The 264,224-nt window shown below is 36.1% G+C and overlaps 57 protein-coding genes and 1 pseudogene across 75 annotated transcripts; 26 read left to right on the forward strand and 32 right to left on the reverse strand.

Annotated features, from left to right (window-relative positions):
- The first annotated feature begins 3,272 nt into the window (after window positions 1-3,272).
- On the forward strand, window positions 3,273-4,280 carry LOC18027734 (late embryogenesis abundant protein M17). Its single transcript, XM_006411329.2, has 2 exons — window positions 3,273-3,429; window positions 3,537-4,280. The coding sequence occupies exons 1-2, from the start codon at window positions 3,339-3,341 to the stop codon at window positions 4,115-4,117; spliced, it is 672 nt and encodes a 223-aa protein (XP_006411392.1). The 5' UTR covers window positions 3,273-3,338; the 3' UTR covers window positions 4,118-4,280.
- A 3,556-nt stretch (window positions 4,281-7,836) lies between these two features.
- Window positions 7,837-8,778, forward strand: LOC18027735 (late embryogenesis abundant protein M17). Its single transcript, XM_006411330.2, has 2 exons — window positions 7,837-8,008; window positions 8,119-8,778. Exons 1-2 carry the CDS (start codon window positions 7,918-7,920, stop codon window positions 8,613-8,615), a joined length of 588 nt encoding a protein of 195 aa, XP_006411393.1. The 5' UTR covers window positions 7,837-7,917; the 3' UTR covers window positions 8,616-8,778.
- An 802-nt stretch (window positions 8,779-9,580) lies between these two features.
- On the reverse strand, window positions 9,581-12,076 carry LOC18027736 (protein STRICTOSIDINE SYNTHASE-LIKE 2). The gene is made up of 3 exons (XM_006411331.2): window positions 11,752-12,076; window positions 10,449-10,715; window positions 9,581-10,215 (listed from the first exon to the last, which is right to left on the reverse strand). The coding sequence occupies exons 1-3, from the start codon at window positions 12,024-12,026 to the stop codon at window positions 9,630-9,632; spliced, it is 1,128 nt and encodes a 375-aa protein (XP_006411394.1). The 5' UTR covers window positions 12,027-12,076; the 3' UTR covers window positions 9,581-9,629.
- A 1,765-nt stretch (window positions 12,077-13,841) lies between these two features.
- Window positions 13,842-16,107, reverse strand: LOC18027737 (protein STRICTOSIDINE SYNTHASE-LIKE 1). The gene is made up of 3 exons (XM_024148086.1): window positions 15,762-16,107; window positions 15,091-15,345; window positions 13,842-14,569 (listed from the first exon to the last, which is right to left on the reverse strand). Exons 1-3 carry the CDS (start codon window positions 16,043-16,045, stop codon window positions 13,999-14,001), a joined length of 1,110 nt encoding a protein of 369 aa, XP_024003854.1. The 5' UTR covers window positions 16,046-16,107; the 3' UTR covers window positions 13,842-13,998.
- Window positions 16,108-22,569: 6,462 nt separating this feature from the next.
- Window positions 22,570-24,299, forward strand: LOC18027738 (two-component response regulator ARR8). 2 transcript variants are annotated; one of them, XM_006411333.2, is made up of 5 exons: window positions 22,570-22,846; window positions 22,940-23,049; window positions 23,158-23,235; window positions 23,486-23,556; window positions 23,746-24,299. In XM_006411333.2, exons 1-5 carry the CDS (start codon window positions 22,744-22,746, stop codon window positions 24,068-24,070), a joined length of 687 nt encoding a protein of 228 aa, XP_006411396.1. In that variant the 5' UTR covers window positions 22,570-22,743; the 3' UTR covers window positions 24,071-24,299. The 2 variants fall into 2 exon arrangements, with proteins under 2 accessions (XP_006411396.1, XP_024003671.1); XM_024147903.1 differs by having other exon boundaries at window positions 22,774-22,846; window positions 23,186-23,235; window positions 23,746-24,296.
- A 500-nt stretch (window positions 24,300-24,799) lies between these two features.
- On the forward strand, window positions 24,800-27,812 carry LOC18027739. The gene is made up of 13 exons (XM_024148460.1): window positions 24,800-25,128; window positions 25,248-25,353; window positions 25,450-25,605; window positions 25,689-25,763; window positions 25,856-25,915; window positions 26,002-26,073; window positions 26,159-26,212; window positions 26,294-26,374; window positions 26,467-26,538; window positions 26,640-26,711; window positions 26,809-26,880; window positions 27,000-27,506; window positions 27,620-27,812. The coding sequence occupies exons 1-13, from the start codon at window positions 25,063-25,065 to the stop codon at window positions 27,688-27,690; spliced, it is 1,464 nt and encodes a 487-aa protein (XP_024004228.1). The 5' UTR covers window positions 24,800-25,062; the 3' UTR covers window positions 27,691-27,812.
- Window positions 27,813-29,247: 1,435 nt separating this feature from the next.
- On the forward strand, window positions 29,248-29,702 carry LOC112081470. The gene has a single exon (XM_024148181.1). It carries the CDS (start codon window positions 29,333-29,335, stop codon window positions 29,477-29,479), a length of 147 nt encoding a protein of 48 aa, XP_024003949.1. The 5' UTR covers window positions 29,248-29,332; the 3' UTR covers window positions 29,480-29,702.
- A 1,217-nt stretch (window positions 29,703-30,919) lies between these two features.
- LOC18027740 (uncharacterized protein At5g39865) lies at window positions 30,920-32,378 on the forward strand. Its single transcript, XM_006411335.2, has one exon. The coding sequence runs from the start codon at window positions 30,981-30,983 to the stop codon at window positions 32,259-32,261; it is 1,281 nt and encodes a 426-aa protein (XP_006411398.1). The 5' UTR covers window positions 30,920-30,980; the 3' UTR covers window positions 32,262-32,378.
- A 918-nt stretch (window positions 32,379-33,296) lies between these two features.
- On the forward strand, window positions 33,297-34,721 carry LOC18027741 (DNA-directed RNA polymerases IV and V subunit 5B). The gene is made up of 4 exons (XM_006411336.1): window positions 33,297-33,377; window positions 34,049-34,225; window positions 34,374-34,487; window positions 34,596-34,721. Exons 1-4 carry the CDS (start codon window positions 33,297-33,299, stop codon window positions 34,719-34,721), a joined length of 498 nt encoding a protein of 165 aa, XP_006411399.1.
- A 97-nt stretch (window positions 34,722-34,818) lies between these two features.
- On the reverse strand, window positions 34,819-35,309 carry LOC18027742. The gene has a single exon (XM_006411337.2). The coding sequence runs from the start codon at window positions 35,167-35,169 to the stop codon at window positions 34,924-34,926; it is 246 nt and encodes an 81-aa protein (XP_006411400.1). The 5' UTR covers window positions 35,170-35,309; the 3' UTR covers window positions 34,819-34,923.
- Window positions 35,310-36,080: 771 nt separating this feature from the next.
- Window positions 36,081-38,329, forward strand: LOC18027743 (AUGMIN subunit 1). Its single transcript, XM_006411338.2, has 6 exons — window positions 36,081-36,555; window positions 36,771-36,903; window positions 36,986-37,120; window positions 37,225-37,348; window positions 37,703-37,840; window positions 38,011-38,329. Exons 1-6 carry the CDS (start codon window positions 36,300-36,302, stop codon window positions 38,119-38,121), a joined length of 897 nt encoding a protein of 298 aa, XP_006411401.1. The 5' UTR covers window positions 36,081-36,299; the 3' UTR covers window positions 38,122-38,329.
- A 485-nt stretch (window positions 38,330-38,814) lies between these two features.
- On the forward strand, window positions 38,815-40,284 carry LOC18027744 (mitochondrial fission 1 protein A). Its single transcript, XM_006411339.2, has 5 exons — window positions 38,815-38,937; window positions 39,399-39,537; window positions 39,694-39,815; window positions 39,906-39,969; window positions 40,054-40,284. Exons 1-5 carry the CDS (start codon window positions 38,845-38,847, stop codon window positions 40,137-40,139), a joined length of 504 nt encoding a protein of 167 aa, XP_006411402.1. The 5' UTR covers window positions 38,815-38,844; the 3' UTR covers window positions 40,140-40,284.
- Window positions 40,285-43,304: 3,020 nt separating this feature from the next.
- Window positions 43,305-45,840, reverse strand: LOC18027745 (regulatory protein NPR5). The gene is made up of 2 exons (XM_006411340.2): window positions 45,176-45,840; window positions 43,305-44,423 (listed from the first exon to the last, which is right to left on the reverse strand). Exons 1-2 carry the CDS (start codon window positions 45,659-45,661, stop codon window positions 43,431-43,433), a joined length of 1,479 nt encoding a protein of 492 aa, XP_006411403.1. The 5' UTR covers window positions 45,662-45,840; the 3' UTR covers window positions 43,305-43,430.
- A 14,783-nt stretch (window positions 45,841-60,623) lies between these two features.
- On the forward strand, window positions 60,624-61,930 carry LOC18027746 (putative methyltransferase DDB_G0268948). The gene is made up of 2 exons (XM_006411341.2): window positions 60,624-60,953; window positions 61,138-61,930. The coding sequence occupies exons 1-2, from the start codon at window positions 60,804-60,806 to the stop codon at window positions 61,795-61,797; spliced, it is 810 nt and encodes a 269-aa protein (XP_006411404.1). The 5' UTR covers window positions 60,624-60,803; the 3' UTR covers window positions 61,798-61,930.
- Window positions 61,931-63,057: 1,127 nt separating this feature from the next.
- LOC112081619 (ubiquitin-conjugating enzyme E2 8-like) lies at window positions 63,058-63,583 on the reverse strand. Its single transcript, XM_024148410.1, has 2 exons — window positions 63,362-63,583; window positions 63,058-63,297 (listed from the first exon to the last, which is right to left on the reverse strand). Exons 1-2 carry the CDS (start codon window positions 63,581-63,583, stop codon window positions 63,058-63,060), a joined length of 462 nt encoding a protein of 153 aa, XP_024004178.1.
- Window positions 63,584-67,089: 3,506 nt separating this feature from the next.
- LOC18027747 (probable calcium-binding protein CML35) lies at window positions 67,090-68,153 on the reverse strand. The gene has a single exon (XM_006411342.2). The coding sequence runs from the start codon at window positions 67,999-68,001 to the stop codon at window positions 67,321-67,323; it is 681 nt and encodes a 226-aa protein (XP_006411405.1). The 5' UTR covers window positions 68,002-68,153; the 3' UTR covers window positions 67,090-67,320.
- A 2,991-nt stretch (window positions 68,154-71,144) lies between these two features.
- Window positions 71,145-72,559, reverse strand: LOC18027749 (cysteine-rich and transmembrane domain-containing protein WIH2). Its single transcript, XM_006411344.2, has 3 exons — window positions 72,263-72,559; window positions 71,951-72,140; window positions 71,145-71,470 (listed from the first exon to the last, which is right to left on the reverse strand). The coding sequence occupies exons 1-3, from the start codon at window positions 72,306-72,308 to the stop codon at window positions 71,425-71,427; spliced, it is 282 nt and encodes a 93-aa protein (XP_006411407.1). The 5' UTR covers window positions 72,309-72,559; the 3' UTR covers window positions 71,145-71,424.
- A 1,871-nt stretch (window positions 72,560-74,430) lies between these two features.
- LOC18026467 (protein EARLY RESPONSIVE TO DEHYDRATION 15) lies at window positions 74,431-75,843 on the forward strand. Of its 2 annotated transcripts, none has more exons than XM_006411345.2 (3): window positions 74,431-74,531; window positions 75,061-75,404; window positions 75,504-75,843. In XM_006411345.2, the coding sequence occupies exons 2-3, from the start codon at window positions 75,071-75,073 to the stop codon at window positions 75,647-75,649; spliced, it is 480 nt and encodes a 159-aa protein (XP_006411408.1). In that variant the 5' UTR covers window positions 74,431-74,531; window positions 75,061-75,070; the 3' UTR covers window positions 75,650-75,843. The 2 variants fall into 2 exon arrangements, with proteins under 2 accessions (XP_006411408.1, XP_006411409.1); XM_006411346.2 differs by having other exon boundaries at window positions 74,432-74,548.
- A 268-nt stretch (window positions 75,844-76,111) lies between these two features.
- LOC18026468 (mediator of DNA damage checkpoint protein 1) lies at window positions 76,112-80,252 on the forward strand. 3 transcript variants are annotated; one of them, XM_024148048.1, is made up of 13 exons: window positions 76,112-76,791; window positions 76,872-76,973; window positions 77,087-77,181; window positions 77,268-77,365; window positions 77,486-77,546; window positions 77,731-77,823; window positions 77,991-78,101; window positions 78,220-78,502; window positions 78,699-79,132; window positions 79,213-79,322; window positions 79,420-79,478; window positions 79,603-79,790; window positions 79,883-80,252. In XM_024148048.1, the coding sequence occupies exons 1-13, from the start codon at window positions 76,743-76,745 to the stop codon at window positions 80,069-80,071; spliced, it is 1,872 nt and encodes a 623-aa protein (XP_024003816.1). In that variant the 5' UTR covers window positions 76,112-76,742; the 3' UTR covers window positions 80,072-80,252. The 3 variants fall into 3 exon arrangements, with proteins under 3 accessions (XP_024003816.1, XP_024003817.1, XP_006411410.1); XM_024148049.1 differs by having other exon boundaries at window positions 78,220-78,469; XM_006411347.2 differs by having other exon boundaries at window positions 77,486-77,537.
- Window positions 80,253-80,976: 724 nt separating this feature from the next.
- Window positions 80,977-83,466, forward strand: LOC18026469 (glycosyltransferase-like At2g41451). The gene is made up of 10 exons (XM_006411348.1): window positions 80,977-81,282; window positions 81,371-81,520; window positions 81,617-81,669; window positions 81,900-82,008; window positions 82,139-82,273; window positions 82,376-82,420; window positions 82,512-82,699; window positions 82,791-82,932; window positions 83,008-83,142; window positions 83,215-83,466. Exons 1-10 carry the CDS (start codon window positions 80,977-80,979, stop codon window positions 83,464-83,466), a joined length of 1,515 nt encoding a protein of 504 aa, XP_006411411.1.
- Window positions 83,467-83,779: 313 nt separating this feature from the next.
- Window positions 83,780-87,034, forward strand: LOC18026470 (DNA-(apurinic or apyrimidinic site) lyase, chloroplastic). Its single transcript, XM_024147881.1, has 12 exons — window positions 83,780-83,921; window positions 84,163-84,328; window positions 84,411-84,505; window positions 84,629-84,708; window positions 84,918-85,154; window positions 85,251-85,576; window positions 85,683-85,793; window positions 85,894-86,037; window positions 86,124-86,171; window positions 86,255-86,335; window positions 86,439-86,598; window positions 86,697-87,034. The coding sequence occupies exons 1-12, from the start codon at window positions 83,854-83,856 to the stop codon at window positions 86,816-86,818; spliced, it is 1,638 nt and encodes a 545-aa protein (XP_024003649.1). The 5' UTR covers window positions 83,780-83,853; the 3' UTR covers window positions 86,819-87,034.
- Window positions 87,035-87,177: 143 nt separating this feature from the next.
- On the reverse strand, window positions 87,178-88,714 carry LOC18026471 (embryo-specific protein ATS3A). The gene is made up of 3 exons (XM_006411350.2): window positions 88,483-88,714; window positions 88,280-88,387; window positions 87,178-87,662 (listed from the first exon to the last, which is right to left on the reverse strand). Exons 1-3 carry the CDS (start codon window positions 88,609-88,611, stop codon window positions 87,354-87,356), a joined length of 546 nt encoding a protein of 181 aa, XP_006411413.1. The 5' UTR covers window positions 88,612-88,714; the 3' UTR covers window positions 87,178-87,353.
- A 309-nt stretch (window positions 88,715-89,023) lies between these two features.
- Window positions 89,024-91,361, reverse strand: LOC18026472 (peroxidase 25). Its single transcript, XM_006411351.2, has 4 exons — window positions 91,093-91,361; window positions 90,834-91,013; window positions 90,592-90,754; window positions 89,024-89,577 (listed from the first exon to the last, which is right to left on the reverse strand). Exons 1-4 carry the CDS (start codon window positions 91,306-91,308, stop codon window positions 89,156-89,158), a joined length of 981 nt encoding a protein of 326 aa, XP_006411414.1. The 5' UTR covers window positions 91,309-91,361; the 3' UTR covers window positions 89,024-89,155.
- A 1,283-nt stretch (window positions 91,362-92,644) lies between these two features.
- LOC18026473 (UDP-N-acetylglucosamine--dolichyl-phosphate N-acetylglucosaminephosphotransferase) lies at window positions 92,645-95,138 on the forward strand. The gene is made up of 11 exons (XM_006411352.2): window positions 92,645-93,102; window positions 93,180-93,267; window positions 93,342-93,433; window positions 93,527-93,645; window positions 93,741-93,856; window positions 93,953-94,080; window positions 94,184-94,270; window positions 94,463-94,523; window positions 94,614-94,654; window positions 94,737-94,857; window positions 94,951-95,138. The coding sequence occupies exons 1-11, from the start codon at window positions 92,729-92,731 to the stop codon at window positions 95,008-95,010; spliced, it is 1,287 nt and encodes a 428-aa protein (XP_006411415.1). The 5' UTR covers window positions 92,645-92,728; the 3' UTR covers window positions 95,011-95,138.
- Window positions 95,139-95,160: 22 nt separating this feature from the next.
- Window positions 95,161-98,248, reverse strand: LOC18026474 (U4/U6 small nuclear ribonucleoprotein PRP4-like protein). Of its 3 annotated transcripts, none has more exons than XM_006411354.2 (7): window positions 98,174-98,248; window positions 97,986-98,094; window positions 97,562-97,724; window positions 96,748-97,471; window positions 95,891-96,347; window positions 95,604-95,801; window positions 95,161-95,508 (listed from the first exon to the last, which is right to left on the reverse strand). In XM_006411354.2, exons 3-7 carry the CDS (start codon window positions 97,665-97,667, stop codon window positions 95,311-95,313), a joined length of 1,683 nt encoding a protein of 560 aa, XP_006411417.1. In that variant the 5' UTR covers window positions 97,668-97,724; window positions 97,986-98,094; window positions 98,174-98,248; the 3' UTR covers window positions 95,161-95,310. The 3 variants fall into 3 exon arrangements, with proteins under 3 accessions (XP_006411417.1, XP_024016790.1, XP_024016789.1); XM_024161022.1 differs by having other exon boundaries at window positions 97,986-98,070; window positions 98,174-98,218; XM_024161021.1 differs by having other exon boundaries at window positions 97,986-98,075; window positions 98,174-98,218.
- Window positions 98,249-105,096: 6,848 nt separating this feature from the next.
- LOC18026475 (cytokinin dehydrogenase 1) lies at window positions 105,097-107,360 on the forward strand. The gene is made up of 5 exons (XM_006411355.2): window positions 105,097-105,913; window positions 106,074-106,201; window positions 106,290-106,550; window positions 106,648-106,910; window positions 106,999-107,360. Exons 1-5 carry the CDS (start codon window positions 105,097-105,099, stop codon window positions 107,333-107,335), a joined length of 1,806 nt encoding a protein of 601 aa, XP_006411418.2. The 3' UTR covers window positions 107,336-107,360.
- A 771-nt stretch (window positions 107,361-108,131) lies between these two features.
- On the forward strand, window positions 108,132-113,328 carry LOC18026476. Its single transcript, XM_006411356.2, has 13 exons — window positions 108,132-108,171; window positions 108,316-108,652; window positions 108,736-110,101; window positions 110,186-110,425; window positions 110,631-110,760; window positions 110,969-111,121; window positions 111,200-111,438; window positions 111,538-111,607; window positions 111,752-111,958; window positions 112,195-112,430; window positions 112,524-112,602; window positions 112,685-112,819; window positions 112,943-113,328. Exons 1-13 carry the CDS (start codon window positions 108,154-108,156, stop codon window positions 113,120-113,122), a joined length of 3,390 nt encoding a protein of 1,129 aa, XP_006411419.2. The 5' UTR covers window positions 108,132-108,153; the 3' UTR covers window positions 113,123-113,328.
- Window positions 113,329-113,710: 382 nt separating this feature from the next.
- Window positions 113,711-116,001, reverse strand: LOC18026477 (S-formylglutathione hydrolase). Its single transcript, XM_006411357.2, has 7 exons — window positions 115,719-116,001; window positions 115,135-115,252; window positions 114,952-114,999; window positions 114,649-114,845; window positions 114,361-114,459; window positions 114,205-114,270; window positions 113,711-114,049 (listed from the first exon to the last, which is right to left on the reverse strand). The coding sequence occupies exons 1-7, from the start codon at window positions 115,863-115,865 to the stop codon at window positions 113,870-113,872; spliced, it is 855 nt and encodes a 284-aa protein (XP_006411420.1). The 5' UTR covers window positions 115,866-116,001; the 3' UTR covers window positions 113,711-113,869.
- A 1,035-nt stretch (window positions 116,002-117,036) lies between these two features.
- On the forward strand, window positions 117,037-119,888 carry LOC18026478 (glycerol-3-phosphate dehydrogenase [NAD(+)] GPDHC1, cytosolic). Of its 2 annotated transcripts, XM_006411358.2 has the most exons (6): window positions 117,037-117,189; window positions 117,457-118,409; window positions 118,526-118,747; window positions 118,828-119,075; window positions 119,171-119,310; window positions 119,538-119,888. In XM_006411358.2, the coding sequence occupies exons 2-6, from the start codon at window positions 117,755-117,757 to the stop codon at window positions 119,659-119,661; spliced, it is 1,389 nt and encodes a 462-aa protein (XP_006411421.1). In that variant the 5' UTR covers window positions 117,037-117,189; window positions 117,457-117,754; the 3' UTR covers window positions 119,662-119,888. The 2 variants fall into 2 exon arrangements, with proteins under 2 accessions (XP_006411421.1, XP_024003975.1); XM_024148207.1 differs by having other exon boundaries at window positions 117,037-118,409.
- Window positions 119,889-120,047: 159 nt separating this feature from the next.
- Window positions 120,048-122,342, reverse strand: LOC18026479. The gene is made up of 6 exons (XM_006411359.2): window positions 122,138-122,342; window positions 121,914-121,982; window positions 121,735-121,800; window positions 121,459-121,634; window positions 121,145-121,345; window positions 120,048-121,009 (listed from the first exon to the last, which is right to left on the reverse strand). Exons 2-6 carry the CDS (start codon window positions 121,948-121,950, stop codon window positions 120,113-120,115), a joined length of 1,377 nt encoding a protein of 458 aa, XP_006411422.1. The 5' UTR covers window positions 121,951-121,982; window positions 122,138-122,342; the 3' UTR covers window positions 120,048-120,112.
- Window positions 122,343-123,579: 1,237 nt separating this feature from the next.
- Window positions 123,580-129,962, reverse strand: LOC18026480 (calcium-transporting ATPase 4, plasma membrane-type). Of its 3 annotated transcripts, none has more exons than XM_006411361.2 (7): window positions 129,631-129,951; window positions 127,066-127,120; window positions 125,022-126,955; window positions 124,782-124,937; window positions 124,528-124,699; window positions 124,148-124,446; window positions 123,580-124,062 (listed from the first exon to the last, which is right to left on the reverse strand). In XM_006411361.2, the coding sequence occupies exons 1-7, from the start codon at window positions 129,799-129,801 to the stop codon at window positions 123,760-123,762; spliced, it is 3,090 nt and encodes a 1,029-aa protein (XP_006411424.1). In that variant the 5' UTR covers window positions 129,802-129,951; the 3' UTR covers window positions 123,580-123,759. The 3 variants fall into 3 exon arrangements, with proteins under 3 accessions (XP_006411424.1, XP_006411423.1, XP_024016710.1); XM_006411360.2 differs by lacking the exon at window positions 129,631-129,951 and adding an exon at window positions 127,269-127,688 and having other exon boundaries at window positions 123,633-124,062; XM_024160942.1 differs by lacking the exon at window positions 127,066-127,120 and having other exon boundaries at window positions 123,633-124,062; window positions 129,631-129,962.
- A 1,171-nt stretch (window positions 129,963-131,133) lies between these two features.
- On the reverse strand, window positions 131,134-132,512 carry LOC18026481 (mitochondrial acidic protein mam33). The gene is made up of 3 exons (XM_006411362.2): window positions 132,334-132,512; window positions 131,791-132,122; window positions 131,134-131,555 (listed from the first exon to the last, which is right to left on the reverse strand). Exons 1-3 carry the CDS (start codon window positions 132,445-132,447, stop codon window positions 131,384-131,386), a joined length of 618 nt encoding a protein of 205 aa, XP_006411425.1. The 5' UTR covers window positions 132,448-132,512; the 3' UTR covers window positions 131,134-131,383.
- A 91-nt stretch (window positions 132,513-132,603) lies between these two features.
- On the reverse strand, window positions 132,604-137,682 carry LOC18026482 (nuclear pore complex protein NUP93A). The gene is made up of 15 exons (XM_006411363.2): window positions 137,515-137,682; window positions 137,301-137,392; window positions 136,981-137,047; window positions 136,547-136,606; window positions 136,355-136,444; window positions 135,796-136,059; window positions 135,458-135,553; window positions 135,243-135,377; window positions 135,003-135,056; window positions 134,817-134,900; window positions 134,598-134,684; window positions 133,620-134,522; window positions 133,346-133,527; window positions 132,970-133,261; window positions 132,604-132,879 (listed from the first exon to the last, which is right to left on the reverse strand). The coding sequence occupies exons 1-15, from the start codon at window positions 137,614-137,616 to the stop codon at window positions 132,802-132,804; spliced, it is 2,586 nt and encodes an 861-aa protein (XP_006411426.1). The 5' UTR covers window positions 137,617-137,682; the 3' UTR covers window positions 132,604-132,801.
- A 449-nt stretch (window positions 137,683-138,131) lies between these two features.
- LOC18026483 (transcription initiation factor IIB-1) lies at window positions 138,132-140,304 on the reverse strand. Its single transcript, XM_006411364.2, has 7 exons — window positions 139,800-140,304; window positions 139,351-139,375; window positions 139,125-139,254; window positions 138,899-139,029; window positions 138,718-138,806; window positions 138,560-138,636; window positions 138,132-138,475 (listed from the first exon to the last, which is right to left on the reverse strand). Exons 1-7 carry the CDS (start codon window positions 140,150-140,152, stop codon window positions 138,342-138,344), a joined length of 939 nt encoding a protein of 312 aa, XP_006411427.1. The 5' UTR covers window positions 140,153-140,304; the 3' UTR covers window positions 138,132-138,341.
- A 3,017-nt stretch (window positions 140,305-143,321) lies between these two features.
- Window positions 143,322-145,501, forward strand: LOC18026484 (EGF domain-specific O-linked N-acetylglucosamine transferase). 2 transcript variants are annotated; one of them, XM_006411365.2, is made up of 3 exons: window positions 143,322-143,751; window positions 143,876-143,953; window positions 144,183-145,501. In XM_006411365.2, the coding sequence occupies exons 1-3, from the start codon at window positions 143,562-143,564 to the stop codon at window positions 145,400-145,402; spliced, it is 1,488 nt and encodes a 495-aa protein (XP_006411428.1). In that variant the 5' UTR covers window positions 143,322-143,561; the 3' UTR covers window positions 145,403-145,501. The 2 variants fall into 2 exon arrangements, with proteins under 2 accessions (XP_006411428.1, XP_024003937.1); XM_024148169.1 differs by having other exon boundaries at window positions 143,330-143,751; window positions 143,876-143,971.
- A 3,588-nt stretch (window positions 145,502-149,089) lies between these two features.
- Window positions 149,090-150,217, forward strand: LOC18026485 (protein MIZU-KUSSEI 1). Its single transcript, XM_006411366.2, has one exon. It carries the CDS (start codon window positions 149,207-149,209, stop codon window positions 150,122-150,124), a length of 918 nt encoding a protein of 305 aa, XP_006411429.1. The 5' UTR covers window positions 149,090-149,206; the 3' UTR covers window positions 150,125-150,217.
- A 5,521-nt stretch (window positions 150,218-155,738) lies between these two features.
- On the forward strand, window positions 155,739-157,741 carry LOC18026486 (short integuments 2, mitochondrial). The gene is made up of 8 exons (XM_006411367.2): window positions 155,739-155,961; window positions 156,052-156,156; window positions 156,249-156,326; window positions 156,451-156,592; window positions 156,769-156,839; window positions 156,971-157,067; window positions 157,178-157,395; window positions 157,478-157,741. The coding sequence occupies exons 1-8, from the start codon at window positions 155,797-155,799 to the stop codon at window positions 157,733-157,735; spliced, it is 1,134 nt and encodes a 377-aa protein (XP_006411430.1). The 5' UTR covers window positions 155,739-155,796; the 3' UTR covers window positions 157,736-157,741.
- Window positions 157,742-157,788: 47 nt separating this feature from the next.
- LOC18026487 (NADPH-dependent thioredoxin reductase 3) lies at window positions 157,789-161,070 on the reverse strand. Its single transcript, XM_006411368.2, has 10 exons — window positions 160,822-161,070; window positions 160,494-160,701; window positions 160,270-160,375; window positions 159,629-159,894; window positions 158,896-159,175; window positions 158,691-158,798; window positions 158,516-158,602; window positions 158,303-158,407; window positions 158,065-158,195; window positions 157,789-157,985 (listed from the first exon to the last, which is right to left on the reverse strand). The coding sequence occupies exons 1-10, from the start codon at window positions 161,033-161,035 to the stop codon at window positions 157,925-157,927; spliced, it is 1,566 nt and encodes a 521-aa protein (XP_006411431.1). The 5' UTR covers window positions 161,036-161,070; the 3' UTR covers window positions 157,789-157,924.
- A 3,659-nt stretch (window positions 161,071-164,729) lies between these two features.
- LOC18026488 (heat stress transcription factor B-3) lies at window positions 164,730-165,772 on the forward strand. The gene is made up of 2 exons (XM_006411369.2): window positions 164,730-165,041; window positions 165,266-165,772. The coding sequence occupies exons 1-2, from the start codon at window positions 164,730-164,732 to the stop codon at window positions 165,707-165,709; spliced, it is 756 nt and encodes a 251-aa protein (XP_006411432.1). The 3' UTR covers window positions 165,710-165,772.
- A 28-nt stretch (window positions 165,773-165,800) lies between these two features.
- Window positions 165,801-178,749, reverse strand: LOC18027800 (ABC transporter A family member 1). Its single transcript, XM_006411370.2, has 40 exons — window positions 178,457-178,749; window positions 178,136-178,215; window positions 177,861-178,029; window positions 177,588-177,670; window positions 177,173-177,389; window positions 176,650-176,858; window positions 176,490-176,550; window positions 176,286-176,372; window positions 175,834-176,066; window positions 175,593-175,707; window positions 175,423-175,512; window positions 174,923-175,110; window positions 174,672-174,784; window positions 174,222-174,328; window positions 173,965-174,027; window positions 173,673-173,759; window positions 173,291-173,389; window positions 173,028-173,212; window positions 172,554-172,608; window positions 172,395-172,466; window positions 171,411-172,112; window positions 170,893-171,071; window positions 170,293-170,503; window positions 169,897-169,980; window positions 169,750-169,791; window positions 169,547-169,643; window positions 169,337-169,464; window positions 169,106-169,210; window positions 168,875-169,021; window positions 168,390-168,650; window positions 168,178-168,313; window positions 167,981-168,060; window positions 167,787-167,894; window positions 167,379-167,529; window positions 167,099-167,235; window positions 166,938-167,012; window positions 166,542-166,845; window positions 166,315-166,448; window positions 166,160-166,221; window positions 165,801-166,071 (listed from the first exon to the last, which is right to left on the reverse strand). The coding sequence occupies exons 1-40, from the start codon at window positions 178,541-178,543 to the stop codon at window positions 165,990-165,992; spliced, it is 5,625 nt and encodes a 1,874-aa protein (XP_006411433.1). The 5' UTR covers window positions 178,544-178,749; the 3' UTR covers window positions 165,801-165,989.
- A 4,512-nt stretch (window positions 178,750-183,261) lies between these two features.
- On the forward strand, window positions 183,262-186,141 carry LOC18027802 (fluoride export protein 1). Of its 5 annotated transcripts, none has more exons than XM_006411374.2 (7): window positions 183,262-183,405; window positions 184,050-184,498; window positions 184,598-184,681; window positions 184,804-184,902; window positions 184,997-185,189; window positions 185,279-185,688; window positions 185,773-186,141. In XM_006411374.2, exons 2-7 carry the CDS (start codon window positions 184,121-184,123, stop codon window positions 185,989-185,991), a joined length of 1,383 nt encoding a protein of 460 aa, XP_006411437.1. In that variant the 5' UTR covers window positions 183,262-183,405; window positions 184,050-184,120; the 3' UTR covers window positions 185,992-186,141. The 5 variants fall into 5 exon arrangements, with proteins under 5 accessions (XP_006411437.1, XP_024016755.1, XP_006411438.1 ...); XM_024160987.1 differs by having other exon boundaries at window positions 183,322-183,405; window positions 183,771-184,498; XM_006411375.2 differs by having other exon boundaries at window positions 183,334-183,528.
- An 11-nt stretch (window positions 186,142-186,152) lies between these two features.
- LOC18027804 (AP2-like ethylene-responsive transcription factor At2g41710) lies at window positions 186,153-188,957 on the reverse strand. Of its 2 annotated transcripts, none has more exons than XM_006411372.2 (8): window positions 188,611-188,957; window positions 188,040-188,122; window positions 187,896-187,904; window positions 187,702-187,790; window positions 187,504-187,577; window positions 187,373-187,423; window positions 186,922-186,983; window positions 186,153-186,846 (listed from the first exon to the last, which is right to left on the reverse strand). In XM_006411372.2, exons 1-8 carry the CDS (start codon window positions 188,841-188,843, stop codon window positions 186,338-186,340), a joined length of 1,110 nt encoding a protein of 369 aa, XP_006411435.1. In that variant the 5' UTR covers window positions 188,844-188,957; the 3' UTR covers window positions 186,153-186,337. The 2 variants fall into 2 exon arrangements, with proteins under 2 accessions (XP_006411435.1, XP_006411436.1); XM_006411373.2 differs by having other exon boundaries at window positions 187,373-187,438.
- A 632-nt stretch (window positions 188,958-189,589) lies between these two features.
- On the reverse strand, window positions 189,590-193,334 carry LOC18027803 (pentatricopeptide repeat-containing protein At2g41720). Its single transcript, XM_006411376.2, has 10 exons — window positions 192,967-193,334; window positions 192,698-192,870; window positions 192,513-192,618; window positions 191,073-192,182; window positions 190,879-190,984; window positions 190,585-190,789; window positions 190,350-190,482; window positions 190,143-190,247; window positions 189,894-190,014; window positions 189,590-189,782 (listed from the first exon to the last, which is right to left on the reverse strand). Exons 1-10 carry the CDS (start codon window positions 193,309-193,311, stop codon window positions 189,751-189,753), a joined length of 2,436 nt encoding a protein of 811 aa, XP_006411439.1. The 5' UTR covers window positions 193,312-193,334; the 3' UTR covers window positions 189,590-189,750.
- Window positions 193,335-195,270: 1,936 nt separating this feature from the next.
- On the reverse strand, window positions 195,271-197,650 carry LOC18027805 (annotated as a pseudogene).
- Window positions 197,651-198,556: 906 nt separating this feature from the next.
- Window positions 198,557-205,233, reverse strand: LOC18027806 (villin-2). 2 transcript variants are annotated; one of them, XM_006411378.2, is made up of 25 exons: window positions 205,120-205,233; window positions 204,946-204,997; window positions 204,237-204,366; window positions 204,032-204,131; window positions 203,847-203,915; window positions 203,533-203,769; window positions 203,270-203,447; window positions 202,982-203,114; window positions 202,730-202,889; window positions 202,486-202,636; window positions 202,291-202,391; window positions 202,038-202,196; window positions 201,786-201,854; window positions 201,634-201,702; window positions 201,401-201,538; window positions 201,128-201,256; window positions 200,858-201,005; window positions 200,724-200,734; window positions 200,495-200,635; window positions 200,280-200,405; window positions 200,038-200,100; window positions 199,806-199,907; window positions 199,438-199,702; window positions 199,143-199,363; window positions 198,557-199,053 (listed from the first exon to the last, which is right to left on the reverse strand). In XM_006411378.2, exons 3-25 carry the CDS (start codon window positions 204,290-204,292, stop codon window positions 198,940-198,942), a joined length of 2,940 nt encoding a protein of 979 aa, XP_006411441.1. In that variant the 5' UTR covers window positions 204,293-204,366; window positions 204,946-204,997; window positions 205,120-205,233; the 3' UTR covers window positions 198,557-198,939. The 2 variants fall into 2 exon arrangements, with proteins under 2 accessions (XP_006411441.1, XP_024016793.1); XM_024161025.1 differs by having other exon boundaries at window positions 205,106-205,220.
- Window positions 205,234-207,591: 2,358 nt separating this feature from the next.
- On the reverse strand, window positions 207,592-208,613 carry LOC18027807 (DTW domain-containing protein 2). The gene has a single exon (XM_006411379.2). The coding sequence runs from the start codon at window positions 208,569-208,571 to the stop codon at window positions 207,804-207,806; it is 768 nt and encodes a 255-aa protein (XP_006411442.1). The 5' UTR covers window positions 208,572-208,613; the 3' UTR covers window positions 207,592-207,803.
- Window positions 208,614-208,705: 92 nt separating this feature from the next.
- Window positions 208,706-210,435, forward strand: LOC18027808 (protein N-terminal glutamine amidohydrolase). 2 transcript variants are annotated; one of them, XM_006411380.2, is made up of 6 exons: window positions 208,706-208,871; window positions 209,131-209,236; window positions 209,426-209,503; window positions 209,601-209,731; window positions 209,932-210,056; window positions 210,132-210,435. In XM_006411380.2, exons 1-6 carry the CDS (start codon window positions 208,828-208,830, stop codon window positions 210,287-210,289), a joined length of 642 nt encoding a protein of 213 aa, XP_006411443.1. In that variant the 5' UTR covers window positions 208,706-208,827; the 3' UTR covers window positions 210,290-210,435. The 2 variants fall into 2 exon arrangements, with proteins under 2 accessions (XP_006411443.1, XP_006411444.1); XM_006411381.2 differs by having other exon boundaries at window positions 208,708-208,895.
- On the reverse strand, window positions 210,412-213,309 carry LOC18027809 (probable glycosyltransferase STELLO1). The gene is made up of 3 exons (XM_006411382.2): window positions 211,358-213,309; window positions 211,152-211,278; window positions 210,412-211,057 (listed from the first exon to the last, which is right to left on the reverse strand). Exons 1-3 carry the CDS (start codon window positions 213,064-213,066, stop codon window positions 210,581-210,583), a joined length of 2,313 nt encoding a protein of 770 aa, XP_006411445.1. The 5' UTR covers window positions 213,067-213,309; the 3' UTR covers window positions 210,412-210,580.
- A 1,050-nt stretch (window positions 213,310-214,359) lies between these two features.
- LOC18027810 lies at window positions 214,360-215,520 on the forward strand. The gene is made up of 4 exons (XM_024148411.1): window positions 214,360-214,491; window positions 214,810-215,141; window positions 215,362-215,428; window positions 215,500-215,520. Exons 1-4 carry the CDS (start codon window positions 214,360-214,362, stop codon window positions 215,518-215,520), a joined length of 552 nt encoding a protein of 183 aa, XP_024004179.1.
- Window positions 215,521-216,322: 802 nt separating this feature from the next.
- LOC18027811 (insulin-degrading enzyme-like 1, peroxisomal) lies at window positions 216,323-223,106 on the reverse strand. Its single transcript, XM_006411384.2, has 26 exons — window positions 222,871-223,106; window positions 222,694-222,769; window positions 222,498-222,565; window positions 222,287-222,378; window positions 222,118-222,191; window positions 221,983-222,026; window positions 221,758-221,809; window positions 221,514-221,636; window positions 221,310-221,422; window positions 221,053-221,215; window positions 220,687-220,779; window positions 220,455-220,540; window positions 220,264-220,350; window positions 219,875-219,978; window positions 219,493-219,595; window positions 219,262-219,357; window positions 218,984-219,173; window positions 218,569-218,630; window positions 218,352-218,456; window positions 218,047-218,248; window positions 217,707-217,915; window positions 217,472-217,596; window positions 217,344-217,395; window positions 217,158-217,244; window positions 216,945-217,067; window positions 216,323-216,771 (listed from the first exon to the last, which is right to left on the reverse strand). Exons 1-26 carry the CDS (start codon window positions 223,006-223,008, stop codon window positions 216,526-216,528), a joined length of 2,913 nt encoding a protein of 970 aa, XP_006411447.1. The 5' UTR covers window positions 223,009-223,106; the 3' UTR covers window positions 216,323-216,525.
- Window positions 223,107-223,746: 640 nt separating this feature from the next.
- On the reverse strand, window positions 223,747-225,134 carry LOC18027812. The gene is made up of 3 exons (XM_006411385.2): window positions 224,995-225,134; window positions 224,410-224,907; window positions 223,747-224,270 (listed from the first exon to the last, which is right to left on the reverse strand). The coding sequence occupies exons 1-3, from the start codon at window positions 225,101-225,103 to the stop codon at window positions 223,750-223,752; spliced, it is 1,128 nt and encodes a 375-aa protein (XP_006411448.1). The 5' UTR covers window positions 225,104-225,134; the 3' UTR covers window positions 223,747-223,749.
- A 1,605-nt stretch (window positions 225,135-226,739) lies between these two features.
- LOC18027813 lies at window positions 226,740-228,683 on the reverse strand. Its single transcript, XM_024148478.1, is given in 3 exon segments — window positions 226,740-227,260; window positions 227,697-228,209; window positions 228,617-228,683. Coding segments are annotated over 2 exon segments (987 nt in total). The 5' UTR covers window positions 228,163-228,209; window positions 228,617-228,683.
- A 2,964-nt stretch (window positions 228,684-231,647) lies between these two features.
- Window positions 231,648-233,270, reverse strand: LOC18027814. The gene is made up of 3 exons (XM_006411387.2): window positions 233,177-233,270; window positions 232,253-232,750; window positions 231,648-232,168 (listed from the first exon to the last, which is right to left on the reverse strand). Exons 1-3 carry the CDS (start codon window positions 233,268-233,270, stop codon window positions 231,648-231,650), a joined length of 1,113 nt encoding a protein of 370 aa, XP_006411450.1.
- An 8,577-nt stretch (window positions 233,271-241,847) lies between these two features.
- LOC18027815 (leucine-rich repeat receptor-like tyrosine-protein kinase PXC3) lies at window positions 241,848-245,316 on the forward strand. The gene is made up of 2 exons (XM_006411388.2): window positions 241,848-244,764; window positions 244,840-245,316. The coding sequence occupies exons 1-2, from the start codon at window positions 242,421-242,423 to the stop codon at window positions 245,175-245,177; spliced, it is 2,682 nt and encodes an 893-aa protein (XP_006411451.1). The 5' UTR covers window positions 241,848-242,420; the 3' UTR covers window positions 245,178-245,316.
- A 390-nt stretch (window positions 245,317-245,706) lies between these two features.
- On the reverse strand, window positions 245,707-252,445 carry LOC18027816. Of its 2 annotated transcripts, XM_006411389.2 has the most exons (20): window positions 252,272-252,445; window positions 251,718-252,042; window positions 251,183-251,254; window positions 250,870-250,985; window positions 250,577-250,691; window positions 250,312-250,440; window positions 250,170-250,217; window positions 249,715-249,899; window positions 249,436-249,632; window positions 249,063-249,355; window positions 248,812-248,961; window positions 248,291-248,707; window positions 247,817-247,966; window positions 247,588-247,663; window positions 247,218-247,345; window positions 246,835-247,032; window positions 246,598-246,732; window positions 246,398-246,523; window positions 246,067-246,306; window positions 245,707-245,898 (listed from the first exon to the last, which is right to left on the reverse strand). In XM_006411389.2, the coding sequence occupies exons 2-20, from the start codon at window positions 251,862-251,864 to the stop codon at window positions 245,707-245,709; spliced, it is 3,114 nt and encodes a 1,037-aa protein (XP_006411452.1). In that variant the 5' UTR covers window positions 251,865-252,042; window positions 252,272-252,445. The 2 variants fall into 2 exon arrangements, with proteins under 2 accessions (XP_006411452.1, XP_024004244.1); XM_024148476.1 differs by lacking the exons at window positions 251,183-251,254; window positions 251,718-252,042; window positions 252,272-252,445 and having other exon boundaries at window positions 250,865-250,983.
- Window positions 252,446-253,285: 840 nt separating this feature from the next.
- Window positions 253,286-255,163, reverse strand: LOC18027817 (zinc finger AN1 and C2H2 domain-containing stress-associated protein 11). The gene is made up of 2 exons (XM_006411390.2): window positions 254,869-255,163; window positions 253,286-254,289 (listed from the first exon to the last, which is right to left on the reverse strand). Exons 1-2 carry the CDS (start codon window positions 254,965-254,967, stop codon window positions 253,540-253,542), a joined length of 849 nt encoding a protein of 282 aa, XP_006411453.1. The 5' UTR covers window positions 254,968-255,163; the 3' UTR covers window positions 253,286-253,539.
- A 342-nt stretch (window positions 255,164-255,505) lies between these two features.
- Window positions 255,506-257,087, reverse strand: LOC18027750 (40S ribosomal protein S2-2). The gene is made up of 2 exons (XM_006411391.2): window positions 256,335-257,087; window positions 255,506-255,896 (listed from the first exon to the last, which is right to left on the reverse strand). The coding sequence occupies exons 1-2, from the start codon at window positions 257,016-257,018 to the stop codon at window positions 255,735-255,737; spliced, it is 846 nt and encodes a 281-aa protein (XP_006411454.1). The 5' UTR covers window positions 257,019-257,087; the 3' UTR covers window positions 255,506-255,734.
- A 611-nt stretch (window positions 257,088-257,698) lies between these two features.
- On the reverse strand, window positions 257,699-259,859 carry LOC18027751 (polygalacturonase ADPG2). Its single transcript, XM_006411392.1, has 9 exons — window positions 259,605-259,859; window positions 259,337-259,468; window positions 259,079-259,249; window positions 258,946-258,969; window positions 258,645-258,852; window positions 258,420-258,501; window positions 258,205-258,313; window positions 257,997-258,110; window positions 257,699-257,908 (listed from the first exon to the last, which is right to left on the reverse strand). The coding sequence occupies exons 1-9, from the start codon at window positions 259,857-259,859 to the stop codon at window positions 257,699-257,701; spliced, it is 1,305 nt and encodes a 434-aa protein (XP_006411455.1).
- Window positions 259,860-264,224: the final 4,365 nt, after the last annotated feature.

Consider the following 264,224-nt stretch of genomic DNA (forward strand, 5'->3'; position numbering starts at 1 on the left):
TGAGTCTATTTCTAATTTGATTTTGCTTACTAAGGTTTTGGTCCGATCGAGCTCGGGTAATTAGGTCTCTGTAATACAAGCTAGTTAGATAGTGGGTATATTATACATTAACTAACTAATAAAATCATAATATGGTAAAACAAATATGTGGTTTATGGATTGTATATGAACTATTGGAACATAAATATTCTTAAATTTTGTTTTTGACATTTTACTTTTCATATTGATTTGTGTGGGTGTGCATGCTATAATTATAGAATATAGATCCTTTACAGTTGTAATTTTATTTTAGTTTTTTATTTGGTTTAGAATTTATAAACACTATCGAATTGTGGTCCATTGTTTTACGAACAGAAACCCGAATATATATGAAAATTTAAGTCACCGTATACTCCTATAGTATTAAGTTATTAATAATTTAAATACTTATGCTTGTCAGCTTGTTCATTGAATTTATGTTACCGTATACTCCTTTTTTTCACAAACATTACCGTATACTCCTATAATAGTAAGTTATTACTAAGATAGTGCATCTTAAAAGTTACTACGGCTTGATAATATAAATTTTTAAAAGCAGCAATTTGGATTAACTATTATATTATTATAATTTGATGTGGTGGAGAAACTGTTCATTGTCAAAAGTAGTGGAGATACTCATCAAGTGTTTTCTGAATCCTTGACATCTATCGGTTCCGAGTTTCTCTATCCTCAAGACTTTTCTAAAGTCATCGAAAAATATATATTTAAATCACATTAAAAAAAAAGAGTTATTGGAAACAGTGCTTAATCGCAAATTTGTCACGTACGAATTATAGGTTTTAAACTTAATGAGGTTATTGAAGAGAACCGAAGTCATCTTTTCCTGAGATGCGACGTTAGCTTGTCATCGGAAGATTTGATAATTATCCTTTATTTTTTCATACTTGGACGGATTTCTCCTCTTAGCTTGGAATGACAGACTTAACAAGTCCGAAGATTCTGCACAGGTTGGTTTGGAATAAAAGGAATAGTAAGTTGCACAACAACATATTTTTTCACTGCAAATTATCTTCAAAGTTATTGATCAACTCATTTATATAACGCGATTCTGACAAAAGGAAGAACTCAAACGCTATGGTGGTAATATAATACAAACTTAGGTCACCTATGACTAAGATATTTTCCCTATTCGCTATTATATAGGGTTCTCTCTTGTTTTTATCTTTTCTGACTAGGAGTAACCTTCTGATTAATTTATTTTTAAAAAACATTACATATTCTCTTATGATAGTATACTTAATGAAATTCAAATGAATGTAGAAAAATGTATAAATATTGGATAGATCTACTTGGCAACCGGGCACCACCGAATGATCAAATTTAACATATTAATATATTATATTATGTCGAGGACTGAAGCCTGGAGGGTAATATTGTTAGAGAAACTGTTAAGAAAATAGTTCAGTGGATATTTTTACCCCACATTATAACTTTAATCACGCATTTAGACAACGGTCCAACTCAAACGTATATATTGAAGACTTTGAAGTCCTGTGATGACTGTTTTTCTTTTTTTCCCAGCAAAGACAACAAGTAAATATCATTTGATTTTGGAACATACGTTTTATTCATAATAGACTACATCAGCAAAAAAAATTTTAACATCAACTCGTACTCCATCAACATTTTTTAAATAGTGTTAATATCTACAGTGTTACTGTTTTCTCAGGCAAGAAAGTCGATTATTATTTAACAGCCCGAAATATGGGTTTTAAATATTGCCCAAAATCGGATAAATAAAATAATAAGACCCAATTACGGTTGAGTTCAAATCGTAACCTAAACGTTTTATTTTCTGTCCATACCTAAGAAACTGAAAATCCTACTGGATCTGATCCGGTCTGGATAAGCGAGCTTGAGTCTCTAATGCTTCTAATGGCATATGACTTGTTAATCTTATCTAAGTAGTTTGCACTTCGATCGGGCGATCAGAACTCCGTTGGTTCTTTTTTTTTTTTTTTTGGTAAACAGAGGCTTCCAAAAGTTCAAAGTAATTCTACGAGTGAAACATCAGATATTCTTACCACTAATTAAAACATTCATAATAGCTAACTATAGTTGAAAAAGAATATGAATCTTAATTTTTCAACTAATAAAAGAGTCATTTAACCACAAGAGACCATGATTCATATATATTATTCTTCTCCATTTAGAGCAATTTTAATAATGTTACCAAAAGAGGAAGAGTTTGAATGGAATTCTATGATTGCTTTGGAATGTATAGAATACCTTATCCTTTCGAACGGTGTGTTTCAACTTTCAAGTGTAAGAGTTGGACTTTGTGACAACTATATCGACGTGTAAATATCACAGGTCATGGTATTTACACATGGAACCACATAGAAGAGTTTAGCTGTCGAACCTTTTGATGGATGTAATAATGGCTTTCAACGTTCAGCTTTTACTATGTGTTTATGGCCAGAATCAAAGGCCGATACTTGACGAATACTGTATATAGTTTCAATTCGACTGGTCCGACAATTTTTACTCAGATATTTTTCTGATCGACGAATTAACCATATTTTAAATTATTAACAGACATTTTACCTTTTTTGTTCATTAAACTGTATACATATAATAAAATTTAAAGTTAATTTAACAATAAATTATCTTTGGTTTTTTTAATGTGTAATAAAATTTTTATAAAAAGTGAAAAATAAGAGTGTTACATATTTGTTGGACAAAAAAAAGGGAGTGTTATATTTATTTTTGAGAAAAGAAAAAAAAAGTTTGTGAGAAAGAGAAAGTTTTCATAGCATGTCGATAATTAATTAATAACACTAAGTGGCTCAATATACTTACAAAAACAACAATATATTTATTTTCAATTTTTTTTGAAGAGGCTAGAGCAACGGTGAATTTGTTCACAAAATCACAAGTTGATGGGAATACAAAACAGAATTGGTAGAGCCACCATAGCTAAAACTATAAACAATAGCATCGAAGCTTCTTATAATCTTTCTTGATCAGTTTCTGGGATTCTTCTCGATCACATCTATTATCAGTTTAGATAGTTTTTCTAATATGATGATAAGCCGAGACGGAATATTTGATCAATCAGAACGAATGTGGTTATTGAGTATCTTCTTACATTTATATAATTGTAAAAATTGTTTTCACACATAAATACGCCATTATCTTCCCTCACTCGACGTCTCGACATAATTGACCGTTGTCTTGTCCCTATGCTTTGCCGCTCAACTATAAATACACGAGGTGTGATTATACACTGCACTACAAAAACATCTTCTCTCACAACAAAACCACATAAGCTAAGTTTTGTGTAACGAAATCAAAACATGGGAAGCCTCAAGTCTCTCGCTCTCTTGGCTTTGCTATTTACCTTCTCTTTCGCTGTTTTTGCCGACACATCCAATGATGCTACACATGGTATATAACTCTATCTTTTGATTTTCTCTTTTTATACTTTCATATAACTGACGATCGAATGTTTAATACATGGCCTGACGTAAGTAACACATAAATGACACGTGCAGCTAAGAATGACGTGAATCCAAGTGAAGCAACCGATGCCATAGAGCCACAACAACGTGGTCGTGGCGGTTGTAGGTACGGATGTTGCGGATCCTACGCTTTTGGGAGGTGCAGCGCTTGCTGCAGCCTTAGTCAGGCCCAGGCCCAGGCCGAGGCCGTGGAAGCTGCAGAGGCCATTGAGACCGAGGCTGTTGATGCCAACGCTGTGGAGCCTCAGCAACGCGGCCGTGGTGGTTGTAGGTACGGATGTTGTGGTAGCTACGCTTTTGGACGGTGCAGTGCTTGTTGCAGCCTTAGTCAGGCCCAGGCCGAGGCCGAGGCCGAAGAGACCGTGGAAGCTGTTGAGCCCCAGAAAAGGTTGGGTGGTGGTTGTAGGTACGGATGTTGCGGACCCTGGCGTTATGGACGGTGCATCTACTGTTGCAGAAGTCCTCAAGCCGAGGCTGAAGTTGTTGAGCCCCAGCGAGTCCGTAGTTGTAGGTACGGTTGCTGCGGAAGCTACGCTTTTGGACAGTGCAGTGCTTGTTGTTCCAAGAAGATGGCTACAGAGGAAGAGAAGAAGAAGGATGAAGCTAAACCATAAATTGGCGTGGAACACAAACTCTCTGTTTGTATGCATGGAATGCATGTGGTTCATTGCTATTTCGTACGTATGTTAAAATAAAAGATATAATGGTGCCTAATAAGGACTCAATAAATAAAAAAAGTGGTAGGTTCAATTTACAATATGTTTTTGTTGTGTACTGTTTTTTTCTCTTGAAGATTAGTAATAACAACTGTTTTACTATTTAAATCATGGACTGAAGTAAAATTTAAATAATTTTAATTATTAAAAAGAATCTAGATCTATAAAACCATAAGTTCATATAATATGGTATCATATAAATTTATTATGCCAAAAATAATGAATGCTAACAATATTTATGTTTTGTTTATATAGAAAAACTAAAAATATTTATCTTCTTAAAGAAACAATAATAACCTTTTTCCTTATTAATCTCCAAAGTTCCATTGTTCTAGATCCACAAAACTCCAAATTTCCCCATTCTTCTTAATTAGTCGTCTTCAAAATTTCCGTTTTGAAAAAAAAAATAAATAAAGAACTCAGTTTTTATTTTAACTAAACTAACCATGTGTACATATGAATTAGATATATATGCGTGGGTATGGTCAAAAAGGGGGCTGAATTATCAAGAGATAAGCAGGTAAAGAACAAAGCCAAGACAACAAGAAACTCCGAGCGTGCCATGTTTTTTTTTAGGCTAGATTACGCGAGCTCAATTTGGTTTCAGTGATTAGTCTTATAAGTATTTAGAAGAAAAGAGGTTATGGTGTGAAGGATGTGTGAGCTTAAAAGCATGTATTTATAGTAAAGATGGCGACAAGAGACTCTCGATACCGTAAATGTCACGCAAACTATTATTACAAAATTTAGAAAATTAATTTTGAGATAGGCCATATATAATTTAATCAAGAATTTTCCATGAAATCTAATATAAATTGAGATACTACATATCATATCAGATCATATTATCTACTAAAGACATTAAATAAGGAGATTGCGATGGATCAAAACGGTCCGGTTTGATTCGGTTCGTATTGAGTCTAAACCTAAATTGATTCTGATTATCAAGGTCCGATCATGCTTGGATAGTTTCATATGTTAAAATGAAAGATTAATGGTGCCTGATAAGGTATCTAGCTCAATAAAAAAAGTGGTAGTTTCATATATAATATGTATTATGTTGTGTAGTGTTTTTCTCTTGAAGATTAATAATAAACTGTTTTACTATTTAAATCATGCACTAAGTAATATTTAAATTATAAATTTATGAAAAGCATCGAGCTCCACAACACCATAGGTTCATATAATATGGCATCATTATGCCAAAAATAATGAATGCTAACAATATTTATGTTTTGTTTATATAGAAAAACTAAAATATTTATGTTCTTACGGAAACAATAATAAGTTTTTTCCTTCTCCTAATCTCCAAATAAAACAGTAGTAAGTTTTATTCATCTACTGTATCAGCAATCATTTTTTTTGTTTTTACATCAACTCCATTAACATTTTTTTGAATAGTTTCTACAAGAAATAACAGTGTTCTTGTTATTTTACACGAGTCAAAAGGGATAGCATGCTATTTTTTCCAGGCCAGAAAGCCAATTACTATGTAACGGCCCAGATATGGTTGAGTTCAACTCGATCGTAACCTAAACGTTTCCATTTTCGGTCTACGTAAGAGACTGAAAATCTCACGGTGACTCTGATCCAGTCTGGATCATTGAGTATCTAATGTAGTAATTTAGTAACGCTTCTAGTGGAATATGGTTTGTCTCGTGATTAGACAACGGATTGGTTTGGTTTGGTTTGACAAATGCTGAATTTTATTTTCATCTAAAGAGTTGAATTGGACTTCGATCGGGCGAGTCCCGTCGGTTCTTTTTGTGTTTTGGTTTTGATAAACAGAACTTTCCGAGTTCGAACTAATTTACAAGTGAAACATCGGATATTCTTACCCCTAAATGAATTATTATACTTTTCAAAACAAAACAAAAAGAATTATTTGACCACGCGACACCATAAATTGATTCTTATAATTATAATTCCTTTTCTAACTTCCCTTTTCTTCATTTATTAGCAATTCTAATGATTTGACTAATTAATGCGACAAAAAAATGATTTGGCAAAAAAGAGGAAGAGTTCGAATTTGGAGCTTTTGGTATGTATTGAAGACATTATCCTTTCGAACGCTGGGTTTTCAAGTGGAAGAGTTGGATTTGTGTCAACTACTTCGACACGTGTAAGCACCACAGGTCATGAAGAGAGCATGGCATTTACACATGGAACAACATAGAAGAGTTTAGCTGTCGCACCTTTTGATGCATGTAATGCAATGGCTTTCAACGTTCAACTTTTACCATGGGTTTTTGGGCAGAAGTGAAAACGGCTACTTGTCAAATATATAGTTTTATTCTGTACTGTTAATTCGATTCAGCTACGACAGTTTTTTACTCGGATATTTTATTATCGATTGGATTAACTCATTAACCTTTATCTTCGTTTGGCAAGCTAATGCAACTGTGGGTGAGCTGATTCTGTTGTAATCTTGAAAATCATGATCATTCTGTTGCATTATTTTTTACTTCTTTTTGTTGTCCAATGTAACATGTATAGGGGTTAAGCTTCTGTAAAACCCAAAGTTCCATTTTATATAATAATTACAAGTTAGCACACACAAAAAGCAATAAACAGAGCTTTTTGTTGATTATCTTGTTTTGAATGGGTATTTCTGTATTTTATTTATAATATAAATGAATAGATTTTAGTGTTATAAGTAGAACATATCTTGTATCTGCTAGTTGACAAGAAAATATTTGTTTTTTTCTGTTGTTGGAAATTATCCGTTGACATTGTGATATACTGATATATATTTGTTCACTGGTGTCTACTGTTTACTGACCGGAAGATAGATGATATTTATGTTTTGCACATAGTTTTGTTTTTTTCTGTATCAACATCATGTCCGTGACACTATTTTATATGTACACAAAACCATAATTAGTATAAAATCGTATTGTACAGTCTCTTAAATCTTGATTCTCTTTCGGAAGTCAAAAAAAATCAGTGCTTCTATAAAGCTGTATTCTTAGTTAATATTAAGTTGTAAGAACAGTAAAATTTCCATATCATGTCGGTAAAATTTATTCGCAAAAGAATAATACTAACAATAAGTGGTGACTAAAATCTGATCTAACAATAAGTGATGACTAAAATCCGATCTAACAATAAGTGATGACTAAAATCTGATTTATAAAAGTATCTGCAAGCCACAGTGTTTTGTTTTCAAAATCACAAGTCGATGGAAAATACAAAAAAAAAAAAAAATTGTTAGAGCCATCATAAGTCATAACTAAAACTTAGACAGCATCGTCAAGGTCTTTTTTTTGGGGGGGGGGGGGTTAAAAGCATCAAAGCTTCTTATAAGCTTTTTTCTTGATCACGTACTACGATTCTTGTCGATCATTTCTATAACCAATTTACCATAGTTTAGATAATATGATGATTACGTCTGCCGAGATGAAATATCAATCATCGGGATCAATCAGAAGCAATATATGGTTATTGACTTTTTTTTCCTTACAATTTTTATAAACCATAAAAAATTTCTGTTTAAAATATGCCATTATATTTACTCACTCGACATAGTTGACTGGTCTCTTGTCGCCATTTTTTGCGGTCCAACTATAAATAGATGTGCAGTGGTAATACATTTTTCACTACCAAAAGCATCTTCTCTCACAACAAACAGAACAAGTTTAAGTGTTTGGTGTAACGATATCCAAAAATTTAAGAGTTTGGTGTAACGAAGTCAAAACATGGGAAGCCTCAAGTCTCTCGCTCTGTTGGCTTTGCTCTTTTCCCTCTCTCTCGTTGTTTTTGCCGACACATCCAACGATGCCACACATGGTATACAACTCTATATATATATAGATTCCCTCTTTTATACTTTCAGATAACTGATGATCGACTGTTTAATTCATGGCCTGAAGTAAATAACATATGAATCACACTTGCAGCTAGGGATGAAGTGAAGCCAAGTGAAGCAACCGATGCCATAGAGCCTCAGACAAGGTGGGGTGGTGGTGGACCTGGTGGTGGACTTGGTGGTTGTAGGTTCGGATGTTGCGGTCTCTGGTATCGTGGACGGTGCAACTACTGTTGCCGAAGTCCTCAAGCCGAGACTGAGGAAGCCGTGGAAGCTGAAGCTGTTGAGCCTCAGGGAAGGTGGGGTGGTGGACCTGGTGGTTGTAGGTTCGGATGTTGTGGGTGGCGTTATGGACGGTGCGCCTACTGTTGCCGAAGTCCTGAAGCCGAGACCGACGAGGCTGTGGAAGCTGTTGAGCCTCAGAGAAGGTGGCGTGGTGGTTGTAGGTTCGGATGTTGCGGATGGCGTGGGAGACGGTGCGCCTACTGTTGCCGAATTCCTCAAGCTGAAACCGACGAGGCCGTGGAAGCTGTTGAGTCTCAGCAAAGTTCTGAGGAAGTGGAGAAAAAGGAAGAAGCTAAGCCATGATTTGGTGTGTAAGCAAACTCTATGTTTGTACGCTTGCAATGTATGGTTTATTACTATTACGTACATATGTTAAAAAAAAAAAAAAAGTGGTGCCTAATAAGGTCCCTAGCTCAATAAAAAAAAATCGTAGGGACATAATATATGTATTTTGTTATGTAGTGTTTTTCTCGTAAAGAAATAAGAACAACTGTTTTAATATCAAATCGTGGATTATAATACTCTCTTTTTTCCTTCTGGATACGTACATCATCTCAATTATAATATATTCATTACAATTATAAGAATGAGAAAGCATTAAATAAGAAAGCATGTCAATAAACAACGTAGGTTCTATTTGGGACTGATCCCAGAAAATTTATAACATTTAATATGGGGCACATGCCCCATAACTTAGATTGTGGATCCCCTCCTGGTTCATATATATAATAAGAATCATAGTCACATAGACTTAGCATCCTAAGAGTACCTCCAATGGGAAGTTTAGGATAAAGCTCTTGACAATAAATTAAAGAAAAAAAATAAAAGTAAAAGAGAGATTTATAGAAACGGTTCTTCAAGTTCTAACCTCATTTTAGAAAAGATCTACAGCTGTCTAACTTATTATTAGTCTATATTTTTAACAGAAATAAAAATTAAATTAAAAATTTAAATTATATTAAAATAATAATATTTGAGTTTTAATAACCTCTTTCTGAGATACTACTGATGAGGTGGTCTAAGAATTATGATATATAAAAAAACTGTTAATATTCATTTACAATAATAATTGTGAAAAGGCATGTAGCTAGGTCAATAAAATCATAGGTTCTTTTTTTTTGTTAAAGAAAAAAAAAACCATAGGTTCATATATATATATATATATATGACAACTGGTATCATGTAGACTTGTAACAATAAAATTACGAATAAACAACAACTGTTGATTGTAAAATCTCGAACTAGAATACTTAATTTAATGATGTATGAATAATGTAATTTATAATGATTAGAAAAGCATATTTGCATTAATCAATTTTAGATTTCATACATGCCAGCGAAAGGAGTATTCACCGATCCAACCCATAGAGTTCCGTCTCTCTCTTCCAATTCACTTATAGACATCCACTTATGTCCATTTTTACCCTCAAAGATTTCCGATATTAGGCCACTACCCTCGCTCAACCTCACGGCCATGCCATTCCCTTTGTATTTGGCCCAATACGAATGGATCTTCATCCAGTCCACCGGTAGGCCCAAAGCGGCGCGTCCTAGCCACGCGTTAGACATAGCGAACTTTGTCAGCTTTGTGTGTTTCGTATTCACGCCTACCCAGAATCCGCCACGTGGACTCCTCTTTATGTTGTCGGGAAACCCTGGGAGCCGCTCCGCAAAAATCTCGTAGTTTTCGGGAGATTTAGTCGACGACGTATCGTTGAGCCAGTAACGTAGGATCCGAGACGTGGCAGTCTCGGCCACGAGAAGGTAATCACCGTTTTGGCTCAGAACGACGCCGTTTGCGAACGCTAGGTTACTTAAAAGAGTGGTCACTTGTTTTGTGTTTGGGTCGTACTTCATTAGTCTACCGGTTCTGTCCCCACTCATCATCACCCCTATATAATTCCTGAAAAAAAAAAATTTAAATCAACAATTTACGCTCTTATACCATATAGTTTTTAAATAATATTTTCAGTTATAATTTTATTTTTCATTTCAAAATATATAACAATACAATATTTACGGTATATGCATTTGTATGTGTATTCCATATATTTGCATGTGTATGTGTATCTTTTTTTTTTAAAATTGTTTTCAGAGCATGCTTTTTACATAATTTCAAACTTCGCAAAATCATACCTCCGTTGGTAAACCGAACTACTATCGGTAAAGTAGACAAATCCGGTCCGTGGATCTATGTCTAATCCGTTGGTAAACCTAAGGGGCTCATCCAGCTGATGTGTTAACATCTGGTTGGCTAAACCACCTTCTGGGCCAACTTTAAGAAGGCCCATATAAGCATCAGCTATATAAAGATCACCAGTGGATTTTTCAAAAGCCAGGCCCAATGGTCGTCCGCACACGTGTTCCGTTTGTTGGTGCTCGTGCGGGCCCTCACAACCTTCTCTGCATTTAATTAAAACATAAATTTCCGTTGCAGTGTTTTATTTTTCTTGGAACACCTCCATTGAAGTGTAACATTTTTTTTTTTTTAAACCCATCATTTGATAACTATTTTTTTTTTGGCTATTATTAGTGGTATACTAAATAGAAGCATAACAAGCATTTAAATAATAAGCATAATAAGCTGATTTAAATGAGTACTTGTTCTTCCATCCGTTTAGTGGTATAATAAATAGAAGCATAATAAGTATTGCTGTATATTTTTATTTATATTGTAATCTTTGTAAAATGTAGCATCAAATAACATTTTCTAATAGCAAACCTGGACCACCATAGTCAAGTAGTCAACAACACATTTCCTATATTTTGTAACCGAAGGGTTCGTTTACTCACATTATTCCTAGTAAATAAAAACAGTGCAGCAATTTCTACATTGTCACTCATTCTTTAGCTGTCATCTTTTATTTGAAATTTTATTTTTTGAAAAACTGCAACATTTCACAACACGCGCGTGAGAAAGAGCATGGAGAAAATATTCAAGGAAATCAAAGAAGCAATTAAGCTGCATAGCCAAATATGCATATATAATGCGCATGCAATAGAGTTTTAGAATCCCCCTCAAAATGGGAATTTCACATGCATGCCCAAATGAACCAATTGTGTGATTCAGAAAGTTAATTTTACATTTTAAAACAACAAGTTGACCACGTGAAACAAAAGATTAAAAAGTTGACGTACATATGCAGAAACAAAACAAGTACTTTTTTTCTTTGTCAAGTACCGTTCTTAGTCAGACAGGAATTCATAGCTAATCGTATTAATTTGAGATGTGAATTAAATCAAAAGGTTTAACTTATAATCAATGTTGGAGTTTCAAAGGATGTAATTTCATTATTCTGATAATTAAATCGATAATTTCGATGGGACAGAGGAGTTGGTGGATATAGTTGAAGGAGTTAAAACCACACAAAACAAAAAACGAGGAAACAAAAAATCCCAATAAAAGTAAAAAAAAAAAAAAACAGAGATTATCGCGTACCTTGTTGGGGTGGTGACGGCGAAATCGATCCAACGGCTCTCATTAGCTATCCACTTAACAATTCGACCGTCAGATAAACCGGTGTAAGGACCTTCGCCGGAGAAATCAAATACGAAACTCTCCGGTCCCGAAGCTCCGGTGGTCGGAATCAGACGGAATTCAGGCAAATGAACAGTCAACACTGATTCTCCATGTTTTGGTCTCTCGCCGGAAAATTTGGTGAGGGTAAAGAGAAAGGCAACAGAAAATGCCACCACCAAGAAGAGTTTCATCATTTTCCGATTTTTTTCTTGCCCTCTATTTTTGTGTATCTGGTAAGAGTTATTATGGTTTATATAGAAGGTGTCAGAAAATAATAAATTGTTTTCTTATACATGTCGAAGTCGTGTCAAACAAATTAAAAACGTAATATTTTAGCTTAGAATTTAATTTTTATTGTATTCTTAGGGATTTGTGGATTCAGAATTCCGTTTGTTTAGTTTTCTTTTGTCATCATCCATTTGTTGATTTATATGTTTATTTTTATGTTCAAACACTTCCTTCTTACTAGCTTTATTATGAAAGATATGTTTCCTTCTTACTACCTAGACAGTCATGATACCATTCACCTACCTATTGACAAGATAGAAGTTTTTGCCGTTTGTAGAATGAGATATTAAGGAAATTAAACAATGCCTCAATACGTGTAATAATTGGATTATTCAATTTTTATCTCTCTATAACTAAAACAATAAAACGAAATAACACTAAAACAGGTTAATTACGTTTTTGAAGTCAAGATTTGTGAGCCATATTACATGTAGATAGTATGATTGCTTACCAGCGTCGGAAACTGAGGGGTCACATTTAGTTCATTGTATTCACGTTTTAGCTAGGGCTATTTTCTATACTCTGACTCTCTATATATTTTCTTCCCATCAAAATCTGCAGATTTGTTGTCTATTTAGTTGGATAATTTTTACAAGTCTGGGTAACGTGTACATGTTATTCAACCAAAAAAAAAACTATATACGGAAAGATTATATTTTCCTTACACAGAACAAACTTTGAATTAGAAAAAGACGTAATGAGATCATTACCTTCCTACCCACATTTTATTTTTGTAACAAATAATAATTTATCTTAGGTTTATATGTTTATAAATGAAATTAACAGAAATTTTATATAGCCAAAAAAAAAGACAAAGGAAGTTTGGAGAGAGTGAAGTGACAGGAGAAGGGGCAGTGGGCAGAAGAAGCAACGGCATGAGCCCCACTCGGCAACCTATTACTTGTGTTGCCTTCTGATTTCTGACCTTTTTTTTTTTGGTCATCAAACCCATCCAAAACAAACAAATATTCCAAAAATATCAGAGCCAATTAAAAACGAAATTATTCAATAGAGAATATGTCAACTCCTCATGTTCACAAATATATCCCACCTTAATCCTGTCTATTAGGGTTAGTATGGACTGCACACGGCCGGTCTATAGCCTCACATTTTTTTTCTCAAATTTCTTGTTATCGTTTTGATTTAAAAATAAGTAAAAATAATAATAGATACTTTTATATAGAGGTATTATCTTGGTCTTTAAGTAATACAAATATTAGAAACCAAAAAAAAAACAAAAGAGCTCTTGGCCTGCCAAAATATATACTCACATAAGTATATTTATAATAAGCTGAAACTGAACCGAGTCAAAAATTATATCATAAATCGATTCCGATTCGGTTTAAACATAAAAATTCGATTTTAGCTTCATTCAGGCTGGAAGTCGATGGCGACCTGCGAAACCACCTTCCGCCTAGAACCCTTTTCTACTTTAATTTTCTTTTGGTTATATGAATTCTTCTTTTAAAATCGTCACTTTTTTCGTTCCATCTATCTCTCTTTGAGCTTGTAGATAGGATAATATACAAGTTACTAGTTTACCAAAAAAGATAATATACAAGTTACTTTTCAGTTAACATTAAAACCCAAATAAATACACGAAATATAATTAAACTGAGAAAATAGATCGTCGAATTGAAAGGAAAAGTAAACCATACAGAAACCAAGATTTACTTTAACAAAAAAAAACAAGATATCAGTAATTTATATAAGATCAAGAGTCGGGAAAAGGACTTATTTTAAATGCAAATCTAACCGGATACAGCCCATTTGATTATTATCAAATTCACACACATGAGAAAAATGATAACGTAGAAGCAAGAAAGTTACTTTAACCACGGTACTAATAAAAAGAACTGAAAAACATAATCGTATAAATCACTGACGATCGAGAACCCAAATGGATGGCAGAAACACAGACCCAAACCAGAGCTTACCATCTCTCTCTTGAACCTCACTAATGAACTTCATATTCTTTCCTTCACTATCTTCATGAATCTCCACAATCTCTCCAGTCTCGCCGCAGAGTTTCACGGCCACGGCATGAGGCTTCCCTCCTTCAAAGAGAAAAACCAACAGCTCCATCTTCAACGTCTTAATGAAAAATTTCCCAATCCACGGATGCATCAACGAAAACCTAGCAAATGGAGTTTGCTTGGAATGCAAGGCAACCCAGAAATCCCCTGTCTTGGTCCTCCTGATGTTATCTGGATAGCCAGGGAGCTTTGCAAATATGTCGCGGGTCCCGGCTTTAGGTCCTTTGACCCAATATCGATGCACAAGTTGCGTTGGGGGCTCACATACAAGAACGAACGAACCATCTTTGCTTAAGGCAAGACCATTAGGGAAATGAAGACGGTCCATTAAAACTTTAGCCTCTTTGGTCTTCATGTCGTATCGAATCGTTCTTCCCGTCTTTTCGCCACATAGAAACACGGAGAATACGTCCCTGATCCAAGCAAGAAAGTAAATTTTAATTCTTTCGAAGCAAATTTTATAAGTTTTAACTAAAAATTGGTCTATATGTTGTTTACGAGATTTTTATTTTATTTTATTAAATTAGGTTAACTTTTTCTTTTTCCTAACACAAGCTTCCAACTTAAAACTAATTAATTGACCTATAAAGTTTATTGTACATCAGAAATATCACACTTTTTTGATATGGGTTCTAAACTTCTAATAGGTCTCTCGAAATGAAAACGAGAAATGCACAGTCTTCATAGAAATATCACAACAAAAGAGATTACTTATACGACCACTTAGAATACATGAAACCGATTTTGTGGGAAACCTTTTTCGGTTCAACTTTGAGATATGAAAAAATATGTTAAAATTTGGGTTTCCAACTCAAACTCAATTTAAAATGAGTACATTGGTTGATGACCCGTATTTTATATATGGTCTATCAATTTTCAAATTTCCATATGTAGGAACTAAAAGAAAAGTAATAGACAGGTGAAGTTATAATACCCGAAGTGGTAGGTGTCGCTGCTATCGTTGAAGTAGATAACATCCTCTTCTTCGTCTATATCCATTTGGTTTGCAAACATAATTTTCTGGCCTTCGACTTCATCCAGGACTTTCTCGGCCAATCCTCCTTTAGGCCCGACCTTCATTACCCCAAAGTAACCGTCACAAAAGTACAAATCTCCCGATTTCTTGTCGAAGCTCAGTCCCAAAGGCCTCCCACACGCAGGTTCCACCTTATGGCTCGAACAGTTCCCTCTTTATATATTCGAAAATATATAGAAACTTTGTTATGTTTGTGTCTATCCCGTAATCATTTATCGAAGAAACAGTTATTCTTGTGTTTTTTTTTTTTTAACAACTTGCGTTATTAACTTATTAAGTAGTATATTCTTGTGTTTCTTTATCTTAAAAAAAACATATATTCTAGCTAGCGCTTCATCATTCTGATTTAAATTTGGATTTTTCAAATCAAGAACATAAATATACATGTGATACAGTGAAAACCCTAGCAACCTACCAGAGTTAATGTCTCGGTCCAACACATCAATTTTTTTTTTTTTTTTTTTGTAATTGTAAAATCAAGCAAATGCAAAATGCAGAATTCTTAATAATTTTTTTTTTTTTGAATGTACGTACATATATATACAACATGCAAGTATACTTAAACAAACCTGTGGGGAGATGTATGGGCGAATTCGACCCAGCCAATATCCTCACCGCGCCATTTGAGTATGCGACCGTCGGTGACTCCGACGTATGGGCCTTCCCCTCGTGGATCCCAGTCCATGCTTTCCGGTCCATCCACGGGAAGCGGGATCATTTTAGCCGTGGTTAGGACGTTTTTCGAGCCCACTATATTCTCCGGTCCAATGATGTACGGCCCGACAAAAACGACCAGGACCCCAACAACCGCCGTCACAACGGCCCACTTCAGAACTTTACGGCTGATTGGCATTGATTTTGTAGCTGCTCGTCCCTCTCTTTCGAGAAAAATCGTGTGTTAATTAGGTGTAAGTTGGAATGGCTAGCTAATTACTTACTTATATGCATATGTACTAGTTAATTATTTGGAATGTTTCATGTTTGAGAATACGTGAGAGACAAGACAAGGAATAAATAGAGAAAAGCATAAGCGTTTAAGAGAAGCGATCCCATGCTTACCACTTTTGATGACCTTTTTTTTTTATGGGTATTTTCAGAATATTACTTTTGTAATTAGTTATTTGGTCGTTAATATCTGAGAGTGGACTTGGATTTGACTAGGACTTGGATTTGAATAGGACTTGGATTTAAATAGGACTTGGATTTAAATACTTGTATTTATGTAGTACTTGGATTTAAATAGGACTTGGATTTATGTGATATGTTCGTCCAAAAAAACAAAAAAAGGACTTGAATTTAAATAAAGAATTCTGACCCCCCAAAAAAGAATATTCATTGTAATATACATTTATTATTCAACAAAAAGCTACAAAAATTGTGCTACACCTAGATCTAATAACATTATTGATTATTCTAAACCAACAAAATAAAGATATAAAAATTATGGTGTAAGATAGGAGTTCAGTATGAGCTTTATAATCAAATGGAGTTACACGACCATAATCACATAGTCTTTATTTATTGTATGTTTATTGTATGTATTATATGATGCGTAACATTTCATATTGCCTTTTTCTCGGCCTTTTGTTGTATCGGAGGGGCACTAGACATGTAACATCGCTTGTAAGGGCAATTTAAATTTCGGTTTATCATTTTGTACATGTTACCGATTAAAGGCTAATGATGAAACTATCTAGGGAACAAACAAAATACGGACCATCTAAATTTTCAACTTAATTAATTGTCAAATGAAATGAACTTTTGTTATCCCATACTTACATAAAAGAGTTAACAAATAACCATATTATCAACCGGAAGATAATCATTTGAACTATAATTTAAATCGATCACAAGCAATCGAAGTTATCCGGATATGCAAAAGTTATATATATATGTGAATATCAAGAAAGCAAAGATCTAAACTTTAGAAACTGAGAAAAAGTGTTTAATTTTGAAACTTCATTCTTCTTGATAAACATTATAGGGTTTTACATACATTGATAATTATACTACAAGAAGAAGATTCTAGATATATCATAGTTGGCACACCAGCTATCAATGACACAGCTCACAACCCTTTGTCCAAGACTGCAAACCTGTTGAAAATGTCGATTTCTATTTTATCAACCGTACCGTTTGTTTCTCTGCTTTTTCCCTTGGCCGTTATTTTGCTGTTTGCTGACTGAGACGACATGGGCTTATGTTGGGCCTGCGACACATTATCTTTTCCTTCTTAATTCCTTTTGTGTCTTGGCCCATTGTCTTCTTCTCTGCAATAGTTATCATTGAGCTAATAATATATAACTCGAGTTGTTTCTTTCCAATTTTATCGGCTATCCCCGAAGGGACAACTCGAGTTGTTTCTTATTTCTTTTGTCGACAAGTCGAGCTGTTAATATTCTCAAAGTAGATCTTAACGTACGGTCGTATCTTTTTTTAAATAATGGCTGAGGTTTGGGTTCACCGTATTAAGACCATAAGCTCATTTCTTTTATAAAATCTAGTTATTATTAATGATATCACCGTGAGCTAACGTGATTCGATACTAATTTATAAAAACGGAAACGAATATGCTAACAATAATGTGCGCTTATCGATACATACAATTTTAACATATTTTGTCAATTATAAGACCGACTGGGTACAACCACTCGTAATACACACCCATTTTTATGCTAATTGGATGATTTTAAGGAACATATTTTCCATCACGTTAGCATATTACACAATTTTACAAATAAAATAACCATATTACACAGCTTGCATGTATTTCCATGAGCAATTGAAAATTAGGATGAAATTTAATAATGCGATTTGAAATATGGTTTGTTCATGTGGATATTTTATATAGTCAAACATCCTGCGTTCCATGGATTCTGAAAAATAATTTGAATTTCGGTATAAAATTTTCAACTATAAAAGAAAAAAAAGAAGAAGTATTTGTAACAATTCTGTCAGTTCTTAGAGTTGAAAATTAATTTGTAACAACTAAACGGTCTTATATGCAATTTTGTATGTGTGGTTGCGAGTTCTTAGAGTTTGAAATGTTATTTTCTATGTGTTCTCCTTAACTTATATCGCATCCCCTTTTGTGTGAGATATAAACTGTTATTTATAGAGTTTTATTTTTGTCGAGTGTGGATATAATAAGAGAAAATAGCCAAATATATATTATATATATATGAATAAAATAAAATAAAATATATGAATCAAAAGATGGATGCCACCACCAGATACGATCCACCGTATCTTCTCTCATGTCACATGCCAACGTCTCTCTATGCGCTAATAATATTCGTGACATTGACTTTGCATTCATACCAATCTTATACACATTGATATAATTTTGAGTTGGATATAAAATAATATCAAAATTTACAAGTCAAATACTAAATACTCGCCGAATATGATTTGATAATTACCCAATATGTTTCTTTTAATCAGTCAAATCATAAAGGTGCAAATTTTTCAAAATAAAGATCGTATGTACTTAATTATATGTGTAGAACAAGTCAAATATTTACTTTTGTTTGGTTATTACATGGGTTGTACATTATGATAACAAAAAATCAGATAATGTTTTCGTCAATTAATGAGCTCAGAATAAGACTCATGACAACTCTGATAAAGACACAAAGATTCCACTAACCGGTTAATTGTATTTTTTTTTTTTGAAAAACAAATCTATTTATTATGTTTTTACTGTTGGTAAAGTAAAAAGATAGAGAAACAGAAGAAAGAAGAAATAAGAAAAAGAGACCTTCCATCAAGGGGAAAAAAAGTCCAGAAGGCAGGGGAGAAGGTGATGGTCAGAGCTCACCGTCAATCCTATTTCTAATTAACTTTTTTTCAATCAGTATATAAATATTTCATGCCATATTATGCGTACAAAAGCTTCATAAAACTTATAAATGACTACTAATCTGATGTTTTTGTACTATTATATTGCTTTTTTACTTAAGTTATGTACTTATATTGACCAAAAAAACGTTAAGAGGTTTCTTTGTTAACATGTTAAACGTAGGCTAATGTTTTTTTTTTTAGTACAAATTTAGACAGAAGTATAAACAAACCTTAACTGATTACTAGTTTACGTATATGGCAAACACATCCGTTCTTAAAACCTTTCCTATTTTTTATTGTAAATGTATATATCGTCCTATTTACATCCACTTTATATTTTCACTCACCCCACTAATTCGTAGTCTTCTTCTTCAAACTGTAGGGTCAAAATCAAATGATGAAGTTATGAATGTGTTCAAGAGGAGGAGGGGTCCTCTATCATCAAAGAGACATGGACGGTTGTGCTGAAGTTTAAAGAGACAAGATCTCGATTGAAGATCTATTCGACTATATATTTTCAGAGTTATTGAGATTCAAAGCATGTCTTCCCGACACATCGTGCATTACAGTTTAATGATCACTCCACTCCATTCATCAAATCGCTTTTTGAGTCAACGCCACGATCCTTTGACTCTTGCTTCTCAATCTCTTTGATTGCTATATTGAATGTACATATATATAGTCTTAAATTAATTTGATTTGTGTTTGGTTTCTCTTCGGTAAAAATACGAAACTAAAGACTAGAAATCGAGTGGCGAATTTCGAATATTGAGGAGTTTTTTATGATGAGTTTATGGCAGATACGAAGTAATTCCAAGCAACAACTTTTACCATTGGTCATATTAAGCTATTGAAGGCTTTTAGGTGACACGTTGGTTTCCAAACGATTTTAATTAAAAAGTGGGTATAAGTTTTTCTATCTAAGATTTTGTAGTTATCAATGATAAAGGACAGCCAAATGTAAATTGAAACTACCTTTCTGGAAAAAAAAAGGTACTATATATATGATTATTATTGTTCAATTAGTTAGAAAGATAATGTTTTGGCCATGCAATTCATATCTCAAACGTGTCACTGTGTTTGGAAAAAAATAAGTTGTCTGAATCCGTTGCAAATATTAAAACTCTGGACTAAAAAAACTAAAATGATTCCATTCATTCAAATACAGAATTAGATATTTTGTTGATGTTGACATTTGATTCAAAAACTCGTTATAAATAATTTGTGTAGTAATTATATTACATAATTAACCTTCGGTCATCAAAACGACATGTAGCTTCACACACATATACATATATATATATAGTTATGAGAAAAACGTGCAATATTATTTTTAAGAAATTAAAACTAGTACGAATCTTATGTCATAGCCAATAGCCTGTTAACAAATTAATACAATAAAAGCCAATCTTACATTGTCATTTTGTTGCGGATAACAAAAATGAAAATATAATGGGAAAATTATAAAGGAACAAAATGTTGAAAGCGAGGACAATATGGAACCCACTAGAGCAATAAGAGGGAATGGGTATTGCCTATTGGAGGGACTTTTCATGTGTGTCTACAATACTCTGGATACGTGTCGTCCAGAAAAAAAAGATGATAATGGGCATGACCATGGGAGGCAAAATCTTTGGCAGAGAATCAAGTGAACATTGCCATGTCTTTGCCACTACCACACAACCCCCCAATAGCTTGCTAGCTAAATAGTTTCCTAGTCTTTTGCCAATGAATCATTGCTAAGATCACCTCTCTAATGGCAGGATTTTAGAAAAAGCTCTTCATATTATATGTATAAAAAATAATAATAAAATATTATAAAGGCTTTTAAAATAGAAGAAAGGGTATCCAAAATCTCTTGTTTCAGAACCTCACTTTATGTATTTAAAGATTTTTCTCTTTATTTTGTACATAATTTCATTTTATATTATTGTTTTGAGAACTTTTACACTGTTTTCAATAACCCATGATTGGAGATGGTCTAAGTATACTCTTAGCCCCACCGCTAATCACATTAGGGAATTGATTTTTTGTCTAGGAAGATTACTTCTCTTATGAAATTATTACTTATGATAATAAAATTCGTTTTTACTAATCATCATATATTTTGTTTGGATTTAAATAAATCATAATTAAAAAGGCAGATGTGGTGCATATTATTTGTTTTTCTGGTTTTTAGTACGATATACCACAATATATATGTTTGATAGAATAGTTAAATTTTGATGAGAGATGACTGCTTAAATTATAATATGTTACCAATAAGATATAAAGTTTATCAATTTAATTTACTGGTCGAACATTATAACTGGGAATGATCACATTTGCATGCGTTGCGTTTATATGATGCAGATGTCAACTTATTAAGAGTGGGGGACAGTAAAAAAACGTCTCACATAAAAATTACATCCAATAAGTAAATGATACGCAATATAGCACGTCACATCGAGTTGCATGAATCGACAAAGCCCACAACGTAAAATGTAACATACAAATATAGGACGACGAATCTTTCTAATCTTTGTGGTCCGATGAAAATATGTTTACACTAATCACTCTTTCAATCAGGACCATCTCTTTCTAACAAAAAATAAAAAATAAAAACCAGGACCATCTCAAATTATTCCGAAATTTTGTGTCAAGTTTTCATCCATCAAGTACCAGTTTTTTCAGATTCTCAGTTAAACCATGCCTTTAATTAATAAACATGTTTTAATTAGGTTCAACAATGATTTGATCGGTGACATCTCAACATAATATATGAATTCCAAAAGAAAAATATTTCCATTAATAAAAAAATCGTCAAACAAAAAATGGATAAATTATTTAGTTAAACCATATCCATGCATATTTTGTTCTCTTCGATACATTTTATTTTCACACATTAAACTAAGAACGAAAACGCAATTTATTAATATTCGAACTACTATTTGACTAAACGTTAAAAAGAAATCAGATAAATTGTAAAACCCTATATATAATCATTTTGATGAACATTAATTAAGAAATGAACGGCTTGTTTAATTAATAAGTTGTAAAATATCTGGTTAGTCGTTTCATTTTTTGTTATAGTCTACTGACTTTTATCAGTATCGTTGTCGAATTTGAATGTGTATACATAAGATTTAGACAACAACTCAAAGAAAACCTCCAACACAACTATTTATATTGCCAGCCCTCTTAAACAACTATCTATGGGCGTCAAATAACAATGCATGTGGTTGTGATAGTATATAATTATCTATATTTATATATATATATATATATTAATCAAATCCCTCATCTTCTTATCTTAATCCTATAAAGTCTTTGTTGGATAAAACAAATCCTTTAAAATCTTCATATAGATTTCTTTCATTATTTTATCCATTACAAAACTTTATTTAATTTCTTTCTTTCATTGCCTTCTCGGAAAATTACTTTAATCCCTCAAAACTTGCTTAGTCCGTAACTCAAAGCTAGATCCAATTTTGTTTTTTTTTTCTTCTGGCCTGTTCCTCTCTCTATTCTCTCTCCGAGATTTGAGGTGAAAAATACAACCCTTTTTATTTCTTCTCCATATCTCCTAAGCTCATTGAAAACTCTTTCCTACATTCTCAGAAAAGAAAGAAACGGGAGGAAAACAAAACAAAAACAAAGTTGGAAACTTTGCTACTGGTTTTGTTGATTTTAGATTCAGATCTCTCAATTTTCTATTCAGTTTCCACAATGGGTGTGGTAACAGAGTCACAGTTCCATGTTTTGGCTGTTGATGATAGTCTCTTCGATCGGAAAATGATAGAGAGATTGCTTCAAAAGTCCTCATGTCAAGGTTAACAGATAAAAAGCCAAAATCTTTCAGCTGTGTTATTGGAGAATTAGAAAAAGGTTCTAAAAAGCTTTCTTCTGTTTCGTATATTTGCAGTAACTACAGTTGATTCAGGCTCTAAAGCTCTCGAATTTCTGGGTTTGAGAGAAAGTAATGATGAGAGCGAGGACCCAAATGTGCTCTCTACATCACCAGTAACTCATCAGGTTCAGTTTTTATTCATTTATTCATTCATGATTCAACTGAATTTCTTTCGAACGAATCGAATCTGCAATTGATTTTATTGAGATTTGTTTGTTTGTGGTTATGGGCAGGAAGTTGAAATAAATCTTATAATTACAGATTATTGTATGCCTGGCATGACTGGTTATGATTTGCTCAAGAGAGTTAAGGTATTTCTTCTTCTTCTTCGAGTTCTGGGTAATTTTCTCAATTGGGTTGCTGTCTTTTCCATCTCTGGGAAATTCGTTTTCCAGAAAAAGAAATAAAGGTGTTCTCTTTAGTTCTGATTGAGAATGTCAATGGAGATATCTCCTTGGAATATTTTCCCACTCGCTTAAACTTTCTTTCTTTATGTCATTGTATGTTATATGAACAATGTGTTTTCTTTTTCCCTGAGAAGAAACTTATGTGATTATGTAGGAATCAGCAGCATTTAAAAGCATACCAGTAGTAATTATGTCATCTGAGAACGTTCCTGCTAGAATCTCCAGGTATGCCTCTGTTTCATAATTAATTTTAATTTCTAGTCTTATTGATATGTGAATTGGCATTAGTATTATTTGATTCTTAGATCTGAACAACAAGTCTTAGACTTTGGACTGAAAGAAACATGAAGTAGTTTCTTGCAATGGATCTGGAATTTTAGACTAATATAATGTCCTGAATAATTGAAACAACAGATGTCTGGAAGAAGGAGCTGAAGAGTTTTTCTTGAAACCGGTAAAGCTGGCTGATGTTACCAAGTTAAAACCTCATATGATGAAAACCAAATTGAAGAAAGAGACTGAGAAACCAGGTAAAGAAGAGATCGCAGCTTTGAAACCGGAGATAGAAGAAGATTCATCGGTAATTGAAATCTTGCCTCTCCATCAAGAACTTGAATCCGAACAACACGAAGCAATGTTGAGTAGTAATAAGAGGAAAGCAATGGAAGAAGTGATTTCTACTGATCGGTCACGTCCTAAATACAGTGAAATCACAACTTCAGACCAGTTTTTTTTATAGGTTGTTTGTAGGAATGCTTCTTCTGGTAAATACAGGGTTGCCATAGAGACTGAAGAGGGGAGATATATGTAGATGATGATGGTAATTGGTTGTTACTTGTTATTGTTCACTATGGTAATTATCAGTAAATTCCCAGTTTTGTTTACTGTTTTTTTTTTCTTTTGGTATCAACACAATCTCAATCTCAAGAGTAAAACTTTTGCTGAGTTTTCTTTTGTTTCTTTTTAATTTTTGTTTGAGTTCTTGGCTTCTTTGCTTTGTTTTCCAGCAAACATGAGATATAATCTCTATGTGCTTGAATAAATATAGCGGCCGGTTACATATTTCAGCTTATTAGGCACATATGGTCTAGATAGTCTAAAACAAAAGAAATGCGTAATGTTAATTTTCTTAGTAAGAGAACATCAAATAATTTAGTTTGTAGTCATTGGTTTATGGATTTTTATATTTTTAGTAAAAGTTTAGTTATTACATTTTTTTAAAAAAATTTTGTCATCATATTGTTCGTTCATTATAAAAAATAAAATTATCTACTTTTTTTCAACAAGATTTTAGTTATCTATATAGACAGAATTTAAAAAAAAAATTAAGTAGAAGATTCTGGACAGTTTTAATATTAAATCAAACAAAAAATATAACTTTTACAGATTTTTTGAATGCACAAAAGTATTTTGAATTTTAATAAGCTACAAAATGCTGAATTTACGTAGGGAGATATATTCTGTATATATTTTTTACATGAGAACTTTATTTTCAGTTAAAATAGAATATTCCATTCAAAAAATTAAGTAGAAGATTCTGTGGGACCCATAAAACTAACTTTTAAGTGGTTAAAAATAGATTTTAGATTCTCTGTAAGGTAGTTTCACAAGTCGAACAGGTCAAAGATGACCGAAGGAATATCTAAGAAGAGTCGGGTTGTCTATAGATAGAGAGTGAGATAAAGAGAATCTTAAAGAATCTTTCTTGAGATCATCGTCTTCCTCCAAGTTATGGCCGAACCATGTCAACACAAAGCTATCTGCAGCTGCCGTAATGCTTTAGAGAGCAAAGACTACGTAATATTTCCTTCTTCACTAAAAGTCTATAAAATTCGTGGCACCATGATTCTCGGAAGCTTATTGTTTACCTACTCTGTTTCACCTTTGCTATCGTTGTTGTTGTTGCTCTGTTTCAGGTAAAGAACAAAATCGAGAGCTGTATTCAAAAGTACATGGACGTGGATGAAACCGCGGATTATCTGCAGAAGAATGAACAAATTAGTCCCAATCTCACCAAATCAAGTAAGACTGTAACATCGCCACATTCCAAACAAATTGTTTACAAAATTTGATTCTTGATTGGTTATCTATAAATTTTTGGGTTTTTGCACTTGTTAGTTTGGGAGCAGCTTCAAAGAGAGAGTCCAGATTTCTTCAAGAATTACATCTTAAGATGCAGAGTTGCTCGTCAGTTAAAGATGTTCAATGATATGCTTGCTAAGCACGTATCTGTGATGTTCGAGCATGGAGATCTTGATATTTGTGGTGCATCACGTACGTTTAACACAGACTCTTCTTGTGGATTATTTAGTGATAGACCTTTACGAAAGATTTGGTTTATGTTTGTCTTTGTGCAGCTGCGATCCGGGCTTTTCTTCAACACCCTGAAGGAAGTCGTCTCTTGGAAAAGCTAGCTACTACTACTACACCTTGTAAAGCTCTCTAATGATGTCTCTAAACTAATACACTTTTTTTTCTTTCAAAATTGGGTTTGATTTGTTTGAATTATCTGTTCATTCCGTAGCTTACACGACAAAGGCGAGTTTTGCAAGCTCAGCATTGCCTGATGCAAATGGTTCATCAGGTAAAGCCAGGCAAAATTTGGTACTTTCATTTTGATTTCTTGCACTTTTGACTTCTAAGAATTCCTTCCGTCTCTCTGTTTTGTAGTAACGCAGTTGCAGATTCCTTATGATCCGCAAAACCAACTCCATCAATGGTCTACATCCAACGATCTTGCTTGTAAAGAAAAGACTAAGTCTTTCTCTCTAGTTCTTTTAACCCTTTTACTTTAGCATTTATATGAATCAGTTTCCTTTTCTTTCAGCAGATAACTATCTTGGAGCTACAACCTTTGCACCAGCAACTACTGATCCAATAGGTAATGTCAGAAGATAAATATTTGGTATTACACTCGTGCTCGTAAACTCAATTTCTTATACTATGTCTCTCTGTTTTGCAGTAACGCAGTCGCAAATTCCTAATGATCAGGAAAATATTCTCCATGATTATTATACATTGCCTACAACCAATAATCTTGCTTGTAAAGAAAAGACTCAATCTTCTCTTATTGTTTAAAGTTAACCTTTTTACTTGAGCGTTTGTATGAATCATTTTCATTTTCTTTCCCCGCAGATAACAATCTTGGAGATCCAACCAACGCACTAGCAACCACTGGTCGATCGTGCACATCTTATGATCCTGATTGTAAAGAAAAAAAACCAACCTTTTTCTTTTTATCTCTCATTGTTTTAACCCTTTTACATTAAAGCATTTGTATGAACCAATCTCCTTTTCTTTCCCCGTAGATATATATATTGACGCTCCAACCATTGCACCAGCAACTACTGATCAATGGTGTCAATCTACTGATCCTGCTTGTACAGAGAAGACTCAACTCTACTCTCTGTTTCTCTCATTGTTTTAACCCTTGTACTTGAGCATTTATTGAATCAGTTTCCTTTACTTTCCGTACAGATGACTACCTTGGAGCTCCAACCTATGTACCAGCAGCAATTGATCAGTGGTCTTCATCTAATGATCCTTTCTGTAATGAGAAGACTTGAATCTCTCTCTCTCTCTCTCTCTTTTTTCCTTTGATCTGTCATTGTTTCAACCCTTTCTTCTTAAACATTTGTATGATTGATTCTCTTTTTCTTTCCCCATAGATACTGGAGGTCAAACCGTTGCACAAGAATACCTTTCTACATTTGACTTTGGAGGCGATATTGGAGAACACGCACCGAGTTTCCTGGACAGGGATATGGAATTACCAGAACAACTAGTAATGCAGTCCAATGAACAGCTTTACGACCTAGATGGACAATACCAACAGCAATCGCAGGTGCAACAAAACTTCTCAGTAGAAGCGCAGCAAACAGTGCAATATGGAGGAGGAAGCAACGGGTTCCAATATGGAGGAGGAAGCAACATGATGCAAAATGGAGAAGGCAGCAGCAACATGATGCAATATGGAGGACTCAGCAATGGGATGCAATATGGAGGAGGCAGCAGCAACGGGTTCCAATATGGAGAAAGCGTTGACCAACAGTTATGTTATACAAACGTTGACACCTACCAACCAATGCAAATGTATACAAGCGTTGATCAGCAACAAGCACGAGGAGTAAAACGTCATCATCCTGAATCTGAAGCTTTCAACAATCCAGGCATTGGTAAGTAGCAAAACCCTTTCCGCACAATACAAATCTGGTTTGTATAATTATAGCTATTCTCTTGTCATCTCTGATCTTACTTGTTTCTTGATTTTTCTTCTCTTGTCGTTAAGGTGATGGGACACTAACAACGGCTCAAAACCAAAATGATCTCCAATGGCAAGGACAACGACAAGGTCCCTGAAAGAGATGAGCAGCATCAGAGCGAAGAAACAAAAGAAATTTTGCAAACAGTAGTGGATTCTTTTGTTCCCTCTATTTCTGTTATGGTTTTTTATTTTTTTTTAATACAGAAACTGAAACCCACAAGATTTTTAGGAAATTTATTGATAAACAGTTCCAAAGTTTTTGACCAAACAAACAGTTCCAAAGTTACGAACAGAATCCATTGCAAAGATTGGAGCTTTTGAGAATCAGTATTGAATCTTATCAGAACTGAGAAAATTGATGTAATTTACCAAACACATATAAACACAGCAGGATTCCTAGGTTCTCTCAAAAACGATTTCGTCGCTAGAAAATTGTATGCAAAAGGTGAACGTACAGAGATTCACAAACAAGCAAGAAACGTTAAAAAAATCTCGAAGAACAGCAGAGAGAACGGAAAGCAAATCAGGTTACTCAATACTAAAACCTCAAATCAGTAAAATCGGAAGTGGTCGGAATCTTCTGTGGCTCTGAATCTGATAAGCAAAGCACGAGAATCAGAATCAGAAGCTGAAAATGAATGATGCCCAAGAGGATGCTTGTGATGGGCAACACCCAATTGACAAAATCTTAAACTTTGTTTCCGGTGTCAAGCCAAGCAAAGACTCAAACTTTGCTCCAATTTAAAGCACTGCTCCAAATTGTAATTCCTGGGAACGACACGACTCAGATGAGATTTATATTAAATCTCCATTAAGAAGACCTTTTATTAAGTATAGGCTATTTGTCCCACATCGGTAAAACAAAGCCTTTCTTTGTTGTATATAATAGTGGAGTTTACATAATTTGAACGTCGAGCTCAGTAACGCGGGCTTGTGATCCAAGTGGAGACTACAGGGTGATGGAACGTTCGATCGATCCACTGGGCCGGGTTCGGGCGGGCTTTAATCTGGCCTGCCCATTCCAAGTTGGGAGTTGAGGCATGGGATTTGAGCGAAGGCTTGGATCATATGCCTCTTAGAGTGGGGGAGATTGCGTAAGGCTGGTTTCACAGAGCAGCGTCAACCTCCCGCTCTCGACGGTGGAAGGATAACGGGCCGTTGCCTTTCGAGCCCACTATGACCCAGTAGGCTGATCTAATTGAACCATCACTTTTTGATTTTTAATTTGGTTGGAATTGTTTTTTAGTAATAAATGCAAAAAAAATGGCATTAAACTTATTTCTTTGAATGATTTATCACATATAAATACTAATTGTGCCACCTCATTGACGACTTCTTTCAATTATATGGGAATAATTGGTTCGTTGTGGAAGTGTCATTTATTCTGGTAGTTTTAAAAATATATCACAATTTGCATGATAAACAAGGATTTGGGTCGGTTCAATATAAAACATTCGGGTCGGATCTGGATCTTTTCAAGCTCAGTATTTATTGGTTGAACACTGATGTGTCGCCTAACGCTCTCCTAGCTGGCCAGAAAGAGACGCGGCTGGTGCAAAGTCTTAACACTTGGCAACATCTTATTGGTTAAAAGAGCCCCCCGTGTGGCACGTGTGGAGTTTTATTTCATATTTCTCTTCCTTCACCGTAAGCTTCACCCACTGGATCTTCCCAATGGTTTCTCTGCAGGCATATCAATATTGGTTGCGAGTTTAAGAGAGATAAAAGTGTTTTAGAATGGCGATGCCTTTGGAAATGGCGATGCATCTGACCAAAACGGTGTGGTTTGCTCTCAGCGGCTGGATTTTCACATGTTTAACTATCGCCGACGAAATCGCCGGTTCTCTCCGAAACCGAGAAATTGGCCCTTTCCATGTTGGATGATCGATTAAAAGATTCTACATTCCTTTAGTGTGTTTTCACCATCTCCTATCCTTGATTTAAGAGAACTGTTTCTTTTTTCAATTTTTTTTCCCTGATGAGAATCGTCTCTAAATCACTCCAATCCCTTAAACTGAAGAGCTTGGATTTATATATACATATATAGAGGTCGTTTGGTCGATGTAAAGAGGAATTGATTTTATATAATACGTTTCAATTTGTGTGAGTTTCTGTTGATTTGAGAAAATAATGTTGTGTTTCTGGTATATTGTTACGGGAGTTCTTGATATTGATGCTTCTTTCTTGTTACTTCAAACTTCAAAGTGTGATATCAAGAACTCCCTTTTGGTTACATTGCCTGATATTAAGCTTTGTAGAGAATTATTCAGATGTCTATAGAATTACAAAACAAAATGTAGTTGCAGTTGTAATGAGTAAGGATTTATGTCAGAAATACATTCTAATGTATATCTTAAGCAAATAGAGCAACCAAGATCACATTTTTTTGTATAACTCAAATGTTCTAACCGAAAACTTGAAATATTATTCTAAACAAATTTAGCGCGTTAGGGATCTTTTTCTTTACGGATAAGTTATTAAGCTTTACTTCTTTTTATAGAAAAACAAATTAAGTTTCTTCTTTTGCCCATCTTGCTTTCTCTTTTATTTTAATTGTTATTTTATTTTAAATTTAATAATACTTTTGCTTCATCATTAGAAAAGGCAAAGGCAAAGGCAAAAGTACCAAAGGAATCGTCAATGAGTGTGCCTTGTGCAATTCAGTTTCGTTTTTATTCTCATATAACATAGAATATCAGTGCAGAGCTCAATTTCTCTACAGCTCATTATCTTTTTGGATTGGAGACTAAGGCATGTTAAATTAATTTTTCCATAATCGGTGTTAACGTTTTCAACTTTTAATATTTTTGTTTGCTAAATTTCTGTTAAGTTTAATCCATAATTAGAAGTAACTAGCAGAGTATCACTCCTGTCTAGAACTATTAAGTTAAATAAACAGGTTTATGAGTGAAAATTCTTTTAAGTTTTATATAAAGTTTGTGTAGGTTATACCGTGTTGTCCACATTTCTCCAAAAAATATTTTAGTGGAAGTATTTGGCTAAGTTCAAATTTAGAAGTTATATGCAGTTTTTAAGGATCTTGACATTTTATTTACTTATTGCAACACAGTTTACTTTGTTTTGATTTATGATTAAGCTCTAAATATAGGGTCAAATTAAATAAAGACTTTCCTTAATTATCCAATAAAATCAAATTTTGATATCGTAAAATCAACATTACCATCGTCTTCTTTAGTGTTTCACCATCTTCCACCTCCAACTTACCTAGACAGCTCCTTTCCACCTGTTTTCTTTCTCTCTCTTCTCCTTTATATTCTCCGACAAAGGAACAGCACAAGAAACCCAGAAAGAAAGAAAGAAAGATTGTTCGAAACTTTAAAACAACGACGCCATTTGTTCTTCTTTCCCCTGCTGATTCGAAATTATGGGTTCCTCTGCTTCGAAAACAGTTTCTTCTTCTTCTTCTTCTTCTTCTTCTTCTTCTTCTTCTTCGTCTTTCTCGGCGTCATATTCACCTCCGGAAACAGTTTCTTCTTCCCGATTCCCGTCGTCATCTACGACGGTCCCCAGAGCTTTCTCATTTCCGATGCCGTCGATTCATCATCCACCGGTTAAAAAAGGCGACACGCACCACCTTGTCTCCCTCACATCCACCACTTACGGTTCTCTTCTACTCGTCGATCTCGATGGACAAGCATTGCCCCATATCTCCGTTTCCGGGGAGAATCATAAGACGACGCCTGAACCGGAGGAGTCACGCGACTCGTTGTCTCCTGACTCAGTCATTAACACATGGGAGCTCATGAACGATCTCGACGACGAACTCGGTTTTGAGAATTCCGTTACCGGTAAGCGTAATTCCGCCGTAAAGTTGGAGTCTTTCTCTAAACCCATCGCGAAACGAGACGAGGGTGTGAACGGGTCTCCGTTGAAACTGGACGAATCTTACGAGATCGTGAGAATCGAAGAAGATGAGGAAGACTGGATTCCATTGCCTTCTAAACCCAAGCAACCTCTGTGGAAACATTTGTCTGAAGAGTCTTTTCTCTCTGATTTAGATCCTAATATCATCTCGTCTTACAAGAAAGCATTGTCTTCCAAACAACTTGGCAAAAACTCTAAATCAGTCTCTTGCAGCCAGTCAAATCAATCGACTTTAATCAGTTTACCAGAATCTGTATCCTCGAGTTCACTAAGTGCTCAGACATTGGAAGAGCAAGAGAAACCAAGATTGCCAGAAACAGAAGACAACAAGAACAAGATAGTATTGTACTTCACTAGCCTGAGAGGAATTCGAAAGACTTATGAGGATTGCTGTTGCGTAAGAACGATATTGAGAGGGTTTCAGGTTGCGGTAGAGGAACGCGACATCTCAATGGACTCCAGATACAGAAAAGAGCTTCAGAATGCACTTGGCGAAGAGAAGCCGGTTTGTTTGCCAAATGTGTTTATAAGAGGCACACACATTGGTGGTATGGAGGAGATCAAGAAACTCAACGATGGAGGTGAATTGAGAGAGATGTTGAAAGGGTTTCCTGTTTGTGAATCCGTAGGAGCTTGCGAAAGCTGCGGGGATGCAAGGTTTGTGCTGTGTACTAATTGTGGTGGTAGTACTAAAGTGTTTGAGGAACAAGAAGATGTGTTTAAGAGATGCAATGGATGCAATGAGAATGGATTGGTACGTTGTAACAAGTGTTGTGTCTAGTGATTAGATTTGTTTCATAGATGTTCTTGTGAAAGGGAGGAAGAAAAATTAGAGATATACTGTGTTTTAAAGATGTGTGTTTGATCCGTTGTGTTCCATTGATGTTCTTGTGAAGCGAGGAAGAGAAATTAGAGATATACCTTGTTTTAAAGATATGTTTGATCGAATATGTTTGAACATTGGTCTAAAGCACAGTAGGAGTCCAATGTTCTTCTTAATTATACAATGAAATACAGAGGCTGACGTATTTGAAGAAGTAAAATTCGTTATATTGCCTTTCAACAGATAAGCTTTTCCTTTGGGAAAAGCCTGACCTTACTTTATCTGACGGGCTTTTACAGAATCTTGGCGCAGCTAGAAGACGATGTAGTCCCTTGTGAATCACAAATGGAGAATTGTAAAACAAATTTGGAAGTAATGGCAGAAGATGATGTAGTCTCATTGTTTTAACCCCTTTACTTAAGCAATAGTAAAGTCAGAAGATAAAAATTTGGTACTGAAGTAACGCAGTCGCAAATTCCTATTGATCAGCAAATTCTATTCCATGATTATTATCAGTTTACTAATGACGTAGGTTGTAAAGAAACAACTAGATCTTTATAGTTTTTAATCCTTTTATATCATATTTTTTCCCTTTCTTCAGATCCCGATCTCTTCTTGGCGTGCCTTTGGTTTCACCATCAAACCATGGCAGAGTTCACCAGATAGTAAGTATCACTAGAAGCAGAAGCAAAACCTAAGGTGGCAAAGTTGATAGTCTCATTTCTACCAAAAAAAAGAAACACAAGTTAGTGTCAAATATGAATTTATGAGCTTCTAACTTAAAATTAACTGGCAATAAATGGATTGGCATTTACCCGTTATATATTATTTTACAAATTCTCCAACTATCGATATAGAAGTTTTACAATAATTAGATTTCAATTTTGTAACAAGCAATAAAATTATATATCATAGTGGCTTACTATCGTAAAGGCAAAACAAAAGTTTTTCCACCCTCAACTTTTTCATAAACTACGCCAGCTCTCAGTCCCCATGATTTTCCAGTTTTGTCAAGCAGCTGACTTAACTTGTTCATCTCCGAAGCTATCAAAATCTCGGTCTACACCCAGTCTGGTAATCTCTTAGAATCATACATATTGGACCTTATATCAATTGTACCTGTCAGTTGTTGCATTGTTTTACATTTGTCAACTTTAAAAGCTTCAAATTGTTTTCAGATAGATATGCAAAATTATAAACGTTTATAAGTAGTAGATTAACGATTTTTTTAGCGTGCACCATTTGGTCTTTATAGTGTTTTCAACTACGTTAGATTTAAAATTTTAAATTAAAAATATATTTGAAAAAATTAAACTCATTTGGAATTATTGAAAATTTTATATTATCAAGTCACCATAATAGTATTTTGAATCTTAATTAGAACGTTTTAACATTTAAGAGCTTCAAATTGTTTTCAGATAGATATGCAAATAAAAAAATATATATATTTGGCATTTTGGTCTTATGCTAATCATCTTGAATTTCGGACTATCATGTTTGAGTTTCCCAAAAACCAGTGCCACTAAATAAACAGCTAAATCGCTCACCTGCTTGGCCATTGGCTACCATTAAAGTCTGTTACCATTACTTTAGTATAGATCTGTGACAAGAATGTTGAAATGTAGTACATAAGGCCTAAGACATTGTTGAAGAACTCTTCAAAGATGTTGTTTTGTTTGAAAGACACCTTTTTTATTTGTTGTAATCACTGTATTGTCAAGAAATTTCTCTAATTTGAATTTCAGATAGCGGTATTGTTCTGCCAAAGTGGTATAGTTAAAGTCAATGCGGTGCGTGGCATTGCAGCACACATACTTAGCCGAGAAAGTATAACCGGACTGATTTTGGTCCTGCAAAGTCATATAACAAATCAAGCTTGGAACTCCTTTGAACTCTTCTCGTTCAAGGTCGAGTTATTTCAGGTATATATATATATATATATATATATATATGTATATATATATATATATCTTTATCTTTATCTTGATTACCTTGGTAGAGTATGAGTTGTTTCGACTTAATTCTCAGTAGGTTGATAACATCTTTGTTGCTGCCTTGTTGTATTGTTAGATAACCGATTTGCTGGTTAACATAACCAAACATGTCTTAAGGCCAAAACATCAGGTTTTAAATGATAAAGAGAAGAAATCACTTCTCAAGAAGTTCAGTATTGAGGAGAAACAAGTAAGCAAGTTTTTTGTACTTGGATCATTGCTAGGAACTCTGAGCCAGCTTTCTCTAAGCTAATTTTTTTTTATAATATATATGTATTTATGTTTCCCTTTTGGTTAGCTTCCTCGGTTATCGAAGCAAGACCCGACTGTGCGATACTACGGGCTAGAGGAAGGGCAAGTCGTGAAGGTCACATACAAAGACGACCTCACTGAGTCGAATGTTACGTACCGATGCGTCTGGTAATTAAGATCGTTCTGTTTATTTAGCTTTCTTGTGTGTAGGAATCAGTATATCATGTATTGATGTCAAAACCTGTTAAGTTTTTGTTTCTTTTGTGGTCTTTAAACCAAACAACTTTAATAATTATAAGTTTGTGTTTCATACTTTCATATAGAACATAGATATACAAAATTATGCATGAGCCTTATAAAGAAGGCTTGGTCAACTATGGACGATGGTCGAATCTGGCTGAATCTTGTTTGACCCATGTGTTGACTTTCTCGGCTTCACGGCTAAGTCTTTGCTCCTCCAATCTCGCTGCCTTAAGCTGATGCTCTTGCTCCTTCACGGAAAACGTTCTTGTGTCCGATAGAAATTTGTCGTCGCCGGTTGGCCAGCTCTGGTCACCGGTGTTGCCCGTAGTACTTTCCGTGGTATCTGGATCACGAGAGCAGCACAAGTTTGAGCCCATGTGGATCAAACTATATCTTTGATAGAAAGAATTAATCGGATATGAAGGAAAAATAAATTTTTTATTGAAGATTGAAATTCAAGAACAAATACGAGAGAGGGATTGGTTTAGTGTTGGACCAGAATGTGTTATTTGCTGAATATTAGTGGTTTGAAAGAAAGGAAAAAATGCTTCATTTTCATATAAATGTTTATTGGAGTATGACATCAATAATAAAACAAAACAATTTTTTATTGCTAACTATTATTGTCATTGACTATTCTTTTGAGACTTGAAAATTAGAAGAAGAAAAAGTTACAAATCAATTACTTGCACTATATGGAACGAACTAACGGAGCATCCCTAACATGATTGAACACTTTGAATTGTTATTCTTGGTATGTTTTGTCCGTTCCAATTCATATAACACAACCATTCGAAGCCTACGAGTTAAGACCAATTTTTTTTAATGCTAATTTGATAACATGCAAAATTAACTTAGTTTAATTTTCCTCTATTTTTTTATGCTAATTGAGAACATAGAGGATAAGGTTGCTCAACCACATGCGTAAAATGTTAGAAGAATCTTTAACCTAAAAAAGAAAAAAATTAGAAGAATTTTATGAATTTATCGTACAGTATATGGATAAATTTTCTACAAACATTTTTTTTTGTCGAAATTTCTTTTAATTTCCAGACTAGTCACGTGGGCGGCCAAATAGCACTCCATGTGTCGGCTCCTGGAACGCTACAGCCCATATGTGAATTCCGCAGTAGCCGGGGCTCAAACTCGTGATGGTGAGTACCTCAGCTGAGGGTCCTCTACAAACATGATAAAATGCACTCGAAATTTTTGTAATTTTTTGGTTAGTGGGTGAAGTTGTAAGCGTGTATATTATGATGGTCAGTATCTCTTGATTTTTTCCATCTTCATTTTTCAAATACTTTACTGTTAACACTGCTCCGACACGAATAACCTCTCTTTCCCAAAATTGGAAAATCTAGGGTTTCGGCGAACTTGAACGTGATCGCATTCGCATCACCCAAATCACCCAAAGTTTCGAGCTGTTAACTGGTTTCAATTGCTCTCTTCCTTGTTTGATCCGAAACAGTGTGCGAATTTTTCCCACATTTGGAAGAGAAGAGAGACGATGAGCGACGTCAATGGTGATCCCGCGGCAGTGAGCGAAGCCAAGGGAGGTTCTGACGCCGCACGGATCGCGGAAGTGAAGGCGTGGCTCATATCCCAGTTTGAAGCCGCCGGCAGAGAAGTCCCCAATTTCGACTACACTCATCGAAGCATCGCCCATTTGTATAATCTCGCCACCGCTTCTCAAGCCAAGTCCCAGGCTGCAAGCATTGTCGCCAACGATTTTCGTCAAAAGGCTTCGGAATATCGTGCTCAAGGTATTTGCTTCTACTCCCTAATTCGATTTGCTTGTCTGCTTCGATTATGACTCTTGTTGTAATCATCATGAGTTTCTCATCTGTATTGCTGTTCTGGATCACGCTATATATACTGTTTGAGAAAAAAAATGGGTTTTTTTTTCTTGGGGATTATGTTTCTCTGTTTACTGGCTGTGTGATTTGTAAGATCTCTGGGTGGAAATTTGTTGATGTAGCGGCTAGGATTAGAGAGATATTGGAGAGTGCGGGAATGGCTCAAGAGAGCTTACCTTCGAATGTGGTCTCTTCAGCTCAAGTTCTTGCAAATGTTGCAAATTTGTTGAACATCAGGGACACTGAACTGAGCAGGTGAGTTCACTGCTAGCCCTCTTATTAGGCGTGGTGTTTCTATCTCGAAATGGGGAAACTTATGCAGAAGAAATGTGTCTAGTTTCCTTGTTGCAATGGGAGACATTTCTTTGAGGAAAACTGGAGTGGAGGAGAAAAGGGCGAAAGCACAGAAAGAGTCCAATGTTCTTCTTGATTATACAAGGAAAGCGATACAGAGGCTGACGTATTTGAAGAAGTAAGATTCTCGATATTGAAACATGGATATTGCACTTTTGAAAAAAGATAAGCTTTTCCTTTGGGAAGAGACTGATCTTACTTTATCTGCATGGGCTTTTACAGAATCCTTGCGCAGCTAGAAGACGATGTAGTCCCTTGTGAATCACAAATGGAGAATTGGAAAACAAATTTGGAAGTAATGGCAGCAAAGGAGGAACAGTACATACAGCAGTACAAGAAGTATGAGGTAGACGCCTTCTTCTCCTTTCAGTTTTTACATACTCCTTTGGTAATAGGTAAACTGAGGATCAGATACCTTTCTGCAATTAGATCTGTTGGGGGCTATTTGAGAATCAAATACCTTTATGTAAAAACTGGAACAAACTCTTAGCACGCCGAAACAGGACGGATTAGTTTAGTAATGGTCAAACTATATTCTTGCTAGTAATTAAAGGATATAAGTTACTTTTGAATTTGTTAACTGTTATATCATAACATACATTCTGATAAAGATCCAGATCGTATAAGAACTACTTTGATGATGTTGGCTAGCAAAGTATTATAATCGTACCTTTTCCCTTATGTATTTTCTGGGGAGCAGATGTTGCTCAACCGTGTTGGCTACACTTCTAAGATCAGCCACAGAGAGCTGGTGGAAATGGCAGAACACAGGAAGGAATTGGAGAAGATGACAAAACCTGTCCTTGATACTCTAAGAAGCTACCAGGACTTGCCTCCGGTAATTTTCTTACTTCTTTTTCACTGAGTCTAAGAAAATGATGCATCTCTCTGGTTCTTCCAAATCTTGATTAAACTCTCTCATTGATCTACATTGTCAATCTCCTCTTTGTCATTAGTCGTTGCTAGACACTACTTGACAGTAAATTTCTTGCTCATTTCACTAAACAGGACAAAGCTCTGGCTGCACTAGCAATCGAAGACAAGAAAAGGCAGTTTGCAGCCGCAGAAAAGTATTTAGAAGAAGTATTACAATCTGCCCTTGAGACAAGCGACGAGTGATCGATATACAATCTCCACCTGATTTTGGCGACTAAGTGAGAGCAAGTGGTCTACAATTTATTTTTATTTTTTTCGTTCAATGGTCCATAATGTATTAATATTCACTTTTAGCTCAAATAATAGTTTGTCTATCATATGAACATATTATTCTGATTATTAGTATTAAATACTGCCAGAATTTGTGGCGTAGTTTGAACTTGCTGCCAAGTACTGCTGTTCTGGGAGATTTGGAAACCCTGTATTCCATATAATATGAGTCTCCTTAACCAAAGCCAGAGAGGCATAAACCTCAAAAGTCGAGCGAACAGACTTAAGGTCTTGTAAGACTAGTTCACGTTTTTGACATTCTTCAGTTAAAACAGTCTCTATACAATATTCGCACAAAACAAAATATATATCTATGTATGTATGAATTAATTGTTTTGTTACAAAAACTCTTCAAAGATACTAAAAGATTAAGCAAAACATAAAAACATTTGAGATGTTTCGCAACTTTATATTTTATTATTTTTAAAAAATTTCTGTAAATATGGATTAATCAAACATAGTTGGGGGACCAAAAAAGAAGAAATAATACTATAGAGTTTAGGAATATCTCAAAATTTAGGGGTATTATTTCAGAAGGAAGAATATTTTTCTGGGCTTGGGCCTGAAGTGTCTCTTTCTCGTGCTTACTTAAAGAATTAAGAAACTCGGCGTTTGAACCATAATTGGATCGGCTCAATGGATTCTAAAATTGGAAATTTCTTCGACTCCGTCGGTTCCTTCTTCACCGGCGGTGATAAGATCCCATGGTGCGACCGAGATGTCATCACTGTAAGTTTTCTCTTTCTTTCCCCCTCTTTTTCGCCTTTCTCTTCTGGTGGTTTTGATAAAAAAAACGATCGTGTAAACGAACAAATATCACCATAAATTTTTCTGGGTTTTGTTGGTGATATTGTTATATTAAAATTAGTTTAATTTCTCGATGATTGATTGTAAGTTTCTGAACTGAGCTCCAGGAATCTTATTAAAACTAGTTTAATTTCTCGATGATTGGATCATAAGTCAAATTTCGTAATCAACAATCGTATCCGTCCACATCTTTTCAAGTGAAAACGCAATTGCTATGAAATTTGTTAAAACTTTGCATAACTCGGATTATTAGTCAAAGCATGATCTCTGTGGTATGTCTTAGGTATGTCTTAGCTTAACGCCGTAACGGTTTAGCTCTTATTGCTTAATGTCTTTCTAATGTTTTCCTTACACACCAAGTAACCTCTGATGCTTGCTTTCAGGAGTGTGAGAGAGAAGTTAAGGCAGCCACTGATCATGACCCCGAAGATCGGAAGAAAGAGAGCATAATGCGATTATCATGGGCTCTTGTTCATTCTCGACAAGCGGAAGATATACAGCGTGGAATAGCCATGCTTGAAGGTATTAGTCTTTTCACTGAACTATAAGTCCTTGAAACTCTGCTCTGTGCCTAACTAATGGCCCAACTATTACCGGATTTTCTTCCACAAGGCTTAAAGTTTTTCCCTTTCATGGTTGTGCGAACCAGAATTTGACAAAAAAGCTCTTTGGTTGCAGCGTCTCTAGCAAGCAGTAGCCCTCCTTTGCAGGATCGAGAGAAGCTTTATCTTCTTGCTGTTGGATATTACCGTACTGGAGAATACTCAAACAGCAGACAGCTCGTGGAACGTTGCATCGAGGTTCATACTTTTCTTCACGACCTGATAATATTGGTTCATGGTGTTAAATCCTATTCTACGTCTTACTCTTATTATGATTGGTTTCCACAGATTCAACCTGATTGGAGGCAAGCTTTGGTCTTAAAGAAAACCATTGAAGACAAAATTGCAAAGGGTAATTAAAAGCGATTGTTGAATAATTTATCACCAATCTGAACAATTGATCTCTGTTGTGAAACTTTGTCTCTCCTGATTGCAGATGGTGTTATTGGGATAGGCATCACGGCTACAGCCGTTGGACTCATAGCCGGTGGAATCGCTGCAGCTTTGGCTCGCAAGAAGTGACCAACCACATTTACAGATTCTGTATGCATAGAATAAATAACTAGATGCTTGTTTTTCTTATAAGTTTTTGTTCTTTCAGCCTTGAATTCGGTTTTCAGTTATTCCATCAAATATTTCGTAATTATTACCTTATTTTATCTGCTCTGCTAAAATAATGATTCTCCCACGCACATGTACATCCCAAAGCTGTGATTTGAACCCTTTTTGGTGGTAAGAATTATGATATGGTCTTCTTTGGTGGTGAAAACAAAACAGGACAGAATATGTTGTTCCAGTACATTGCAATCTTTTCTACATATCTTAAAATTATTATGCATATTTTGATCTTCATATAGATAATATTAATGACTACAAAATAATTGTAAACTGTCATAATTGTGTTTATGGTATATTATTGATATCTTCAAATTTGTATTTACTGCATAAGTACAAAATACAATAGAAAAATCTCCCAGAAAGAGGTTAGAAATTACTCTTTGAACCATATTTTAAATTGTTTTAATTATAAATATACTTTTGACATTTATGGTTATTACTTTTTCAATTCTTATATGCAAATTTAGTCCGGCAAAAAGAAACTGATTTTTGGTGAATAAAAAAAGTTGGGGTAAAAATAATATAGCCAAAAAAATGATTTATTTGCGATGAAAGCGAAGTATAGAACGAACACTGACCGAAGACACCAGATCGGATTTGATTGGGCTCTACATTGTAGAGATGACGTTGACACTCCCATAAATATTGGCTTTTCTACTTTTTATTTTTCTCTCTCTTTTTTTTTCTCCTTCAAAATTGTATAAATTTATATATGTGTGTGTGTATTAGTGTATATATCTGTGTGTTGTTATATGATCAAAGGTGTTTCGTCATGTAATGTCCCAATCTCATCGTGTTAATCTTTACACGACAATAGATTTGATGTTTCAATTTTTAAGTTAGAGATGAAAAACTGATTGCTTCCATTCTAAGTTTCCCAATCAATTCACATACCAATTATTAAAGTTCCTAAATCTCTCTTTTATTTATCAAAGGATATTAACAAAATGTTTTTTCGACAAAAATGTTGGATATCTCCTTGTAATCTTCCCTAATTGAACTTTCAATATTCACTTTTTGTTTGTCAAATGGATAAAATAACAGCAAAAAATATGATCAACGAGAGTCGAACTACGAACTAAAACAAATATTGAACTAATTGTTAATCGATGGAACTTAGAAGACCAATGTTTTTTTAGTTGGACTAAATGTTTGATTTATCAGTTGTTTTATCTAGTACATATGTATAAAGCATGATGATGCCTGTGACAGTCCCTGGTTCCCTCTAGAATCTGGAATGCAATTAGATCAACCAAGCTAGAAGTTCCCTGGTTCCCTCTAGTCTGGCATAAAAGAGCAACTCCTAGGCACTCAACTAATGCTTGGCTGTTTACTCTTAACCGCAATCCTACACTAGATCGCATGTCGAGTTGGAATTTGGATGTCGAGACGTCTTGTTTGCGTTGTGGTACCTGTAATGAGACTAGAAACCATCTGTTTTTTTAGTGCAGCTACTCGCAGGAAGTGTGGAAAGCAATCTGCTTGAAACTTGGCGTGAATGGCCCTCCAGCGCAATAGGATGCCGTTCAAACATGGTTGCTAAACTATGTCGGAAATGCAACCCTTTCTATGGCCCTTTCCCAAGGGTGGAGTGCTTGCCTTTACGAAGTATGGCGCGAACGAAATAGAAGGACTCATCACGGACTTACCCTTCCTCATTCTCGGATCACCAGTTTGGTTTTCTTCCACCTCAGGGATAAGTGCTCGGCTTTGTCTCTTTTAGGGTCAAAGCTTGGTCCTTCTCTACTGGCTTTGTGGCAAAACTGATTCTCTCTCTGTGTATTGAGCAATCTTTTTGCTAGTCTTTCTTCTTCTCCTTTTAGTTCCTTTTTAATGCTGTATCCTATTCTATTTATTATATAATGAAGGTCTTAAAAAAAAAAATATATATATATATAAAGCATGATGAAATATTTAAGTTATATAATCTTGACCCTCTTAAAAAAATTAGGGATAATATTTCAAAAAAATAACGATTCCATATGTTGACAAATTTATGATGACTTTTCATGACTTGTCGTATATATAATCAATAGAACAATTGCTTTTTTTTACCACATCTTACCATAGTCGACAATTAGTAACTGACAACATATTTACCTCTAATGTTGTTTAAAACGTATAGTTATCGACCGATCGTATCATGATATATAGTAAATATATTTATATTATTTTTTTAAATAAGTTAAAAAGTAAAAACAAAACAAAATGTTATTGACCAACGATAACATTTGGTTCAACCGGTTGAAGATCCCAAGTTTTTTTTTGTTACAACAGAAGATCCCAAGTTTACTGAAAGAATTACAGTTTAAATCTCCATTATAACTTGTGTAAACTATAAGACAAAAGCTGTAATGATATCATATCATATTCCTACTTTTGAAAATATGATTAGATGAAAACTTGTGGATAGCTTTATCAATAATTGATTTTCTAATGAAACAAATAATTATCCTATATTCATTCTTTATTTTTATGATCAACACGTCCGAAATAGTATAGACGTGAAAATTTGTATTTGTGAAGACACTTATATTCCATGTGGAATTGCATATACCGTCTCATACGATGTGGATAATAATCAGCCACACAACAAATATTTAAATGCTATCGAAACTTTTCAAAGGACAGAAAACAAATTTTTTATATGTGCTGAGTTGTGTATATATACAGAAATTATTATATTTATATACCCGGTAAGACAATGCTGATGCAAATACATACAAAAATTTCAATTAACGGACAGTTCTCGAATCACGAAAAAAACAAACTAATGTGGAATTATTATCGTGATAGGTTTAATTCCTTAACCAGACAGAACATCTTATTGTACTAGTAAAGTAACTCTGTTAATTGTTAAAAGTCCCTACAATACATTCTTAACATGCATACACACACAAAGGCTGGAATTAGAGAGACATTAGGGTAGTAAAATAAGGAAGTAAGATAAGGAATTAATAGATGGCAAAATTAATCAAACGACTAATCAATACAACTCTAGAGAACAAGAAAAAACCTAAGTCTTTTAATTATATAAGACATGTTCTTAAATTCCTCCATGCCCTCATATCTTCGTACCCTTCTTAGATGTCCTCATTTCCATATACAAAAATATATATAGAAGATATAAGAACTAAATTAATAAATATATTTTGAGTCTTAATGGTCTAGATATATATATAGACCGATAAAGAACTAGAAGTGATGTTGATGATGGTGATGATACATAGTAGATGGGTCATGATGATGATGATGATGATGCCGACTCATACCTTCCCTTTGACTGTTATGATCATCTCCTTGATCCCTACTAAGACCCATCTGACCCGTACCCGCTCCAAGATTGAGATACACCAGTCTTGAATCCAAATTGTTATTACTCCCTCCACTACTTCCACTATTGTGCTCCTCATTCATCTGAGGGTAAATTGTGTTGTTGTGGTCATTATTGTTATTATTGCTATTGTTTCCTTCTTCTCGAGAGATCACCATTGCAGCGGATTGAACAAGCTCAAGGCAAAGCCTGAGCTTATTTGGTTCAATATGAGTCAATCCAGGAACTGCCCCCTTGAACAAGAAATCCGAAGTTAACGTTCTAAGGATATCAAGAGGCGTGATTCCACCGACTGTACGTACATTTGGATCGGCGTGATGGTCTAACAGGACAGCCACCATGTCGGGAGAGACCATCTCAGCCGCGATGTGTAACGGTGTCTTCCCTGCTGGACCCGCTGGATAGTTCACATCGGCTGCTCCAAGTTCAAGCAATGCCTTCACAACTTCTCTACTACAGCTTTCAACAGCGTAATGCAATGCTAATGACTCATCAAGATTGAGTCCTTCTCCCATTACCATTAGTTTCACTAGCTCCACGTCTGATGAATCCAAAGCTCGTCTCATCCTTCTAATCTTTTGATCTTCAAGGTCTTGTGCCACGGTGAGATCATGGTGGTGATGATGTGGCATTAGGGAACGTCGAGCTATGGAAGATTTGAGACGAAGCTCTTCGATTTTGGCGACTACATCTATGGTGAGATGTTTGGCTAGAATCTCCGGTGGGAGACCTGATTTGGCGACTAAGTGAGAGCAAGTGGTCCATAACTGGTGCATGTCTTGCTTCCTTGATGCTATTAACACTTTCATCACATCTTCTATTGAGGCTTTCTCCACCATGCTTGCCAATTGTTTCTGACAATAATACAAACATTTTTATTGATTAGTGCTATATCTAAAGAACCGACATATTTTTGTGAGCAAGTGGGTTTAATTTCCCTTTTTAGGTTATGGTTTGGGTTTTTTCTTTTTAAAAAAAAATCTTCATTTTAGTTGGATGTTTTTATGGAGTAGGTTTCATTCGTTATCTATGACTTATTATCGAAATCTCAAAAAAGGAAAATCGAGAGTATAGTGGGATTGGATAAGAAATTAAGACTTAATAAGTGAATAGATCCAACTACATAATATAGCTCTTCAAAGTTTCTACTTTTGGGAATATGCTCTTCCGTGCAACAAAACCAACGTTATCTAGTTTCAGAAAATTTTCCGACGAAGATGGTTCCTTTGCAAGAAAATAAATTACACATGAAATCAAGACAACAACAAAAATTATTTGCCATATACGTATATATGTATATACATAATATTATCGAAAATGGTTTTGAAATTTCAGCAAATTTAAGCTAAACCAATATATTAAAGAAGCCAATCAATATCAACCAAAATCAAGAGGGTTTTGAACATTTAACAAATTTAAGCCAAACTATGAAAGAAAAACAATCAAAATCAAAAGGGTTTTGATATTAAGCAATTCTAAGCAAAACCCATGAAAAGAAAAACAAAAACAAAAGGAAGCAGAACAACAAAGAAGTTGAAAATTTTAATTTTGTTTGCTCTGGATGTGCATGGAGAGGTAAAGCAAGTGAAGAAAGAGAGAAAGAAACCTGAGTGAGCAATGCGAGCTGCTCGACGCCGAAGTAACGAGAGGCGGCTAAAGTATCGAGAGCAAGATCGACGGCGGCTGAGCAATGCGTGTGCCAACAACCTCTCTCGCCACAATTCGGCCTTGGCTCGTGTTTCTGCGGCACGATCGAGACTTGTCCGCTATAAAGAAACTGAAGCAGCAGCAGAAACACCTCGTAACCGACTGAGTTCACTGGTATGACTCCAGATGGGGCCGGGGAGCCTCTTGTTGGGCTAGCGGGTACTGACCCATGTCGGGTCGGGTCGATGCCTGTGCCGGATTGTGGTGTGTCGGTCCCACAAAAGAATTTGCGGAAGAAGAGGCTCCGAGCGGCGAGGATGCAACGGTGGGCGTGGACTAGACGGCCTTCGACGCTGAAAGTTACGTCGGAGAAAGCTTGACCGTTGATTAGAAGGTTTAAGAAATCCAACGACAGAGATCTCAGGGATTCCTCGAGGCTGCTCATTCTTTTCTTTTCTTGTGGTTCTTGAATTTATCTCCAGAAGAAAAAAAACTAGGGTTTAGCAAGGAGTCTTCCGAAAAATTAAATAAAGTAATAGGTTCCTCCTTTGATTGAATTTGTTGGCTAACTAGATGTTATGGATTTTTAAAAAGTAGAATAATTTTTTCCGGGGAGAAAAGCTTAAGGTTTGATCTTTTGAAGCTTCTTGCTCTTCTATGAGAGAATAAAAAAGAGAGAAGAGAGAGACAGAGAGAAGGATTCTTTATTGCTTTGTGGTGTTAGATATTTTTTGTCCTGATAAGAGAGAGAGAGATTGAATGAGAGAAAGAGTGAGATATTTGAATGGATGAACCGGGCTGTTCAGATATTTAAACTTAAATGGTTAAAAAAAAAAACAAATCGTTTGTCTTTATGACGATTATAAAATGTTATAGCATTAATCAATTGGAAATTTAGTGATCTGGTTACCCAAAGAGGAAAATAATAATTAACAAGAAAATAATACAGGGTGGGCTAAATCTACTTATGGAAATGAAAAGAATTGGAATGAGAAAACTATAATATAAATAATGAGAAAGTGTTAATTAAGAAATAATAAACATCATTAGCATCTGCCTAATCAAAATTCTACTCAATCTCATCAAACATTAAATTTCCAAAACTAGACGTATTTATTGAGTAGGATAATATAATAAAACCAAGATCCTCGGCAATTGTCTTTTTGGCTTGGTACCGAACATGTGAAAGCCTGAACAGCACCATGGGTACATACACATATATGTATCGTGTATGTATATATGTAAGGTTGTGTCATGCATGTGTGCATGGTAATGAGATAAAATGGTAAAACTGAGAGGAAGGTGATGGATAAGAACATAGGCCTAATTAAGTTAAAAGACAGAAGGAGTGAAATAAATTTCCTAACTGTAGTGAATTCTGATTTGATGGTTTTCTGTTTGACCGTTGGACCAATCCTCACCATCCTTCCTTTCCCTTCTCTACCTTTTCTTTTTCTTATTTAAAGTTTCATTAAATTTGTTTTATTTTTTGCTAAATTATTTCTTTTTTAATCGGATTCAATTTGTAATATAATACTAAGAGTTATTTTAGAGATAGTCATAAATAAATAGATTGATGGAATCGCTTTTGATACTTTTTTAACATTATCTGTGAAAAGAAAATAATACGCTTATAATACCATTGATTAACCATCTTTGTGAATGGTAATTATAATATCAACAATGATTTAACGAAGTAACATTAGTATGTTTATAGACAGAAATACTAAATGAATGTAATTTCAACATATGATTAATATAATTAGTCGCTAAAGTTATTATTTTTAGCACTCTTTTCATTCTATCATACCAAATTACCAACATAGTAGAGTCTCATTTAGTAAACATACAATCTCATTTCTTTTCTTATCAAAAATTATAAATATACCCACGTACGTTAACTCTGGATGCTGTTTTGTAAATATGAAGATTCATCCGAATACTATTTGTAGTAAATTATAGAAATTCAAGGTATTTATTAGCCAAAAAAACATATAGTACTAATCATAAAAACATAGCTATTATTCATGTAAAATACCAAAATCAAATCAATCAGGCAGATAACGAAATTAATATGAAACATCCAACCACAGAAGTCAAGACGTGGCTCTGATAATGGCGCAGTCGTGGTCCGAACCCATATATTCACCAGTTAAGAAAGAGAAAGCTGAATTTTCCAAGTTGGAGCAATCAAAATTAAAATCATTCTGCTTTAACAAAAACAAAATATATTTTCTTTCCACAAGAAATTATAAATGGATGGGAGAGAGTGGGAAGGGCATGGAGAAGCGTGTCGGCCGGATCGATAGGGTCCGTCTGTTGGATGTTTTCTTCTTTTGTTAATACATTGACCAATTTTATTTAATTTTTCTATCAACGAATTTAGATAAATTAAAATCAAACTGAATGTATAAGAGTTACACCAGGATCCCAAATAGGTTCGATTTGAAGATTAAAACCAACAATAACCAGGTTTACCGGAGAAACAAACCAAAAACAGAACAGAACTCTTCAAAATACTGTCACATCGCCTCAGTCATCTTCTGTCGATTAACCCTAACTAATTTTCACATAACCAAACTGGTATAAAATTAAATTAATATACTAAACTACATCGGATTTATCTATAATTTTTTAATTAAGATGGTTGTTATATATAATTAAGATGGATTTGCATTATCTAGTTCAAAAGGGTGATTTATGACAAAAAATTCTTACCGAAAAAAAAATTAGTTGTTGCTAAGAATGTAGTACAGCTGAAAAATTTTGTTTGTTTTTGTTACGTATATCATCGTAATTCAACCAGAAAAAAAAATTGTCATGCAAGAGATGATTGGATGATTTTTTCTACTTGTACGAACTATTTTTCGATAGTATTTCCACCTCGTGTGCTCAGGGGCGCACGAGCGAGAGGATTTTTGAATTCTTTTCCCGTTCATTTTTTTACTTCGAATCAAAATATCAAAATGTAGCTCCGTCTTTATTTGTTTGGTAATTTAGGGTAAAAGAAAGTGAGAAAAAATAAGAGAAAAAGAATGACAACACAGAAGGGCACTGACAGTCGTATGATAAGGAAGTGGTTCGATTTGACGTTTGACTTGTCTTTTCATTCTCTCTCTCTTCTTTTTAATTTTTACGTTTTCCTTTTTTTCTTCAACCTACCTTACATCAAAATGTAGGTTGTTTTTTTTTGAGAACATATGAAATGTTGTTTTTTTTAACACAATTAATGCAATGATTCTTATGCACATCGAATTTAATTTATATTCTCAGGTTTTCTATTTTATTTTGGACATTATACATCAATATAGTGCCTTTTTATTTATTTTGCACCATAATACATATATGCATATATAGGTAAAAGTTTGAAACATTTCATCGTTGTGATTGGCCTAGTTTGCATAAGTCTTGAGTTTTGATTTTCCTCACTCGTCTTAGGTGAATCATGATATTCATTCAATGGGTTATTACAAGCTATGAGTACTATTTTATAAAAAGACATTATTAAGATGGTTGTTATATATGCTTATTTTTGTCTTAAACAGAATAGTTAGGGATAGAAAACGTGTAAATGTAAAAAATTTGGATGCTACCGAAACCTAGTTAACATTCTATGTACATGTCCTTCAATCAGCTCTAATGCTAGTTTCGTCAAAAACCCTAGCTAACACGATTAGTTCACAACTTAGTTTTTAAGAAAACCGGTCTTGTTAATTTTTAAAATTTGATTACTGGTAAGTCTTTCATATTTTCTGCTGGTTGCAGGAAGTTGAGAGTGATCATTAAACCAATAACGTTGAAAATAAAATAAAATAATTGTTTAAGATTTTGGTAACCAATGTATTTTCTTAACCAATGTATTCAAATATACTGCAATTTGCAATTTGTGTGTAACCAATTTGAAGTTGAGAGTAACCAATATCGACTTGGAAACATTTTGACGTTTAAGAAAATACATTGGTTACAAAATTTTAAATATTATTTTATTTTATTTTCAACGTTATTGGTAAAAGTCTAAAAGATTGCGTTGTCATCTCAATCAGTTATTAAAGAGTAAATGGGAAAGCGGGTCCTGGTTTGACGGGATCCTAAGGTTTTTGCTACAAACTATTTGTTGTATTTACCAACATTCATTTTATATTTTACCTTTTTCAATTTTTAAGAATAAATAGTTTTTGTAGCTGATTTTAAGAATAAGTATACTTCTAATAATAAATATGTCAGTCATTTTTATTTTTATGTTTGCATTTTTATGTTTTAAAAAGAAAGATGTCAAAAAAAAAATCCATAGTGCAAGAAGAAGTATGGATGTGTTGTGGTTTGAAGATTACCGACGCTTACCAAACAAAAAAAAAGTTATAAGAAAATATTAAAATAAAAACAAATAGTTAGTAATCAATTCAAAGTTTCACAGAAAACATACTATGAGAGGAAGATCTATACTCCAGTAGTACAGCAATAGGAATTAGACACAAAGGAAGACTCCAGAAAGTGAGTTTAACTGGGATTAGTCTTTAATCTATGCTAGAGTTTGTTTTGGGATCATACCTTCTACCTTTCTTTTAGTTGTTTGAGCTGATTACATCTTTATACTAAGTGTACGAAATTCAATCTTTTTTAGGTGTACTCAGTAGTCACTAATTCTATAAATTTAATTACCTTTTTTTTTTACCTCCAATATATTGATGCAGGTTATTCCGTAAAATCTGTAACAAAAAAATTATGATCAATGTGCATGATTATTGTTTCAAATAATAACTAATCCAACGATTTTTAATTAACAATGGCATGGTGCCCACATCTTGCATTTTATATCCCATATATGCCACTTTCTTAATATATTCCCCACCCCTTTTCTTCACCTTTCTCTTTTCTTATTTTAAGAAATATTTTTTTTTTCTGTCATTTGCTTGCTTTTTGTTTTTCATTTCCCGACAGCGCTAATTTTTATATTATATTTACAAGATTGAGGGAAAAGTTAAAAAGATGCCACCTAAATACTTAAATATTAAATAATTATGATTGGTACGTGGAGGAATACTGGTCACTACATTTCTAAACCACTTAATTATCATCCATGACTACACTCAGATTTTTGGAAACGCTTAAAAGCTTCTTCTATTCTTCATTTTTCTTTCACAAACTCAAATATAAATATGATTTCCGAAGGGGACCAGAGCACATAGAAGTATGTGTGGATTACGTATATTAATAGTTAGATAAAAATTGGACTAATAAATTTTAAATTATAAGAACACAAAGAAACAAGTGAAACTATTCACATGGCTAATTAATCCTGTACTAATTTGGCATTTTCCACTGTTCTTCAACAGTGAACAACTAACGAAGTGTTATGAACTATATAGTAATACACTTTTAAAAGCATTACCAATTTTTGAGTCTTTGACGCACCAAACTTATATATACATTAATTTGTTGATATAACATGTGAGGCAATGATATGCGAAGATTATGTATGCAGAATATACTGAATACATAACATTTACAATACATGTATGTAGAATATATATATATATATATATATATATATATATCTTAGAGTAATTTCGTAGTTTTCTAGAGTCAGTAGAAAGTTTGCAATGGTCAAAATGTACAACCAATAAGAAAGAATAAATATAAAGCCATCATTTTCCTAACATCATAGCATGCTCTGTAAGTCTAGGAAGGTGAAGAAGTATAATAGTTTGAACAAGATTTGAATTAGCTAACTTAGACTTTGTTGGAAAATACAAGCATATGTACACCTAAGTGTGGTTGTGTGTATATCCCATCTCTATGTGTAGATGTATGTATGTATAATGTGTTAAATCGTTTCCCAAAAAAAGATGACGACAGGCGACAGCTTTGAATGCAGCCGAAAATAACATGAACCCCAAGATGTTCCAGTCTTCAAAGTCGTCTTCAAGTGAAACTCCTGACCTGAGGTTGATACATCAAATTTAGAAACTTATATAGATACCAAATAATTCGTGTATAGGTGTCCACCAATAACCCATGTCTATGCTTTGAGTGCAAGCCCATTGGCTGAGGTTGATTGACTTTTTCACTAAAAGTTGTAGGGTTCTTGGGTATATAATATAGGTATAAATATGTGGGTATGTATATATTTATAGAAAGAGAGAGGAGGAATTTAAGTGGAACCCAACTGAATGTTGTGAGCTGGGATTCAAATGTTGATGGAAAATCCGTAGAAAATTATAAGTGGATGAGCATAAAAATTAGGTTCTCGTGGAAGGAGTTGGGTCAATACACAACTTAAATTCTCTTTTAAGTGGTTATGGTGATGATATTGTCTCTCTTAATGTTTGTGTTGGGGAAAGTCACCAACTATGCCTTCCATCTCTACCATCCATTCGACTACTCCAAAGATCAATAAAATTGAATACAATTTGAAGTAAATAATCAAGATAAAATTGAAGTAATAATCAAGATAAAAACGGTAAATATATTGAATACAAATTTCGAAAAATTATATGGTTTTATAATGCAATTAACATGACATATCTTAAATTCTTGTATCATTATATATAGTCAAATATACCCGAATTTATATCTTGATATAGAAAAGATAATGATATATATGGGTCGTATACACTAACTGAGTTTTTCTTTTCTTAATCCAATTACAAATTAAGATTATTTTTAGGGATTCAAATATCAAAATACATGTAGTCTCGCACCAGTTTGTTAACTTCATCCAATAAAAGGATGACAAAAGTTTCACTTCTTATTTTTTTTCTCTAAATTTGACTTGCTATTGTGGTGATAGCCTGATAGGATATTTTTAGATTCTCGGTTGAACAAAAAAAAAAAAAAAGATTTCTCGAAGAAACTTTTAAAGTTGACAAATGTCACTTTGAAACATTTGACCAAAATATTTATACTGGCGGCATGATTATATATAACGGGGATATTGTAGTTTGTAGAAAGGCGAATATGCTTCAGTTGTTGCAATGTACTCACATGGTCTTTGCCCTAAATCATTGGCATTTGATATTTACAAGTAATTTCCATTTATCAATTTGTCTTTTGTCTTCATAGCTATCACATCGACCGGTCTGTATTACTGTATATTCTGTGCACCCTCCTCCACATATTAGGATTGGTTATATAATTTTTTTTTTCGTAATGCAATTAGAATGGATCATACGTCTCCATTAGATGAAAACAGTTTACTAAATAACCTCCACGACACTTCGAACCGAGTACCTTCAGATTAGCTTAATTATGTAGCAGTCAAGCCAGTCATAAGAGCCGACAACAGTGTGTATACGAAGGTGATTCTGATTTCCAGTTATGAATATTATGTAAATCTTTTTATCAAAAAACCAAAAAAAAATCTGTAAATTTATCATAACACTAGCCACTGGAGAAGCAAAAAACAGAGGTATGAGAATATATTAAAGAAAATTATCCGCATTATAATCTTGCAGACTACGATTTATGAGCATGAGAAATAAACGAATTCATTGCCGCCTCTCGGTATCACCATTTGCATTCGAAAATCATCTATCTTTTGAAAGAGTTTCTTAGAAAGAGTTTTTTTGCTTCTTAAATTTTGTAAGGTCTAAATAAAAGTATTAGATATAAATGGTGGTGACTGGTGAGTGATAGAAATTAAAGAAATAAGAAGAATAATGATAAGTTAAAAAAAAGTGAAATTAAATTTTCTGTTTTTTTTTTATTTTTTTATAATTTTTTTTATTATACTTCATCCGTTTCACAAAGAGTGTCGTTCTGACATTTTTCACACAAATTAAGAAATAAGATAAAAAGTCTCTTATACCCTTATTAATTTGCAGAAATGACTTTTAGAATTACATTTATAACTAATTTTCTGAATTTAGTTTGAGGTTAAAAATAATATTTTATGTCAAAATTTACATTAAAATTCTAAAATAACATTCTTTTTTAAACAAAAAAAAGTGTCAGAACGACACTCTTTGTAAAACAGAGGTAGTATTCTTTTTTTTTTTTCTCTAATGTGTCAAACCATTTGCATTTACTATATTTATTGAATTTCTTTTTTATCCAAATCCCTCATAAAAATAGTAATAATATGTACAGTTTATTAATTTCAGAGGTAATTTGACTCTTTCTATATACACACAAAAATGTAATATATATATATATATATCTTATAAGCCTTGTTTATATATGACCTCTAAATAATATGTACTATAATATATATATATATTATAAGCCTTATGCACTAACTTCATGATATGCATACGACAAAGTAGTGATACATATGTATTGTATTATTGGGCACAAGAATAGACCCTCGCTCTTAATGTCATCCAGATGGTGATAAGGACATACTAATCTATCATTTCTAAATGTCTTTAAGCTTTTAATTTCATTGCTATCTCACATTCGAAATATAACTATACAACCAAACTTTTATAAATGAATAATGTCAGATTAATATTTTTATAATGTATCAACATAATAATATATTGAGGTATTATTTGGTAGATAAACTAATTTTAGAACTTAAAAATATTAATTAATTCATCATATATCAATTTATAAAGGTTTTGCTACATTTCAGTTTTTAAAAGTAGTTTTATACGGGAGAAAAAAACGTTACGGGAAATTATGTAAAGAAAAAACATATTATTGGGATATTAATGGAACAAAAATAATTGTATAAATATTTTTTTTTTGGTCAAACAAAATAATTGTATAAATTAAAACTTGAAAATTAGGGAGATTAGGCGTATCTTTTCTTATAATGGGAAAGGGACTTGACAGGAGAAAGCAGAGGAAAATTAAAGAAGAGCACACACTTCACACTTGATGAAAGAAGAAAGTAGCAATTTTGGAAAAAATTAAACATTTAGTTATTAGTATTACGGGTCAAGTGGAAATTCTTTTGTGTTAATTTGATATAATCTGGGTCCCATTCGCCACAAAAAGTTACAGCTATCAAATAAAAGGAAAATAAAGTTGGAATCGAGGGTTAAAAGCATTTATATCCATATTTGGTTCACCATCACTAAATTTTTATTTCATGGATCCCACATTATATTTTCCCTCAAATCATCTAAGAGGAAAATCTTTGGCAAACGTAGAGAATCAGATGCAATAACAGAGACATAAAAGATCTGAAAACCATCATACCATTATATATATATATATATTTCTCTAAATATAATATATATTGTTGACAAGAATTTATATGTGAATGATTTGGGGCCAGAAAAAAGGTAGATGATACAAAAAAAAAAATAGGTGCTTGAGTTATCATATGGCAAGCCTTTAGGAGACAAGTAACCAGTTTGTATAAATTAACACGGAATGCTAAAAGTGCTAATTATTACTTTCTTAACTACAATTGTTTACAACAGACAATCTTTATTAACAATTAAAAATTATCATATTCATTTTGTTTGATTATAAATATCCTATTGACACTTTTTTACACAAATGAATAAACATATTAAAATTGAATTATACCCCAAAACAGGTTAAATTTTGGAATTATGTCCTATTAATTTTTATTTTTAGTTTTGAATTGATGCTATATATTAGGGACTTCATGATAAAATTTACATTAAAACGCCAAAATATATTTATTTTTTGAATCAGGAAAAAAACTAAAAGACATTTAGTTCGTTTGCAATTTCACACACAGATATATATATATATATATATATATATATGTATGTAAAAGTGGGCGAGAAAAGCTGAAATTTACTAGGTAATGGGTGCTATTCTGAAGTCTTTGTGGCATACGACAGAAGGGGTGTTTGTTACGGATTGCAGGTGATTTAACATATGCAGAAGAAAGAAATTGTAGAAGAGATAAAATTTAAACAAAAACTGAAGGTGAAGCAGTAAACATGAGTTGCTCTTTTAATAGTTGAAACAAAATTTGAGCAGATATTTAGTATGTATGATCCGTGATTAGGGATGTTCAATCCAAAATAAACCAAATAAAAAATTATATTCGAAAATCGGGTAGAATGGTAAAAAAATTCTACATTTAACATTTGAACTTTAAGATTGACATTTAAAACATTTGAACTTTTAAGAAATTAGTTTTAAAACCAAAAAATAACATTTTTTACATTTTACATGTGAACTTTTAAGATTAGTACAACTTAAAATGAAGGAGATTAAAAGCACAAAAAGCAATCTTCAAAAACTTATCTTTAGGATTTGTGTTCCACTTCAATCTGCATGGTCGAGATGCAAACCAAATTGCATGCCTTCTTCATAATGTTAAAACCAATATAACCTTAAAACAAAAAATATATCCAATTAAATAAATGAGTACTGTCATAGTGTTATATATTATTATAGGGTTGATTAGTCAAATGTAGTCGTGTTTTTTAATACTGTTTGCTAGATTAAATCATTAAATTACTAAGAAAACATTGCTTTAAGAAATATTAAACACGAATGCGAACTGCATGCAAACAATATTTGTCCATATTGCATTCCAGTTTTCACATTTATGTGTAAATCTCGTCTAAAATGATGTTTGGTAAAAGTACAGTAGTTACAGTATTAAGTTTGTCTAAGAATTGAAATTCTACTGAAATTTAATTTTCTAAAAATAATAAGCATGAACGAAAACAAAACCAAATACATACGGTTTTAATTCTTAAGACAGGTTGTTAAGTTTTCTAATATATCTTTAATTTTTACATCTAAAAGCTTACGGTTACAAACTTACATTTCTATTTTATGGTCAACTAAAAGCTTACAAGTTACAACTATGTTTCTTACCAATTGCATGCCAAAAAAATAACGACGGATGATCAAGAACAAATATTATTATAAAAAAAAAAACTTAACAAACGAATTTATGGAAATTCGATATACATGTAAGTCCACAGGTTTCTGACTGTCCTACAACATAGTCCAAGATTTACAGTACTGGTATTTTTCTTTAACTATTGTCTATAAAAAAAAAACTTTTTAGCAATATAGAATAAGAATTCATAGAAATGTCACACATAGAATGTTTTTTGGATTATTTTAACGCATAATTTTTTTTTTCTTTTGACAATTTTTTTTTCTTTCTATTAAGGGTTTTTAATACATATTTCAGAATTTGCAAGTTTAATTGATCAGCACAACTAAACCGTTGAAAAGTATGAAATAATTTACGTACGTAGAATTATACATCAAATGAATTGAAATTTTCTGCTAAGTAAATGGTAGATTTTCCTTTTGTTTATCGTTTCAATATGCATAATTTGAACTAATCTTTATTTATGTAACCACTGCGAACTGTTAATTAAAAATAGTTTTACAGCATCAGTAGGGTATATAAACTATGCTAGCAAAGAATCATGTACTGAGTCATAAAGCCCCCGAAAGAGTGTTGCGTTGAAAGATCTAAAGGTATCCAGATGAAATTTGAAGACCATATCTAAAATAAATTAAACATGAGAGATGAAAACATGAATGAATAGAGATTATTTAAGTATGTGATTAACACTTTGTTGGGATGCAAAATGATATATGACAAGACAAGACAACGGTGTGTGTTATTGCATGTGAAGAGTGATGTTGACTTCTATGACGTGACCTCTCAATCTCTTCCTCTCTCTGTTCCTCCTCTTATTTTTTTTTCTTCTTACATGTTTTTTTATACTTGTGCACTAACTAGAAAAACTAGAATGAAGGTAGCAAAAAGTCCGTCGTTTAATCCTCCTTTTAACAAATTATTAATCAAAACGTACCAAAATCAGCATACATATAGGTACACTATATGCATGAAATTAAAATGAGATTCCTTTACGTTTACACAACAACTTATTTTTTGTTACTTTTGTCGACAATTTATATTATATAGGGAGAATTTTCAGTACCATACTACCATTGACTTAATTTCTCTAAATCTACCTAGAATAATATAATTAGTTATTCGCTATTTCTTTTGATGTCAATTTTTTTTTAATAGGAAATAATTACATGAACTGTTAATCTACCGCATGAGAGGTCTCTTCCTAGTTATACGATTTTGCCAAAATAGCGGCTTTCAACAGAACGGTACAACCGCAGCGTTACTTTAAACGGGCTTCGTTTAGTTCAAGTATGTCTGAACGTTCGACACGTGTCCTGAACTTACTATCACTTCACTAGCTTCTGCTGCCACAAGCCCCTATTAACTAAAACTTAAAATCCAATTAATTAAAAATATGAAATCCAAGAATCGAATAGTGTTCTATTACTAGGCTCTGAATGGTACACAAATTAGAATAAAAAGGTGGAAAGAAAAAGTGAAGGAAAAATGTATAGGTTCACCAAAACTAAAGTTAATCTTTCTTCATGCATCTTTAAAGTAGAGTTTAATTTTCAGTTGGAAAAAAACACTTGGTTAATACTCTGATAAATAGTGGGTCCATATTGATTTGTTAACTCCAATTAACTATAATTTGTTTACCGATCAGAGCCTAAATAAAAAAAGTTTGACAAAAGTGTATTGTGTATTATTTTACATTTCCAATATAATTTGTTAGACAAATTTTTATATTTAACCCATATCAATGTAGACTCATGATAAAAAAAAAAGTATTTAAATAACCTCACGGTCTGGCATCTACATCAGATTTTCTTCGCAATGACCTAATTAATCTTTCTTTTTTTAATATCAAAATGACATAAGAAACCAAATCGAACTTTTAGTCGTATTTGAAAGCGTTCATGTTCAAATCTAAGTACCAAAGCTCTCCAAGCCGAGTTAATTAATAATGTGTGTTGTAGGAGCACTGACTTCCACATGCCATGATTGTGGCCTAGAGCTTAAGTCTCAGTCTCCTTTTCATGAGTCTCTCTCACTCAATGAAATGTTCAGTAGTATTAAATGCACAATGATGTGAGCCTTTGCATAAAACCAGAGAGTGAGAGACCTTTGGGTTGAACCAAAAGCTCTCACAAAATTCCTTTTGTTTCAGAGTATAGAGAGAGAAAGAGAGAGAGAAAGAGAGAGAGACGATAGCAGTTGAAACTTGGGAGTTGTAGTTAAGACATACCTGAAACTTTCTGTCTCAGTGATGACTGTGACCATTGGGCTTCGCTCTTCTTCTCTATCATCTCTGTTTTCAGGGGCTTTCATGTCTTTTCTTCATCTTTAGTATAATTCTCATTTTACTAATTATTTGTTTTTATCATCATTTACAGTGTGTATTGCATAAAAGAAGATTTGGATTCGACTTAAAATCTAAGGTAAAACAATGTAGAACATCTCAATTTTTTTCTTATATATATTTTGCAAACTTCTTTTCGTTCATTTCCTTATCGGATTTCTTTTTCTTTCGTATCTTCAACATATTTGTTTGACAAGACATGTACTTGTGTGATTGGAAATCATAATAAGAAACGCGTACTTGTGTGATTGATTTCTCCGTTAACAGATTATTTCGATCTTCATTTAACATATGCAAAGACATTCTTCTAGCTAACTGTGCTTTTTAAATGAAACAATGGTCTAGAAAAAATATATTAACAAAGGCCAAACAATATTCAAAGAGATTTTGAAATCAAAACGAAGAAAGTTTATTATTTGATATATATTTTTTTTTGACCACATTTATTATTTGATATTAAAGAAATTATATTTGTAATCAGCTAATATTTAATGGATATTAACTAATTGATACTCCCTCCATTTTTTTATACATGTCGTTTTAGTAAACTCACGCAAATTAAAAAAAGTTTTAAAATACTTATTATGACCTTATTTATTATTAAATTCACCTAATACGAATTATTACATAGCTTATTAAAAAAGGGTATATAAAGTCATTTTCTACTAGTAACTCTCTAGATTGACGAGAACGTCAATTATTTTGGTATAAAAAAAAATCTTAAAACGTCAGGTAATAAAATACAGAGAGAGGGAATATAAGTCATTTTAGTTCCAAAAAAACAAACTGAAACTTGGAAGGGGAAAACATATTTTCATTACTCTAGAAGTAAACTAAACATTTGAGAGGCAAAAAATGCCGTTTAATTGTTTATGTCACAGCATGGAGAAAAAAGATTAATGTTCGTCTTTGACAAACACATTAGTTAAATTATATACCATCGTACCTATAATTACTTCACCCTTTTTTTAGTGACTAAAATGGTATACTAAATTTTGCTGCCTAAAAAGTAGTTTGTTATATACAACAATTCTTCGCACCGTATGGTTCACGTGTTTTAAAGATATTTTTGATACTGAGTATGCTGTCGATCAATCTAGAATGCCTATGTAAAAAAAAAAAAAAACACTTCATGAATTTAATCAAACAAAAATATCAATCATAAGCATTCTTCTTTGATAATATAGGCTTCTTCTTTGATAATATAGGCTTTATATGGTAACTTGAGTTTGTGGACATGACTCGAAAATAATTTTTCGATAGGTAAAATCAAATAACTGAGTCAATGGTGAAACAAGTTGGCAATAATTAACTTTCGTTTTTAATCAAGGGGCCAAAGAAAGGTAAAATAATAATGGCCCGACAAATGAAATTCGACATGATTTAATGCGGATTTACCATTAAATTTAGTTGTCACTTTCATAGACTTTTTTCACCAATTTCCAGATCTCTCACTTTACCATTCCAGTTTTGGGAATTTCATTATTCTAAAGCTCTATCAGTTTAAATGATTTACTAATGGCATATTTATTTTAACTATTTACCACCTACCTACTGATATTTGAGTGATATTTTTATAGTAGTTATAAATGTATCAAGAAAAAAGAAAGGGGTAATGTAATATCCACTTGAGGGAAAAAAATAAAAGAAAGAAGAGAAATCTCCAATACTTTTCATTCTCTGAAGTATGGGCCTACTGAGTTTATTACATTATGCCAAATTGCCAAGCAGAGTCCATCAAATATTCAAATCCCATTCATACTGTTTCCATAAACGACATTCTGTTCTAGCGGCTAGTCTTTTAAGTTTTTCTTGTTCTTAATTTGTGTTGCTTACTGTGTAGATGTCTCTCCCTCTTACACGAGAAAATTTTGTTGGTTCACCACCAGCTTCTGAAAGTCAGCTTGCTATATATATATATATATATATATATATATACATATATATATATATATATGTTCAACGAGAGAGATGTCTTCGAAATTCAAACTTTAGTCGTTCTCCAAACACCATCTTTGTCTCCACGACCATTGATGCTCAATGTGAAGAGTTAGTAGTCTCATCCATTACACAGATTCGCAACAAGCTCTTCCTCTCTTCTCTCTTCTTTAGATCTACATACAGTACATTCTCTCTACCTCTTATCTTGGAATGCAAGAAACCTTGTTTTCCAAACTACAATTATATGGGCTTACTTTGTAAAAGGCCCAAATGACATTAATTCTACTTGGGCTAATCTCACAGTCAATAAATCCATTACAAAACAATGGGACCTTCGCATGAATTGAAAGTGGGCGTCGTTTTCACTGCCTTAGACTCAATCAGCATTCTATGATGAATTCAAGTTTGACTCGTTTCTCTCAAACAATAGATCCATCGGAAAGTTAAAGCTTTCTATGTGTTGAGAGTAGAAGAAACAAAGGAAAACACTTGGAAACAAAAATAAGAGTAGAAGAAATGGCAAAGTTATTCATAAAGCAAGCGGAGCAATACGCGGCAGCCCGACCCAATTACCCGATCAAACTCTTCGAGTTCATCGCGTCCAAAACACCGTGCCACGACCTTGCCTGGGACGTCGGTGCCGGAAGTGGCCAAGCCTCACGATCGGTAACAATCTTCTCTAATTATTTCACAATTTTCAATCTTTCTTGTAAAAATCTTCAATTTTGATTTAGTGAGTGGATTAGTGGTTCAATTTTCAATCTTTCTTGTAAAGGTTCAATTTTGATTTTTAGATTTGTGATGCCTAACATCTTCCAATTCAATTTTCTTCTCGATGTTTGATTTTCAGTTAGCAGGAATCTACAAGAAGGTGATTGCTACCGATACGAGCTCCAAGCAACTCGAGTTTGCTGCAAAGCTTCCCAATATCCGTTACGAGGTAACTCCACCGGTGATGTCTTCGTCGGAGATCGAGCAGCTGGTGGCGGCGGAATCATCGGTCGATTTAGTCACCGTCGCTCAAGCCCTCCACTGGTTTGATCTCACGACTTTTTACAGCAACGTGAAACACGTGCTCAAGAAACCCGACGGAGTAATCGCCGCCTGGTGCTACACTAATCCGGTGGTTAACGCCGCCGTCGATGAGGTTTTCCGGCGGTTTTACGAGGAGAGGCTTGGACCGTATTGGGATAAAGCGAGGCGGCTTGTGGAGGATGGTTACAGGGGAATTGAGTTTCCGTTCGAGAAGATCATGGATGATGAGTCAACGGAAAGTCAACGTTTTCCGGTTAGGTTTGTGGCGGAGAGAGAAATGGGGGTTGAAGATTACCTGACGTATCTGAGGTCGTCTTCGGCGTATCAGACGGCTAAGGAGAAAGGGTTGGAGCTTTTGACGGAGGAGATGGAAGGAGAGTTTGCTGGTTCGTGGAAGAAAGACGGAGAAGAGAAGAAAGTTGTTAGGTTTCCGATCTATTTGTTGATCGGTAGAGTCGGAGGAGATCGTTTATGAAGATTGTGTCCTCTCGCTTTGATGAATTGTAAAACAGTGTTCCAAACACTTGTAGAAACTTGATGTATCTCTCTCTTACTTGAATACTTATTTTAAAAATTAATAAAATAAGTGGGACCATGAGTTAGGACAAGTCGACTTTAATTGAGAGACCATGTTTTGTAGCTCCAGCTTCCTCGGGGTTCGATTCTTTCGCTAAGCCAAACGATATGTTTGTCCTCTTTCTCTCTGAACGCACGCGCAATATTTAATTATCTATGGTTAAATATGAAGTAACTTAGAGCATATATATCACGGGATTAAGAGACGTTCATGACACAGTTTTTAAGACAAAAAAGTTTATGTAACATCCCGATCCGTCCTCTCTTTAGGAACCGAACGCGGACTGGTGATATCAATTCTAACTCCCCCCAACCGCCCCTCCCAGTGAGCCCAACGCCTTCTCTAGGCACGTGGGCCCATCGTTGGCCCAACGCCCTCTCTAGGCCCATTAGCCCACCACTGTCCGACGGTCGGGAGTCGTTAGTTCGGAAGGCTCATAAGACTTGTCTACTGTCTCTGCAATCACCACATAATCTTTCTCCGTTCTTTATCCTCACTCGCACGATACCGCATAGTATTTCCCGGTAGGTCACCCATTCTGAGAGAAGTCTCAGCACACTTGACCGGAAAAGATAAGTGCACTTTGTTGACATAGGTAGTCAAATCAATTCTTATAAGCTTTTTCACATATACTGGAAATCGGGATGTTACAGCTTAGTATTGAAGAGACAGTATCATCCCGACGAACCTGAAGAGACAGTATCATCCCGAAATGGAGCATCTTGATTGGTCGAAAATTATAATTTTTGAATTAAAATAAAAAAGAAAAACTAAAACCAAAAAAAATATATTATTATATTATGGTGAACCCTTTTTATATTTAGACCATCCACAACCCTGAATCCCATCATGGGGTTCATCAGCGTATTTTAATAATTTTTGGAAGAGAGAGAATATGGAAAAACCTTGGGTGAACCTGGGGTGAAAAAAGGGTGTCCAACCCTGATACCCATTTTGGGGTTCAACAAAATAAAATAATATTTTTTTTAACTATTTTAAACATTTAAATAAAATAAAATGAAAAGAGTGAAAATTGAGAAAACCAAAGGTAGAGGTTCTTAAATTGAGAAAACAGAAGTGAAAATAAAACTAGTAATCTTCTAGATGTCCAAATTTATGCCAAAGGTAGAGGGTATTTTTTCTAAGCAGTAGCGTGCTCTAGAGTACATTCTCGTGCTTTTCATCGAAACCCGCATTGTCTTCTTTGTATAGCTTCGCTTTGGCTTCATCAAAGTAGTCCCCTCCACCTATTTCGGGGTTTGTCAGCATCTCATGAAGATTAATGAACATCTTATGGATGGTGTGACTAGGCGAGAAGTAGTCCGTTGTCAGCATCCTTAGGAAGATATGACCACGATCTCCTACATTGGGATGAAAGATTTTGGTTCTGAAGGAGACCTGCAGAAAATAAATATTCAGCAAGCGATTACTACAAAACCCTGAACCGTTTAAGGCGTCATACCTTTGGTGGCTTGAACGGGTATTCCGGAGGAAAGTCTATGCTGATTTTGAAGACTCCGTTTTCGTACGGCGATCCTGCTGGTCCGAACAGCTCACCCTCCCAATAAAACAGCTTTCCATCTACGGGACCTGCCTTGTAGAGCGGGCTCTTAACCCTCGCAATCTCTTTTTTCTGCTTGGTTATGGTTCTCGCCCAGTACGGGCCATCCTCATAACTTTGCATACTCTGTCCATAGTAAACGATTTGATCATTTGAGTTACATAAATATCCGAACCAAATGAGAAAAACAAAACTTGAAAACAAACCTAAACTCATGTAACTGCTTAAACCTAATCATTCGATATAACCAGAACACGATTACAATACGATGTCCCTAAACATTCGATACTCCTAAACACACAATGAACCATTTCAACCTAAACATTTGATATGACCTAAACATTCAATACTTGAAAACACACAATGAACCATTTCAACTCACACAAGCGATTCACACAAGCGATCAACAATTCGATTAACTCACACAAGCGATTAACTTACACAATTCGATTAACTAACACAAGCGATTAACTCACACAAGCGATTAACTCACACAAGCGAACCAAAATTTATAAAAGCCCCAAGCGAATTAGAAGCCAATTGCAATCCCAAATGAAAGCCCCAAAATTTATAAACATTTTCGAAAACCCTAAATTCAAAACATCAAATTTTAAAACCCTAATACGCGAAATCCGGAAACCGATTGAATATAAAAACAATGAATCGCAAACAACCCTAAACCCTAAACCTAAAAGCCCCCAAAAAAACTTTCCGAAGAACCCTAATTTTCCCCCAATTTTGAAAACCCTAAATTTTCCCCCAATTTTGAAAACCCCAATTTTCCCCCAATTTTAAAAGACTTCTAAAGGATATAAACGACTTACCATACTGATCGACCGAAGGGGAAACGACGATTCACCGGAGATTCAATCGGAGGGGAAGATTGGATTCGAAGTCGCGATTGTCGAGAGAGAAAAAGTTTCTCGATGGAAGAAGAGAAAAATGAAAAATTGTCGACCAAAATCGATTTCCAACCAAAAAAAAAATTCTCAACCACGGGCCAATACGAACACGACATATGGCCGATGAACCTTAATGATACGGGTTCAGCACACTGATCTTGAAGATACGGTATCGTTCGAATATTGGAGTTCAACAATTAAAAAAAACTAAAAAAATTGCTTTGGGTTCTACGGATGAACCCCATCCATACTGCGTTGTGGATGGTCTTAGGGGTTCACTGATGTACATACTCTTAGTAGCATTGCCACAACATCATTTTGAACCCTAACTTTTGACTAACAAATTAACCATTATTTGTAATGGGGGGATTCGGGATGAACCACACTATACTATATTTATAGACTATGATACCTTTGTTTTACTAAAAAAATTACACAAAGATTTTTGTTAGAGTTGGTATGATTTTGGAGTTTTAGTAACGATTTCAACATAAATCTGGCGTGTTTATTTGGGTGTATATCTTTGATGTCAGTGATGGACAATATCGATGATTTTAAATGGGTTTGTTTCGTCGATGTTAAATCATTTACAAAAAAAATCTAGCGGAGGACGAGACTTAAATGGTAATGCTTTAATTTTTTCGTTATTCTAGGTTTTACCTCCCTAACAATTTTTAACATTGTCTATTTCTTTGATACCAAAAACAGTGCAACAAACGTATCTCTCTATTTATCTACCTATCATGATTTTGATGATGTTTTGAAGGATGGATTTTTCTGTCCAACAAAATGACAAACAGTCAAAACGTTCACAACTTCAGAATTTGGAAGATATCATAAGCGGCCATATATACAAATGTGTGTAGTGTATACTTGCGTGTGAAGGCTAATGAAAATCACAAGAACTTTCAAACCTATAGCCATATGAAATGTCATACCCAATGTCGACATATCGATATGTCCAAAACACCACTATGATTGGGGAGGTGGAAACAATAATTAAAATACGATATTATCTTGTTTTGAAACCTCCGGTTAACAAAAAATTAATTAAATCTTGTTATAAACTTTTAAAGTAGAAAAATAAAGTATTTAAAAATGTAATATTTTTACTGTTTTAGTAAAATAAAAAAATTAATTAATTTAAGCTGATTTAAATATACAAAAAAATAAGTTTTGTTGTAATTTATGTAAGACTCAAGTCCATACTAAACTTTAAAATTTATAACCGCTATATTAGATTATACAATGGCCAAATTAATAAAAACATAAATGAGAATGCAATCATTAACCTCGACCAATAATAAAATGATTACCAAATGATCAGCATTTTAATATGTTTATGCATTTCTCTACGTCTACACTTAATTAACTCTATATTCTTAACAAAAACAAAATTCTGTATTAATGAATCAAACAAGTATATCTGCTTTTTTCAGGCATAATTCGAGTTCGGGAATCCTTAACGAAAGTTATAATCTCTCATTTACCATTAGGAGTACCATTTGGAGTATATTTTAATCAATAGAATCTCATGAAAACTTCATAAACTGAGCTGCTTCAGCTTATATCTGTCGTCCAATAACCTTAATATAAGTTTTAGACAGCATTTATACTTCCGGCAGGGTTTTGATTCTCTAGCACAATCATTCATCTACGCGTTGCTAATGATAAATTTAATGCAATAATAAAGTCCGCTTACTAACCAACTAATCCCTAAAAAAAATCTTGTGCTGTTACGAATATTCTACGCCTCTATGTGTGGTGAGGACTTGAGAAGCGGCGCAAATGCCTTTTTTTTATCTCACAAAAATTCAACTGAGACTCGGCTTTTGTTGTGGACGTTAATTTGTGGTGCATGCATCTTTCGTTTACTTCCTTCCAATTTAGACTTCGGCGTAATCTATAACAAATTTAAAAATGTTAATAAGAGTAAAAACTCTTCAAAAGTAAATTAGATTCCGCGTTGGAGAATGGGGAGGGTCCATTTTCCATAGGCCACGGGTCGAGTGGAGGACAGTTGGTCGGCGCATTTGCTTGGACAATGCTTGTGGACATTGTCCCTCCACTTTTTTTTTCTTTTTTTGTTCTTTCCTTCTTTTTATCTTTAATCTGAAGAATCAAAATAAAAATCAAAGAAGAATTAATTGAATCAATGAAATGTTGCTTGGTTTGCACTGAGAACTTCTGTAGTTATTGATTAATACAAACATCGTTAGCATATGTAATTTCTTGGTGGCTGAATAGATGTATAGTTAGATTAGTTAAGAAAAGAAAATATCATGTAATTAGAAGTTTAGAACATTGATCAACATGTCAAGTGCATGCATAATAGTTTATAGTTGAACCCAACACACTGCCTCGCATAAAACGGAGGTGCCAATTGCCCATTCACAAGTATATAAAAAAAGAACCCCAAAGAAGTGAAACTCCATTCAGTTTGAAATCTCGATGAGGTTTCATTAGTAAAACAAAACAAAAGAAAAGATAACGCATACTTAATATTTGGAGATAAAGAGCTAATCCGTATGTTTAGAAGAATCCGAGTCTTCTCCTCCATATCTTTATTGTTGGCTATTTTGCTAACCACCGTAAATACATTATATTAAAAGACTATCCGTGTTAACTCAACGTGTTAACAACCTCTTAACAATTGAATCAACTAATTGTTCAAGTTTTCAAGACGTTGAATGTATATCAAATTTATGAGATGATAAAGTAAAGTTCTTGCTCAAATGAGTTTTAAATAACCGATATTAAAGAGACATCTGGTTTTTTAAACCGGCGGTAAACAAATTTAAGTGCTTGACGTGACGAAATTAATACCCACCGCAAAATAGAAAAATTACAGTACCACTTATATAAAATAATTTGTATATAAAAAAAAAAAAAGTGCATGGCGATGTCATTATCATCAATCAAAACATGATTATTACATGAATCAAATGATATGATGATTCATCTCGCAGGAGCCTGAAGCTCCATCATGCGTGAAAAGTCCTCGAAGCAAACAAAACCGTCTCCGTTCCTACCAACGGTCGCTATCATACGCCGACACTCATCTATCGTGCACCTCTCGTCTCCGATGACTCCAAACACTCTGTATAGCTCCTCCGCCGATATTTTCCCGTCGCGATCCGCGTCGAAAAACTCAAACACCTCCCTCATCTCCTCCGTCTCGACGGATCCTTCACCGGAGGAAGATCCGGCGACGCGGCTAGCAAGCTCTTCGAGACTGATACAACCGCTTTCTTCTCCTCCGTCGACTTCTCTGAGCATCAGACTCACTTCCTCTTGACTCGGCGGGTCAGGACTCAGCCTGCTAAGCAGCGCCGCTAGATCTCCCCTCGAAACGACACCGTCGTCGTCGCGATCGATCAATTTGAACGCCTGAATCAAATCAGAGTAAAAATCGCGATCTCCTGAGATCTGGGACCAATCGCCGGAGTTTTCGGGGAGAACACTGACTGGAGTGGCGGCGGGACCTGGCTTGAGATTAGCGTAAGATCCGTCGGAGGAGGAAGAGGAAGAAGCGCCGGAGCTGAAGGAGGAAGGTTCGGATCTGGAGACGGAAGCTTTGGATTTGGATCGGAAGAGACGTTTGGGGCTCAGGCGGTTGAGGCTTGCGGCGAGCTTCATAGCTACGAGGAAATCGGAGAAGATAAGAGAGAGAGATAGAAAGAGGAGAAGAGATTTGGTTTTTGTTTCTTCTGGTTTGAGAGGAAAGAGCGAGGAAGGAAGGTCTTAAATGGGGAGAGAAAGAGGGAAGCCATGGCAGCTTCCGCGAAGCTTCGTGGAGAGAGTGCTTTCGTGTTTATTTTGATTGATACTTATACTTCTCTCTTTTCATTTCACTTCATTCATTTCCCATTTTTCTTCTTTTTTTTTTTTTTTCTTGGAATCTCTTATTATCTATTTATTTCTATGATTAGTTGATTACATTTATTACTACTACGACTATCGAAAATGTATAATTTATTTATTCTTTGTATATATATATTGTATAGTTGCTTTTTCTTCGACGTACATATGCAACGTATCTACTGGTTGTGGAAACAAAGGTATGTCTAAAGAGTTGAGTAAAGAAACAAAAATGTAATTGTCTGTTTACATGGGATTTTGTTTTGTGTTTCGACTTTGGATTCGATTCATAATTATGTTCTGACATCGTCATAACACATGCAGGTGCAGTGGTCGTCGAGTCATGATTCATGACCTAATTTTTCTTACTTGTTTATTGTTTAATTGGTGGAGAATTACGAGAATGTTTTTTTTAAGGGATTTATTTCGTGTTTTTTTATTAGCGAGCTAACGTAAAGATTAGTTCAGACTCTTTTCCATGACACGCGAAAGAAAATCAGTAAGAATAAAGGCTATTTGTGATTTTTTATCTACCAATACTTTAATAGTATTTCTAAAAAGCCTATGCCATTGCTGTGTAGTTTCTTAACATTTGCATGAGAGACACTTCAAAACAATAAATATAATAATATTTGATGACTATAACCTTCCCTACTTTTAGTGCTAAACATCGGCGTGGCCAAACGCGTTGTGTGTGTGTTTGTTTCTGTTAACGGATTTATGAACCAAAAAGTTTCGATAGCATTTTCAATATATAATTCAATAGTTTCGGCTATATAAAAATTTTAAAAATTCTCTACAGAACGTCAGACGCACTACTTGGTACGGCCGACTCTGGTCTTAAAAAATAATTAGTGTGTAGAAGAACTGATTACAAAAGTTGATATAACCGAATAGCTTTAACTTTATCTCTTGCATTCGAAGATATTATAAAATTGCAGTAATCATTCTAGAATTATACGAAGCAAAGTCATTAGTTTTTGTTTGTTTGTTTGTTGGCTTCTCAGTACCTGAAGAAACTTTCACAAAGCTAATTAAGTGTACTTTTATGGAATCAAAGGACTGATCACAGTTCACAAATGAGAATGCCCCCAAAGACCAAAACACTAAAACAGAGCACATCACTAGTGGTCATAAGAACAACTTCGTCACCAACCTCAAATCTCAATATTCCAGGAGTCATCAGCTTAGCAATTAGCACCAAAATCCCTGGAGTCACTAACAGACCCAAATGAACACACATAGTCCTGGTCAGAGTCAGAGCTTGAAGTTGACCTTTTACGATAGTATGGGCTTCCGTTAAACCATAACGGGCTTAGAATTTAGTTGTGTAATAGCCCATATGGGCGACTAAAAGTATCAGATACAAGATCCGATGCCGAATCTGATCCATGTGTTCTGAAAATTATATGATATTAGGAATTTTAGATCTCGTTTCTGTTCTGAATACTGTCATTTGTCATATGGTAATTTTAGAAACAAAGCCTAAATCGACAAGTGTCTTTAAGTTGATCAACGGTAGATAAAAGTTAGAGTATGGAGATTACAGAATCACATAAAAATAAAGAATATATCATACTAAAAGCATCTTCTTTCGAGTTCAATTTTCTTTTGGGGTAATCTAAAAACCGGTTCATGCAAAAATGGAATTCAGATAAGGCCGGTTATATCCTACATATATCCTCTTAGACTGTAGCATACAATTTTAAGTTGTCTAACTCTAATGTCTATGCTTAAATATGAAGAAAATATAGCTCATATTCACTGGTATTTTCGAGAACTGCCGTTTAAAATATGGAAATTTGTAACATTCGACTGAATCGATTTGGAATGTTTCCATAAATAAATAAAATGATTAGGAAATCACATTGTTATAGTAGTTAAGAACACCCTGCCTTATTCTTCTAGTTGCTTCTAGACGGAGTTTTAAAGTCAAAGCGTCAAAGGCAGATTCAAGACTTTTCAGACCCTAACCAATCCAGACTTGTTCGTCAAGTAAAACTCATAGAACTCCAATTTCAAAAACCCCTCTGAACCCTTTTCCATAATTTCTATATATATAAGGGAACACGAGAAACATTAATATTCGTTAAGTAAGTTGTTTGAGTTGTCGATAAAAAATCCAATGTCGGGTCTTCTTCAGTTCAATTTTTTCCCAACCGATTTCTATTATCCGAAGCCAAGTCGAGTAGAAAGTGTCGACAAGGCCAAAAGTTGTGTTCAATCAGTGTCGACACACGGATTCAAGAAAGAGAAGGCGATTGTTGTTAGAGAAAATAACCAAAGTGGTTTGATTCTTTATGTCAACGGCGAAACAAAACGGTTCTGTGCTGCTTCTACGTTCCTTGAGTATTCTTCTAAGAATTGTGACTCTACCACCAATTAGGCCTTTTCCTTTTAGTTTTGACTGTTTTGGATGTTATGCTGTTTGGATTTCTATATAAAATAGTTTTTTTCTTTATTCTGTTTTTAGTTTGTGATTATCATACACCATTGCTAATGAATTCTATACTCTTTGTTCGCGCATGATTTTGTCATCAATTTTTTTTTCTAGAGTTTATGACGGCTTAAACATTATTATGCCTTTGCTAGAAGTTCGACTCGACTAGATATAGCAAAAAAACTTCGTTCATCTTAACAATGTATAAACCTCTTCACAGTAATATTAATTTGTATATAACCTTCTTTGATTACTTCGTTTATTGATTGGTTGCATTTATCAGTTTGTTCCCTCTGATATCAGTTGGTTGTTCTCCACGATTAACACCATTATCTAACAGCATCAATGGAACCAACCCATGTGGCCATGTGGGTTTGGTTTGCAGACAATGTGGTCAGTGGAAATTTCCACGCGAAACGAATCTACTTTTTTTTTCAATGATAATCTCAAATTAAATCTAATACCAGTCTATAAACTGTTCTCAATAAAAGCATTGAGATATGATTATCTGAATTATTTGAACACACATTCACCACCAATTTTTACAAATCCCATTAATCAAATCCAAACGAGCCAGAACGTCGATAGACAAATAGGTTATTTATGAACCGAAGAACATAAAACATAAACGAAAGAGAATAGACAAGAGATCCTCTGCAATCCATTTTTTTCAATGCCCACAACAAATCAATTTTAAATTTCTAGTGTTGCCAAACGCTCCCTCTTGCAATTAAATCAGCAGCTCTGAGCAGATACTTCAATCAGAAGCAAGCATCCAAGAGACAGCAACAACAGAGAGCAGCAAGACTGCAAAACAAAAACATCGTTCACATTCTTAGCCGATACCAAAAACTTGTACAAGTGTAGATTCAACACTTTATAACACTCTCAAGGCAGGAACACAATCACAAATCCAATTCGTATGGATATGCAATGTAGCAACCAGTAGTAGTAGTTCAATTGTTATGATGCGAATCCACTAGATGCAAGCATGTTCATTCTAAAAAGATGCAAATCCACATTCTTTAGTAAGGCAATGACAGAACAAAAACCAATCATTAAGTATTTCACAGTCAATAAGGTATAATCATCAAAGAGAGATCAGAAAAAAGGATGAAAAGTCAAGCCCTATAGAGGAATATTCTAGCTGTAGCACATGACTTTTCAAAGTATCTGTAATTGAATATTCAAACACCGGAAAATAGTCAAATTAAGTCTAACATTAGATCCACACGAAACTCACAGGATAACAAAATTTTATGAAATCGAGTCTATCGACTGACTTACCATCCTTCTAGAAACCCAGGGCTGTTCTGTTGTTGCTGATGCTGCGGTGGCGGAGGATATTGCGGCGCATACGGCGGAGGATATCCTTGCTGAGGATAACCCTGCGGTGGGTAGCCTTGCTGCGGATATCCCGGAGGAGGATATCCTTGCGGTGGATAAGCATCCTTTGGATATCCCTCCGGCGGATAACCTTTAATTTCCGATCATATAACATGCAATGATTCAGATCAACCGCAAAATTCAGCACATAGCTAACCAGATCTAAGAAATACGAATCGAAACTCGGAGATTCAAAATTGCGAGAAAACTAACCTTGAGGAGGAGGAACACCGACGGGAGGTTGATTGTACTGACTCATTGCTGTTTGTTTTTGGGATCTCCTGCGAAACGTGAAACTCGAGAAGAGAACGACGAAGACGAAAGGAGATCACGCAGAGTGCAAAACTTAGATCCAGAAACTGATATATCGAAGTTATAGCGATAGAGATGGGTAGAGAAAGAAAAGGAAAAGAGGAGAGTGTTTTAAGTAAAACGCGTTTTTGCAGTTATTATTTATGTATCTTTTTTAGCTTTTATTATCCAAAACTCATCGTTCAATACGATGAAACCACCAGAAAAAAAAAAAGTATATATATTTAACTAACAAAACAAGATTCACGCGGATTTCTGCCCTTTGCAGATATATATTCTGTTTGTTTTTAATTCCATATAAAAAAAACAATTTTTTTTTTCATTGGTTGTTTATCTTATTAAGTTGATCTACAACACCTTATTATCTTGTTTACAAAAATTAGAACACTACTGAGATGATTTTTTTTGTTTGGCGTGTTAGTTAACTAAATGTAAACACTAATCAGTATGATAATAAATAGAACAATGGTCTATATATATTATATACTCTCACTTCATAATAGAGTAAATCTAATTAATATTAATGGAGTTGACTCATTTATTAGAACTCTATCATTTCAAGGTATTTTTGACACACAGTTTAAGAAAAAAATTGTATAGAATACCACACTATTTAGTATTTAGCCAAGCAAATTGTATAGCTCGTATTTATACAAATCCAACTCAAAGTTTAATTGATAGAGAAAATTAACACCGCCAAAACCAATTGGAAAAGTCCATTTGAGCACCCTATGGATATGTCATAATAGAGATCAAAAACAAAACCAGAACACATTTAGTCTCCTTGAAACTGAACCACACATTGTGAAGCTAGCATTGTCCCGGAGTCAGCCCGTCAACGACTTTGTTGTTATCCTTGAGCAACTTCATATACTAGCTTTGAGCTACTCCTAATCAGAAAACTGATACCAAAATAAAGAAAAATAAATCAACAGATTCAATTCAGTTCTACTATATCAACAAAGATATATAATTATTTTGATAATCCTAGTTGTTTTAGACCTTAGCGACCTTTCCCGACCCTTGTCAAGGTCATAAGATTTGGTTCTCCATTTGGTCACAGATTTGATTAGTTAGTCACAAGATATCTTACAAAAAAGGCATATTTTAGACATTAAGACGAAGATAAATGGTAAAATCTACTTTTAATAAGTGTTTGGCAAAAAAAAAAATTTCGCCCGCTGATATACGAATTTTTGAACTATAATACTAATACAAGTAGTAGAAGTTTACTACCTGTAATCCTAGATCTAGATGCAACTAGCAAATGCTAACAAACTCACATTTGTGAGTTCAATCTTAAAAACAATGATAAAAAAGGAAGAACTTTCTCCAGTTCAGATCATCAAGATAAATCCCTGTATAATAAGATGAAAGTTGAAAGATTTCATTAAAATATGTAGGAAACTCATTTTCACCTATTGACACACTCACAAAACATGGCAGATCCCACACTAATCAGATCAAGCTACATCCCACGATAACATAATTATTGAATGTTACAACTTACTAGTGATTCGTCCAATTGTTACTAGTGATCTTAAGACCCCACCTACATGCATTTACTGTTCTCTTATGTAATCTCCTCTTGGTTTAATATTTTTGTTCTGGCATCTTTTATCTATCACAAAACTGGATTGAGAATTTGATTGTTGATCGTTTTAAGCAGTGAGGTTCACAGTATCTGGAGAAGATTAACTAAATCACAAATATGAACAGATTGATGCTAAAGATAAAAACACAAACAATCATGTATCATGGGCGGTTTCTGGCCTATTTGTAAATAATGGGCCTAAATATATTGGATTAGTTTCCTACCTTATCCTCTTCGACCGGATTTAAGATATATATATTTTTAAAAGAGAATAATAATTTACTTGGTACGAGTCGCCAACGGATTGGAACGGAAGGAAAGTCAAATAAAGCCAACAGTAACGCGTCTACACGTGGACGGCGGATTACTCAAAACCATGTTAGGTGCGGGTCCAGACCTACCCACTTGTTTCTCACATATTTGATTTAACGAACCTGAGGTTCGTCTCCGAGCCTTACTTTATATAATTACTACTCTTCCCCTCATCTTTCTCGCATCGTGTTTGATCCTAATCCGTTTTCGCTTTTGTCAAAGAGAAGAAGAAGAAAAATATCAAACTTTGAGCGAGAGTTGCAGGTATTTTCTCGGCCAAGGTAAAAAGATCTGCTGCTATCTTTGTCTTCTTGTACTCGATCGAAATTTCTCAAGGCGATTATCCGATGGTTTTGTTTATCTTCATAGTTCGGCGATTTTGATGGTTCCGTATTGTTTCCTGGAAAGTTTTTTTTTAAAAGTATGAAGAAATCAAGTGATTATACTATCTTCAGATTTGTGATCTGTGTGGTGATCTTCGATCTAGCTAATAGTTGTTCGGATTTCACTTCTTTTGACCTCCGTAGTAAGTGCGATACTAAGTCTTCAAATTGTTAAATTTTCAGATCAGCTTCACCTGATTTATATCGTGCCGATCGAAAAATTGTAGTTACTTAGCTAAATAACTTTGATCGTAGTATTGGGCGGTTTTGATTGATTGATTGCTTCGTTTTCAGATCTGAAACTGAATAATCATCTGGAAAATATGCGTGCAAAGATGTCAACTTTTTGATCTGATCTCATCATCTCACTGATATCCACTTTTTGTTTGTCATCCTGTTTGTGTGCGCAGAGTTAAAGAAATGGCGATGGTTTCAGGAAGACGTTCTACTCTAAACCCTGATGCACCCCTTTTTGTTCCGGCAGCTGTTAGACAGGTGGAAGATTTCTCGCCGGAATGGTGGCAATTGGTGACAACCTCGACTTGGTACCATGACTACTGGATCAGCCAGCACCAAGGCCCTGACGGTTTCTACGACAACGGAGAGAACGAGAATCGTGGTGGCGAGGTTGATGTAGCTGATCTTCTTCCAGAGTCATTTGATTTCGATGACATGGAAGATTTCTTCGACATTGATGCTGCTGAGTTTGATCATGGATACGGTGGACAAATCTACCACGCACCTTCCGACTTTGGTTAGTCGGTTTGATTCTCCATAAGACAAAACAAATCCAGTTAGGATTAAACAGAGCTGGAGAGTAATTAAGTTCTTGATTTGTCGTTGTGATCATCAGGTTTAGGGAAGAATGGTGAGATGGTTAGGATAAAAAGTGGAAACAGGAGCCCTAAAACAGTTGCAGATCCAGCAAAGTATGCAGAAAAGCCAGCGAAATGGGGAAACCAGAGGGTTGCTCCTAGAAACATCCACCAGCCTCGTTGAAGAAGAGATGGGTGTTAACTAGTCAGAGTCGTTGTTTCTTTAGCCACTGTACCTTTTGTAATTTTTAGTTATTTGCTTCCACAAGAACCTGTAACTTTGTACCTTATGATTTTCTCAACTTGTTAATCACAAAAATGTAAAAACATAAAAAATGTAAAATTTGAAGAGATATGAGATGAGAATCTTTTCATTAATGCTTCTTCTTGCTTATTAGCTAGAACAGATGGTTAAACTGCATCGGCGATGGCTACAAGAAGCAGTTGCATCAATGTTGCTTTGGCTTGAAGTCGCAGAGAAAGCGAAACTCAAATGTAGATGCTTTTCACGTCTCAGCTACTTTTTAGTTGCCCAGATCAGATGTTTCTGTTCTTTACAGTTGGTGGCTACGAAAAGGATGTCGATTACATCATATTCATCTCATTTAGATTCAATCTTATCGACGTTAGGTACAGATGCAAAAAGGTCAGGAGACTTGTCATATGCAGACAATGTCATCCACACCAAGCTCATCTTCAGATTCGGTTCTGAGATACCCTCCAACAAGAACATTTTCGGAATTTTAACCTTAAATTAGTAAACTGCCAGAGAAAAAGTGAGACTTTCTTCGGTCTTGGGTTTATATCGGTTGATGCGAAAGCTCTCGTCTTGAAGCTTCGGTTTTTACCCCCACAAGTCTCGTCTTGGAGCCATGACATTTAGGATTTGTGATGAATATAATTCTCAGACAACAAACTGGGTTCTAGATTTGTTTATGCTAGCTTTTCCCTTGTTTTGGTGCTTTGGCTCTGTTCTCATTTCTCATCTCCCTCTGTTTCTATCAGTTTCTGGTCTCTCCCTTTCTCCCTCTCTCTTCTTTAAAACTTTAAATTGGTTCTTGCTTCCTTAGAAAATCCTTTGACAAACGAAAGAAAATGACGAGAAAATGAAGCGCCTAAACCCGGAATTTTTTCGAAGAAGAGCCCTATATATTAATAACGTAAATGCCCTTCGATAAACGTATTTATTTATAGTCTCGAATGTTGTTTCATTTCGTCCTATATTTACTGTTGTCCTGAAAAGTTTTGTTTTCTTAAAATCCCGCTCTAAAATTATCATGGCGCCAAAGAGAGCACCGCCGATTCAATCTACTCTCTACTCTATCGGTAAGAATCCGGAAGACTCGATTTTTCCGATACTCTGCTCCAATTGAATGAGTCTTCGATGTTCTGATTAAATTCTCCAGGTGATTACGAGGTCGCTGTGGATGGTAAGAAGTTTACATGTGAATCCGGACCTAAAAGCATTCAGATCAACTTTTCCAGAAACAACAGAGTGAAAATCTCAGGTTTGTAGCATTTGGGTTCTTGCGCCTTAGTATTTGTGGTGGTAATGTTGTTTAACTACGAATTTCTGAATCTGGAAACAATCTCTTCAAAATGGTTCTCTTTTCTTGTGCAGAGAAGGATAGAATCGTTTCTGCTTATCCGAAAGAACACATGTTTCTTCTTCTTAATCCTCGAGATGAAGATGATTTTACCAAATCTCATCTTCAGGTAAGTAGACTCTGACCAAATCACTCGAAAGTTGATTTTTTTGTTTTTTTCATCGCTCATAAGGATTTGTAATTTGATCAATTCAGGAAGTGCTCAAGTTATATAGTAAAGAGCTACCTGACATGAAATACGCTTCAAACACTGGGAAGCAATCTGCATTCCTTGAGACATGCGTCTCCAAAGGGTAATTATTCTGCACTTAAAGAGTCTCTCTTTTATCATAGAAAGTCTTTACTTGTTCTATCATGAAAACTTCCTTTGGCCCATTTTAATGCTTTATTTGAAATATTGTCCAATCTTGCAGCAAGTATTGTTCGTTGGTTTTGAAGTCCACGCTTAGCGGAGTCTCAGATGAGGTAAACAAGGTTTAGTTATATGCTCTGACCTTTGATCAAAAGCAGCCTAGACCCTGGATGAATTTTGAATATTTATGTACATGAAGGCTATATTTTTTTGATTGAAGTTTTATATTCACTAACAGATGATGCTTGTAGTTTGTCTGCTTTACTGCAACTGTAATACTGATTATTGGTATGTGCTTTTTTGTAGATCTTAGCTGCAATCACCTATCAAATAGTCCCTGCTGATACACAGTATGCTGAGATACCTCTTGCTGCTGTAACATATACACACCAGAAAAAGGTTCGTTTTGTCTCTGACTCATTGACACTTACTCTTGTAGGGTCGTCATTGAAACTCCTACTGTCTTACACTTTTCTCCTTTCTGCAACTGGTTTGACTAAAGATAGATTGCTAGGAACTTCATCAAAAACTAAATAGTTTGGTCTTTATGAATACATTATTTTCAGGGTTTTGGTAAACTCGTCTATGAAGAACTAATGAAGAGGCTTCATAGTGTTGGCATTCGAACTATATACTGTTGGGCAGACAAAGAATCTGAAGGATTCTGGCTTAAACAGGTGAGTATGATTTATTGTTCTTGGAGTTTTTATCTATATAGTTTGTTGGATTCTAACTAAACTACATTTGAAGTAGCTAGCCTGATCGGTTTCTTGCGACTCTTTACGAATACTTCAGGGATTTATAACACTAGCAGAGGTAGACCAGAAAGGCAAAGCAAGGAGGTTACACATAAAGTCTAATATTCGAAAAGCATTGTGTTTTCCCGGCGGTTCAACTCTCATGGTCTCTCATCTGAATAAGGAATCTTCTCTGAATCTTGCAAACCTAGAGATTGCTTCTTCACGGAAATACCAGTGTCAGGGATCTCCACTCTCAGCCACAAATAATTGCTCAGGTCCTGTGGCTGGAGATTCAGCTAAACTTGGTGAGAGTTTTAGTGAAAGCGTATATGTTGACTGTAAGTCCCTTTAAATATTCTCAGAGTCAAGATACTTATTTTCTTTCCAATTGTTTTCATCAAGCACTCGAAGAGAATTTGGCTATAAATAAATGAAGTAATTTGCGTATGTTTCTTTTGTGTAGTGCCACATCACAAAGCATTTTCACTTATTTAAGAATAATCATACATTTCTGTTACCATGTGCCATACACAGGTCTCTCTGGTAGCAGAAGTCTAATGGAGTCGATAACAGGAAAGGAACAAAATAACGTGATCTCTGATCAAGCTACCACAGCTGACAGTGAGACCAAATGCTCCACACCGGGCTTGAAGAGATCTTGGGAAGCTTCACTGTCTTCTCTACAATCCAAAAGGGTTAGGGCAAACCGCAATAATGAGACTGAGATAGCTAAAAATGATTTGGCCATAAACTCTGCAAGAGAGCAGAAGCAATCGAAAGACGGTTCTTCCTCACAAGTGGATTTAACCAAGAATCCTCTGCCCAAAAGAAACAATGGTGAAGAATACAGAACGGTGACTGGGATGTCTGACTCTCTGATCAACATGGAAGCTCCTCCAAATGGACAAAACTATAGAATCTTGTTGATGGACATTGGGGATGAAAACAAGAGAGCCTGGTTAACAGAGGTATATGTTTATTTCTAAGTCATGTGTATCACAGATGTGTTTTCTATTCACCTTATGTTGTCTTGTGGTTTCTATTGTAGGTAATAAGAAAACTAGGTGGGGATGTGACCTTGGATGGCAACATGAGCACACATATTGTCACCGGAAAAGTCAGGAAAACGCTTAATTTCTGCACTGCTCTTTGCTCTGGGTTAGTCTCAAATTTATGGGCATCATGTTGACTGTTGCGAAATTATGTGCTAATCTTAAGTATAAACCATTTTATGTTGCATCATACTTGCTTGCAGGGCTTGGATCGTATCACCAAGTTGGTTAAAAGAAAGCTTTCGACAAGGCAGATTTGCTAGTAAGATGAGAAAAAAAAACATCCCATGAATTTATATATCTATCTGATGTTAATTGTTACTCTCAAGCTCTCTGAATTCTATTGCTGACACTATCTTCCTTTTTTTTTGAAACCGAATTAATAGATGAAGCTTCGCACATATTGCACGATGAAGAATACCAGTTGAAATATGAAACCGATCTGAAGAGCACAGTTCTTAGAGCAAAAGCTAGACCAAACTCGTTGCTTCAAGGATATGACATATGCGTTGGACCTCACGTTCAGTTGCCTATTAAAACTTCATCCGCTATCATAAAATCTGCTGGTGGAAATGTAAGTGCTAAATTACAGAATTTACAGGTTACTTCACCACAAGCTTATACATTTGAATCCAAAACATGTACTTTTTGCGGGGAATTTTTCAGGTGATTAGAGGAGTGGATAAGGTAAAGGAGACATCAAAAGCGATATACATAGGGTGCGAAGAAGACACAGTGGAGGCTTTACGTGCAGCAAAGAAAAGGGTTTGGACATTCAGTAGCGAATGGTTAATGAACTGTGTCATGAAGCAACAACTTGACCTTCAAGTTTCTCAGTTTGTTGAGTCCTTGTGATTCGAACTCGAGACCTCTCTCTTTTTAGCCTGAAAATTTTCACTACCTATCTTTTGCTCTTTTGTCTTTGGGTTTACATGGAAATCCACAGACTTTTGTCGAACCTGAGTGGCTAGCTAGGCTACTAAGCTCAAGTCGCCAATCTATTTATGTATAAAAATAAAATTCCGTGTTATTTTTTTTCCCACATTAATTCTGTGTTCGTGCGTATATAGGTTTTTAATACATTTTCCTCTTCTACTATTCTCCTAATTTTGGTCTTTAACATGCTATTGAGCTAATTTGATAGCAATTTAAGATGCTATCGAGCCTTCGATTGGTAGAAGAAATTAGCTTCCAGGAAACCTTTTCGAATTTTACTTTTAGCTTTGGTAACTTACTCATGATACCACGTGGCTTTTATTGATTAGCCTAAAGATGATAAGTTTAGCATTAATTTTGCCCCCTTAAGTCAAACTCATACTTAGAGAAGAAATTGTGGAAACAGTAGAAAAACTTTATAATGGGCGTTACCACTTCTTCAGTTTTGGACTCAAACTAAATGCCATTTTCCTCGTTACTCTTTTCGGCAATGTATTAAAACAAAAACTATCAGAAAGAGTTATTCAAGGTCAAAACTCCTAATTAATAAATTGCTACCAAAATTTTCCCACCTCTCATTTAAGTATTTACTAAACCAACATATATATTGACTTTTCTTTGCTCTTAAAACCCATAAAGTAACTTTCCGTTATTTAACTAACGAACCTGAAGATTCAAGAAATAACAAGAATGGCCAACTGACAAAAACGGCTCCAACTTTTCATTTCAAAAACTCGTTTCAGTTTCAGCTTTCAAGTATCGTCGTCTCCCTCACAACACCACACCTCTATCTACGCGCCTGACGTTTCCTGTTGCATTCTCACATGGCGGTTCTCTACTCGTCGAAACCAACTTCGTCATCATCTTCCTCTGCCTCGCGGCTTTTCTTGCTAGTGACCCTTCTTCCTCTCTCCTTAGCCTGCTTCGCCTTCCTCCTCCAATGGCGAGGCGAAATCAACGACTCGGTTACGCAATGGTTTACTGATAACCATCGATTCCCCGGAATGGCCACATTCCCCGAGAAACGGTCTGATTCGGGCTGCGTTTCTCTTCTGGGTCAGAGCCGTGCTCCATCGTTTCCTTATCTCCGGGATTTGAAGCTTGATTACAAGCCTGATCTGAAACCAAGAGTTAGAGACTCTTGATCCTGTTTTTTTGTCGCGTTTTTGATTCTAATCTGATATATGATAAATAAAAATCGGATTTTTTTGTGTGTAGATATGTATAACGACGAGCACATCAGCAGGATTAGAGCAGACACTGCCATGGATTTTCTATCACAAGGTCATTGGAGTTTCAACCTTTTATCTTTTCGTTGAAGGCACTGCTGCTTCCCCTAATGTGTCTCGAGTTTTGGAGTCCATCCCTGTAAGCCTTTTTCTCCTGTTACATCATCGACTTCTTTTGAATCCTTATTTATTAGTCTTCTTGTTTTTGTCATTATGTTCTAATTTTTATTTGCAGGGTGTAAACGTTATATACAGGACAAGAGAATTAGAAGAAGAGCAAGCTAAAAGGTATTCATTCTTGTGTTTTGTGTTTGTTCATTAAGTTACGGTTTTAGACCCATGTATAGCTAAATAAAAATGGTGGATTTGAAGGAACCAACTCTGGTTATTTAGACATATTGGGTTAACTGATTTGTGTGCTCTTTTGTTTTCCTTGTCTACATCTTGATTTACCAAAAGTGGCCACCTTTAAAATGGTTGTTATTTCAGAATCATCACAATTTTTTTTCTAATTTCAGCCGGATTTGGAATGAGACTTGGTTGGAGAAATTCTTCTACCAACCGTGTAATTACGAGTTATTCGTAAAACAAAACTTGAATATGGAAATGGCTATCATCATGGCTAGGGTACTTGTTACATTCCCCTGTTTTTTGGCTGACACTTACATTTAGTCATATTCACTAGTAAAATAAAGTTACATTTCCCAACATTTTATCTCTTCACATTCTCTCAATGTGCTTGGTATATATATATTAGGATGCAGGAATGGATTGGATACTGCATCTCGACACCGATGAGCTTGTGCATCCTTCTGGAGCACGTGACTATTCGTTAAGAAATTTGTTCAGAGATGTTCCTGCTGATGTGGACGCAGTTATCTTTGCAAATTACGTGAGCTCAACGATTCTTATAACACATTTGAATTGTTTTTTTCTTTCTTCTTTCTTCGGTTTCTTGTTGTGGATAACTCGTGAATATTGTTCTTGTTTTTAGGAGAGCAGCGTTGAGCGAGATGATATCAAAGAACCTTTCAGTGAGGTGTACATAGCATTATCATCTAGAACAAACTTGTCTTTGGTTTTTAACATATCCAAAAGTGTTTTTTTTTTCTTCTTCTTTTAACTTTTAGGTGTCAATGTTCAAGAAGAATTATGAACATCTTCCTAGAGATGTTTACTTTGGAAGCTATCACGAGGCGACTCGTGGCAATCCAAACTATTTTCTTACCTATGCAAATGGGAAATCCGCTGCTCGGATTCAAGACCATCTTCGGCCTAATGGTGCTCATCGATGGTATAACTACGAGAAGATCCCAAAGTATGTTCTTGTTCTCACTTTGGCTTAGACATAGACATTCATTCTCTTGCTTTTGGAATATGACATTGATCCTATATCTTTGTTGTGACAGTGCCATTAAACTAGACGAAGCTGCGATTCTGCACTACACTTACCCAAGATTCTCAGATCTTACTTCAAGACGTGATCGATGTGGCTGCAAACCAACTAGAAAGGATGTCAAGAGATGTTTCATGCTAGAATTTGACAGAGAGGTGAGTTTTGATTTGGTTTTATTTCTTCAAATTGTATAGCTTTTATTCATCACATTTGTTTTCATTTCTTGGCAGGCATTCATCATTGCTTCAACTTCAACTTCAGAGGAAATGCTTCAATGGTATAGAGAACGAGTTGTATGGACTGACAAGAAATTGATCCTCAAACTTCTTAAAAAGGGAATTCTGACTCGCATCTATGCACCAATGGTCAGTTCATAATTCAATATTTTTTACACTTTCTAAGTGCTTTTGATTTCACAAAGATATAATCTTTCTCAGGTTATAATCCAAGAGCTAAGAGAAGCAGGTGTTTTCAGCTCAGTGGTAACCTCAGCTCACATGTCTTTCTCAAAGAACAGAGACAACTCTTCAGCCTCAAGCAATACTAGAGAGTCATCTCAAGCAACTGTTAGGAGGAAAGTTTTGGAGTTTAACCTTGATCATGATCTTGATGGTGAATCTCAAGCAGCATCAGCGGCACCACCGCAATCTCCTCCACGCTTGAAATCAACCCCAAGTGTTTACTTTTGAATTTTCTTTGAGGATGATTCTAAAGTTTTCAGAGAGATAAAAACCGAGTCTTGATGTACATTTTTCGCTTAGATTTTATACAAGAGAAATATTAGAGCAAGAATTGTGGATCTCCTTGGTCCCTTAATTAAATAAACTCTATGTAGAAATAACGCTTTGGATTAATCTGATTCTATTACTTAACATCCGAGTTCATGATCCAACAGTTTTATATATTTTTTTTTGGTTTTTTGGTTTTTTGGTTTGGATATGAAAATGAGCCACTCCTGTAAGTGAACAAAGAAAAACGGCGCGTGCCTAAACGCGCAGAGATGAGCGAGCGAAATTGGAAATCGCGTTTTAAGACGCTATTTTTTGGCGGTTCTTTCTCGTCCCTTCGTCTAGCTTATGTGCACTTATTCGATGAACAAGGTTCTTCAGTTCGGTCTCCAAAGCTCCGTTATCAGTGTCGCCAAGTACGTTTCTGTCCAAAACTGTCAAATAAATGCTTCGAATTGTCTGCTGTATTATCGCCTTTTTGTTCTTCTTCTGACTCGTTTCCTTACATTCGGACAAATCAAACCCACTGGTTGATTTCGGATATTGGGGTTCTGTTTCATTTAGCTGATATATGAATCCAAAGCCTTGACCTTTATTCATTTTATTTTTTACTTTTTTTTCCAAAATTCTAAATTTCGTGACTGATGATGATTCTAGGTTTCTGGCGGTGCCTCTTAGGAGCTTAAGAATTGGAACAACAATTTTCAACAAGAGACTTATGTCAAATGCTACGGCTAAATCCGTACCTTTCTCAATCAACAACAGCAAGGGAAAGGAACTCAAGATAGTAGGGGCAGCTACTGATCAGAATTGTCATCAAATGGTTGGTGCTAAGGTTGTGATTGTTCGTTCTGGTTCCTAAGGAGTCTTAGTTATTTTGTTTAATTGTTGGTTTTGATGTATAGGGAAGTGATAGTGATAGAGATGAAATGAGAATTGTTCACGATGATCAAAAGGAAATCGAGACAATGACTGTTCAAGAACTTAGAGCTACATTGAGGCAAGCCTATGCTCCTTTTAATCTTCCCTTCTTGCTGCTTTGTCAGTGTTTCTGTGGACATCCAAATTCCTGACTTTTGTTTGAACTTGTGGAACATTTGTGTATTCGCGGTTTTGAATATAGGAAACTTGAGCTACCTGTGAAAGGACGCAAGCAAGAACTTATCTCAGTGTTACGACTTCATATGGGGAAAAAGTTACCAGGTATGTCACTGCACACCAAAAACACACCCTCGATTTGGAATGGAATGGAAAAACGAATGTGGAATGGAAAAACGAATGTGGACTTGTTTGCAATTGCTATAGCTTCTGATTTCTTGGTGAAGGCAGTAAAGAACTTTGGTTCGGACCTGTGTCTATTCTACATTTTTTCTTTAGTAAAGACCAATTCATTGCGTGTTTATCTGTTACAGATGAAAGTTCTGGTGTAGACAAAAAGGAAACTACTTCGTCCACCCGTTCAGGAAGTGTCACTACCAAAAGAAAAATCAGAAATAAGGAAGAGTCTACTGAAGATGACTGCATTAGCTCTGAAGTTTATGGGAATGACCATGGAGAGAGAAGAGTAAAACAGACTACTGAGAAAAACTTGAAAGCTAAAGTTTCCTCAAAAGCTATCTCAAACGAACGGAAGTCAATGACGAAAACAGGTTTGTCATGTGTTAAACAAAGCGAACACTGTGTACTATATACTGGCATCTCAATAGAATATTATGAATTTATTTGTGTTTGCTTAATCCTACTAGGTAAGCAGACATCTCGGTTAAAAGAGGAAGAAGCATCATTGACCTTTTCTAGCGAAGTCATTAAAACGGAAGAAATCGTCTCATCCTCAAATCAAACTGAACCATGGACGGTACTTGTCCATAAGAACCCTGAGAAAGACTGGAAACCTTATAACCCAAAGACAATGAGACCTCCACCTCTACCAAAGGGTACCAAGTCTGTGAAGGTTATGACTTGGAATGTTAATGGATTGAGAGCATTGTTGAAGTTAGAGAGCTTCTCTGCTCTGCAGCTTGCCCAAAGAGAAGACTTTGATGTGTTGTGCTTGCAGGAGACTAAAATCCAGGTCATTACAGAACATTAGCCCGTCTTAAGTATTTTCTGCTCTATATTTGAATGAAAGCCAGATCTTAAAACTGTTTACTGAATACATTTATTACACTTATTGGCAGGTGAAGGATGTTGAGGAAATTAAGAAAACTCTTATTGAGGGCTATGATCATAGTTTCTGGTCCTGCAGCGTCTCAAAACTTGGTTACTCTGGAACTGCGATCATTTCACGGGTAACACGAGAATGTGCTTATTTGTTATTTCATATCCATTCCATCTTATATGTGAAATTGAAAAGTGAATGATCTAATCAAGTTGGTCTTTTTGTGACAGATAAAACCGCTCTCGGTTAGATATGGTACTGGCCTATCCGGATCAGATCATGACATGGAAGGACGCATTGTGACTGCTGAATTCGACTCATTCTACTTGATAAGCACCTATGTCCCTAATTCCGGAGATGGCTTAAAAAGACTGGTACTCCTCAAATTTTACGGCATCTAGTTTCTACAGCTGACATATTCTATATTTCTTTAGTTTAACAAAATGTTTCGGTTTTCAAGTCATACAGGATTGAAGAATGGGATCGAACCCTCAGCGATTACATCAAAGTATGAAATTTTTCTTCTTTGTTTCTTTATTTATTGTATATGTTCTTCTTACACAGACCTCAATGGCTTTGTTGCATTTGCAGGAGCTGGAGAAGTCTAAACCAGTGGTCTTGACTGGTGATCTAAATTGTGCTCATGAAGAAATCGACATCCACAATCCCGCGGTAACTAAAATCAGATTCTTCTTTTTATGTTCATTCCATTAGTTGAAAACAATAATCACCTCTTGGTTTGTTTCGTTCTTGTTTCACCTAATCGTGTAATTAGGGGAACAAAAGAAGTGCTGGTTTCACAATAGAAGAAAGACAATCCTTTGGAGCAAACTTCTTAGACAAGGGCTTGGTGGATACCTTTAGAAAGCAACATCCTGGTGTTGTAGGTTACACTTATTGGGGTTATCGCCATGGTGCCCGTAAAACCAACAGAGGTAATTAAGTATGCATAAAAAAAATGTTGGTAGTTGTTTGATACATATTCAGATTCATATTTTGGATAGTTAAACTGGTGAATTGGTGTGTGAAACAGGATGGAGACTGGACTACTTCTTGGTATCTGAATCGATCGCAGCCAATGTCCATGATTCTTACATTCTCCCTGATATCAACGGCAGTGATCATTGCCCCATTGGCCTTATTCTCAAGCTCTGACTTATTCAAAGCTTCACAGTTCCTCCTAGTTTTTGTTGGTGTTTTGACTAAAGTTCTAAATGGCTTTCAGCGATAGATTCACAAGTTTTTGCTTCTACAGAGAGCCGTGCTTATGTGAACTATATGAATTATATATCTCTATTTGTAATGATACCCCCAAACAGAACAGTAAGTTCCTAGTCTTGGCCAATCTATGCTTATGATTTAGTTTCATTGCGCCTCTTGGTTTACTAATTCACTTGCAAATAACTGAATATAATAGTTTTAGTCAAATACTTGTTAGATAAAAAAAGAAAAATGTGAATATTAGTATTGTCTTGTTGCATATATATATATATATTTTTTGACAAAAGGATCTCAACAAATTGCAAATTTGCATGCTATTTTTTATTTTGTTAAAGAAAATGATCACATCATCACGGCATTAACAATTTCACATTGTACATGTTTTTCTCTCACAAATACAAAACAACACAATACTAGTGTAACACATCATTCACAGATAATCAACTCTCTTTGTTTATATAATAAAATCTTACATAGCAGCTGCGAGGGCGGAGGCAATGATGGGTTGATGATCAGAAGACTTGTCAAAGCCAATGCCATTGCAGACGTTAAAGCCATACCAAACGGAGTTAGGCAAGAAGAGGTTATAGTAGAAAGTGACTGATCTGATGGATGAGCCGTAGATCTTCACGTTCTCCGGTTTCCAGCCGTCGGATCCTTGCCTGAGGAGGTATTGATAACACACGTCGCGCATACACGGTCCCGTTATCTTGTATGTGTCTGAAGAACACTTTTCAAATGTCCTCGACTTTGGATCGTCTAGTCTCTTCACGTATACCTTGATCACCAAATAAATAAATAAAAGGATTAACAAAAATAAAAAGATAAATATACACACACGTATATATATATATATTCACTGCTTTTTCCCTAATTTTATTACACAAATTAAGGATCGAGAGAATATAACCACATATGTGACGACATTTCAAGAATAAAACCTTTTAAGTATGCATCATTGTAATTACTAAAAACGCATGTTAATGGTTAATACTACTATACTTTTTGCTTTATGGGTCGGGGGGAAAAAACAATAAACAAGAAAGAAGAAAGAAACTATGTATGTTAGTTGACAAAGAAAATCGCATTTTTAGATCTGAATTTTCACAAATTTTCCCTTTATCTCGATTAGGAATCATAAAAATCGACTGACTAAGCTGGGATTGGTTAAACCTAGGCCAAGTTCGTTGGATCATAAAATCCAGACGCTATCCGGCAGAACCAAAAAAAACTTCAATAATTCTGAAAGCATTGTCAAGGAGAAATAAAAGGGGAAAAAATTCTAACTCAAATTCTAAACTTAATTGATTACGGAATCATTTTCCATTGAAGCAAAAATCGATTTATGGATATTTTGTAGATGTAAAACCAAGAAATGAATAAAAATATACACACCTCGTTGCCATACACATCACCAAACGCAATACTGATCTTATCTCTTGTGTAAGACACCGAGGAACAGCTTGTCTTAATGATCACCGTGTAAGAACACACACCCGCATTCTGAAATTTTCAGCCCAAAATATATATTAAAAACAAAAAGAAATCAATAAGATGTATCCGTAATTCTTGGGATAGTGAATCGAGATTGACATTACCTCTAGCTTGGGTTTAGGGAGAAATGAATCAATCGGCCGAGGTTTTGATTGAAAGAATGATCTCGCAGAGGAAGACGATGTGAAAGAGCATAATGCAAAGAGGAACAAAGAAATCGCTAATCTAAGCATTTTCAGTTTTAATCTGTCGTTGAAAAGATGTGGAGATGAACAAGGTCAGATCTTAGCATGTTGTTTGGTGGACCAAGCCAATTATCTATAGAATATAGTCTATAGACCGACACGAAAATCACGTTCATACTAATAAATGGGAGAAGTTGATATGTTTTGTTTTTTTCTGTCAGAATTCTATAGGTGTTTCTGTTGCCAACTATTATTTCACTGTCTTTTAATGTTTTTTTTATCTTTATGCTTACTTTTGCTCAATCACTACAAATAGAAAAATACATTAATATAGGGATTCTTGTAAAATAACCTTGTATCTCAATAAGAAAATGTAAACTATTTTTCTAAACTGAAATTTCATTCCTTATCTACAGATTTTTAACCAATCAATTTTTTCCTATATTATTTTCTATTGAGAAACTAATTTTTAATATCTTCATCACAATATAATATCTCGAACTTGGGACGTTACATAAGCCAACAAGGGACTCCTTGAACCACAAGAGGCAAGAGCTAATACATATAAATTTTTTTTGCCCTCAAAACGAATTTAATTCACCTTGGAACAAACTTTCCTAACCTCACCATTGACGTCTGTCTTTACATCAATGGAACTCATCTTAACCATAGCTTTACCAAACTCATTATCAAACCTAAACCCTAACAAACCCCTAATAGTACTCGCATACTTCTTCACCACGTCTTTTGTCTCGGCGTCCGACCAAAGCCGTTGGTCCGACTCCAAAATGGCGTTACCATCTCGTAGGTTCTTGAAGAAGCTAACATCAAATTTCGAGGGACTGCCAATGTCAAGAGCAACACGTTTTGAACCGTCTCCATTGGGAGGACAAAGAGTCTTGAGCTGCGTAAGAAACGATGGGCTTATGGTTGGGTCGGAGTTTCCGGTCACCGTGAAGTTGTATAGACGGTAACGGAAGAATTGACAGTCCGTTTGTCCTATTGTATGTGCACCTGCATATATAATGTGTTATTATTTTGGAGAGAAAAGATAAATGGCACATGCATGTTCATTAGAGACAAGAGAAGCAGGTGTAAATTTTAGAAAGAAAAAAAATATGAAGAAGAAGATCAAGATGGGCTAATAGCAAGTGTCTCAGTTTACTTTTATTTCTAAACTTCAGCAGCTACTACGTACCAGCGTTTTTTGAAGTAAAAATTTCAACCAGATAATTAATCATTTTAGATATTTCAAAACATTCATTTTTATGTTCTTTTCAACTAAAAAAAATACAATTACTGAATAAAAAGCTAACTTTTTAAAACAAAGCATCTATAGTTGCGGATCATTAGGACTTTATGACGTACCCTCGTCAGGATCAAATACGATCGATCTAACATACGTCAAAGAAAAGATGACTTTAATCTTCCGAGTTAATAATTTTCTTGATCGATTTTGTGAAAGACGGTGGCTAAGGTGTTTTTCAATTTCAAATCTTCCTCCTCAAATCAACGATTAATTGTGTAATGATCCTTTGCTTAAAATCCAAGAAAAAAGTATAAAATGAAACAAGGCATACTACAACTTTTAGGCACTTAAACTTTTTTCCATGTTGGCGTTTTTTGTGCATAAATTTGTTTTCAAATTTCGAACTTTATGTTTCTTTTAAACATATATCTGTATATAGTAGGATTTAGCATAACAGGCTATTAACAGCTATGAACTACTTACTCATGAATCATATTTTTCAATGTAGTGGTTTAACTAATGGATAGCGCGTTCTGCATCCGGATTTAGTTAAAGTCCTAATGATCCGCAACTATGGATAAAAATACCGATGAACAAAACAATTACTCATAAAAATATAAAAAGTTAAATGATCGAAAAATGAAAATATGATTCTTAAACGAAAAATTAGATAGACTCTTCTCTTGCGGGAAATTAGTAGAATATAAATTATGGATGTCAAAGCAAGAAGTTAGATTTTCTAAAAAGAAAGAAAAAAGACAGAGAGATGAAAAACAAACCGAGTAGAGTGACGAGATCATGAGTATCCAATCCTTTGTTTTGAAACTTTTGCTTTTGAACAGCAACAGAGTCAAGTGGCGAAGGTAGATTCGATGCCTCCGACGCTAACGAGATTCTCCCGTCTTTACGACCCGTTGGAACTCGCCAGCTTGGCCCTGAACTCTGTTTTCCATACGTAATTAATAAATAATCTTCCAAAGAATTTAAGTAAACCCTAATTAGGTTTAGTAAACTTGCGTACCAAGTCAACAGCGTCACGAGCAGCAAGTGCAAGTATATCTGCACATGACACCACTCCTGGACACTCTGACTCTAGCCGGGCTTTCGCATCATCTATCACCTCAAAACCTCTAAGACCGCCATTAGCGAGAGCTGCTTGCTCGGCAGATTTCCCTTTGATTAAGACCGATCCATCACAACCCTAATAATAGGTCAAATTCAACATTCAGTTAACTTGTATAATTGCTTAGAGAAGAATGAGATTAAAGAAGATTTGGAACCTGAACAAAACAGTCATGGAAATGAAGCCTAAGCAGGCCAGGAGAAATAGTGGGATCAGAATCAAAGTGAGATTCAACGGTGGATCTTACTATTGACTCAGCTTTGGGACATGAAGTTGAATAATAACCATTACTTAACGACTGACTTATCACTTCTTTTCCCAACACCAATACTATTATAATTACATAACAGTAGTTGCCTAAGTACACTCCCATTTTTCTAACTCTTGTTTTTTTTTGTGTGTGTTATCACTTATCAGTTTACATATAATCATGAAGTTCAAGAACCAACTGAGATTTATATATAGTCACACACATACATAAGCCTTTGTCTCAATGGAACCGTGTGGGGACAGATAGTGCCTACTTTTTCATTTTGTTTTAAGTTTATTTTATATATATTTGTTGGTATATACACTTGGTAGCCACTATGGGAAATCATGGGGTTTGATTATATTAGTTTTCATATACTTTTATTTCTAAACTTATCATGTCTACGAGTTTTGTGCTAACGTACGTTTCAAAATCAGCTTTTTCTTTTTATTTATAGACGTCCTTTCAGAATATTTATGATTCGTTTGCTTTACCTAAAGTTTCTTGGATCACTCCTAAAACATTAGCAATCCATGAAATATACAAACGTGTTCACAACTAAACTCTGAAATAAGTCGTCACTATTTTTTCCCGTTCACATCTCCCCTTCTTTTGCAGTTTTATCTTGATCCTAATCTTTGTGAATTTTTTTTTTTTGTTGCTACAAAAAAAGAATCGAAAATCCGAGATCGATCTAATGTAAAAGAACGACGAAATACTCTGGATACCGAAAGTGAAAAGCATAAAATCATAACCATCGCTTCTAAAAACTCATTTTGTTTACTATTATACATACCTCCATGATTTACATAAAGTGCATGCGTTATTACTTGATTGAATTGTGTCCATAGTGTTATTTTTTTTTTTTTCAATTCAGAAGACATTCATTTGATGGTGTTAACGTCCGTTAAATATTTTTAGTTTCTTTTTGGTTGTCGTAAATATGTAAATATGGAAGACCATGCATGTAAGATTTTTGTTTGTTTGCCACAAACATGTAAAATTAATATTAAAAACTTGCTTATTAGAGCATAGTTCTAGATTGTGGACTAGATTATACTCTTTGATCAACATTTTTATTTTTATTTTGGATAAAATCTTTGATCAAGATGATTTAGGTTGGACTTATCACTTAGATTAGGTCGTGCAACCCAATTCAATATAGTAGAGAAAACTCAAAGCACAATTCATCAAGCAGAGTAAATTTATACTTCCACAACAAACTTCAAACATATTTTTAGCTACGGAAATAGAGAATCATTTGATTTTTTTAAGCAAGTCCGACAAAGATTTTTTTATTTGATTTTTAAGGTTGATTTTATGTGTATGTAATTAACCTATATCTAACAAAAATTTTGAGTTGACTGATTCATATAATTTTAAAAACTTAAAAATCCTATTGGGATGACACGGTGTCGTCTTGCTGCGAAGTGGCAAAGCTCTATTGGTCTCTGTGACGCCTAAAGAGACTTTGCTCTCGATAAACCGGTTTGGAAGCTGAATCCAGAGGCGGGGAATCGAAATTCAAGCGAACGGATCCGCCATGGCAGCTCGTAAGAGAGCTTCTTCGACGTCAGCTTCGAATAAACCGGATGAATCAGCTCCAAATTCAGCGCCATCGGAGCAGAAGATGACCCGGAATGCTTCCGGTGAGGAATTCCGTCTCGCGCCGCCGAAACTAGGAGTGATCTTCGTGATCTCTACTCTTCTTTGCTCGCTTTATCTCTACCTTCTCTGTTTTCACTACAAGGTTGAAAACGAGCTCAGGCGCTCGATTCTCATCAACGCTGGGCTTAGCTTGATTGGGTTCTTTGTCACACTCAAGATGATTCCTGTCGCTGCCAGATACGTTCTGAGACGTAACATGTTTGGTTTTGATATCAACAAAAGGGGAACGCCTCAAGGAGAAATTAAAGTGTAAGTTTTGATCCATCGGTGTGATCAGCTTACAACTATGATCGAAATTTGCTTCATTTCCTCTTGTTCGCTTTCAGGCCTGAATCGTTGGGTATCGTTGTTGGTATTGTCTTCTTGATCGTGGCGATCATATTTCAGTATTTCAATTTCACTGAAGATTCGAATGTAAGTCTTCTCAGATCGATCATGCCACTAATTAACACCTGGATCCTCAATTTGGGTAATGATTCTTTGTGCAGTGGCTTGTGGAGTATAATGCAGCACTGGCATCTATTTGCTTCATGATTTTGCTTGGATTTGTAGATGATGTCCTTGATGTGCCTTGGAGAGTGTAAGTTTAAATTTTTATCTTTTGATTCTGATGAAATTCATAAACGATTGTTGTTTACATCTTCTCGCTTGTTAATTTTTTTATAAGAAACAGGAAACTTGTCCTGCCATCTTTCGCTACTCTTCCACTGTTGATGGCTTATGCTGGTCATACAACTATTGTCATACCGAAACCTCTAGTTGCTTATGTTGGCCTGGAAGTGCTTGATCTAGGTACTGATTCTTGTACATGTTTACCATGTTGACTTCCATAACTGTATTTTTGGGGAATGTTCATGGTTAGTTCAATGGATGTTTCAATGTTGCAGGACGGATATATAAGTTATATATGGGGTTACTTGCCGTCTTCTGCACAAACTCTATAAACATTCACGCTGGTTTGAATGGCCTTGAAATTGGTCAAACAGTTGTTACCACCGCTGCTGTAAGTCACTGGTCATACATAATGTTTTAGGCTTCTTCTCTATCTGTTTTTTTTTTTTTTTTGGGTTGAGATATGATGCATCCCAGTTACTTGTAGATCCTGATACACAACATTATGCAAATCGGATCATCTACTGATCCCGAGTATCACCAAGCTCACGCCTTTTCGATATTTCTTACTCAACCACTGATGGCAACATCCTTACCATTGCTTGCTTACAATTGGTAAAATCTTTCACAACTTTTTCACTTTTAAAAAACCTTTTTTTTCTTCTTTTAGTTCAAGTAATGCCTTTTCTGACCAGTTCTTGCCATCTTCTGCTGTTAGGTATCCGTCCTCAGTTTTTGTTGGAGACACTTATACAGTCTTTGCCGGAATGACTATGGCAGTTGTTGGTATTCTGGGTCACTTCAGGTATACTTCCAAATCCTCCTTAAATATTATGACCTCTAAAGCCTTTTTATAAACATATCGTAGTTCTTCTTTCCCTTATAGTTTCTTATACTTTATGCTCAGAATCTTCGTTTGCATCATATATCCAGCTAGTGTTACACACTGCAACTGATTCCAATGCCATCTTTCTCTTCTGAAATTTTGATTTTGCAGTGAAACCCTCCTCATCTTCTTTCTTCCTCAGGTTTTGAATTTTCTATTGTCGCTTCCTCAGGTTCATATCTAATGAAACTCTTCTCCGGCTTGCTTATACTCTTGTGAACCCATGTTTCAACTATCTAACATTCTATATTTAACTCCTCAGCTTGCTGGCATTGTGAAATGTCCACGCCATCGTCTCCCGAGGTAAACATCTTTGTGTTCTTACCTTTTGTAGATTGATTAAAGAACATACGCATCACTCATATTGTCTTTTGGAATATCCCAGGTTTGATACTGCAACCGGATTATTGACCGGAACAAAAGATGGGACACTCGTTAACGTTTACTTGAGGTTATTTGGTCCTAAATCAGAAAAGTCTCTTTGCATCCATCTTCTCGTTTTCCAGGTAGTTCTTAATTATATGTTCATCACCATTTCTATATTATCAAAATAATCGTTATTGGTTTTGTAGTGATACTATATTTTGTTTCTACTGCAGACTCTGGCGTGCGCCTTCTGTTTCATACTTCGGTACTTTCTTGCTGGTTGGTACAAATAATCTGCAACCAGAAGAATATCTTCAGACAAGTCACAAATACTTAACATTATTTAGACTTCCTTGTACAATCTTATATAGCAACGTAATTTTGGTTAACATGGTATTGGAAACAAAGTTCAGTTATTTAATTTTGTTAGACGTAGTGGCAAAAAATTCTAAAGACGATGTATCATCTTCTTGAGTGTGTTATAACCCCCCAAAAGATTACAATCAATCCATCTTAAAGATTCTCTCTAACAAAAGCGAATCTCTGAATCCCTCGATTCTAATATTTTGCTCGCACAAATATGAAAAAAGAAGCTAGAGATCTATGTCCATTGTGTCTCCGCCTTGGTCTTCTTGGTCTTCTTCGCTGGTACTGCTTGTCCAAAGCTTGATGGTGCGGTCATGTGATACAGTAGCGATACAGGAGCTATCTGCAGCGATATCTAGAGAGGCGACTTTTGACTCGTGTCCTGCTAAGCTTTTAACAAGTGAGAAATCTCTGCCTGACCATATCTGTTATAGACAAAATGTTAGAAATAGTGGAAACAGACAATTAAGTAAAAAAAATTGAAATAATACTTAGGGCAAGGGATTACAGAAGTATTTACATTGACTTTCATGTCGTATGAGGCAGTGGCTAGGAAGTAGCCTTCTTGTGGTTCATACTTCACTTGAGACACAAGGTTAGCATGAGCTGGTATAATGTACAATGACTTTCTCATTCTTAGATCCCAAATACGGCATTGATTATCCTCACCACCCGATGCCAAGTGATAACCATTAGGAGAGAAATTCACTGAGAGAACCTATACAACAGAGAAGATTAAAATAAGGGTTAATGAATGATCAATTTTGCCTGAGGAAGAGGACCAAGAAAACGAAACTTGAGTCTTACCGGTTTAATGTGTCCTTGGAAGACGAGAATACTCCTACCAGTGCGGAGATCCCAAACCCGTGCGAGTGAATCAAGCCCAGAAGAAGCTGCTAATGCTCCATCTTGTTGAAATGCAATTCCATAGACACTACGACTATGACCTTCTTGCAAAAGCAGCTCTGCTCCAGTGTTTACATCCCACAGTCTCCATGTTTTGTCAAAGCTTGTTGTTCCGAGGTACTTCCCTGATGGGTGGAAGGCAACGCGTGCAAGACGATCCAGATGACCTTCAAAAGTTTGTAGGAGTGTTCCATCAGTTTTCCACAACTTTGCAGTTCGATCAGCAGAAGCAGTTGCCAGACAATCATCCACAGGGGAGAACACTACATCAGTTGCACGTTCTTTGTGATCCTTCAGGACAGCAATCTTGTTTGTAACTTGAGGCATTTCCCACAATTTTGTAACTCCACTCAGAGAACTAGACAAAGAAAAACCATGAATTACTAGACAGTAGAGGAATTATGTGAATCATATAAGTCATGAACCTAGAGAACGTGTAATGCATTTAGAAGGGACAAATGCAATAGACATGGAGTATGCTAGTTATAAGATAAACTACAGCCCTATAACTAACTTCATGGTCTGATAAAGGTGTAAGGAATTGAAACTGAGGAAAATCAGCAGGTTCAGTGTTTATTAGGATACGTATCTACTGATATATCAATGTAAACGAATATGCAGGTAGAATGCAATATATTCCATGAAACTCTAATCAATAAATAGAGATGAGCAAAAGTAGATCGAAGCCTAAGAAACTGGATGTGAAAAATATGTAAATTTGTGCTTGAGAGTGAGAAAGATAGAGATGAGAGATGTACCATGTGGCAAGTATTTTCCCATCGCGTGAGAAGGAGCAGCCGGTAAGAGGACGATCATCCCCAAAATTACTGCAATCAAGGACCATGCCTTTAGCATGATTCAAAGCCCACTTAGTCTCTGCATCCATATCTTCATCTGGATCATCTCTTCGCCGCTTTGCACGCTGAATCCTGACAGCAGCTCTCTTGATAGAAAATTTGGCAATTTCAATTCTAGCCTCTCTAAGTTCCTTTGGACCCTCAGTAAAAAATGGGTATTCAAGTACTTCATCATCCACTTCCTCTTTTGGAGCGGCATCTTCTTCGTGAGCTCTAAAAAGTTTATCCAACTGGCCATCGATACTAAGCCTAGCCATAAGCTGAGACAACCTAGCTCTTCGCTCCATTTCCTGTTCTCCAAATAGAGTAATGGGCTGTCCAAGTCGTCTGAGGCGATCTCTAACAGCTTTGTCATTCGTTGGAACTGCGATAGCAGCAGCATGACGTTTTATCTGCATGTCTTTCAGTGCCTTTTCTCGTCTTTCTCTGACCTGCCTACTCTCTTCAGATATCTCATAATGTTCATCCTCTGAATCTGAATCCGAGTCACTGGATTTTTCTCCACCATTTTGTGAAATAGGTGGCCTAAAAGTAGGTGGACGGGCAGCTGGAGGTGGAGCCATTGGTATCGGAGCCATTGGTGGAGGAAAAGAAGGAGGAACCACATGTGGTATGGCGGCGACGCCTGCAGTAACAGTAAAGGAGAAACACTTAGAGTTAATGATCACAAAGTAAAGTCTTAGATGTAACAATTACTTGAGTGCTAATGAATTACCTAGCTGAGATGAGGCATCTTGTAGAATTGGAGCTGCTGTGATTTGAGCTATAGGAACTGAAGCTGTTGGTGCCAATGAAACATTATCGTCCTTGTTGAGTTCCATGCTTCTTTATTTCCCAAAAATAACACCACCGGAGCAAGCAGCAATGTAGAGAAAACTCTGGAACAAAGAAAATCCCAGGTCAGCTCTCTATGCCTTATATACACGATGCATTATCAATCAAAAAAGAGTTACTACGAGATAAAACGGGTAGCTTTATTCTAAAATCAAAGACAGTGCTCTCTTGGGAATTTAATCAAACAGCTAACAGTCAAAGTATTAAGCTTCATAAGGGCGTACACTTGAAACTTTAGGACAAAGAATCATAGGAAAAATCAACAACTTTAAGGAGAAATATGGAAGCTGGGAGCTTAATTTTACCAGAAATTGATGAAACCCACGAATCTCGCTACCCTCTTCGCGACCTCCACACAAGAAGTAGACTTGTCAGTTGCTCAAGCTCCGTCTTTCCTAAGAGAAAACCCATAACCTAATCAACAACCCAATGATTAAAAAATCCGTATTCCTGAGAAACAAATATTCAGAGATTTTCCAAGGAAAGTTCTTACCTTTGTAGAGGCAATAGCAAAACGGAAAAGAAGCGAGACGCCGGGAAAAAAAAAAAAAAAAAACTTATGTTTTCGTTCAGAACTTTTTTTTAGTATTATTAATAAACTTTCGCGTTTTAACCAATTTTCTGAAACGGGTCGGTCCATATTGGGCCTTCTTTTATAATGGGCTTTATTTTTTCGAGGTTTAAAATCTGAGCCCAACATTGAGAAACCTAACCAAAATCAGATGGCGGTTAAAAGAAAGCTGCAGCAATTTCATACATACCCCGAGCGCGCTCACCACGCTCCGATCAATCTCGGATTTTTCGATCAACAATAGTCTTGCTGATGTATACTTTACATTTTCTTGTTATGTAGATGTTTTGACCTCATGAATAGGAATTTTATTATTAAGAATATGTATTTGGCTTATTACTTTTATCATCTGAAGCCTAAACCCATGATTCATGTATATTGTAGCTTCACATTGCTTATCCTCTCTGTAGTCAACTAAGTAGATAACATTCGAAAACTTGTTAGTCCTTCATATCATTGATCTTGCAATTTTTTTTTGTTTACTTTCGGGCGCTTAGACTTCAACTGATTAATGTTGTACTAATCTAACGTTTTTTTTTTGTTAGACCGTTTCAGAAAATTCGAGTTGTTTTCAAGTAGACTTGTGATTCTCCTACATGCATGACTTGAACAAGACATATTTAGCCTCTCTACCATGTTTCAGTAGAGTAGCTAATTCGGGCAATATTAGTAATCCCAACAGAGATCTGAAACGTGACGTACAAAAAGTCACAATTTCAGGCTTTAGAAACCTTGTGACCCCTTACTGCTCCTCTTTTACTTTCTTTCTTCTTTTATTTTCTACAGTGGTAGTTTCTTCTGATGTCTCAAAAGTTGGCCAACCCCACAATCTTTTTCTCATACATTATAGTTAGTTTTTTGGTGAGTGGTATCTATCAGTCAGATGAGTCAGTCTGAGATTCAAGATAGTGATCCTACCATATCATATTAAGATCCACGTGGCGCAAGCCGAGACATGGCTTAGAGGAGGGGTCCCCTTTCACTGCATATGGCTCGTGACTTGGTTTTCTCCCTAAAGTGGTTCCACTTTGTTTGAAACTTTCAAGCTCAGCCATTAAGATAGACTTGATGCTTCCCCTTCTTCTTCTTCTTGTTCCACGACTTACTTTTGTCTTCTCAGTTCCAAGTCTTTTAGATGTCTTTTCGCGTTATCTCAAGTCCTTTTCTTACTCATGTTAGTTACTTACTTTCTATCTAGTGCAGTGGGTGTGGAATTGGCTCCACTTACCACGTGAAGATAGTTTGAAGATAACCTTTTTTTTTCTATGTTCTATAACACTTGGTATTAGACAACAACTCACTTGTCGCTATCGTTTGAAATACTTGGGACTCGATGCTTCATCAGTCATTGTTTTGAAAGATTTACGTTCATTCTTATATTAGATTTCAAAGATTTACTAGCTAGTTCATTGAACTTAATAGCACAAAGGCAATATACTCTGAATCTTGTTAATCAAATTTGCCTCATTAATTTATTTTTTAGGTTCAGAAAATCACTCGAAACATTTCTTCTAATGTGTCCCTACTCCATCAGAAATTGTTCTACGAGGTAATTATTATTCCCATTTATATTATTTCCTCATTTTTACTGTTATAGTTTGTGCCCACTAACACACAAACTTAGCTTTAAATTATTCGTTCAAATATCACCATGGTTTATATTATATCTTTTAAGTCTAATCTAATAGTTTCTTGACCTTGATTATAGAAAAAAAAACTTGTTATATGGGGTGTAACATTATGCCTCTGAAATGATTGTGCTACAAACTTTATGCAAATTAAATGCTTATCTTTCTCCATATTATTCAATCGGGGTCCAGAGAAGACTGATTTGTCACAAACTGATTTATAACTCCCTAAGACATTGAAAAACAGTTCCTGAGTTGATGTTGCAGGAGACTCTCTAATGGTGTTTCTCTGTAGAGATGTAGCTTTCTTTGTGATGTACGAATTTCTTTAATTCTTGAAGCTGCGCGTGCCGAAGATGGTCATTGTCATAAACTTAAGGGATCATTTGGCCTTAGGCTTCATTTCCTTATCAGACCTTTTTTGCCCTTTGCATCAAAAATTCAAACTTATGAAAGGGAAAGTGTCTGCCACATGAACTCAACTGTTGTTTTCATATACCCCTTCAAGATCAAATGTCAAAGTTTGCTCTTTATTAATAATAATCGATTTTTTTTTTTTTTGGGGGGGGGGGGTTAAAATCTAAAGTAGTTTTGAAATTTTAATGTCAATAATGTAGTAGACAAAATAAAAATAGGTTTATATATCTATTGAGTTTTGGTAGTGTGATTAAACCCAACAGAGCAATTTGTCTATGAACGGTGAAGTTGTAGCATTAAGATACTAAATTAAATTTGTTATTCTTTTCCCACAAGTCTAACCAACCACTGTAATCTTCAAGATGGAGCCCATAACGTTTGCAATCCCGACCACATAATATGATTTAGGAAGGAATTATGCCAATTTATAATTGAAATTTAGTCTCTTAGGATCCAAATACAGCTCCCAAAGGAAAGTGAAGCATGAAGTTTGTTTGTCTCATCATGCTTTTGACAAACCGACGATCTAAGTTTTTTTAGCACTCTTCGATGTTTAGAAAAGAAACATACGGATTTGTATATGCATAAAGGCAATTGTACTGTAAATTACTTTGTAGAGATTTTAAGCAAAGTACTTTAAAAACATTGATCTCTTCCTTATGAAATATTACACACAAAAAGCCTTTAACTAATGATTGAGCATGCATGTTTTGGATTGGTTATGTATGTTTTGGATTTGATCATGCATTTAACTATTTGCTAGATGTGTATAATAACGATTAAAATTTCCACTAATGAATTCTTTATTTCTAATTAAAAGAAATCTTCTAACTAATAAGTATTTAGTTTAACAGTAATAATAATGAAGAGTATCTTTGTATATTAGATAAACGTCCCTTGTGTTTAAGTAGTAATAATAATGAAGAGTTATTATAATTTTATGTTTATGTCTCGGTTGTGTCCTGAGTTTCTAGCTCGATTACGCGTGGAGTTATTTCATGATATCGCAAAAAAAAAAAAATGAAATTATGTTTTCTTATATAAGATTTGAATACAAAACACTATTCAATAAACATTCGTACATATATGTTGTAGTATAGTGGTTTTCTAACATATATTTTTACCTGTGTTGCCATAAACTCCTCAACCACTATTATTATTTTTTTAATTTGCGCTCGAAAAAATCTTGCAAACGTTAGACCGTGAATTGTATAGTCTATAGATGAACGTGCCATAGTCTCCTTAATATGTTGTTTCGTATAAACATTATACAAGAGCTAATCATCCTCAAGACGGCTAAATGCATAATATATATGGTGCTTTGCGCATAAACCACATAATTTATTATTAATATATAAAGCTTTCTTGTTCACGAATTATAATTGGTCTTCTTTTGGTTTCCTGATCCTCCAACAAAACCATCAAATGCTATAGATTTTTGTTGTTTTTGTTTTTTTGCCTTGAATATCTTATTAAGAAGGCAAGAAAAGTGCTATCTTTATAAAAAAAAATTAAATAAATGATCGTTAGCAAATCTTAATGAATGGTTCTCGCGCTCAGAAAAAAGGTTATGTGCAGTATAGTTGTCGTTGATTACTCCTATGGGGCTAAGGTTAAACAGTGATGATAGCATTAAAAACGAATCATACCTATAACCTATATATATATATAATGTTACATAAAACACCTACTCACTCACAAATTAAAATGTGGATCAATAAAGTTGGTTGGCTTGGTTGAAAGAAGTTCATGACAAAATAGAGGTTCAATTATTTCAATACGCATATTTCTGTTTACGTTTTACACTTTGGAAAAATATCTTATGAAAACTGAAAATGTTTTTATATTTGATTAATATACACTTTTTTTGAAGTTTTGTTGCAAAAGTAAGCAATTAAGGTTTGGCCAATGAGACTCATTCCTTAAGATTTTTCTTTGATATTTAAGTCAAATTATAAGTTTACATATATTGTATAGTGAATGTTATGAACATTTTGAGATAAATTCTAACAGACAAACTAATTTGTTCTTTACCCCTAAATAGACACCTAATTTGTTTTCTTACCCTAAATAGTAAATCGACAACTTTAAATAAGTAGAAAGCATATGTTGAAGATTTGCTTGGAGGATTTCTTTGTATTAACTAACCAAAACCAAATAAAATTATAAATAAAATACTATATTTATTTGGTGGATGATGAAATGGAATTCATAGGGTCTACAATACAAGCAATATAATAGGCAATAATGTAAAAATTAAAACTTTAAAAAGAGAAAAAGAGAATTGGAGGAGAAAGAAGAAGACATAGTTTTCTGAAACGAAAGAAAGAAAATAACCCATCACTGCAGAAAAAAGGTATCTCTATATAATTGAAGACAATATGAACCTAATTGTCAACGAACTAGCCAATGAGCCCAACTCCCCAATCACCACCTCGACATTCTATCTTGGGGACCATTTCTCCCTCTCTCTCTCTCGAATATCTTTAACTTGAAATTGAGATTATCTATCATGGTGTAAATATCCGGTTTATGCAAAAATTGACAAAAAAAAAGAGAAGAAGTTGGAAAATAGAGATTCATGTATCACATATATAGAGTAATGATTAAATATGTTTGTGGTGTCTAACCTTATTTTTGCGGCAATGGTGGTGGTTTAATATCATATTGTGCGCGCATCATGATGCCATTTAAACAGTTTTAATGCCCAACTATCTTCTTATTGCAATCTTCACGGCGATTTACCTGTGAAATTTATATTAGAAAAGAATATATAAAATGAAACTTTTGAGTGGAAAGTGACACTACATTGAGACCTGCAAAAACTCGACAAGGCTGAAATAAACAACTAAAAAGAATTCACCCACAGAACAAAAAACCTTTACAAAGAAAAAAACCAAACAATTTAGTGCCACTAAAATTGATAGAATGTCAATAATGTTGCTGTACGGAAAGGGACTCACTTGGGGTCTACTGAAATTCATGCTCTTCTTTATAATTAGTGCATTGATCCTCTAGAACAAGAAATGGGAGATACTGATCGGTTAAGTGTAGCCATGAAGAGATGGAATTTTTTTTTTTTTTTGTGTCACTAGACTGAAATGCACTGTCATGCATGTCTATATAGAGAAGAAAGAGTATCTTATAAGGGGCAGCAAAAAAGGTTACTTCTGTGTATTTTGTCCACTACAGCGACCAAGGCATCGTGAGCTACGATTGCAAAAACAAAGGTGAATTAGCCAATGCCCCCAATAATTGGGACAATGTAATCATGAAATTAATATCAAAAATAAGAATAAAGCAAAATAGAATGTAACACTGCATTATGAAAAAAAGGAGAAGCAGAAAAAGGTGTAATAATGCTTAGACCACTGGTTTTCATTGCACACAAAGGTCACATAAGACAGATACACGACGAAGGGTAGTTATTCATTGCAAATCTACTGACATAATTGGTCACTGTAAACTTTTTGCTTCATAGACTCGTTGAGTCATTATATCCTACGACTATATTTGTTGGCTGCCACTTGATATTACTAATAAGAAAGTAAAAAACACAAAGAGAAAAAAAGAAAAAGAAAAAGATGAGCGATATCAGTCTAGAAATTCAACACTCCTATTCAAATGAGCAAAATCATAACCTTTTTATTTATAGGCCATTTATTCGCGGTGCCTCCTTTGTTCAGACTGTCACTCGACTGCCCACATTACAATCTTCTTCAGCCTTTGCCCTCATATTTCCCGACTGTGTAAAGAAGGCCCCTACATCTTTCAATCACATAACAAAAAGAACTTGGTGTTATTGGAAGACACAACATATACATACATTATCTTTATTGCAAGTACCAACAGTTATCTTTATTGCAAGTACCAACAGTAGTATTGATATTACTATTTATCTCCCTTTGAACTGTCCTTTTTTTTATTTATTATTTTTATGATAATTTTGAGCAAAGAGCACATATCACCCTCCAACTAAGGTCAAATTATCATGACAAGGCTTTACTTGGTATTTATTTCAGGACCACCAATAAGAACATAAGCCTAGAATCTTTTATATGCCCTTCAATATGTCATGCTGAGAGTTGAGACTCTTTAATGAGCAACACAAAGTTCTTCCACATACAGATGTAGGACTTTTCCTTTCTTAATTGGGAAACTTATGGCAAGAGAAGATACACATGAATAGCACCGATCATGCTAGGATGGAAACTTTTATAAGCAAGAAGATTATTATTTCTCCTAAGAATCTGGAGCAAGAAATTCTTGGTTACAACATATGTGTTTCAGACAGCTCTGCATCCATCCTGCAAGGAATAGTAGCCAGTGTTGATGTTTGGTCCTAAGTGGTAACTTAGTTCCAAGCTTAATAGTCCAAACTCAAATAGTGCAAGAACTGACAAGATAAACTGATGCAAAAATGGTCCAATAAAAAGATCCAATGAGGTCACTAGTCTGAGTATAGATGGTGGTGGGCAAGATTCTCTTCCCTCAAACTGAGCTCAAGTACCATGAGACCCAAGTAGGGGCCCTACTGTACATGCTCTGAGAGTAAGCCTAGCCAAGAGACACAATAATAACAAGAAGAAAAAACTATGCAGTAAAACAAAAGTTTTTACCTTTTAAGCAGGGAGAGAATGTATGTACTCGGGATGTGAACTGTTAACCTCACATAAATCAAAGTTGAGAAAAATAGGAATTAAAACTACCTTTTTAGTAACTTCCTTCCTATAAAATATGCAGAAAAAAAAATAAAAATGTGACAAAGATATCTTAATTTACAGCAAGAGACAAAAAGTAATGGCAATCCAGCTACATAGTGAACACAAGTATATGACTGTACCGCCCAAAACCTTTCCTTTAAATTCCCCTCTCTACCTCAAGTTTACCTCTACTTCCTCCATATCACCCCGTCTCTCAGTCTTTTCAATTTCTCTCAAGAAACTAGAAATGGGATTGGTCTCATCCTTACGGTTTCGTAGACGAAACAACAAGACTTTTCTTAGAATCTTCATGATCTTGGTTCTAAGCTGTATACCAGGTAGAACCAATCTTTGCTCCAATCATTCTGTTAGTACCCCAATAGATTTACCTCCTGGAAATCCTTCAGATATTCGTTCCTTGCTAGATTCACTAGATTTGGAGGGTTACATAAGCTTCGATGATGTTCACAATGCGGCCAAGGACTTTGGCAACAGGTACCAGTTACCACCTTTGGCAATTCTGCATCCGAGGTCAGTTTCTGATATTTCATCAATGATGAAGCATATAGTGCATCTGGGATCCACCTCAAATCTTACAGTAGCAGCCAGAGGCCATGGTCACTCGCTCCAAGGCCAAGCTCTAGCTCATCAAGGTGTTGTCATCAACATGGAGTCGCTTCGAAGTCCTGATATCAAAATTTACAAGGGGCAGCAACCGTATGTCGATGTCTCAGGCGGTGAATTATGGATCAACATTCTACGGGAGACTCTAAAATCCGGTCTTTCACCAAAGTCCTGGACAGACTATCTTCATCTGACTGTTGGAGGTACTCTATCAAACGCTGGAATCAGTGGTCAAGCTTTCAAGCATGGACCCCAGATCAACAACGTCTACCAGCTAGAGATTGTCACCGGTACTTCCTTCATGCTATATCTCTATGGTAGACTCAAAAAATATTTGCACCCTGTAAAGTAAAATAAGAGTGTGTAATAGCCAATGTGCAAACATGCAACGCACACTTGTAATTTGCAGCAAAGATAAATAAACGAGTTCTATTTCACATGTTGAATCAGGGAAAGGAGAAGTAGTGACCTGTTCTGAGAAGCGGAATTCTGAACTTTTCTACAGTGTTCTTGGGGGGCTTGGACAGTTTGGCATAATCACCCGGGCACGGATCGCTCTTAGACCAGCACCGCATATGGTAAAGTTCCATCTTAAACATGCCTATTGGAATATGTATATAGTGTCTAAGCTTCCAGTTTTCTGACAGTGAAATGCATTTTTAATAGGTAAAATGGATCAGGGTACTCTATTCAGACTTCTCTGCATTCTCAAGAGACCAAGAACATTTGATTTCAAAGGAGAATACTTTCGACTACGTGGAAGGATTTGTGATAATCAATCGAACAGACCTTCTTAATAACTGGAGGTCGTCATTCAGTCCCAACGATTCCACACAGGCAAGCCAATTCAAGTCAGATGGGAAAACTCTTTATTGTCTAGAAGTGGCAAAATATTTCATCCCAGAAGAAGCTAACTCTATGAATCAGGTAAGATGTGAAAACAGTTTATCTTCAGACTTAAACTTGACAATCACTATAGATCAAACTGTTGGTTTCTAACATAGCAGGAATGGTTGCACTGCAGGAAACCGAGAAGTTGCTTTCAGAGTTGAATTATATTCCTTCCACTTTGTTCTCATCTGAAGTGCCATACATAGAGTTTCTGGATCGCGTGCATATTGCGGAGAGGAAACTGAGAGCAAAAGGTTTATGGGAGGTTCCACATCCCTGGCTAAATCTCCTGATTCCCAAGAGCCGAATATTTGACTTTGCTACAGAAGTTTTCAACAACATTCTCACAAGCAACAGCAACGGACCTATCCTTATATATCCCGTCAATCAATCTAAGTAAGTGAGCAAAATGTCAAAAGGAAAATTCTTCCAGTGATTCAGAGATAATAGATTACTAACCATGTTCTAACACTTTGTGTTGCAGATGGAACAAACGCACATCTCTGATTACTCCAAATGAAGATATATTATATCTCGTGGCCTTTCTTCCCTCTGCAGTGCCAAACTCCTCAGGGAAAAATGATTTAGAGTACCTTTTGAAGCAAAACCAAAGAGTTCTTAGCTTTTGTGCAGCAGAAAACATCAATGTGAAGCAGTATTTGCCCCACTACGAAACTCAAACAGAGTGGAAATCTCATTTTGGCGACAGATGGGAAACATTTGCAAAGAGGAAATATGCATACGACCCTCTGGCGATTCTAGCCCCTGGTCAGAGAATTTTCCAAAAGGCAACACATTTATCTCCCATCCAACTTCTCTAAGCCAAAAGGCAACATCCAGTCCTCAAAGGTGCCAAACATCAGAGCTATGATACTGCCAAAACATAGAACTGTATATCGCAAGCGCAAACTCAGCTAGGCAGAGAGAGAGAGTGAAATTCTTTTTTTTTTTTGGAAAACAACGAATTTTAGAGTGAAACAGACTGCGACAGTGTATAGGATCCATACACTCCTACACAGTGTCATTATAGCAGGAAATAGCTGAGATGAAATGTTCCAAAAACTCTTAAAACATTCAGCAGAATCTGTTTCTAGCTTCCCAACATGTAAAAATATCATTTTTTTTTTTTGCTACAACATCTTCTCTAAGACCCTAACACATATCCATTGCAAAAGGAATCTACAATATTGTTCTATATACAACTCCTGAAACATCTGGATCCTATTGTCTAGTCTAAGCATACAATCGACAACAACTAAAATTGAAAGTCTTTAAATCAAAATTTAAAATGCAAAAGCGAAATCGATTAAGCTACAATTGAATTTTATGGAGCCGCGGGAGAATCCGGATCTGATCCCATCTCGTTTATTGAACCAAGCTTCAATTTTTCGATCAATTATATAATCTGCTACAACCATCGTGTCCACGATTAAACTTATCTCTCGCAAAATCGCAGAAATTTGGCGCCTTTCCGCCATGAATGAATAGCCCCGAGCATAGAAGCTTTTTGTTTGTGATTTCAAAATTTCACTTCGTTTGTCACGAGTGAAGTAATTATACACACGTGTGTATATATACAGTATGTATATTTTATTTTATTTGATGAGGGCGGTCAGGCGAAGCAGAGACGCTCCTGGGAATGGCGAAACAAAGTTTGGTAATAATCAAAATCCCAAAAACCCTAAACTGTTGAGAGACACTCTACGCACATTCACCTGCTTCACCTCAGCACGCAAGTAGATTCGTTTCCTCGATAGATTCTTTTCTAAAGCCCTAAAATTTCAATTTTTGATTTTGAAAGTATCGAATAATGTCTCCTCCGGCGGTGGAGATTGGGTCTCCGGTTGAAACGGTTTCTCCTTCGCTAAACCCTGCCGGTGAATTCTTCTCCGCATTTTTTCCGGAGAGTGTCCACTCTCGCGATCAACGAAGCATGCACGCTTCTTCCTCCTCCTCTACAGAACCTGGTATCGGGAATGGATTCCAATTCGGGTTCGGAGCTGGTTCTGGACAAAGTACCAAGACTCGATCGAAGCCGAGGCTGGTCAAACTGAGGAAGAACGGAAGAAAAGTGAAAGGAACCTCTCTTTCCGGCGATATCCTCTCGGGTTTCAATCCATTTGCGCCGCCCAGTAAAGGTAAGTTGTGTTTTTTTCACATTTAAGCCGTAATTTGATTTTCTTTGCAGATTCGGTTTATTGGAATGTTTTGGTGTCTGTAGGTAGTCTCCATATGAATAGTGGCAATGATAGAAATGATGGCGAGTCACCTGGGGATAAACATTTTGTCTTTGGGGCTAATGGGAATAGTTCTGGTGCAAAAGGTTCTAGTACTGGTAATGCCCCATCGTCTGATGAGGAGGAATTTAGCACACCTATAGGTGACTATGACTTGGGTTCGGAATCCACTAAACAGCATTCAGATGGAGGTTTAGGAAAGCTTGGTAATGATATTCCGGCAAACACCAGGCCGTGTAATGAAAGCACACCTTGTGGTGCGGGAAATGGGTTTGATAGTGGTGAAAATGGAAGCTGGAAAGATGTCCAGAATCCAGGTGCGTCTGAGGAGGTTTTTCGAGGACAGAATGACATAGACAAGAATGCATCGGAAAGTAAATCTTGTTATGATACTTGTAGAAAGTCTAACAGTGTGCAAAATGCTCATAGTGAAAGTATAGATGATTCTGAATGGAACCTGCGTGCTGAGATGGAGAAACTTAACATCAGTGGTACCAGAGTTCATGGTGGCAACGGCTATGAGGAAGCAAGAAAATCCAGTAACGCGCCTGCATTTGTTTTTGGTAGCTCTGGAAAGGTTGATGCTGAATGCAAAGATGTGGCAACACCAGGGCCATGCGCTTTCAGCTTCAATGGTTTTCAACAAAGTGATAATGCAGCGGATAAAAGACCTACTTATCATTCTGATACCACCAACATAAACAACCTAACAAGCACTACCTTTAATACAAGAACAGCCTTTGACGATTTCAAAGTAGATCCTTCTGTGCTTAAGAACAGTCTGTTTCCAGAAGTGAGCAAAAATCTAGTACATTCGCGAAGAAATCGTTTATCCAAGGACAAGAGATCTAAGAAAGACAAGGAAAAAATGAAACAGCAGGGTCCAAATCGATGTAACGATCAGGCCTCTGTGGGAATTCAGTCTCAAGAGAAACGAAGCTCCCCTGGATGTGGCTCACCCATGGATTTTTCTCCTTATGAAGGCGAGAAAGCCAGCTATCATTTTCCAACAGAAACTCCTCTGACATCAATTGATCCCTCACAATCGAGAGAACATGTAAATTCCCGCTCTAGCAATGACTTCAAGGTTGCCTCAGCCAGGGATCATGTAAATAGTTGTATGCCGGAATTTTCTTTCTCAGCTTCCAGTTCTCAGGGAAAAATACCAAATAAAAAGCTTGCAGCTGTAAGGAAATATAAGAGGAAAGTTAATAACAGTTTTCCGAAAAACAATCTTAATGCCGCCAAGCAGAACAATCAAGAGAATCAACCTGTGAATACAGGTCAAGCTACACAGGAGTCAGGCTTTGCATCTGCGATGCCTGATGCATGTGAGGTTTGGCGACTAAGGTATCATATACTATCTCAAGAACTTCCACACTGGTGCTTTTTGAATACTTTATAACAATTGAGAGAAGTAATGTTTTGTATCAGGGGAAATCAAGCCTACAGAAATGGTGATATGTGTAAAGCTGAGGAATGTTACACACATGGTATTAAATCCTCCCCGTCAAGTGATAATTCAGAATACTTCATAAAGCCTCTTGCGCTTTGCTATGGCAACCGCGCAGCAGCAAGAATTTCTCTTGGAAGATTGAGGGAGGCTATAAGCGACTGTGAGATGGCTGCTTCACTTGATCCAAGCTACATTAAAGCGTATATGAGAGCTGCAAAGTAAGTTTAAGGTGTACTTTTCTCGAGTCAATTTGTTCTTTTAGCTTAAGCTCTACCTCCTCTTGACACCAGCTAAGGTTTTAGATCGATTTTGCCAAGCAAGTGTAAATTCTAGCAATAACGATCACACTATGTATCTAGTAAAATTGATGATATGTTAATTAGTGGAATTGATTTATTCTCTTTTATTTTATGTTTGTTGTAGCTGTCATCTTGTGCTGGGGGAACTTGGATCAGCAGTGCAGTATTTTAATAAATGCATGGAATCCGCCTCTAGTGTCTGCTTGGATCGACGAACTACTATAGAATCAGCTGAAGGTTTACAAAAGGCTCAAGTATGCATTCTTTCCTCAGCTAGATCAGTATTATACCATGGTCTACTCAAAATAATTTATGCGTTATCAGTTTGGATGTCATATATCGGATTTTTGTTCGTGCAATAGTGTTCTTAATCAGCACAGAGGTCTTTTGAACCAAAAAAAAAATCAGCACAGAGGTCTGTTAATGTCTAATTGAACGCTTATTTACTTTACTTACCGGCAGGAGGTAGCTGAGTATACCAACTGTGCATCCATATTTTTGGAGAAGAGAACACCCGATGGTGCATCTGACGCATTGGTTCCAATTGCAAATGCCTTGTCAATTAGTTCATGCTCAGATAAATTGCTTCAAATGAAGGCGGAGGCCCTGGTTATGGTAAGTCGTCTTTATAGTTCAGTTCTCAAAGTTGAATTATGCTTTCACTGAGCATGACGTTCCATGTCAATTTTGCAGCTCCGACATTATAAAGAAGTGATTGAGCTTTGTGAGAATACCCTTGAGACGGCTAAGAGGAATACTGTTTCAGCAGGGATTGGTGGCATCACAAATGTTGATGGATTACAGTCTACGCATCACTCACTAATAGTTTGGAGATGGAACATGATTTCCAAGTCGCACTTTTACTTGGGAAACCTTGAGATGGCCCTTGGTATATTAGAAAAGTTACAGCAATTGGGATCTAGCCACAACGAGTAATCACTTTGTCTATGTTGTGCAATAATGAACTTATTGGTACGCGTGTTTTCAATTTATTTGTGATCCTTGCTGAAAATCTATGTTTTGCTCGCTAGGAATCAGGAAGACTGTCGTGAGTCACCGGCTTCTTTAGTGGCCACCATTACTGAACTTTTATGTTACAAGGTATGCTTTATAATGAAACTGTGTGGTATCGTGTTGTCTTTATCATCAACAGTTCTGATCAATCCTTCATCACTCATACTGCTGAATAAAAATGTTTTCTTTTTTGGTGGTTACATTTACCAGAGTTTATCCCTGTGATTGCAGAACGCAGGTAATGAAGCTGTTCGGGCAGGAAAGTACATGGAAGCAGTAGAGCAGTACACTGCTGCACTATCAAGAAATGTTGACTCACGCCCTTTTGCAGCAATTTGTTTTTGCAATCGTGCGGCTGCTAATCAGGCGTTAGTCCAGTTTACGGATGCAATTGCTGACTGTAGTCTTGCCATGGCTCTTGATGAAAACTACACAAAGGTATATGGCATTTTTTTTCGCTTTCTACTCATGAACAAACAAATTTGTATATATCTTTTCCCGCTTAGCTAAACTGAGCTTATTCCAAGATTTTTCTAGTGATATTTTTTAGACAAGGAGAATGCATAATTTTTTTCCTTGAAATGTGATAAGGTACACAAAGCAGTATGTAACCATCAATTTCATGGAATGAGGGTTCATAAAAATTTCAATCCTACTTGTCCTTTCATTTTCAGGCAGTTTCCAGGAGAGCCACACTACATGAGATGATTAGAGATTATGATCAAGCAGCTAGTGATCTCCAGAGGCTTATCAGCATTCTCGTAAAGCAAAGTGATGAGAAGAGAAAAACGTCAGATACATCTGCTGATCGTGCAAGCAGCAGGAAAGAACTAAGGCAGGCCCGCCAACGGCTGTCTGTAATGGAAGAAAAATCGAAAGAGGGCATTCCTCTGGATTTCTTCCTCATCATGTATGCTCACTTTTCACAGTGAAAGTGAATTATACCATTATAGTTTATGCTTATATTCATGCTATCTTCTATTCTCGTTTTGCTAATTTGCAGGGGAGTGAAGGCATCTGACTCTGCTGCTGATATCAAAAAGGCTTACCGCAAAGCAGCTCTTAGACATCACCCAGACAAGGTTATCTGTCTTTTTACTTGATGACAATGTTGCAAAACAGTATTTTACAGGTGCTGATATTTCCTTTTTGATGTGTATTCAGGCTGCACAGATTCTTGTCAGAAGCGAAAGCGAAGGACCATGGTTGAAGGAGATATTAGAAGAGGTTCACAAGGGTGCAGATAGGCTCTTCAAAATGATTGGAGAGGCATATTCAGTTCTTTCTGACCCAACTAAGGTTCGCTTTCTCTTAGCAATTTCCGCTGACAAACCTTTTAACGTGATTATTGTTTGTCCCCTATGAACACTTAGGAATAGAATGTCCCACGACTTTTCACTGATCAGATTTTTGTTTTGACAGAGGTCGGACTATGAACTTGAGGAAGAGATTAGGAAAGCGAGGGCATCTAGAGAAAGTTACAGAAGCAGAGGAAACAGAAAGGCTGCAGAAGCAAGTAGCCCTCCATATCAGTCAAGCCCAAGCAATCGATACTGGAGGAACAGCGAGAGGACATATCGAAACACGCCTTCTTGGTGGTAGAACGCTAAATTTTTCTTGGTGGCATAACTCATAAGCTATAGGGATCTGCTGGGTTACTCCCAGGTGAGTTATTCCAGAGCTACTGAAGTAAGATCATAATTCTCTCTGCTTTGCGTCATCCTCGCAAGCTCTCACTTTAAGAGGCTATTCAGTGGAAAAAAACCGTCCTTTGATCCCTAAAAACGACAGAGACGAAGTTCCAAAGACGACGATGAAAAAAGCAAGATTTTTGAGAGGGGTTATTTTGCCTCATCTTTGTATTTGTACATTTAGTCAAGTATTTCATAAAAAAAATGATTTTACCCTCCACATTCAGATACAACTGTTGTAAGGCAGTGTCTTCTCTGCTCAAGTAATTTGTTCTACTTCCAAGCGATAAAACGTAAAATAAGCAAAAGAGTTTTGATTTTTATGCAGTGTACATAACACGCTTGCAGAGTTTTGAGTCCAAAATTGGCCATCTTAGATAGATATCTGAGTTCTTGTATCTTGTCGAAGGAGGTATGATGCTCAGCTGTTGCAACCCTCAGACACTTCTTTCAGCTCAAATTATTTGTTAACACAAATTAAGGGGCTACAGGGTCTAGATTTAGAGATGAAGCAGAGACAAACTTTTTTATTATTATCTTAGGCAAAACATCACACAGACCAGTTATTGAACACAAAACATGACAAGTCCACTAGCTTTATTGATTGATACTAACATTTGGACAAAGCCAAAGCCGGAAGCCACGCAGCTGGACTGAGCTAGAGCTCAAGGGCTTGAGCATGGTGGCTAATGTGGTCTTCGATGAATGTGGCAATAAAATAGTAGGAGTGGTCGTATCCTGGCTGCATACGGACTAAGAGCGGCGCATTCACCTTTTTGCATGCCTCCTCGAACTTGTTGGGCAATAACTGATCAGGGAAGAACTGGTCGTTTTCTCCCTGCATTAGATGGAGTTTGACAAATTTAGCATTAACTTAACAAATCAGTGTTTTGGTTCGCAAGGGGATGCACACCACATTCCCTTTATGTTAGTAAGCTACAAGATTGCCGACACAGTGAAGACGAAGAAGACCATGATGTAAAAGGGTTTTACCTGATCAATTAGAATTGTGGCAGACAGATCGTTGAACTTTGAAATAAGACAAGTGGCATCGTATTCCTGAGATTCAAGAAAAACGCAGAGAATGAAATCACTGTAGTGTGGTGGCTAAATGCATACCAAAATAACTTTCTAAGGTTCTTCCTTTACCTCCCAAGCAGCCTTGTTGTCACCTAGATAATTGGTGAATGCCTTCTGTCCCCACGGGCAATTTATGGGATTGGCAATTGGTGCAAACGCAGACACGGACTGAAATTGCCACACATACAAAAATATTTTTTAAGAAAATGATCAAAGAGTAAGAAGTTTTGAGCTGAAACATGTTATCCACACCCCATTCTAAGTTCCAGACGTTGTACTCACAGCGCTGGAGTGTCACAAGGAAAGTCACATATGTCTTAACGCACAGAATAACATAAAAAATACTGAAATTAGTACCTTATACTTATCGAGGTTCTTCAGGTAAATAGTAAGAGCTCCATGTCCACCCATGGAGTGTCCAGAGATAGATGCTTTTGCTGTGTCCAGCTGAGATAAGTTTTCACTCAGGAGTTTTGGCAACTCTTTGACAATATAATCATACATACGCCAGTTCTTCCATTTCTCCTGTGTAGCATTGAGGTAAAATCCAGCTCCTAATCAAACAGGAAAGAAAGAAAGTTTAAATACTAGTAAGACCAAACCAATACAACTTGTTCCGTAAAAGAAGTGTGCAAAGCAGAGGTATGTAACGTTGCATACCTACACCGAAGTCGTAACTGTCTGCTTCGCCTTCAATATTTAGTCCTCCTACAATTATCAAAACCATCACGGATTAGCAAACGAAAAGACAATAAATTTTTTGGTTTGTTTAAACATCAAGGGAAGATGATAAACCAGAGTAAAACCAGGGCAAATAAAACAAATGAAAATATTGTGGCTCACTTGGAGAAGTATCTGGAGAAACAAGAGCAATGCCGTGGGTAGAAGCAGCACGTTGAGCCCCGGACTTGATGATGAAATTCTCGTCTGTGCAGGTGAGGCCAGAAAGCCAGTAAAGCACCTGTCAATCAACAAATTCGAGAATCATTTGTCTAAACAGCCAATTAGTGGGTTTGAGTAGCATGATTTTGAACGAATCAAGGCAATAAAAAATCCAAAAACAATCATGCAAAACTAAAGTTTACTTCTTAGAGATATGAAGTAAATATGGAAATTGGGACAAGTCACAAAAGATGCCCCTACTCTTTGTCTTCATAAGATTAGCAAAGATAAAAGAGGGAAATTGAGACAAGTCACAAAAGAAGTTCGTACTCTTTGTCTTCATAAGATGAAACTAATACGACCAGACAAAGAAAAAGAAGTATCGAGGTGGAGCTGAATAATGAATTTTTCCCAACAACATAAATGAATCCTATTATACTGTAGATAAAAAAAAAATCAAATCTTTATATAGGAACCCGAATCGAAATAACTAAAATAAGAAATGAGATCAGACACTAATACGAAGATAAAGGAGGATCACATACAGGGAACCTTTTGGAAGATGAGGGAGAAGGAGGGAAGTAGACTGAGAAAGTCATGGAACATCCGAGTGTTGGGCTGTGGTGTTTGTATCTTTTGTTGTAGCCATCGAACATCTTCGTGCTTCCGATCTCGCTTAGCCCAGTATCCATTATCTATATCTCTCTTTTTCTCACTCACTCACTCTCTCTCTCACTCTGCAAATTCCGGAAGAAAGAGCAGATGATGCAGCGGAGAAGGAGAAGAAGAAGAAGAAAAAACGATCGAAGGAGAGAGGTTTATCGCTTTCTACAGTGGACAAGAGCCCACTGAAAATATTTCCACATTAACCCATTAGCAGCATAGCCCATTAAGCAAGCCCACCTGAGTAATAAAGTCAAGAACCTCTCTACCGACCAGAGGTTTCGATTTCATTAAATACGAAAAAAATTGTAACGTGTGTGTGTTAGTGTAGCTGGACTTTTTTTTGTTATTTGAAGGCGGAGGAGGTGCTGCCCAACTGTTCTTACAACTATGATTTGTTAATGTTATTTTTGTTCTTTTTTTTTTCTAGATAAACATAGAAATCGTGATAAGTAATATGTTAAAAACCATCAATCTTTATCTTCTGAAAACCATTGTGTAAATAAATGGACACTAGACAGACAAAAGAAACATTGACGGAAAATAAATATACAAAGAAAATTAACCGTCTAAACTGCGTAGACGTCTTTGACAAAAAGTTGGATTTTTGCATGAACCGATTCGATTAAAATCCGGGTACGTTCGAGTTATAGAACACTGGTAAAAGAATAAAATATATCAGGGGAAATCAATTTCATTATAAAGTGTGTTTTTGTTAGGTGATCAAATCATTTATATATCAAATCACAAGCCAGATAATGCATGAATTATTTTGTTTTTTTGTTTTTCCTTTGCGGCGGTCCCATTTATTTATCTTCTTTATTTATTAACTTGTGTAAATAAATATATACATGTGATTGTGTTTCGGTGTCTGATAAATGCTGGTATAACTAAAAATTCACCAAAAAGTTGTTCAGATTGAAAATCCAATACACCCCGAAAAATGGATGAGAGTGTAAAGAAAATGAAGAGACTAACTAATACCAAAAAAATGGTAGTAGTGTTTTTCTTGAGCCATTAATGACAGTGTACGAAGTTAGGCACCTTCCCTTAAATACAACACTTTAAAGCAAAATTAAACAAAAAAAAATAAAAAAAAAAGTCTTTCCCTTTCCTCAACTGTACCCATCAATGCTTATGACTCCATTCCTCTCCCTTGCACAAAAGCTTGCCTCTGTATTTAATTTAACTCTTATCAAATTTTCCTTATCTGCATGCAAGTTTTATGATTTTTGTGAGTAGATATAGATACTCAATATTTTGTCATGCGTTTATTTTTCTCTCTTGATTTGGCAATTCTCGTGAGTTGATTTTGGATTTAGATATATTTCTTTATAGTTGCCGACACGAAAGGTTTGTTCTTGACTTGTACTTTGTTTACGAACTTTCTTTTTTTTCTTGTTTGTTCTTGTTGGGTAGATGAACAACTCAAGACGGAGCTAACAAAGTTTGTTTTGTATTACCATAAATTTCATTTATTTTATTCCATAATCTTTCTCTGGATTTCTTTTTTTTCTGTCCGCATTTCGTCAGGTTGCAGCATTATCTATTTAAAGCTTTTTTCGGTATCTATTGCATTAATGTCCGGTTTTTGATTTCCATTTTTGTGTTATGTGGCAGAAGAAGCTACAACAAAAAAAAAGAACATAAAAACCTCAATTTGTTTGGTGAGAAAATTCTGAGTTAGCGAACCAAGAAAATCTTATTCTTTCTGAGCAAGAAGCTGATTGGTAATGCCCAAGTTGCTCTTCTTCTTCTTCTTCTTTTTTCTATCAAATCCTACTTGATTTCTTTGTTCTCTATGATCCAAACCCATATATAAATCTATAGAGGATTACATAAAACTCCAAAAAACCATTTCTAGACATTGTTCATTGCCTTTGGTTTGTGTTGAATTTCTCTGGTGTGGACTAAGAAAATGGTGGGAAGCATTGAGGCCAAGAGCCTGCTATCAAACGGGTCTGTTCAACATAATGGTCTTAATCTGGAGGAGAAACTTGATGATTTTCGTCGTCTATTGGGGAAATCAGACAAGGATCCGTTGAGGATTGTAAGTGTTGGAGCTGGTGCTTGGGGAAGTGTTTTTGCAGCACTTCTGCAAGAAAGCTATGGAAGTTTCAGGGATAAGTTTCAGATCAGAATATGGAGAAGAGCTGGAAGAGCTGTGGATAGAGCAACAGCTGAACATTTGTTCGAAGTGATCAATTCTCGGGAAGATATCTTGAGGAGACTGATAAGACGCTGCGCTTATCTGAAATACGTCGAGGCAAGGCTCGGTGATAGGACGCTCTACGCGGATGAGATATTGAAAGACGGGTTTTGTCTTAACATGGTTGACACGCCGCTTTGCCCTCTCAAGGTTGTGACAAATCTGCAAGAAGCTGTGTGGGATGCTGATATTGTTGTTAATGGATTGCCTTCAACAGAGACACGCGAGGTGTTTGAAGAGATTAGCAAGTATTGGAAAGAGAGAGTTACGGATCCGATTATTATATCTCTGTCAAAGGGTATTGAAACTGCTCTTGCACCAGTTCCACATATCATTACTCCAACAAAGATGATCCATCAAGCAAGTAAGCTTCTTCTTCTTCTTGATGTTACCCTTTGTATTGAGTATCTTGCTTAGTTCTGAAAAATGTTAAAACTCTTTCTGGAATTGGTTCTCAATTTTTGGTGTTTGTGGTATCAGCTGGTGTGCCGATTGAAAATGTGCTGTATCTTGGTGGACCAAACATTGCTGCTGAGATTTACAACAAGGAATATGCAAATGCTAGAATCTGCGGAGCCGAGAAATGGAGGAAACCACTAGCAAAGTTCTTGAGACAACCTCATTTCATTGTTTGGGACAATAGTGATCTTGTGACACATGAAGTAATGGGAGGTCTCAAGAATGTGTACGCCATTGGAGCTGGTAAGTTTCTGCGTGTACACTAGGATTTAAGTGATTCCCTCGGCTTTTCACGCATTGATCCTACTCGTTTGTCTTTCCAGGAATGGTGGCAGCGCTTACTAACGAGAGCGCTACAAGCAAATCGGTGTACTTTGCTCATTGTACATCAGAGATGATATTTATAACACATTTACTAGCAGAAGAACCTGAGAAACTTGCAGGGCCTTTGCTAGCTGACACTTACGTGACCTTATTAAAAGGGCGTAACGCGTGGTACGGTCAGATGCTCGCCAAAGGGGAGATAAATAGAGACATGGGTGATAGTATAAGCGGGAAGGGAATGATTCAGGTACTCCATTCTAACTGAGAACAATCCTTGAAAGAAGTTTGATGATTTTGTTGTCTATCATGCTTATGTGTGAATGTTGGATTTTTGTTGAATAGGGTGTTTCTGCAGTGGGAGCGTTTTATCAATTGCTTAGTCAGTCTAGCCTAAGCATATTGCACTCTGAAGAGAAGAAACCTGTAGCCCCAGTTGAATCATGTCCTATTTTGAAGACACTTTACAAGATACTTATCACAAGGTAAATATATGAAATCTGAAGAAAGTTTCTACGTTTACAAAAATTTGATAGACAAAAAAAGGTTTGATTTTTTTCCCGAGGGTCTGATTTGGTGTGACATGATGGGAAATCAGATTTCTAGTTTACATGAATGTCTTGGAGTTTGTGAGACATTGAAGTCATCAGAAACTTGCTTCTTTGATTCTCTAATGAATTCTGTTGTTCAATTTTGTGTCTGGATATTGCAGAGAACAATCTACACAAGCAATTCTGCAAGCATTAAGGGACGAAACATTGAACGATCCCAGAGATCGTATTGAGATTGCACAGAGCCATGCATTCTACAGGCCTTCCCTTCTAGATCAGCCTTGATTAAGTCCATGGCTCTCTATAATCCAAACTTGTTTGTTCTGATTACGAAAAGATACAACATGAACTACTTGTGCAAACTGTAGATTCTTCTGCGGTGAAACATTATAGCTTTAATGGAAGGGGTAGTTTCACTTGTGTCATGTCTTATTCTTATTCAGTCTCTAGTCAATACGATCCTTGTACTGTATCCTTTTCTTTATGATCAATAAAGGCTTTATTTGCTCAAATGATTTACTGAAAGAAAGAAGAAAAATCCTTTTTTTTTTCTTTTACTACGCAAATATCAACTTCAGTATCCCAATAAGCATTCTAACTTTAGACTATCCTGAAACGACTCTAAAAGCCAAGCAAGCTCCGTATGGTTATACAAGCTAATGGTAGTACCATCGAGTCCAAAAAACAAAGAGGACTGTTCTGTAAGGTCTAATGTTAACTATACCAGTGAGATCGGTTATGACTCCATTTTCTGCTCTGTACAATCGGCTGGCTGCAAGTTTAGCTGGTTGATTATCTGTTGAAGCAGATCTTCTTTCTTGAGCTTAGAGTAATGTGTCATTTTCAGCTCCTTTGCTATGCTTCTTAACTCCTTGCCTGTCTTGTTCTTCAACTCGCTTATTGAGGTCACTGAGTCACCCATGGTCTGCCCATCTCTTTGTCTAATTCGTTCTATCAACTCCGATGTTGAATCTGAAAGCTGTGCTGGAACACTTGAACCCCTGCTGAGTTTAGAAGTTGACTGGGTTGATTTTTTAACTGGATCAATATCAATCTCACCAGCTTCACCTCCTACTTTCGGCTTGGTGTTTCTGATAAAACTTGTGTTCATGCCTTTAGATTTCCTCTGTCCCTTCTTTGTTAGGTCTGGCCCAGGCTTCAACAGTGCATTGCTCTCTGCCTTTTGTCTTGCCACGGTAGGCGAGTTTACGATCAGCTCGTCTTTAACAGCAGTCTTCACAGCTTCGGACTGTGAACTTTTGATTCTATCATCACATGGGGTTTCTCTGCCTTTCTCCGATGCATCACACATCTCTAAGCGAGACTCTGTGGTAAAAGGTTCAGAAGAAGTTTCGATTTCTTGCTGCTGATCCTTCAACATTTCTCCATCTTCGTTTGTAGCATTTGCCTTTTCTCTCACCTTCTCGGTGGTCTCTAAACCCAATGGCTTCAAAGTAGAACCTCCAATATTCTCTCGGCTTAGCTCAGATAGAGATCTGTTCTCGGGGGCTTGTTTTATAGGATCAAACACTTGGTCAGTAACCAAGGATGAAGGAGAATGTTCCTCCGCTTCCTCACTCTTGCTTGCAAACACAGGGCTAGAAGAGATATCTGCATCTTCTGCAACCTTTCCCTTTAAAAAAAAAAACACAGAATTTTCACTACAAACATCCGAGCTGCTCGTTTAGGTCTTTAGAACAAGAAGCACAAAACAAGATTCCCATGGATGCATGGTAATGGATTCAGAAAAGAAGCAATCTTTACATACCTCCTCAACTGTTATTGGGTCATTTGCTGATGTCTCCTGAGGCTTTCTTGTTTCTGGGTCAATTACTTGAGTGTCGTTACTAGAATCTTTTGTCTCCTTAGTTTGAGCATCACTGATACTGGATGTGTTTTCATCCTCATCGAGAGCCGATTTTGCAGAACTTGTGTCAGCATCTGGAGAAATAGCACTGAGGGTCTTGTCCTGTTGAACACATAACAGTAGTAGTCCTCATCAATCAGTGAACACAAATCACACACAAGAAAGCCAGAAACTTTCGTGCAAATTCCGCAAATAACATCAAATCAGACTCTTACCGAATCAGAAGAGACTATTTCCGGCGAGTCACCGGCTCCAGAGGAAGCCATATCCTTTTGAAGCGAATCCGAAACCTTGTCAAGCTCATTGCTTTCAGTATCTTGCTTCTTTCCGTCCAATATACGCCGCACTTGCTCACAGTATTTTTCGTTCTGGTACTCTTCTTCGAGCACATCTAAACACACCATGGAAACCCAAAAAGCAAAAACCGATTGTTCTCAAAGAGAATCACAGTGATGATAAAGATTCAAAGCAACCACAATTCTCAGTCGAACCTGTTCTGGGATCAAACCAGAATTCATAACCACGTAAAGGCTTGAAAGGGGGCTCCTCCTGCACAACTAAAAAAAGAAAAAAAAAAAAAAAAAAAAACAACAAGCATTATGCACAAGACTACAAAGATTATAAAACCATATAAGAACATGACGATTGATAAAAAGAAAAAAACAAGTACCAGGTGGCGGACCCCAGAGATCATCATCATCATCCATGGTAAAGAAAACTGAAAGCCGCAAAATTCATCCTGTAAAAACCAACATTTTCCTCCCACATTATAAAATTCCGAAGAAATTCTCACTTAAGAAGCAATCTTTCACCAACCTCGAAACAAAATGCGAGAAGAAACAACAAAATTTACAGGAAGATGAAGCGAGAGAGTGAAAAGACTCTAAACCATACCGGAAAGAAACAATCCCGCGGAAAAGACGAGAAGGAGTACGCCGATCAATGTTCTGAAGTTTAAGTGGGTTTCTAGGGTTCGGAGAAAGGTCGGCGAGAGAATTTAGTGAGAAAGAGAGAGAAAAAGGCTGGGCAGTGAAAGCGACGAACACTCTGCAAATATAGAGAGAGAGAGAGTGAGTGTAGAGAGAGAGAGGTCGGTTAAGTGGTGAACGGGGAGGCTACAAATGGTAAACCAACGGAGGCGCGTGGAGGGAAAAAAGTGTTCCCCGTTTCGCCGGTTTAGAAAATCGTGGGGACCCACCTCAAAACTGAAATCTCAACCGTCAGATTAATTGACTTTTCTTTGACCATAGTCTCCGTTTGTACAGCATGGCAAATGGGGATAATGTTCGTGTGTATACGAGTTACACGTATGCTCTCAGATGATTTATTCTTGATCCAACGGTTAGGAAACAATGACGAGTCTTAATAATAAAATCTCGAATGGCAAAACCGTAATAATATGGAAAGGGTCCCGCGAGACTTGGGTTATATATTTTTCTTTATTGAACTGACATCTGAGAACGACGTCCGTACATTTGTTGCTTTTCCCAAAGATTTTCTCTTCCGCGTGACAAAGATTACATTAATAATACGATTAAGTAAAGGGTTTTAAAAATAAAGCGTTTTTACTTCCAGAAATAGAAACTATCGTGTTGAAAGGTCCTTAAAAAGTTTATGTTTTAAGGAACTTTTCGTATAATATAAGCACTTTTTAAAAAAGTATTATGCAAAAATTATGACTTTTAGAAAGCATTAGGCAAAGATAGTATTCTTTCCACCCTTTTTCGACGTTTTTTTAACGACTCTTTCTAAATATGTATGCAGAGAATACATTTACATTGAGGTGAGACGGTGAGATAGAATTTTTTTATTTTATGTTATATGATTTTTCATATCTAATGAACATGTTTTTCAAACGAATACGCGTTAACATTTCGAATAGTGGAAAAAATGATATACATATATGACATATACGAGAAAGTAGATGTTGTCAATATTTCTAAATCTACAAATAAAACAAAATAATCTCTCCATATATCGTAAACACGTCACTTGATAGATAACATTCCACTTACATATGTCTAATGCTATTTTACGTAGATTTACAAACATTAGCAAAACAATGTATTTACGATCGTTGATCAATGTCAAATATGCTTCTCACATTAGACTTGTTGTTTTTTTTTCTCTTTTTTGACAATAGAGTTGTTATGTACATACTACGTATATAAAACAATTACATACTACGTATACAAAGCAATATACAATACTAAATATATACTTTTGTTTCTTCATATTGATTCACTTTTCCCTAGGTTACTACCTCTTCACTTACCTTGAAGCTGAAGTTATCTAAGATCGCAATGAAACTCAGTTGTTGCCCAAGAATAGCGGCGTTAAGAATACAGAGAGAATCACATTAGAACCATAAGTTCGAGTAGGATTGGTGGAACACAAAATTCGAGCTAATCGTAAAAATAAGGATTTGCAGTATCCAAAGTAAGCAAAATAAAAAATTACATAGTTGAGAATCAATGTCCTGATAACAGGGGAAAAAATTGAACATAGATACATTATCAGGCAGAATTGGAAGAAGGACCAGAAGGAAGCAGCTCGTAGCCATCATGATGGTGACAAGACTCGACGGGTATGCATTTGAGGATAACGGCTACAATCATGCTCACTGATCCTATCAAGATTGATAGTAACCAATGTTGCCAGCTCAGTGGAACGGTGCTAGCAAAAGCTCCAAGAAACTCCACTATGATCACTTGAAACACTACGGTCACAGTCATTACCCCTGTGAACACCCAGCTATTGAACATTCCTTTGAACACATTTATCTTCTCTATCTCTCGGCTATTGATCTCATTGAACACCTAATAACCATTTGATTTCTCATGTTACTTACTTATCCATTATATAAAGGCTTACCTCTTTAGTTTTTGTTTTTAAGATTGGTACCTGACAAAAGACGAAGGAGTTGAAGATGACTGTGTTAAGAACGGCTGTGGAATCAGGGCCGTCAAGTTTGAGAAGAGATTTGCCTGCGAAATTGAGAATTCCCAAGACTATCAACTGGTAAACGCTTTGACCAGCAATGTTTCTCCACATGGTTTTGGTGATGAAGCTAGCTGTTCTAGCGATTGGTGGACGTTTCATTAAACCTTCATTGGGAGGTTCTGTGGCTAAAGCCAATGCACCGAGTGTGTCCATGATCATGTTGACCCAAAGCAGCTGCACAGCTGTTAGTGGAGCAGATCCTGAAATATATCAAAAGAAACTGTTATAGCGCAAGTCCATGACAAAACATTAAAAGGAAGGTCAAGTTTAAATGTTGTTACCTGTGATGCAAGCAGAGACGAAGTTGATGATGAGAGCTACGACATTGACGGTTAGCTGAAACTGAACAAACTTCTGAATGTTTATATACACTGCACGTCCCCATCTAGCCACATTTACTATCGTTTTGAAGTTATCGTCCATGATGATCACATCAGCATTCTCTTTTGCAACCTGCATATTGGGAGAAAAGAAACGTTTATTCTCTCGTTTTTCTGATTAACCAAACCAGTAACAGAGAATATCTAAGGTTTACCTCTGTTCCAGCTATTCCCATTGCAAGTCCAATGTCTGCCTCATGCAATGCAGGGGCATCGTTTGTTCCATCACCAGTCACTGCAACTACTTCTCCAATCTTCCTCAAGTTGCTGACTAAAGTATGCTTGTCCAATGGCAGAGACCTAGCCATTACCTGAACACAAACAAGTCTAAGATTTTCTACAGACAAAGTGAACAATCACAAGATCATTTCTATCTACCATTTCTGTCAAAGAACCTGAATTTTGGGTATGATGGCTCTCATTTCATGAGGAGGCAGATCTCGGAATTGTGAACCTTCTATAGCTAAACCTCCTTCAGTAAATATGCCACACTCCTTTGCAATTGCTTTAGCTGTGCTTATGTTATCTCCAGTGACCATACGTACGGTGATTCCAGCAGCTTGACAAGTCTGAACGGCTTCCCTAACAGCTGGACGTACTGGATCCTTGATTCCAACAACTGCTACCATTGTGTAGCCTCCATCAGGAAGGTCTCCACTGGGAGCTTCATCTAAATCTTTGTAAACCAAGCAGAGAGTCCTCAGAGCCTCTGAGGCAAAACCCTCTATGACATCAGAGATATTCGAAATACGTTCTTCAGTTAGTGGAACGGATTCTCCATTCGAATCCACAACATTCTCGCACATTTTCAACACTATTTCAGATGCACCTTTGCAGAAAGCACGTGCACCACCTCCAGGAAGAGCTATAAGAACAGACATTCTCTTCTTGTCTGAATTGAACGGCTCGATCTTGAGTATCTTATGCTCTTTACGCTGCGCGACAAAGTCACCTCCTAAATGCAGACCGAACTCGAGTATTGCTCTTTCTGTCGGGGATCCTAGGATCTGAGTGTTTCCATCTTTATCTTTAACAACTTCAGAACCAGTGTTCTGAAATATGCCCTGCAAAAGAATACTCTCAACTTCTTCTGATAGTTCCAAATGAAATCGTTCTTTACTTCCTTCTTGACGCTCCTGAACCTTATCACATATCCATACTTTGTTGACCACCATGTGGTTAGTAGTTAAGGTCCCTGTCTTATCAGTGCAGATACAAGTAGCGGAACCCATAGTCTCACATGCAGCGAGATGTCTCACAAGTGCCCTGTCACTCATCAGTTTTTTCATAGCAAATGCTAAACTTAAGGTCACAGCCAGTGGCAAACCTTCTGGTACAGCAACGACAATGATGGTTACAGAAATCGCAAAGTAGTCAAGTAGAGTCAGTGCATCTTCAGATGACCAATTGGTGAAGCTACCAGCCGTTGCTTTCTCCAAGACAAACCTTATGCACAACACCACAAATGTAAGCACAGCGAAGCTTAAACCAATCTTACCAATGATCGTTGCAACCCCATTTAGCTTCACCTGCAAAGGAGTCTCATCTTCTCCACCATCAATTAGCGTCTCCATCAATTTCCCCCACTCAGTCCTCATACCAACTGTTGTCACCAACATTTTTGCAGAACCGTTTTGAACTTTAGTTCCTGAAAGCAAGAAAGGCTTCTCTTTTTCCACACGTGAAGGTTCACTCTCTCCCGTTAAGCTTGACTCATCTATCTCCAAGTTGTATCCAGATATAAAAACCCCATCAGCTGGAACTTGATCACCAATAGATAGATGAACCACATCTCCAACAACCAAGTCATGAATGGAGATTTCTTGTCTGTTCCCATCTCTAGTGACCTGAACAATAATCTTCTTCTTCTCTCGATCCAAGTCCATGAACTGCAAAGATTGCTTGTAGTCACTGATCGCAGTAACCATGACCACCAAGAGTATACTCAGCAAAATACCAGTCCCATCATACATTCCTTTTGGAAATCCTTCTGTGGCAACACCAACGCCTATTGATACTACAGTACATACCATAAGGATGATTAGGGTTATGTCTTGGAGTGCTTCCCAAACAAACATTAAGAACGATCTGGCTGGTTTCTCAGCGTAACGATTCTCTCCAAAGATCTTTTCCCTGATGGGGAGTTCGCTTGAGCTAACGCCTTCAGTGAGAGATACAGATAATTTCTTAGCAAGTTCTTCAACTCCACCATTGTTTGACAGACTCTTAGTGTTATGATTGCGAACCATAGATGCAAGTTGATCTGCTTCGATAGAAAATCCTGCTTCTTTAACCTCATCAGTGAGTTTGTATTCTGTCCGAGCAGCAGCTGCACAAAAATACAAAATAAGAAAATAGAAAGTTAAACATAAACCATATATTAATTAATTTGATAAACCATATGCATCTCTCTAAGAATTGCAGCACTGGATATCTTACCATCAATGAATTGAAGAGCAGCCTTTTGTACATAGAAAGCAACTCGGATCTTTTCCTGGTTATGAGAAAAGAAAGTGAGCTAGTAGATAAAACACCACAACATGGGAATCTTTGGTCATTCAAGAAATTGAAGAAAGATCGAACAGTTTATGTGGTACAATCAATATACGCATGACAGATAACCAAAAAGATCCATTGCTTACTGAATTTTCATTTTGCTTTTTAAGCCAGAGTGAAGCTCTCTGCAACACCAGCTAACTATTTTTGGACGTCAATTACATCACTGATCTAACAAAACACATCTAAAACTGATGTAGCTCAAAATGTCTTCGGATTTGAAGCGCAAATCAAAATCAACAATAGCATTTAACTGCTTAATTATCATTCACCTCACTAAATTATGCATTAAAACCTGAGTTTAGATTTCGAGACGAAAATAAAACTGACCAAAAAGGAAAGAGAATAAGACCAACATGGGTTCATATCTAAAAGAATCTCAAAAATGCTTCTTTGAATGGTTTATGGCAAGTGGACAAATAAAATTGATATGAATACACACCTGGAGAAGCTTCCTAGCAACTTCCTTACGCTAAATAATTGCACACAAGAAGTCTAAGAGACTGTCGTACTCGTACCATAAGTCAAAAAAATTTTAAAATAAAAATTGATTTATAGAAAATAAAAACTGCGATTCTATTATATAATAGGAGAGTTTTCTCTCCATTTAGAGTGTCCACATCAGCAAATCCATAAATTTTAATATTAAAACATATTTAAAAGGTGCATTCAATACATATATTTATACTTAATATTAATATATTTAGTATAATTAATAATTAAAGAAAATTGTAATACTAACTGGATTAAAATTATATAGATTTTATTATAAAATATATATTATTAAACTGAAAAAAGAGTTAGAGAAAATGATGATACTCAAAAAACCCAAAAGTTGATGAAAAATAATAAAAAATAGAAGAAAGAAGAGAGATCAAAATATATTAAAAATATGTAAATAAAGACGAAATAATATCATAAAAAGAAGAAGATGTAAAACTCGAAAACCATGAAGAGAAATTTGAAAAAAAAAAAGACGAAAGAAGACGAAACTAATGAAAAGAAATTTTAGAAAATACGAAAACAAAGATGCTAAAAATAAGAAAAGAAAACATAAGATAAAGATAACAAACTATGAGAATATAAAGATAAAGAATGAGAAAAAAAGAAAAAAAATATATACATATGATGAATTAACTGTTCAACAGTTTTAAATAATAGCAGATTAAAAATAATATTTTTCACAACGCACAAAGTATAAATTAAAAAAATAAAAATAATGTTTATAAAAAATAATTAGAATCACACAATAGTGATACAAAATATAAAAGCACACAAAAATAATTAATAGCATAATTAAAAGAAATTTGATCATATATAAAAATACTAATAAGAATAACTAACAGAACATAAACATTGTTAACACAATGCAAATATAAAAAACAACTATTAAATTAAGAAAAAAAATTATCAAATAACATGTATTTTAAAATATAGCACATAAAACAAATAAAAACACAAATATAAACTAAAATCCGCGCGGACTCAACTCTAGTGTCATATAAAAAAGCAGATGTATTGGTACTAGAATTCGTCCTTTGGTGTTTGGATTCAGGCGTTAAGATTGCCAAGAATAGTAAAAAAAACTAAAAAAAAAGGTCGGACTTTTATGGGCCTCTCAAAAATTGGCTCATATTCTTAAGTAGAGACAAGAAATGATCCCACTTGTAAACACACACTAGGACACTGAATCTTGACGCAACTTGATGTCACCATAATGTGCGTTGGCAATTGAAATTGTTATCTTTATTTGGCTTCCGCAATTGAAAATTACGTACACAGATAACGCCGAAAGAAATCAGTCATCATTAGGATATTAATTCGTATTTCCCTGAGTTGTGTTCAAAATCTCCATTTCTCGGTCATCGAAGTACAAGACTAGCAACTTCTCTATTACGCCCAAATTTCAACGAGCAGAATATATTGTGTATATTGACTAAAAATGGAAAGAAAAAAAAAACTGAAATAGATTTTCATGAATATCATAAAAGAGAAGTACAACATCCATTTCTTTCTATTTTGTGCTTTCCTATCTCTTTGGCTAATTAAAAGTAGTGGGAAAAAGAAAAGAAATTTACTTTGGCAAAATAGAAAAAAAAGGTGTTTAATTTAAAGATCAAAAGTTAAAAAAAAGCTGATTAAACTTTGAAAAAATAACAACTAAGCCTTTCTATTTATAGTCATTTCCTACGGATCATCACTGGCAAAAAAAAAAAAAAAAACTTTCAATGAGTAGAATTAGTTAAAACATTTAACCAAATAAGTTTCCCAAATATTTTAAGGCTTTTACTCTGAGAGAAAATCAATCATACTCAAGAAAATCAGAATCATAACAAAGAAACGATGGAAAGAGCAGAACCATAATCACAATATTCCATTGGTTATGAACAAACGACATCAAGAAAACAGAAACACCAAAGAAAAGAACAGAGAAAAAAAATCCGAAACCTGGATCTGGTGCCTCTTAGTCTCGAATTCAACGAGCTTATCGAGGTCGCGGATGTTACGAAAACGACGAGCACGGTTCTTCACAACAGAGACTGAGGACCTCCATCGCTGACGCGCTTCCAGCGACGGATTCTTAGGGTCAACCTCGAAATCCTTGAGCAAATTCGACATTTCTCAATCTATCTCACTCCTCTGTTTCTCACTCTGTCGGAAATCGACTGAGAAAAGCTGTTTATGTACAAGAGGATAACTTCGCCGGCGCGAAGGCAGCTGATGAGAGAGAGACAGAGGACTGAGCCTTCTTTACACTTGTTCTCTCTAGCAATGGGTCTTCTTTGTGAAGACTGATGGTTGCATTTTATAAATGACCCAAACCCGACTCGTATCAGTCGGATCGTATACTCGGGTAGGGCCCATATTGCCTTCATTGATTTTCATTGTCGTCTCGTCTCATTCTTAAACCGGGATCAATCCGACCCGGGCGAATATATTTTTTTTTTGTCTCTGCATTGAAGCCTCAAGATCTATTGCTTTTTATTTAACCAATTTGCTATTATCTATGATATGTCACGTGTGTAAGCTACTAACGATAACATATTTGTGTTTCCGAGAGTGATTAAACATATACAATTAGTAAACAACAATTATACGTCCTACGACTACTACCATCAAATATTGTTTTAGTTTTACTGTGATTCATGCAACATTTTTAAGACTTTTGACTGGTTGTACTAATGGAAGTGCTCTTTTTTTCAGTAGCATTGAGTTTGACTCAAAATTCTATATTTGTTTTCACCAATTAAGAATTTCCTTTCCTTTTTGAACTTTTTTTTGCTGATGAGCAGAAAAAAGGGTATTTACGAGAGAAAGAGAGAAAAAGAAAGAAAAAATTCCTCTACAAAGCTTATGAGGATGGAAAAGAGAAGAATATATTCCTCCAGAATTCATTTTCTTTTCCTCTTGTTTTTTTCTTATGATTCCACTTGTTATTATTATACAATTGTTTCATAGAAACTACTCGTCTGAAAATTAACAGTCGTCCAAGATTCGGCAGATTAAATTTGTAATAACAATTGATTGAAAAAAACATGTTGCTTTAGTTTAGTTTTAGTAAATAATGGATAAGAAAAACCCTCAGACGGGAGAGATGCTTGGATCGTGGAGCACTTGGCGCTGCCGTGGTCGGAATTTTTGTTCTCATTCGTCTTTTTGGTTTTTGAAAAGTTTATTTTTATTCCTTTTCTTCTAGCCTTTTGTTACTTCCAAACCTTTACGGCTATGGAAATTGGAAACCACAAAAAAAAAAAAAAAATCAAATACATTTTTCGGTGCATACATGTCACCAAAACTTTTACCCAAGATACTACATTTCTTGAATGTAAAACAAAATTTAGAAACGAAAATATACCCCACACAATGTGAAATTTTAGAGCAATCGAAGTTCTTATCAGAAGTCAAAAAAATTTCTGTGTGAATAATACATGTAGTATGGATATGAATTATTCCTTCAGAAAAACAAATCATTTGGGAAAAACCAAGCTTGCTTGACGATTTCCAAAGCATAACATTTGGGGTCCCATTTGTTGGGAATACACTGATACACTCTATTTTGTCAATTAAATTCCTGAAAAAAAAAAAAAAAAAAAACCATGGCAAAGCTACATAGAAATAATGTTACTCTCAGGGTCATTACCATTGCAAGAAAATTCCAAGAAGGCAAAAAAAAAACAAATGAGCAAATGAAGTGAACAGGTCACGGCTTTAGAGAGTGTGACATTGTTGATTCAAGCTTGCGTAACCAGTTAACGTACTGATCCTGTTCCTTTTTGTTCAAATGACACAAGAGGAAATTCGTTAGGCTTTCACCGATTCCCTTCGATGTTAGGTAATCCCTCAGTGCAGACTGTAGTTTGGGATCCAATGACCTAAAGAACCAAAAGAAGAAGAAAATGTCATTTATATCGAGAAAAATTATAAAGACATAACGATTCTATATAGACATAAGAATCAAAGAGTGCCATTCGATGAATTTGGTAAGTTTTCAATAGTAGTTTTGCCATTAAAAAGAGGAACTTGTGTAAGATTCAAGTAACTTAAACACTAAAGAGCAGAAGAAAAATTTGTGAGATTGATATGAGCTCAGATATTAAGTGATTATACCTGTAAAAGCCCTCTTCGTAAGTCGAAGAACGCGAAGAAGCTAAAGAGCGGATAAAGTAGGCTCTTTCGATGTTAAAATCAGAGCTTGATCCTAATTCAAAAACCTGGCAATCAAACTTGAGGATGGAGCTGATTCCAGGCTTTCTGATACACACTTTGGCCACAGCTTCCCTGGGAAATGTTGTATCAGCTTCTTCGACGACTTCACGTTGCAATAAAGCTGAGACCACAACTTCCTCGCCTGAATCAAATCGTCTCCTCAGAACAATATCTTGACTTTCCGAAGAATCCCAATCCAATTTGAAATCTCCTAGACTACCGGTCTCAGCTCCCTGGGTTCAGTCACAAAGCAAAATCACAAATCTACTTAAAAGCCATTTAGGGGTTTAAGCGAGCCAACACCAAATTCGTCCATCTCGGAAACACGAATTCATCATCTCAGAAACATTTAAGAGTATTAGAGCCAAGGTCGAACAAATGTTGATCGAGAACTCAACTGAGAGATTACTGAGAGAGAGAGAGCGAGAGAGAAAGAAGGATTACCAGGAAACGAGGATTGGAGAGTTCGTGACGAATTTCAGATTGGAGGATCTCTAGCAAAACGCCATCCTCAACAATTTTGAGCCCTCGTTTCAGAAGCGATTTCACCTTCCTCATCTCTCTCGCGTTAGACACTTTTCTTCTTCTCTCCTCCGAAACCGGCTTTTCAATCAAAAAGAAAAAGTAATCCAAATCGTTCGAACCCGGTCCGGTTCGGTTTTGTACAGCGAGGTTCGCATTAACGAATTTTTTGGATTAATGGTCTAAGTGGCATTACCCCCACAAGTTCGAATCCACAAGCCACAATTTTCATTTTTTACATATTATCCTCAATATATTTCCCATACGAAGGCCAGTTATAGGACTAATGAAGACAAAAATTGAGACAAAATTTCACATCTGCTTTTCTTTAAAATTTCAAATTTAAGACAAGATTTAAGACAACAACTTTGGAATATGAGCCAAAAATGTTCAAAAGCTTCGAGCCACCTTCTCGTACAAGTCACGAGGCCAGTTCCGGTGCGTGTTGCTTGCAAGAAACCCAGCAATCTGCCAAAAAAAAATCAGAGAGTAAAGTTTCATGGATTTGTAATAACATAGACTCGATCAAAAATATATGTTTTTCGTTAGTTTATGTACCTTTGATCTCATGGCACGGATCGATCCATCAGTGTCAGGTACATTGTCCAGACAAGTTATCGCAACTTTGAGCAGGTCCGGGACACATGTCTGGAAGTATGGAGATGCGCTCTGAAATATATCAGTGGTTGCATCGGGCACTCTTGGATCAAGTTGAAGAAATGGAAGTTTCGCAATTTCCCTCAAAGCATCCAGATGATTGCCTTGTCTACCTAACTTGTGGATCGATAGTATTGCCTCGAGCTCTCTTAGTATGGTTTCTTGTTCCAGCACTCGCTCTCTTTCCTGAAGACTGTGAGTGCCAAACAAACTCTTTGAGCACATTGTCAACTTGAAGCAAAGTAGATAAATGATTTCTAGCCTGCAACAATATTACCTGACTTCAGGGTAATATTTGTAAGTCTGAAGAATATCGTTTCCCGCGAGGATAAGCCCTGATGTTCGGCTTTCACCATCCAACCTTCCACGGGCAAGAGAACAAATGGCTTCAGATAGACACCTGTTTATAGTCTCCAAGGCCGCCGAAAATGCACCCACTCTCTTCTGTATTTCGATGGACTGAGAATATGGAAAACATTGTGAAAGCTCTATTAAAAGATCGAGACAGAGTAAGCTCTAGGCAATGTAAGATGGGATTAGTAGCTACTTACTTTGTCATATAATCCAGCATCTTGACATTGATGTGCAGCTTCAATCAAGAACTGTTGTCTCAATCTAGAATCAGGGAAAAACCTTCCAAGCTGACCTTCTTCACCAGAACCTCTTGCCCCAAGCAAAAAGTAAATACCACCCTCTCGCAGAAGAATCTCAGTCAGTAGCTGCTTCAGCATTAAGTTTCTCTGCCTCTGTTGATCCACATTACTTCTTCCAGACCAAGCTAGTTGTCCCCCGCCTACAGTAACAGCAGCTTGTGCATAATACTCTACCGTCATTTGGAGATCCCCGTGATGCAAAAACATTGACCCATATTGCCTAATCATGCTAGATGCCTCAGCATTAGCATCCATCACGCTTAGTTTGTGGCCAGTCCCAGAGCCTTCAGATAAAACGGAATGGTCCACTAGAGAAATAGCTATATGAACAGCATCAATATTATACCCTCCGTCTCCTGCCTCTTTGGATAAGTGCATGATAGCGGGAAGCAACTGAATGCTGAGAAGCAAAACATATGGATATACCAAGGGGTCTTTTCCGTTCTTCGTGTAGTATGAAGGCTCAAATTTATTGAGATAAGCCTGAAGATCATCTAAACTGTACGGCGCGAGGCCATCATTCAAGACCACAGATGAAGATCCACCAGCAACGTCTCTGATGCATGATAATTTGAACCATAAGAAATCCTCAATTGTGTTGAAGAGTGTCGACAGATCCCTCAGTATGCGCTCAATTTGCCTGCGGGAACCAGAGATGATGGTGTAGAGTAGGAGTTTCTTCTTGTCATATGCGGTTCTACCCAACCGGTCACCCATTCTTAGCATTTTCTCACATTCTTCTGATGCAATAGCTGCAGTCTCTGCAGCCACCATACCATCTGTGGTAATCCACTCTGTAAGCTGCAAAGAGGAAAGGTAACCAAAGTGCTGATTCCAAAACTCTTGAAGATATACTAGGCTCTAAAGAAGACCTACCAGTGGTGCAAATTGCTGAGATGACCGAGTTGATCGAGCAATATCCCTAGCTTCCTCGTAATACCCGGTTCGTAAGCAAAAGTATATCTGAGATTCAAGAGATAGATATCAATTATTCCAAACAAACAGGCCTGCAGGTCCACAATGTCAACCTCTACATCTCAATTAAATGTTGAGGACGAAGATTAAATTCAAAGTGCAAGAAAAATTATCAAAAACCTGTTGCCAAGTCGTATCAACAGGAGGCTGCCTACGGGCATCAGGTGAATCAAAATCTAAAATTCCATATTCTTTCAAACGAATCTGCAGAGTAGAGAAAACAAGAAATAAGAAAGCTAAATAGCTGTTAGAATTTTGAAGTCTGAACATCTGATGCGTTTAAGCTCTATAAAGTCTGAAACTAACCCGAAGGAAAGCACGAATTCTTTGCAAATTTCCAACAGATCCACCTAGAGAAGCCTAAAACAGGATTAGAAAAGCAAGGCATATGTCAGAATGATTATCAACACTTTTGAAATAGAATTGAAAGATCAAGGATTATTTCAGACAGCACCCAACCAGTTGAATTAGAGGGTAATCAAAAGATGCATCGACATACATGTAGAATCAACTACAAAATAATACAAACGAGACAGAATTGAATACTTGTGTAGGGTGACTTTGAATTGTGTCCATTATATGTTTCTCATGCCCACGTTGTAAATGACGTCTTGCACCTATAGCGAGGGACATCCTCTTCGAAACACCCTGTCGAACTGCTGAGTCTTCACCTGTTATTGCCTGGAAAATTTTTGTCAACAATCAGAAATAATTTGCATGAAAACGAAAAAAACAGAAATAGTTTCCGTTCAAAAGATTACCTGAACAAGCTGCCATATTTTCTGCATGTTGACTGACTTTCCACGAGTTACCTCAACACCAAGAGATTCATAAGCGTCCTTAAAACTCATTGCAGGCTATACAAAAGTATGAATTGGGATCAGTAGCAAGAACACCCAAACAATAAATACTGTATGTAAATCGTCATCAAAAGGTAGAATGCATACAAATAAAAAAATAGGGAATTCTAGCTGGACTTCTAAAAGTAGCTGAGGAAAAAGAATATTTTTCAGCTGTACTCAAACGGGATCTTGATTCTTAAGCAAAATGAACAAGTACTAAATTTCAAGACAAGGTCTAGGAAATGAGAAATCCGTACTCTAAATGGCAAGCCTCGTTCTCTTGAAGTGTTAAGTTTCTTCACAACCTCTCCATAGACATATGCTTTTTTCTCATGAATGGGTATGCTAGCCAGAGCCACAAGTTCTTTGCCTGGTGTTGAGGATACTCGAGGACTCGAAGCCACCGGCACTAGTTGACCAGCATTAGCCTCTCTGCTTGTATCAATCATATTCGTCTTAGGTAACATTGATATCCTGCTAAGGCTCTGAAGGAAGTCACGTTTTTCTTTTCTCCAATCCTCCTGTCATTTCAGATTCACATCCAATATTTGAAAAATCAGCATGCACATCCTTCTAAGATATCAATAAGCAAATTATCTAGCCAACAAAAGCCTCCTTCAATAGCTAGTTGCATGGTTCAATCCGTATAGACGACTATTAAGTAGGAAAGAACAAAATACGCGCCTCTATTTCAGACAACTACTGACTTATCAATGTTTGTATGCAAAAGCATACTGGGAAGAAACAAAAGTCTAGGAGGAAAAAGAAAGGAAGCATATAATCAAAGATGGAAATATGGATAGACAGAATGCAAACCTCCAGCACTTTCATCATGTAATCATTAAAGCTTCGAACATTATCCTTTTGGCCTTCTTGTATAGCTGATACCATAGCCATTTCATGAACCTAAGAAAAACAAAAATCACACATCATAACGGTCAGTGATCGTCAAGAGAATTAATCTATAAAAATAGTAAACTTTAGAAAACCGTCGAGAGATGGAAGTACCTGTTGCAGGTATTCTTCGACGCTTGTAGCCTCAGCAGGGAACACTTCCTCAAATGTTGTCTTCAAAGAGTATCAAAGAAAGAAACATCACGTAATGCCGGATTGAATAATCACAACTGAAAAGCAGGCAGCAAGCTGAGAGATGTGTAAAACACAGTACGACTCCAACTCCTTACAATATTAATAAACGGACCAAAGGACAAGGTCATGAAACAGCAACTAGTCATGAATCCGTTGGCTAAGACAGCTAACGAAGGAGATTTTTTTTTATATGAAATATGTATTACCTCAAGTAAAAACAAAACTACCTATTCATATTGTACTTTCTTATCTCAAAGCAAAAACCACCAATATACAAAGTAATCGTTCAAGAAACGTATGCAGCCAATAAGCTTAGTAAGCTAAGATGAATTATAGAATAAGAAAATCTTCACCTTCAATTCAAAAGATTTTAGATCACGAGCTAGTTGCTCTGCATTGATTCCCTCCCGTGCGAGTAGTCTGCAAAACTCGAACGAAAATAAACACACAGAATCATCTCTTGCTCGTGGGGACTAGCTACTCCCTTTTACAAGTTCAACAATGGAAGATAAACAATTTCTACGAAAAAACTAACTCAAAGACATTGCTACTGTTTCTGGCACTACGGACTTCGGAGAATTTCATTTCCCCACCCCCAATCAAATACCAAGTGGCTGAGAAAAAAAAAAAACTGAAGCAAAAAGCATTCGAGGATTTAAGAAAAAGGGATTACCTAGTGGCAGCAATAGACTGAGAAGGAGCTTCATTCCTTAGGGTTTTAGCTTTGAGCTTCTTCGATAACGCTTCCAATTGATCTAAATTTCTCTGATAGCAACACAGACATAATTCAATCGTACTAATCTGGAGAAACAAACATGACAAACGAAATCCGGAGAAACCAGAGGGAAATCGGATGAGAAGAAAAATAAAAGCAGCGGAAAGCGAACCTGAAGAGGAGGAAACTGAGACGAAGGAGCAGCTTGCTCCAAAAGCTTCGAAGAAGAATGGAGAAGATCAGTCCAACCACTCATCTCTTGGTCGTTCGCCATTGTCAGTCGGAGAAGCAAGGAGAGGGTTTTTGGGATTTAAAACTTTTTTATTCTCTGTTTTTTTTTTTATCATTTATGTTTTTTACTCTTTCAGTAACGAGCTCTATAACTCTGTAATAGCACAAGTAATTTCGCTATCATATGGGACTTTTTTTTCTTTTGGTTAAACATGTGGACTTTTCTTGCCCTAATTATTTTTAGTTTTTTAATTATTGTAAAATGCACTATGAGATATTGTACTTGTTTTTTTTCTTTTTTTAGATTTAAGTTGTCAGAAAACCACAAAATCCAAACTCATTTAACGTTGTCTTGGCGTCTGAAGATGTAACATGTAAAAATTATTGTCGTGAGTTTTCATGGCTTTTTATTACCTTTCGGCCACGGCAGTTATAAAGCTTTACCTTTCGGCCGTGGCAGTTATAAGTTTTAGCTTTCAACCACAACAAAATGCGAAGTCTTCTTCCTCGCCATTTTTCTTTCTTTACGGAATACGGATAACGATTGAGAAATAAAAGTGAATCAAAAACCTTCTTTTCTTACTATGAAATTTTTGTTTTTTTTTTTTTAAGTCTTAAACGCATTACAAGAATTCTTAACAAAGGACTCCAAAAAAAGAAATTGAAAAAACCAAAAGCCTCTCTACTCGAGACAACACTTGCTTTGTATCTTCCTCGATAGAGATATATAGATAGGTCTCTATTGCATTGATGAACAAAGAAAGATTCTCAAGGACTTGAGAGGTTTTTAAGGTCCTCTTCCTTAGCATACCAACTTGGTGCTATCTTTGTAAGATGAGGGTACAAGTCTTTGTATGAATTTCTTATCGTCCCTTCTGCTACTCCTGTCGCTAGCGATATATCTGCACCCCAAACATTAACCAGTCTGAGATTTCTTCTATACCTCTGTGCCCGAAACAAAACATACAAAAAATAACCACACAAACCTTTGAGTGGCTTCTTGTCTTCAGAAAGCTGGGTTATGATATATATAACTACTGCTGCTATTGATATTGGACTCCTCCTGCAAGATGCCAATAAAGAATCTGTAAAGGTTCTGCTGTGCCTACTAAGCAACGGAATCTGCGAATGAAATGAAATGTACCGTATATCAAACTCCTCAGATTTTGCCACAGCTTCCTGAGCAGCTTTAACCGCTTGATGAGACATTCCAAGGTTAGAGCAGAACCTTCTCTGCGATATCAGCAAGAAGAGAGCAATGTTAATACAAGGCAACAAACACCAACAGTAGCATATCAAGTTAAAGGTATCGAGTCAAAACCGACCATGAAATCACCAGCGTGTATAGTTCCCAATTCCACAGACTGGCCGGTCTCCAGACCCAATGTTTTAACTATGTAGTCTTTTGCTCGTCCAATTTCCTTCTTTGTTGCTCCATTGGCAACAGAGCAGATTTCTATTCACAAGGTTCAGGAATTTGATTGACTTATGGCAAAAGCTAATATCAAGAGGGAACCAGACTCTCTCAATTGATAAACCTTTGAACTGTACCCTTAATAGTCCGTGGCTTGTCCTCCTGTCTACAGGAAATGTACAAGCAGGCTGCAAAGAGTGCATCCTGATTCCTTCCTCTGCTTGACTTTTGATCCTCCAGCCTCTTAAATATCTCATTAGCCCGATCCTACATATCAGAGAAAACCCACCAAATCCGTAAATAATAAGCTTCAAAATCACATACTGGATACCACGCAAGATTAACAAAGATGAACAAGCTTACCTTGATAGTTGCAACAAGGTTCAACCTGGAAAAAAAAGGATCAACAAGTAAGTACTCTCACACGAATCTGGCAATATTGATAAACACTATACACCAAAAGCAGCAACATCACAAAAAGGAACCCCCTTTAGTTATGTTATTGCCAATGCGATTTCTTAAACGAGTGATTCTTTGCAAACAGGCATCAAGCATGGATAAATCAAAACACATAAGCAATCGGAATCAATGAATGGTAATACTTATGAAGGAGGTGGATCCGCCACACAGAAATCAGGACATACAAAATCAATCTCCAAGCTAGAAAATTACTCGTATAAACCAGGAGACACCCGCAAATACTCGTTTAGCTCTAAAAAGGATCCGATCCAATTCTCAGAGCCAATACGAAAATCTGCGAGAAAAGGATCTCAAAAGGGAAATTTAGCGGAATCAATCAGAATCGGCACTACCTCTCGGACATAGTGGCAATGGTTTTAAAAGCTTGGATCAGGCCACGATCGGAATTGGCGTTACGATTCTGCCACCTCCCGAGAGAATTAGACAAGAAATCGCCGGAGGCACCGTTGGGCTTTGCGATTACAGTGGTGAGAGCACTATCGGCGAGAAGAGGGTTGGTCGGACCACCGACACGATTTGGATCGCTGTTGGAGGACTCATTGGCGAAGGTACGCCACTCGGAGGTCTCATCGATCGAGTGCGATTCCAAAACCAAACCACACTCGGAGCAAAGGGTGTCTCCGGCGGAGTGATCGAACACCAGCTCCGTCTCCCTCTTGCAATCCGTACAATACGCATCCGACATGATCAAGGAAACCCTAAATCAACCACACAGAAAAACCCTAATAGATCTTAATCGGTTACAGATGTCCTCCGATTTCTTTCTTAGTCTTCTCGTCTTCTTCTTCGGAGAGACAATTAATGCAGAAACGCAACACGATGGATATGTGGAGAAGAAGCAGAGAATCCGTAGGTTTGTTTCCCATTTTATAGACAAATGAGATTGGGGAGCAATTGGAGATGTATTGAGGTGCACCTAAGCGAGAAGATCTGGATCGTAGCTTTTAGTGGGACCCATTAATAATCAATCGGACGGTCAGTTTATTTTCTCCAGCGATTGACGTTTGTTTTTTTCTTTTTGTAGCTTGCTTGTCCGTTTTAGGAGGACAGAAGAAAAAGAAACAAGTGACTTGTTAGGGAAGTCATACCGGTCGCATGTGTTGGATTTAGTTGGAAGATATTACTACAAGCGTTTGGATATAGGAACGAATATAAACTTGTCGTGTTTGGATATAGGAACAGATATAAACTGGCATTGACTTGGTACTAATCTTATCCACATTCGGGTCACTAATTGTCCCATTGAACTTGGCTCAGTATACATTCAACATACAGAAAACCAAATAATATTATTGGGTAATTTTATTCCTCAAATAGGCTAGACATTAGTACGTGAGACATATTGATATTTTGCTCTGAAGTTGACGTATCACCCCTTTCTATACGTGTCTTCACAAAATTTATAGACTAAACTACTAAAATCTGAATACTTAAGATTTTATGATTAAAATATGAATACTAAAATATGAATACTTTGGATTTATATCCATGTTATATGAGTTCACAACCTTTGGAAGAAGAAAATCTATATATAAGACCTTTTAACAAAAAAAAAAAATAATATCTAAATATACTCAGGAAGTCAGGTATAAGTATTACATTTAGGACTAAAATCTTTTATATTTAAGTTATGAATCACGCAAAGGGAGAATTGTATCTAATGTTTGTATTGTTTACAAATAATCATTAAGTGTCTCAGATTCGAATTTAATTACTTGTAAATCTATGCCGTGCGAATATATAAAGGGATTCAATTTGAACATCGTTTTTCTGGTTTTCATTTACCAAATTATGAAACATTCGGGCATGATCAGCCAGAAAACCAGTATGCAAATAAGATGGATTGTCTGCTTAAATTGACTCATGTCCATCCGGCAATTTTGGCCGTTTTGCAAAAAACATAACTTCTTATGGTTGCAAATTAGAGAGCTTTTTTGAATTCTATCTATTTTTTATTTTTTCAGGATCTCCTATCTATCTACGAGCCGTTTTTACAAGCTCCTAGTTCTTTTTGGGGTATTAAAAAGCTCCTAAATAATTTGTATTTCAACAAACAAAAAAACATTAATAAAAGGAGAGATTCATGCATAGAGGCGAGCGTAAGGAACTCAAGAAAACACAGTGTTAAACTTTGTTCAAATTTCAACTAATAATACCAAATCGTTAGTGACTATAATTAATTTGTATGCTTTAACATTCGCTTCTGAGTCGTTTATTTGAGTGTTTTCAATGTGAAAATGGCAAATAGTTTAATTAGCAGAGTAAGGCATGTGAATAGCCTGGGATATATAAGAAATATGTAGTTGCGAGAAGATGACTTTACCCACTTGGGCAAACATATATTCACCGGTTCATATCGAATAACAAGAGAAATTTTTATTTGAATATGTAGGTTGATAGTAGGTTTTCTGTTATTTTTAACTAAATTACGTAGTAATAGTATAATTTATAAACCACACAAAAACATAAATTTACAGAATACAAAAGCAATAAAACCCCGGAGAAGTATACTAAAATAAGGTTTTCGACGTAGAAGATGACTTAAGTTGTATTAATTCATGTTTAGCATACGCGAGCGGCAGCAAATTAGTCAGTATAAACACCATAAAGGAAACCAATTCACCAATCTATATACTACCTTTTTGTGATTTGTTGGTGAAAAAGAATCAAATTAAACCACAGTTTGAAAAAGGGAAAGAAAAAAAAAGAGAGCCGTTATGGTGAATTTGCACATCCGAGTAATCGATTAGCCTTGAATTAAGAGAAGAATCTGAGGAGACCGCGTCTTCCTAATGAAAACTCATTTTGTTTGATTCCCTGAATTCTGAACCAACATGTGGAACCATTTTCCAACAATGCGGCGGCCTTGTGTCGAGGACTTTATAATTATATTTAATCTTTACCATAAACACAGTACGTACTATATTTATGTTTGTGTGTTTTACCTTAAAAAAATACTGTATTTATGTTCTAGTGTGGCCTATAAGATCATCTATGCTTAGATGTCCACTAAGCGGTTTAGACATTAGACGTTAAGCTACCATCTAAAATTCTAAATAGCGCTTAACATATTTCTTATAACATTGGATACTTCTCTTTAGCTACTTCAATACAACAACAAAAAAATCATTATCCGACAATATGCAGGGCATAAATTTATATAAAAATGGAACATAAGAAGAGAACAAAAAAAATCTAACAATCTATCGTCTGAGTTTTTGGAAATCAATGGAACTTGGAAGGGTTGACATGTTCATTTTATTTTTGCATTTTTTATGGTAAATAATTGCTCTAATAATCGGCAAAGATACAACTCATTGCCTTTTGTAAAGTAGCTTATACATCCCAAAATTTATTGTCAAAGCAGATGTTCGGCGTTATGCACATGCCACATGATCAACAAGAATCTACATATGAACCTTTAAACTTGACGCCGTTTCATGCCCACGTGACCAAATGCTGTGCCGTTTTTTGTGTAACTTCGATTCCAATCGAAATAATCAGTCACTAGCTTTCTTCTTTGTTTCCCTATCTCACCAAAATAAATTCATTAATTGTATGATAATTGTAGGGGTAAATTCACGCAAAAAAAAAAGAGAAAAAAATCGGAGGTACGATGTAACCAAAAAAAAAAAAAAGGCCTAATTATTTGACTTTGACCAAACACTTGACAGCCATCTCCTCTCTGTGGTTTCCGTGTTCTTACCAGAAAACCAGAGGGAAGTCCACTAAACCCCAAATTTTTAAAATCCTTACAAAAAATATTTAAAATAATTCCTTTCATAGTTTTACTCGTTTAATATTTGTATGTATATATATGCTTTATGTATAATAATGTATCAAAAGTCTTGCGTGTCTGTATCAAAAGTCTTGCGTGTCTGTATCAAAAGTCTATCTTTAAATCCTCAGAGACACCTCTCTTTCTATCCTTCCTCCCGAAGAAAAGTTCTTTATTTGTGATTATAGAAATTAGGTTCCGGTGAATTCCTTTGCGTTTTTCTGAATCGACACCAAATTGATCAAACCCTTCGTCAAAATCAAAACTTGGGTTCTGGGTTTGTGCTTTTTCCCTCTCTTTGTACTTCCCTGAGAAGATGGTTCAGTATCAGAGATTAATCATCCACCATGGAAGAAAAGAAGAGAGGTTTAGAGTTTCAGTAGAGGAAGTTGGTGGCTTGAAGAGAGCTAAACAAAAATTTCTCTCTCTTCTCTTCCTCTCTATCCTTTCTTTCTGTTTCGTCATGTCTCCTTACCTCTTCGGCTTCTCCACTCTCTCTCTCCTAGGTATGTATGACTATCATCTCTCTCTCACACACACAATCATCTTTTTTTTTTTTTCTCTTTAGAGTTTGTATTTCTGTTTTTCTTCTGTTTTATCAATCATCCTTCTCTTCTTCCTCTTCCGCAGATTCGTTTAGCAGAGAAAGCGAAGCTCTTAGTTCTTACGAGCCATCCACTGCACCTCTCTGCTCAGATATCTCCAATGGTTAGTGTATCTCCAATGGTTAGTGTTTTAATTTATTTTTCAAATTCAATCCGAAATTGTTTGTTTACGAAAAGCCAGAAACAGTTCTCTTTTTCTTTTGTTAAAAGAATCAAGAAACAGAACAGCTCTTTTTCTGTTGTCTTAATTTAGAAATTAGAAACTAAAACTTTGTGTAATCTATGAAAAACTTCCACAAACTTACGGTTACTGATTCTTCAAATCTGTGTAGGAACCATTTGTTGTGACAGAACCGGATTGAGATCCGACATCTGTGTAATGAAAGGCGATGTTCGAACAAACTCTGCTTCTTCGTCAGTATTTCTCTTCACATCCACCAAGAACAACACAAATCCCGAAAAGATCAAACCTTACACCAGAAAATGGGAGACTAGTGTGATGGACACTGTTCAAGAACTCAACCTCATCACCAAAGATTCAAACAGTTCCTCAGATCGTGTCTGCGACGTGTACCACGATGTTCCTGCAGTGTTCTTCTCCACGGGAGGATACACCGGAAACGTTTATCACGAGTTCAACGACGGGATCATCCCTTTGTTTATAACTTCACAACATTTCAACAAAAAGGTTGTGTTTGTGATCGTCGAGTATCACGATTGGTGGGAGATGAAATACGGAGACATCGTCTCGCAGCTCTCGGATTATCCACTGGTTGATTTCAATGGAGATTCAAGAACACATTGTTTCAAGGAAGCTACTGTTGGTTTACGTATTCACGACGAGTTAACAGTGAATTCTACGCTAATGGTTAATGAGAATCAAACCATTGTTGATTTCAGAAACGTTTTGGACCGAGCTTATTCGCCTCGTATACAAAGCTTGATTCAGGAGGAAACAGAGGCGAAAGAGACGACAACAACATCACTTGACTTGAAGAAGCCGAAGCTGGTGATTCTGTCAAGAAACGGTTCCTCGAGGGCGATACTAAACGAGAATCTTCTTGTGAAGGTAGCAGAAGAAACCGGGTTCAGTGTCGAGGTTCTAAGACCGGACAAAAGAACAGAGATGGCTAAGATTTATCGCTCGATGAACACAAGCGATGTAATGATCGGTGTACATGGAGCTGCAATGACTCATTTCCTTTTCTTGAAACCGAAAACAGTTTTCATTCAGATAGTTCCGTTAGGGACTGATTGGGCGGCAGAAACATACTATGGTGAACCGGCAAAGAAGCTGGGATTGAAGTACGTTGGATACAAGATTACACCGAAAGAGAGCTCTTTGTATGATGAATATGGCAAAGATGATCCCATCATACGAGATCCGGATAGTCTCAACGATAAAGGATGGGAATATACGAAGAAAATCTATCTACAGGGACAAAACGTGAAGCTTGACTTGAGAAGATTCAGAGAAACTTTAATTCGTTCTTATGATTTCTCCATTAGAAGGAGGTCTAGAGAGGAAGTTCCTCGTTTACTTGTTACATAGAGAAGAATAAGATGAAAGTATACCATTCTTTTGTAAAGTTTTGAATGACATTTAAATTCTTTATTTATTTGGTTTATGACGTAATTAATAATTTACTCATCATCATATATACAGTTTAACTTCGTCCTAGCAATTAGTCAAAATATGAATGCTATAAAGCCTATAGGTTTATCTTATATGTTTATTTGCATAAACAACAGGTAAAAATGTTCACTAAATGATGGATCAAGGAAGTTCTGATGAGGAATCTACTTTTTCGCAGTCTTATAATAAATGTGGTGGAAGTGGTGAGGACAGAGCGGAGGAGACATGAGCTCTAGATATCTCCATCTCTGCTTTAGCTTTGTGTAAAATGCGGTACTTATATATATATATATATATATATATATGTGTGTGTACTCATTGACAGATTTCTGTTTTTGTGACTTAGTATATATGTACTACTGATAGTGTAACTTATAACATTTCCTACGTTCCATATGTATGGTTTAATTAATTTATTGTTAGTGTAAGATATTGTTTCAAGACTCAAATTTCTTATCCCACTATGTTATGGGTTATAGAATTCAAGAGTTTATGAACATATTTTATTTGAGATAAGAGATATGATATGCTAAAACTAAAATTTTTATGCCAAAACTTTGTTAAATTTGTGTTGGTTTTGAAAAAAAAATCTTTCCTTTCAAGATTTTAAGACTTAGTTGGTTAGTTCAAAACATTTGGTCGAACTGCTGTTGAGTTTTGTGAGAGTCGCAATGGTCTTTCGAAATTTTATGTGCCAAAACACTGTCTAAGAAAGGTTTACCCATCATCACTCAGTTTTCTTCATTATTGGGTAATATGCTTAACGGTGGCTCCAATAGGCACATGGTCACCCAAAAAAGTTCTCTCTTAACAAGTTTTTAAGCTGATTTATCTAAAACTTCACTAATGTCATCAATACTCTGGTTCGATTAACACCATGTCTCCGAGGAATCTAATTTTTGCCTTGTGCCACATTTTTTTTTAATCTTTCTTGTCTTTTTTTTTCTAACATTGACTTTTTTTCTTCTTTTACGTTAATTAAAGGAATCATTTTTCCTTGTTAGGATTCCAACAATCTATTAAACCTTTATTCTAACAGTATTTGGGTAAAACTACAACTAGTATATTTCTCCAAAAAAATTGCAAAAATGTTATACTATGATAATGAATACCATATGTTTTGATTTAAAATTAAAGGATAAAAATTATATTTAATGGATTGAGATTGTTTTGTATGCATACATACTAGTTTCCTAGCTACTTATCGATATATGTCATTATAATGATTAACCAATATATAGTATAAAATGTATAATATGTTTGAAAAAAATTTGGTGGAGTTTAAAAGGCTTCTTTGGCTACAAGGAGACACCAACATTCTGGAAACTACACGTTGCATGGTTCGAGAAGAGAAGCTCCTCGAAATTTACTAACCAACATTTGCTATAAACATTTAAACAATGATAGATATAGCTTCAAATGCTTATCGTAGTGGAATTCAATTAAAGATGTGTCAAATGACTGAATGAGTCGATAAAAGAAACCACGTGTCATATCAATTGCGGTTTGTTACGTATTCAGGTAACCAACATTTTACATATCAATATATCATGAACGCGAGGAATCGTATATCTCATATTTGGAACCGCCCAAATTTCGTCACTAGCCTCCCTTTACAAATTTATCCATTATATAAATGTTTTAGCAGTTTAGCTAGTACTTTTAGCTTAGAAAGTTAGAATTGTTATGGTGCTAAAAAAATTAATTGGTTTTTCTAATGAAAGCAAGGTTACGTGCGAATTTATGGGTACATAGTGGCATCACACTTTAAACACATAAAAATATAAACAACAAAACATGCGCACATATATAATATATTTATGTACATATTGTTACAAACACATAATTATAAAAGTTGTTGTAGTTCTCTACTTACTTTGAGATGTATTGAACACGTATGTAGATTTTTAGTGTGCTTATCTTCTTTGTCTCGATATTCCTTTAATTAATTTCTAAATCAATATTGACATTTCAACGTAATACGAGATCTTGAAGACAGTTGAAGTATTCGTAGTTGATGTTTTCATACTTTAGTATGTTCTAAATTAGCAGGGTTCAATCAAACTGTCTAATTAAGCAATATCAGTTAAGTATGGCTAAGAATTATCGCTCGATGAGAATAAGCGATGGAATGATCGATCTACTTGACTCATTTCCTTTTCTTGAAATCGAAAACCGTTCTCATTCAGATAATCCCGTTAGGAAACGAGTTGATGGCTCATAAATTATCATCTGTTATTGACCATCTTCGGTTAGTACCATACCGATAATGCAATATACTGTCACAAACACAATTCTAAGAATTTTGTGACTCTCTAATAGTTGAACACATACACTTTTGATATATTTACTTTCTTTGTCTCCGATATTCTTTTGATTAAGTTCTTATTTAGAATCGTAAATTCCAATATAATGTGAGATGTTGAATTATTCACGTGATACGTTCATATTACCGTCATCAAGTAGTGATGTTCCCTCCATACACTATAAATCTCATCTAGTTATTATACTAAACACGTACAGTTTACCACACACAAATAAAAAAGAAATCTGAGGTATACGGTATTTTTGAAATACTTAGCTTATGACTCCAAAGGTAGTTAGGTCTCTGCACTATCCTTGATTTAATTCATCCACACATTAAAATCTGCATAATCACGCGCGCGTACTTAAATCTGCATATATGAATGAATTCACCCAAAAAGTTGACATATGGTGATATGGCCATATGCTGTCTTTGTGGTGTTAGTTTACCATGATTGGCTGATTTTTGCGCAGAGGTTAATTTCTTTTTAAAATAGATCTCTCAATTTATTTTGTTTAGGCAAAAACATTTTTCTTTTATTTATTAGCCACATCGCTATTCGGCCTAAAAAAGGCCACATCACTACATACGACCGGGACAACATGGAAATGGATCTCTGCGACACCGTTTAAAGCCAAACAGTTCAACGACTCCAGTTGCGTTGTCCCTTGTCAATATCTGATCCGAATGTCAACATATTAAAATTCATATATAAAGTAAGTTAAAAAGGATTATTCCAAAAGATAATATTTTGTTAGCCCGGTCCATCATAATAGACGGTTGAGATTTTCGAATGGAGGCGAGACTTTGAATGATGATGGTGAATTAAATTATCTTGTAAAGACATATTGAATTATTATAATTTATGAACCAAAGTAGCAAACTACAAAGTCGTAGTCGCATCAATCATACGAATATACGATTCATACCCAAAGAAGAAAAAAAGAAATACAGTAGTCCTATATAAATATATATACTTAAACATTGTTACCTCCAAAAGTGTTTTAAGGTAAAAATAATCTAAGCACATACAGAAATACACATACGAGTATCGATGCGTGTAGCTAAAAATAAGCAATATACTAAAACTGATATTTGTTTAGACTAACTCAATGTTTTCTGTTTAACGTTATTCCCAATAAACTAACAATATGTATTTAATTAGTTTTACTGGGGCATCTCAAATGATAGGCAATAAATAACATAATCACAAATATATGCTTTTTTAATAAAAATTCATGTAAAATGTGTATAAATACACATACAAATCGGCCACACCTCTTCGAACACTCATAATCACTTTGGTCGGCCGCTTTCTTCCTTTCTTCTTTCCTCAAAATATACATACACTCAAATATACAACAATCTCTCTTAAATTTTTGTTACTGGATCAATCAAAACATATCAAATAAAGAATGGTGCAGTACCAAGAACTCACACTTCAAAGAAGCTTCAGCTGCGACACAAGAAAGATCAACCCGGCGACTTCTCCGGCGCGTGGCTCCCACGTTCGTTCACCTTCCTCGTCCGCTTTGATCCCAACTATCCCTGAGCACGCACTCTTCCTCGTCCCCTGCCGGAGATGCTCCTCCGTCTCCTCCTCCTCCTCCTCCTCGTCTTCTTCCTCTCGCAACATCGGGAAACTCCACTTGAAGCTTTCTTCTCTCTTACGCTCTCTCATCAACGTCATTAACATTCCCGCTTGCAAATTCCTCTCCCTTCCTTCTCCGCCGTCTTCTTCTTCCTCCGGCGTTTCTAACCAACTGATCTCACTCGTCACCGGCGGATCGTCTTCTCTCGGGAGAAGAGTCACCGGCACGTTGTACGGACGCCGTAGAGGACACGTCACGTTTTCAGTCCAGTACGATCCAAGATCCGACCCGGTCTTGCTCTTGGACTTGGCCATGTCAACGGCAACACTCGTCAAAGAGATGTCTTCGGGACTCGTCAGGATCGCGTTGGAGTGCGAGAAACGTCACCGGCCGGGGACGAAGCTTTTCCACGAGCCTAAATGGACGATGTATTGCAACGGGAGGAAGTGCGGCTACGCGGTGTCGCGTGGTGGCGCGTGTACAGAGACGGATTGGCGCGTGTTGAACACGGTTTCGAGGGTTACGGTTGGAGCAGGGGTTATTCCGACGACGGCGAAGAGTATTGATGATGATGACGTGTCCGGTGGTGGTTATGGTGGTGGAACGGAGCTTGGAGAGTTGTTGTATATGAGAGGTAGATTTGAACGAGTCGTGGGGAGTCGTGACTCGGAGGCGTTTTACATGATGAACCCGGACAAAAACGGAGGTCCTGAACTCAGTATTTTTCTTCTTAGAATATAAAATCAAATAAAAATGTTTTTTTTTTGTTCAAAGAGAATTGTTGACTTTTTTAAAAAAATTTGAAAATGTCTTTTAGTGACGTATTATCATATAGTGTTGTGTTTATGAAATATATGTAAGCGATAGTGAGAGGGGCCTAGGACGATGTATGCTAGGTTTTTTCTAATTGTTTATTTGATGTGTGGTATTTTTGTCTTTGTTAAATATGAAGAAAAGAAGGATGTGATTATTAGTTTATGGTTGCTTATATGCAAGGCATGAAGATCCCCACATGGTCCGTCATGATTAATGCCAATTCAAGATTCTTGTTGTCTTTATTATAAAATGATCTTTATTACTATAAACTCTATAATTTGAGCAAAGCGAATTTGCTTTGACGTGTAACGCAGCGAGCGACTTAGTATAAAAACTAAACAAATAGAAAGCACGCTTGCTTTTTTTGAGTTTTGAGTGGTAACGTGTAAGAGTCAATTCATAACCAAAACACCTTTATATTTTAATGCAAGATATAGCATACGATACCATCAAATAAATGAGTTACACTTGTAGGTATAAAAAAACTATATACCTAGTGAAGCTTACCTTTTTCATGTATATATATGAATAAAAGTTGGAAAAAGAATCAAATATGTAAAAAGTATAAAATATGATTTTACGCTTCTGTTTAGTTAAATAATTATCTAAGTGGACGTTTGTTGAAATAAAATTTGGAAAAAGTATTAAATGTTGTAAAAGAAAGATTAAAAACCAGTGGAAATTGTTTAGTATTAAAATAGATATGGGGGAGAAATATAAGGAAATGGAAAATGAGGGGTGGATCGTGAAAAAAAGTTAGGTGGGAAAGAGCGTAAAAAACCACAGGGGTCGGCTTTAGTGGGACAAAGTCTGAAAAACTCATCAACAGCCGCAAAGCCAAAAACTCCCTTTTAGGAAGTTTCCCTTCATTTTTAGGTCCACATTTGTCTTGTATTTATTTTTTTACTCGCAACTCGCAACTCGCAACTCGCAACTTTCTTCATCTTCAAGTTAATTATGTGGGGTTATCAGTTTTCCTACTGTGTTTTGTTTTCTGACTGTGTTTTGGTGGACGGAAAAATACATTAATGTTTTACTATTCCTATTGTATGATGGGTTACTCAAATTAGATTACACGAGTTATATTAAAGGTACTTTTTTTCATTAAACAAACTCCAAAATTTTGATGATCGTAGTTCTTTTGATTATCAAATGTGATAATTTTTGCAGCAGATCCACAAGTTTAAATCATCTCTTCTCAAGTGTAGCACCTAGGATTCGAAATCAGATGCGATAATGCTGTAACAACACTCTTTTAATCGGTTGAGTCACCCCACACTTTTGGGCTCTAGATAAATAAAAATCATCAGATTATAAGTAATTTTGTTGTTGTTGGGTTACGCAAATGATCAGTTTAATAATCAGGTTATTAAAAATTAATCATATGAAATATAAAATGCATAGATCATTAATCAGATTTACAGATACATATCGTCCTATACGTATATGCGTCATAGCTACATCATATAGAGATAAATGTTGAGGACACAGTAAAGATTTTCCCATTACAAAAGAAAAGAACAGCAAATTTCCAAAAAACGGTGGAGGAAATGCATGTGCTAACTTCCTGAGTTAACAGGAAAAAATAAACGTCGTTAAAAAATGCATTTGTTAACAAATAAGATTCAACATTAGTATAATTATTATAATGCATGTGCTAATATAACCTTTTGAGTTATTTTTTTTTATAATTATATAGACTTTAACATATATGTACCAGCTACGAAATTTATACGCTATGTAATTATCTTATACCAATTCAAACCATCGTCTGCAATTTTGGCAAAGGCAAAACCGTTTATTACAAACACTTAGTTATGAATATTAATTTTTGAGTTCATGTTTACGACCTCACTTATATTACAAACTTGTGATCACTTGTTCCTTGCCTTTACATACTTTTTCTTCATTTGGTCTGATATTAGTGGGAGACTTGTCAAGAATCTCGTCACAACGTATTCCAAGCGACCACCTACCACATATGAAAAAAACGTAACGGTAAAGGACCATAACGCATGCATGTGCACCTCGCTACTGTCCAGCGCACGCCTAATATTGACAAGGCGATTTGGGACTGTATAGTCTCTCTTTTATTCCCACGGCTCCAAGATCTGCGTCAATGTTGGTTTGATGCAACTGAACATAGATAGACAATATCGTCTCTTTAATTACTGATCATATGTGTTTTAAAAGGAATCGTCTTAGAATTCTCAGTTTACATTTCTTTTCTAAACAAATAAAACAGATATATTCCCAAAAATAGTTGAGAGTTTGCTTCTCCACGGACCGATTTAAAAGATCTTGCCATAATCAACCTTTTGTCGTTCTGAACAATTAGGCATGCACATATATAATTTGTGTGAATCAAAATTCGAAACAAACGAATTTTTGAATGTCTCCAAAAATTAGAAACTATATGAAGTTCGATCGAGCGATGCCTAACCATCAAATAATTGAACATTCATCACTAACTTGTACTTAAATTTGGTAACGGGCGGCAAAGTTATCGTAAAATATGTGGCTAGCTAGTACATCATCACACACATAATATATGGCTGCATTCTTGAATAAGCTTGTATTCTATTCTTTCATTCATCCATATAATTAAATAACTTTTGTTAATCAATCAATTTAACAAAAAGAAAAGTAGCCTATATTACCTGATTACAGATAGAACACATCATGAACACATGCCTCATCTTTAGAATTTTAATATTGGCACTTTTCTTCAGGCAAATCTAATCTGCATCGTGTACGCTTCTGACTTCATATATACTATCCGCTCAATATATTTTTTTTTTTTTTGACAACGGATCTTTTCCACCACCTTTTCATATATATATATATATATAATGACATGTAGAAAAACAATTACAGTAATTAGTATAGTATATGAAACATAATTATCAAATCTCGTTATTTATTTATAATATTTTTCTAAATATATTTTTGTTATTGATATAATATCTTAATACTTATTCTTATTATGAAAATATTCTTAGAAATATTTTTTTGTTTTTATCTTATATATCGTGTAGGAGGAATATGTATGCATATTAATTTGCATTTCTGATGGAATAACAGATAATGATATGCATGATAATATTTGATATGAAAGGTAATGCATTATAATATTATATGGAGCGATGCGCTTTTGGTTGGCAAATCTGAATTCTCTTGCCACGGCATATATGTATACATGTATACAGTATACATTGTTTATGATTAATTAGTGTTTATACAATCTACACTTATATATATCTGACACGCGTTAATATGCATATAATAAAAACAGAAACTCTTTTGTTTTGTTTTGTTAAAAGGTACTAAATAGAACAGAAAGTTTTACATTAATTAATATACATTATTTTTGCCAAAGAGTAAAACCACTGTAATGTGTATATCTAATACTTAACTAGTGGATCCGGCGTAAAAGGAGAAATCACTACGGACTAGCTTAGCTCAATTTGGCGATGGTAAAACATGATTTTCGAGTGAATAAATTTATAATAAGAAAAACGTAGGCAAATTATTTATCCTTAAAGCCTTAATTACTGTCCTAATTTTTTTTTTTTCATATGGGTTAAATTTATGTTATTGTATCCTTAAACTGGTCTACCTTCCATTTTAAAATTGCTAAAGTTTACATTGATAAATAATTAAATAAAATAAAAGTACAAATATAAAATTAAGGATGGCCTCATATGGTGCCTCAAGAGTCAAGTCCAACCAAATACATAAACAGGCGATCGTTGAATCTTAGTGGTAACATGCCTTTGGTCACATAGATCAATCATCACTCGACTCCCCTATTCTATATTATCCAAAGATTTGTATCTCTACAGATTTCTGATACTGTTCATATTTTGCTTAGGTTACGTTTAGAGATCATAATTATTAATAGATAACTCATTCATTACATTTTAACAGCGTTGCGATAGATAATCATATTTTATGACGAGAAAAAAAATGATCTTGCTTCGATCTATATGATAGTGTATCTCATTTACGTACACAAAATGAGCCTTTAAGTTTCTCACGATTCACATATATATGCATATATAGTATATTACTAGTACTCTAGTAGCTTTAAGGTTATTTCAATTCAAAATTTTGTTTCATAGTCGAGACAATTCATAATGTAAAGGATTACGATTTCTTTAGTTCGATGCCTCATTACGAAGCGGAATAAGAACATCTAATAATTGAAGAGGTCAACGTGGCTAAGATATTTAATATCTATAGTCGACACTATATAAAGTGCAATTTTTTTTGTTGTTAACCTATAAAGTGCAAATTAAAAAATAATTAATCGATTGTCTTATATTTGTCCATTGGTCTTATATATCTTTACAGGTTAGAGAAGATCAAACACCACAGATCTGAAATATGCTAACGTCCGATCCCGAACAAAATAATACTTTTTCTTCTCATAATTGATTAACTTTCTTTCTATCATTGGTGTTATATAACTTATATATTCGTATAAACACACGTCCACGTAATAGTACATAGAAATTTATATTTTTGTAAGAAAAAAACATTATCCTATAATTAGGTTTAGAGTCAAACAGAAAGAAAAGACAACATGGAAGATATTTCCATGCATGAGATATTTTCACGGGATATTTGTATGCATGAGATATCCAGCTCGAGAAGGAAAAAAATTTGGTTGGATCTTGGACCGACAAAAGTAGTGATTTTTTTTTTATCTTAGTAATACAAAAATTATTATTCAGAATAATAAAATTAACAACTCATAATGTCCAAAACTGTAATTAATGATGATCTTCTTTCCATCAACTATGACTAATAATTAGTGTGTTCCTAGAAGACTCACCCAAATTAGATGCAATTTGATGGTAATTATGTTAGTTAAACAACTGTATTCACTGTTAAGCTTAACAAAAGAGATATCTTCTCAGTTGTCGTACAGATATTAGAATCATTATGGTACTATAATCACATATAATCACATATGTAAATATGTGTGCTAAAGTTTCTTACCTTTTTTCTTAAGAGAAGTTTTATTTTTTGGTTAAATCAGATAGATAGAGAAGTTGTAGACTTTTAGTGAACTGAAATGCAAATAAATTGCTTCATGGGCATGGGTAGCAATTATACTGTATATTTGTGGCCTTTACCATAAATTGAAGGTATGATGTACATGCATGCATGTACGGCATGTCCAAATGAGTTTGTTCCCAAATAGAGCTGAGTTTTGGTCCATTCACGAGCTAATTAATCGTTTCAAGACCGATTATGTTTTTCTACGTTTAAACCAAAGAAAAACCAAACATTGTTTTGATACATAGAACTGGAATCCTGTATTATATAAAAACACAATACATCCCCAAAAATGTGGTTTAGCGTGTGGGTCGTCAAGATTATTTTGATACACAACCAAAATAGATGAAATAAAGCCCATATTAGTTTAACCCAACTTATATTTAAAATACATTACAGCCCAAATCCTATAACCACATTTGCTCCGGTGTTTTTTTTTTCTTCCTTTTTTTGTTGTTGTTGTAGTGAGGAGCTGAAAAACCTCAGCAAAACCCCTTTCACTGAAGCTGTTGTCGCCGGAGAAATCTGTGATGGGGTTGAAGAAGGTAGTGAAGAAGGGTTTGATCGGCGGAATGAGCTTCGCCAAAGACGCCGGTGCAATCAATTGGTTTCCCGGTCATATGGCCGCCGCAACTCGCGCCATCCGCAACCGTCTCAAGCTCTCCGATCTCGTTATCGAAGTTCGCGATGCCCGTGTCCGTACACACACACTCAACACTATCTTTCCATTCAATCCACATAACTGTGAGAGGATCAATCTGATTTTTCGTTGTCCATTTTGGTAGATTCCTTTGTCATCGGCGAACGAGGACCTACAGTCCCAATTGTCAGCGAAGAGGCGTATTATAGCTCTGAACAAGAAAGATCTAGCAAACCCTAATGTTCTCAATGTGAATTTCTGTGTCCCTACTGTTTCATTCTTGTTAGTATCTGTGAGGTCCGAGTTTCTGAAATGTTTCTGCAATTTTGATGGTGTTTGTAGAAATGGACCCATCATTTCGAATCCAAGCAGCAAGATTGTATTGCCATCAATGCCCATAGCAGAAGCTCTGTCAAGAAGGTTAGATGATCATCTTTACATCTATGTTCGTCCCTTTAGTAAATCAGTAATAGTTTCATCACACACATGATTTTGATAAGGATTCCTACTTTTTGCGCATAAAGAAGTTACCTTTTCAATATAGTTGCTTGATCTCGTCGAGTTGAAGCTCAAGGAAGTGATTGCGAGGGAGCCTACTTTACTAGTGATGGTGGTTGGTGTCCCCAATGTTGGAAAATCTGCACTGATTAATTCGGTTCATCAAATCGCAGCAGCTCGATTTCCTGGTAAGAGAATTATTGACTCGGCTTTATAGGCAGTGTGAAGTGCACATTTCAAGAAATATGTTCTCAACTCTGAATCCCATGTCTCAAAGCTCGTAGTAATAAGTTCGTTATTGCATCCATGAAATGATGAATGGAATGTCACATGACTTATTTCGATATATGTATTATGTGCACAGTGAAGGATAGATTAAAGAGAGCCACGGTTGGTCCATTGCCTGGTGTTACACAAGATATTGCTGGTTTCAAGGTCAATATCTGTTGGTTCCCTTCTTTTATTTACCCTTTTGCTCTTTAGTTGTTTGAGGGTTTAATGCTTGTGCTCTACACTTCAACATGATATTTTTTTGAACAAGTACTGAGAAAGTCATTTGGTAACAGATTGCTCATCGACCTAGCATATATGTTCTAGACTCCCCTGGTGTGTTGGTCCCAAGTATCCCCGATATCGAAACGGGATTGAAGCTTGCACTTTCAGGTTCTTATCTATCTTTATTTCCTTGCTCTTCTTTCTTCTTGGAGCTAGAAGCTGTAAAACCGTGCACTATATTTAGTTCATCAACTTACTTAAATTTCTTACATTCTCAGGGTCTGTTAAAGATTCAGTAGCGGGTGAAGAGCGGATTGCTCAATACTTTCTTGCTATTTTAAACACTCGAGGGACTCCTCTACATTGGAAGTATTTATTCGAGGGAAGAAACGAAGGGTCTCATGCAGACTGCGTCGATAAACCAAGTTACAATTTACAGGATCTTCGACACCAGAGATCCAAACAACCAGATTCATCTGCTCTGCGCTATGTTGGGGTTAGCATAACTAGCTTATATCTCTAGGTTGCTTTCCTTCCTGATATTGTCTTAACCTATTGAGGTTCCTTGTCATCTACAGGATATGATCTCAGAAGTGCAACGATCACTATACACAACTCTTTCAGAATTCGATGGGAACACAGAGGATGAGAATGATTTGGAATGTTTGATAGAGCAGCAGTTTGAAGTTCTACAAAAGGCATTGAAGATTCCTAACAAAGCATCAGAAGCTAGGTTAATGGTGTCCAAGAAATTTCTTACTTTGTTTAGGACAGGTAGACTTGGTCCCTTCATCCTTGACGATGTCCCTGAAACTGAATCTGACCCGTCCAATTAGAGGCGGGTAGTAGACTTTGTAAAATGAAAAAGCAAATTGTAACACATTATGCGTGCAGCTTAAGATGATGTTTCTATTTGAGATTCAATGGCGTTGCTCCAGTTACTCCAAAGTATTTGAATGAACAAAACTGAATCATGATATTAGGATTTGGCATCTGCCAGAAACAATCAAATCTATCTGGTGTCCTTATTTATTTGCCTCGATGAATTCCCGGTACTCTTTCTTCATCTTCACACCCGATATAGTCCTGCACAGACTCGTAGTCTTTAGACAAACCTGAACACAATAATCTATACGATCCTATTAATTATTGTACACAGCCCAACCTGAGCATTTCCTTGTTCTTGAAGAACTGTACACATGGCGTTCCCATGATTCCGGCTGCTTCAGCAATTTCTTGATCTTCCTCGATGTCAATCTCAACAAAGTGCACATCATCGTGATACTCATCGACCACCTGAAGCAACATTAAGATGAAATGGACTGACGGTTAGAAAATCAGTCCAGCTAAGATCTCTTCCAATGATTTAATTTCTGACTAATGTTTTAGTCAGGAAGGATCACCTTGTTCAAAATAGGCTTCAGAGTTCTACAGGGGCCACATGTTGGTGAAGTGTATAATACACATATAACTCTTGGACTCTCATGGTATAATTTTCTAAGAGCATACTGAAAAGCAGGGGGAAAAAAAGGAGAAGAGGATGTGAGGCAGAGAAAATGATTGTAGATACTAATTTACGGTTCATATGTTAACAGCACGGAAAATGAAAAATTCACCTGTCCCCGATGCTTTGTAGAAGTGATGTCAAACTTTTCTTGGACATCGCGCTGTGTGAATTCTTTCTTGGCCTCTTCAGTTTGCGGCTGTCATGTGGTAGAACATGAACATGAAAGAGTGTAAGCCTTGTGAAATGTGCATAAGATTTTAGACTTTTTTGACAACAATTCTTACCTGGTGAAATTCAACAAGAAGATTGTTACTTGTGAGGTATCTCTCGGCTGACAAAGCAGCTATGCATCCTGATCCAGCAGCAGTTACAGCTTGTCTCCATTCATGGTCCTAGAGTGACAAATTAGCTCACACAATTATCGAACCAATATGACTTCAAAGAGTTAATAGAAATACTAAAAGATGGCTTAAAGTTCCAAAGCATAACCTGTACGTCTCCTGCAGCAAATACACCTTCCACTGATGTATTCGATGATCCTTCTCGAACCAACACGTACCCCGAACTGTCAAGTTCGACTTGGCCTTCCAACAACTGACTGTTTGGCGAATGCCCTATTCCATAAAACAATCCTTTCGCCTCCAGCTCAGTTTCTTCTCCGGTATCAAGTCTTCTGAGTAGAATGCCAGACATCTGTCCCTTGGTGTTGCTCAATACGTCCACCGTTTCCGTGTTGTAATGCACTGTGATGTTTGGATTGTTGATCACTCTGAAACATTCGCCATAACCAACCTGTTAAAAAAACACTCAGGGTGTTGAAAAGACTCAACTTACAGTGTGCTCATTAGTCTATAATTCCAAAAGCCATCAAAGGAGATACGCACTTTACTGGTTGGTTATCGATATACTTGAAATGGAATTCATAGCCAAAGGCATACCCAGAAACATCCAAATGTACAGATTTGCATGGAACATGTTAATTACAGTCACTACAGGCACCAAAGACACTCATTATAGACAATGGGCGCATAAACCCAGATAGCCATACAAAGTTGCCTCGGCCTATTCTGATTTGGTTTCCTGATTCTATAGCCTGACGACCCACATTTCCTAAACTAGGACAACCATTTACAGATTTGTTAACCGTTTCTCTTCCGAAGTCAAAGAAGAAGAGTAGAGTATGACTCAGAAGCTACTAACACAATAACCTGTAAAAACTCACCTATCTTGCATAGCCTTGGATGCTCTCAACTGGCCTCTGCGAACAAGCAAATGAACATGACGAGCATATTTTGTGAGGTACAAAGCTTCCTCTGTCGCCGTATCTCCTCCTCCAACCACCGCGAGTACTTGCCCCTTGAACAAAGGCGAAGCTCCATCACAGATTGCACAAGCACTAATTCCCCTACTCCAGAATTCTTCCTCTCGAGGTAGCCCCAGCCTCTTTGCTGTAGCTCCAGTGGCATAAATGATACTATGGCACTTGACCTACAAAATCAATCCCAAATGACAACAACATCGGAAAAGAGCTCAAGCCAAGAAAATCCAACCATCATTTTGGTTGCCAGTTTTGAAGACTGTAATAGACTCACAGTTTTTTCGTAAAAGCTTATGTCCATCAAAGCAATTAAAGCATGGACATTTTAAAAAACTAACAAAATCTCCAACACAATCAACACTCTTACCTTTAATGGTATCGAAAAAAAGTTGTTTCCAGGGGAAGAAAAACAAACCAAAAGACATTTGCACAAAGTAAATAACTTCCTTCATGGATAAAACACACATTTATATCACATATCAAACCTGCATTCTATATCTACTTCGAATTGACAAAAAGAGAGGCACACCAAGAAAGATAATCACCTTACGTTCACTACTTTGCACAGTAAAGGGAGCGGTTTTGACACTAAGAGATTCCACATCTTCTGGATACAACTCTGCTCCCCACCGCTCAGCTTGCTTCCTCATTCTACACATTAAACACATAACACAAAACCAAATCGTCTCAGGAAATGATCTCTTTACAGCTGCAAACTACGAAATAATCAAAATGCATGATATGATATCGCTCATGTCCAATTTCTCACCTCTCCATTAAATCCGGACCCGTAATCCCCTCGGGGAATCCCGGGAAATTCTCAACCTCGGTGGTTGTCATCAATTGTCCGCCGGGAACTCCGCCCATCTGATACCCTTCGAAAACCACCGGCTTCAAATTAGCGCGCGCCGCGTATATTGCGGCCGTGTATCCGGCGGGACCGGAGCCTATAATCACTACGTTCTCGATAATCTCTCCTGCAAAAATTGAAGAGTTATAGGACCAGCACAGAGCTCGATTACTTATGTGCTCCTCCCCAAGTAGCAACACTGCACAAAAACCTCAATGAACAAGCAAAAGAGTAAGTCCTAAGATACCTGAAGAAGACGGCGAATTGGCGGCGGAGACTCGGAGGCGGTAGGAATCGGAGCGAGTTCGGGTTTGTTGGCGGAGGATGAAGGAGGCGTCGCGACGTCTAGAAGTAGTGAGGAAGAAGAGGTGAGGCGGAGGAGAGAGGGCGGATGACGCGGCGGCGACTCGGTGAGTCGACACGGAGCCAATTCCGATGCCTATCTTTGGAGACGAAGCCATATTTTGCCTTACCTTACTGAGACCATACAATTGTTGTCTTCTCTTTGCAACTTTCAAAATCTCATTTCTGTTTTGCAAATTGGGTAGGCGACTGTGCCACACGCGCCTCAGCATTATCTCTTCCGCTCGAAGTCCACGAGTTTAATTGCTTCTCAGCCGTCGGATCTCGAAGATGTAACGTATCGACGGCAGAGATGCGTGTTGACTGATTTACTTGGTCTTTTTAACGGAGGATAAGCCAATCGCATTTAAGTGTAAGCTGACCAAGGGTTTTAAGTGGACGGACGCTTTTAGCCTTTTGTTTATTGGGCCATAAATGGGCGGGCTTCGTAATGGTCTCAAGTATTACGCTTTTTATCTTTGGCGTGGTTTTTGTTCTGGCTCATATGTCATATGGAACCTGAAATGACCTCTAGCTCGAAACTATTTCTCTATGGAGTTGAACATACTAAAGCACATGAAACAAGCCCAATGTATCATGAGAAACCCATAGTCCATGTAATTAGGGTTTCAAACAAATAGGAATTCATAGATTTTTTTTTTAATTTTTTTTATTTTGGTTAAACAAAGAGGTATTCATAGATATGTGTAATGGCAATGGAATGAAGTAACTTTGGGAGTTGTTATTTTTTTCAACTCTCTTCATCACCCTTTCATGAGATATTGAGCTCAATCAAATAATATTTAATCTTGGTGTTTTCAATTAATCCTTGCCTTTTCTTTACTTTCTTGCACTAAATATAGCTCCAATCAGCTATTTCATTTTCAATCTATTTTAGATATCTTATTAGAGCTCTTTTGAGCATGAATAAACTTCTCCTTGGGTTTACTCACAGAACAAACATAGTATAGTAAGCGGAAATAAAAAGAATACACAGTTCCTCACACTCGGCGTATACAGATCTTGACCATTTTGAGTTGTAAGAGCATAACATTCAACAAATACATTTGTAAATCAGTTATTACTTATCAGGGTAATGGGTGCAAATCCTACCATTGATTACTATTCTTATTATTTTTTTTAAAAAACACACTGTTTGTTCTTGAAATTTGATAGCAAAAAGATATATACGAAGGGTATCATTTAATCATTTCGGTGATGAATAACACGTCTGAAGTGAAAATCAAACTAAGAGTAGGTGAGGGAAGTGACAGACCAATGTCATATAAGTACATTTTGTGTTTTCTTCTTAGTTTGGTTTCACTAAGAAAAAGGTGACGCATGCAAATAAAGAATAATATAAAGTCAATAAAATTAAGCTGACCCGGCCCAATTAAAAGCAAGGGAGCTTTGTCTTTAGTCTAGTGCAATCTCTGACTGAATTCCATGCACTTCATTTTTCTTCAAGTCAACAAATGTACTTCAAAAAGTAATGTTTTTTTTTTTAATGCTAAAAATTTCAGTTTAATGTTGTATCTCACCATCCATCTGACCATCTCTATGAGCGAAATTCGCATTCAACATGCGCTAAACTATATTTTTTTTGTCTAAAAGGGTGAAAAAGTCTGGGATTTGAGCTCTACATATCCAAATAGCATGGAGCTTTGTGATCCGGCCCTTACGGTTCAACAAATAACTTCTTTTCTTTTACTTTATGTGGATGTAAAAACGAAATAATAGAACCTAAGTTTTAGGATTTTTTATTTATTCGATCTCTCCTTTAAAAAACATGTTTTTGCATTTTCTCTTCTAGAGACGCGTGGATAGTACACGCCGTCAAGGGAAGATTGTCGGCAATCCCTTCTTCAAGTTTATTCACCAATAGATTGAAATGCATCAGTGCTACTTTGACCAATAGAGAGATCTCAAGGTGATTCCTTTCCTTTCTTGCATTACATATTTTGACAATAACGACATTAACTTAAAATTACTTAATTATGTCATGTAGAAAATAATATATCTATATTTTATTCCATGCCCATATACAATTCCTCAAATTGGTGTAAACAATGCAATTAATTTATACTCGTGGACAACATATACCCATCTCCTTTAAATCAGCTAGCCCGGTATGTTGCACTTCACCAGTCTGTTAGATATGTACCAATGATCCGGTAATCCGGTTTAGTAAAATCTACTAGCTTGTGTAAACTTTTTTCCGAGTTTCGCCTAGTTAAAATAATTACCAAAAAATAATGAATAGAAAGTAGACTATCGTCAAGCTAGTCTAGGAATGAAGTAATCCTTATGTTTTGTTTCTTGACACTTTGATCAATCACATAGTCGTCGTTATGATCTCTTGAACGTCGGAAGATATCCCAAAAATTATCACACCGATTTTTAAAAGCATTTTTAATCGCTTCAAATTTGCATGTATATTTGTTTTGGTGTAGTCCAAAATGTCTTAGAAAATTCTCTATTTCACAAAAACGCGAAACGATTCCGAGAAATCCTATTTTCACCCGAACAATATTAATCACTTCTCTGTATTAAAACTATATTTAACTGTAAGTAAAACATCCAAACTGAATTATATTTTGAATTTGGAATCTCTTCTTTTTTTTTTTTATTGTCAAGATTGGAATATTTTCTATAAATTTACTTTTACGATATACCCTAGCTAAACTTAGTGATATGATCACGATACCATAACCTAATGAAATGATCATATTCGACTATGATGAATGATCATTTTGTGACTTTTCTTGCCGATCAATTGAGCCTCTTTTTTTTTTAACTGCACTTGTTTTTTTTGTTTTTCTTTCTAAAAAATATTATGTTAGAATCGCACACGAATTATAGAATTGAAGATAAATAAGGTAAGGTGTAGAAAGTAGTAATTTGCAAAGCATGAAAAGTCAAAAAAGATAGTCATCAATTTTGAAGAAAGGAAAAAGACAGAAATCTAATACTCGATTTGTCATGATCCTAAACAAAATTTTACAAAGAGGTAAACATGATAAATAAATAAAATGCATGATTTGCATTCATTGTTTTTGTAAATTGACAGTATCACCACACCTAAGGGGGTCCAAACTAGTTGCTTCATATCACAGTGTCCAATTTTACCAACTGGTATATATTATATAGAGTTAAATTATATATGTATATTCACACGTATATCTCGTGATTCTTGTTATTTTCTTTCGTTTCTTAGACGTCTAGTAAAACACACACGTTACAACTTAAAATAGATTGAAAATTTAGCTCGGTTGGTAAATGCAACGACTAGTGTTTCCATGTAAACCAGTTAGGACGAATATTATATAAGTTACACAAAATTCAATCCAAATGTCTTTTAGATAAACCGGATAGAAAGGATCATTTGTACCCAAATTCGAGTATACGGCGTTATGTTTGAGAATTTTATTTCTTTTACTTTTTTTTTGAATATGACACAAGTATTATCGATGATTAGTGTAAAAAAAAAAAACTACGAAAAATCATGGGAGTCAAACTTAAAATTAGTTACGAGTGAAAATGTCTAAATTCTTTATATAATAATAGTGTTGAATTAGCTCCACTTCTATTATAAGATATTCAAAGAGGCTCTAACATTAATAATTCACGTGGATATAAGGCATGATGTTCCTTGAAAATGGTTCAAAGTATTCCTAATTCTTGTCTCAACCACTTTATTAAAACTAAATAACGTCTCTTTCTCCCTCTATGCAGTCGTGTTACGTCTCTCTGGATTGAGATCTTCTACTATACCACTTGTTCTCTTCAAGAAATTAATATTAGTTCTCGTTTATGGAAGATGCAGCTGATCATCATCATCTACGGTGTAACGATAACATTAACGACGTAGAGAAATTGCCGTTAGAGTTTATGACCGGAAAACCAACATCGAGTGTGGAGCTACAGCCGCCGGCGATACCACCGCCATTCTTGGTGAAGACATACAAGGTGGTTGAGGATCCGACAACGGACGAGGTTATATCTTGGAACGGAGACGGAACCGGTTTTGTCGTGTGGCAGCCGGCGGAATTCGCTAGAGATCTCTTACCAACACTTTTCAAGCATTGCAACTTCTCTAGCTTCGTTCGACAGCTCAATACTTACGTACGTGTATGATTATTAACATTTGTGTTCTTTTTTTTGTTGGTTACTTAATCGTATGCTTTAATTACGTTAATTTAAAACTATTTGTGTTCAGTTTTCATACACGTACGTTAGTATTGGAAACGTTTTGATTTTCATATTTGCATGATGCATTTATACATGTGAAGTTGTTACGTGAATTCAATTTAGTAATTACATTAATGAGTGATTACAAAATATTGTAGGGGTTTCGGAAAGTAACGACGATAAGATGGGAATTTAGTAACGAGATGTTTCGAAAGGGACAAAGAGAGCTTATGTGCAATATACGAAGAAGGAAGAATTGGTCACACTCGCACTCACACCAAAAGTCTCATCATCAGGTTGTACCAACAACAACGACGGTGAAGCCAGAAGATCATCATCAACGGCTTGGGATTGATCATCACCATGAGGATCAACGTTCTTCCTCCACTTCTTCCTCCTTTATATACTCTGCATTACTCGACGAAAACAAGTGCTTGAAGAATGAAAACGAGTTCTTGAGTTCAGAACTCGGTAATACCAAGAAGAAATGCAAACAGCTTATGGAGTTGGTGGATAGATACAGAGGAGAAGACGAAACCGATGATGACGATAATAATGAAGAAGATGAAGGGCTTAAGTTGTTTGGAGTGAAACTGGAGTGAGTTACAGATCGTTTGATTGATTTGACTTGCCAGCTGCTTCGGAATCTTACTAGTTTGCATAGATATACTAAGACATATGCAAGATCAAAAACGAGAAAATCTCGGATTTTGTGTTGTATTGATAAAGTATAGTATTCAGAACATGGTACATTACAACATTGTTTGTGTATATATATAGACGTTAAGAACTCAGTTTCTTCATATATTTTCCTATATTTACAACTATTTTGGGTGAGTGAACAGATCTCTTTTAGGGCTCTGTGGTCATCAAGGGTTTTGGTTAGGAGTTAGCTGCAAAATGGTTGAATATGGTCTCAAGCGTGGATTGACTTATACTGTATTCAGCTACCCCCAACCGAATCCTGTCATAACAAGAAGCAATTGCTTTCCTCAGACTTACAAAGACTGGTTTGTGCGGATCATTGAGAAGAAACAGTTAAAATGTCTTACCGGTTTCGTTCAAGGTGGCCAAAGGCATCTGCAAGTGACAATCCTCCTTCTCCAAATGGCAACTGCAACAGAATCCATGTAAATAGTTGAGCACATGACTAAAGACTAATCACAGAGCCCGAACGAAGTAGCAATGGCTTTTACGTTTATTTTACCTGGTATTTGATGCTCAATCCATTGCAGCTCTTGAATGCTGCACCTGGAAACGAAGATTGTATGAAAGAATCTAATGCTGCAAACTTTTCTTTGGCTAGCCACCACTCTGCAAATATTGGCAGTGGAATACCACCTGTTCAGCATCAAACCGACAAAACAGATGTTTGTGTTACCAGTCGTGAAACAAGTAAAAATCTAAAAACGTATGTGAGACGTGTGTTCATACCATCTCGAAACAGCTGTTCGGATAACTGTTCATCAATTTGAACATCTTCCTCAGGCATGGGAGTTACTAGAGTACTCACTCTCTGCTCATTACCAAGATACTTGGCAATGCTTTGTACCATTTCTGGTGACAAACTGATTACTGATGATGAAGCCGTATCAGGAGTAATAGAGTCAGAGACACCGATACAAACTTCGAGATCACTAAGCAAACTTCTAGGCTGTGAAGGAACGTTAAACAGCCATTGCTGAATCATTTGGCAAAAGTTCTCCAAGTCCACATGGCTCACTTCGTTGGGTTTGACCTAATTTGTAAGACAACCAACATTATGCATTAAGCTTTGACAAATGATCCCTCCTACCACTGAGACAATACACCATTGAACTAAAAAATTACCTCTAACTCAAGGTGGTTTCCGAAGCGCGTTTTTAAGTGTTGTGGACTACCTATGCATCTTAGGCGGCCTCCAACCTGTAGTTTGAAGAGTATAGTTCTTTGAGGTGGATACATTTGGAGGAATTAACGTCTTAGAGAGTTCAAATGAGTTTAGTAGATACCATGATCCCGATCCTAGTGCAAAGCGCTTGAGCTTCATTCATGCTATGAGTAGTCAGAATGACCGCTGTCTTTCCACTCCTTGTCGACAAGCGTGATATCACATCCCACATGAATCTTTTGGCAACGGGATCCATACCTGAAACAATTAACAAAATACACCAAAAAGATTTAGAGTCTAAGAACTAGTGTAGAACAGAGAGGAAGTCCACGTCAGTGATTCCAAAGTCAAACTGGTCATTGGTCAAGCAAGTCACAAAACTATGGTTGGGTAACTTATACCTGTAGATGGTTCATCGAGGATGACAATGGGAGGATCTCCAATCATTGCAATAGCAACGGATAGTTTGCGCTTGTTTCCGCCGCTAAGAGTGAACGATGGCTTGTAAGAATGTTTCAACAAGTCAAACTCAACCAACTTTTCCGTAACCACCTGTTATTTTATAATACACATCAGACATATCAAATTTGCAACTTCTACTAATAGCATGGTTTTAAGTTTTAACTTCGAATTTATTAAAATTTTATCATAAACGGAAGAGAAGGATGGTTTTGTTAAAATGTTGTGTAGGTAATTAACTTAGCCAAAAACCTAATTTATCTGTCACAATAGAAAGCGGAAAGAGACAACTCTGTTATTGGGAAATCAGTGAATTCATCAACGCTTGTAAATAAGCATCAAACGCTTACATTATCAATTCTATGATCAACCACTCCTTTGATCCTTGCATAAAGTTCAAGGTGCTCCTTGACAGTCAAATAGTCGAATAAAGCATCAAACTGGGGGCAGTAGCCAATCTGAGAACGAAACACAAAAGCATTTGATTATTCAATGTTCATTCTATAGACTCAATGTGATTAGTAAAGTCAATGAATTGACATACATGCTGACGGATAGCTTTGGGGCTCGTTACTATGTCTTTGCCAAAGACAAAGGCAGTTCCACTAGTTGGGGTTTCTTCTCCTATTGCACCGAAAGAAGTGAGAATACAATGATATTGCTTCAGAAGTTGCAGTTGTTTATTTAGCCGTCTAAAATTTTTCGAGATAATCATGTTCCAACCAAAGAAGCAAAACATACCAGATAACATAGACAAGGTAGTAGTCTTCCCAGCTCCATTCGTCCCTAAGAAGCCAAAACATTCTCCTGCTTGGACCGAGAAAGTCAAAGACTGTACAGCTACTTTTGGGCCGTGATGTTTGCAACCAGGATAGACCTGAAACAGTTGTAAACTTAAGAAAAAGAGAAGAGAATCTCTGCTAGCGCTTGGGTAAAATACTAGGCTTCAATACCTTCCTGAGGTTCTGTAAGTAGAATATGGTGTTGTCTGTCAACCCCGAAATCACCCTGTCTCTTTCCTCTAGCACGTCTTTGTCATCCTCCATATCAGCGGAAATGGCTCCACTCGAATCCAGAAGTGGCTCTGTAGAACTAGAACCAACACCTTGTTTGAAAGCTTTTAATTTCTGCCACCACTCCCCAATTGAGAAAGACATCATCTTTTGAACAGGCAGGAGCTCAAGCCCAAGAGTCACGAGGAAGTAGAATATACTCTGTCAAATATAAGTTCAGTCAGATGAGGAATGTTGCTATAATATAAATTTACTATAATTTTGTGTACATCCTATGATAAAATAACAACAGTAACATGAAAGCAACCACAATATTGGACCTTTAACTTGACAAAATGAAACCATTGACACTTAATGATGGATCCATTTCTCAGGTTTTCAAATGAGTAGGAACAAACAAGTTGAAGAAAAGGGAAGACTCTAACCTCCAAAGCTAGGTAAGAAATGGACGCTCCAGTGACATTCCAATCAAACACCCCATGACTGGATTTATCTTTCATGCCCTGCCTTAGAAGAGCTAATGAAGCCAATCCATCAGAGAAGCAAAATCCTGGTGATAATCTGAAGAAGTTCTGTAGACGCATAATGAAAATGGATCAGTCCATAGTCTGCTTTTTAAAGGCACACAGAGGTCAGGAAATCAGAAGAACCCACACCTTTAGATATGAGTTTGCATTAACAGTCGCTGGAATAAGGCCCATAACAAATGAGATAACCATAAGGATAAGACCAGAGAAGAAATGGACCATAAGAATAACATTCTGCGATTACAGCAAAGACATCCGTTCATCAGTCAAAAACATTTAACAATAAGAAGTAGAGAGAGGAAAAAGAAAAAAAAAAACAATTGACGATATGGATAATATCACAGAGTAGTTGGAATTTGCCTGAGCCATGCTATGCTCGGTAAAGAAAAAGGTAAGACAGTACGTTGAAGATGCAATTGCCAAGCCATACTCCAGGAGCATGAGGAGAGTCGGCAGTAACCGACCGATTCCGATAAACTGTTCCAGGCCTAAGGAAATAAATCAACTATGTCAGTAAGTTAATACCAAAGTACAGTGAAATAAGGCAAATGGAATGTAAGACAAAATTACCAAAAGCGTAGAATAGGATTATTGCAAATGTTGACGGAAATAAGAAACTGACGAAATCCCATACGTACGTTGATAACCAGTACGAAAGGACGGAAACCTGCAAGCCATAAAAGATTATGAAGGCCAATATTACAGGGTTTATAGTAAGAACCTGGGACTGATGCCACGCTTGTTTTTAGTAATGAGTCCAGAGAAAAGTTTACCCCACTAATAAGCTGTTGATGCTTTGCTTTCACTTCCCTCTCCTGAATAAAATAAAATACTTATAGATGTTCAGAACAAAACACTGGAAAGCACTAAACTACAACCATCTGCCAAAACTACAGTGAGGTTTGACCTTTCATACATACCTTAACAATGGGAACAGCAAAGGAGGCTGGGATGAACGAGAATGCAATGTTAACAATAATTGCAGCGGAGAAGGCATCCAAATCCTGCATTGAAAAGAAAATAAGATCAATCTACTAACATCATGACAATTTTGAGAAAGGGAGACAAAGATAGTAGAATCGGATCTTCAGTGGCCCAGGAAAAATGAGGTAGAAGCCTGTCGAATGTACAAACAGTTTCCACTACTTCTCCTGCTACAGACCTTTACATTGTTTCAATTTTTGGTTCCCAGTTACAGACAATCAGTTGGAGGGATCCCATTAACTCGAACTTGTCGCTCAAACTGAACATAACTTCGATAAAATAGTAAAACTGATACCCAAAATAGGGGAACTACTCCAAATAGAAAGACATACATGACGCTGTGTGCGCTGACTTTTTGTTGGTGGCAAAGGATGGTTTCGGGTTTGAATTGTCATATTCTTGTTACCAGTAGCAAGTCGGAGAATCGCAGCATGCATAACATTGATGTAGATTGGACCAGCATGCTGACAAGTACTGTTGTGTAGCACGGTGTATCCTAAACTCCCATCTGGATGCTGAGCATCCATTAGAATTGCTCCATACCTAAAGCGACACTCACGGGTAGCATTTAGCAAAGTCAGTGCATTCTAAGTGAATGTTTTGACTAAAGCAATGTTAATTCTTTGATTAATAACAGTCTAAGGCATGTCCCGCAGAATAAAACGAAATGTTCATTTACATAGAGTGAAACCAAAAAAAAATCAAAAAAAAATTTGAGAGTTGAAATTTCTTCGGACCCGTGCATCTTTCAGAATGGCAGAAATCGATGCGACACAAAAGGTCCATCCGAACTCAAAAATGACGTAGTTCTGAGAGCAAAAAACAGGGGAACAAATATCTCGAAGGCAGCAATGTTTGGAGCACGTGGATTATTAAGCTTAAATTTCACAAAGGAATAACAAAGCATGAACCTGCTGATGACCTATACATACCTTGACTGGTAGGACTGATCAAAACTAGACATCAGAAATTCGCTCATAGAAAGTAGAGTGGGCCCCAACATAGGACCTGCCGCATCAATTGCATCAGCCAATGCCTCTTCTGGATTAGGAAATTTATATGAACTATTCTTCAAGGGCTGAATCCAGCCTCCTTTAATATATTGTGCAACCTGAATGCATTGGAGGAGAAAATTGAACACACAAAGGTTTGGGAATATGAAACTCAATCATCATGCACTGGATCTACATCATGTAAGCATAAAATTGAACAAGTGCCTGTGTAACAGAACTACTGTTTGCTCTACTGCTATGGTTAAATTGTATACAGCTTCATAAGAGCGAACCCTCTACATACAGTAACTCAAATAGTGGAACGAATAGATCACCATGGAGATTTTCTCATGCAATTTATCAATGAGAAAAAAATTAAGCAATTAATTTTCTTATGCCTACTTATACAGAACATGCATTCAGAATATAATATAGAATATAAATAATGCTCAAGAAACCTCTTTGGCAATTGGCTCAGACAGATCAAAAGGAATCGGACCACCACCACCGTTGCCACTCAGGAGGGGATTATAATAAGCAGTTGTCAACGTAATGGATTTTTGATCAGGATGTGGCTTGAGCTGAAGGAAAAGAAGGCCAAAAAGCAAGAAAACTGCTGGGATGATGAGCTGGAAAGCCACTGTTTTGCGGTCTCTGCAAGCAGACCTCGCTCTTTTTATGAACAATGCTTTGAAATGCCGCCAAAACACTGACCTTGAGATAATAGAACAGCCACAACACTGCATGCTAATGAATCCAATTAAAGTCCAAATTGCAGCAACGATCAATTTGCAAGCTTTTGCAATTGAGGAAATTATAACTCCAGCACCCTCGTTACAACTTGCTAGCAATTTGGGTTGCATAGTACTCTTCTGAGTAGATCTAATGCATACCAGAGAAGCGTCGGTATCAGGAGAAACAAATGTATCTTCCTGCTTATCCTCGATATCTAAGTTACAGCCAGCAACTCTCAGAAATACCTCTTCAAGTGTCGTAACAGATATACCGTAACTCTGAATACCAGGATAATCTGAATCCTCAATTTCACTAATCCTAGATCTGTCAGCAGAACTTTTCATGCAACTCTCAATTTCTCTGAACATGTTTTCAAAGCAAGGCAAGGATGCCAAAGGAAGCTTGAAAGAGATTTCGTTTCCCACCTGGACAAATTATCAATTATAAAGATTAGGCAAGAGATGGGCTTTAAACATATTTACAAGCGGTAACAAACTGCTACAAAGGGATAGATCTGCAGCCATTAAAATACTACAATATCAATTGTTTAGGAACTAAAGTCACACTTGGAAACAAAAAATGCTGTACTCTAGAAGTTTGGAGCTCTGCAAAGTATCACAGCACCCAACAAGACAATACATTTCTTTCGTAAAATGTATTAGTAGCCCAGATGCTCTAAATCTCCTTAGAGAAAGTAAGTAGTATACCTCACTCACACAGGTTGCTGATGGAATGTGACGATGAACTATACGTGCGGCAACAGAGACAGCTGGAGAAGTCTAAAACAAAAATGACCCCCAGTTATTTTGAAATTCTAAATAGAAACATTAATAACTTGACCGAAAATGAAAAGAACACAAACCAACCTTTACTAGCGTAAGAGTGTAACCAACTCCGTAGTGATGCTTCAGGAACATCGAGCTGTTTAGCCATAAAAATACCAAAAAGTACTGGCAAAGTGTTAATTGGAGCCATACATAAACAATTCATTTGGATCAGGAAAAGAAAATAAAAAATTTCATGTAAAGCACTTTCATATGTCTAGTAAGATAACATAATCTTGGGGATCTGTTGTTTCATTTTCTGATATCTTAGCACCGACAACACCAAATCGAAACACCTTCAACTAGTCATGAGCTGTATTTGAAAAATTCACCTCAATCGATATCACTTCATAGTAACTAACTCAAATTAAAAAATTCCAGGGTGGGAATGCTTTGTTCAATTTGTGTTATTAGCATGCCTCCAACAAATGCATCATTCTTCTTCCTAACTTTGAATGGAAAAACCAGAACGAAGGAAAAGGCAGTAAAAGCCAGAGTACTTAAGAAACACGTAACCTGCCACAACACTTGAGAGATCCGTTAGCCATGATTCCTATCCGATCTCCAAGTTCTTCAGCTTCATCCATGGAATGCGTTGTTAGCAATATTATTCTGCCCTTTTTGATTTTCTTAATTAACTGCCATGTAAGACGCATTGAGTATGGATCCATTCCACTGGTTGGTTCATCGAGAATAATCACCTGAAAGATAAAGTATGTTCAATGATAACCAATCAAGAGAAACATGCGAAATAAGAAGCCTTTGTGTTTCCTTCTCACCTTACTGTTTCCTATCAATGCGATTCCAAGTGACAATTTCCTTTTCATGCCTCCGGAAAGTGCCCGCACAAGTGTACTAAATTTATCAGACAATCCCACCTGGAAAATGATCAATAACCAAGATCAGGCAACTGTGACCATAACCAAAATTGGCAGGGAAGACAAATACATCTCTCCACCCTAAACGCCTAAACGGCAGCGTCAAAGAACAAAATGAATTCATCTTCTGTACTTTAAAACTATATCATGAAATCCAACTTATGCAGTCTGACGTTTTAATGCTTGTGACATAAGCGCATTAGCTACCAGATGCTATGAAATCGACATGCTGAAATATGTGTAAATGTAATACACAATAGCTTGTATTTCACTACATACTTACTTCCTCCGCCATATCAGCAACTGTGCTCTTCAAGGAATCTTCCTTAACACCTTTAAGAACCGCAAACATCTCCAAGTGTTCTCTGACCTACAGTAGATATATATCATTCAGAGTTATCCCATACCAGGAACCTAATATATCATATTCGGATGCGAAAAACATTTAATCAGTAATAAGACTGAAACTCTTGCATAGAAAAGAAAAAAATACAGAAAAAGGAGCAGAGAAACATTTGTATCATGTTACACTTAAAAAGACCTGAAGAAAAAAAGAAAGGATTTTCTTCTCTTACTGTCAGTTCTGGAAAGAGGATGTCATGCTGAGGACAAACACCTAGTTCTTTCCGTATCTCATCCTACAAAGAGAGATTGATGGTATAAAAATTAAAATCGCAACAAATAGGGGGAACTAACAGCATAAAAAATCAGACATATTGTATTCAAGTGATGCTAGAAAAATAAATCCCATCTTACAACTAGAAATAGAGGTCAGAGCTTTTCGGTTATGCAAGATATTAGATTCAAGTAAAAATTACAGAAAAAGATTTACCATGTTTGTTACGATACTGTTTCCAAGTATCAGGGCATCTCCAGAAGTTGGAGGAAGAAGGCCAACAAGCATCGATATTGTTGTGCTTTTACCAGCCCCATTATGGCCTTCAAGCAAAGGAAGCAAAATATCAAGTTTAGCAATATTTTTTTTCAACTTGATTTCACTGTTCTGGCGCATAGATCGAGATTGCATGCATGGGTTCATGAAGTCATTGTAGAGACCAAGATTTTAGAGAAAACATATGGATGGATGATACAGCCAGGGAACATAACTAGATTTTTGTTTACAAAAATTTAGAATCAGACGAAAATTCGTAACCATACAACACAAAAAAACAACCAAAACAACAAATTCAATCTACAAATTTCTGATGGATATGGTAGCCTAGCAATTAAGTATTAATGAGGTTAGAGGAGACAAGTATATTTTATAAACAGGAACACGTACCCAGAAGTGAAAGTATCTGGTTCTCGTACAATGTAAGTCGCAATGAATTAACTGCACAACAATTCCCTCTTCCTGAGGCAAAGACCTTATGCAGATTTCGAACTTGTATGCATCTACAGAGCAAACATTAAATGTGAATCCAATGTCCAGCTTTGAAAAACATTAGTCCATAAATGTGAATCCAATGTCCAGCTTTGAAAAACATTAGTTCCAAGGGACTTTTTGTTTGATCAGATTTAATATGAATATACCTCCCATCAAGCTCTTGTTGCCTCATTTCCAGGCTTATTGATTCAGTAACAGGATCAAAAGGCTCTCCCTGAGTAACCTCTATATTCTGACCTGGAATGCGATATTGGGTGTTATTTTTCTTCCTCCCAAAGCACTTGGTGAAAATGAAGTTCCATGGGTACCGCACACCATTTTCCCTGGGGAGGACCTGAGGAAATCAACTTTTGGATTAGGCCCAAAGATGCAGGATATAAATAGACGAAGAGAAAAGAGAAACGTCGTAGTTACATTTAACAATGTCAATAACGATAAAGCAGCTCACAAAATTGATCATGACAAAGCTGTTTTCCATTAAAAAAAAAAAGCCAGATTCTCAACAAAATCAGATATACCAACAGCTCTTTTCACTTGCTTACTACTGAGTTATGGCATGCATTTCATGTGGACAAACGAAATATTAAAGGCAGAAAATCGTTTACAAGACATGCAGTAAACAAAGGCAATTAGCAGAGGGAGGTACCTTGTCCAGATATAGACCAATAGCGCAGTAAAGAATAGAGTCGAGCAGCATCATCAAGAGGCAGACAAAAAAACTTACTCCAGACGATGCCTACATGAAGATTGACCAGAACAAAAGTTAGAACATAAGAAGAATCAACCTTGGCCTGTAGCCAGACATATCCACCGTACCAGCCATATATTGCTCCAACGAAGTCCAACATGTGCACGCTCATAATCAGCAAAGTTGATTGATCCAAGAGCAAATGCAGTAGGTGAAAGCAAGGAAGCAACTACCTTTAGTACCCTACAAATCCAACAATTAGTTTTACGTCAATGTATTCTAGACCAAATATTTGTGGCAAGGACAAGCATAGTTTTTGCCAATCCAAAAAACAAACGTCACCAGAAAAAACAAAAAGCATAAACATACATGGACACAGATTCATCGTTTACAGTATAGTAAGGGAAGAAGGCTCCAAGAAAGGCCAGGGTCCCAACTGCCACGGCTGTCTTTGCTCGAGTAAAAAATGTTGATATAAGAAATGAGAGCGTGATTGCGCTGAGCCCAAATAAAAAGAAGTATGTGAAGACTAATGTCTTATCACTATACTTAAAGAGACTTCCCATCGTACAAGCGGTAATAATCCCAGCGCACAATGCGAACTGCAGAACAAAGTCGCGTTAGGACAGAAACAAGAAATACCAAAAACTGAAGTCATTACATTATATTGCAAGAAATGAAGTCTTTGTCTTCTTTTTCCAGCTGAAGTCAAATTTTTAAACAACAAAAAATGCTACTGAACTCCAACTTGTGGATACATCATAGCCAAGGGAAGAGGCAAACAAAAAATCACTAATCAAATTTCAAGCCAAAAAACCTGCCTGCAATGCATATGTGATAAACCATGACAAATGGAATATCTCGTCTTTCAAGCCCATCATGTATAGTCCTTCTCTTATTTTCTGCTCCTGCAAGCTCAGAAAATATAGCCTAAGTTAAAGTGATAGAAAACAACTTTTGGCGAAACGCAAAATACATATCAGCTTTGTTCTAAAGTATACGCAACGTATATAACCCAAAGCAACCTTCTCAAAAACGGAATAGCTGATAAGCCGGGAGATTGGATACAGAAATCCTAGAAGATACCTGCTCAACAATTATACAATCAACCAAACCAAACAAACACTCAAATACCATACATCTATGTACAGGAAAAACAAAAAACAAAGAGCATGGGATACATACAACAATCCCATTACGCTTTTGACAATAGACTGAAACTCATCATCAGTGTATTCGCGGGTTGGAAATGGAATCATTCGTATCGTTGAGGGGCTAAACAGAGTCCATGGCAGCTCAAAGGGTAAAGCTGAACCAAGAGATGAATGTGATAATGGCATGTCTTTGTTTTGCTGAGAAGCAAATATAATGAAAGAGTCTACCACCTGCTGAAGCTGCAAATGGTACAAGACCAATCAAAACTGGGGGCAAACCAAGATAATATCCCGTATTACAGGAATTTCAATTCAAATCAGACAAATTTCTTTGGTTTACTGATCTACTCTGTGAAAATCTAACACCGGTTTGGAGTTTATTCGATTCAGCCTATATCCCCTATAATAGCATAAAGTATAGTCTATAGACAAGTATTATTTGACTACTGTAGTGCCTATGGGCTTTATAGGGAGAGCTAGGAAGATGATAGAAAAATCCAAGGGCGCAAATCATAAAACAATTCGAAGAAGAAAAAAAGAGTATATGATCATACAGTCAAGAATCCGCTGAAGCTGTATTGCATTGTTGGTATGGTATTAATACCCATTTCCAGATCATTGATATAAGGTCCATTTGTGTCCATGATCGACTTAACATTAGGGAATCCTGCGAATGCCCATGTGTGGTTCAAGCGGATGCTATAATCAAATAGATGAGGTCCTTGTTCATGGAATACCACTGCTCCTTTTATTTTTGGATTCGAACAATTCCTAAGCAAATATGTTGAGGCGCTATCAGTTCAACAGAAAAGCATAGATAGCTAGTTGAAGGGAATGATCACCAGCAGCTATAAGACTATGTTACTCATCATGATAACACAATGAGCACGTGCCAGTACATAATATCAGGAACTAAATTCTGCATTTTCCAAATAGCCGAGACCACAAAAGGCAAGGAAGAAAACATACCTCACTTCGCTGCAGGCACCATAATGAGGAGAGGTTATATAAGTTTCCAGCTCAGTGTCATCTTTAAAAACTTTAGTTACTAGCTGCAAACAGAAGACGCAAGATCGATAAACCACATATGAAGAGTAAACAGAGCCTAAAGTCATCAAGTCGAGAAAATGTCAAACCCTCTACAATGAAACTCTGTAAGAGGAATGTACATGCATAAATGCCAACAAGGTAACATCGATGTAGGGAATTTCTATGGAGCATAAGATCAGGAAGTGAAGATACCCGCAATTCCGGAAACTTTAGGGACAAAATGTCGATCATGTTCTTCGTTTCATCAGTGTCAGGTGCAAAGGCTAAAAATTCCCCTTGAGCAAGCAAAAGCTTCAAAAGCTGTGGAAAACTGGGAGAGTTACCTCCGCCCACTTGGACCACCGTATCTTTATCTATGTTCCTGCAACAGTCAACAAAATATAGTGCAGGAAACAAAATCACAATCCGATTAGAGTAACAAAGTTGCAAAGCGAGACTAGTGACAATGTATAAAAGTGTTATCTTACGAGTGAGCCGGATGAATTGTGGTGTCAACCCGTGTCCTCACAGCTATCAACAACAACATTACAACAGTCGGAAGCAAAATCTGCAGACAGAAAACGAAAAAAACTCACGACTTTTGATCAACATTAATTATAAACAAAACTCACGACTTTTTATCAACATTCCTTATAAAGACTCAATTTTTAAACTTGAAACACAAAACATAACATTCAATTCGGCACCAGCGAGACCAGAAGAAGAAGCTCAGACGACGATCAGTGAATAAACATGAAAACTGTAAAAGAAAAGTATGTAAGTAATTAGAATAAAGACAAGAGCAAGACCTCGGCAGAAGTAACGAAGGGATGTCGAGTTTTGAGGAGCCAATTCTTGCGAAGCATGGCCTTCAATTGGCTCCTCCAAGTACCCATTTTGTTTGAAGTTCCCACTTTCCTTTCTTAATCAGCAGAGAACCCAGAAATCCCTAGAGTGTGAGAGAAAGATTGCAATCGTCGAAAAAGAAAAAAAGAATCGTTGGGATGAAGAAAAAATCAAACTTTATGGCCAGGGGAAAGAAAACGAGGTGGCAAACACTTGGGCTCGCCTCACTGACATTTGTGCTTCCATCTTTCTTTTCTTCCGCAATTATATTTGTTCATCCATCTCTTCTCTTTTAAATTAATTTTTATATTTACTAATAAAAATAATTTAGCAACTCGCTGAGGATAACTAACACAAGTGGTCGATAAAAGAAAAAAAGTTTCTTTTATAAACACAATTTATTATTACAGTTTTTACTTTTTTTTTGTCTGAACTCAAATATTTTTTTCCTCTCTAGGCTATGAAAATAAATCCTTAGGCTAGTTAATGTTTAAGCTTTAATAAAAAGATCAAAATATTAACAACAAAGGAAAAAACAAAAGAGATTGGAATTTTATACACAGGATAAAAGAGATTATTATCCTAGATTCAATAAGAAATAAGCCCCACCTAAACCTTTGCGTCCATGCCAAGTAGGGGCGGTTTGGGTGGGCTCCACAGTAAAAGCCGCGTTACGTGGAGTGTCCTGGTTGGTTTCAGAATGACGTTGCTTGACTGAGCTATGCCAATTAGATTATGGATAAACGATGCCGTTTCTAAAGTTTGACGCTTAATATCAATTGACGTCGATTAATTACCAAATGTGTTTTGCCAATAACAGCCGCCATAGAATATTCTCCCCAACTTAAATCGTTTTAGCTTTCATTTTTTTTGAGGTTTTTTTTTTTAAATTACTAAAACATAGACTGAGAATAAGATAAGGAAAAGTTGAAGCCTTCAAATGTTGACTATTTGAGTTCTTCACAGGCACATTTGGTTTTTGGTTTTAGACTTGGTTCAGTGGAAATAAGTTTATACTACTTTTTAGGTTTTGTTAAAATTTAAAAAACTTCAACGTAAACAGTTTTTATATTTAGATGTAAACCAATAGCTTGCAACTTAAATACATATTTTTTCAAATGACATTATTGTCAAGTATCGTTTTGAACATTTATCATCACACTTTTAAAAATAAAAAAACTAGCAAATTGGAAAACTAGCTTAAAAAAAATGGAAGTGATAAAAAGAATATTCAAGTTTTCGGATAAATATTTCAAGGGAAAAAATTGACTGGACCAGACTAGTATAAATCGTATTACTAGGTTTATATTCAGTTTGCAAAAAGGGAGGAAGAAATCGAAAAGTAAGTAGAGGTTCATAATGTAGCTATTTCACCAAGTTAACAGCCTTGGTATGCCAATTTACAGATTGAAATGAAATGACTCTTTGGGTATCAATATATTATTAATACATGCATTATCATGCTGAAATTACAAACTATTGTCAGAGAAATTTTTGTAGCATCCTCAATCAAACAGTTCCCACTGTTGTGTTATGATTTGTTGAAGTCTTTGGAGCTAAAAAATGCATTGACTTCCGGATTTTGGCAAATGGCAATAAAAATCCTGAGAAGTTGCACTGCAGTTCATGTGACGGTTTCTCGCCCTCATTATGTCCAGCGATTCCACAAAGCTCTGGACACGACAGACCTGTAAGGAGAAACTCAAAAACATCATTTGATTGTTTGATTTCACAAAAGAAACAGAGAAAAACAGAGAGGATTGGCAACAGAGATATCCCAGCTAAGTAACTTTCTATAGTTCTTGATTTTATGTCTGATTTTGCCCAAACTGAATTAAAGGCTATATGGGCTTAGTACAGGCCCAAACTGAATTCAAGGCTCAGGCGGTTTGTTCTTAAATATATATATATATATATATATTACTCGCTTTCCCCTTTTTCACACGGAACCTACCCAAAACCCTAAAACTGAAAAAAATACCCTCTGGCTCTCGAAACCCTATATCTCAACTTTTCCATGGACGAATCCTTGACCAAAGGGCTGGATCGGAACCGTTCGAATGCAGCCATTCGAAAGAGCAGGTAAACTGATTGTTTGTTTGTTTTTTGTGTCTCTGTAAGATCTGTTGTTCGTGTCATGTTGATAATATCATCTCCTCCGATCAAATTAATTATTGCAGACTTTTGGTAGTTGAGGGATATGACACTAGGCTTCCTGAGGATGCTATCAAAAGCGCTTTGAAAAAACACTTGGCATCATGTGGAGAGATCAGACTAGTTATGATTCCCAAAGTCGACGGAAGCGATGTTCTCCGCACGTTTGCTGTAATTGATATAGTGGTAGAAGAAGGCGCAGAAGACAAGGCGTTGGAACTTAACGGAAGTGACGTTGCATGAGGGAAAATATTCGTTAAGGCTTACAAGTGTAGCGAAGAAACTGATTCTAAATTAGCTCTTATTAGATCCTCAAACACACGCCAGATATGAAAGTTACCGTATATGGCAATGGTCTTTCTGAGGATGGTATCAAGAGCGCGTTGCGTAAACATTTCTCCTCATGTGGAGAGGTCAGGACACATGCGATTCTCGGAGACGACGAAGACGGAAGCAGCAGCCGGTTTGTGTCGATTTTGTGCTGTGAATTTTTTATCAAGTTATAATAAATGCTAACTGAGAGGCTTGTTTTGTTTTGTTGGTTGATTGATTTTTTACAGCTCTGCTTTCATTAGTATTATTGGAGAAGGAGAAAGAGGTGGAGATGGCGCAGTAGAGGAGGCTAGGAAACTTAGCGAATATGACGACGAGAATGGATGGAAAATTGAAGTTAATGTCGTGTATCCGCATCCGGATACCATATGTGTTCATGACCAGGCTGAGATGGCTACGGAACGGAGTAAGCTCTCGCTCGTTCTCTAAAGAAATGAAAAGAAGATTAAGAAATCATTAATACCTCTCCCAGCTCAATAACCGGATTAAAGCTTTGGAGCTTGAAAGCACTTACTCACACAAATGTTAGACTTTCTGCTGGTTTTTAATGTGATTATTACGAGTTTGGATAATGATAAGGTCTGCAAATAAAGAAAAATGTATTTATACGAGTCCATCATTTTTTGAGCGGTTGAATCCTTGTATGTTTTGATGAACTTATATCCACAAAAAACTGTTCATCTTTACCCTCCACATTCTTTTCCTCATCCCCTCTGCATTGATTGCCAAATGCAACAAACTTATATCAGATAACCAAAAAGAGTTTGACGGAGATGCTAGAGAAAGGTCAAGAAACACATAAATACTTCACCCAAAGAGTTTGATCTCTACCACCTAAACGAGGTAACTTTATCTTGATTTTAACTGAAAGTCTCAAGACTTGTTACTCGAATCTGATGCATTGTTTTTTTGTTTTGGTGTGATAGGAGAGCAATGAGATTGAATACATAATCACAGAAGAATCTAGCTTGGAAGATCAGTTACACGTCAGTGATGAATTGTTCTTAGATTTTGTAACAAGTCTACTTGAGATCAATCCATTGAGACGTCCAACAGCTCTCAAGGCACTCAACCACCCTTGGCTCTCTTCTTCTTCTTCTTCTTCTTACTATTGATTTTACGTATAGTTTTCCTTTTTGGCGGCTTCTTGTGTTGTCTGGTTTTGTCTGATTCTATGTATATCCTGCTTTGCTTTTCCTCTTGGAATCTTGTTTGTGATTTTTTTTTTTTACTCGCTTTGATTCGGTAATTGGTGAGATTACATGTGTATAGAACTGTTTACATTGATTTCACATTGTAAATAGAAAGTTTGTGGTTTGCAATGATATATTTTTGGTTCATAGTTTCAGTTACCTGTTGTTATAGATCGAAACTTCAGAGCTAAAAAACTAAATTTTGGACCAACGACCATATATAATGTTCATTTTATGATGACCAAATATGATACATCATTTTGGTGTCTACCAAATACCAATAATGGATTGTAGTAGTTGGAACAAAATTATGGATGGATACTAATGTACATTATATATATCATAAGAAATAAATACTATGCAAAGCAAGTGGAAAAAAATACTAATCAAAAGCTATTAGAAGTAGTTCTTTTTATAGCAATTGAAATGATACACTACAAAATGTCAAAGTATAACTGTATAAGAAAGTGATGTGGTTCACAAAACCAAAAGAAAATACGTATTGATGATAAAGATAGATCATGTCATTGTGATAATTTATTTTAGGTTGCTATTGTAGATAGATTACCTACCAAATCACAAAAAAAATGTTAATATATGAATAAAAATAAAATTTAACAAAAAAAGACATTATTTAGTTATGATATTTCATAAAAATACATTAGATCCTTAGATCAGGGTATTTAAATAAACCGAATAGCTAAAAATAAAAACATAGATGGCTTGAAAAGTAAATGATTAGATAGAATTTGACATTAATTTTGTGTCATGAAAACTTGTTTTAAATTGTATGTTGAATTGAAGATTCATAGTTATGGGAACGAAAATACTTCGTGTATTTTTTTTTTTTAACAAATGTTATACAATTCAGATATTTTTAAGGTTTTTTCCCATATTTCAACAAGAATACGTGGATCTTATTATTTCAGTATCCGGCCTCGTTGAATGGACATATGTAATAGATTTTCATGGACCTTGAATACATTTGGGCCAGACCCAGTTTTTTTTAGTCAGCGACCCATTTTGTTTAATCATAAACCTTGCAATAATAATTCTAAATTACCCGCCCATATTGTCGAAATATTTTCATAAGATCCAATTGAAGAAATTTTTTTCACGACGATTTCGACCCAAAAAATAAATTTCTTCACGACGATTTCAGCTCGATTTCTCCGCCGCAGACTTTTGGGATCAGATTCTTGATGACGATTTAGACAGAATTCGTCAAAAGGGTAAAGCTGCTTGAATTTTAAATGAAACTCACTCAAACAGACAATCCAAAGATATGACCAAACCCCACTAATCACCCAATCTTTCAAAAGTATTCGTCTTTGCCACCTGTAGAGCTTTCTGAGGTTTTCGCTTTCCCTTTTTATACAAGTGATTATTATTCTAGGAGGCTTGCTCTCTTTCGACTTCCGCTTTTCCCATTTGTTTAGTATGAAAAGCAAATTAATTTTTATCATTTGTTTTTGGGATTGAAGTTAGCTTTTTGATTTTTTCTTTTTTGGTTTTGTCCTGGTAGTGGTGGACATATCTGGAAACTTTTTTTTCTTTTTAATCCTGTTTTGAGGAAATTCGTTTTCTGCTTCTGTAGAATGAAACCAACTTAACTCAAGCTATATCAAAGGTGTTTCTTGGCATGAGCTTTTGGAAATCAGTCTTAGTATGGAACGAAAAGCTACGGTTTTGAAGATTACAACTAAACTTTGCAAACACTCTTCAAAAGTCTTTGGGAATTCATGGGCACTCTTACGTCTATATCTTAAACTTTATTTAAGTACCTGCCACATTGTTCGATTGTGTCTTGTCTGTTTTTGAACTTTTCCTCACGTCCTTTTTTTTTGTGCGTGTGTGGCTATGGCTTAACAAACAGGATGTGCAGGTGGAGCAAAATTGTCATCATCAGCATCTTCTAACAAGTCCTGTGTTTTGGCTACAAAGTCAATGGATTCCTCTAAAAGCCACGTAGAACCCTATCGAACCAAGTCTTTTAGTCGAGAGAGCAGTGTAAGCTCTTCTTTAAGCTTATCACGTAGCCTGCCTTTCCTGATGAACAATGATGCCGATAGTGAGAGTGTCTCCGAGGCTGGGGATATTGGAGATCGCTCACTTCGGAGAAGGCATAGTAGTGGTAGAAGTAATCGCTTGTCTGCTGAGGAGTTGATAGAACAAGGGACTGATGATACTTCTCGTGAAGAACAAGATGTGTTACATGACCTTCGAGACTTGAACACAGCTTCTGTAATCAAACCTTTGCCTGTGGACATAACTACATCTCCTTTACCAACCAAGTCACTCTTGTCACCTGAGGCCAACAACGCGGTAGAGACCATCTCTAACTTCTTATAGTCACATTTGAAACTGTTAGTGTTGGTTTCTCAGTTCAATGTTTTGATTTATGATAGCTCGTGGTTTGCATAGGGAAAGGAAGAAGAGCACGTGATATCAAAATCCTTGGAATACATATCGTCCCTAATTCATTTGGCTGTTTTTGGTATTCTTGGGGTAAGTTTCCGAGGCTTTAAATTGTGATATGCTTAGTTTTCATGTTTCTCTTTATGGCTCTCTGCTCGTGCTTTGTTTTGTTTTTAATCACTGTAATCCCCTGGTTGTCTGCAAATAAACAGGCTATTACAAGATATTTGCTGCAGAAATTGTTTGGACCAACTGGTGCTCGAGTAACCAGTGATGGAAGCATCTTGTACCTTGATCTTCCCTCCAACATGGTACAAGTCACGATGCATTCATCTTGAAGAACCCACCTTTTTTTATAGACCTCTCTCTCTCTCTTAAGATAATTCCAAACATGATTCCTTATAGGTAGGATCATTCTTGATGGGTTGGTTTGGGGTCGTATTCAAAGCAGATATAGCGAGAGTTTCAGAATTTTTAGCAATCGGATTGTCGACTGGTTATTTGGGAAGCCTCACAACATTCAGCGGTTGGAACCAGAAAATGCTGGATCTTAGTGCCGATGGCCAATGGGTCTACGCTGTGCTTGGCTTTCTTTTAGGTGAATACAGAATTCCCCTTTCAAAATCTCCAATCGTTACCAAAATTATAGATGAAACATACTTGTTTACAGCATACACAACTTTGCAGGATTGTTTCTCACATCATACTCCATCATTCTCGGGGTTGAAACAGCCAAAGGTTTCAGATGGCTTATTCTCAGAAGAAGCTCTGAGGAAAGAAACTCCTGTCTCAAGGCTAACACCTTCATGAACCATATTGTGTCTATGACCGTAATGCTTCTGTTTCTTGTGGCTTTACTCGCTATGAGTGCCACTCTGCTTGCAAAAGAGTTTGACAAAGGAACAAACGAGGCTCAGCTATGGTTAGGTTGCTTAGTTGCAGCCCCTGGTGTCTGGCTCAGATGGTTTCTAGCCCGACTCAACGGGCGTGGACTGGGAAAAGATAGACAACACTTTAGGTGGGTCCCATTAGGCACCCTCATTGCAAATGTAGCTGCAGCATCTGTCATGGCAGCTTTGGCCACGTTAAAGAGATCGGTATGAACTCTCTCTCTCTCTCTCACTCTTTTTAATAAACAGATTACACAAGATAACATTTTCTGTATCTATTTTGGGAAACAGGTGAACACGACAACATGTAACACGGTTGCTTCGGGTACACAGTTTGGTCTGTTGGGATGTCTAAGCACAGTATCCACCTTAATGGCTGAGTTCAATGCGATGAGAGAAAGTGGTTACCCATGGAGAGCCTATGCGTATGCTTCTTTCACCATTGCGGTTTCTTTTGCGATCGGAACTGTTATATACTCAGTCCCTGTTTGGGTGGCGGGATTCACTTAGATGCACAGAGTTTACACGATGTGGAGATTATATTTGTCAAACCATTTGGTAGAGAATTAGAGATCTGTGACAATCAAGTTACCTTGTGCAGAAGTTTCTTAAGAACAAACTTTTATACTATAATAAAACCTTTTCCTGTTTTACATAAAATACAATGATTCTATATTACACACTTGAAAAAACACAACCACTAACAAAAACATGTACATTCCTGCTTCAGACCATTGTCACACTTCTCCTAACTTTCTCTCCACAAGAGATATAAAGAGATGTCAAGTCGACAAATTCATCTCACGATCAGACAAACAGAAAAGTCTAAAGGTTTTAACAAATATTAAAATAGGCCCTAGGCCAATGTTTCCCAATCCATAACATAGACACGACCCTGAGCAACTCCGTGACTCACAACCGGTTTCTCTATTTCCTTGCCGTGACTCTTCTCCATACTGATGATGTTACGATTCGCATTCTCATCATTTTCTCTAGTGCTGCTAATTTCTTGGATCTTCAGCACTTTATCCTCCAGGCTCTTGTAAGCAGGTGATGCAGTCAAAATGCTTAAAGCAGAAGAGGTGGAAGACGGTGATGATATTTGTTTTTCTTTTCTCTGAGTTCCACGAAGGACGCCAAGGTTTGGCGCTTTGTATGGTTCTGTTGCCTGGGATGTGTGTTCCAGTGTTTTAAGCTCAGTTCCGGCATCTTCTACCTTTGCATCATCTGATGCTTTTGATGAAGATTCTGGTTGACGTGTTTTGTTGACTCCCCACCACTTTATGTATCCTGTTAGATCGATCTTTCTTTCCAGACAAAAGCTACCAAGAAAATCACCTTCTGTTCCTCGATCATCACCTGCCCCTGTTATTAATGAGAAAAAAGTTTTACGTGGTCTAATGCAGCTTCAAAGATGGGTCAACGATGTTAGAAACTCACCATAATGAATGTTACTGAAGTATTCAGGTCCAGGCATCCGACTGCCTGATGCATCCCATCGGCTGGTCAGGAATTGCAGAATAGTTGGAAAAAACAGCAGAAATTCATATCAGGTTTGAATGTTAAGTTTGACAAAGGAAGGTAAAAAAAAAGGCAAAAACTAGAGAGTGCTACAGCCAAAACACAGCAGGTCCAATAATTCTGAAGATAGCTTGGCCATATCCCTATGCCTAAGGGCTCAAAGTAGCATATAAACACTTCTTATTGAAATTAGCAAGTGATAGTCGATAATGTGTCCATCAATCAAACTGTGATGATCCATAATGTATCACTAAAGATTTTTCTTATGGGCACTGTTAAATGACAGAGATAACCACTCTTGATTCAATAGTTCTACAGACAATTAAGAAGAAGAAAAAGGAGCGTAAGCCAGTTGGTAGTCAAATTTCACCTTTGAAGTCCACGATATTTCGCTATTCCCCTTGAGAAACCGCTGCTTTTTCTGCCAAAGGGATATCTAAATAGTGTCAGCAATATATGGTTCTTAAAAGGAAAATAAACTACTTCTAAATACATACGCACCTACGTAGAGATGCAAGGTATTCTTCCCTTGAGAGATTTTGCATTTCTTCTAAATCCCTGGTATAATCAGTCACCTACGAGAATAAAATACGTAAATCTATAAATTGAGAAGGGTGGCCTGAAACACATATGTAACCATCATTTTGCATATAAACTGAGCAGTACAACTTTAAAAGCATACTACCATAGCAATCTCACCGGAAAATTTATAAGTGTCCCAGGGCCCCAATATTTCAAGGCAGCAAGGTCGTAAGCTCTAGCAGCAGCCTCTTCATCATCATATGCTCCTGTTAAAATGAGTTGGGTTCTTAAGTTCAAGCTAATCCAATTTTATCCCAAGCGTGTTCGAATGCACAAAAACACAATCAACACCTCCAAAGCTTTTAGCTTACCTAGATATACTGGTGCGCCCAAATTTGCATCAACCATGAAGGGGAAAAAAAAAAGAGATCAGCTTTCATATCCGTCCAAACAAGAGAAAACTTAGTGGAGATGAGAAAAGTAATTTTGTTGGATGCGGAGAGAAAAAGAGAAACCTTGTTTTCCCTTCTTGTTCTGGTTTTGGTTCCAGGTACTCTTATCCCAAAGGTGAGCTTCGTACCGACCTGTCCATCTATGCCTGTACTTGACAAATGTTAAGAAAGAAAAACGCATCAGCATCTCCTACTGCTATGGGATGCAGAACCGTAAGACAGTACATTCAACTCTTGACTCAATGAGACACAACAAAAAGAAAGAGAGGCAAAGTGCTGGTATCTTAATGTCGTGGATGCCAAGAACTTCTACTCATTTCTTCACTCAAACAATTATACTTCAATACAGAATGATGTCTAGTACTCTTAAGATCTGAGGTGAATATTTATAAAAGTAGTGTTTCTTAGAACAATTAACCGATTCCAGAGATAACTCAGCACTATACAAGATCTCTCACAAAACATTAATCGAACAATGACATCTCCACCTAGTCCTCAGATTCCATACTCTGATGCAGACGACACAATACGAAATTGAAAATCAATCCTACCCTCCAAATCCAATCCCACCATATCATAAACCGATAATTCCGATTTAAAGGTAATTAGCAAAAAAGGCACAGAATCAGAGAACCTGGTGACTCCACGGTATATGGAGCTTCTTTTGCCAGCGGTGCAAGGCGGCATTTTACTGATCCGCTCCTTAGCTGTGCAACCTCTCTCCTTCTTCGCCTTCTTAAAACCTCTATATAACATCATCTGATCGCTCGCCGCCACAGTCTCCGAGCTCTCTCCTCCTCCAACTCCTCCTCCGCTGCATCCCGTCTCTGTCTTAGGTCCATGATCCGACGACGACATCGACGCCATGATCAGAACCTCTTCCGTGTCTAACCAAAAATAAACCCTAGGAAAGAGAAAATAAAGGCGCACAGTGGCGAGCAAAATCCGAGCTCGATACAGTAGAAGCAAAGAGAGAGAGAGTGAGAGCTGAAAGAAAGAGATGGCTAAAATCTACTAAACTCTGACTATTCTTTTAATCTTTTTCACCGAATACAATGATTTTCAGATAAATTACGGATATCAATTTACCATTACGTCCCTTTTTGTTTTACCTTTTGTTAACGACGCGAAATATAACAAGTGCAACGGCTATGAACGGGGACGAGGGTGTTTTCGTCCTTCCGAGAATAGGTTTTCTTCTGTATTCGATTGCTGACGTGTACTAAGTATATCCACGTGTACATGATCTGGTTCTGGTTTCTGACATTTTAATGTGGAGTGTTTCCCAACATTAGCCTCGTTCAAGGAATATTCTTTGCATAGTACACTCAAAACATTGTTTTTGTTTTGTTTATCAAACTAGCTTATTTTAATCATTTGATTCTTCATATTTTCTACCGTTGTAATGATCGAATCTTCCCATTTAGTCAAATCATATTTCAAAAAAATTTCAAATGATTGGTTAAATGTCTAGACTTTGATTGAAATTGTATCCACACAAGATAAAATTGGTAACGTTTATTTTTGATAAATTGTTGGCTAGAGTGTAGAGTATATTTTGATTAAAAATATGGTTTATCTGGACATAGACTCTAGCTAATAATCTACGTTCATTTTCAACACCCCCAAGTTATTTCATGTTGTGAACCGAATTATCTTATTGATAGAGAAGATTAACAAGCTTACAAACATCATATACTGTATAAATTATCACTCCACCAAAAAAATCTATACAATGGAAATTACAATGCGTCTTCGTGTCTACGAGGTGGACTCAGATCTTCTCCTTTTTGTTTCTCAGTGATTCTATAAAAAAAAAATGAGATGTGATTCTTACGTTATCCACACCAGACAAACTTTGATGAACCAAAATTTCATGTAACTAATTTTCATTCGTGTTCATCTCACAGTTCTCACCCATTTTTTGGCGTATTAGAGGCTCAAACTCGATCCCAGCACTTCTTTCACCGAAGGAAACAATGTCACGATACATTTGGTATGAGGGTTGAATACCAGCATCACTCATCCATTCTAAAACCTGCAAATCATTCACACACAGTAAAAAATTATTTCTGAACCGCAAAAAATTGCTCGGTGTTGATGATCACTGTTAAAAGGATATTAAAGGAAATTAATTTGGCAGGTGACAAGTAAAATAGTAATTACCTCAATGTATTTTCTCCAGTTTCCAACGGCTAAAAGATGTTCCAATAGTATTGCATAAGTCTTGAGGTTGATTTCAACACCTGAAGCTATTATCTTATAGAACAGCTGCGTGTGTAAATTGTCAAACATGGTTTGGTTAAAACGCTTATTTAATCTTCTGTAGCCTAATTATTAGCAGAGAAATGTATAAATAAAAATTCTTTGCACCTTCATCATTGCTTCGACTTTACCACTCTTCCCAAAAAGATGCAGCATCTGATTAGTTAAGCCGATAGAAAGCGACGGCAGATACGGCTCCATCATTGGGATGAGGTCTACAGCTCTTTTCCATTCCTGCAAGCTGCAACGTTGAAAGAAGAAGATAACTAGATTTGGTGTTTTGTTGTATTTCAAAAAGGCGATTTATTATTATAAAGTGAATTGACATAATACGAGTACTTACATGTTACAAGCCGAAAAGATCTCAAAGAAAACTGCTCCAGTGAAGGGGACTTCTTTTTCCCGCATTAAATCCATCAGGATAAAGACATTTGACGGTTGACCTCCCTTGTTGAAAGCTCTCATCAAAGCTGAACAAGCTATAGAATCTGGATCTATTCCATTTGCTTCCATTTCCAGGAAGAGTTCACAAGCCTTTTCCCACTTTTCTGGGGACACAAAAGCATTCCAAGGGAATTCAGATCCATGGAAAATATTTTGTTACAATTTTTGACAGTCTTGAGCTCCTGGTATATACCTGAAGCATTGTAAGCATGGAGCATTGAAGTGTACGCTATCGCATCAGGTTCGCACCCAGCCGTCTTCATCTGGTTGAATATGGATTCTGCTTCTGTAACTTGACCCTGGAAATTATCACAGAGTAATTGAAAATTAAAGACATACAAAAAATCAGAGTACATCTTCTTCTGAGCTCAAACTCTAAACACTTGCCTGTTTGCTGTAAGCACATAATACAGAAGAGTACACCTCCTTCGTCAATGGAATACCGAGATCTTCCATATCATTCAAGTAATTAATTGCTTCAGGGTATTTTGACATCCTACATGAACCGCTTATAAGGATAGTGAAAGTAACGGAATCAGCTTTGACTTTCCGTCTTCTCATAGTCTGATACAATGCAATGGCCTTATCAAGTTCTGCTGCATTTATGTAGCTTCCAATGGCTGAGTTATAGGCTGCCGTATTGAGCTTGATACCTCTCGACTGTGCTGCAGAAAGTACAGTTTCAACATTCACTTTTTTCCCGGACCTACTACAAGCAGCCAAAAGAGTGCATACTGAAACAACATTTGGCTCAAAGCCGTCTTGCTCCATCTGCCGGAAGATTCCCACAGCTTCAGCTAACAACCCATTAGACCCATAAGCATCAATCAGTGCATTGTAAGTAACAACATTAGGCTTTCTCCTTTCCTTTCTCATCATAAGGAATACCTCCTTTGCCTTTCCAGGCTGACGTGATCTTCCATAAGAATTGAGCAAGCATGTATAAGAGACCACATCTGGGAGCAAGCCTTTCCTCTTTATTTCTTGGAAAACCGAGAGAGCCTTTTCACTCATTCCATGAACAGCATAGGCACCCATTAAGGCATTATAGGAAACGACATTAGGTCTCAGACCTTCTGCAAGCATTGCTTCAAACACAGCTCTGCAGTTTTCTATCTCTCCCCTGACAGAGTATAAATGCATGATGCTAGTAAATGTCACAACATCAGGTCGGCACTCAGCTTTCTTTTCCCTCATGGAATTGAAAACATCAAGGGCTTGGCTACTTTGACCAAGCTTTGACAGGCAATATATAATGATATTAAACGTGGTGGTATCCGGACGGACTTTAGCTCCCTCCATGAGCTCAAAATAAGATAGCGCTTTTGAAAACTGACGACCACTCTTGTACGCTGATAACACAATGTTGTGAGTCACCAAATCCGGTCCAACTCCGTTATCTGTCATTTTCTTGCATACTTCCAGAGCCTTTCTCCAGTTTCCACTAGATCCACAAGCATTGATCAGATTATTGTAGGTTGAACGACTAGGAGCAATCTGCAAGACCAGAGAAGTGTCAAAAAATCGTTTTTGAAGCAACACTGACAAGGCCCAAAACTGTAGAATTGATGAGAAAGGTATAAAAATCAGAGGTTAAAATGTTTATTCCTAACTGTTTTGCATACGAAAAGCCAAAAGAAATGTAACCTTTAAGCATATTGATCAATTCAACTTGCAAGATGAAGAACGTAATAAAGGCACCAAGCAAAAGTTCTCTGGCCATTTATCTAATGTTCAACCTTTCGACACTGGAAAAGATAAAAAGGAGCCTCATTTGTGACCAAACTGAATCAAAATCATTAACAGGAATCAAGCAAAGTTACACACAGCTGCACGTAACATGTCATCCATAAGATTCATAGCCCAGCGCCACTGACCAGCTCGACCATGGGCATTGATAAGAGCATTGTACGTCTCAGCATCCGGTTTGCAGCTACATTCATAGCATAAACGTTCTCAATCAAATAATGTTTATATAAAAAATTCAAAAAGGGAGGCTTTCAAAGAAATACCTCCATTTCTGCATTTCAAAGAAGAGACCACGAGCCTGATCAACCCAGTTATGCCTAGCGTGAAGCCTGATCATCATATTGTAAATATCGTTCCTCGCACAGTAATTCTTCTGATTCTTCATCCAATTGAAAACATTGACACAAAGCTCAATGCACCCTCTTCTACTGAGCTCCTGCAAAGCTCGAAATTCAAACTCCACTCAATATCAATTTTCAAAAACTCCATCAACCAATTAATCGAGAAAGTGTTTTAACACACACATACATACCCTGATAAGAACTGAGAAATTCTTTCGAGCAAACCGGCCGACCCATGAATTGAGAACGCCATCAACTTGGTCCCAGCGATTGAGAGCCATAAGACGGTCCACCACCTCCGATACACTCCAATCCTTCTGAAATCGGTCGTTCTCAACCCGAAGTCGGTAACGTCTCGGGATATCCGCTTTCCTGAACCCGCCGACCCGGACAGAGACTTCATGCTCCCCTCGGTCGTAGTTCACAGACACAGATTTCTTCTCCTGGAATGCGTCGGAGGCTTTCGTAGCTCCCGGAAGATCGGCGCGGGAAGATTCCGGCGGAGCGACGAGCTTGAAATGGGTAACGGTTGCCATTAGAGCCAACGCGAGGGAAGGAGTGTCTTCGGTGGATAAAGGGATAACATTACTCGCGGCTACAGATATTTAAGCCCATTTCTCGATAGTTTTTCGGCCCATTTTACTGTATATGTTTTCCCAGATGTAGGGAAAACGGCCTATTTCCTACAAACTTTATGTTTCTTGAAAATTTATACACGATCTATTGAATATGTTTATAACTACATGAATATTGAAATGCAGCCTGATCCGTATCCGATCTGATCCAGGGTTAACATCGGCAACGTAAATCTGGTGAAAACTAAGTCGTAAAGAACGACTCTGTAAGTTGGAATGAAATAAGGGAGGATTAGGTGCCAAGGATTATCAATATGTTGATTTCAATTGGATATCTATATAAAAATTGTTAGATAATTAAAATCAAGTAATGTTTGTAGCTCAGTTGGTATGGTAGTAAAATTTTATTTATAAGGTTGTGTGTTCGAGTTTTAGGGAATGTATTTTTTTTAAGAAATATCAAAACGACATTGTTTTGACCACTTGAAAAAATACATCAACCAAATTATATTGTAAACTAGTATGTCATGTGTCAACTATGTCATTAATTATTGACCAAAAATTAATATCGTTTATGGTTTTGGTGAAATTGACCGTATTTTAATATTTCATGTAGTTATAGACATAGTTTAATAGTTCGTGTATATATTTTTAAAGGATATAAAATTCATAGGGGAATATGCCGTTTTCCCTATAGATGTATTATATATATTTCTCCATATATATTTTCGAAAGTTGTATAAAATGTATTTGAACTTGTATAGCAGATGGAATATTCGAAGAAAAAATGTAATATTAATCAATATATAGATATAAACTAAAATGTTTTCTCTTCTTATACTACCATGTTATCAATTCATAGCTTAAAATTATGACACATTATCAATTCATTTATTAATGTTAAGTTATTTATTTGATTTATTGTATTTTATGTATTATACTTTAATGCTTATGAAATTTTTTATCATTAATATTATCTAAAATTTGAAAAACATGTATTGAATAAAATAGCTGATATTTTATTGATCTAACTAAACTTCATTTTAATAATTTTAGTTTCATTAGTTCATTTTATATAGTGTAGAAAAAAGTATAAGCTTTAGTGTAGAAAATTTGTATTTATTATTTATAAACACTAGTTTTTTTTGTCAACTAGTGTTTATAAATTATAAATACAAATTTTCTACTAAAAAATATGTTGTGAAATATAATTTAAATAATCAGGATTAATTTCAAATAAAAATTATCAAAAATTAAAATCAATTACTTAAAATATTTACAGTTAGAATTTTTTTTTACTAATTATTTGTTTTTAAGGAAACATTTCCCAATATTTTTTTTAAAGAAAAAATTGTTTTAACCATATATTAAACTTTGTTACTTTCTAATTATGTTAAGTAAAAATAATAATCCAAAATATTGCATGATGCACGCTTGACCCACTAGTATATATAATCTCTCTTTTTTGTGGCAAATCAAATTTATTACACTTCTCTTGACACAAGTGTGGCTCTAATTTAGGCTCTGATTGGTAACCTGCAGAATGGCAGAATTGCGTTTTTAAACACAATTCCGCAGGTTTTTTTGCCAATCAACAAAAATTCGCGTAATAAAAAAATACACACTGCGTTTTTGCTTCACAAAAATGCAAAGGAAAAGTCATTCCGCAGAAAAGTCGCTTAATCTATTCCGCAAGATTTTTTCCGCAATTCCGTAATTCCGCAAAGTTACCAATCAAAATCTTAGTGTATCTCCTTCCCCTTCCCAGGTGCCACAAACAGAGCACTGTATTCTCACCCATTCGATGAGCTTCTCTTGGGATGCACACTAAAGTGAAAGAAAAAAACTGAACATCGTGATGACGTAAACATTGCTCCACACTTAAAAAGCTACATATGTATACCCAGAGGCGGACCCAAAGGAAGGGGGGTCATCCCATAAATTTTTATATAATTAATTTTGTACCTAAATTTTCCAAAAAATCTGTAGCATTGTTAGTAAATGCTTCCAATTAAACCCCCTTAGCCCTAGATCAGATAAACATACACTAGATAGAGAATTCAAGGGGCAAGAAGAGTAGATTAACATTAAGTCAGATAAACATAGATAGACAGAGAAATCAGTAAACAGAGCATGGATGGTTAAGGCGGTAAACCCTCCGAAGGCAGATCAATCGGAAGCCACTTAGACCTGGCAGACCGCTCTGACCTATGGCATGGTCTTCCGTTTTTGGAACCTTCTGAGCTTTCTTGAAACGGAAAGAAGCGTGTGTTGTGATCTAGATCGCAAGGAAATGCCACGATGCTGATCATCCTTGAAAATGTCCAATGAACATCTCTCTTGCTCAGCTGACAGAGTGATCGATTCCTTGTTGTGGTGGCGAGCCAACAGACAAGAAATCGTGAGAGGAAAGAAGAAGAGATTTGGATTTACTAACTACAACATATCTACATGGATAAAAAGTTTTACCTCTTTGAGCTGCCTTGCAATTTGCTCCATTGTCGGTCCCATCTTCTCGTCCTTCACCCTGCATATACCATCTAATAACTGATTTTCAAGCATGCGCAGCTCAAAGAACGTCATATTGTCGAGCTCCCTCCCATTCAGTCTCCTGGGAGGATAAAAGAAAACCAATGAGAGTCAAACCGAAGAGGCGGTTTCAGGAAATAGGGAACAGAGTCCTACTCATTCAGAAGCCACAATCTCTCGAGTTTCGCTCTGCATGGATTCACCATTTCGTCTCTCAAACTCCCTCTGCATCCGCGGCTGCAGTAATAAACAAAAGGATTTGTAAAAGACACAAATGCGAGGAAAAAAAAACAAAAAAGAAGAGACAGGACAGCAGGAAACCAGTACCACTGGTGCCTGATTCTGTTGACTTTCTTCAGAGCTGCATATTCCCCACACACACACACACACACACACACAAAATTAGTTCAATGATCGAAAGGCAAAAAGACATCAAAATCATCACAAGACTTTCTGTGCTACTACAACATTAAGAGGCGGCATGAAGGATTCAATACTACAAGCTAGGGCAAGAGAAGTGCAGAAACAGAATCTGCTGGTGTATAGCCCCAGAAACAAGAGATGATTTTAGCAAAATAAAATCTAGAAACACTGAATCCTTTGCACAGAGATACAAATCCTTCTTCAACCAAAGAATCCTTTTTTTTTTTAGCTAAGCTGAAGAGATTACCTGCTCCTCGTAGATAATATGCATGGAGCCGAGAGCTGCAGACTTGTCGTCTGAAACATTGAAAAATATTGCAAGGTTGGTCAAAACTGCCTTGCTCCTCGTACATGTTAAGATTGGAAAGGGAATTGAGGCCATGTCTATAAGAGCAACTAGGTTATGATATAATAATCTTTACCTGTTTGCACATCCTTTTTTCATCTTCTTCCAGCTTTGCTTTCTTCTGTAATAGTATAAAACAAACAAAGCTGCTTGAGAATGACAACATTTCAGATGATGAGTGAAGTAAAGTAAGTAATTCCTTTGCTTCACCTTTCGGTCCGTCACAATGAGACAGACATCCTGTAACCGACTCTCAAGTAATAGCAGCTCCGCGAAACTTAGACCCTCGAGATCCTTACCAGTCATTCTCCTGGAAATATAGAGGAATAACTCGTATGAACGACATCGGAAAGAAAAAAAAAAAGAATTTCCAGAACAGGAAAGGGGAAATGGTAATGAGTCATACCTGGTCAAAAGCCGTAACCTCTCGAGTTCGCTCGCCATACGCTACAGAAGCGGTGTACAATGTAAGCAAAAACAGAAATTCGTATTGATAAAAAAAAAGTTCATGAATTGAGGCTATTTGTGTAGATATAATGATATATACATACCACTGTATCATGATCTTGTTCGTGTGGTTTTAGTTCATACCTGGAAAGAATTTGCAAACCCAGAATAAGTCACAGTAAAGGTTGGGTAGATGATCTTGCAGAGGACAAAGATGGACCAAGAGACTAAAACTACTAAGAAGAAGCTCGAAAATCTCTTCGATTCAGAGTAATAGCTAACCCAGAAAACGAAAAGAGAAATGTAACCTTGCGATGGCTCCTCGATATAACTATTTCAACAACAAAACCCTAAGAAAATCGACAGCAAACGAGCCCAGATTTTATTTACCTGCGGGTGGAGAACTCGCAGAAATTGCAGGGCACTTTCTTCGTGAAATCAATTCGCTTGCACTTCAGCTTCTCTTCCCCCTTGTCTCGCCCCATATCTATTTCTGATCAAATCGAAACGAAACTCCCACACAAGAAGAAAAAAGAAAGAAAGAAGGAGACTGCAATCCCTCGAGATCTTCTCTTTTCTTATAGAGAAAAGTTATAATTTAAAGTTACAAAAAAGGGAAAAAAAAATTTCTAAATTAGTAGTAGAAAAGGAAATTGAGTTATTTTCCTTTGTGATGTAGATATTTTTTCCACTCCGGACTATGCAATGCTATAAATTTTGCTATCGTGTTGGGTTGATAACTGATGATGATATGAAAATATTGGATGGGTAAACAAAACAGATAAATTTTGAAATTGTACCCGAAGAAGATAAATTTGGTAAAATTTACTTTTGTTTTCAGCAATTTTTTGGGATAAATTGTTCGCTTACAATCTACGTGTATTTGATGTTGTGAACCGAATTATCGTATTGATAGAGAAGATTAACAAGTTTACAAACATCATATACACTGTATAAATTATCACTCCGCCGAAAAATCTATACAATGGAAATTAAAATGCGTCTTCGTGTCTATGAGGTGGACTCAAATCTTCTCCTTTGTTTCGGCCCATTTTATTGTATATATATATATATATATGTTCCATATTGATATTACAGATGTATTGTATATATTTTCTCCATATACATTTTCGAAAGTTCTATACATTTGATATTACAGTGATATTGGGAATGTTTTGATGAACATTCATGTTTTTGTTTTTTCTTGGAATTTTGAGTTTTTCATCTATTGTAGATACTTTTGGATTCAGATCTGAGCCATATTAAAAAAAAAAAAAATAGTATCTTATAAAAGTGACTTCGAAAAGTATCAAACCAAATTCAATCCAAAAGTTAAAAATACCTGATCGCATCGGTACCTAAAATCATTAAACCAGAACTACTCCACCCAGACCCGATCCAAGTATCTGAGTACCCACCCCTTGGCACTGAACCATGTCTAGACAATCAAAGTCACAAGACTCAAAACTAAACAACTCATAAACATGCATAAAGCTTCTTCTACAAATGAGTTATCTGATTGTAAGAATATACATGTTACTAAATAATCACAACAATGAAATATCCAAATCAAAGAATTTCTTACCCAAAATCACAAATCTGTCTCGGATAAAACAGTAAGAAAATATTAAAAATCAACCCCAAACCAACCCATGAGAGAAAAGTACATGAGAAAGTAAATAAAATTGAAATAGAGAAAGAAAAAGAAAAAAAAAAAGAACACTCTTCAAACCACAACAAATTAACCGACCACATAAAACCAATAAACACACGATCACTGAAGATAGTAAGATCGGATTAGTGATAAAGGATGTTTGAGATGTTTATCCATTGGTGTAGGAGTTCTAGAACAAGTCGTATTTCTTCTTAAGCAGATCTTGCTTCCAACGTGGTAAGTTGTTGAATGCTTCTTTCTCCATCCCAAACACACTTTGGAACTCTTCCTCAGATAGATAAGCCTTGTATATTGATCACAACAATAAGAAACCGGCAAGTTAGACTATAAGCAGAGTTATTCAGCTCCTAATACTAAGTATAACCAACTCACCTCTCTGCGTTTGAAATCGATTCCAGCCACAGGGTTCTCAGATTTGGCTCTCAGCTGTTCATAGGTGAATGTTGCTCCACTTGTTTCCCTTTCAGAATCATCTTGCTCTTCGGTTTCCTCCTCCTTTGCTTCTGGCTCCTCTACTGGAGTTGAAACTTCCTCTTCTTCCTTGGTTTCATGACTAGCTTCTTCTGAAGCATCTGCTTCATCTTTGGCTTCAGCTGTGGATAAAGATAGATATAGTCAAAAAATGTTCTCAAAATGTCAAAACGTGAAATAAAGAAGAGGATCTTACTTAGATGGGTGTCATCTGCTGGGTTGGAGCTAGTGGATCTTCTTGTAGGAGAGGTATCAGGTGATTTCTTATTCTCAGCAACAAGAACTTGAGAGAGAGCAGCCACTGCTGCTGCTCTCTGTGAAGCCTGACTCGTCCCCACTGGCCTTGGTGGTGGAGGCGACTTAGTTGATGATGAAGAAGAGCTGAACGCAGATGTCAAGGCGGCTAAAGCTTCAGCTCTTTGTCTTGGTCCCTCTTGACTTGCATTTGATCTGTCCTGGCTCTGCAGTTCAAATGGATGATGACATTACTTATTGGGAAACTTAAGGTAAGTTCTCACCATATGCTAATATCTACATTGAGTTCGAGTTTAGATAGATATTTACCGAATAGGCAGTCCTGCTAGTAGAAGAGTTAAAGGCAGAATTTAAGGCAGCTAGTGCTTCAGCTCTTTGCCTTGGTCCTTGGTTTCCACCGCTAGACTTATCCTGCATCAGCAGACGAAGGATACTATCATGAACCAAAGTAGCCGGAAAGTAATAAGACCGTTTTTTCCATTATCTAAGCCATTTCAGGCACAAAAGCCAAGAGAAACAGAGAAAGCAAAGGTTGTAGTACCTCCACAACATGATGAGTTCCAAATAACAAGGCTGCTTTTTTCTGGAATGAGTTTCCTTGCGCCTATATCACAGGGTTTAAAACATTGAACAAAAGGTAAACTTAAGGAGAAAATAAGAGCAACTGTGAAGGAAAACCCACGAGGTACAATATTTTCTAAGTCTCTCTTTAAACATTAGCATCTCATTGAAAGCAGATACATTTTCATGCCAGCCACTGAAACAAAGAGAAACTAATCTTACAATAGCTTTAGTGTGATCCCAAGAAAAGTAAGTGGTGAAGAAGCACGGTTCGTTCCCTTCGGTGATTTTATATAGTGGGACTTTAGGAGACAAGCCTTCCAAGGATCCAGCACGATCTACATATTTCTGCACATAAACTGTCTCATTGAGAAAACAGTACCAAAAAAAGAAGAGATAACCAAAACGAGAAGAAAAGTTGAAAAGGAAATAGTTACTTGGCCAATCTCAAATACAGTTTGCTTCTCTTTAGGGTCCACACATTGACCAACCCAGACAAATACTTCAGCATGAGTGTCAAGTAAATATATATCCTCAGTCAATAGGTCATCTTGAGCAAAGTTGTGGATCTCTTCAATCTATTGCAGAGCATGTTGTTAAAATATATGCAAAAAAAAAAAAGGCATCTGGAATAAAGAAAGTTGTGTAATTTCGCCAATGTCTCACCTGAAACTTTCCTATGGGGATACACGCAGACACATTTGAGAGAAGAAATGATACAGTTAGAATACAGATAAATGGGGGAAAATATATATCTATAAGAGTAAAGAATCACAATCCTCATCCTATTAAATATTCACCTCTGTTGAAAGAAAATGAGAATAAGTGAGGATCCCTGACAATCTCAGAGGATGCCTTCTTGCTGATGAAGTTCTGCTTTCCTCCAAGTGCAAACCAAAAGGTTGAGCTCTCTGTTCCTTCTTTGGCATGCTTGAGAGTAATCCCAGGCTGGCTTAGCAAAACCAGAAGATGATTAAAACATATTAAAAGACATTGTCTCAAGTAAAACTACAAAGCATCTATTTAGGAGGATTCAAGCTAAACTGAAAACAACACAACCTGAAACTAACCTTCAAGAATTCAGCAACTTTAGCGGCCAGTTCTAGCAGTTCATGCCCACTTTGATTTCCATGCCAAAGGAACATGGAAGTACCAGATTGCAGAAGGAAGCACTCGTACGAGTTCAAAGATGTTGCCACCTAAAGGAATTATCCCAAAACAAAATTACGAGTTACAATAACAAATCAAAGAATCATATGCCTCTCCCATATTACAAAGCTGAACAATAACAAGTTCACTAATATTTTTAACTTAGAAAGAAACAAGGTAAGGTAGCCAAGTACCGATTCAACTTGCAGTGCCTTATTATTGTGGACTCCAGTCCCAGATACTTGAATTAGTGCAATTGATTCTGGTGTGTAGGTTTCATCTGTTGAACCTTTCTCTTCCACACTGTTTTTGTAACCAGAGCTCAAACCACCCTAAAAAAAGGTCCACGTAAACCATATAAACCTCTGTGTTTTCTCTTGCGAAAAAAATAAGTTTCATCTTCATCTTGCAAACACCATACAAATACCTTTAGGACCACCATAGGTTGGAAAAGAGCAACAAATTGTGGAGGCTCTTTACCCTCGTATATACGGCCCTGCAAGAAGAAGACTCCATCATTTATCGATCTTTCAAGTACTATTCATCATTGCTATCAATAAAAAGAAAACATTATAGTACCTGAACAGGTCTTCCCTTTAACGAGTTTGACATTGTAGTCGCCAGTCTAACTGCTGTGTCTTGGTCCTCCTGAAAAGGGAGAAACCAGAGCTTTTTAGATGGTTAGACTTAAGTTAAGCTGAATCAATGAAAACCATCCCAATATGTTCATAAAGCTGACATAACAATAGACTAGTAAAACTTCATCGCAATAACAGTTATAAACAGAGAAACTAAGGATTCACATTTTGCCATGAATTACAGTAAAATTACCTGAATGCTATTCTTTCCAAGCCAGCAGCACAAGAAATAGTCTTCTTTCCTATCACCAGAATGATAGGTATAAAGGACCAAATAGCAGTCCCCAGAATAGAGCTTGCCAATATCTTCTTTAGCTAACGGAGTCTTGGCTTTACCATCAACATACCAAACCTAATTCGTAGACATTACGAAATATCAAATTGGATAAAGCCATAAAAAAAATGTGTAAAATAAGGAGATAACAAGTTAAAGTAGACAAACAGACATCCAACTTTCCACCGCCTTCAAGCAGAGGTGGAATATCTTCATTCACTGGTGCACTTTTCGAAATACCCTTGAGCCCAACACCTTGTTGCTTCAGTAGAGCTAGGGAAATGGTTCAGTGCCAGTAGTAAGTCAGGGCTAAAAATAATCTTAATGTTTTTTACTTAATGATCTGAGTTTCAAAGTATTGTTTTACCAGCAACTTTTCCCCGTCCTTCTTCGTTACCAGGAGTAGCCGAGCCTGATGGCCAAGAGTCAAAGTTGGACTTGAAAGAATGGGACTCATAACCTTGGATAACACGTGTAACGCGTGTTGCCTTTGGCCTATTTTCACTAGCAAGAAATTCCTGGAGATGAAACGCAAAGAGTGAGAAGCCATGATTGAGATAGATATGCTAAGGGCCAAAGAGAAAATTTCTACAAGCTTTCCACTTTTTTACCTCAGCAGATTGACTAGCAGCTTTCCTCTCATCCACTTGAGTTACTCGGCCAACCCAAATAAATACCTCAGAACCACAGTCCAAGAGGTAGCATTTAGTGTTTTCCAGCATAGATTTGGATAGATCACCGTCTATAGGTTCCATCTGACCATCAGTGATGCTAAATAAAAGAGTAACAACTAATCAATACCTCCATTATAATATCAGGAAAGCGTTTACTATGAAAGGATTACAAATTAACAAGACGAGTACCAATAAAGCTTAGGTGGAGTTGACTCCGGGATAGTTTCATCATCATTAGCGACTTTCCTTCCGATTGGAGCAAAACCACCAAAGAGGACCCAAAACTCACCAGAATCTGATTCTGTATCTAATTTTCCATCATCTGTTACGCAAGGATATCAATAACATACATAAGTTTCCACCCAAAAACACCATCTGTGAAAGCTATGCCACCCCCATAAACTGTTCTTTAAGCTTTTTCAAACACTTTTTTGCTGACTTGAGGAGAACAGAGGAAGAGGATGCAATGCAGCTTACCAACTATAGCAACATCACAAGTTCCTTCGTGATACTTGTCCTTCAAATACTGAACGACTTCCAAAGCTTTAGCTCTCTCCTGAATGTTTGAATTTGCACCGTTGAACTGATAGATTTTTTCCTTGGTGTCCAAGATAAATACATCGTCATGATTCAGCGATGAGCGGGCAAAAGGAACCTACAAACAAGTAGAACAGAATAAAAAGTTAATGTACATTGGCAATCACTGTTCTCTACTGTGAAGAGTGTACAATAGTTAAAACCTGCTTCAAACGGATAGCACGTTTTCCTTTGCAGGTATATAACCGGGTCTCAAACACTTCTTCTTCAGGTGTTTTGAAACCAGACGCAACACCACCCTCTAATGGTATAATACATGGCTTGAAGTAAGACAAGAATTTGTCAGATTCATGACCCTGAATCTCCCGGTGTTGAACAGCACGCCCTCCAAGAACTGCATCTAGTTCAACTGTTTTAACAGCTGCTGTTCCAGCTTCATCCTGACATCATCAAACCATAAGTTAGTAATAACCAAAAAGAAGAAAAAAAGAAAAAAAAAAGTCTTGAAAATAGGTACCTGGCTTGTATCTTTACCAATCCAGAAATGTATATCAAACAGATAAGCACCTCCTTTGTTCTGTGTTGTCTGCGCAAATGGAAGATAAATATAACACAATGTGAATGATAATAATACAAGTCATAGTTACTCTGTTTTGAAACAGAGGATAACAAAAGGATTTTGTAATGGAAGGAATTTCAAACCTGCAAGACAATGTATGTGTCTCCCATATAGAACTTTCCATGGTCAGACTTTGGCACTGGAACTGCTTCAAAATTCTCGATTCTCCAGATTTCAGTTCCTCTATAAGAAATGTTAAGTTGAACATCCTATACAGTCCAAACATTCACTATCTAATACTAATATAAAAGCAATTGAAAAATAGTAGTTATTTTTCTGAAAGGATACGGTTTCTGCCCAGCTCCTTGAAATGCAGGATCCAATACTTTTGTTGACCCAGACATTTAGTATAACGCTCAAATCCTTTCTTTTTGCTTTTGTGTGTGTGTGAGTTATAAAACTACACACGCCAATGAACCTGTTCAGTCAAAACATATGGAACAGAGGAAAAATATGAGAAGATGATCAATCAAATTCTCTCCGTCAAAGGCTCAACTTGAATGTAGATAGTGAACAATTTGAGATTACGCAACATTTCTCTCCCTTTATTAAACAAGTTTACAATCCAATATCGGAAGCTAGTGATCATGAAAATTTTCCATGATCCAAGAAAAAGCCTGACAGAGATCGATCACTGAGAAATAAAGTCATCGGTCATCGGTAAATCTTATCAAAATCTCGTTTTTTTAAATCTTTATTTCGTTACTACGGCAATGGCTCTCTGAAAATATCTCCATTTCTGAGAAAAACCAAAACTTTTGCGAATTCCAGAAATTGATCACAGATGGTTGAGAATACCCAGAAGGAAAAAAATCGAGAATTTATAAAACTAGACAAGCAAAGAGAAAAATTCAACAATTTCAGCAGATCGAGAATCGAAGGAAGACATATAGAATTAAGCATCGTGAACAGAACAAGGTAAGAACACAATCAAATCGAAAATTCAGGTGATCCGGACACACGCATTAGTCAAATCGATCCAGATTCAAAGAAGTACCTGCCAAAAGATCTGTGTGTGGCACTGCTAGATGAAGAAAGATGAGGAAGAGCTGGCGATATAAAAAAATAAATGGAAGACGATCAGGAGAACGAAAAGATGAATTAAGGAAGAAGCAGAAGGGAAAGCGAAATGAATAATTGAAAAGAGGTGTTATTACGTTTCTCTCTCTACCTTTTTTTTAAATGCTTTTTGGTAACGTTTTTATCTTAGATTTACAGTAGAGAGATGAATTTTTGCCGACGACCGGGCGAAGAAGAAGAAGAAGAAGAAGATAGAGGGAGAAGACAAAGGTTTGAGAAAAGACGTTAAGAGTTTGTCAAAATTTAAGGCAAGGAAAAAGATCCGGTCGTAATCCACCGACCAATGTTGGCTTTTCAATTTCTCATTTTTACCACATTTTAAATAAAAAAATCCAGTGAAACTTAAACCCAAATTTAAGACATGCTTTTGAATTTTTGGAGTAGATGAAAACTTATTCGAACAAAAAGATTATGGGATATATCTTTGTCGGAAGAAAATTTTGTACCATAAATAATTGTCAACCTAGTTTTCTTTTTTTGGCAAAAATATCAACCTAATTATATGATATTTTTTAAAAAAACATGTATATTTACAAAATAGTGATACAAAATTTTGCAAGAAACTAAATGTAAAAATGAAATCATATGATAAAAAAAAAAACCTATTCAAATGCATTATACATACTTTTTATCAAATGTTGGAAACAGAAAAGTAGAATGAATAAGAAGATATATTATATATGTGTATATCATCATATGTTGATGCAGAGATTGGTCTCATCATTTCACTATTTCAGCATGACACGGTGTCCCTTTTTAGCATGTGAATTTGCACGATTGAACTCCTTTTGAAGGATAAGCACTTTCCTTATATATAAAAGAAAAGAATACAATCAAAATAATACAAACAGTCAGATAAAATGTACAACAACAGCCTTATTTTATACTTTTACGCTTTTAGCAGAGGTCATGCCGTCATGGAGACATGGATGATACTCGTTATTTCCTCTCCACTTCCTTTTTCCAACTCTAACTCATTTTTTTGGTATATACGAAATATATATATGGTATATAAGAGCCGTGCCCAGAATTATGAAAACTCGAAGCAAGCAATATACAAAAATTTAGTATAAGTTTTTGGCTAAAAATTAGAAAAAAGTTTAACATATTAATAATAAAAATATTAATAATTGTGAGTATGATATATGCGAGTTAATTACTTTATTTTCACTATATCTTAGTTTTTTTATAATGAATTATAATTTATTTTAAAGACTCTAAAATATTATTTTGATACATGTGACTTTAATATTATTATAATCATAAAAATTGAAGCATAATTTTTTTTAAAGGGCTCGTAGGCCAAAGTTTCCAATTTTCTTACATAGACACGACCCTGGGTATACGAAATATATATACGAAATATATATATGGTATATATAATCATATATAAATATAAATATGTATTAGAGATTTTCAGAATCAGCTACCATCAATGATTTTTTTTTAATTTAATATCTTGTTGCACAATTATTTGAATTATTTTAAACAGAGAATCTACTAATCTTAACAATATTAATGAAAGAATCTGTTCATTTTTTAAGTTTAGTAAACAATGTACAGTACATACATCTATATATAATTGAATTTCATTGCAATTTTGAGAAATTCTTATATTTTAAATCTTTGGGAAATACGTTCAGTATGTCATTAATTATTGCTAATAACTTACAATACATAATTGTTGAATACATAATACAACATAGTCCTCATGCAAAACATTTGAAATGAATCTGGCACATAATGGTGGTTGACCACCCTCGGGGGCTCCATAACCTTGCACTTAATTCATCTAACCCACAATTCATCAATAAAGGTTTTAATTTTTTTTTTACTTAACTAAATTGAAACTTAAGTTGCCGGGTCAACTTCACGTAGACAAATAGATAAAGTTACTTGTACCACTCTATCAAGAAATAAATAAAAAATTAGGATTGAAGGTCACTCAATCATAAAGAAAAGTTCTTAAAAACAATATTGCAAAACTTCAACCAGTACCAACTTAACAACGAGTAAGATAAAAGCAGATATGTGCCTTAAATTCGAGAAATGTAACATTATACGTTTGGTACGAAAAATATATAAATGTTGGGAAGATACTAGAGATAAGAGTTTCGATCAGATTTTCGATTGCATAAAGACTTCCCTCTATGATAGAGTCAACAAAAATGATATATCGGACCAGCGATATGTTTTCTTATTTGTTAAGCAGTCACTAACGATCAGAACTGAAACCAAATACAGAAGAGAGTACTCATTCAAGCCTCGGACTAATTTTTACCTTTAATTCGAATATGGACTATAAAAAGGGATCATGAATCTATAAAATACGTTTCTGATGATTGAATATTGTGTGCTTTGCGAATTAGGCATATATTATAACATCGAAGCAGAAAAAACACATCATGTGAGTCCGTGAGTAATGCAATTAAAAGTGTCACCTTCCTTCCCAAAGTTGTATGATCGCAAAAAAAGTCCATGGCCTCACCTCACGTGGAAGGTCCCATGTCCCATTGTTTTTCTTCTTCTTTTCAACTTGTTATTACAAAAAGTCTATAATCGTTCTGTTCCACTAAACACCGCATCGATCTTTCTCAAAAAGTGTCGAGAGATTCACAAAATTTAAGAAAATTGTTTGAATATTTGTTCTTCTCCTAATGTAAGAAAGTTACAACGAGTTAATACAATGGATCAAATGTAATATTTCCCATCAACAATCCAGAGCAAAAATTCCGCTAAACTTGTAATTAAAACTAAACGATAAAGGAACGAAACTCATTCTTCTTCTTCTTCTTCTTCTTCTTTATCTTCCACTGGTTGTTGTCGACTCTGAAATCTCTTCTTCAGTAACTTAGGCCTTGGTTTCATGGGTTTCAAGTACTCAGACTGCAACCTCACCATCTCTTTCAAAACACTAATCAGCTTCCTCTCGATTTCCTCGCCGTCCGGCTCGATTGCTCTCAAACACCGCGCCACCGCCTCCGCCGTGCTTACGCATCCCCCGAATGGCTCCTTCCTTAGCACCAGCTCCGACTCGTAGATGCTTCCTCCGCTAACGGACGCGTCAATTCCCGAATCCAAACACACCCTCACAGCTCCTACTTCTCTTAGAACCTCCTCGCTGGCTTTTACCATCTCCTTCGCGTGCTTCCACGTCGCGTCGAATACGATGAGCCTCAGCGGCGGATTCGAGACGCCTTGATGGTTCAGGAGGTTCAGGGTTTTGAATTCGGATATGGTGACGGCGGGAGAGGAAGGAGAAGACGGGAAGAGGTAGATTGTGGGCGTTGATTGGAGAGATTCTCCGTCGGAGATGTGTCGCCGGAGGAGACGGCGGGCGGGGATTCTGGTGATTTGGCTTAAGGATTTGACCAAGAGAGGCGTGGTGTTGAGCTTGTGCCGTGACTCGTGTGGATGGTGGAGGATGAGGATCTCTGTCCTCGTCGGAATTGGATCCGCCGGTATGACGTGGCATAGACAGATCGGAGCTGGACGGTCACAGCGGCTGCAGATCTGCCGGCGTTTCGCGTCTGCCTCCTCCATTGTCACTGCTCGCTCACGCGAGCGAATCCAATTTTAATTGGCAAACTTAAAAGTAATAAACCAAATACGGTGTCGTAATGAAGTATCTATGAAACGACGTCGTTAAAGCGATGGACTTTACTTTTGTTGACTCTCCGATCACCCACCACCAGTTCCCAGCTCTTCCCAATTGTACCCACCGCGTTTCAATTTTGACGATCAAAGTAGCTGGATGTAAAGAAAACAGAGAAGAACACTGATCAAATCCAAAGAAGAAATGTCCAGCATTACCACGGAGCTTCCAGCAATGGATGCCACTCGGTTCCAACACACCCCTTACTACTGGTTCTTCTTGCCTGTCTTTCGCTTACAAAATTCAATGCAGTTTTAGATTTCTTCAAATAATCAGACGGCTTCTTCTACTTGTTTACATGATTGCCAAAACCCAGAAAAAAAAACTAACTTTTTGTTAATTTCGTTCCTCTTTTGGGGAATCTAGTCATCTACTTTCATTTGGTGGTTATTGGTAGAAGTAGAACCTAATCAAATATTGGCATCTATATGTTGACTCTTTTTGTAGCGAAGAGAACGTGTATCTACTCTGCAAGACGCTGTGCGAGAATGGTGTAGCTGATGCGACGGGTTCTGATCTGTTTGTTGTTTTCATCTCGAATGAGAAGAAGCAGGCAAGCATGTTTCTCTTACTAATTGTTGTTCATTATAGTTTCTTATGTTAGGACTTTGGCCCAAGCACTGTTTCACGTCTTTTTTGATTGTTGATTTTCAAGTGTCAGCTATTCGATGTGCTTGCTTGGTAATTAGAGTGTGTATGTCTCCTGTCCATTATCGATAATGTTGGTTAGATGTTCGTGTAGGTTCCCCTTTGGCACCAGAAAGCTAGTAGCAGAGCTGATGGAATTGTACTGTGGGATTATCATGTCATCTGTGTCCAGGTAAAACCATAAGATCCAAGCCACCAGCTTTAAGCTTGTTCCAATGTATCGCTTTTCGAATCACCCTTGATTTTGGTTGATCTATTTGCATGAATAGAGGAAGAAAGAAAGTGACTCTGAGCCTTTGGTCTGGGATCTCGATTCTACTTTGCCTTTCCCTTCACCCTTAGCCTCATACGTGACTGAAACTATCCAGCCATCTTTTCAGCTTTTTGCAGAATATCAGAGGTACAACTCTCGTTCTAAACTTTCGCATTACTGTACCATTAAGCAACCTATATCAAGATGTCAAAGCAGTAGCCTTTTGTTGCGATTACTTTTCTATCACCCTGAAACTTTTGCTTCTTTACCTTCTTGTGTTCCTGAACCTTTACATTTACTTGAATATATAATGTAGCTAGTTTATTCTTTTGTCTGGTTGAGATCAGGTTCTTTCGCATTGTGCACGCTCCTCTCTTCTTTAAGTACTTTGCTTCTGATAGAAGACACATGAAAGAACCTGATGGAAGCTGGACTGCTCAACCTCCACCCTATCAGCCCATTGTTGCCCAAGGTATGATGTAACAACTATCAACCTTCCATCAACAATATTCATTTTCCTCAGCTCGTTTTTGTCTTGCTTCTGAAGACGGAATCTTGCACAATTTGAGTGAGTACATTGCCATGAGCGGTGCGGATACATTGTCGAGCTTGGATCCCGATACAGTGAGAGTCGCAATTTCACAGAAACTTGGTGTTGTGGTGAGCCACACTCAGCTTCAGGATCTCTTCATCAAGCTTCCTTAATATTCCAGTGTTTCTTCTTTGTGGGATCAAAACTGGGTCACAACTCTTCAATTCCAGCCTCGTTTCAACTGTCTGTAACAATTTCTTTTTGTCTTAATTGGTGAAGCAGAGATTGATTTTAGATGGGGAAACATTATACACTCACATATTGTATGGTTACAATGGAACATTACATGACTTTCTCCACAACCCCCAGAAGAAAAAAATTTCTGAAAAGGGAACCAAAAAGAAAAGAATCAAAAGACACAATCTTTGCATAACTCTGTTTCTATCATTGCATTACTGCAATCTCTATACCAATTCCATTAGCAACGGATCGCCTTCAGCCATTTGTCCAACCAATTTAATGAAATCTTGTTCGCTCGATATGCTCCACGGGTGAACCGCAGGTGCTTGCGCAGAATACAGACTCGAAGAAGAGTTAAACGAAGACGATTTCCTCTTATATACCATCGAACCAAGAACCGGGTCAAAATTCTCAGGTGAATCCATAGACATGAAGAACATAGGCACAGCCACTTTGTAATGCAAGTCCATATCACCCACAAGATCGACAAGATCGATAAAGTCGGTCACAAATCGTTTAGGCACGTAGAATACCTCTGAACTGCATACCGTTAACGTGTCATGACTGTTCTTGGCAGCTTCCTTGTAGTTAACTTGGAAATGAGCCGGCATTGTACTTACAGTTTTCTTCACTAACTCGGCTTGTACAGAGAACCAATCAGACTTCCCGGTCGGTTTCACTGATGTCCATGACTTTGATACCTAATCGCCGGTTTACAATAAGAAGTTTCCATGTAAGATATACATATCAAGATAGAGAAAGCTATAACCTACAGTTTTGATGGAAATGTTATACCTTGTCTGTAGTCCAAATCTTAGTCTTGTCGGCTTGAAGTAGATTCCAGTAATTGAGAATTGTATCGTCTTCAACAAACAAGAATCCTTCTGCGCTGCTGTATCGATCAAATATCTTCGGTAAATGCCTGAATTATGCATACAAACGTACCATTATAAGCTTGAACTTTGATTAACATATACTAATAATCTTGAGAAGATTCTTACTTGTAAATGTGATCGAGTTTGGCTTCTTCGACATAAAGATCCGAGTTCTTCTGAGAAGACAATATCACAACGGTCTTGAATACTCTGCCGTAAAGTAACCTCCACTCAAGAGCGGTGCGTTCAACGGGACCATTACAAAACATAACAAGCACAACATTCCCAAAATTCTTCCTCCACCTAATCAAGTTACCTATTTCAGTGCTCACTGTCCCTGTCTCCTCAACACCAAGATGAACCGAAGGCAACTTCCGAGGAACAAACTCTTTTCTATCTCCATGACCAATACTTGCTCGTGGACGATCCAATTCTAGTGACATCAACCTCGGTTGTTGGTACCCGACAGTAATCAAATCCTGAAGCCAAGCAGCTGTGAATTTCACATCCTGTTCTGTCCAAAACCCTTCTTCAGCCATGACAAAGCTCAAATCAAGGATTGTCTCAAAGAAACTATGCTTCTCTGATCTCCAAGCAAGTAAGAATTTTATCAAACGACCAACGTTGACATGAAGATCCTTCTCCTCTGCAAAAGGGTAAGCCTCGATTCTATCAAACCGGTGAGCCGTGGGTGGATAAACAGCAACATAACCACCAAGCTCCCACAATAGCCTTTGTCCCCAGTACCCTCTCAACACATCAGAAGCCATAGAACTAACTGAAACAGGAAGCATTAACCCCCAAAAGGCCGACGAATGGTAAAGAGTGTTAAACGAATTAACAGGCACCATCACACCTTGAGGCAAAGCCACTTTAGGAGAATGCTCATCGAACCTAATATCAAAAGCCTCTAAAGTCGTTTTTCTGGTGAAGTAAAACACCGAATCGACATCAGGTAAACCATTTGAAATCCCTTGCTGTATAAACTGCTTGCCACCAAAAACCTCAGTGTAATACTCCTCGTGGTTGATGTCACCTACATTCTCTAATGGCAAACCTCTAGGCCAAACCGAACGTTGCCCGAAATGAATGTAAGGATTAACCACAGTCCTATTGGGATTCTCATGACTATACTGCAAAATCGGCTCTTGCTTAGCATCTTCACCAACTAGCTCCACATCAAAATGCTTCCCTAGATCTCCATCAATCACTTCACCACGATCATCCGCGTCGTAGATCTTCCTCGCGCCGTGCTGGATCGCGAAAAGGTAACCGACGCTCTTACGCACGAAAGAATCGTAAGGCAAGTGATCTAAAACACGGTAACCCAAATCGGCTTGAGCATCGAGAGACAAAAAGATGGCACCTTTGAGACTCCAATCCTTGGGGGTCATTGAGTTTCCGACCGCCAGAACTTGCCATCCTCGGATCTTCACCAAGCTCTTGAGCTCCTCGGTCGGGTACTTGGTCACCGACACCACGATCCATTTCTCCGTCAGGAAATTAGCGTACGGGGAGGTCTTGTCGGGGAGGACACGGATCGAATTCCACTTTATTTGTGGGCGAGAGAGAGATTGAAGCGACTGAGTTGACTGTGACTGGAAACAAAGGAGAGAAGCAGTGTCGGTGGTGTTGTAGAGGAAGAAGAAAGCTCCAACGGTGACGATGAAGAGGAAGAAGATGACAATTCTGGAGACATTCTCCGAGACCCAAGACGAGAAATCTAGGTTTTTGGGTTCACTGAATCGTCGGATCTGCTGATGAGTAGGCAGTTCTCTGATCTGAGATTTCGGCGGCTTGAGAGGAGAAGGAGCCGCACGATCCTGAACCAACATCAGATCAAGCCGAGAACTTCTTTCAAAAACAACACCTTTGTGAATCAGAAAAACTTGAAATTCCACACACCCTGAGAGATTTGTGAATCTTCTTCCACCTGAAGAGAAAGGAATTGGTCTGCAATTGCAAACGTATTGTAATGCGGTAGTTGGAAATTGACGTTGCTTAAGCTTGAATGCAATGCAAAAGCATGGAAAGTGAAGCCGAGTCTGTGAGCTGTAAGGTCAATGCAAACTTCCTTTATCCCCCAAAGAGACAACTAAACAGTAATTCTTGCTGTAATCTGTAGGACCAGGCAAGCCATCACATGAAGCAAAGCTAAACTATTATAAAATTACGCAAATGTTGGTTGAATACAGTAGTACTACTTGCTACAGAAATAGTAGTAAAAAAAGAGATACGAGGATGAAAATATTTTATAATGTGTATATCTTCTTATTTTTCATAAATTAGAAACTGATATATTCAAAAATGAAATATATGATCAATTCTTTTGAAAAACTATTACTATTTGTTAAATTTAGTTTTTTTTTTTTTTGTCGACCAACGATTAAATTTAGTAGAATTAAGAGGTCTAACTTATTTGTGAGGGAAGAACAAAACCAACTAAAAAAAATTCCGGTGTTTTACTTTGATCAGACAGCGTTGGGCTCATTGTATTTTGTTGTAATGGGCTCATAAGTAGTCCAAGCTTGAATGTAGAAGGGCCCATAACGAGGGAGATGTTATTTTATTTTTTGTCGACCAACGATTAAATTTAGTATAATTAAGAGGTCTAACTTATTTGTGAGGGAAGAACAAAACATACTAAAAAAAATTCCGGTGTTTTACTTTGATCAGACAGCGTTGGGCTCATTGTATTTTGTTGTAATGGGCTCATAAGTAGTCCAAGCTTGAATGTAGAAGGGCCCATAAAGAGGGAGATGTTATTTTACTCTGAGAAAGAGAGAGAGAACAGAGACAGAGAATTCAAAAATTAGAAAGGAGCTCTGATCATCGCGCCAGTAGAAGAAAGGCAGAGAAAACTTGGTTTCGAAGTTAAGATCGGAGATGTCTGAGTTTCCTTCTTCGATCGATAGTGAAGCGGCATCTTCTCTTCTCCTCCTTTCCTCTGGGCCGTTGGTCTTCTCTTCTTCAAGGTAGCGTAACGTTACGTATGTCTTTGGGTTTTGATTCCAAATTATGAAGCTCGAAGTCGAAATGCTTCTCTTCCTAATCTCTCTCTACTTTGCTGTTTCCGAAAAATCGCTTTGGATAGTGATAGATCTGGATCTGAGGGGAAATGTTTCTCGATGGGTGAAAGCTACGGTCAAGGAAGCTTGAGCTTGAGCTTCGTGACTACTGGAACGAGATCGTGCGATTCGTCTATCTCCAACAACGACTCGTCTCGGAAGAGATCTGAGGGTGACATCATGAATTTCAAGGTGCGATATCATCAATCTCGGTTTTGGAAGTTTTGTTTTGGATTTTGATTCGCTATATTATGGATTACTCTATGTTGAATTCGATTTTTGCGCTGATTTTTCCTTTTGTTAGCGGTATCAGTGGTTTGTTCATGATTTTCAAAATCTGGACTTATGTTAATTTTCCCAGAAACTGATCTTTCTGGAATTTGAATTTTTGTCTCGGGAACTTTTGAGTTTCGTCTTGAATATACTTGAACAGAGCTAATATCCGTTTAGATCCTTTATAGTATTTTGGGGATTTGATTCAATTTTTCCATGACTGAGAGTCCTTTGCAGATTGCCAAAAAACTTCGCACAAAAGTGATTTGGAGCTCAGCTGATTTGAAGCCGACAAAGAATCCAGAGTTTGATGCTCTCTCTAGCGACTCCAAAGAGGAATCGTGTTTGTCTACCGGTTCAAGTGAGATCTCAAGCACAGAAAGCAGAATCAAAATTACAAGTCATGAGAAGCCATACAGAGAATCAAAGAAGAAAGAAAGTCACAGGTCGAGTTCCGTTCGCCGTAGGGCAGTAAAGATCATGGAGTTTCTCTCCACCAGCTGCTCCTCTGAAGTTAAGATCCGTCAGGTGCTGGGAGATAGTGCAGATACTAGCAAAGCTCTCAGAATGTATATACACTCTGCCTCTCTCTCTCTCTCTCTCTCTCTCTCTCTGTGTCCTTAATTCTCCTTAGACTCTCACACACAAACATAACAGAGAGGCAAGACATTGTGACAGGACATTTAACATGATGAAGGTTCCATCAAACAAGCTTAGTTTTGGAATATAAGACATGGATGCACAAATTTTAAAGGTTTTTTGCATGATTGTTCATATATCCTGTTACAGGCTGTTGAAGATGGGTTATGTGAAGAGGTCTGGCGCAGGAGGAAAGCATGAGCCCTTTATTTACAAGGTACAAAGTCTTGATTTTCATCAAATGGATTTGTCATTTTTTCATAATATGCTTCTCTATCTTCTCTGTAGATTGATTGCATGACAAACTAAGCTGGTGCTTGATGCAGGTCAGACTTTATCCTCCTTCTCTCACCTTCTGTTTATATACGTTATGAGTTGGTTGTGATATAGCCATATAGGTTATTATACTGAAAACTATAACGATGAAGTTGTGATAGTAAATATATACAGTATATATATTGTTATAGTCTAGAACCAATGAAGTTCATTGAATGAACCAGAAAAACAATTTCAGCTAGTTACAAAGATTAAATATATATACATGCGTTCTTTCATAATCGTAAATGTCTCCAATGACCATACACGCACTGGCCACTAAAGTGCACTTGCCTCCGAGCAGCAAAACCTTCCCAAGCTAAATCTCAACCTCACTAAGTTATCATGCTTCAGAAATGTCAGCTTCTTCAACCCTTTTAAAAACTTAGATTCATCGGGATTTTGCAGCTCGATTTTGCTATGCATTTCATGGCTGCAACTGAACCAGCTCTAAAGATACCTATAGAAACCGAAGAAACATAACTCTTCCCCAACAAACCAACCCTTTTCCGCTAATCTCTGATTTATCGTCCAACACATCTTGAAAAAGAGCAAAGCTCGTTGTGTTTTGCACCATCCTCTGTTTCAGCTAATTTGTTCCTTTTTTATCAGCTGAAACAGAGGATGGTGCAACACACAACGAGCTTTGCTCTGTTTCAAGATGTGTTGGACGATAAATCAGAGAGTGTGAGGAAAAGCCAAGAAAGGATGGAGACGAGAAGGGTAAAACGCCAAGAAAGGCGGGAAACTGATGAATCAATCATTATAAAATTACTTTGTGTTCCGAATCTCTGGATTTTTCGACAAAGGCTACAATCTTATTAAGAATAATCAATGTTTTCTCGAATTTGGTATCATCAAATCGCTAGATGATTGAAACTCTGTTTTCTAGCCATTGATGCCAAATTTAGGTTCAACCGATATTGATTCTTCTTACAGCCAGAAGGGATAAAAGAAAAAAAAAAAATAGTATTTGTATGATGAAATGAGGTACAGCCCTCACAGTTTGGGTTGTCCACATCCCCTGAACGAGCCGTGAAGAGGCTGGGACTTTCTGAAACCAACAATATCTTCGATTTCAACAGATGGTGATGGGACTTCTTCTTTGTCACTCGCCATTTCTTTCAAATGCTGGCTCCCGTATACTCTTATGCTCAACGATTTCTTCTTTGCTGCTCCAACCTTTATGTACTCGTCGAAGAAATCTATCAACTCTTGCTTCTGAAGCTGCCTCAGTGCATCAACCTGTCCACAAAGAAACCCCGTTTCTCTCATCAATTAATTGCTCCCATACTAACTTGAAGTAATTCTACAAGTGATTCAACCTATTCGAGCAAGTATCATCTATGCATGGGTGGTTGATTCAAGAGCCGGTTTTCTTAGTTTAGAAGATAGGAGGAAGGTGTATATGTATGTACCTCAGCCTCTTTGCGGTTGAATTTCAGTGTTCCACTTTGAATCTCTCGCCAGTAAAACCGGGATTCCTCCTTCAAGTTCTTGTGTTTTTCAAGCTTCATGTCTATCAAAGCTGTCACATTGCTCTTGAGGAAGAGTAACTCATGTCAGCTAATGAACATATTGCATAGCAAGATTACTTGAGATATATAAACTAACTGGTTCACCCATCTCACCTTGAATTCTTCATCACTCATCTCGCCAAGTTTACTCTCCAAGTTCTTCAGTAATGACTCCACTCTCGAATCAATATGTCCAGGACCCTGTTAAAACCAATATATACCCGAGGCAGTTACAGACAAGAGAATTAAGGGTTATTAAAGAAATTTCCAACAGACTAAAGCGGCAGGATGGTTTGGTACCTTCACTGATGACTGGATAATGAACTGTACACCATATATGCCGGAATCGTTCCTACGTTGCAGAGAAAAGCGTGATTAGATAGATTTCAGGGGGTGTATTAGGAAATGGGAGAAAGATTCAAATATACCTCTGAGCAAGTGCAGTGATGTAACCAAGTTGCTCGACCGTTCTAAGCTGGTGAAAGGTGGCTTGCTTTGCAACAAGACCGAATAGTTGAAGTTTAATATTCATAGCAAAGTCATCTCTATGAACCTGTTCGTAGCAAACAAAATTTCATTTAGCCACAACAGTATAGTCTCAGGAGATATGTTCTAAGCTAACAAAAAACAATAACTAAACTCTAAACCTGAACAAGGGAGTACCTGAACATAGTGCACTAGAGCAGAATTTTCATCACTGGGGTTTGAGCCATCTTGGTGGTAGAAATACTTCATTCCTTCTTCGAGCTTTACAACTCTATTAGTCAGGTGCTGTGATGGGAACAAAGGTCGGCAAATCGGCTTTGTTTCATTAAATAGAATTTCTTCAACATGCTTGACCATTGACTCAGCTTCGTTATTCTCCACATTACCTGAAATGAACAATAGATATGTTTGAACACCAAGTCAACTTCCGATCGAAGAAGAAGAAAAACACGACACAGAATCCATCAAAACCACGAAAGAATACCATGGAAAAAAAAAAAAAACGTAATCTCAATACCTGCTATATAACACTCAATAAATGTCCTTGATAACAACATTGGGACAAACTTAGCTACATCTTCAGCTTCCAAATGAGAAAGGACATCTAGTTCCTCTGTCCACGGCCAGGTCTGATCTTGTAATATGAGTGAGCAGTAATACATTGCTTGGTGATATGGCTGACGGAATTTGTAATTTTGATACTCCTTTGTGACAGTTTCCTAGTAAAGAATACGGAAAAATAATTACGCAGATACAATAACCCTGGTACAGAGAACATCGTCCAACTGGTAACTTAAGTTATAAAGAGAGACGAAGCCTCACCTTGATAACAGAAAACCTGTCAGGTTTAACTTCAAACTTTGCTATCTTTTCAATAACAGTTTCCAGCAAGATCCTCAATTTGTGATTGTAACCAAGAAGGGTCAACTGGGAGAAACAGAACAGTCAGTCAGAGATAAATATTACAAAAAAAAAAAAAGGCATAGCGCAAAGGACGAGCAAATGCGTGTGGTATAAATGAGGTAAATACAAAACTCACCTCGAAACCATTGTCCGAAAGGCTCACTCCATAGTAAAGACCAGCGACTTGTGCATAATAAGCTAGAACATAGAAAAGGCAGAGTAAGTGGGCAAATCTCACGATATAAAACCCACGTAGAAAGCTAGTTTTTTTTACTCTTCTTTTTTATTCATCAATCCCCTTCTTTTACTTATATATTCCAATTTTTCATTTGTCTTCGTGACATACAACAAAGCTAAAAGCTACAAGAAGTGCCCAATCAGAAGCTTAGTTCCATTTGGCATACAGTTCCATATTGCGTGAGATAGGACAAATTTGCCAATTTCAGAAGCTTAGTTCCATTTGGCATACAGTTCTCTCGAATAACTCCGCAAGAAAAATCCTCTAGTGGAAAGAAAATTATCGAGGGTTGTACCGAGTAAGTAGATCTTACCATATTCATTTAGATAGTCCATCAATAACCGCGTAAAAATATCCGTAAGAACAGCTGCGTCAGGAGAGCTGACTGCAAGTGGGCAGTTGAAATCCATCTTAAAATATGCCTTTGGTTTCGAGAACATCGTATCTGGCTTGTACCACAATCTTGAGAAAGGCGAGTTTCTCAACAAAACTGGGACAGTCTCCTGTTCAACAACTTGATCACATAAGAAGACTGCTTTATAAATTTAAGATACAAAAAGAAACTTGTAACTTGTGTGGTGAAATTTGAACCTTGTCCTTGGCATCTTTTAATGAGAAATCTGTAGGAATGAAGACATTATGCGCTGGTAAATGCAGGTTTACATCAGGGGCAGACTGCACCCACTCCTGTAATTATTTTACATAAATCCGAAAGATTAAGAAGGCAAAAGCAATAGTTCAAATAATATTTGAAATGGAGGAGATAGGTACGTCGGAAATAAATGAATCATTTGAATAAGTATTAACATATGAAATGCGAACCTGAATGGTGGAGCTGGTTATCTTCTCAAGAGAATAGGCAGTGTTATACCATGGCTCCGTCTTGTCAGTTTGTCCTTCAAATTTCTGTGATTCCCAAAAGATTCTACAAAAGCAATGGCATTAATAAAGATTCGTCGACAAGAGTTCGTCTTAATGAATTCCAAAGCTTTAACAACATGTAAACTATAATAGCATGACAGGGGATGGACAAAGTAACTGCAAAAATGTAACGGATATATCGAATAAATTAGCGATCATATGCCTGTCTTCCACAGATATTTTAAGAGTAAATGAAACAAATGTAGAATTAGCTTATGGATCAGGTGACCCGTGATTTCATCATCAATTTAGTGTATAATAGGGTTAAAGATCACACACTTACCGAACATTACTAGGAGAAAGCTCATCTACAGCTTTTTGTACAGTGGCTGAATTAAATGTAGAAGGCAGTGATAATCCAACGAGCCAATCCTTGGTCGGAAATATCTGAAGCGTAATTGAAGAGGATACAGAATATTAAAACAAAAAAAAAAGGATATATATTATATATTAGCCATGAACTTGGGTTTGTGCTTTCAGGATATAGATTACCAAACTTCCGTTTCAGTACATAACTTATGTAATAGTTGATGACATGTTAACAGAGCTAAGCATGTATTCTTATTTTTGTTCATTGTTAAGGATACAAGAACTCAAGCATATTCAGCAGTCATATGTATAGGCCACATTAAGAAAGCTTACGAAAAAGCTAAAGAGCAAAATAATATTTACCTGCATGTTTGATGCAATATCCACTATATAGGACATTGGTGGTATTTTGTCTTGATAATGAAATTTGGTCTCACAAATAGCTGAGAGCTTCAACAACAAAAAGAGATGTATCAAACTCTAGACGGAGACTGAATCATTAGGAAATACTTGCACGATCAAAGTCAAAAAAAAAAAAATCAGTATAGCCATACCTCATCAAAAATCCACTGGCAAACACCAGTCTGTTGTAATAGCTGAATGTATCTGAACAGCAACCCTATAATATCTTGAATATGCTCTGTAAACCCACAAAGGTGGAAAACCAGGAATTTGTCATGTACATACTAAATATCAAACACACCCATACTCTCTATTCAACACAAGAAAGAAGAAGACTCTTGTGAACTTTCCTAGAATTGAAAGAGATACAGTAGAAAAACCCACCATGACCAGCATCAGTAAGGTCAATCGAAACCTTGAAGAAAGAATAATCTAGAGTCCAATCTCCTTCACCAGCCGAGAGTCCCGTTGCCCAACCTGCAAGCAATAAGAAGAATTAAGCAATACCTCTAAATGTACGAATTCAGCATTTGTATTACAAAGAGCAAATCAGCAACACGTCCTACCCAAGAGTTTTGTATACTCAAAGACGCCCATTTTCTATAATGATTCCCTAAAATGAAATCCCCCCCTATTATCTATTTCAGAAATTAGTTGAGGCCCCCTGCATTTTTTTTTTTGTGCAGCTTATACTCCATGCCAAGATACTAGAACAAAAAAAATTATTAGTATGCCACAAAGAAAGCTTACCCAAGGTTTTCAAGGCATGAAACAAACTTCCTTCGCCTTCATGTCCAATTAGATGGCCAAGGTACTGGCTTGGTGCTTCTTCATAATGATGAATGCTTGGAGTTACAGGCCATGAAACACCGAGCTTGTGTCCTTGCTTTATAGGAACAGCTTTCACAAGAATCTAAAACCGAAATAAAACAACAGCACCTCAGAAATTAGCATATATTTTGTTCATGTAAAATAAAAATTCTAAATTTGTGGAAAGGAACAAACACCTGCAAATGGTCTGGAGTACATGGCTGTCCAGGAAATCTAGGGATAACTTTGTTGGTGTTTTGGATTTCCTGGAACATCCCTTCCACAAGATCTTGAATTTTGTCTAGGCTTTCTGAACCCAGAGCAAAAGTATTAGAATTGTTGTTACCTATTTTAATAGAAATAAGGGAATTTTGAATTTTCGTGTTAGCAACAAAACATACCCTTCCCATATACAACCAGGTGCATGATGTTGGCGGAATAATGTTCTTCATAGAACTTAATAAGCTCACTCGTTGTATCCACTCCTTTCGCTTGGGGTCGCACATGAAGTGTATCCATGTTTCCTAAGCAGCAGAAATCTCACTTTTTAGCATGAGAAAAGGATTGGAATCACAACTGACTATTCATATGCATCATAATATATATTCCATGAAAATATGTGAAAAAAAAAGTTAGATTATAGACCTGTGCTAAATTTGTGAAACGGATGGTCTTCTTTGCTTAGATGCTTCTGTAACTGTTATCAAAGAAAATGACAGAAAGAAATAGAAGTTAAAATGTTTTGGGATGTTAGTTATATCATTTAATTAATGAATTGCTCAAATGCATCCTTCAACATAGATAGTACCATCTAAATGGGTCGGAACAAATAAAAGGAACTCAAAATTGTTCTTTAAACCAGAGCTATACCTGTCGCATTCGCCAACCATCAGAGAGTAAGTTTTTCTGATTCTCTGGATAAAGAAAACTCGTTATAATCTGTTAAGTTCACGGACTACAGCAAGAAACGAAAATAAAACATAAGGAAAAAAAAAAAAAGCGAACCTGAGTCAACAGCCTTTATCTCCCTCATGGTGGCATCAGCTGACATTAGTGGTTTGATAAAGAACTGAGCAAATCTGATAAATACACTCGCATAAGAAACTTACAAAAGCAAGATGGTAAGAGAATAGAGAAGATTAATCAGCAAGCGAGAATAAATAAAAAAATGTACCTGTCCAAAGCCTCATTGAAACAGTCAGCATTAACATCAAAATGGTAATTTGTCTCTTCAGAGGATGTATATGCATTTGTGCTGCCTCCATGCTACACCAAGAAAATTTCATATTTCTCAGAAATTTATAACGTGTGGAATTAACAGAAGACTCAGACTCGAGAACAAAGTCTCGAGTTTTAGTTTCGGAGAGTATAAGGATATATATTACCTCTGTGATGTACTTGGAGTAACTATCTTCCTCTGGGTATTTTGCACTTGCATAAAATAGCATATGCTCTAACAACAAAAACAACAACAAAAACAAAATCATTCCATTGCAAATAATAACTATTGAGCACACGAATTAAAGATGGTACACATTTCAAAATTACAAAAAGAAAAAAACTTTGAAAAATTCGACGTACCAAGGAAGTGAGCTAAGCCTTCTAATCCTTGTGGATCAGAGAAGGATCCGACACTAACGCTCATTGAAGCAGCACACTTTAGAAGAAACAGAAAAAATCAAACTTTGTTGAATTAGTAAAAGGAATCAAAATTAAAGGTAAATCAATATCAGGATTGAAATATTATCGATCTCACACCTTGTCGGTATCGGGATCGCTGATCAAGAGGACTTGGAGAGAGTTCTTGAGGACAATCCTCCGATATTCTCTGTTGTCCGTACGTGGCTTCAGTATCTCGACACCGTCCACCGTCGAGTTCAATTTCTCGACAGCCATCTTCGTTCGATTACGATTTAGGATAGTTTCGTCTTCGGTGGGTCTTCTTTGCTCTTATGTACATATAATCGGCGTCTTTTTTCTTCGTTTTCTTTTACTTAGCTCCTTGGAGAAGACAGAAGAGATATACAGAGGAGGAGCAGAGAGGAATTATCCGCTGTGCTCAAGTCTACGTCTCAAAATTAAACAACGGCATACGTTTTGCCACGTCATCCAAATCCAACAGTGTAGCACAAACTCAAGTCATACAAAATTCATACGTAATTGGTTTTTGTAGAACTTTTTTTTTGTAGAACTTTTTTTTTGTTGAACAATGATGTTTTTGTAAAACTTTCTTCTTCTTTTTTTTTTTTGGGTTTAAGAAAGTCTTTGTAAAACACTTAACTTCTTACTGTTTTTATATCAGACTTCAGTTCGAATCGGTCACAATTTTTTAAGCAACTACATTCATAAAATTATGGGATATAGATCAAGACAAACAATTGTGTGATTTGGTATCTCGTAAATTTTGAGTAAGAAAATATCTACATAAAGAATTATTACTTTGGATCACAATATATATATCACATACATTTATACATCAGAACTCTCCACTCCGAATTTTTTTTTTTTGGTAATATAGATCGATAACAATGCATCACATCACAATATCACATTCATTTTGATACAGTTTTACAGAGATCGCATTTCTTATTGTAACATTTAGTCTGAATACAAGAATTATATGAACCACCAAATCCCTTAATGGGTCGGAATTACAATAACACTATCAAGAACAGGCCCACAAAGATGACCAAAATCATGAAGCTTGGTATGATAAAACCCACTGTAAAAAGTTAACCTGGTGCGATCCGAATCGGCCACAAATCTAAAACGCCCCGTTTTAGTGTCTCCCTTACCTTCTGACACGAAAGTAAGCTTAAACGGCTCTTTCCCGGCAAACGCCTCCACCATCATAGAACCGTGGCAGCCATTTTGCGCATCTCCCACCGTGAACGAGAGCATGTATGCTTTTCCGGCGACGGTACGTATGATCTGAGCGATTGCACTTTCTCTTCCGGCGACTAGCTCCACGGCGGCGAGTCCATCGGGAACTTTGAAATGGCGACTGTCGATATATTTCACCGGTTTTAGCGACTCGATGATCCAACCACGAAGCGGTGAGATCAAATCTTGAATCTTCGCCGGAATCAAGATTCCGGTCGAGAAGTTAGCGAATACATGTGGGCCAATCTCGAATCCGCCGTTTTTCACCAAGTTTCCTAATATAAATAGACAGATTAAAAACACAGGGTAAACATAAACACAAAGCTAAAATACAAGGATCAAAGTGCAAAACCGAACTCCACATAAAAATAAACCGGATCTGAACCGGTCCTGCACTGATTCAGGAGCAATTACCTCCGTTATAACGGACGGGAAGAATCTCTTTGATAGCGACAGCATCAACGAGGGGACCACAAGTGTGGTCCTCTTGAACACCAGGGTTATGGAAAGTGACTCTAACCACATCGGACGTTGCCATGAAAGCCCAAGCGTAAGTGTCGCCACCGTCTGAGCTAAAGACGGTCTGGATCGGAAGCTCGTTGGCCTGACCGGGTACGGAGACTTTGATGTTCTCGTCCTGAGCGCAACTCCTCGTGGCTCCAAACGTTAGAGAGTAGACCAAACCACGCTTCACTTGCACGTCCTGAGAGATGGAAGCTAAGTTTCCTATCCTAACCGCATGGACCCCACGTGGGACCGGGAAGTAGAACCCTCCGGGCTGTGGCCCACCGGAAACTAACTCCACGTGGCCGGAGATTTGCCAGTGAGGGAGAGAGTTTGTGCCGATTATTTGTCGACCTTTCATGTTCGATTTGAGAGGGGTTTGCTCAAAGTTGCCATTTGGGAGTAGCCCTGTTAGATATAAACCATAGTATTACATTTTAGATTTATCAGATTAGTTAATGAATAAGAAAAATGGTTTGTTTTCTTATTTCTTACCATCGAGATGAGGAGTTCGACGTGGACGACGTGGTCGGAGGCTGTGAGAGCCATGGCAGAGAGAGAGGATGAGGAGGAGGACAAAGCAAAGAGAGTGATAGAGAGACATTTTTAAGTTAAGACAAGTCTTGTTAATTAGTACGCCTATATCAATGAGGTCCATGTAGCTGTATATATAGGGGTAGTTAGTACTTAGTAACACATGAAATATTAGAACTTAGAAGGAAGCATCATATATATTTTTTGGAAATATTAGAACTTAGAAGGAAGCATTAATATAATGTACAATAAAACTGTTTGTTTAAAGAGTAAATAATTAATAGTTTTAGCTTTTATGTAGACGTATAATAGAGTAGATGCGAAAGGGAAACTCGGACCACGTTGAAAGACCGCACCTTACGAGCCGCATTGTGTGACTCATTGTCTGTCATGTTAATTCGGTTGCATAAGACTAGTTTTCTTCAATTTTTAATTAATTGCATAATCTCAGTATTTTGTGTTCATTAAGATATATGGCGCTGAAAATTATGAGACGAACTTTCCAAGCACGAATCTCTGACACGTCGAATATTTCTACGATTTGATTAGTAATAGTACGTACGTAGCTCATCACCAGCGATATTGAGGTGATCATGTAATTATAAAAACAAAATCAAAAATAATAAAAGTCCAATCGTTTATTCAACGTGTTTGATGAATGGTGAGCTTTCTTTCGTTTTATTGCAGTTAAAATAAATGAAAACTTTGATTTTACAAATGTGAAAGAACAAAAAGCCATTTGGTTATTTACTTTAATTAATTCCATCCAATTTATCTACATTAGCTAGATAAACCTAAATGGTAGCAATTTTGTTGTTGTTTAATTCACGACCTATGATCGAATCTTAACCCGAAATACTGAAATGCCAAATAAACGAGAAAATGCAATTTAAAATTTAAACAATGAGTCCTAGGGGCAAAAAATATTATATTGCTCATTATTAAATGCACCATGATTTACTTAACTATTTAACGAACTTTAAATTATCGGAATCTGGTTAATTATATATATATATATAAATATATATATATATATATATATTGAATCATACGTTAGCAAATCATAGTCAACTTTTTGGTTCTTTTCTCTGCAGTCGACGTAGTAAAGTGTTGTGTTTAATAAAGCTTCACGTTTAGCTTATAATATAAAAAAAGTTTAACTCTTTTTTTATCGGCAAAAAAGCTTAACGTTTAAACAAAGAAAATTATGGGCGAGATTTACAATTAAATGCGCGCATGTGTGTACACAAGGGATATGAAAGGGAGCTCCAGAAGTCCACATTTGGTCTCTGCTTTGATTTAATCATCGCCATGATTTGCTCTTTAAGTCAAATTTGCGTCCACAGACTAAAAAAAAAAAATTATTTAATCTTAATTGTGGTTTTGAATTTTTTTTTTATTTCTTTTCATTCCTTTGATGAAAACGCCTTTTTACTAAGTAAAATATCTAATCAGGAGATCCACAGATTTGAAATATTGTTCAGTGAGTGTATTTGAATATCTTTTGTTTGTCAAAATAAATTTTTGGAGGTAATATGACACATTAAACGTAAATATGTATCTTAATTCTTAAAACTATATAGAAAACATAGTTGAAATCCAACCATTCGACTTTGTAAAATGTTTGAATAACGTTGCTTACAGATATATAATAATCTATTTATTAACGCGTATCCCAAAATTCCTGATCATATTTCCAATAGATATTAACGGGTCATAACAACTCTAACATTGTCGAGCACAGGTCCACAAATTTGTCCAAAATCATGGGGCTTAGTATGATAAAACCCACTGTTAAAACTAATCTTCGTGCGGTTCGAAACGGCGCAAAATGTGAAACGTCCCGCTTTGAACGTTTTTTTTGCATTAGATTCGAACTGAAGCTTAAACGCCGATCTTCCCGCAAACGCTTCCACCATCATCGATCCATGGCAGCCGTTGTGTGCGTCTCCAACAACGAACGAGAGGATGTAGTGTTTACCGGCGATGGTACGGATGATTTGAGCTATGGCGCTTTCTCTCCCGGCAATGATCTCGATTGCGGCGAGTCCTGAAGGGACATTGAAATGACCATTATCAATGTATTTAACCGGTTTAAGAGACTCGACGATCCATCCCGGTACCGGTGAGATCAGATCTTGTATCTTCGTCGGGATCAAGACCCCAGTAGAGAGGTTCTTGAATACATGTGGACCGATCTCGAATCCGCCGTTTTTTACAAGGTTTCCTAATTTATTACATTGAAAATATAGAAAATAAGTTTTAAGAATGAAACATCAAACAGTTTAGAAGATAAGGGACCAAATTGTAAAAATGAAATCTGGAAGAAATTTACGTGGGAATATTTTGGTTAAAGTGATGATCGTACATCCTATTATCCTAATTTAAACATCAAAACACATAGTTGATCTAAAAAAAAAAATTCTAAAACCCATTTAAACCCGGGTTGATATAGATAAGAATTCCTAAAAAAAAAAACTGCTTTTTGATAAAAACATATCCTAACTATATGTAATAAAATTATCCTAAACCATGGTAGATTAGATTATGGTTATGCATTCGCCACTATTCTTCTAAGATGAGAAATGCGGAATAACAAAAATGAAAATCTAACCAACCAAAGTTCGGATTGATAACATGGACACAGGTAAACCGAAATTGACCCGGTTATTAGTTATTTCTGTTATACCGGAGGGGAAGAATTTCCTTGATGGCAACAACGTCAACGAGAGGACCACAAGAAGGATCCTCTTGAACACCAAGATTATGAAATGTGATCTTAACCAAATCAGACGTTGCATTGAAAGCCCAAGCGTACGTATCTCCACCGTTAGTACTAAACAGCGTCTGGACCGGCAGCTCATTGGTCTGACCAGGCACGGAGACTCGTATGTTCTCGTTCTGAGGACAAGTACACGTGACCTCAAACGTTAGAGAATAGACCAAGCCATGCTTCACTCTTACATGCTGAGATATTGAGGCTAAGTTTCTTAGCCTAGCCGCGTGGACTCCACGTGGCACCGTAAAATAGAAACCTCCCGGCTGTAGACCGCTGGAGACTAACTCCACGTGGCCGGAGATTTCCCAATGAGGAAGAGAGTATTTTCCGATTATTTGCTTCTTTCTCATGTTTGATTTGTCAGGAACTTGCTCAAAATTTCCATTTGGAAGCAGCCCTGCATGAACATGGAAAGCCAAATCCCCACTTTATCCAATGTTAAAACTTTAACATATGAATCTATTTGGTATAGTTGGCTTATTACACCAAATTTCTGCCGTTTAGTTAAAAATGTTGGATGTAATCTAATCGTTTGTATTATAGTATTGCAAAAACCCCGTAATGTTGAGTCATAGACAGTAAATAATAAATAAATTGAAAGAACACACTGGCCATTTGAAACGCCAAATAATTTTCTTTACTGAAATAACTTTTAACGCTATATGTATTGGGTTTACAACACTTTAATTTCAAAATGACCAAACTGTTTTTTCTCTGATATCATTATTTTTAAAAAATAATGATATAATACCTGAATACCATAAATAACATCGACAGTTACATGAAGATTAAAAATGGTCTTACCATCAAGATGAGGACTTCGTCGTGCAGGTAAGCTATGAGAACCATGGCAAATGGAAAAAAGGAAAGCCAAGCAAAAGAGAGAGCTAAAGACATCGTGAGATTTTATGCGAAGTGAACCAACAGAACAAATCTATCAGTTGTTATTTATAACAAAGTATAGTTAAAAGTTAATTATACAATGGTGGTGATATGTGCACACTTCCTCAGCTATATGTAGCCGACCAACGTATTAATATTTTTTTTAGAAAAAAAAAACATCAGGTATTAATATTTTTTCGTAGTTTTCTCGGGATTATTCGAAAGTCAAAAGAAAACGTTATGGTAGAAATATCTTAATATTTTCATATAAAAATATCTCTGTATTAATTTTTTAAATAAAATTCAACCCGGACTGCACCGGACAGTTCGACCGATTAAACCGCAATCCGGCAAAATTTCCGATTTGATTTTTGTTGAAAACCCGAAATGCTATTAAACCGCTTAAATCCAGAAAAGCCTGTTTAAACCCGGTGAACCGACAAAAACCCGACCCGGATGGATTTCTGATTTGGAAAAAAATAATAGTTTTATAACTTTGTTTATGAATATATATGATATTTTTGAAAAAAATATATATATAGTTTTGAAAAACAAAATTAGAACAAGATGCAGAGCACTTAGAGTAACAGAAGATGAAGAAAACGAGGCGGTAGCAAAATAAAAAAATATTGCTAGAACTTTCTACATTATTTTTAGATTTTATGAGATAATTAATATACTTTTATTTTAATGTTTTTAGTAGTAATAACGGTTTGTTTTTCTATATTTTATTGAATGGTTTGTTACTTTCTCACTATTATACAATTGTAAGTTTTATAATATCAAATTTTTTAGTAAAAAATTAACTGTTTAAAAAATAAAATAAATAGAAAGAAAAATAATATATAATAAAATATATAATTATAAATGTTCAAAAATATAGTTAATATGATCACTATATTTAGTGTATATTTTATTTAAATTTTATTGAAAAAAAATTAATACAGAAAAAGATATATGATAATTAATGCGATTTAGTGACAAAACTTTTTAGCAAAATTTGTATTTTTTACACAACATAAAAATATAACAAAAGTGATATTATTTATTAAAAAACATAACAAATATATATACTTATTTGATCCGCGAAGCCTCTATCAATATACATGAAGATCTAAATATCGAGTGTTGGTTATGATTATGAACATACAAGAAAATGAATGTAGTACTTAACAAAAAAAAATGACTGTGCTTAAGAATCGAGATCACGAAGGTCATAAAGCACAAATTAAATATGATTAACCAATGACAATAAGTCCCTGTAATTTCTGTAATTTGAAGATCTCAAGCAAATTATAGACAACTCTGCGGTTCTTTAGGGATAAATGGATTATCATAATTATATATTGCAACTAGTTATATCATTAATTGCATCTGTATGTAAAAAAATTATATACGATGGGAGCATCCTACTCCAAGTATGCTCTGTGTCGGTTCATCGATCGGCGTGAATTGTTCTCCGAGTCAAAAAACTGGGAACCCAAATATGATTAAAAAAAAAAAAAAACCTTGTAAGAAAAATAAATGTTTCCAAAGCGCCTAGATTCTTACATTTAATTTAATACTTAGACAATCTTGACAACATAAATATATATGATTTCACACATAATCACACATGTATATGTGATCCTCTGTCCTTTAAAGTAAGATGTATACCTTGAAAATGATACTTAATTCCGCACAAACAAATTGAAGGTATACTACTACTAGTTTTCTTCAGTTTTCAATTACATAATCATATTGCAAGGTCTCGTTACCTCGCTTAATTCAGGGAGTTCTCCTCTGGAACTTAGAGGAATATACTCCAGGATATTTTCTGTCTTTGCAGATCCTTTGACTCTATCTCCTTTTCTTTTACTCCTCGGAGTTGGAATGTTGATGCTGATGCTATCGCCAAGTCAGCTTTAGCATCTGTGAACAATGCCTCTTTCTAGGGGATGAATCGCTATAAAATCATTGTTAAAAAAAAAGGCAAAATGAAAGCCATTTGATTATTTACATTAATTAGTTCCATCCAGTTTACCTGCATTAGCTAGATAGATAAACCTAAATGGTAGCAATTCTGTTGTTGTTGTTCTATTCACGAGATCGAATCTTAACCGAAACCGAAAGACTGAAATGCCAAATAAACGAGAAAATGCAATTGAAACAATGAGTCCTAGGGGCAAAAAAATAAATATCATATTGATTATTAAATGCACCATAATTTACTTAACTAGTTAACGAAATTTAAACTATCAAAGTCTGGTTAATTGTTTTTGTTATTTATAAGAATATATATATATATAGATATACACAACTATATATATATATATATAAAAAAATTGAGTCATACGTTAGCAAATCATAGTCAACTTTTTGGTTCTTTCATTTCTCTGCAATCGACGTAGTAATGTGTTCTATTTAATAAAGCTTAACGTTTAACTTATAATATAAAGAAGCTTAACGTTTTTTTTTGTCGGCAAAAAAGCTATAACGTTTAAACAAAGAAATGGTGGGCGACATTTACAATTAAATGCGCGCATGTGTGTAGACAAGGGATATGAAAGGGAGCTCCAGAAGTCCATATTTGGTCTCCGCTCTGATTTGCTCGATCTTTACGTCAAATTTGCATCCACAAACTTAAAAAAGGAAAAATACTTATTGATTTAATCTTTTTGTTCTATCTTTTTTTTTCTTTCTTTTCATTCCTTTGATCAATACGCCTTTTTACTTTGTAAAATATCTAATCAGAAGATCCACAGATTTGAAATCTTGTTCAGTTTGTGTATTTGCTATCTTTTGTTTGTCTAAATCAAATGTTGAAGATTGGATAACAAATGAAAAAAAAAAATTATCTTAAAAGTACTTTACAGAAATATAGTTGACCACTCGACTTTGTAAATGTTTTAATAACGTTTTACAGATATAATATAATTTATGTATTTATTAACGGGTATTCAAATAGATATAATTAACGGGTCATAACAACCCTAACATTGTCGAGCACAGGTCCACAAAGATGTCCAAAATCATGGAGCTTAGTATGATAAAACCCACTGTAGAAAGTAATCCTCGTGCGGTTCGAATCGGCTCGAAATCTGAAACGTCCCACTTTAACCGCTCCTTTTCCATTAGATTCAAACCTAAGCTTAAACGTCGATCTTCCCGCAAACGCTTCCACCATCATCGATCCATGGCAGCCGTTGTGTGCGTCTCCAACAACGAACGAGAGAATGTAGTATTTACCGGCGACGGTACGGATGATTTGAGCTATGGCGCTTTCTCTCCCGGCAATGATCTCAATTGCGGCGTGTCCTGAGGGGACATTGAAATGACCATTATCAATGTATTTAACCGGTTTAAGAGACTCGACGATCCATCCCGGTAACGGTGAGATCAGATCTTGTATCTTCGCTGGAATCAAGATTCCAGTAGAGAAGTTCTTGAATACGTGTGGACCAACCTCGAACCCGCCATTTTTCACAATGTTTCCTAATTTATTACACAAAAAATGAAAATCAAACCAAAAATTTGGATGGAGAAAGGTAAACCGGAATTGACCCGGTTATTAATTACCTCTGTTATACCGGAGGGGGAGAATTTCCTTGATGGCAACAGCGTCAACGAGAGGACCACAAGAAGGATCCTCTTGAACACCAGGATTATGGAAAGTGATCTTAACTAAATCAGACGTTGCCTTGAAAGCCCAAGCGTAAGTATCTCCACCGTTAGTACTAAACAGCGTCTGGATCGGGAGCTCATTGGTCTGACCAGGCACGGAGACTCGTATGTTCTCGTCCTGAGCACAAGTCCTCGTGACCCCAAACGTTAGAGAATAGATCAAGCCACGCTTTACTCTTACATATTGAGATATTGAGGCTAAGTTTCCTAGCCTAGCTGCATGGACTCCACGTGGCACTGCAAAATAGAAACCTCCCGGTTGTGGACCGCCGGAGACTAACTCCACGTGGCCGGAGATTTCCCAATGAGGAAGAGAATATTTTCCAATTATTTGCCTCTTTCTCATGTTTGATTTGTTTGGAACTTGCTCAAAGTTTCCATTTGGAAGCAGCCCTGCATGAACATGGAAAGCAAATCCCCATTTTATCCAATGTGAAAACTTTAACATATGAATCTATTTGGTATTGGCATATATAGTGGCTTATTACACCAAATTTCTGCCGTTTAGTTAAAAATGTTGAATATAGTCTAATCGTTTGTATTATAGTATTGCAAAAACCCCGGTAATGTTGAGTCATAGACAGTAAAATATATATAAGTATAAATTGAAAGAACACATTGGCTATTTGAAACGCCAAATAATTTTCTTTACTGATTACAATACTTCAATATCAAAATGGCCAAACTGATTTTTCTCTGATATCATTATTTTTATCGTAATTTTCTTTGATAGGATGATATCATTTACTACTTAACATTATAATAACATATAAAACATATACAACATCGACAGTTACATGAAGATTAGAATGGTCTTACCATCAAGATGAGGACTTCGTCGTGCAGGTAAGCTATGAGAACCATGGCAAATGGAAAAAAGGAAAGCCAAGCAAAGAGAGAGAGCTAAAGACATCGTGAGATTTTATGCGAAGTGAATCAACAGAACTAATCTATCAATTGTTATTTATTTATAACAAAGCATAGTTAAGAGATTAATTATACAATGGTGGTGATATGTGCAGAGTCCCTACAGCTATATATAGCCGACCTACGTATTAATAATTTTTCGTAGTTTTCTCGGAAATTTTCGAGAGTCAAAAGAAAAGTGATGGTAGAAATATCTTAATATTTTCATATAAAAAAATACTATCTCAGTATTAATACGGCGATTTACCGTACGTACTAATATGAAAGTGATAACGAAGATAAGTAGGAGCACGTTGAATATCCCCACGAAATGAGCCGCAATGTTTGTGGTGTGGCCGTACTCTGTCCATCATGTTATTCATCGCACTACTCGGAATTTTTTTTTAAATCAAAATTTGAAATTCGATTAATTATACTACCATGTTAAATCATTTTCTTAATTTCATTTATCATGTAAGTTTAATGATTATGTGGTCTTAAGGTAATAATTATTCTATTGTTTTAGGTAATATGCGGTTACTCTATGATCATATTATTTAGAATTAGGTATAATGTCTTTGTATAAAACCCTCCCTATAAAATAATTTGTTGAACTGTACGTAAATTTGGTTACAAAGAAATATAGAGCGAAGCCTCTATCAAGATGCATGAAGATCTAAATATCGAATGTTGGCTATACTTGCTCATATGAACATACAAGAAAATGAATGTAGTACTTAACAACAACAAAATGACTATAGGTAAGAATCGAGATCACAAAGGACCCTTCTGAATAAACTGTAAAACACAAACTAAATATGATTAACCAATGATAATAAGTCCCTGTAATTTGTGTAATTTGAATGTCAAGCAAATTATAGACAACTTTCCGGTTGTTTGGATATAATTGGATTATTATAATTATATATAGCAACTAGTTATATCATTAATTGCATCTGTATGTATAAAATTATATACGATGGGAGCATCCAACTCCAAGTATGGTCTGTGTCGGTTCATCGGCGTGAATTGCTCTCCGAGTCAAAAATTGGAAACCCAAATATGTTTCTAAAAAAACCCTGTTACAACAAAAAAATGATTCCAAAGCGCCTAGATTCTTTCATTTAATTTAGTATTAGTCAATCTTGACAACATATGTATACACCCATAATTACACATGTATATGTGATCCTTTGTCCTTTTAAGTACAATGTATATCATGTTACTTAATTCCGCATAAACAAAATAAACCAAAAAGGACCTTTCTCGAGTATAGATAGTTTGTATTTTGAAGAGTATAAAAAAGAAGAAGAAGAAAACTTTATGAAGGCATTTTTTATTTATGTATACACATGTAACCATATCTATAACTGCAATCCGACACACAATAAACATTACTCAAACGCTACTAGTTCAATAAATTAATTTAAAAAAAAAACAGAGATGTCGTTCCCTTTTAATGATGGTAGATTTAATTTTAGTCTAATATTATCTTTGGAGAAAAATAGTTTACGTTTTGTAAACCACTGTAACTATTGTCAAATATTTGGTGCCAAAATTAGGGAAAGTAACTAGTAAGAGCGGAATAAATAATAGCTTATTATTTGGTAACAAAAGAAAATCATAACATATACAACATATATCAACTAGAGTAAGATAAAGAAAGCCTAAAAAACATTTTAATTAAATAATTGTGTCCCATACAGAAATCAAAATTTTGTTGTCCCATTTCCGTCTCGTTGTGATTCACTGATTCCAAATATGTGTTGAATTAGCTCCATATATACTTATGAAACCGTCCCGGATTTGAGAATGAAACCGGCGACGGGGAGAGACTTTTGTGCCCATCTCCACATAAAATAGTTGACTTTTGTATATAAAAAGCTCTTTGACTTTTTAGAATTCACATGATTGGATCCACACATTAACATTTGACTTCCATATTAATAAATGTCATAAGATGGAATCGTTTAAGACATGAACATGGGAAGACAGCTGAAAGTTGACACAAACAAAATGAAAATTTTGACAAAAAAAAAAAGGTTAGAAAAACTCCAGCTGCTTGGTGTCACAGCAAAAGTCATAGATGTTTATAAGTTTAGCATAAATAGAAATTGATTCGACCTCCATCGTATAGTACAGATTCAATCGAAATGAATCACTTGAAGAACCATCTCTAAGTCTCATTTCCCCACCCCAAATCAGTCCACAAACTATATAATTTGAAATTTACTAATTGGTCTTGCTATACAATTCCAAAGTTAAGTTACCTTTTTCACGAATTTCTTAACCAATGAAAAACATACCTCTTAGAAACATAACTTAAATCGGTATAATTAGCGATCAGTGAATCAAAAATTCTTTTAAAACAAAAAAGTAAACTAAGTTTAGAAGAATGTAACTAACAGTATATATAAAATCAGGGTAATCACTATAGAGGCTATGAAAACCAAAAACTGATCAAACACATCTTCCTCCTCATCAATAATTCAACAACTGAACATTAGATTCTTCACCCGCCTCAGCCACTACACTACTAATTCTCAAGTTTTGCTGCTCATTGCTTTTACCCGGTTCGATCTTGTGCACGTAGATCATGCATACCACTCTTGTATCTTCAGAGCAACCACACGAAACAACAATATATATCAATGTTATCTATACATGTTGATTGTGGATGTTGATTGTGGATCTCAACTATTTGGGGTTAATTCGGTAATTTTGAGTTCGGAAAAAAAATTTATGTTCCATTAATTGAGTTCAGATTATAAGTCTTTGAGTTCAGAGATCTTTCGACGAACTGAGTACAATGAGCTTTCAATCGCTTCGGGAAAGTCTCCTTTCTACAGTAATCAAGTTCTCTATTTATAGTATATTAGAGAGCTTAGGATTTTTTCCCCCCTAATCTCTACCGTCTCTTGTTATTGGGCCTAACTGGACTGCGCGAACCTATTTCGGTCAAGACTACATAAACCAAGATTAATCGAGCCGATCTTGATGTAAACTAGTCTGTACCGGATAGCAAAGCGTACCACTACACACTTTCTCTAATGTACAATTTCACGCACATAACTTTTTTTGGCACGTACCAAATTGTAATTAGGGTCAGGGTTGTTGGCTAATCGCGCGAGGGAAATATCGTTAGGGATCCTAAACATAAAGCATACAATACATATAAAATGAAACTCACTTATTGAAGTGTTTGTAATGGATAAAACCACAAAAAATCGAACCAATCTAACAACCATATTTTAATAATGTAAAAAAAAATCAAATGTAATAGTAAACCCGGATTTCAAAGGGTCTGAGAGGGGTAGTCAAAGGTCACGACCTGAAATTCTCCTGGTTAACAAAAAAAATGTTAAAATTTTTCAAATGTAATCAATTTGTCTGATAGTACCTGAACCGAACCTTGAAAATATAATCTTAAAGTAATGCGCACCAAACCAATCTAGTATAATTTACTCTGGAAACATAGATTAAATACAATAATGAATTTAAAAACAAAGGAAGGAAGTTGTGATTGGATTGGTGTAACTTTAATGGAATCTACATCTTGGATTGGAATTGGAGGCAGAACTTCACCTTGTTGCTTTCTCCGTAACAACAGAATATGTGTTAAATCGATCAGCTATCTCCCCTTCTGCATCCAGCGAGCCATTCATCATGGTGGAGGAAATAATCAAACCAGAAGAAAAGATAGAAAATAGGTTTTAAGGTTTTAGTTATTCGGAACCCATATAATATTTCAACATGAAAATATAATAGCTTTTATTATAGCGATTGTTCTTGGCCACCAAAGAACGGCAATCCGGCATTATAGTTTAGGAGTCGTTCCGCTTTCTTTGAGAAAATTATCATAACGTTTTCAGTTCTTCCATTTCAAGTGGAAATAGGATTTTTGAATTGTAAATGGTTCTACAATTGGCCCATAAGATTTATAACCCAGCCCATTTAGGCCCATAATACGATCTCGGTTCAGTTTCGGTTTGAAGTTGTTTTCTTAAAGACAGAAAATTGTAAATGCAGTAGCCTTGATTGTAGTTTGAAAATAAAATTTGTTGTTTTTTTTAAATATTGTGAAATTTTACTGTTGAAACTTGGAAAGAAAATTAGAATTAATGCTGAAACGGCAAAAGAAAAAAAATGTTGAAAAGTGATATAAGAAAACAAAAGAAATGTGGATGAATGCTTAAAAGAAGAAGGACAGACCATGATCCAGAGGTCATGATATGTGTCCGATAAAGGGAGAGCTAAGTCTCAATCAATTTACTGCCAAAATATATATTTATAGGAATTTTTAAAAATCACTTTCTTTTGAAAAAAAGGAATAGAAAAAGATGCATAAAATGATGAAAATAATCAACAAAAAGTGGGGATAGCTTTCCTTCAACCTTCCACATGCCCCATTTGGTACACTACAAGATGGACAGCCGAGTTATGTCCTTTTGACATTTCCTTTTAGTTTTATATTCGTTATATTTTTATACGTCATTTTTTATAACTAAAGAATCTTTTAAATTTTCACAATTCAAACATTAACATTATATAAATAACACACTATAAAGGAAGGGTTTCGGAATTCATTGTTACGATTTACCCAAAAACACTAATGAAACCGTACGGTTGGTAAGCATAAAAAAATAGTAATTATTAAATGAAAATAAGCTTTGTACGACATCCCACATATCCGTAATGATGGGAGCATAAATCTCGGCTTAATCTTCGTTTTAAGATTTCGAAAGTGATGTTATATATGAATTGCAATTCACAAATGATTACGCAGAAAGTTAGTTTGCTAGGTAAAGCATTCATATGCTAATGACTTAGTTTTCATTGTAATCATTGGTTTACATTTTTAAAATTATTAATTATTGAAACTTTAAAACAACTAATTTTGACTTCTAAATTATCTTATCTCTCCTTCTTCACGAGTTTAAAGCGATGAGCTATTTCCATCATGATGTCTTCTCTTTTTTTTTGCTGCTCGTCTTATGATTTGTCTTTGAGTTGATTCATCTATTATCAGTTATTTATGAAAAAGGTTAAAATGAATCAACTATTTTCTTATTAAAAAAAAACAATGTACTATATGTATAATTAGAACTCAACTAGTGGAAATACTGTACGTGTATTTAACCCGGATAAAAAGAATCAATTCGATCCATTAAAAAATGATGAAAAATGCCAAACTGGATTTTAGATTAAAAAAATGACGATTTTATTGTTTTCAACTTTTCTATCCAAAAGACTAAAACCAAATCCAAGTTAAAAAGAAAATAACCAACCAACCAAAACTTGAAAATATACATAAAAAGTAACGATGCGTTTGACTAAAAACTAAACCAATACCAAAATTTCATTACATTAATATGAAATTTAGCTGCACTTACAAAACATTATGATTAAAAACAAAAACAAGCTAAAACCCGAATAACTTTTTGTTTTTGCTAATGGCAGTTGCCTTCTTTCTCCCTTAACAATAAGCTCTATGAAAATTTTCTATCAGGAGAAATCTACCAAAACCAGAAGAAACATTTTATTGGTATTAGTTATGATTTGTGAGATTTCTCATGAAAACGAATTTAGGAAGGTTTTTGGTGTAGAATTGACTTCGGTTTGGAATTAGTATAGATTTTTGTTTTAATTAGTCCTGGTTTGAGAAAACAAAACTTGGTAATATTTATATATATATATATATCTAATTAATAAATTAGGGGAAAAAACGAAAAAAAAAAAGAACGATGGGACGAGGGGTGGTGGTGGTCTGGGCAGACAAAGTTGGGTCCTACAATTTGCCTAACCGAAAGAGCTACCTTCCTTTTTTTTTTTGTTTTTTTACACATCTCGTGAGTGAACCCCACTCCTTCTCATTCTAATATTCTCATTCTATATTTGCTCTTTAACACAATTCCAAAATAAATTTTATTCTTTAGTTGTTTGCAGCATAAAGGAATATATTACTGTATATATTTGATTGCCAATGCCAATCATTTTTAGAGGCAAAGATTAGAACCCGTGAAATTTTAACCTCTTTAGAACGAAAAGGTCAAATTCGTGAGCTTGAGATTCACTTATAATGTCTTCTAAATACACGTATAAAAATAATATGTTAAAACAATATTTGATTTCACTCACATAGTCATATATTGAGTATTTTAATTATTAAGTTTTTCTACAAAAAAAAAAAACATTTTGAGTTTTCTTTTGTTGTGTTTAAAACTCATTTGGAGTGTGATTTCATGTATCATGTGTAGCCGTCGATATCCGTAGCAGTTATATAACGGTATTATTTTATTTAGCAACTGACTTAAAGTCATTGTAAGTAACTTTCCACCACAACTCTCAATAAGTGGATCGAAACAACCAACAATCCGGTTAGCATAATCAAATTCCAAATTGAGTATGGTAACTGGACATACACTCATAATCAAACTTCAAACGCACCAGTGTGTGTGTTGTTTTTTACAATTGGATAAACATCATTTTTACAAACTAAAATCAGGATTTATTATCGTTTGTACTAGTGTCGTCGATGTATAGTCATCGACGCTTTACTTTTTTCGTTCCTTCGTTGTTCTATTGAGCTAAATTTCTTTGTTTGTGTAGCGATTTTGGCAACTTTCGTAATGTTTTTGCTACTATCTCGTCAATTTCATATGAAGGATTCGAGCCATTTTCGTTGATTTTTTGAAAGTGAAATAGTTTGACTTGTTGAAGTTTATCTTAATTTCCAAATGTGGGCATATCAATTATCGTCTAACATATGTTCCAGTCAAATAGAACTATCGTTTCGCTTAGCTGACGATGGTGTATATGCTGATATTGACAGTATCGACGTATATGGTTAAAAGTCTTACTAATTTATTTTGGACTTTAAATATAATCGAATACTAAATTAGAAAAAGAATCTTGTGTGTATATATATAAATTTATACAGTGTAGTAATATTTTTTTAAAAAAGACTTTTGTGTTTTGTTACTAATGATCAACACAACAATAAACATAGAAATGACAAGTTAAAATTTTAAAGACACATTGATAAACACGTATGTATCCGACATCATTTTCCGATGTTTTGGGTCGTTTATTGAGGAACATTGGAAACTTACGACACAACTCCATATAATGTTTATTTTTGTAATTAATGTTGCTGTGTTTTATTTTTGATATGCGGAACATTAATTCTATTCTTAATGAAAAAATACATAAATTTTGTTGGAAAAAAATGAAAAAATACATAAATAATCATCAAATTTCAAAATATACTGATTTTGATGTTCGGGTCGGACACTTGAGAAAACATATCTTCTACAAACAACATTCAAGACTTGACAAATCGTTTATTACATAAACCATCTCTCAAAAACAATGTTACGCGTAATTATTTTTGTATTCTTTTATGAACTAGAAAATCTATGAGCTATCATATCCGTTGATGTTACCATCGCAGGCGAATAATAATAACCTTTCACCTCGTGTAATTCTTTAATCGGAGTAGTATATTATATTCATGAATGTCATCAAAATTGGTAACCTCAAACATCAATCGTTTCTTAATTAAGTAATCAACAAAAACATCACACGAAGGTTTATTATTTTATTTACATCATACGAAGGTAGATTCCCTATAGATAAGCTATTAATTGCATGTTAAATGTAAATGTAAAAGATCATAGACACTGTAAAGCATGTAGGGTACAAATACTCCCTACGAAAATATTTCAAGCTGGAGATTTTTTTTTTTTTTACATAATACTTTATAAATTTACAGTTAAAGAGGTTTTAACTGATTTCCCTGCTTAAAACAATCTCAGTTTTCATTTGATTTTGTCTTTGTAAACAATATACACATTGAATAATATATGGCTACACGATTGGAGAGTAAAATAGAAAACATTATTTTACAGCCTTTACTAAACGTTGTAGATATGGGGTCAAAAACAAATTTCTAAATCTGGATTGATTTTTTTTTAGATGTATGGTGTCATAATAGCTCAAGATACATAAACTGAACGAGAAATTAAATGTAATTTCTCTATATATTGGCGATTTTTAAGCCAATTACACACTCGAGACCTGAAATTCAAATAAGTTCTATTTTTAAGGTATATTAATCAGGGTTAGTCTGATTTATTAAGAAGGTTAATAATTGCAAGGTGTGAATAAATTTGGGAGAAAAGGGTGAAAACCTGATTTATAAAAGAAAATAGCGTAGAATTGACAGAAGGTAAAAGAAAAAAAGAAAGAGAAAGATTTGAAAAATATCTTTTACCTCTTTGGTATTGTACATTGGTGACAGCATGGTACAGAAAAACGTCAGAGGAAAAGAATTATCAAAACGTACACAGTACATTTTTCTTTAATCTTTTCCAAAAATTTGATTTTTCAAAAAGCAGAAAATGTGTCAGATAGATTTATGCAGCTTTCATTCATTCACTCATTCATCACTTGCACTGTCTCGTGAGAAAAATAAAACTTTGTATCAGAAATTAATATTTAAAAATACAATAAATAAAAAACAAGAAGAAAAAATTTCCTCCTTTCCAAGTGCGTTTGCTTTGTGGAGTCTCTCTCCTCTCTCTCCTCTCTCTCTCTCTATCTGAAGTGAGGATCTTTGTTTGGTTCTGCAATCATAATTTCGTGATATATATTATAAAAAGAGAGAAAGAAACATGAAATGCATTCTCTTCTCTCTTCTACGCATAGACCCTACTCTGTGATCAAATTTTCCCTGCTCTCTTCTCTTTGTTCTCTGATGGATTTTCCCTCTTTTTTGTTCTCCCTGAAATTATGGGCTTTGCTCTCTCTTTCTCTCTCTGTCCGTCTCTAAGGCACACTCACACTCACACTCAAAAGCACTTCTTTTTTCTTCCTATTCTTCTTCCTAAATCTGAAATGGGTTTTCTTCGGAAACAGCGATGAACAGTTATTTTGACTCCAAAAACCAGAGCTTTAATCCGGGTTTCATGGCGAAAAGAGCAACACTTTTCTTGTCCTCTCTCACTTTCTTGATGCTACTACTTCCATCGGCTTAAAAAAAATCACAAAATCAAATGGTGTTTTCGTCAATCAACCACTCTCGTTTTGTGTGTTTGGGGGAAGAAGAACAAGAGTGTGCGATTGATTGAATTCTAACCTGAAATTTCCGAACAAAATGGCATTCTGGTGCATGTCAATTCTTCTGATTGTTGGGTTTCTTTCAAAATCCGAGTTTGGCGAAGCTCAGCTAAGCGATGGAGCCGCATTGGTAGCCATTAATAAGGAGCTTGGAGTTCCAGGATGGAGTCGCAATGGCACGGACTATTGTACTTGGGTTAGGCTCAAGTGTGGTGCCAACAACTCGTTTGTTGAAATGCTTGATCTCTCAGGGCTTCAGCTTAGAGGTAATGTCACTCTAATCTCTGACCTCAGAAGCCTAAAGCATCTAGATCTTTCTGGTAACAACTTCAATGGACCAATTCCTGCATCTCTTGGCAACTTGTCTGAGCTTGAGTTTCTTGATTTGTCTCTGAATCGTTTTGCTGGAGAGATTCCAGCTGAGTTTAGTAAGCTTAGAGGCCTTAGAGCACTCAACATTTCTAATAACTTGCTTGTGGGAGAGATACCTGATGAGCTTATGGTTCTAGAGAGGTTAGAGGAATTTCAGGTCTCTGGAAATGGCTTAAATGGTTCTATACCTCACTGGGTAGGGAATCTGAGCAATCTCAGGGTGTTTACAGCTTATGAGAATGAATTGGGAGGCGAGATACCGAATGGGTTAGGTTCGGTTTCCGATTTGGAATTGTTGAATCTTCATTCAAACCAGCTTGAGGGGAAGATTCCAAAGGGGATATTTGAGAGAGGGAAGCTTAAAGTTTTGGTCTTGACACAGAATAGATTGACCGGTGAACTCCCTGAAGCAGTAGGAATCTGCAGCGGCCTCTTGAGCATTAGGATTGGGAATAACGAGCTTGTAGGAGTCATTCCGAGGACAATCGAGAACATCACTGGACTTGCCTACTTTGAAGCAGACAATAACAATCTCTCAGGTGAGATTGTTGCAGAGTTCTCAAAGTGTTCTAATCTCACTCTGCTGAATTTGGCTGCAAATGGGTTCGCTGGAACCATTCCAACAGAGCTTGGTAAGCTCATGAATCTTCAAGAACTGATTCTCTCAGGGAATAGTCTCTTTGGGGAAATCCCAAAAACGTTTATAGGATGCGGAAACCTGAACAAGCTCGATTTGAGTAACAACAGACTCAACGGCACCATCCCTAAGGAACTCTGCAGCATGCCGAGGCTTCAGTATCTGCTCCTTGATCAGAATTCTATAAGAGGAGACATACCACATGAGATTGGAAACTGTGTGAAGCTGCTTGAGCTCCAACTGGGTCGGAATTACTTGACGGGAACCATTCCTCCCGAGATTGGTCGCATGAGGAATCTGCAGATAGCACTCAACTTAAGTTTCAACCATCTTCACGGATCACTGCCCCCTGAGTTAGGGAGGCTCGACAAGCTCGTGTCACTGGATGTCTCTAACAATTTGCTGACAGGATCCATACCGCAACTACTAAAAGGTATGATGAGTTTGATCGAGGTTAATTTCTCAAACAACCTCTTGACTGGTCCAGTTCCAGTCTTTGTTCCCTTTCAAAAGTCTCCAAATTCGAGCTTCTCGGGAAACAAGGAGCTTTGTGGAGCGCCATTGAGCTCTTCGTGTGGATATTCTGATGATCTTGAACATTTGGGATACCATCACAGAGTATCCTACAGGATTGTGCTTGCAGTGATTGGTTCGGGTGTTGCTGTCTTTGTATCAGTAACTGTGGTGGTTGTTCTCTTCATGATGAGGGAGAAACAAGAGAAAGCAGCGGCTAAAAATGTCGATGTTGAAGAAAACGTCGAGGATGAGCAACCTGCTATTATAGCAGGAAATGTCTTCCTTGAGAATCTTAAACAGGGAATTGATCTTGATGCAGTTGTGAAAGCAACTATGAAGGAGTCAAATAAAGTCAGCACGGGAACTTTCAGTTCGGTTTATAAAGCCGTTATGCCTTCGGGGATGATTGTTTCGGTGAAGAAACTCAAGTCTATGGATAGAGCCATAACACACCATCAGAACAAGATGATCAGAGAACTTGAAAGACTCAGCAAACTTTGCCATGACCATTTGGTTACACCGATCGGGTTTGTTATATATGACGATGTTGCTCTCTTGTTGCATCAGCATTTACCTCATGGTAACTTAGCTCAGTTGATTCATGAGTCCACCAAGAAACCAGAGTACCAACCCGACTGGCCAATGAGACAGTCCATAGCCGTTGGAGTAGCAGAAGGCTTAGCGTTTCTCCACCATGTTGCCATTATTCACCTTGATGTTTCCTCTAGCAATGTCTTGCTAGACTCTGGTTACAAACCCGTGCTTGGGGAAATCGAAATATCGAAACTTTTAGATCCATCCCGAGGCACCGCAAGTATTAGCTCAGTTGCTGGCTCTTTTGGCTACATTCCTCCAGGTATAAAGTCTTGGTATTTGTTACCAATATTAACTTCATAAAATCCAACGCATTTTTACTTGTTTTTACTCGCAGAGTATGCATACACAATGCAAGTGACTGCACCGGGGAATGTATACAGCTACGGAGTCGTGTTGCTTGAGATTCTAACCTCAAGAGCGCCGGTTGAGGAAGAGTTTGGTGAAGGAGTGGATTTGGTGAAATGGGTCCATGGAGCTTCAGCGAGAGGAGAAACACCAGAACAGATACTTGATGCCAAGCTTAGCACCGTGTCCTTTGCTTGGAGGAGAGAGATGCTTGCAGCTCTGAAAGTTGCATTGCTTTGCACAGATATCACACCTGCAAAAAGGCCAAAGATGAAGAAAGTAGTTGAAATGCTTCAGGAGGTTAAAGCAAAGCCAATGAGAGAATGAATGGTGATTATATAGTTTCCTTTTTATGACATTCATATACAAAAAGGCATTCCTATGTATGCGAGCTTCTCTCATCTGTGTATTATATAGAGTTTTATGATGAATTGCAATCTTGATTCACTTATGGCTAATTTGCTTATCTCATTGCACAAATTACAAATTAAATCATAGATGAATTCAAAGTACATTTTGCCAAACTGTTCAACAACGCCTCTTTTTTTTCTCTGTCTGTAGGATCAAAGAATCTTTAGATTACAAGACCACGTGAACACCAGATGGGTTCTCTCAATTTTTACATTTCACACACCAAGAAGAAACAAATGAATTGGATAAAAGAATAAGTGAAAAAAGCAAAAGAGAAGATAGGAAGAGAAACCTACGAGGGAATGATCTAGCAAGACGGCGATTATTCCGATTTATGATGCTAAAGAAACTAAAAAAACGTAAGTCAAAGACTTTGAAAACCAAGCAAACCTATTTTTTTTTTTAGTTCTTGACTATTGAATTCAAAGAGAATCCTCCCAGATGTTCAACAGCCAGCAGCTTTAAGAAAGTTGTCGTAAGGGCTCGAGGCTGGTAGTTTATATGCTTCTGGGTTATTTTGGAGTTCTGAATAGCACTGTGTCTGAATAGTTCCAACTGGTGTTCTTGGCGATTTCATTCCCATTGGTGTTCTTGGCGACTTCATGTCAAATTCCTTCCCCAGTAAAGGGACTTCGACCTAGAAAAGTTTTATTAATCAATTATGTAAGTGATTAGAAAGTTGTCTTGGAAGTTAAAAACCGGAGCCTTGGATTAGTTTCAAGACCAAATATCAAACCAAATTGGTCAGCAGATATATGAATTCAGTACACAATTTTAAAGAGAGTAATCTATAAAAAAGGCATACCTCGGTGTGAAATGCTGAATTGATCATAGGTTCGAAAGTTGCGATCTTAATCTCTTCATCCTGTTGTCGTGGAGAGCAATTAACAGAACTCTCATGTCGTAGCTGAGAATTCAAAAGACTCGAGATCTTCTGCTGTTTACCCATTAACAGATTCTCACAATGTAGCGTCATTTCTTTGTACGAAGCATCGGCTGCAGTATGGAAGGAAATACGACCCACTTGACGTGTTGTCTCTACGACCTTCGAACAAAAAAAAACAAGTATAATACTAAGTTAATCTTAGGGATGAGTTGGTAATCTAATTTCTAGGAAGATGGTACATGTGACTTACAGATTCTAGAATTTGGTTGACGGATAAGAGGTCTGGGATTTCAGCAACTGTTACAGGATTATTCTTTGCAACGGTTTCAGTTCCATCTCCAAACTCTTGATCTTCGTGAGACAAGAGTGCCGCATCCTGAACATACAGACCAAGGTTCAACACACTGTTCATCTCAAGGTTTTAAGAGTTATAGGAAGCAGAAGTAGTACCTTTTGGGGTTTAACATCTCCGAAATCAACCTGAAAGGATTTCTGTGTGTCTTCTAAAAAGCGGGTTCCAAGTGGACATGCATCATCCGGCATGAATTCAGTGAGCAGCTGCTCCCGCATTTTGTCCATTTCAGACTGGAAACAGTTTACTGTGGTTATCAATTTTGATTTACCAAAATACGGAAAGCTACTTAGGTGGAGCGGTTTAGTGGGGAGGTAGTGACAGGAAACGCTTACATTGCACAAATCTTCTAAGCTTTTGACAATTTCATAGACAAGGGTTCCTCTGCTATGTTCAGTGGAGACTGCTATGTTTGAAAGAGTATCTAAAGCTGAAGCATCATCTTCCTCGCATCCATAAGCATCTGTCAGCAGCTGATCTGGATTTACAGCTTTCAACTTGTGATCTTCAACCAAGTGCAAGAATGGGTCAAGCTGAATCAGGGAGAAGAGAAATGAAAGCAAAATGGGAAATTATTTCTCTGTGTCATGCCATCGATAATAAAGCATAGAAGTCTGGTGACTTTCATGAGCTCGATAATATTGCGTAACCAACTGAGTTGCGTGCAATAATTACAAGAGAAAAAAACATTAACGTGGCAACAATTTCATCAACGTACCCTTGGTCCCTGAAGTGCTACTTTTGTGTAATCCGCCAGAGAAGAAAGATTGAATGCTTTTGAGGAAAAAAGAACCATTGATGCAGCCAGAGTGAAGAGTGACCTTCGTCGGGATGGAGGAAGTGGACCTGAAAATAGTAGGAAAAACTTTTAAGATGTTCAAAAATAGCTCGCCCTCGTTACACGGATATATACTTCAGCATAATCTACGAAATTCCAAGAAACCAAGAACTTATTCTTTTCCTCTAATGTGACAGAAAAAGCCACATATGTTTTCTTTCAAATTGATGCCACACATTAGCTAAGAGTCTACATCATACTTTCCAAAACAAAACCAAGGATAAAGGCTCAAAAACATTTGGAAGCTCACCTCCATCCATTAAAGAAATATCTCGCAAAGAAAGTGCCATTTGGAAACTTCGAATCAAAGCGTCGTGACTTGAATTCTGAAAGATAAATAAGTTTTTGATATGTTAACACAAAACTGTAAGCAAACAATTGAAAAAGGAGATCTAGTCAGACTTTTCTCATACATCTTAAAACCAATAAGAAACACTGAGATGCAGAGGTAGCAAGTATTGATATGAAATACATATTACCTTTACACGAGAGAACAACAATACAAGACTGTAGGTGTTAGCAATCGCCTCATAATTGTCGGGTGTATTTGCAGGAGATATGGATTGCGCCCAGATTGATGAAAGCAAAAGACCTATCTGATGACTACTTAGCCTTATAGAAACAGCATCCTGAGGAGCATATAAGTAATGAAATTAGAGAGTGGAGGCTGGTCCAAGGTGTACCTAATAACTGTTAGCATAATCAAGATGTAACAGCTGCAACAGGTTTAACTTTGTATATAGTTACAGAAATTATTGTGGTTTCAAGAGACTACTTTCTATTCAATTATATACCCTTGGTACCATCCTGAAACTAAGTTGAGAGCCTTGCGGATATTTTTCTAACCTAAATATATATAGGTCTCTAGGGTCACATTTAAGGTCTATAGGAAATGTACTACTCTTCTAGTAAGATTTTTCACAAACAACAAAAAAAAAGTTGCAAGGATGTACCAGCTCAGCGTTTAAAAGAGACACAGAGTTATCTGCGACCGAGGTCACTGGTTGATTCCAAGTGCTATATGCCTGACTGTATGAAGATTTCAATCTGTCAAGGATTTCCCCCCTATTGATTCCAGATTCCTCAGGCAATTCGTTTTGGCTCTGATCAGAAGTTAGAATTGACGAAAATTTGTCCTTCTTTAGCTTCTCGAAAAGGGCTGCTGAGGAGGAAAAGACAGACGCAGTCCTTGAAAGTGAACGAGGAAGACCCATTCCTTTCTTAAGGTCAGTAGTGGTCGAGGAGGGACGAGGGCACACTGAGGTTGGTACCAGCACAACAGAAAATATACTGTGGGCGCCAATCCGTGTTTTATGATCTGGATGGACCATCGCTTGAAGTAACTGATGGAATAAGGCCTCGGGAAAAGCCTGAAACGAAAAAAGAGTAAGAAAAGCTTAGCGATTTCATTAGAATTGGTCTAATCTCTCAACGGGAAGAGAAACAATAATACTAGATGGTACTGGAAGGTTGCCTTGTTTTGATATGACAAGTTTGGTATAGAGGCTACAATTTGAGCAGTGCGAAAAACAGCAGCGATTGTGGTCCTTGCTACATCTGTGACAGCTGAGATATTCTCCAACATCATAGCCATAGCATCTAGAATGGGGCCAGCATCTCCAACCTTTGAAAATTGACGGATAAGCCTCACATGTCTTTAAAAATGAATATATTGAACAGGAAGTAGAAGATATAAATTTTGCTCTAAAAATGGTAGTAATATACCTTTTTCGTTAGTTGGACGAGGCACTTATCAACAGCTACACTGACCGTTCTGTTGCAGTTTGCTACTTCAGTTCCCAGATTTGATTCATCTAGAGAAGAATGCATGCCTTTTCTGAGGTGCCTCATGATATCACTTATTGCGCTGACTATTGCTGCTGAGTGTTCAACTTTTGCATTTTCAGCAAGGGAGGAGGTAACCTCTAAAATGTTGAGCTGCATGCTTGGCTGTTTAAGCACACTTTTATGATCCAGGTGTTTAATTAACATGGAGAGTAGAAAGTGTGTTCTTTGCCCTGCAAGATTGCAGAACTTTTTTTAATGCACCGGTCATGCATCGGGAAGGGCTGAATGAAAACTATTGAGAGCATAATACCAGATATTTCCATTAGAAATTGCAGATCCCTCAAAATTGGTAATGCAATCGAATTTTCCGTTGACCATAAATATCCCTCATCAAAGTAACGGAACAAAGACTCGAGTATACGTCTCATGGTTGTGGCCTCTTCACCTAGCTTGGCCATGTTGTGCAGGCAAACCTTGGACCAAAAGCTAGGGTCCAAGGAATCTTCCCTGAAAAAGAAAAGATATATTGAAGAGAAGAGAAGAATCCATTAAGGTAAACGTAAACACAACTGAAGAGAGAAGAAATTACATTTTAACATTTAATTCACCATTATCATTCACAACCGTTCTCCAAGAAGGAACATTAATGAGGGAATCTGCATGAGCTACATGACCTTCATTTTTCAAGACTTCATCCACCCATTTTCTGCTACTATCATTAGCATTTGTTAATTTTTTGGGGAGACCGTAATTTTCCAAGACTGCTGAGACAACCTGTCATGCAAGTATTGAATTTATCAGTTCACATATATTAACATGTACTACCTAAAACTTGATTAGGACAACATTCTACCAATACGATCCAACCCCCAATTTCTACATAAATTAACCACAACTGGTAGATTGTTATGGTAATTTCAAACCTTTGCCCAAGAAATTTGGGAAGCAAATCAATTGTTAGATACAAAAAATCAATTGCTTTCAGTGCAGGAAAGCAGATCAAAAATCAAAATAAACTAGTGCATGAACCTGAGAGCTACTTACATTGTCAAAGTCGCTGGGAATATGAGAGTATTCACCCATCAGCCAAATCTAGAAAAAAGGCCAGAATGCATCAGAAGATACTTGTAGATTTACAATTTAGAAGAATATTATCTACAGAAACATAACAGCATAACCGAATTACCATTGCAGAAAGGGCTTGAAGTCCGGCTGCACGCAGGCTCCGCGATCTGTCATCACCCCCACCTTCCAGTGCTAATTGGCACAGCTTTGGAAGAAAGCCTTCTAAGTTAAACAAGGAACTGCCATCCTTCTGCAAAATTTGATAGCATGAATTAATCATACAATTTCTTTATTTTTTATGTCCTTAAGCATTCTATCTCCATATGAAAGCACCCTTACATGTAGTTACAAGAGAGAGAAATATATCAAGTATATAAGAAGCTGACCTGATTATTTACAAATTCGAAAAGAGATTGACATCCAACTCTTTGCATTTCATCTTGTCGAGTTTGATCCAACAGAGCTTGTACCGTCCTTAGAAAACCACTAGAGAAAAGAGGCCTGGAAAAAGAACGAAGAAAAATATCAAGTCATACATGCCGAAATACTTTGGCTCTTGTGATAGGTTAAAATTTTCGGGTAAATTTCTTGGCTTCTTATGTTAAGCCATAGAATATCTTGGGCATAAAAGAAAACATCTGATGTGTTTGTTAAGAAAACAAAAGAAGGATGACCTCACATTTGCTCCTTACAAGTGACCAGAAGCCTTCTGTATATGCACATGACTATCTTTGCCGACTGGAAATTCTCATTCCTCAATTCCTTATAACACCTTTGCTCGAGAGAATCTGATATCTGGAAAATCGTAAATTTCAACAACACAAGAGAGAACTAAGTTTGGGAGAAAAAGAAACCTGACAACATTGCTATAATGAGTAATCTGACTCAAATATATGAACTAATCCCAACCAAAAAAGTTAAAGATAAGTGCTAATATTCCAGTCCAACACAAGATTTTTAAAATAGGTGTGCCTAGACCTGGCTTGGGATACCTTGGGCATACGCACTGCGTTCTTTGCAGCATATTCACATAGTTTTCCAATCTTCCGGTCATTTGGGCCTTCCTGTCAGAATCGTAAGCAATAATAAGTTTAACAAACCCACCAAGATAACCAAGAGGGAAGCTCCCGCTTTCTATACTAGTACCAAAGAACATAATGTCTCGTTCACTAGAAAATGAATCAAAGCAAAATGAAATGAAGATTGACAAGCTTTAACATAGAGAAGGGAAAGCATCCAAGACTAAAAACGAAAATTATGCCACTTTGGGAAAATTAGAAACACAGTCATGATTTCATCATCGAAAAATTTCACCTCAGCCAAAGAGTGGCTGATTTAGCAAATTTTGTGTGCTCCCACAGCATGACAATGTAGGTCAAAGCAATCAGTAATTAAATAAAGGTAACTATGAACTTGTGAAGAGACTAAAGAAGTTTATTTGGAAACCATAAAGGAATCAAAATCCAATAGACAACAAGAAGCAAACAAGTGAATAATAGAAGAGGGGAAAATGGGTAAATAACAAACCTGATTACGAGGGAAAATATCAGCGATGAGCTTCTTGTACCTCTTCACAGGCTGTCTAGACCTTGCACGCAAGGCAGGGCAAAGAATGCAAAGGCTACCACAAACAGGCAAAACTTGCCTCGAGATCACACCCGAGACTGCGCTCATTCTTCAACCCAGATTCTAGCACCCAAAAACAAAAGTCCACAATTCCGGTTGAATCTCTCAAGTATGAAGTATCTCCTCCCTCTTGATCCACCGAAAAAGCCTTAAAGCTTCCTCGGGCAAGAAGGAAAACAGAGCTCGACGATTAAACGAGGACACTCCTTAAAACTCAAGCGTTCGCCTGAAATATCCAAAAAAACAAATGTCAAAAATCGACTAACATTTCTCTGAGAACAGACAGAAAATTTATCAGACGAAAATCCAATTCATTGTATAATCCAGAATCCACCGAAAATGAATCACCTAGAAAGTATCATCACATCCCCTAGAAATCACTGATATTAGAACCCATATAGCATTTTACCCAGATTGATTCAAAGTAATGCTGCACAAACAAAATATCAATTTACCTCAGATCAAAGCTCAAATAAGCGAAACGGTGACTGAAAATTGATCGGCAACGCACCGGAAAAGTGGAATATCTATCTCTCTGAGTAGAATTTAGTCGCCGGATCGTCCGGCAAGCTTGCAGCTATGATCTTCTTCTTTGTTTTTCCTTCCTCAGATACATTTCAACGGCACGACGCGGGTTCCACCTTCTGCCGTTTCGTTGCTGCTGCTATTTTATTTTTTATTTTTATTTTTAATTTACTTTTCAACTTTTTCCAGATAGGAAATCATCTCAGCCGTCCGATGCGAATACTTAGTGTTTTTAATCACGAATATTATTTTATTTTTCCTGATTTTCTTTTATTTTTGATAATTGCCTGGGGTAGTTATTGCATTTTAGCCAGCTCATACAGTGCAAATAAAGCAAACATAATCTTTAATCATTCTATAATTAGCTAATTACTCATTCAGTGTGTGTGGATATGATCTCGAATGATTTAGAAAGAAATTTACATTCTAGTGCTCTGAAAATAATTTATATCCAAAGTCAATGGGGATGATTCACTCTTCAATGAGTCAAGAGTAAGCTATATCTTTTTATAAAAAAAAATTGGTATAACTGTAAGCCGAATGTTTGATTAAAGAAATTCTTCACCAAATCAAACCAATTATTTCGACAAGATCACGTTTTATCTAGTACATACAAGAGGAAAAATAGTTGTGGGAAAATTCATTACGTTTATTGCACCGTTAAGTTAGCTGTTTGTCACTTAATATTAACGTCGTTAATTGATCATGACGGTCACGTGGGGTCAGCAATCTGTTTTTAATTACCGCGGAAATTGGGTAAAATTTCCCGCGGATAAATCGCCAATGATGACGTCAGTTGACAAATTTAACACGTTGATAGTTTGACCCCCTAAACAGAAAACACCAGTTTATAAAGAACATGTGAAACATTCTGAATTGACAAAATTGCTGAATAACAAGTGTAACTTTCGATTTAAAATATTTTATTCGCAAGACTACATAAGAAAAACAAATTTGATAATCCTGTTTTAATCACAAAACTCTGAAGAGGGATATTGTGCTCAACTATTTCCCTTACTCCCCAGTTTTACAATTCTACTTTGCTATAAATAAGGGCCAATGCTCATGAAAACAACTAAACCACCCAAGGATAAAGTTCAAAGAATGCGCCTTTTTCTTTGGCTGTTTTGTTTCAAACCAGTACGAGAAGAAAATACAAAGATGTTGAGTATTTCATAAAAAAATGTGAGTGAACACACTAGGCTCTAGAAGTACCTTCGTGATCTCTTTCAATATGGTTCACAAGATCCACTGGATCGCGGAATCCTCTGCTACATTTAGGGCAAACGCAAACATCGACTTTGCGATGATTCTGCTTCTTGTTCCTCTCATGTGTTTTCTCTACATGTTCCACAAGAATGGCAACCGAAGAGAATTTAGCACCACATTGTGGACACACCTCCACGATACCATCACTGCTGCTGCTAGAAATATGAAGCTTGTGGCTAATGTCGTTACCGAGTCTGCTAATTCCTGCTTCTGCTGAAGATAGAAGATTGGACCACCTTGAAGAAGAAGAAGAAGATGAAGTTGATGCAGGAGCTTTGTGGGGTCTTGTTGTTTTGGTTTCTTTTCTGCTACTACCACTCAAGAAACCCATGAATGGGAAACTTGATTCAGGTTTTCTGGGTCCAGGGCAAGCGTGATCAGGTCCAAAACGGTGTTTTAAACAGTGATCCATATTGCAATCCCGGCACTTGATGGTGTTGGAGAATGTTAGTTGCTCCTTGCATCTTGGAACAGGACATTTCTTCTTCTTTGTGGCTTTTTCGTAGTTTGATGGGTCACAGTCAGTGTTGACATGTTTCTCCCATGTTATATTTGGGTCTTCGTTTGGGTTTAACCGGACTCCTTTAGCACAGAGCGGGCAGATAACCACGGTTACATCTTCCCTGTCGCCCTTTGGACAACTATGTTTCATATAGCTTCGATGATCCAAACAAAATACCTGGAAAAAAAGAGAAAAATCTCAATGTAAAATTTCCACATTAGATTCAGAGAAAACCAGATCGAGCACACAAGCTTTAAACAAAAATCGAATGGTAATTTGTAGACCAAAGACCGAGCCATGAAAGCTGACAAGAAGTTTTCTGAATCAAGAAAATAGACAAGACTCATTGCATTAGTCCCGAGCAGAGTACTCGTTTTATCAATCAAGAAATTGGACTCCAAATGTTGAAAAACTTTATTCAATCCACTTAACAACAAGTGCGGAAAACTTGTCAAATGCCGATAATTAACCTCCAAATGACAGTTAACTTAACACCTAACGGTAATCAAAATGATTCTATACTAAACTATGTAAAAAGGCTGTGGTTTAACGCACAACATAAAAAGGGATCATTTCCTCTCGGGGCTTTCTCCTAAAACACAAAAACGTAATCAACGAGAAAAGAATAAGGAAGATGATATCGTCGATCACAGGATTGAAGACATGGGATTGGGTCAGAGTCATACACTATTCGCAACAAACATAAAGACGATTTCTTTGCATGTAAACGATTCAAACAGAGAGAGACAGAGAGACCTGGAGGCAACGGTCGCAGGTGAAGGGCAAGAAATCGATCTGCTTGCAAATATCAACGGAGCAGTGTTTTCCCAGATCTGGAAATTCCGGAGTCCCCATTGATACCGAGAGCTTCCCACGATTCGAAACAGTTCCGACAAATAATAAAAATCTGAAAGAACTTAAATCAGTTATAGGGCTTTGCCGGCGAGGGAGAAGCTCCGGTAAAAGAAATCAGATTCCGCGGATTTAGAATGACCAGAAATTTCGCAGAAGCGTGGAGAGAGAGCTCTTTAAATATGTAGGAAAAGTCAACTTTTTTAATCTTCTTCTATTCAAAGTCTCTATCTTTTCTCCGACTCGGAACAATCCGATTATAAAAGTCAAGACTTCAAAAATACTATTTAGCTGATTATCCATCACTACAAAATCTAGAACTCAATGAAAAAACCATCCGAATTTCGAGTAAACGATAAAAATTAACTTTAGATAGAACAATTTTGCAAGAATTAGACGTTTGGAACCAGGGTTGTTGGGTTTTTCATTTTTGCTACTGGACTAGAGGATGATCATGTATTGCGTGTTATCCAATGTTCTTGAACATTTTTGGTTCATTAAACCCAACAAGGATTATCATACACCAGATAGAATAGAAGGGAAATCAAACTGGCATCCACCATAGAAAACTGGGATTTGGCTTTAGTCAAAAAGAAATAAGCAAAACTAGAACATTATCATCCATAATTAAAAACTGATAAAAAAGAAATACACTGTTTAGGAGAGAATAAAACATAAAGGTGCAATCCAGCAAACATATACTAAGGTTCGACCAAAAATCAACTCATGAAGGATAATCCAAAATGAAGACAACTCATCAAGGGCATCATTTAGGCTTGGTCTTCACCCTCAGTGATGACTTTGCTGCTCGGAAGCTCCTTGCTGGCCAAGAGATCTGTGTACTCTTGGTATGGGGATTTAGCAAATCTTGTCTCTTTCCAGAATTCCGGTGTAAGGAATCCGTAAGTCTTCTGAAGGCAATCGAATGTAGCCTGCAAAACAATGATGCAGAAGATAAATCAATGATAGTTAACTAAATGCATATAAGAAAAAGGAATACATGAAGATATTGAAAGACAAAAATAACATCAACGTTATCTGTAGAAGATATGTTCAAATACATGTGAATGAAAAAACCCATATTGCATCATTTCATCTATCAAGTATCATGTCTCAACATTGATGATATTTTACACTAATCAAGCCTTCAATAAACTTCATGACAAAGAGAAAAAGCTCAATACATTTAATTTACTTCAGAATATAGCAAAAACAAAACAAAAATGGCACAAAGCGATCATTCAAACAGGTTGTGAGAATAATTAGACTAAAAAGACGAACATTTCTTATTTCCATCATCGATACAGCTATATTCCCCAGAGGTAATTCATCAAATAAGGAGTAAAGTCGGTATTTTAAAGAGAACAAACCTTGACGAAGTTGCCCAGAGTTTTGGTGGATCCCCTGGAGGAGGTGAAAACATCATCAATTCCAGCGAATTGAAGAACCTTCTTAGGAACTCGAGCAGCCACAATACCAGCACCTCTTGGAGCTGGAACCATCCTCACCGTGACGGATCCACACTTTCCGGTGACCTTGCAAGGAACCGTATGTGGCTTCCCGATCTTGTTACCCCAGTAACCTCTTCTCACCGGAATAACAGAGAGCTTCGCGAGGATAATCCCTCCTCTAATGGCCGTAGCAACCTCCTTAGAGCACTTCACTCCCAATCCAACATGACCATTTCCGTCTCCGACGACAACAAAGGCCTTGAACCTCGTCCTCTGACCGGCCCTGGTTTGTTTCTGAACCGGCATGATTTTCATCACCTCGTCCTTCAATGTAGGACCAACGAGGAGATCCACGATCTGATACTCCTTGACCGGGAGTGAATGAAGATAGATCTGCTCGAGCTTCTGGATTTTTCCTTCCTTCACGAGACGACCAAGCTTGGTCACTGGAACCCACTTCTCCTCCTCTGCGGGACGACCTCCACGTCGACCACCACGGCCTCTAGGACCACCTCTTCCTCCACCACGGCCTCCGAAACCACGTCCGAAACCACCACGGTCTCCACCACGCTCGGCGCCTCTTTCTCCACCACGTTCCGCCATTTTCAAAGTTTACGGCGAGCTAAGACTTGAATCGATGCGATGTGTTGCCGTGATGAAGAGAGGAAAAAACCCTAGCTGCGGCGAATTGTGCTATATATTGCTCAGGTGCTACAATCGAATTTAGGGTTTTCTAAAGGCCCTTGTCAAGGTTTGTTTGTTTGTTAAGAAAATCAATGAGCTTTGTCGGCCCAATAAACAAATGTAATTCTCGGCCCGTTTTTAAGTCAAGCTAGCTAGAGATAAGCAAACAATTAAAAATCGCTTTGATTAGATGTTCATCGAGGAGTATGAATTAACTTGAATCAATTGGTCAAGTAACAACAGACATGTTTAATTGTTTTCCCACTTTCGAAAAGTAATATGATCGAAGGTATTCTTCATACATTAATCAAACACCATAATTAAGGTACGTACATAACCATTTTATATCGTATTAATTACTTTATTCATGAAATTTCAGACAAACAATTTAGTATGTAGTACACAAAAGAAGAAAAAAATCTGTAGAACATATTGTATATGTGTATTCATATACTACACTAAAATTCATGGTATGACAATATCTTTCATTGTCCTGTATATGTATATATCCACAAGTATATTTATATTATCATACTTTTGTATACTTTGTATCTAGCTAAATATGTCTAGGAATGTGTGTGTTTGATAGATCTAAATAATTAAGTGGATTTGCATTGAGGCAAAACAGCGCCTTTGTCCATCACATTAGCGTTGCTGCAACTTGCTTCCCCTCCCTTAATGTTCACTTTGTCAAGCACAAGTCCTTGGCATGGATAGTTCTTGCTGCAATTAAACGTTATTGCCATGTCTGATGCGCTCGTGCCGCGTATGTTCCGGTACACCACGTTCTTCACCTGAACCGCCGATTTCTGAAAATATGTTGTAATGATTAGATCCAAACATAATTATTACATATGATTATGAGTAATTCGAAGATTTGATCATATTCGAATGAACCTGTTCGGTGCATTTGCTCTTGTCGCAGTAATCTTGGTCGATTATGATTGGATTCTTCACATTCTCCATTTGAATGTTCTGAAATACAATGTTGCTAGCAGTTCCTGACCCTCCCTGAATTGAATTGGGTTAAACGGTATATCAAAAATAAAGTGGGGGAAATTTGAGACTTTAATCAAAACTAAAGGGGCTAGTTTGTGAATTTCACCTGGTAAGTTTTAATTCTAACTCCATTGTCTGTACCGGAAAGCCTAGCACCATCTACAATCACGCCTGAGACAAATGCCTTTGAATTGTCATCTCCTAAGCTCCCAATGCTGCTCATATTTCAAAATGATATATCAAATTTTTCATATTATTTTAGAATATTATGAATCAAGAAAACCTTTGGGTATACATATACTGGAAAAAATTCGTTGATACCTTATACCGTGACCGGGGCCACAAGTTAAATCATTGATTCGAACATTCTGTGATCCACTTTCAATAGATATGCAATCATCACCTATTTAGAAAAACAACCATTCAGAAACACCTTTTAGAATAATCTCCTACCATAAAAAATAACAAAGCCCTAAAATGTAGGTGCCTTGAAAAGCAAGCAACTATTTTATGAAAGAAAAAAAAAAGGATGCAAGGATAAATGACCTGTTCCAATGATGGATTTGGAGACTTGAATATTTCGGGTGTTAGTGATATGAATACCATCAGTGTTAGGACTATCCGCAGGAGCAGTTACCACAACATTTGAGACCTGGACGTTGGAGCATTTCTCAATCGAAATCTGAATCTGTTGCGCATTTCTCACCCTTAGATTATTTACTCTCAAATTATTCGAGTTGTAGAAAGTAAGAGCCTGCGTACAAAAAAAACACATTTATGTAAAAGATCCGTCATGGCGATCAAAACCATAATTATTAATATTTTGATAATGTATGTTTCAACATACCGTTGGAGCTTTTGATGAGCATGACTGCATATAAACAAACAGAGAGATTAATGTCAGTCTGTAACGTAAAACTCAAATTATATTCAAATATGAGATGTATGATGCATGTAATTTAAATTAAATGAACACACACCTTAGCATTACTCCGTTTGCATGAGTTTTGCCACCACGTTTCTCCGTTACCCTCGACGGTTCCGGAGGTGCCGCCATCGACTGATAGACTGTTCACGCCGTCAAATGTAATCCATTTGCTGGGATCTTTGTAATCCGATCGCTTCTGAGATGCCGATAACGTCCCGAATATCTGTCGACCAAAAACGTTCATTCATATATATTTAAATCCATAATATTTATATACATATATATCATAGAGGATCGTGTAATTAGTTACCTGAACGGTAAGAATTGATTTGCATGGACCAGTTAATCGAATAGACTTAAGGAGATAAGTTTTCTCTTTGGGAACTAAAAGATTAACAGCTCCATTTGAAGAACATGCTTTCTTCCACGCATTCACGAATGCCTGATCATGCATAGATCATTAGAATAAACAACTTAAAACTATATATATATATATATATATATATATATATAAATTTTGTTGTTAAAAGCTGTTTTAGAATAAGATAAATATATGTGTATTATTTATATATACATACTTGAGTGTCATCGGTTTTTCCATCTCCTCTAGCTCCAAAATCAGAAACACTAACGGTAGCTGGAGGCCGCGAAGAGGCTCTCATGAAGCTTTTCAAATGCGTGATATCGTCTCTACGCTTGATTATGCTGTCGGATTTTAGCCTCCCGTTAGAATGGTCATATATATCAACTCTGCTTCTTGAAGCTTCGCACCATGAGAGCATCAAAAGAGCCCATAATAGGAAACCGGTTAGAAGTTTGCAACAACGGGCCATTGAGGTTGGTATAAATATGGTTTTTGGGAAAAGGTAATGCGTGTCTTTTTTTGGGAGTGTATTAGATAGGTTGAGAATGTTTGATGTTTGTGATTCTTGTCTTTGTGTTGCTTTGTTTTGAAATTGGAAAAGTGTAGGCGTACGTCTATTTATAGGCAAATCAAAAGGAACTCATTCAAGGATAAAAGTTAGGTTTCTTATGCTTGAATGAGTTCGAGGTATGGAGTGAAATTGAGATTGTCACGTAAACACTACTTTAGGCATCTATTTTAATATATCATTTTATTTATTTTTTCTTCGTTAAGAGTTTCATGTTTATTACTCTCTTTCTCTCTCTTGTTTAATCTATTCAAAATAATCTGTTGTCTCTTAGCGAGACCATGCTTATCGTATTTTCTGCAAGAAACATCGCCTAATGATTTAAGGTAATTGTATTTACTATTAATATTATTATTATAGCCTCAGTTCGATTATTGGATAGATTGACTAAAATCATTTCTGTATAATTTCTTTATTCAGGAAATTGAATGGCCAATGTGATGACCAACGGATAATATGATCGATGTTGCTATGAATTTGTAAAAATTAAATTTGTTATGTTGAAATTTAGTATGGTTCATGATAAGTCATCAATTAATTTTTTATCATCATTAATCAACTTTCGCTAGGCAGTTTTCTACATGTTTATCATATCAAAATATGTACTTATGTAGTTTCTTTAAAATGTTTTTGGTCAGTTCTTTTCTTATATGTTTAATAAGTTAAAGATATATAAGAACTAATTAAGAACCATCAAAAATATGTATGATTTCAGACAAAAGAATGGTTTCAGTAATTTAAAATTTTAAGCGGGTGTTTTTATGCGTTTGTATGTGTGATTGTATATATGTTACAACAAACATGTTTTGTTTTTTGGTCAGATATGTTAAAAGTATATATGGTCGATCGATCGGAAAAAAAAGTAAATTAAACTATTGATTATGACGAATGAATGATGAGATTTAATTTCCAAATCATCTATCTGTGCCGTATGATGATAATACACTTTTAGCGATTATGCCCCCACAAATTCAAATTTACGTGCCAAATACACAATACGAAAAGTAGGAGCTGTTGTAAAAAAACAGTCGTAAATTTCGTGCACTATAGAGAAATGCGTAAGTTTAGCAAAGAAAAAACGAACTCTTTATATGTTCGTGAAGGTTCAGTTGAAATGGCGATAACTACCCGTTCACGTGACCGCCGCAATTTCTTCCTCCTCTTGATCTCATTGCTTCCTGAAAGAATGAAATTTGGCGTTTATATGGTTAAAATATCCACGTCATATTAAATAAGACCTTTTTATTTTTCTTTCAAGTCTGATTACTAAATGCATATTTTTTTTTGTTCATTCGTCAAAAAATTTGTTCATACTTTTTTATATATATACCATGCATTACCCACACGTTAAAGAAGTGGTAATTCGGAGGATGTTTAACTTATTAACGCCTGGGTAAAAAATTAAGAATCTGAGTTCGCCCGATGGATAAAATGAAAAAAAAATGGCGGTAAAGAAATAATGGTAAAAGATATATGTATGATTAAAAGTGGTAAAAGATATAAATGTGGATATTAATGACATATAGTTTGTTTTATTTATTTAAAATGAAAAATAAAATGCTTCCAGATCGTAGAGTTAAGCCAAATTGCGCGGCACACACATGGCGTATGGGAAGCAAAATTAGGCGCAGCACGTGAGACATAAGGGTTATAAGCACATGTGTCTTCCCTTATGCCCATACTATTTTTTAGTTGTGGAAATTTAGGTTGTGCCAGTGCCATGGTCGACGATTTATTTGAAATTAACACGTACGTGTTCAAAGTTTCAATGTGTTTTTATCACATGATTGAGCAGTAAACCCCATTTCTTGTTTCTAGAAAATTAGGAATATAATCATGCATGACGACCCCTCAGAATTAGTAAGAAGTTTCTAGTCCGACTTTAATATCCCAACAACAAACAACTTCTATATCTAACAATAACAAAATCCAATTCAGCAGAAAGAAAATTGAGCTACGGTTTCAAAATTTTAAACAAATTTACACAATAATGGAATTTCCAATAACAACGGGAAAACTAGTGTCCGTACATATATTTCTGAATAAAATTTAAAACCAAGGTAAGTTAGGTAACGATAGGTGCTTATCGATTATATAAAAATATACTCCATGATTTAGACGGCTATTAATATGTATATTATATAAGGTAAAAAAAAAAAACGTAAACATACATCACGAGGCATATGTTTGCTTGAGAGACCCAAAGGTATGGACGAAAGCATGACTTCTGGGAAATATTCCTGGTCGTTGTTATACAACTCCTTAATTGTAGGTTCTTGTTCATCCTTTGAATTTCCAAATTCCCAAATGTTTAGGATTCAGTTTACTAATTAAATTTTTGCCCAAAATGAAAATATATACTAATTGTTCTTCTGATTACTATTCCTTTTTTTTTCTCTCATGCATGCATGTGTAGTAAATGGATAATCCTAAAATGGCAAAAAAAAAAAATCCAGTGTCATAAACTTATTCGATAGAATCATCCCAAATTTATCTAAGCAATTCCCGCTAGAACTGTCGAGTTGTAAAATTTTATTTTATTTTTTAGATATCTTGTTAAGGATATGAAGATTGGATTAGATATATACTTACCTATCAAATGTCAACATGGGACCACTGTTATGGTTTGAGGTTCAATAATGATATTTAGGACATCTGATGCTATATGATATAGCTCTCATAGGAAAATAGATGTTTCCTTAATGATATTTAGGGTATTTCTTCCTCATTTATCGTCATCTCCATTTAGTGAACAAAAGAAAACGAAATATTTTAAATTCTGGATTTTTACTTCAATGCATGAAATCGGCAACGATAAAAAGAAGAAGAAGATGTAACCCTCGTATATGAACCATTATAAATCATGTGTGTCGTTTGATTTATTTTTATCGTTCAAAAAGTTTGGATTCGAAATCCAAATTCTAACACGAGCTACGCCATGAAATTTCAAAATTAATTAATGAATGCATAGCAAAGACATTTGAGTCTTTTACCCAAAAAAAAAGACATTTGAGTCTAAAACTGGTTAATTATCTTAGAATACTTCATGTTCACCCAAGTCCAGAACATAACATTACAAACATTATGGTGGTATATATGTAATCAGTATGTCATATTCTTTGTTGCACGAGTAGATTTTATACTAAAAGCAATAAAATACTATAATATTTCACAATTTGCTTTGGCATTTGGATAAGGATCTATATATATATCTCACTATGCATGTCTATAAAATATATATGGATATCCACAGAAAACGGCATTTAACCGTATTTGTAATATTTTAAACAGAGAAATGCAGTCGTTTTTTCTTTTTGGTTTTGGTTTGAAAATATAAAATTATTTTTCGTGCACAGACACACACACGCATATAATATACATGTCTATAAGAAAACTCATGAAAATTGATAAGTATATACATTGAATTTTTAATAGATCAACAACTATACAGAAAATTAATATTTTTATCATGAAATTTTACCATCAAACTTCAGCCGCCTATGCATAATATTGCAAATGATACTATTTCGAATTTCCAGAAACTCTTCTTACACACAAATCACAAAGACATCAATTGTTTGGTAAATGTGTGGACCGGGATATTATTGGATATAAGGATGTAATAAGAAGAGAAAATTAAAATGAACTTGCATTTAAAATATATTGGAAACGGGTAAACGCCCATAAAGGTTAAGGAAGGGGTGCTGTGTACAACTATATCAATTTTAAGAATAAAATATAAATGAGTTTTTGTTTTGACCAAAAAAAGTTTCTCTGTTTCTGTTAAATTAGTTGGTATACGGAAATTATGGAATGGCCACAAATCACAAGTCTCATTGGCCTTGCTCTTTATTTATTTATACATATCGCATTAACACGACAATTAAGTTGTGGATAGATGCATAGTGTCAAGGAATTGAGTTGAGATAAATATGATAATATTCTTTTGGAAACTTGCATCAGGTGTTCTATTCAGCTATATTATATATAAAAAAAAGAAATTCGGAAATTATGTAATACTACGTACATATGACTTTCTTCTTCTTTTATATTTTTGATCAAACTCGGTCTCGGTCTATACTTATGGACGTGGAGAAAATTACCAAATTCAACGTATCGTCGTTAGCTAAGACTTGAAGCTAATCGAGAGATCTTGCACTGATATTGGTCTGTTAAACTTAGATTAGAAGGATCATAAAAATGCGAAGCCATGATTTATCTATGTGTTGCATGTTAGACATTCTACTTATAAGTTGCTAAATTGTG

This window comes from Eutrema salsugineum, unplaced genomic scaffold (genome assembly GCF_000478725.1).
Source record: "Eutrema salsugineum unplaced genomic scaffold, Eutsalg1_0 scaffold_10, whole genome shotgun sequence".
NCBI lineage: Eukaryota > Viridiplantae > Streptophyta > Magnoliopsida > Brassicales > Brassicaceae > Eutrema > Eutrema salsugineum.

Excerpts from the sequence above, each read along its gene's own strand:
- LOC18027751 (XM_006411392.1), bottom strand. The coding sequence starts at position 259,859 with ATGGCCCGTTGTTGCAAACTTCTAACCGGTTTCCTATTATGGGCTCTT. Across the intron at positions 259,469-259,604 it reads GAAAAACCGATGACACTCAA|GCATTCGTGAATGCGTGGAA; the intron begins GTATGTATATAT and ends ATGCATGATCAG. Across the intron at positions 258,314-258,419 it reads GGCCCCGGTCACGGTATAAG|CATTGGGAGCTTAGGAGATG; the intron begins GTATCAACGAAT and ends AAATATGAGCAG.
- LOC18027745 (XM_006411340.2), bottom strand. The coding sequence starts at position 45,661 with ATGAGCAGCCTCGAGGAATCCCTGAGATCTCTGTCGTTGGATTTCTTA. Across the intron at positions 44,424-45,175 it reads AGCTCGCATTGCTCACTCAG|AAACAATTGGCAAGCATGGT; the intron begins GTTTCTTTCTCT and ends TATTATTGTCAG.
- LOC18026467 (XM_006411345.2), top strand. The coding sequence starts at position 75,071 with ATGGCGATGGTTTCAGGAAGACGTTCTACTCTAAACCCTGATGCACCC. Across the intron at positions 75,405-75,503 it reads CCACGCACCTTCCGACTTTG|GTTTAGGGAAGAATGGTGAG; the intron begins GTTAGTCGGTTT and ends TGTGATCATCAG.
- LOC18026485 (XM_006411366.2), top strand. The coding sequence starts at position 149,207 with ATGGTGCAGTACCAAGAACTCACACTTCAAAGAAGCTTCAGCTGCGAC.
- LOC18026487 (XM_006411368.2), bottom strand. The coding sequence starts at position 161,035 with ATGGCTTCGTCTCCAAAGATAGGCATCGGAATTGGCTCCGTGTCGACT. Across the intron at positions 158,799-158,895 it reads TTGCTGCAGGAGACGTACAG|GACCATGAATGGAGACAAGC; the intron begins GTTATGCTTTGG and ends TTGTCACTCTAG. Across the intron at positions 157,986-158,064 it reads AAGAACAAGGAAATGCTCAG|GACTATATCGGGTGTGAAGA; the intron begins GTTGGGCTGTGT and ends GAGTCTGTGCAG.
- LOC18027738 (XM_006411333.2), top strand. The coding sequence starts at position 22,744 with ATGGGTGTGGTAACAGAGTCACAGTTCCATGTTTTGGCTGTTGATGAT. Across the intron at positions 23,050-23,157 it reads CATCACCAGTAACTCATCAG|GAAGTTGAAATAAATCTTAT; the intron begins GTTCAGTTTTTA and ends GGTTATGGGCAG. Across the intron at positions 23,236-23,485 it reads ATTTGCTCAAGAGAGTTAAG|GAATCAGCAGCATTTAAAAG; the intron begins GTATTTCTTCTT and ends GTGATTATGTAG.
- LOC18027814 (XM_006411387.2), bottom strand. The coding sequence starts at position 233,270 with ATGTCTTTAGCTCTCTCTCTTTGCTTGGCTTTCCTTTTTTCCATTTGC. Across the intron at positions 232,751-233,176 it reads ACGAAGTCCTCATCTTGATG|GGCTGCTTCCAAATGGAAAC; the intron begins GTAAGACCATTC and ends ATGTTCATGCAG. Across the intron at positions 232,169-232,252 it reads CCCCCTCCGGTATAACAGAG|GAAACATTGTGAAAAATGGC; the intron begins GTAATTAATAAC and ends GTAATAAATTAG.
- LOC18027739 (XM_024148460.1), top strand. The coding sequence starts at position 25,063 with ATGGCCGAACCATGTCAACACAAAGCTATCTGCAGCTGCCGTAATGCT. Across the intron at positions 25,606-25,688 it reads TGATATTTGTGGTGCATCAC|CTGCGATCCGGGCTTTTCTT; the intron begins GTACGTTTAACA and ends GTCTTTGTGCAG. Across the intron at positions 26,539-26,639 it reads CACATCTTATGATCCTGATT|ATATATATATTGACGCTCCA; the intron begins GTAAAGAAAAAA and ends CTTTCCCCGTAG.
- LOC18026470 (XM_024147881.1), top strand. The coding sequence starts at position 83,854 with ATGTGCACTTATTCGATGAACAAGGTTCTTCAGTTCGGTCTCCAAAGC. Across the intron at positions 84,709-84,917 it reads TATGGGGAAAAAGTTACCAG|ATGAAAGTTCTGGTGTAGAC; the intron begins GTATGTCACTGC and ends TATCTGTTACAG. Across the intron at positions 86,038-86,123 it reads GAGATGGCTTAAAAAGACTG|TCATACAGGATTGAAGAATG; the intron begins GTACTCCTCAAA and ends TCGGTTTTCAAG.
- LOC18026484 (XM_006411365.2), top strand. The coding sequence starts at position 143,562 with ATGGTTCAGTATCAGAGATTAATCATCCACCATGGAAGAAAAGAAGAG. Across the intron at positions 143,752-143,875 it reads CTCCACTCTCTCTCTCCTAG|ATTCGTTTAGCAGAGAAAGC; the intron begins GTATGTATGACT and ends CCTCTTCCGCAG. Across the intron at positions 143,954-144,182 it reads CTGCTCAGATATCTCCAATG|GAACCATTTGTTGTGACAGA; the intron begins GTTAGTGTATCT and ends AAATCTGTGTAG.
- LOC18026483 (XM_006411364.2), bottom strand. The coding sequence starts at position 140,152 with ATGTCGGATGCGTATTGTACGGATTGCAAGAGGGAGACGGAGCTGGTG. Across the intron at positions 139,376-139,799 it reads ATTGCCACTATGTCCGAGAG|GTTGAACCTTGTTGCAACTA; the intron begins GTAGTGCCGATT and ends TTTTTTTTCCAG. Across the intron at positions 138,476-138,559 it reads AGACAAGAAGCCACTCAAAG|ATATATCGCTAGCGACAGGA; the intron begins GTTTGTGTGGTT and ends TTTGGGGTGCAG.
- LOC18027736 (XM_006411331.2), bottom strand. The coding sequence starts at position 12,026 with ATGATGAAACTCTTCTTGGTGGTGGCATTTTCTGTTGCCTTTCTCTTT. Across the intron at positions 10,716-11,751 it reads GCCGTCACCACCCCAACAAG|AGAAGGTTGTGAGGGCCCGC; the intron begins GTACGCGATAAT and ends AATTAAATGCAG. Across the intron at positions 10,216-10,448 it reads AGTTCGGTTTACCAACGGAG|GAATTATATAGGGGTGATGA; the intron begins GTATGATTTTGC and ends TTTTTTTTTCAG.
- LOC18026478 (XM_024148207.1), top strand. The coding sequence starts at position 117,755 with ATGGTGGGAAGCATTGAGGCCAAGAGCCTGCTATCAAACGGGTCTGTT. Across the intron at positions 118,410-118,525 it reads AAAGATGATCCATCAAGCAA|CTGGTGTGCCGATTGAAAAT; the intron begins GTAAGCTTCTTC and ends TTGTGGTATCAG. Across the intron at positions 119,076-119,170 it reads GCGGGAAGGGAATGATTCAG|GGTGTTTCTGCAGTGGGAGC; the intron begins GTACTCCATTCT and ends TTTGTTGAATAG.
- LOC18026474 (XM_006411354.2), bottom strand. The coding sequence starts at position 97,667 with ATGGAACTCAACAAGGACGATAATGTTTCATTGGCACCAACAGCTTCA. Across the intron at positions 96,348-96,747 it reads GGGAAAATACTTGCCACATG|TTCTCTGAGTGGAGTTACAA; the intron begins GTACATCTCTCA and ends TTCTTTGTCTAG. Across the intron at positions 95,509-95,603 it reads CATACGACATGAAAGTCAAT|ATATGGTCAGGCAGAGATTT; the intron begins GTAAATACTTCT and ends TGTCTATAACAG.
- LOC18027812 (XM_006411385.2), bottom strand. The coding sequence starts at position 225,103 with ATGTCTCTCTATCACTCTCTTTGCTTTGTCCTCCTCCTCATCCTCTCT. Across the intron at positions 224,908-224,994 it reads TCGAACTCCTCATCTCGATG|GGCTACTCCCAAATGGCAAC; the intron begins GTAAGAAATAAG and ends TATATCTAACAG. Across the intron at positions 224,271-224,409 it reads TCCCGTCCGTTATAACGGAG|GAAACTTGGTGAAAAACGGC; the intron begins GTAATTGCTCCT and ends TATTTATATTAG.
- LOC18027810 (XM_024148411.1), top strand. The coding sequence starts at position 214,360 with ATGGGTGAAAGCTACGGTCAAGGAAGCTTGAGCTTGAGCTTCGTGACT. Across the intron at positions 214,492-214,809 it reads GTGACATCATGAATTTCAAG|ATTGCCAAAAAACTTCGCAC; the intron begins GTGCGATATCAT and ends AGTCCTTTGCAG. Across the intron at positions 215,429-215,499 it reads ATGAGCCCTTTATTTACAAG|ATTGATTGCATGACAAACTA; the intron begins GTACAAAGTCTT and ends TCTTCTCTGTAG.
- LOC18027749 (XM_006411344.2), bottom strand. The coding sequence starts at position 72,308 with ATGAGTCAGTACAATCAACCTCCCGTCGGTGTTCCTCCTCCTCAAG. Across the intron at positions 72,141-72,262 it reads CGGTGTTCCTCCTCCTCAAG|GTTATCCGCCGGAGGGATAT; the intron begins GTTAGTTTTCTC and ends CGGAAATTAAAG. Across the intron at positions 71,471-71,950 it reads CCTGGGTTTCTAGAAGGATG|TCTTGCTGCTCTCTGTTGTT; the intron begins GTAAGTCAGTCG and ends TTTGTTTTGCAG.
- LOC18026488 (XM_006411369.2), top strand. The coding sequence starts at position 164,730 with ATGGAAGATGCAGCTGATCATCATCATCTACGGTGTAACGATAACATT. Across the intron at positions 165,042-165,265 it reads TTCGACAGCTCAATACTTAC|GGGTTTCGGAAAGTAACGAC; the intron begins GTACGTGTATGA and ends AAAATATTGTAG.
- LOC18027817 (XM_006411390.2), bottom strand. The coding sequence starts at position 254,967 with ATGGGGACTCCGGAATTTCCAGATCTGGGAAAACACTGCTCCGTTGAT. Across the intron at positions 254,290-254,868 it reads CCTGCGACCGTTGCCTCCAG|GTATTTTGTTTGGATCATCG; the intron begins GTCTCTCTGTCT and ends CTTTTTTTCCAG.
- LOC18026479 (XM_006411359.2), bottom strand. The coding sequence starts at position 121,950 with ATGGATGATGATGATGATCTCTGGGGTCCGCCACCTG. Across the intron at positions 121,801-121,913 it reads TCTCTGGGGTCCGCCACCTG|TTGTGCAGGAGGAGCCCCCT; the intron begins GTACTTGTTTTT and ends TTCTTTTTTTAG. Across the intron at positions 121,346-121,458 it reads AAATAGTCTCTTCTGATTCG|GACAAGACCCTCAGTGCTAT; the intron begins GTAAGAGTCTGA and ends TGTGTTCAACAG.
- LOC18027807 (XM_006411379.2), bottom strand. The coding sequence starts at position 208,571 with ATGGAGGAGGCAGACGCGAAACGCCGGCAGATCTGCAGCCGCTGTGAC.
- LOC18027747 (XM_006411342.2), bottom strand. The coding sequence starts at position 68,001 with ATGAAGCTCGCCGCAAGCCTCAACCGCCTGAGCCCCAAACGTCTCTTC.
- LOC18026486 (XM_006411367.2), top strand. The coding sequence starts at position 155,797 with ATGGGGTTGAAGAAGGTAGTGAAGAAGGGTTTGATCGGCGGAATGAGC. Across the intron at positions 156,840-156,970 it reads AAGATATTGCTGGTTTCAAG|ATTGCTCATCGACCTAGCAT; the intron begins GTCAATATCTGT and ends ATTTGGTAACAG. Across the intron at positions 157,068-157,177 it reads ATTGAAGCTTGCACTTTCAG|GGTCTGTTAAAGATTCAGTA; the intron begins GTTCTTATCTAT and ends TTACATTCTCAG.
- LOC18026472 (XM_006411351.2), bottom strand. The coding sequence starts at position 91,308 with ATGGGAGTGTACTTAGGCAACTACTGTTATGTAATTATAATAGTATTG. Across the intron at positions 91,014-91,092 it reads TCCATGACTGTTTTGTTCAG|GGTTGTGATGGATCGGTCTT; the intron begins GTTCCAAATCTT and ends ACCTATTATTAG. Across the intron at positions 89,578-90,591 it reads TGATCTCGTCACTCTACTCG|GTGCACATACAATAGGACAA; the intron begins GTTTGTTTTTCA and ends TTATATATGCAG.
- LOC18027746 (XM_006411341.2), top strand. The coding sequence starts at position 60,804 with ATGGCAAAGTTATTCATAAAGCAAGCGGAGCAATACGCGGCAGCCCGA. Across the intron at positions 60,954-61,137 it reads GTGGCCAAGCCTCACGATCG|TTAGCAGGAATCTACAAGAA; the intron begins GTAACAATCTTC and ends TTTGATTTTCAG.
- LOC18027804 (XM_006411373.2), bottom strand. The coding sequence starts at position 188,843 with ATGGCGTCGATGTCGTCGTCGGATCATGGACCTAAGACAGAGACGGGA. Across the intron at positions 188,123-188,610 it reads ATATACCGTGGAGTCACCAG|GCATAGATGGACAGGTCGGT; the intron begins GTTCTCTGATTC and ends TGTCAAGTACAG. Across the intron at positions 186,984-187,372 it reads AAATATCGTGGACTTCAAAG|CCGATGGGATGCATCAGGCA; the intron begins GTGAAATTTGAC and ends ATTCCTGACCAG.
- LOC18026476 (XM_006411356.2), top strand. Across the intron at positions 111,122-111,199 it reads AGGCGGAGGCCCTGGTTATG|CTCCGACATTATAAAGAAGT; the intron begins GTAAGTCGTCTT and ends TCAATTTTGCAG. Across the intron at positions 111,959-112,194 it reads TTGATGAAAACTACACAAAG|GCAGTTTCCAGGAGAGCCAC; the intron begins GTATATGGCATT and ends TTTCATTTTCAG.
- LOC18026482 (XM_006411363.2), bottom strand. The coding sequence starts at position 137,616 with ATGGCGAACGACCAAGAGATGAGTGGTTGGACTGATCTTCTCCATTCT. Across the intron at positions 136,607-136,980 it reads TAAAATCTTTTGAATTGAAG|ACAACATTTGAGGAAGTGTT; the intron begins GTGAAGATTTTC and ends TACTCTTTGAAG. Across the intron at positions 132,880-132,969 it reads TCCGTGCCATGAGATCAAAG|ATTGCTGGGTTTCTTGCAAG; the intron begins GTACATAAACTA and ends TTTTTTTGGCAG.
- LOC18027802 (XM_006411374.2), top strand. The coding sequence starts at position 184,121 with ATGGATTCCTCTAAAAGCCACGTAGAACCCTATCGAACCAAGTCTTTT. Across the intron at positions 184,499-184,597 it reads CACCTGAGGCCAACAACGCG|GGAAAGGAAGAAGAGCACGT; the intron begins GTAGAGACCATC and ends TGGTTTGCATAG. Across the intron at positions 184,682-184,803 it reads CTGTTTTTGGTATTCTTGGG|GCTATTACAAGATATTTGCT; the intron begins GTAAGTTTCCGA and ends GCAAATAAACAG.
- LOC18027740 (XM_006411335.2), top strand. The coding sequence starts at position 30,981 with ATGGGTTCCTCTGCTTCGAAAACAGTTTCTTCTTCTTCTTCTTCTTCT.
- LOC18026475 (XM_006411355.2), top strand. The coding sequence starts at position 105,097 with ATGGCAATCCAGCTACATAGTGAACACAAGTATATGACTGTACCGCCC. Across the intron at positions 106,202-106,289 it reads TTAGACCAGCACCGCATATG|GTAAAATGGATCAGGGTACT; the intron begins GTAAAGTTCCAT and ends CATTTTTAATAG. Across the intron at positions 106,911-106,998 it reads TATCCCGTCAATCAATCTAA|ATGGAACAAACGCACATCTC; the intron begins GTAAGTGAGCAA and ends TTTGTGTTGCAG.
- LOC18027806 (XM_006411378.2), bottom strand. The coding sequence starts at position 204,292 with ATGTCTGGGTCAACAAAAGTATTGGATCCTGCATTTCAAGGAGCTGGG. Across the intron at positions 204,132-204,236 it reads CAAGGAGCTGGGCAGAAACC|AGGAACTGAAATCTGGAGAA; the intron begins GTATCCTTTCAG and ends CATTTCTTATAG. Across the intron at positions 199,054-199,142 it reads TCGATTTCAAACGCAGAGAG|GCTTATCTATCTGAGGAAGA; the intron begins GTGAGTTGGTTA and ends TCAATATACAAG.
- LOC18027803 (XM_006411376.2), bottom strand. The coding sequence starts at position 193,311 with ATGGCAACCGTTACCCATTTCAAGCTCGTCGCTCCGCCGGAATCTTCC. Across the intron at positions 192,619-192,697 it reads TTTGAAATGCAGAAATGGAG|CTGCAAACCGGATGCTGAGA; the intron begins GTATTTCTTTGA and ends CTATGAATGTAG. Across the intron at positions 189,783-189,893 it reads TCTAATACGCCAAAAAATGG|AATCACTGAGAAACAAAAAG; the intron begins GTGAGAACTGTG and ends TTTTTTTTATAG.
- LOC18027741 (XM_006411336.1), top strand. The coding sequence starts at position 33,297 with ATGATTTTCCAGTTTTGTCAAGCAGCTGACTTAACTTGTTCATCTCCG. Across the intron at positions 34,226-34,373 it reads TCAAGGTCGAGTTATTTCAG|ATAACCGATTTGCTGGTTAA; the intron begins GTATATATATAT and ends TTGTATTGTTAG. Across the intron at positions 34,488-34,595 it reads TCAGTATTGAGGAGAAACAA|CTTCCTCGGTTATCGAAGCA; the intron begins GTAAGCAAGTTT and ends CCTTTTGGTTAG.
- LOC18026468 (XM_024148048.1), top strand. The coding sequence starts at position 76,743 with ATGGCGCCAAAGAGAGCACCGCCGATTCAATCTACTCTCTACTCTATC. Across the intron at positions 76,974-77,086 it reads CAACAGAGTGAAAATCTCAG|AGAAGGATAGAATCGTTTCT; the intron begins GTTTGTAGCATT and ends TTTCTTGTGCAG. Across the intron at positions 79,323-79,419 it reads TGCACTGCTCTTTGCTCTGG|GGCTTGGATCGTATCACCAA; the intron begins GTTAGTCTCAAA and ends ACTTGCTTGCAG.
- LOC18026473 (XM_006411352.2), top strand. The coding sequence starts at position 92,729 with ATGGCAGCTCGTAAGAGAGCTTCTTCGACGTCAGCTTCGAATAAACCG. Across the intron at positions 94,271-94,462 it reads GGTATTCTGGGTCACTTCAG|TGAAACCCTCCTCATCTTCT; the intron begins GTATACTTCCAA and ends TTGATTTTGCAG. Across the intron at positions 94,655-94,736 it reads CCACGCCATCGTCTCCCGAG|GTTTGATACTGCAACCGGAT; the intron begins GTAAACATCTTT and ends GGAATATCCCAG.
- LOC18027735 (XM_006411330.2), top strand. The coding sequence starts at position 7,918 with ATGGGAAGCCTCAAGTCTCTCGCTCTGTTGGCTTTGCTCTTTTCCCTC. Across the intron at positions 8,009-8,118 it reads ATCCAACGATGCCACACATG|CTAGGGATGAAGTGAAGCCA; the intron begins GTATACAACTCT and ends TCACACTTGCAG.
- LOC18026480 (XM_006411361.2), bottom strand. The coding sequence starts at position 129,801 with ATGTCGAATTTGCTCAAGGATTTCGAGGTTGACCCTAAGAATCCGTCG. Across the intron at positions 124,700-124,781 it reads TGGGAATAGCTGGAACAGAG|GTTGCAAAAGAGAATGCTGA; the intron begins GTAAACCTTAGA and ends CCCAATATGCAG. Across the intron at positions 124,447-124,527 it reads CGTCTCTGCTTGCATCACAG|GATCTGCTCCACTAACAGCT; the intron begins GTAACAACATTT and ends GATATATTTCAG.
- LOC18027809 (XM_006411382.2), bottom strand. The coding sequence starts at position 213,066 with ATGTTGGTTCAGGATCGTGCGGCTCCTTCTCCTCTCAAGCCGCCGAAA. Across the intron at positions 211,279-211,357 it reads AAACTCGATCACATTTACAA|GCATTTACCGAAGATATTTG; the intron begins GTAAGAATCTTC and ends TGCATAATTCAG. Across the intron at positions 211,058-211,151 it reads AGATTTGGACTACAGACAAG|GTATCAAAGTCATGGACATC; the intron begins GTATAACATTTC and ends ACCGGCGATTAG.
- LOC18027811 (XM_006411384.2), bottom strand. The coding sequence starts at position 223,008 with ATGGCTGTCGAGAAATTGAACTCGACGGTGGACGGTGTCGAGATACTG. Across the intron at positions 217,916-218,046 it reads TATTGAGTGTTATATAGCAG|GTAATGTGGAGAATAACGAA; the intron begins GTATTGAGATTA and ends TGTTCATTTCAG. Across the intron at positions 216,772-216,944 it reads TCAACCGCAAAGAGGCTGAG|GTTGATGCACTGAGGCAGCT; the intron begins GTACATACATAT and ends CTTTGTGGACAG.
- LOC18027737 (XM_024148086.1), bottom strand. The coding sequence starts at position 16,045 with ATGCCAATCAGCCGTAAAGTTCTGAAGTGGGCCGTTGTGACGGCGGTT. Across the intron at positions 15,346-15,761 it reads GCCCATACATCTCCCCACAG|AGGGAACTGTTCGAGCCATA; the intron begins GTTTGTTTAAGT and ends GAATATATAAAG. Across the intron at positions 14,570-15,090 it reads AGCGACACCTACCACTTCGG|GGACGTATTCTCCGTGTTTC; the intron begins GTATTATAACTT and ends TGCTTGGATCAG.
- LOC18027750 (XM_006411391.2), bottom strand. The coding sequence starts at position 257,018 with ATGGCGGAACGTGGTGGAGAAAGAGGCGCCGAGCGTGGTGGAGACCGT. Across the intron at positions 255,897-256,334 it reads CTCTGGGCAACTTCGTCAAG|GCTACATTCGATTGCCTTCA; the intron begins GTTTGTTCTCTT and ends ATTGTTTTGCAG.
- LOC18027808 (XM_006411381.2), top strand. The coding sequence starts at position 208,828 with ATGTCCAGCATTACCACGGAGCTTCCAGCAATGGATGCCACTCGGTTC. Across the intron at positions 209,504-209,600 it reads ATCATGTCATCTGTGTCCAG|AGGAAGAAAGAAAGTGACTC; the intron begins GTAAAACCATAA and ends TTGCATGAATAG. Across the intron at positions 209,732-209,931 it reads CTTTTTGCAGAATATCAGAG|GTTCTTTCGCATTGTGCACG; the intron begins GTACAACTCTCG and ends GGTTGAGATCAG.
- LOC112081470 (XM_024148181.1), top strand. The coding sequence starts at position 29,333 with ATGGCGATGCCTTTGGAAATGGCGATGCATCTGACCAAAACGGTGTGG.
- LOC18027734 (XM_006411329.2), top strand. The coding sequence starts at position 3,339 with ATGGGAAGCCTCAAGTCTCTCGCTCTCTTGGCTTTGCTATTTACCTTC. Across the intron at positions 3,430-3,536 it reads ATCCAATGATGCTACACATG|CTAAGAATGACGTGAATCCA; the intron begins GTATATAACTCT and ends TGACACGTGCAG.
- LOC18026477 (XM_006411357.2), bottom strand. The coding sequence starts at position 115,865 with ATGGATACTGGGCTAAGCGAGATCGGAAGCACGAAGATGTTCGATGGC. Across the intron at positions 115,253-115,718 it reads CATCTTCCAAAAGGTTCCCT|GTGCTTTACTGGCTTTCTGG; the intron begins GTATGTGATCCT and ends GTTGATTGACAG. Across the intron at positions 114,271-114,360 it reads ACAACAAGGCTGCTTGGGAG|GAATACGATGCCACTTGTCT; the intron begins GTAAAGGAAGAA and ends CTTGAATCTCAG.
- LOC18026471 (XM_006411350.2), bottom strand. The coding sequence starts at position 88,611 with ATGCTTAGATTAGCGATTTCTTTGTTCCTCTTTGCATTATGCTCTTTC. Across the intron at positions 88,388-88,482 it reads TCCCTAAACCCAAGCTAGAG|AATGCGGGTGTGTGTTCTTA; the intron begins GTAATGTCAATC and ends TGAAAATTTCAG. Across the intron at positions 87,663-88,279 it reads GTGATGTGTATGGCAACGAG|GTATACGTGAAGAGACTAGA; the intron begins GTGTGTATATTT and ends TTGGTGATCAAG.
- LOC18027743 (XM_006411338.2), top strand. The coding sequence starts at position 36,300 with ATGAGCGACGTCAATGGTGATCCCGCGGCAGTGAGCGAAGCCAAGGGA. Across the intron at positions 37,121-37,224 it reads AGGCTGACGTATTTGAAGAA|AATCCTTGCGCAGCTAGAAG; the intron begins GTAAGATTCTCG and ends GGGCTTTTACAG. Across the intron at positions 37,349-37,702 it reads AGCAGTACAAGAAGTATGAG|ATGTTGCTCAACCGTGTTGG; the intron begins GTAGACGCCTTC and ends TCTGGGGAGCAG.
- LOC18026481 (XM_006411362.2), bottom strand. The coding sequence starts at position 132,447 with ATGAGGAAGGTGAAATCGCTTCTGAAACGAGGGCTCAAAATTGTTGAG. Across the intron at positions 132,123-132,333 it reads TCTCCAATCCTCGTTTCCTG|GGAGCTGAGACCGGTAGTCT; the intron begins GTAATCCTTCTT and ends GACTGAACCCAG. Across the intron at positions 131,556-131,790 it reads TACGAAGAGGGCTTTTACAG|GTCATTGGATCCCAAACTAC; the intron begins GTATAATCACTT and ends TTGGTTCTTTAG.
- LOC18027816 (XM_006411389.2), bottom strand. The coding sequence starts at position 251,864 with ATGAGCGCAGTCTCGGGTGTGATCTCGAGGCAAGTTTTGCCTGTTTGT. Across the intron at positions 250,692-250,869 it reads GTCACTTGTAAGGAGCAAAT|GCCTCTTTTCTCTAGTGGTT; the intron begins GTGAGGTCATCC and ends TTCTTTTTCCAG. Across the intron at positions 247,346-247,587 it reads TATTTCTTTAATGGATGGAG|GTCCACTTCCTCCATCCCGA; the intron begins GTGAGCTTCCAA and ends TACTATTTTCAG.
- LOC112081619 (XM_024148410.1), bottom strand. The coding sequence starts at position 63,583 with ATGCAAAGTTATGAGGATGGCCCGTACTGGGCGAGAACCATAACCAAG. Across the intron at positions 63,298-63,361 it reads ACCCGTTCAAGCCACCAAAG|GTCTCCTTCAGAACCAAAAT; the intron begins GTATGACGCCTT and ends TATTTTCTGCAG.
- LOC18027742 (XM_006411337.2), bottom strand. The coding sequence starts at position 35,169 with ATGGGCTCAAACTTGTGCTGCTCTCGTGATCCAGATACCACGGAAAGT.
- LOC18026469 (XM_006411348.1), top strand. The coding sequence starts at position 80,977 with ATGGCGGTTCTCTACTCGTCGAAACCAACTTCGTCATCATCTTCCTCT. Across the intron at positions 81,670-81,899 it reads GAAGAAGAGCAAGCTAAAAG|CCGGATTTGGAATGAGACTT; the intron begins GTATTCATTCTT and ends TTCTAATTTCAG. Across the intron at positions 82,421-82,511 it reads TCAAAGAACCTTTCAGTGAG|GTGTCAATGTTCAAGAAGAA; the intron begins GTGTACATAGCA and ends TTTAACTTTTAG.
- LOC18027815 (XM_006411388.2), top strand. The coding sequence starts at position 242,421 with ATGGCATTCTGGTGCATGTCAATTCTTCTGATTGTTGGGTTTCTTTCA. Across the intron at positions 244,765-244,839 it reads TTTTGGCTACATTCCTCCAG|AGTATGCATACACAATGCAA; the intron begins GTATAAAGTCTT and ends TTTTACTCGCAG.
- LOC18027800 (XM_006411370.2), bottom strand. The coding sequence starts at position 178,543 with ATGGGTACTTGGAGGAGCCAATTGAAGGCCATGCTTCGCAAGAATTGG. Across the intron at positions 171,072-171,410 it reads CTGAGCCAATTGCCAAAGAG|GTTGCACAATATATTAAAGG; the intron begins GTTTCTTGAGCA and ends CAATGCATTCAG. Across the intron at positions 167,236-167,378 it reads CCTCGATGAACCATCTACAG|GTATGGATCCCGTTGCCAAA; the intron begins GTATAAGTTACC and ends TAATTGTTTCAG.
- LOC18027744 (XM_006411339.2), top strand. The coding sequence starts at position 38,845 with ATGGATTCTAAAATTGGAAATTTCTTCGACTCCGTCGGTTCCTTCTTC. Across the intron at positions 38,938-39,398 it reads GCGACCGAGATGTCATCACT|GAGTGTGAGAGAGAAGTTAA; the intron begins GTAAGTTTTCTC and ends GCTTGCTTTCAG. Across the intron at positions 39,538-39,693 it reads TGGAATAGCCATGCTTGAAG|CGTCTCTAGCAAGCAGTAGC; the intron begins GTATTAGTCTTT and ends CTTTGGTTGCAG.